At 42.4% G+C, this 288,358-nt stretch overlaps 2 protein-coding genes across 4 annotated transcripts; one reads left to right on the forward strand and one right to left on the reverse strand.

Annotated features, from left to right (window-relative positions):
* The first annotated feature begins 36,854 nt into the window (after positions 1–36,854).
* On the forward strand, positions 36,855–41,620 carry eif2s2 (eukaryotic translation initiation factor 2, subunit 2 beta). Its single transcript, XM_029776425.1, has 9 exons — positions 36,855–37,016; positions 38,797–38,977; positions 39,096–39,196; positions 39,501–39,633; positions 39,736–39,839; positions 40,104–40,252; positions 40,747–40,803; positions 40,916–41,001; positions 41,341–41,620. Exons 1-9 carry the CDS (start codon positions 36,999–37,001, stop codon positions 41,514–41,516), a joined length of 1,005 nt encoding a protein of 334 aa, XP_029632285.1. The 5' UTR covers positions 36,855–36,998; the 3' UTR covers positions 41,517–41,620.
* A 31,848-nt stretch (positions 41,621–73,468) lies between these two features.
* raly (RALY heterogeneous nuclear ribonucleoprotein) lies at positions 73,469–228,096 on the reverse strand. 3 transcript variants are annotated; one of them, XM_029776427.1, is made up of 11 exons: positions 227,868–228,096; positions 224,837–224,920; positions 152,218–152,496; positions 120,576–120,623; positions 120,404–120,476; positions 118,629–118,676; positions 113,662–113,819; positions 111,123–111,239; positions 84,555–84,703; positions 84,207–84,251; positions 73,469–74,024 (listed from the first exon to the last, which is right to left on the reverse strand). In XM_029776427.1, the coding sequence occupies exons 3-10, from the start codon at positions 152,471–152,473 to the stop codon at positions 84,210–84,212; spliced, it is 891 nt and encodes a 296-aa protein (XP_029632287.1). In that variant the 5' UTR covers positions 152,474–152,496; positions 224,837–224,920; positions 227,868–228,096; the 3' UTR covers positions 73,469–74,024; positions 84,207–84,209. The 3 variants fall into 3 exon arrangements, with proteins under 3 accessions (XP_029632287.1, XP_029632288.1, XP_029632286.1); XM_029776428.1 differs by lacking the exon at positions 224,837–224,920; XM_029776426.1 differs by lacking the exons at positions 224,837–224,920; positions 227,868–228,096 and adding an exon at positions 178,467–178,633.
* Positions 228,097–288,358: the final 60,262 nt, after the last annotated feature.

A 288,358-nucleotide genomic window follows, 5' to 3' on the forward strand; every position in this document is an offset into this window, starting at 1 on the left:
CATCAGCTATCGGGATTTGGGTGAAGGAGAAATGGGCGAGGCTTGGGCGAGTTGCTATGGGGGGTGGAGGGCTGTAGGGGTAGCCAGGTGGAGGGGTAGCCTGGTGGAAAGCATGGCCAGACGTAGAAAAATGCTTATTGAAATTCTCAATTATTGTGGATTTATCGGTGGTAACAGTGTTTCCTAGCCTCAGTGCAGTGGGCAGCTGGGAGGAGGTGCTTTTATTCTCCATGGACTTTACAGTGTCCCAGAACTTTGAGTTTGTGCTACAAGATGCAAATTTCTGCTTGAAAAAGCTAGCCTTAGCTTTCCTAACTGCCTGTGCATATTTGTTCCTAACGTCCCTGAAAAGTTGCATGTCATGAGGGCTATTCAATGCTAATGCAGAACGCTACAGGATGTTTTTTGCTGTTCAAGGGCAGTCAGGTTTGGAGAGAACCAAGGGCTATATCTGTTCCTGGTTCTACATTTTTTGAACGGGACATGCTTATTTAAGATGGTGAGGAAGGCACTTTTAAAGAATAACCAGGCATCATCTACTGACAGGATGAGGTCAATATCCTTCCAGGATACCCGGGCCAGGTCGATTAGAAAGGCCTGCTCACTGAAGTGTTTTAGGGAGCGTTTGACAGTGATAAGGGGTGGTCGTTTGACCGCAGACCCATTACGGATGCAGGCAATGATCGCTGAGATCTTGGTTGAAAAGAGCAGAGGTGTATTTGGAGGGCAAGTTGGTTAGGATGATATCTATTAGGGTGACCGTGTTTATGGATTTGGGCTTGTACATGGTGGGTTCATTGATAATTTGTGTGAGATTGAGGGCATCAAGCTTGGATTGTAGGATGGCCGGGGTGTTAAGCATGTCACAGTTTAGGTCACCTAGCAGCACGAGTTCTGAAGATATGTGAATTGATTGCCCCCCACCTATGGTGTCCAGGGCACAGCTGGGGGCAGAGGGTGGTCTATAGCAAGCGGCAACGGTGAGAGACTTGTTTCTGGAAAGGTAGATTTTTAAAAGTAGAAGCGCGAATTGTTTGGGTACAGACCTGGATAGTAAGACAAAACTCTGCAGGCTCTCTCTGCAGTAGATTGCAACACCGCCCCCTTTGGCAGTTCTGTCTTGTCGGAAAATGTTATAGTTTAGGGATGGAAATTTCTGGGTTTTTGGTGTTCTTCCTAAGCCAGGATTCAGACACGGCTAGGACATTCGGGTTGGTAGAGTGTGCTAAAGCAGTGAATAAAACAAACGTAGGGAGGAGGCTTCTAATGTTAACATGCATGAAACCCAGGCTTTTACAGTTACAGAGGTCAACAAATGAGAGCACCTGGGGAGTAGGAGTGGAGCTAGGCACTGCAGGGCCTGGATTAACCTCTACATCACCAGAGGAATAGAGGAGGAGTAGGATAAGGGTACAGCTAAAGGCTATCAGGACTGGTCGTCTAGTGCGTTCGGAGCAGAGAGTAAAAGGAGCAGGTTTCTGGGCGCGATAGAAAATATTCAAGGCATAATGTACAAACAGAGGTATGGTAGGATGTGAGTACATTGGAGGTAAAGCTAGGCATTGAGTAAAGTTGAGAGATTTTGTCTCTAGAGACGTTTAAACCAGGTGATATAACCACATATGTGGGAGGTGGAACTAAATGGTAGGTTAACCTGTTGGAGCTAGGGGGCAGCATTTGCACGGCCGGATAAAAAACGTAACCGATTTAATCTGATTACTACTCCTGCCCAGAAACTAGAATATGCATATAATTATTAGATTTGGATAGAAAACACCCTAAAGTTTCTAAAACTGTTTGAATGGTGTCTGTGAGTATAACAGAACTCCTATGGCAGGCAAAAACCTGAGAAGATTCCATGCAGGAAGTGCCCTGTCTGACAATTTGTTGTCCTTCTAGGGCATCTATCAAAAATACAGCATCTCTGCTGTAACGTGACATTTTCTAAGGCTTTCATTGGCTCTCAGAAAGCGCCAGAAAGTGGAATGAGAGCTCTGCAGTCTCTGGGCGAAAAAAAGCAGGAGATTTTGTGAGTGGTCAGGCAGGGAACACTGACACTGGAGCGCGCATGTACAAGAGGACTCCATGTTTTTCTTTCTCTTTGAATAAATACAACGTCGCCCGGTTGGAATATTATCGCTATTTTACGAGAAAAATCGCATAAAAATTTATTTTAAACAGCATTTGACATGCTTCGAATTTCGGTAATGGAATATTTTGCAATTTTTTGTCACGAAATGCGCCGCGCGTCACCCTTCGGATACTGACCTCAACGCACAAACAAAACAGAGCTATTTCAATATAACTATGGATTATTTCCAACCAAAACAACATTTGTTGTTGAAGTAGAAGTCCTGGGAGTGCATTCTGATGAAGAACAGCAAAGGTAATCCAATTTTTCTTATAGTAAATCTGAGTTTGTTGAGGGCCAAACTTGGTGGGTGTCAAATTAGCTAGCCGTGATGAATATTGCAAAATGTGCTTTCGCCGAAAAGCTATTTTAAAATCTGACACTGCGATTGCATAAAGGAGTTCTGTATCTATAATTCTTAAAATAATTATGTATTTTGTGAACGTTAATCGTGAGTAATTTAGTAAATTCACCGGAAGTTTGCGGTGGGTATGCTAGTTGCTAGTTCTGAACATCACATGCTAATGTAAAAAGCTGTTTGATATAAATTTGAACTTGATTGAACAAAACATTAATGTATTGTATAACATAATGCCCTAGGAGTGTCATCTGATGAAGATCAAAGGTTAGTGCTGCATTTAGCTGTGTTTTTGGTTTTTGTGACATATATGCTTGCTTGAAAAATGGCTGTGGTTATTTCTGGCTATGTACTCGCCTAACATAATCTAATGTTTTGCTTTCGCTGTAAAGCCTTTTTGAAATCGTAAAATGTGGTTCGATTAATGAGAGTCTTGTCTTTCAAATGGTGTAAAATAGTCATAAATTTGAAAAATTGAAGTTTTTGGATTTCTGAGGTGTTTGTAATTCGCGCCACGCTCTATCATTGGATATTGGCGAGGCGTTCCGCAAGCAGCACATCTAGATGTAAGAGGTTAAGGCATATTTGAGCAGGGCTAGAGGCTCTACAGTGAAATAAGACAATAATCACTAACCAGGACAGTAATGGACAAGGCATATTGATATTAGGGAGAGGCATGCGTAGCCGGGTGATCAATAGGGATCCAGTGAGTGGTTGGGCTGGCTGGAGACACGGCGATTCAGACAGCTAGCAGGCCGGGACTAGCAAGCTAGCAGAAGGGCCTTAGAGGGACGTCTCGACGGAGGAAAGTCTGTTTTAGCCTCCGCGTGCAGTGAAGTCGATAGACCAGTCGGGCATTCAGGGGACGTTGCGATAGAGGCCAGTTGAGTACCCCCTCGAGCAGATTACGTCGTATTCCAGTCGTGAAGGTTCGACGGGATTCCGTGCCCCGTACCGGCAGTAGAAGGGGTCCGGGTATTGTAGCCCAGGAGTGGCTGATGGGCCTCTTTAGCTAGTCGGGAGAAAGAGCCTAGCATGGGCTAGCTAGGAGTAGTCACTCGGATAGCAGCTAGCTAGCTGCGAAGATCCAGGTGAAAAGGTCCAGAGCTTGCGGTAGGAATCCAGGGGTATGTAGAGAAAATAGGTCCTGTATGCTCTGGTTTGAGTCGCGTTGTACAAACTGGCGAGAGCTTTCCGAGCTAAAGGTTAGCTGATGACCGCAAGCAGTGAGCTGGCTAAGCAGTGAGCTTTAAAACAACTTAAACATTGGCCAAGAAATACCAAAGTGACATGGCATAAAACTGGCAAACATTTGACCTACTGTATATATAGATGGAATTGATATTGGTAAAGGGAAAATGCTGTCCTTGAATGTAATAAAAGGAGCTCATGAGGTAGCACTCGCACAAAACGGACTCTGGGTGCCGCCTTCTAAGGATTTCAGTGTAAAATGGGCCAAACATCAAGAGAATGTATAACGTTCAGATTTGGTTGTTTGTGTTAAAGTTCATTGTGAGATGCCAATATTTCACAAAATATTTATTGAAAAAGTTAAATGTACTGCTGGTTACCTTTTGCTTTAGACACACTGTTGACAGTATTCGTAAAATGCTCTCTGGGTTGTTCTTAAATTCAGAGTGTTGTCAGATTGTCCATTCGTAAATGTTGTCAGATTGTCCATTCCACTCTTGCAGTGTTCTGAGTGCACACTGGACGCTCCGGACAAGAAGTTGGGTTTATCCGAGTGTTCAAGCTAACTGGCTAAAGTTGGCTAGCTACTTCCAGACAAATGAGAGAACACCTCACTCTGACCATTTTACTCACCCTAGCAGAGCTGTTTATGTTATCTAGAGCGTTAGTTACACAATTGTTGCCAGCAGCACAGTAACAATTATTTTTTTTGCCAACGTTTACCAATGCTGGTCATATTCAGCGGATGCTGCATGTTCGTAAATTCATAATTCGTTATTCTGCGCTCTGAAATCGGAGCAGATAGCCAGAGTGAATTTACGAAAGCACCCTTTTATAAAAATGTTAATGCATTTAAAGTTGTACGGAGAAGGGACCCCATGTTGTTGATGTTAAAGATATTTTGTATCACAAAGCATTCGACATACAAATGTCATTGTCACGACTTCCACCGAAGTCGGTTCCTCTCCTTGTTTGGGCGGCGGTTGACGTCGCCGGTCTTCTATCCATCGCCGATCTACCTTTTCATTTATTTTGTCTTCCCACACACGGTTTACATTCCCTCATTATTTGACGTGTATTTAACCCTCTGCCCCCCCCCCCATGTCTGTGTGTGGAATTGTTTGTTGTTTCGTGTATGTGCACGTTAGACTGGGTTGCGCTGGGTTGTCAACCCGTATTGTATTTAGTGTTCTTAGTGCCGTGTGTTTTGTTTGCCGAAATAAAAGGCTCCGTTTGCTACCCAAATTCTGCTCTCCTGCGCCTTACTCCCTTACAGCCAGTTACGCATACCTTACACAGTACCAGAGTGTACTGTACATTTTTGCACACATACAGATGTCATGTAGAAAGAGTACAAAACCAAAAGGCCATGCTCCTGTGGGGAGAAATTCCCCCACAGAGGCATGCCTTTCAATTCGTACTGTCCTTATCGCTTTATTTTATTTCAAAGATTGTGTTTCTTTCAAAGGGCTGTTTTTGCCATCTTGTGTAATAAACAAATCATGTTATGCAATTTTGTGTTGACTTAACTTTTGTGTTTAGCCTGATCAGATTCTATTTATTTAGTATTATGAGTCAGAGTACTTTAATGTGTCATGGAAATTCTAATCAATAATGAGAGACAAGGTCAATCACCAATCAGGATATTACTTTATTCAAAACTTAGCAATAAGGAAAGCATGGTCGACCCAACATTGTGACTGTTGGGTTGAGAGCCCTGAGACAAAGAATACAAACACCTTTTATAGCAAAGATACATCCCCTTAGTCTACATAACAAACAGATGTGTTGAATGGGTCACAAGGTTAGGAATCATATGAAATAAATTAATTCACAGCAGACAGCATCTCCCCAAAACAAGGTTCCTCTCATAATTAGCCATACCTGAGCTATCTCCACCCTGGTACTTCCCGGCACACAAACTCTAACTCATAAAATGGAATGCGGGCTCCGAGAGAGGACAAGACCATCATAAATCAGTTGCTAGAGTTCTCAGAAGCTCCTCTCAGTTCACAGACACAATACTGCCTTTTTGCTTGGGAGGGCAGTAACTGCTCATTTGGTCAAAAATGTGTCATTTTTGCCACAGTAAATACATCCTTAATCATGTGGACAAGTATCCTGCCTCTATTGTATTTGGGAGAACATGGGGGTCATAATAGCAGTAACTGCAAAAAGTTACTGTGAAACCAAGGTAAATGGCAGTAACTGAACTTACTGCATTTTAGATTGGTTTCAACCTGCCGTTGGCTGCAGTTACTTAGTTTTACCTTGGTATCATATAATTTTATTCTGATAGTGATGCAATCAAATCTGTATGACACTGACTGACAGCTGCACACACAGCTAATCTAGGGATACAACACCATGGCACAGTATTCCCGGGGGGAAATTATGGTTGAAATTGCTCTGAAACGCCGACATCCAGCCACTGGTAAGAACTAGCTAGCTAAGTAGATCTGAGATCAAAGTGAATTAGCTAGCAAGCTAACTAAACTATTTTCAGCAAATGTAACATGTGTAAATATTTGTATGAACATAAAATTCAACAACTGAGACAAACTGAACAAGTTCCACAGACATGTGACTAACAGAAATGGAATAATGTGTCCCTGAACAAAGGGGGGAGGGGGGGGTCAAAATCAAAAGTAACAGTCAGTATCTGGTGTGGCCACCAGCTGCATTAAGTACAGCAGTGCATCTCCTCCTTATGGACTGCACCAGATTTGACAGTTCTTGCTGTGAGATGTTACCCCACTCTTCCACCAAGGCACCTGCAAGTTCCCGGACATTTCTGGGGGGAATGGCCCTAGCCCTCACCCTTCGATCCAACAAGTCCCAGACGTGCTCAAAGGGATTGAGATCGAGGCTCGTCGCTGGCAATGGCAGAACACTGACATTCCTGTCTTGCAGGAAATCACGCACAGAACGAGCAGTATGGCATTGTCATACTGGAGGGTCATGTCAGGATGAACCTGCAGGAAGGGTACCACATGAGGGAGGAAGATGTCTTCCCTGTAACGCACAGCATTGAGATTGCCTACAATGACAACAAGCTCAGTCCGATGTTTCTGTGACACACCGCCCCAGACCATGACAGACCTTCCACCTCAATCACACTCCAGAGTACAAGCCTCGGTGTAACGCTCATTCCTTTGATGCTAAACGCGAATCCGACCATCACCCTTTGTGAGAGACAAAACCGCAATTTGTCAGTGAAGAGCACTTTTTGCCAGTCCTGTCTGGTCCAGCAACGGTGGATTTGTGCCCATAGGTGACATTGTTGCCAGTGATGTCTGGTGAAGACCTGCCTTACAACAGGCCTATAAGCCCTCAGTCAAGCCTCTCTCAGCCTATTGCAGACAGTGAGCACTGATGGAGGGATTGTGCATTCCTGGTGTAACTCTGGCAGTTGTTGCCATCCTATACCTGTCCGCAGGTGTGATGTTCGGATGTACCGATCCTGTGCAGGTGTTACACGTGGTCTGCCAATGCGAGGACGATCAGCTGTCTGTCCTGTCTCCGTATAGCACTGTGAAGATATTTGGATTTTTACAAATTATCTTTTAAAGACAGGGTCCTGAAAAAGGGGCGTTTCTTTTTTTTGTTGAGTTTAGCTAGCGAGCATAGACTAACAATGCTACCTGCTTTCATAAGAGATCTGCAATTGATACTAACTTCAATCTATTAGCCATATAATAAATAATATTCTGAAATTTCATCTGATGGTTTCTTTGAATCAGTACACCATACATATGATTTCTAGCCAGTGACAGCCACCTAGCTAAAACTGACGTGCCCCTAAAACGTCAAAACCTACCTACCTAGCATGAAGCAAATTGATTTGTGCTACATGCTCACATAAGACGTGATCAGCAGTTTATACTAGCTTCAATCTATTATACCTAGAATGAATATAATCCCTATAGTTGTATTCTGACATTCCATGGGTTATTTGAATCAGTAACGTTACACCACACGATCTCTAACCAGCTGACAGTCAGTTGGACGTGCACCCCATACTGATTTGTCAAAAGCCACGCACACTCGTTTTCCGGTTGAGCACACACACAGCATTGCTAGCTCGTTAATATATCTAGTCACATGTTCAGGGTTCCTGGTTCTTTTATACTCCAGTATTGCGTGACTGTCCCGGTCAGGAAAGTTAAAATCCCAAATTGTATCCATCACCTTTGTTGGTGGCATATGTAATTAGTACAACAAGCTTTGGCATGCCAAATGTGTGCTCAAGGTGTCTGCTTCAGTGCAATCATTACATGAATGTGGAAAAAATGTGTTTTGCCAAAATAACTTCCACCAATCCCTGTGGTCTAGATGATTAGTATCTATGCGTATCAAAGTTGCCATGTGAGGGTGTATTAGGACAGTACAACCACGTCAATACTAGGTTTTATTCCGGTCAATGTCCATCCATGCAATTTTTTGGTATTTGGAAATAAAGCTGCAAATTTAAGAGCCTTTTTGGGAGCACATGAAATTAATAGATGAACTGAGTTATGACAGTAAAAATGATGATATTGTTTGCACAAGACAAAATCAACATTGATTAAAGCCTATATTATAGAATAACTGAAAAGGATGATCATATGTTTGCACACCACAAAATGTCAGTATTAATTATCATCCATGATAGAATCATTAGGATGCATGTCCTTGATTATTTGCTCCATTTATTTCAGTTGTTTGAGGGCCACATTCCAACAAATATTCCTGATCAGATGATAAGTCAATTGCCAATGATTATCATCCACCTTCAGAGTTGGATGTTCCAGCACAAGTGGCAGCTGAGCCCATGGACACAAATCCAGACGTACTATCAAACAAGAAATCCAAGAGTCCACCAATGGGTAAGCCATGTGGTCCCAAATGCAAAAGGCAATGTACTCAGAATATTTCAGAGGGTAGGCAAAAGGAAATATGGGAAAAGTATTGGGAGATTTCTTATTTCACCAGGTAAGCTAGTTGAGAACAAGTTCTCATTTACAACTGCGACCTGGCCAAGATAAAGCAAAACAGTGCACCAGAAACAAAACAGAGTTACACATGGAATAAACAAGCGTACAGTCAATAACACAATAGAAACAAAGAAAGTCTATATACACAGTGTGTGCAAATGGCATGAGGTGGTAAGGCAATAAATAGGCTGTAGTGCAAAGTAATTACAATTTAGCAGATTAACACTGGAGTGACAGATGAGCAGATGGTGTGTAAGTAGTGATACTGCTGTGCAAAAGAGCAGCAAAGTGAATAAAGACAATATGGGGACGAGGTAGATAGATTGGGTGGGCTATTTACAGATGGACTATGTACAGCGATCGGTTAGCTGCTCAGATAGCTGATGTTTAAAGTTAGTAAGGGAAATGAAAGTCTCCAGCTTTAGCGATTTTTGCAATTCCTTCCAGTCACTGGCAGCAGAGAACTGGAAGGAAAGGCGGCCAAAGTAGGTGTTGGCTTTAGGGGATGACCAGTGAGATATACCTGCTGTAGCACGTGCTACGGGTGGGTGTTATCGTGACCAGTGAGCTGAGATAAGGCGGAGCTTTACCTAGCATAGACTTAGATGACCAGGAGCCAATGGGTCTGGTGATGAATATGTAGCGAGGGCCAGCCGACTAGAGCGTACAGGTCACAGTGGTGGGTGGTATAAGGCGCTTCGGTAACAAAACGGATGGCACTGTGATAGCAAATTGGATGTAGTCAGTAGAGTATTGGAAGCTACTTTGTAGATGACGTCGCCGAAGTCGAGGATCGGTAGGATAGTCAGTTTTACTAGGGTAAGTTTGGCGGCGTGAGTGAAGGAGGCTTTGTTGCGAATAGAAAGCTGATTCTAGATTTGATTTTGGATTGGAGATGTTTGATATGAGTCAATGTGTTGTATAAGGAGAAGAGGACATGATCTTCCACATGGTGGCACAGCAATCTAAGAAAAACATCACTGTTGGCGCTGACAGTCGACGCAGCAGGTCGTTTCTGTATCATCTTCCAAACCTTAGTGGTTCTGCACAACAGGTGTGCAAAGTGTTTCTGACAACATTGGGCTACCACCCCAAAAATGATAAGCTGATTGTCACGATGATGGGCAAGTCAATCACCACCAAACTGATTCCACCAAAGGATCAGAGGGGAAAGAAAGCTTTCGCGAGCAATTTGAACATCAATCCAATCCTGCAACACATTGAGTCCTTCCATCCCCAAATCAGCCACTACAGACGAGAGCATGCTCCACATCCTGCTACAACTCAACTCCCCGGCGAGTGAAAAAAGGTATGTGATTGTAGGTGCGGGTAAGGATGACAGAGAATATTAGCATTGACAGGGAATGTATTCTTCCTTCACACAGTAAGGTGGGGAAAAGGGGCTTGACGGAACCAAAGCAAAGAAAGTAAAAGTTAAAGTTCCCCCTCTCCTACCTTACCTGCCTATCCACTGGTTACCTATTCTTAGCACCACCTGGCGTACTAACCAAAATACAGGGGGTGGTCCACCCAGGTCTTACCTAGTGTGCATAGACAGAGTACATACTACAGGTATATACATGTCCGCAGGCCTCTTGCCTAAACACTCCCAAGGTGCCTTCCCCTTCACCCCCCTGGGAACAAATGAAACAGAATTCTCCAAACTTAGTGAACTTAAATAAACCAAAATAACACTAAGTCCTACGGCATACACATACCTCTGCAGGAGCGGCTCCAAAATACGTTCACAAATTTACCAGACCAACAACCAACACAGGACATACAAAGAAGCTCTCTCCTAACAAAGGAACACTGGCTTTTCAAGCTGCAGATGGAGTCGGTAATTGCAGACAGCTGTATCCCCTGACGAGAGGGAAGGGTCAGAGCTCCAATTAGTGATGGGCCGACCAATCAGCTGCTTTGGAATCCAGGAAGCCATCCTGAAATACACACATACAAACCCACAACAACACAGAAACTGGGGAACGTAACAGTGAGGCTTGGAGAGGAGGAGTGCAAGCTGTTTGGTGCAGGGTCATCATCTGAAGATGGAGCACAGGGAGAATGAGGCCATGGAAACCCAAGCCTGCCAAGACAACAGCCATGCAGCACCTGAATTCACCATCACCAACCCAGACTGCATGCAATGTAGGAAATATGAGGAACATAAGAAGTCTGCAGGGCAGAGCAGAAGCCATTACCAGGCTGATGCACAGAAAGATTGGCCTGAGGACTGGTCTGTGAGGAGCGTTGATATGCAAAAAGTAATCATGTTCCCTCGCATGCCAGGTGTGAAAACAGCATTGTTCATAAGAAGAATTGTTTCCTATCATGAGACATTCGCCACCATTGGAAAGAAGTCTCAAAAGAAAAGGTGTGGTGTATGACTTTGGGGACTTCCTCCATGTGGTCGCCACTTCCAATGCAGGCAAGGTGGAGGTGGTCGAAATGAAAAAGGAAAACATCCTGGCATGGAAAGCTGGCCATTCCATCGTCAAGCTGAAGAAGGCAGCAGCACCAAACCTGGCAGAGATGGCTGAGATCCAGTTGAGGCGTGGATCCAGGAGCCTCTTCTACAAAGTCTCCCATGAAGAAAAGGACTTCACAGAGAGTGACTTTATCATGAAGAAAGTCACTCTAGACACCCTCAACACTACGTACACAGGATAGAGGGATAGAAGAGTCCAAAAAGATGGACATAATCACCAAGCTGTGTCCTCTGATGCCTGCAAATCGAAGGCAGTTCTGGAATGCCTTGGCTGTGAACAGCATTGCTGAGGATGAGGAGTGATATGGAAGAGCACTGAAGAAGTTTTACTTAAAAATGAAATGTTACTTAAATGAAATTTAACTATTCTGCATTTTATCAATTGTAGCTAAATGTCATTTGTGTCCTCTTATGAATATGAACATGTAAATACGTTTAAAATGTATTCTTAAAGCTGTTATTTATTCATTCAAAAGTGTCATTTGAAAAAATACAAATAAAATGTTTTTATTAGCAATCTCATGGTCATTTTTTATAAATAGTATTACCCTACGTCATACTTCTATCATGTTCCATCATTATATATTACAGGACAGGTAATCATTTCATGTAATTCAAACAATTGCAGTGCTGCTTTTCACATTTATTCTTATAACAAGACATGGGCTACTTGCCAAACACAGTATGTAATGTGACTGACCCAGAACCTACATCTCTATGTAAATGCAACTGGTATCTTAGTGGAAGATGCACAAAGGATGCAGTTTCAACTCTGTTACACTGTCAGTAATTGCACTGCTCTTGTATTAATAGCATAAATGAGAAGTATAGTAAACTAACAAATGAAAATGGCAGATACTGCTCTTTGCTTTGGTATGACCCTGCAATTTATAACATATCATGCCAAGGAAGAAGGCAGTTACTGCCGTTTAAGGGTCAACATGAATAAAAAATGTACTCATAGTAAGGCAACAGATCACTACATCTCCAATGATCTCCCTAGAATTCATTTGGCTGTACAATTAAACAACTTTGAAGCCATTTTTCTCAGTTCCACGTTATGAGCAGTTACTGCCTTTTTGCATGGGAGGGCAGAATAGAGTTCTAAGAACCCTATTCTGTTGCATAAAACAACCATTCGATGCAATAACAGTATTATAACATAATCTTGCAATTTCCCTCTCACAAATGACACTGGTAGGAGTAAATGTTACTCTCAACAATTAACTCTAGAATACTGAACAACATTGCAGAGATTTCAAAAAAAGTGACCGCTATTTTAAATTAATACTGTACAGAGTGAAACACAAGTTAAATATCAACACTAAATTGAGCAAATACAACTCTGAAAAAAATTACTTTGTTGCCAGAGTATGTTTTACTCTTGTTGGACTGGGACCAACTGTTATCTTTGTCAGAATAACATTTTCTTCAAGTAGAGTTAAATTCAATGTCATTTTTACTGTGTAGCTAGCAAGTGTAGATAATAACGAAATTGCTTTCCCTTTATGGAAAAACATTTTTACCCCCTATCAATCCTCAAGGTGACAGCTAACGTTGTAAAATGTTTAGGAATATTTTGTATTACTGGTTAGTTAGCTAACTAATTAGCGACTTGGCTAGCTTGCTTGCTCCAGTTAGTTTTCTCGTAATGAATGAAGAAGGAAGAGTAGCTACCTTGTGGTATGGTTATGTGAAATAAAAATATTTTCTTGCCGTATCGACACATATTAAAGGTGTACATTTTTTTTATTCTGTTCTTCTGTAGATTGGCCTACGTTTGCATCTTTGCAGAAAACGTGTAGTGATTGGAGCTCTGGACTTGCTATGCTGCATTTTTTAAACAGAAATAGCAGAGATGTGCTTTGGAAATTGTCACACATTGATCTGTTTCACCTGTCTTTGTCTTTGTGTTTGTCTCCACCCCCCTCCAGGTGTTGCCCATCTTCCCCATTAACCCCAGTGTATTTATACCTGTGTTCTCTGTTAATCTGTTGCCAGTTAGTTTTGTTCGTCAAGCCTACCAGTTCCTGTTTTCTAGTTTTGACCATTTCTACCTGCCCTGAGCCTGCCTGCTGTTCTGTAAATTGTCACACCACACTGGATTATTGACCTCTGCCTGCCCTGAGACTGCCTGCCGTACTGTACCTTTTGGACTCTGATCTGGTTACTGACCTCTGCCTGCCCTTGACCTGTCATTTTGCCTGCCCCCTGTTCTAGTAATACACTTTTTTTACTTTGACACTATCTGCATCTGGGTCTTCCCTAAAACGTGATAGAAATAGCAACTTGGATTAAATTTGACAATGTTTGCCTTTCCATGCCCTGTATAGCCTACCACTGAATATGGTGCAAATGTATGCTCAGATATGTCACCTTCATGTGAAGAAGCATGATGATTTTCAATGCCAAAACAGGTCAAATAATTGGGGCGCTGGACATTTCACGAGTCAGATTTAGCCCATTTTCAATCAGACATACGAGGATGAAACATTTAAAATATATATAATTCACATATCCTGTAAGGATATCTATTGAGGAGGAACCATCCAACTCTGTGAAACATAATTTTTAAGAAATGGTGAAATATTTAAAAAGGTTATTTTATGAAACTAAACTAAAAATATTCATGTCACCAAATATCTGATTAAAACACACTGTTTTGCAATGAAGGTCGACAGTAGCCTCAACAGCACCCTCTAGGGTAGCACCATGGTTTAGTCGGAGAACAGCTATTTTCCATTCGGACTTGGCTCATGGTTCTCACCCCCCTCCATAGACACAGTAATTACGATGACTTCCAGCTATCCAAGCTCTTGCAGTATTGGCTGACATGTCCATCCAATCAAAGGATCAGATAATTAATCTAGTACTGAAAGCATAAGCTACAGCTAGCTATCATGGCAGTGCATAAAGTGTGGTAAGTAGTTGACTCAAAGAGAGAGAAACAAATACATTTCTTCAAAAATGAAGGAAAAGCAGCAGAGAGAGACAGCGAACTATCAACATTTTGTTGTATTTGTTCTTCTTAGTTTACCTTTCACTTACTTAGCTAGCTAATGCAGTAAATTTAGCCTACCCAACAACCTAACTCAAACAGAGAGGAATGCTTTTAGGTTAGCTAGCTGGCTAAGGCTATCCAACATGGCAACTCTTCCAAGTCAAGGTACGCTTTTGGTTTTATTAATTTATTGCCCCCGGGACATGCCGGTGTAACTACTAAACTGCTTGCTGTACACTGTAATGCGTGATTGTACATATGGATTGGATTGTGGGTTTACTAACACGATAGTTCTAGTTTGTTGACTATAAAATTAATATGGTTACAACGCTATAGGCTGTGTAGCGTTTAGCAGTCATTCGTAGGCTAGGTTGTAGCAACCTCATGATGGCTATAGGGCAAATTTGAGTATCATGTAGTAGCCTAAACCAGTCAATGTTACATTGAGCTGGGTGAATGGAATATGAACGACAGTCATCCAATATGCTGTAATAAAAATAAGGAAATGCCAAAACAAACATCCACTCTTAAACGGCACCAACCGCCACTGGCCTGCACCCACAACCATTCAGCAGGTGCATGCCTTCCTAGGCTTGGCTGGCTATTATAGGTATTTAATCTCAGGCTTTGCAAAGATTGCTTGGCCATTAAATGCCCTCTAAATCGGTCTCCCTGCTAACAAGAGATCAGGAGCTAACAAGTTCCAGACTGACAGTATGCGTTTGAAAGGCTGAAAACTTGATTAACAGAGGCCCCTGTTTTAGCCTATGCAGATTTCACCCAGCCGTTTGTTCTCTATATTATTGCGAGCAACCTCGGACTGGGGGGTGAACCTAGTCCAGGTTCATGATGGGTGGTGGTTTATGCCATTCGAAGCCTCCACCCAACAGAAAGAAACGGTGCCAATTATAGTTCATTAAAATGGGAACTACTTGCATTGAAAAGGGCAGTGACAGAAAAGTTATGTTGCCCCATACGTTTTCACTCTGACCAGGGTCCCAATTTTGAGTCAAAGTTGATGTTTAACCTTTTATGATGTCGCCAAAAGCAGGATGAAACAGGAACAGGATGTGTGAGCGCCTGAACCAGTCCTTGATAAACATGCTCCGCACCCTGGAAGAGGAGAAATATGGTCGCTGGTAGGACCACATCCCTGTGTTGGTCCAGGCGTACAACACACAGAACACAGTTCCACTGGCTACGCCGCCTCGTGCCTCATGTTTGGCCGGTACGTAAGACTGCCTGTGGATGTTGAACTGGGGGTGGACAACCCTCAGGTCAGGTATGAAAGGGACAGTTGGTTGGGGGAACATCATGAACAGTTCATTTTGCTTACATACTTGCTAAGAGGAAGATTGACCAGGCCTCCGAGCAACACAAGAGATAATATGACTATAAGGCCCAGGACTCACCCTTAGCCCCAGAAGAAAGGTTCTGGAGGGAAAGCAGACGTAGGCAGACACAAGGGAAGCTAGGGGGTTGGTGAGATCCAGAGCCATGTGTTGTAGTGGGCCAGTATGGGGAAGGAGGACATGTGTATCGTGTCAGGTCTGAGAAGACAAGGAAAGAAAGGACTACATAGAAATGCTTTAAACCCTGTCTTATTCCTGCACCACGTGCACCCGCAGATGCCCCAGAACCACTAGTAGAGGCTGAGACTGGACCAAACCCTACTGTGTGGGGATTTTCGGGCACTCTGAACGTACACTTTCGAACGGTTACCTGCCAGAGCTAAGTACTGTACTGTTGTAATAGCTGTTGCCAGGGACTGCCAACTTTAAGTGTGGGAGAGATGTCATATGTGACCGACCGGCTCGATTCAGTTTTATGTAGCAAAATTAGAAATTGTGTTTTTTATATTGGATAAAAGTAGACTCAGAGCTAGAAAATGGTATATCATACACTACAGTTGAAGAATAATGGGAAAGTAATTCTGCCTTGAAAGTTGATAAACTTGTAACCCCACTTTTGAGAAAATGGCCCTTGAATGTTTTGGTACACCTACTGGATAGTTGTTCTTTGTCTACACCCACTCATTATTTCCAAGATGGCGTAGCAGTTCAGACGTCCTTTGTGCTCCTCTTGTCGTGTCCCGTGTATATATATATATATATTTATATATTTTCTTCATATATCTTTTTACATATTTTTTTCTAAAAACTCAACCTTATTTACCTCCAATCTGAAATCCACAACAGAAGCTAGCCAGTGGTTAGCCATTTCACTGGCTAATGTTGGAGTTCAGCTAGCCACGGTTAGCGGTCCTCAGCTATCCATTAGCTCGAAAAGCTATCGGCAGTTTTTGTACAGCGCGACTCAGACCAGAGCATACCGGACCTATTCTCTCTCCATATCCCCAGATTTCTACCGCAGGCTCTGGACTTTTACACCTGGATCTTGCAGCAAGCTAGATGCTACCTGAGTGACTATTGGCAAACGTCGGTCCTGGAGCTAACATAAATTATTCCGGAGCTAGCCAGCTGAAGAGTTCCATCAGCCACTCCTGGGCTATTCCGGAGCTAGCCAGCTGAAGAGTTCCTTCAGCCACTCCTGGGCTACAATCACCTATCCGGACCCGTTTTTTACTGCCGATGCGGAGCCCCATCGGGCCTTCACGACTGGACCACCGACGTTATCTGCCCGAGGGAGTTATCCAACTGGCCCCTCCATCGAGACGTAACCTGAACACCCATCTGCGGGCCGCTAATCGTTAGCTATCTTATCGGCTGCTATCTGAATAGGTCTATTGGACAACTTTTTTGGGCCACTATAACTATAACTATTTTGCCAATTGCACTGGTCCCCCCTACCACACGGAACCCCACTAATCTACAGACAGAAACGCACGAGTTGGCTAAAAACAGACCTCCCTCCATCTTCTACCAGCTTGCTACCTATGGCTCGGCTAGCTATCTAATTCTCACTGGACCCTTTGATCACTCGGCTAAGCATGCCTCTCCTTAATGTCAATATGCCTTGTCCATTGCTGTTCTGGTTAGTGTTAATTGGCTTATTTCACTGTAGAGCCTCTAGCCCTACTCATTATACCTTCTCCAACCTCTCAGTTCCTCCACCCACACATGCTATTACATCTTCTGGTTTCAATTATGTTTCTAGAGACAATATCTCTCTCATCATCACTAAATGCCTAGGTTTACCTCCACTGTATTCACATCCTACCATACCTTTGTCTGTACATTATACCTTGAAGCTATTTTATCGCCCACAGAAACCTGCTCCTTTTTCTCTCTATTCCGGACGTCACAGACGACCAATTCTTATAGCTTTTAGCCGTACCCTTATCCTCATCCTCTGTTCCTCTGGTGATGTTGAGGTGAATCTAGGCCCTGCAATGCCTAGCTCCACTCCTACTCCCCAGGTGCTCTCTTTTGATGACTTCTGTAACTGCAATAGCCTTGGTTTCATGCATGTTAACATTAGAAGCCTCCTCCCTAAGTTTGTTTTATTCACTGCTTTAGCACACTCTGCCAACCTGGATGTCCTAGCTGTGTCTGAATCCTGGCTTAGGAAGTCCACCAAAAACCTCTGAAATCTTCATCCCTAACTACAACGTTTTCAGACAAGATAGAACGGCCAAAGGGGGCGGTGTTGCAATCTACTGCAGAGATAGCCTGCAGAGTTCTGTCCTACTATCCAGGTCTGTACACAAACAATTTGAACTTCTACTTTTAAAAATTAATCTCTCTAAAAACAAGTCTCTTACCGTTGCCGCCTGCTATAGACCACCCTCGGCCCCCAGCTGTGCTCTGGACACCATATGTAAACTGATTGCCCCCCATCTATCTTCAGAGCTTGTGCTACTAGGTGACCTAAACTGGGACATGCTTAACACCCCAGCCATCCTACAATCCAAGCTTGATGCCCTCAATCTCACACAAATTATTAATGAACCCACCAGGTACCACCCCAAAGCCGTATACACTGGCACCCTCATAGATATCATCCTAACAAACTTGCCCTCTAAATACACCTCTGCTGTTTTCAACCAAGACCTCAGCGATCACTGCCTCATTGCCTGCATCCGTAATGGGTCAGCGGTCAAACTCATCACTGTCAAACGCTCCCTGACACATTTCAGCGAGCAAGCCTTTCTAATCGACCTGGCCCTGGTGTCCTGGAAGGATATTGACCTCATCTCGTCAGTAGAGGATGCCTGGTTATTTTTTTTAAATGCCTTCCTCACCATCTTAAATAAGCATGCCCCATTCAAGAAATTTAGAACCAGGAACAGATATAGCCCTTGGTTCTCCCCAGACCTGACTGCCCTTAACCAACACAAAAACATCCTGTGGCGTTCTGCATTAGCATCAAACAGCCCCCGTGATATGCAACTTTTTAGGGAAGTTAGAAACCAATATACACAGGCAGTTAGAAAAGCCAAGGCTAGCTTTTCAAGCAGAAATTTGCTTCCTGCAACACAAATTCAAAAAAGTTCTGGGACATTGTAAAGTCCATGGAGAATAAGAACACCTCCTCCCAACTGCCCACTGCACTGAGAATAGGAAACTCTGTCACCACCGATAAACCCACTTTAATTGAGAATTTCAATAAGCATTTTTCTACAGCTGGCCATGCTTTCCACCTGGCTACCCCTACTGCAGTCAACAGCACTGCACCCCCCACAGCTACTCACCCAAGCCTTCCCCATTTCTCCTTCTCCCAAATCCATTCAGCTGATGTTCTGAAAGAGCTGCAAAATCTGGACCCCTACAAATCAGCCGGGCTAGACAATCTGGACCCTCTCTTTCTAAAATTATCTGCCGAAATTATTGCAACCCCTATTACTAGCCTGTTCAACCTCTCTTTCGTGTCATCTGAGATTCCCATAGATTGGAAAGCAGCTGCTGTCATCCCCCTCTTCAAAGGAGGGGACACTCTTGACCCAAATTGCTACAGACCTATATCCAGCCTACCCTGCCTTTCTAAGGTCTTCGAAAGCCAAGTCAACAAACAGATTACCGACCATTTCGAATCCCACCTCACCTTCTCCGCTATGCTATCTGGTTTCAGAGCTGGTCATGGGTGCACCTCAGCCACGCTCAAGGTCCTAAACGATATCGTAACAGCCATCGATAAGAAACAATACTGTGCTGCCGTATTCATTGACCTGGCCAAAGCTTTCGACTCTGTCAATCACCACATCCTCATCAGCAGACTCAATAGCCTTGGTTTCTCAAATGATTGCATCGCCTGGTTCACCAACTACTTCTCTGATAGAGTTCAGTGTGTCAAATCGGAGGGCCTGTTGTCTGGACCTCTGGCAGTCTCTATGGGGGTGCCACAGGGTTCAATTCTTGGGCCAACTCTTTTCTCTGTATACATCAATGATGTCGCTTTTGCTGCTGGTGAGTCTCTGATCCACCTCTACGCAGACGACACCATTCTGTATACTTCTGGCCCTTCTTTGGACACTGTGTTAACAACCCTCCAGACGAGCTTCAATGCCATACAACTCTCCTTCCGTGGCCTCCAACTGCTCCTAAATACAAGTAAAACGAAATGCATGCTCTTCAACCGATCGCTGCCTGCACCTGCCCGCCTGTCCAGCATCACTACTCTGGATGGTTCTGACTTAGAATATGTGGACAACTACAAATACCTAGGTGTCTGGTTAGACTGTAAACTCTCCTTCCAGACTCACATCAAACATCTCCAATCCAAAGTTAAATCTAGAATTGGCTTCGTATTTCACAACAAAGCATCCTTCACTCATGCTGCCAAACATACCCTCGTAAAACTGACCATCCTACCGATCTGCCATTTACAAAATAGTCTCCAATACCCTACTCAACAAACTGGATGCAGTCTATCACAGTGCCATCCGTTTTTTCACCAAAGCCCCATATACTACCCACCACTGCGACCTGTACGCTCTCGTTGGCTGGCCTTTGCTTCATAATTGTCGCCAAACCCACTGGCTCCAGGTCATCTACAAGACCCTGCTATGGTCACCATAGCAGCACCCACCTGTAGCATGCGCTCCAGCAGGTATATCTCTCTGGTCACCGCCAAAGCCAATTCCTCCTTTGGCCGTCTCTCCTTCCAGTTCTCTGCTGCCAATGACTGGAGCGAACTACAAAAATCTCTGAAACTGGAAACACTTATCTCCCTCACTAGCTTTAAGCACCAGCTGTCAGAGCAGCTCACAGATCACTGCACCTGTACATAGCTCTATAATTTAGCCCAAACAACTACCTCTTCCCCTACTGTATTTATTTATTTTATTTATTTTGCTCCTTTGCACCCCATTATTTATTTCTACTTTGCACTTTCTTCTACTACAAATCTACGATTCCAGTGTTTTACTTGCTATATTGTATTTACTTTGCCACCATGGCCTTTTTTGCCTTTTACCTCCCTTATCTCACCTCATTTGCTCACATTGTATATAGACTTATTTTTCTACTGTATTATTGACTGTATGTTTGTTTTACTCCATGTGTAACTCTGTGTTGTTGTATGTTGTCAAACTGCTTTGCTTTATCTTGGCCAGGTCGCAATTGTAAATGAGAAATTGTTCTCAACTTGCCTACCTGGTTAAATAAAGAAAATAAAAAAATTCAGCATCTTAGCCCCACCGATATCTTTAAGAATTCAACCATGTGCTAAACAGAGTGAGTAGATTTGAAGACTAAAGGCTGGTTTATACTACATCTGTCGACATGTCTGTAGACAGTTGTCGCACTGACATCATGAACATTCTATTGGTTGTCCGACATCAAACTTGTCATTATGAAACAGTATAAACACAACAACTACAGGCTGCATGACATCAGTTATGCTGTTTTGGTGGTCCAGAATAGTTTACTGGTGTATTTTACACCAATAAACCCATCCATTTAAAAATGGATTCGGTATATGTGACCGACTGCCTCAATTCGGTTTAATGTAGCAAAATTTGAAATTGTGCTTTTTACAATGGATAAAAGCAGAGACTCAGAGCTAGAAATTGTATATCTTACACTGCAGTTGAGGAGCAATGGGAAAGTTATTCTGCTTTGAAAGTCACTTTTGTGAAAATGGCCCTTAAATGTTTTGGAACACCTATTGAGAGCTCTTCTTTGACACCCATTCAGCATCGTTCACACGCTCTGAAGCATTCGCCCCACCCATGTGTTTAAGGATTCACGAGGCCATGTGGTACAGACCCTATATCAAATAAAATCTGTTTATTTGTCAAATACACAGGATACAGAAGGTGCAAATGGTACAGTGAAGTGGTTACTTGCATAGTAGCAATATCAAAAACAGAAAGTGTCCAGATAAAAATATTTTATAATTATTAGATGAAGCTTACATGACACACTTTAAATTGATGGGTCATGTGAAGGAAATGCTATAACCACCCCAAAGCCACATCTAGCTAAGTGGATGGGTCACTATTGTCTAGACATGTACACATAATACAATAAATAGATGGCTGTAATCACCCCCAGACACACCTGGCTAATTTAATGGGTCATGGGTCATTTAATGGGTCATGTAATAATCCGGCCCAACCATGCACCGGCATAATCCCTACTCATACTACTACCAATACAAACATTGTCATAACTGTAGTATGACTCTGCATGTAGCTAAAGCTAACGAACTAGGTTCAATGTTAGCTAGCTAACATTAGGCTATAACTAGCGATGCAAATGGATTTCTGATTCAAATAATATTACTTCACAGATCATACACGTAACGTTAGCTGGCAAGCCAGCAATCTAACGTTTGCTAGCTAACTAACAGTACGCTTGCAATAAAAACGACTTAACTCCATTTTGTTTGTAGCTACATCTTGTTTGGCCAGCTTTGTGTTAAGTCACTCCGGTTCACACTGACCGTGGCGTGTGCAGAAATATAAGTACATGAAAGTTGACTGTCCAACCACCCCTGTCATATACGCTCTCCCCTAAATTCACAAGAGCATGACACCACCTATACCAGGCAGGCCCATTGTGAGTATTAATGGATCTTTGACAGAGAATATCTCTACCTTTGTAGACCATTTTGTGAAACCCTGGACAATCTCCTTCCCCACATATCTATTGATTTTATTGATTTTTGTAAATCTGTGGACCATATACCTGAGATTTCTATTCTGTGTACTTTTGATGTTACCATATACTCTATATACTAACATCCCCCATCAGGGCGGCTCAAGTTTTACCTCAATGAACGGCCCCCTAATGCTCTTCCCAGCACCAATTGTATTGTGGACTTGGCTGAACTGGTACTAACCTCCAACTATTTTCTCTTCAGAGGAGACTTTTTCCTCCAGACCAAAGGGACATCGATGGGGAGCAATATAGATCCTAATTATGTTAACCTAAACTCAGTAAAAAAATAAATGTCCCTTTTTCAGAACCCTGTCTTTCAAAGATAATTCGTAAAAATCCAAATAACTTCACAGATCTTTGTTTAAATTGGGTACGTTTTTCATCCAGCCGTGAAAATACTGCCCCCTAGCCCCTAGACAGGGATACAGGATGGACAGCTGATCATCCTCGCAGTGGCAGACCATGTGTAACAACACCTGCACAGGATCGGTAGTTCCGATCACACCTGCGGGACAGGTACAGGATGGCAACAACTGCCCGAGTTACACCAGGAACACACAATCCCTCCATCAGTGCTCAGACTGTCTGCAATAGGCTGAGAGAGGCTGGATTGAGGGCTTGTAGGCCTGTTGTAAGGCAGGTCCTCACCAGACATCACCGGCAACAACATCGCCTATGGGCACAAACCCACCGTCGCTGGACCAGACAGGACTGGCAAAAAGTGCTCTTCAATAACGAGTCGCGGTTTTGTTTCACCAGGGGTGATGGTCGGATTCGCGTTTATTGTCGAAGGAATTAGCGTTACACCGAGGCCTGTACTCTGGAGCGGGATCGATTTGGAGGTGGAAGGTCCATCATGGTCTGGGACGGTGTGTCACAGCATCATCGGACTGTGCAACGAAGAGCCCGGATCTCAATCCCATTGAGCACGTCTGGAACCTGTTGGATCGGAGAGTGAGGGCTAGGGCCATTCCCACCAGAAATGTCCGGGAACTTGCAGGTGCCTTGGTAGAAGAGTGGGGTAACATCTCACAGCAAGAACTGGCAAATCTGGTGCAGTCCATGAGGATGAGATGCACTGCAGTACTTAATGCAGCTGGTGGCCACACCAGATACTGACTGTTACTTTTGATTTTAATGTGGCCAATGTGCTCAATGCAGCTTGTTTCAACTTATTTACCCACCCTCGCACAGGACAATGATTTAATATCAAAGGCTTGATTACCTGCATGTCAACCAATGTTATTTACACATTGAAATGTCCTTGTGGTCTGTCTTACATAGGGAAAAGTCATAGATACGGAACACCGTTTGGGTCTTTGCGTGTCAAAAAAGAATACACTATTTGACGCGTTAAATAAGCTTTAATTTGACACGTCAAATGACACAATTCTATTATAGAATGTTGTGTGTGCTGAATTTGTAAGTGCAAGCCAAGCGCCACCACTACTATCAGTAGCACTGTCAAAGCTGTACAAAACCGCCTGCAAACAAGCAAACACCGGCCACAAACATTGTGTTTACAATACCGCGTTGGTAATAAGGCGTTTGTTCGACAACTACTTCTGGGGTAGCTAGCTAGCTTTAGCTTGGTACCTAAGCTAGCACCAATACAACACGCCTGAAAACAATGACCAGTAGAAACTGCAGTCATTTTCATTATTCTTAGCAATGATTTAGGAATCCTTGTGAGTAAGTATTGTTTTTCGCCTATTGAAATTTAACTGAGGGTCATGAAAATAAATAGCTAGCCAACTACTACCCTGTTGCCCAAAGCTAATGTTATAAGCAGCCAGCTAGCTTCATCTGGCTAGTGAGGCTCTAACGGACAGGGTTATGTGTTGTGAAGCTAGCCACACTAAGGATTAGGCACAATAGTGGAATTTGGGGTTTGCCTTCTAAATAAAAGTACATCTTTGAAAGTGATGCAGAGGGTTACAATTGGTGGAATCATGCCATATTTAGACTAGAAAATGTTAAACAAGGGTGGCTACTATGAAAAATCTAATATCTAAAACATGTTTTGATTTGTTTAACACTTTTTTGGTTACTACATGATTCCATATGTGTTATTTCATAGTTTTGATGTCTTCACTATTATTCTACAATGTAGAAAATAGTACAAATAAAGAAAAACCCTTGACTGGTACTGTGTGTTATCCATTCATGCTTTTTTATATGTTTAATTTATATCTGTAAATCAACCAATTAAATCAAGCCACACCCGGCCATGATTACAGACACCTGTGTGTCTTTTCAAACTATATCAATTAGTTAGCCGCAGTGTTTGTCATTATACCATGATGAAGTCAGCTTGTCTGTTGAAACTTTGGTTATAAAAGTATTGCATCTGAGCTCCTAGAGTGTGAACTCTCCTTTTCTTTTTCATGTGTTGTACTCCGCTAGCTAGCACCTTGCCTAAATAGGTGTGCGTTTCTTTCACCTCCAGGTTGCCTCGGATTACCTGAATGGGCGGACCTGCGTAGGTCCCCTTATAATGAGGGTTTTCTGTCTCCTGATGCTCAAAATCAAGCAAGAGCACAAAGTCTTATGATGATGTGCTTTGATGCTATGTGAGACTTAAGTGAATACAGGCCCAAAATAAGGACACCAATGAGGCACTTGTGTGCAAAATAATGATAATTTGAGACCTATGAATTTGTCATTGTGTAAAAGCGTCAAATTGAATGTATTTGACTGACAAACAGTTGTCAGCCTTTACTTGTTGTCCTGTGGTTGACAACACATTAAGATAGCTTTATCCTAATGGCAGATCACTTTGTCTCCTGATTCCGAAAATCAAGCAAGAGCACACTAGTCCTATGATAATGTACTTTGATCCTTTGTGGGACTTTAATATATGTTTAAAACATCTCTAGAATGGACAGGAATGCCAATGGGGGAGGTGCTTGCTGTATATATTCAGAATCGTTACAGGTTCACCTGCCTCTCCTAAAGCTAATTCCTGTGGGAGGTTGCTATAGACCACCGAGTGCTAACAGTCTGTATCTGGATTGTATTTGCTTGATAGTGTATGTGATATCAACAGAGGTATATTTTCTGGGTGACCTAATTGTTGACTGGTTTTCATCAAGCTGTCCACTCAAGAAGAAGCTTCGAACTGTAACCAGTGCCTGCAATCTGGTTCAGGTTGTCGGACAACCTACATGTACCAGGGTATTTACAAACAGCACATTGAACAAAATCATCCGCATGTATGGATCAAATCTTTACTAATGCTGCAGAAATCTGCTCTAAAGCAGTATCCACACGTATCGGATGCAGCGATCATAATATAGAGGCCATATCTAAAAAGTAAGTTCTAAAGGCTTGGCCAAATATAGTTTATAAGAGATCATGTAAAAGGTTTTGTAGTGATTCCTATGTTGAAGATGTAAATAATATTTGATGGTCTGCTGTGGGTGATGAGAAGCAACCAGGCACCCCTCATGACTCATTTATGAAATTGCTTCTTCCAGTTACTGATAAGCATGCACAATTTAGAAATTGACTGTTAAAATTGCTAAATCCCTGTGGATTGATGAGGAATTGAAAAACTGTATGGTTGAGAGGCTATTAAGTCTGGCTGCACAGCCGATTGGCAAAAGTACTGTACATTGAGAAATCGTGTGACAAAACTAGACAAAAAGAAGAAACTGCACCACAAAGCAAATATAAATTATATAAAGGATGATAGTAAAAATATTTTGGCCAAAATGGTGAACTCAGCTCCATCCTTCAGTGAATCAGATGGCTCATTCATCACAAAAACCTCTGATATTGCCAACTACTTGAATTACTTTTTCATTGGTAAGATTAGCAAATTTAGGCATGACATGCTAACAACAAATTATGAACCTTCATATCCATGCATAACTGACCAAATAATGAAAGACAAGCAATGTCGTTTTCAATGATGTAATGTGAGCGTGGAATAGACTACAAGGTGGTGCCGACAGAAAAGGCCTCCTTGTTTCTAGCTCCTAGGCTACTTTGCAGTATTTAGTTTTTTTCTGTTATTTCTTACATTATTTGCTAAGAATGATTCTTGCATTATTTCCTACAGTCGAAAATAACTTTTGGATACTAAATCGGTGGTCACTTACCAGAATTTGATCAGAAATTAGACTTCCCTTAATTGGATCCTTTGTTTGAACTCCCCAAGGCACTTCCATTCTTTCTGGGGTCTGCTCCAAGAAGAGGAAGAAGGACTCGAGGCATACCATCCACCAATACCGAGTATATTACTCGCTAACGTTCTGTCCCTGGACAATAAAGTGGACGAGCGCAGGGTGAGGATCTCCTTCCAGAGAGACATTAGAGACTGTAACATACTCTGTTTTATGGAATCATGGCTCTCTCCAGATATACTGTCCCCATCCATCGAGCCAGTGGTGTTCTCCATCCATCTCACTGTACAGGTGGAGGTGTACAGTGCTTTTTCCTTTAAAAATTGCATCATACTGCAGCACAGCTTGCGGGGTGCCGCAGAATTCTATGGCACGTTATTTGTGTCAGCCATTTTTGCCATTAATTCTAGTTAATGCTAATTTGACCACCAGAGGGAATCTTTGAGAAGTTAAGTTATTGAAATGACATGGCGCTGTAGACCTAAGAGTCCTGTTTACTGTAGCTGTTTTAGCATAACTTACTTATTGGCATACAAGCCTACTTCAATATGCAGTATATCAATCAATCAATCAATCATTCATTCACTTGTTCATGTCATCACACAGCATAGAGCATCCATGTCTTTAAAGCATTTTAGTTATAAAATGAAATAACAAAGGGAGCCTTGAATATTTAAACAATGAATAAACCTCGACATGTTGGCTAAAGCGATTAAATTCAGGAATGTATTTGACTCTTTTTAATATTAACCTCCCTAGGCAAGGTGGGATGTTTGCGTCCCACTCTATTCAACAGCCAGTGGAATTGTGTGGCGTGAAATACAAATACCTCATAAATGCTATAACTTCAATTTCTCAAACATATGACTATTTTACACCATTTTAAAGACAAGACTCTCGTTAATCTAACCACACTGTCCGATTTCAAAAAGGCATTACAGCGAAAGCAAAACATTAGATTATGTCAGGAGAGTACCCTGCCAAAAATAATCACACAGCCATTTTCAAAGCATGCATATATGTCACAAAAACCAAAACCACAGCTAAATGCAGCACTAACCTTTGATGATCTTCATCAGATGACACTCCTAGGACATGCATGTTTTGTTCAATCAAGTTCATATTTATATCAAAAAACAGCTTTTTACATTAGCATGTGATGTTCAGAACTAGCATACCCACCGCAAACTTCCGGTGAATTTACTTAAGAAAATATGGAGCTGTACAATGTGAGCGGTCGGGAGTAGGCTTAGGCTACTAAGTGACTGCGAGTGAAGAGAAAAAGAATCCTAACATTTCCACACCCTAATTGTAGGCTAACCAATACCCAAATGGAGACTCAGTGAAAATAATTATTTATCAATACCAGTCCCCATGCTTGTCTCAGAGCAGCACAAAACGGTGCTGAAATAGTTGACCACATGTGGGTAGGCTATTGCTTCAAATCCTATTATAACAATTGGATGACTGATTTTCAGTAAGAAATAATTTGTTGCCTTCATTAGCCTACTTTGTTCAAATGTTTCTGTTATTCAGTGATATTTATTCCCATAGTAATTTGTTATGGATCCATCCAGATGTGGTTAGAAAACAGTGCATTTGGTGGACTCTGTAAGAGTCTATTGTCCTGCTGATAGCCCATCAAGAGTGGAAGGCTTCTTTTGTATTCTTAAATAGAATGATATAATTGTTCAACTAGCGTTTTGTACTCATAAATTCATATTTTATAAATCTTGGCTTAAACAAGTCTGTATAATTAACCATATTACAATACATACACTACATTACAATAAGCTGCCATGTCTTACATGAAACAATAACGCAGTGCACCATTTGCTCATTTCTTGAGGAATTCATCTGTCACAGTTTGATGGAAGGATGGAAAGATGGAAGGGAAAAGCACAAGACCTCAACCCTGCTGAAAATGAACGTTAACAGCACCCTGGGTTTCACACCGAGTGTACAGTCGGGGTCCTCACTATTACACACGTTCTACTGGGCAACAAAAACATCAACACACACCCTGATTTTTGTGGCTATCCTATTTGATCATAACCAACTGGTTTTTCAAAGCTAAAATCAAATCATCCCTTATGCACTGCAAGAATGCATATTTACATTTTGTACTTGTTAGGTTCTTAATGAACCTACTAAAACTCACGGACGCTTAATAAAGCTCAAACCAAGTTTATTCCCCCATTGGGTCATACAGCTGCATAAAACAAAGACATGGTTCCACCAGTGGTAGTATATATACACCAATTTGGGGTGGAATCTCCTCCTCTCTAAACATTACATTTGTTGCTAGGCAGGAAATGAAGTGACGCAGGCAATAAACTGTTCCATCTCCCTTAATGTGACCTGACATGACCTCGGCCCCCTTCCTCACTAAAGCACATCTCTCCACCCTTATCAGTGCCTGCCAAGATGTGATCGTCTGTCCTTCTCTCAGTACATTCCAAGCTTAATTGCCTCTACCATATAAATTCCTCATACAGATACCCATTAACTTCGGGTGTATAAACCAGACTATGGCACTCCTCATGTCTCTAGTATAACTGATGATTAACAATATTTAAAGTTTATAAATCCAAACCCATCTGTACTAAAGGAACTGGAGCATTCCTGACCACAGTGAATCCTCCACATTCTCTCCGATACCAGAAAATAAAAGCCAAAAACACACAGCCCATACCCATAACTTTGACCTATAAAGGCTTTGACTGAGACGGCTCCATTTGCAATTTTAATTGGTCTTTATAGATGTGTTTAACAGAACGTCTGCCTGATGGTTTCTGTGATCTGTTGGTGCGTGAGACGAGGGATGGTGTGGGAGGGAGAGGGGAAATACAATGCATTTGGTGGGCTATGAAGAGATGGGAGAAGTGACATACCTCACAAACTTCCATGAATATATTTAAAGTCCCTAAAGTCTATTGTCCTGCTGATAGCCCAGCAAGGGTGGAAGGCTTCTTTTGTATGTATTCTTAAAAGGACTCCAGCTCAGAGAAGAGAAAGGAGCCTTAAATAATGAAACAATGAAAAAAACGCAACATGCCAGCTAAAGCGATTGAATTCACGAATGCATTTGACTGTTTTTAATATTGGCAATCAACCAAAAACACAGAAGCTAGCTTGATGAAAACTATGTCCATTTTGTCTGTTCTCTTTGGTCGCAATGTCATTTTTTTTTTTAGATAAACAGCTCGTTGTTGAATGGTAATTGTGTAAAGGGTGGAGTTTGGGGCGAGGTGAGGAGTACTGGAAAGGTGTGACTCCAAATTACTGCCATGACTCTCTTGGGTGAGGATCATAGCCCCCCCCCCCTCCCACCAGAGTTTTATGACTCTGGTAAATACCTGGCAGAAATTCCCTTCTGCTCTGCAGTATTGAGTTAAAAATCCTTTGTGTGTAGAGAGAGACTCTGGCGTAAAAGCTAACATCAAAAGATTGGACATTGGAACATTAGTTTTGAGATCCAACCATTTGGAATGGTTGGTGGGGATCTAAACAATAAATCCTGTCAAAAGTGTATTGTTTTGTGATGTCATTAAGGATGGCACAACAAGATAACTGTAACTCTGCAAGTGTACACATCCTAGTTATTGGATTTACATCAAAAAGTTGTAAAACTTATACAATTAAATATGAAACTATTTGTGAAAAGATTTGAATGTTATTTTAGCCTTCTAAATGAGAAATTGTATTTCATATAAAGTTTTATCCAGTCAGTAACCACACCTACATGAGCACAGACATTATGCCGGCATGATTGAACGCCCCCTTTGACCAGAGTGCTTAAAAAGGAATCGTAAGGAAATTTACATTAGACCAAGCCGGACGTCACGAATGGTTAGACTCTACCAGACCAGCGTGACAGACAGCATGAGCTGAATGTTACGAAATGGTGGGAACCTATAAAAAGGAGACCAAAACATGCAGGATTGCTGCAGTGTGTAAAGTGGTCCTAGCTATACCCTGAATAATCAACCATTGAGACCAGTCTACTTGCAGCGCAAGCTGAATACGTGACAAATGGTTTAAAACTACAACACCAGAAAATGGTAAGACCCTCTGAAGCTCTCGACGAGTGAGGAAGATAAAGACTACACATTCACAGTCTGCAGCTGTATATGTAAAATAGTCTTGGAAACTCGACCCGAAGACGGGAAAAGAAGAACCTTTCCCTATCACCACTGTGTGATACACCTCTGATGGATCCATTCTAACGAACACTCCAGAGACAAAGAAAACTACAACTACAACTACAAAGGACATTGTGACCTCTGGTGGACAAACCAGAGACTTCGGTTGAACTACTCCCAATAGACGGACCGGATGATTTCAACAGAGAGACGACAAAGACATACAGGCGTAAATATATATATTGCAATTCTTTTCGAATGAGTGGTCGTTCATGTGCAAAGTATTCATTCTCATGAGCATAGTTTCCACATGTATGTATCAGCCCACTCTCTTTGTCTCTCACGCTCACATTATCTTGCACCCCCCTTTCCATTGTGTAACCAAATGGTCATATTGGATTAGTCCACTAGGGACTTTTCATTGCATTATGTTAATAATCAATAATCTATACCGAGGGTGTGTTTTCATGTAGTTCTGTGTGATTATTTTGTTAGTTATTAAATAAATAAATAAGCCAATTTGTGTAAACTGATTCATCACTTAGGCTAGGGTTCATCCAGATTTACGGATTAAATGATGTTCAGAATGAGATTGAGGTCACGATAGATTAATTGATGACTGGTATGACATTGACATATTCTTGAGTTAATTCGGGAAATGGTAACTCATTAAATAAACTTTTTCTGTGGTGCCTCAGATTACTAACGAATTAATTGTTACATGATTAATTTAATTGAGTAATAAGTAAACGTGGTATGTAATTATTTGATGGATAGCCGTCATCACATTAATGGTAGTCACGTCACAACATTACAATAGGCCATAAGTCAGCAGACCGCCGATTGACCTCACTTTGATTATGCTGTAACAACATACTGTAGCACCATGACCAGGATCTCTATTTTCATTTAACCTGTCTGGGAACCGTGGGACTTGTTGATGAACAGTTACTTGAGAAGGAGACCAAGTCAAGACGCTGGACCGGGTGGATTCAATTATCGTAAGGCATCTTTATTAAGAGACAAAGATATTTGGTAAAACGTGCACGGGCTCGTTCTTTCAGTTCTTAGGGAACTAGCGGAAGCAAGCCCCGTAAACATATTGTGCATCTGTTTTATACAACATGATTGTAATGTAATGACGTATGTTGAGTCTTGTAGATTCGTCCTCCTGACTGGTCGATGAGTGGAGTGACGATCTGGTCTCGGGTCGGGATCGACTCCCCATTGGTCCATGAGTGTGTTCTTTGTTCCGCTGACCCAGCCCTCTGGGATGGGTTTGTGTGTGTGTGTGTACTTTGTGCTGAGTCCTTGTCTGTGTATCTCTGTAGTCACAAGATATTATTGCGAGACTGGACGTTGACCCCTGTGATCAGGTCATTTCCTATTTTATCAGTGCTGTGTAAGGTCTAATTCGGCCAATCTGTTTCTAGGTGTGCGTGTATAGCTAGTATCAGTACAACACAGAATGTGTCTTTTGTATCAGCAGATAAGTGTTGCGCAATAGACCAGCTTATCAAATATATTTATAACAGACGTTTGCGTCCCACCCTAGTCAACAGCCAGTGGAATCGCGTCGCGCGAAATACAAATACCTCATAAATGCTATAACTTCAATTTCTCAAACATATGACTATTTTACACCATTTTATAGATACACCTCTCCTGAATCGAACCACGTTGTCCGATTTCAAAAAGGCTTTACAGCAAAAGCAAAACATTAGATTATGTTAGGAGAGTACCCTGCCAAAAATAATCACACTGTCATTTTCAAAGCAACTAGCATGCATCACAAATACCCAAAACACAGCTAAATGCAGCACTAACCTTTGACAATCTTCATCAGATGACACTCCTAGGACATCATGTTACACAATACATGCATTTTTTGTTCGATAAAGTTCATATTTATATATAAAAACAGCATTTTACATCGGCGCGTGACGTTCAGAAAATATTTTCCCTCAAATGCTTCCGGTGAATGAGCGCTACAATTTACAAAATTACTATTCGAAAACATTGGTAAAATATAATATTGTCATTCAAAGAATTATAGATTAGCATCTCGTGAATGCAACCGCATTGCCAGATTTCAAAATAACTTTACTGGGAAATCACACTTTGCAATAAACGAGGTGCTATGCTCAGAAAAATAGGCTAGGCGATACAGGTTTGCGCCATCTTGGACTCATCTAAAATCAAATTTACTATTGTAAATATTCACTTACCTTTGATTATCTTCATCAGAAGGCACTTCCAGGAATCCCAGGTCCACAACAAATGTAGTTTTGTTCGAAGAAGTTAATAATTTATGTCTCAATAGCTCCTTCTTGTTAGCGCGTTCCGAAGGCTACTCATAATGTACGAAGCGCGCGGGACTTGTCCTCACAAATGTGCAAAAAAAATGTATTTACGTTCGTTCAAACATGTCAAACGTTGTATAACATAAATCTTTAGGGCCTTTTTCAATCAGAACTTCAATAATATTCAAAGCGGACGATTGCATTGTCTTACTAAACGTTTCGGAATGAAAGAGTACCCACGGGCACGTGCGTCATGGTAGTAATGGCCCTCCCTCTATGACAAACTTTCCAGGCCTCTCGTTCGGTCAGTTTTTACCGGAGAAGACTCAAACCACTTTGTAAAGACTGTTGACATCTAGTGGAAGCCTTAGCCTAAATGAATCCTAACTCACGGTGTGTTTCATAGGCAAAGTGATGAAAGTGATTCCACAAATCAGATGTAAGACATTTAAGCGTGTTAACCCTCACAAGGCTGTTGGCCCAGACGGCATCCCAAGCTGTGTCCTCAGAGCATGTGCACACCAAGTGGCTGGAGTGTTTACGGACATGTTTAATCTCTCCCTGTCCCAGTCTGTTTGCCCCACTTGCTTTAAAATCAAATCAAATGTTATTTGTCACATGCGCCGAATACAACACATACACATGGTTAGCAGATGTTAATGTGAGTGTAGTGAAATGCTTGTGCTTATAGTTCCAACAGTGCAGTAATATCTAACAAATAATCTAAAAATGTCCCAACAACTACCTAATACACACAAATTTAAAGGGGTGAATGAGAATATGTACATATGGATGAGCGATGGCCGAGCAGCATAGGCAAGGTGCAGTAGATCGTATAAAATACAGTATATACATGTAATATGAGTAATGTAAGCTATGTAAACATTATTAAGGTGGCATTATTTAAATTGGGATTGTTTAAAGTGACTTATGATCCATTTGTTAAAGTGTCCATTGATTGGGTCACAATACAGTATATACATCTGACATGAGTATTGTAAGATATGTAGACATTACTAAAGTGGCAATTTTTAGACCTTACCGTGAAATGCTTACTTACAAGCCCTTAAACCAACAATGCAGTTAACTATACTTACGAAATAAACTAAAGAAAAAAAAGAAACAATAAAATGACAATAACGAGGCTATATACAGGGGGTCCTGGTACCGAGTCAATGTACGGGGGTACAGGTTAGTCAAGGGTTTTTGGGTAATTTGTACATGTAGGTAGGGGTAAAGTGCCTATGCATAGATAATAGACAGCGAGTAGCAGCAGTGTAAAAACAAAGGGGGGGTGTCAATGCAAATAGTCCGGGTGGTCATTTGATTCATTGTTCCGCATTCTTACGGCTTGGGGGTTGAAGCTGTTAAGGAGCCTTTTGGACCTAGACTTCAAATCAAATCAAATGTTACTGGTCACATACACATGGTTAGCAGATGTTAATGTGAGTGTAGTGAAATGCTTGTGCTTATAGTTCCAACAGTGCAGTAATATCTAACAAATAATCTAAAAATTTCCCAACAACTACCTAATACACACAAATTTAAAGGGGTGAATGAGAATATGTACATATGGATGAGCGATGGCCGAGCAGCATAGGCAAGGTGCAGTAGATGGTATAAAATACAGTATATACATGTAATATGAGTAATGTAAGCTATGTAAACATTATTAAGGTGGCATTATTTAAATTGGGATTGTTTAAAGTGACTTATGATCCATTTGTTAAAGTGTCCATTGATTGGGTCACAATACAGTATATACATCTGACATGAGTATTGTAAGATATGTAGACATTACTAAAGTGGCAATTTTTAGAGTGGCATTGTTTAAAGTGACTAGAGATCCATTTATTAAAGTGTCTAGTGATCGGGTCTCAGTGTGGGCAGCAGCCTCTCTGAGTTAGTGATTGCTGTTTAGCAGTTTGATGGCCGTGCGATAGAAGCTGTTTCTCAATCTCTCAGTCCCAGCTTTGATGCACATGTACTGACCTCACCTTCTGGATGATAGCGGTGTGAACAGGCAGTGGCTCGGGTGGTTGTTGTCCTTGATTATCTTTTTGGCCTTCCTGTGACATCCGGTGCTGTAGGTGTCATGGAGGGCAGGTAGTTTGCCCCCGGTGATGCGTTGTGCAGACCACACCACCCTCTGGAGAGCCTTGCGGTTGAGGGCGGTGCAGTTGTCGTACCTGGTTGTGATACAGCCAGACAGGATGGTCTCGATTGTGCATCTGTAAAGGTTTGTCAGGGTTTTGGGTGACAAGCCAAATTTCTTCAGCCTCCTGAGGTTGAAGAGGCGCTGTTGCGCCTTCTTCACCACACTGTCTGTGTGGGTGGACCATTTCAGTTTGTTTGGCCCCTAAGACCCTCACAAATGTCTACAGATGTACCATTGAGAGGATTCTGTCGGGCTGTATCACCACCTGGTATGCCAATTGCATGATGGTGTTTTCCACAAAGCGGGCTGAGAAATTGTTTTGCTCGTCCGGAAGCTTAGGCGTCGGTGTCCGCGACGTGACTGGCTTTCCCTTTATAATCCGTGATTTTCTGGAGTCCCTGCCACGTACGTCTCGTGTTTGAGCCATTGAATTGTGACTCCACTTTGTCCCGGTTGTCACGACTCCCGCCGAAGTCGACCCCTCTCCTTGTTCGGGCGGCGTTCGGCGGTCGACGTCACCGGCTTACTAGTTGCCACCGATCGATGTTTCACTGTTCGTTTGGTTTTGTCTTTATTGTGTACACCTGTTTTGAGTTTCCCTAATTATGTTCATTATTTAAACCTCTGCATTTCCTGTTTGTCTTGTCGGTGATTGTTTGTCTGTTTTGTGTAGTTGGAGGTGTTTCTCCTAACTATGTATTTTTATGAGAAGATGGATTTATAAATTTTAGTAAACACGTTTTGTTTACCTTCATCCCTGTGTCCTGCGCCTGACTCCTCCACTTCTCTAAGAAAATCCATTACACCAGTACTGTCATTTGGCCTCTTTGATTGTCTTACCGATGTCATAGCTGGTCTGTTTGTACACGTCAATGTTCCCAGTCACCTTGCCATGGTTAAATGTGGTGGTTCACGCTTTCAGTTTTGTGTGAGTGCTGCCGTCTATCCACGGCTTTTGGTTTGGATAACTTCTCATCGTCACAGTGGCGAGAACCCCGCTGGACTGGAACAATATATCTGGAGAGAGCTATGATTCTGCAAAGCAGAGTATGTTATAGTCCCTGATGTCTCTCTGGAAGGAGATCCTCGCCCTGAGCTCGTCTACTTTATCGTCCAGCGACTGAACTTTAGCAAGTAATATACTTGGAAGTAAAATACTCTGTAATTCAAATCATCAAAGCTTGATGATGAGTTGGTTATTTGAATCAGCTGTATAGTGTTAGGGGATAAACCAAAAAGTGTTTGGGAAACCCTCCCCTAACACACACTCACATTGTGATATTGTATTGTTGTTTGTATAGTGCACAATGTCTTGTGTTATGTATTGTTTTTGCATTTTTTTTATTGTCTAGCTCAGGGATTCAATCTTGCAACCTTTCGGTTACTAGTCCAATGCTCTAACCACTAGGCTACCTACCTGATGTAGACTATTGTTTCGTTTTGATGTGTTGTTTTGTTCCTGTTTGGACCACAGGAAAAGTAGCAGCTAATAGTGATCCTTATAAAATGCTAAATACAGGCCCAAAATAAGAACACCAATGAATAACTTATGTGCAAAATAATTATGTTTTGAGACCATAAAATTGGTGGAGAAATATCTGGGTTTCTGAGTAAAATGCTCCAGCAACTAACACATTGTTTGCTATAACATGCATGAAATACCTGTTGTGAACCTTGGATGTCAATGTACATGTAAATATAAAAAGTATGCAAAGAAAACTATGGGAAATATTTTTATTGTGGCTTAAAAATAAATAGTTAAAGTTAGAAATAATAGTAATGCATCATTTGTGAAAGGTACTTGCTTTAAAGCCTATTGTGTGCAGGTGTTCCATCTTCGTAGATATTGACATTGACCTAAAGGTTGAGGTGGAGCACAAAAAACAACATATCCCAGTAGATATTTCTACACATGCGCATGAAAGACGGAACTTCTGCGCTTGCGCATCTTCTAGTGCCCGGTAGCTGATGCAAGAAACCCGAAACTGAATGATTTGGTTGGTTAAAACACATACTGCACGAGATTTTCATCGTTATCATAGTCTGGAAACATGTCGGGAGACGACGAGGTAACTAATCCCGTTTTATATAGTGATTTACCATTGTAAATTCGTCTTCATGAGAAACGTCATTATGGCCTACACATGTGTGAGCATGACATGAGGCAGCAAGCTAGCTAGCTAACTACTGGCTAACGTTAGCCACCCCTTATGTTATTATTGGTGAGCTGCTTCATCTCGAAAAAATAGTAAAATCCTAGCTATGTAGCTTGCGAACTATTTGTGATTGTGTGAAAGTCTCTGTTTCAATTTATTTTGGCTGACATTGACAAGTAGTCGTCAGCCGTTAGTGGTTGACAATGCAATAGCTAGCTAGCTACTATAGTTAGCTAACATACATTTCTTCATTGTGTGCTCTAATGGAAGTGATTCGTCGCTGCTAGTTTCCATCCATATGGCCAACAGTGTAATTGTTGTTGCCATCTTAAATATGAGCATATACGGCTCCACTTCGGAATTGGATATATTGTTTAGCTAACACAACTAATTACTTTATAATAGTTACAGCCTGACGGTAATGCCTGCAAAATCATCTAAATGTTCCTTACAAGCCAGAATGTTGAATAAAATTACATTTAAACTACCGGTTGTCTCTGCGGTTTGTCCTTTAGCTGCTGAAAATGTGAGACAAAATAGCCACAGGAAAGTATTGTTTATCTAGAGTACGGAGGTAAAATTAGTTTTATATTGGATATTCGATTTCTCTCGTTAACTAGCTATTGAACAAAGCATGTTATGACAATACAAATAGTATTTTCTGAATCAGGAGGATAAAGAACACCATTTTATTGTGATTTTTAAAAATGCAGAATAATCAAGAAATATATACATGTTTTTGTTCTCCATCCTCCCCTGATTTCAATATGACATTTTTGTCATGACATGCTTGGTTCAATAGTTACTGATGAGAGAAACAAAATGTCCAATTTAAATCTAACTTTATCTCTGTGCCTAACCATATACCTACCAGCACTCTATAAAATTGGGTAAATAACACTTCCCTGTGGATGTTTTCTCAAATTTTGAGCTGCAGAAGGAAAACCTCACAGACAACCAGTGGAGGAAGTATTTATTTAACTAAGCAAGTCAGTTAAGAACAAATTCTTATTTACAATGACAGCCTAACCCGGATGACGCTGGGCCAATTGTGCACCACCCTATGGGTCTCCCAATCACGGCCGGTTGTGATACAGCCTGGAATCGGAAACTGCAGTATTTTGTTTTTTTGTTGTGAAATTGTTAGATTACTTGTTAGATATTACTGCATGGTCGGAACTAGAAGCACAAGCATTTCGCTACACTCGCATTAACATCTGCTAACCATGTGTATGTGACCAATAAAATGGGATTTGATTTGAATCGAACCAGGGTCTGTTGTGACACCTCTAGCACCAAGATGCAGTGCCTTAGACCACTGTGCCACTCGGGAGCCCGAGTTTAAATGGAATTGTATTCAACATTCTGGCTTGTAAGGAACATTTACAAGATTTGAGGCATTAATGTCAGGCTGTATATACCTATTAATTGTGCATTTTCACCTGAACAATCAGACTAGCGAAATACTAACTAGTTACTGACAGCCAATTCTTTATCATATTGACAGCAAGCTAGCTAGCTAAAATTACACATGAATTCCTTATCATGATCCAACATTGACTAGGAACTCATCTGCCAATATTTGTCATCCCCAACAGGCTTTTAAGTTAGCTATATTTGCAAGATGTAATACTGACAGTGTCATAGGGGTCAGCCATTTGTAACACGTTTCTTTTGGCTTTGTGCTTTACAGATGATATTTGACCCCAACATGTCCAAGAAGAAGAAAAAGAAGAAGAAGCCTTTCATGTTGGATGAAGAAGGAGGGGACGGTGCAAGTGAGGATGCTCCACAGCCAGAAACGAAGGAGGTGGAGATGGATGGAGGAGAGGACAGAGAGGTGGACTTTGATGAGGATGAGGGAAGGAGGAAAGGTGAGGAAGGCGAGACCTTAACATAATATAAACCTAAAGGTTGAGTTTGCATGTAGTCAGAATTTTCTAAGACCTTTTGTAAGTAAAACGTTTTGATCTTAGTTTGTTTGTTTTCCAGAAATCTCAGATGACCTGGACGACTTAAATTTCTTCAACCAGAAGAAGAAGAAAAAGAAGAAAACAAAGACATTTGACAATGACGTAGAGGATGGAATGAAGGTACGTTTTGGGTCAAGTGCCCAGAGAGCTGGCCAGTGGACCTTAGTGTGTAAAATGTTGCCTTTTTTAACACGTTTTCACAAGAGCATCTGTTAAATGATGTTTGTTGACTTATCTACCAGATGGATTCCTGTCAACCTTGTAGTTTGTGCACTTCATGTCTCATATTTAGGGATAAGATGCATATGTAGAAAGTTAAATAAAATTATGTTTCTTTCAATTATACAGTGTATGACTTATCTGTTGTGGCTTGACATTGTGGTATGTATTAAATTGACTGAATTGCAAAACTGTCGATGTACAGGAGCTGAAAATTGAGGCAGAGCCCTCCGAAACCAACGACGAGGACGACTTGATGTTAGAACTAGGAAAAAAGAAAAGGAAGTCAAAGGCTGTGAATTTCGACATGGATGACGACATGGAAATCAAAGATGACGGTGAGTGTACCAAATTTACAGGATGGATAAAAGCTATAATGCGTTTAATACAACCAGCATGCAAACTGACCTTTGGTCTTTGTCATACCTTGTGGTTTACAGCCCAGGAAGATGAAGATGGAAAGAACACTGACGACATCACGTTCAGCAGCACACAGTCGGGCCCTGCGTGGGCGGGCTCAGAGAGAGACTACACATATGACGAGGTACAATCTAAGTCTGGGTCAAGAGAGACTTTTTAAGATTTTAGAGGAATATTACACCCAAGTTATTACCAACTGAACATTTTCATAAGAGACCTAAGATGTAGGACAAGACACCTGGTCATCATGACCTTAAAGAAAGGAATGGTTAGTCACATCTTCATTTAGAAAATGAATTGGTCACGTCTTGTTGACGGGAAACACCACAAAAAAACATTCAAGTATTTCATCCTAAAATCCAGGCTGACTCATCTCCCTCCCTTATAGCTGCTGAACCGCGTCTTCAACATCATGCGGGAGAAGAACCCTGACATGGTGGCTGGGGAGAAGAGGAAGTTTGTCATGAAGCCTCCCCAGGTGGTCCGAGTGGGCACCAAGAAGTCCTCCTTCGTTAACTTCACAGACATCTGCAAACTGTGAGAATGATATGCCACTAGGCTTGGGCGATATACCGGAGTATTTCAAAATACCGACAGTATTATTTTCAATAATACGTCACTGCTTATAACTATACGTTACAACTAAGAAATCTTAAGATGTGTCAAATAATATCCAGCGCAGGGCTCCAGCTATGCATTTGGTTTTCTAACTTGCTAGCTAAGTGGCTAGATGTCAAGATTAAGCTACATTCAATCCCCACCTGAATCAAGATCCCTGTTCCAATTTATAAAAAAAAATAAAAATAATTGTAGTGCCCCTTGTTCCGGAAATACCGTATACTCCAGTATGGTACAGAAACGTTATGACTATGAAAATCTGGATACCGCCCAACCGTATATGCCAGTACCCTGGGATCCCCTGTTGCCTTTTTTTTTAGAGATGTGGAGTTATGACTTTCACTCTCACTTGTTGAATCTCATTATTTTGCGTCATTGGTCCCCCTTACCATCATTTGCTAATTTCTTGACAGGTTGCATCGCCAGCCAAAACATCTCCTGGCTTTCTTGTTGGCTGAGCTTGGAACAAGGTAAGGTTTGGGTCGTCAAGTAAAGAAAAGTTATCATGCTTAAAAAATAATTGTTAAATGAATGAGTAAGAAGGCTATGGATTCATGGATGAAACTTTTTTTTTTACAACAGTGGTTCTATAGATGGAACTAATCAGCTCATCATCAAAGGAAGATTCCAGCAGAAACAGATAGAGAATGTCTTACGAAGATATATTAGTAAGTGTTTGTGTTGACAATTGTCCTACCTTTGTACACATCTCTATTTCATTGATATAATTCTGATTTAGTTAATCATATAATTGCAAATGAGAGGATGGTGTTTATCAACTGTACTTCCAAAAATGTGTTTTAATATGATAGGGATGCAACATTGTTCGCAAGCCATGTTCATAACCAGACCTTCTGGTTATGAGATGTTTCTCCAGAGATCACGTTATGTCAATTCATAGCGTAAACTCTTTTGTTGCATATTGAATAACTTACTGTTAAGGTTAATTAGATAAATTAGCTTTACTTCCCAGTCTCACGCCAGTGTTTCTTTCCCTCTCTTCACAGAGGAGTATGTGACGTGCCATACATGCCGCTCCCCTGACACCATCCTCCAGAAGGACACACGACTCTACTTCCTGCAGTGCGAGACATGCCACTCCCGCTGCTCCGTTGCCAGCATCAAGGCTGGTTTCCAGGCCGTCACGGGCAAGAGGGCACAGCTCCGCGCCAAAGCCAATTAAGATGGGCCAGGCTGGAAGCTTTTATGGACTGTCTGTGGATTTGTTACCGCTGCCTATTGTAAAGAAATTAATAAATCGCATACCATCTGTGTGATCAGACGCTGTGCTGTCTATTTCCCAATTCATTCATCCATCACTATGGGGGGCCAAGGTCATGAACTTAATGTGTTGTCTACTCTATACTACTTTGAAATCAATTATTTTGTCCAGACCTTCATTGTGTGTGCACCAGGTTTTCCCATCTTTCAAAAGAAAGCTCAGTGTTATGAAGGGCTGTATTCAAACCAGACAAACTGATGCGTATTATTCATTAACAGATTCACCCCCCCCCCAAAATCTATAGGTTTGGTCTGAAGTATCTGTTCTATAGTTTGTGGCTCCCAAGTGGCGCAGAGGTCTAAAGCACTGCATCTCAGTGCTAGAGGTGTCCCTACAGACCCTGGTTTGATTCTAGGCTGTATCACAACCGGTCGTGATTGGGAGTCCCATAGAGCTGCGCACAATTGGCCCAGCATCGTTAGGGTTTGGCCGTCATTGTAAATAAGAATTTGTTCTTAACTGACTTGCCTTGTTAAATTAAAATCTGCGAGATATAAGATCAGGAGTCATTTTTTTATTTAGAGAACGCATATTTTTTGGCACTAAACTGTTTTCATGTATACTTACATGAATTTCTTAAATTGTTACGGAGGACCTTCAGATGAGTCTTGAGCCCTATAGGCGACCTAGAACAAAACAGCTGATGTGCTTGTCTCACCTGGTATGTAGCCCAAACTGTTTGGACGCTACAGACAAAAGTTTGCAGTTCGACTGAAGATGAGTCCCAAGACGCTTGTGGGGGCCGTAGAGCAAAAGGGAGAATACCAATTTTTGGGATGTCTCATGGTCTGACAAACCGCTCTGTCATCTTTCAGCACAGATGCATAAAATGCGACATTGGTGGATTGAGATACATCTGTCAGCTTAAACTGACAGATTTCTTTATGGGGATTTTTGTATTCTGCTAATTTACATTTTTAACATTTCTCCATAACGCTGCATCGGACATGCTTTTTGGTTTGAATGCACCATTAAAAGTTTGAACAAGATTTAAGGCTCATTTTCAGAGTTCTCCGTATCTGGGGCGGGTCTCGAATAAGTCAGAAAAGGTTACTTTTCTTCCTGCTGAAGGTAAAATGGTAGAGAAGATGTGAAGGTAATAGGCCAACTCCTAAAATCTGGCCCCCTGCATGGTTTTCTCAGCCAGATACATTTGTTTGAATATGACCACTGAATCATGTTCATCTCCTTTTGACTTGAGGATATCCTGTTATGGATAGGGGGCAGTATTTTCACGGCCGGATAAAAAACGTACCCGATTTAATCTGATTATTACTCCTGCCCAGAAAATAGAATATGGATAGAAAACACTCCAAAGTTTCTAAAACTGTTTGAATTGTATCTGTGAGTATAACAGAACTCATTTGGCAGGCCAAAACCTGAGAAGATTCCAAACAGGAAGCACCCTCTCTGAGCATTTTTTGGCCTTCTTGATCATCTCTATCCAAAACAAGGGATCTCTGCTGTAACGTGACACTTCCTACGGCTCCCATGGGCTCTCAGAAGGCGGCAAAAAGCTGAATGGTGGCTATGCAGGCCATGGCTGAAAAACATTAGCGCATTTAGATAGTGGTCGATCAGAGAACAGAGACTGGAGGCGCGTGCACGAGGCGACACCATGTTTTTATTCTTTCGTCTTTGAACGGAAACAACGACTCCCGGTCGGAATATTATCGCTTTTTTACGAGAAAAATCGCATAAAAATTGATTTTAAACAGCGGTTGACATGCTTTGAAGTATGGTAATGGAATATTTAGAATTTCTTTTGTCACGAAACGCGTCGGCGCGTAACCCTTCGTCACCCTTGGATAGTGTCTTGAACGCACGAACAAAACGCCGCTATTTGGATATAACTATGGATTATTTGGAACCAAACCAACATTTGTTATTGAAGTAGAAGTCCTGGGAGTGCATTCTGATGAAGAACAGCAAAGGTAATCAAACTTTTCTAATAGTAAATCGGAGTTTGGTGAGGGTGGGTGTCAAAATAGCTACAGTGCCTTGCGAAAGTATTTGGCCCCCTTGAACTTTGACCTTTTGCCACATTTCAGGCTTCAAACATAAATATATAAAACTGTAATTTTTTGTGAAGAATCAACAACAAGTGGGACACAATCATGAAGTGGAACGAAATTTATTGGATATTTCAAACTTTTTTAACAAATAAAAAACTGAAAAATTGGGCGTGCAAAATTATTCAGCCCCCTTAAGTTAATACTTTGTAGCGCCACCTTTTGCTGCGATTACAGCTGTAAGTCGCTTGGGGTATGTCTCTATCAGTTTTGCACATCGAGAGACTGAAATTTTTGCCCATTCCTCCTTGCAAAACAGCTCAAGCTCAGTGAGGTTGGATGGAGAGCGTTTGTGAACAGCAGTTTTCAGTTCTTTCCACAGATTCTCGATTGGATTCAGGTCTGGACTTTGACTTGGCCATTCTAACACCTGGATATGTTTATTTGTGAACCATTCCATTGAAGATTTTGCTTTATGTTTTGGATCATTGTCTTGTTGGAAGACAAATCTCCGTCCCAGTCTCAGGTCTTTTGCAGACTCCATCAGGTTTTCTTCCAGAATGGTCCTGTATTTGGCTCCATCCATCTTCCCATCAATTTTAACCATCTTCCCTGCCCCTGCTGAAGAATAGCAGGCCCAAACCATGATGCTGCCACCACCATGTTTGACAGTGGGGATGATGTGTTCAGGGTGATGAGCTGTGTTGCTTTTATGCCAAACATAACGTTTTGCATTGATGCCAAAAAGTTCGATTTTGGTTTCATCTGACCAGAGCACCTTCTTCCACATGTTTGGTGTGTCTCCCAGGTGGCTAGTGGCAAACTTTAAACAACACTTTTTATGGATATCTTTAAGAAATGGCTTTCTTCTTGCCACTCTTCCATAAAGGCCAGATTTGTGCAGTATACGACTGATTGTTGTCCTATGGACAGAGTCTCCCACCTCAGCTGTAGATCTCTGCAGTTCATCCAGAGTGATCATGGGCCTCTTGGCTGCATCTCTGATCAGTCTTCTCCTTGTATGAGCTGAAAGTTTAGAGGGACGGCCGGGTCTTCGTAGATTTGCAGTGGTCTGATACTCCTTCCATTTCAATATTATCGCTTGCACAGTGCTCCTTGGGATGTTTAAAGCTTGGGAAATATTTTTGTATCCAAATCCGGCTTTAAACTTGTCCACAACAGTATCTCGGACCTGCCTGGTGTGTTCCTTGTTCTTCATGATGCCCTCTGCGCTTTAAACGGACCTCTGAGACTATCACAGAGCAGGTGCATTTATACGGAGATTTGATTACACACAGGTGGATTCTATTTATCATCTTTAGTCATTTAGGTCAACATTGGATCATTCAGAGATCCTCACTGAACTTCTGGAGAGAGTTTGCTGCACTGAAAGTAAAGGGGCTGAATAATTTTGCACGGCCAATTTTTCAGTTTTTTATTTGTTAAAAAAGTTTGAAATATCCAATAAATTTCGTTCCACTTCATAATTGTGTCCCACTTGTTGTTGATTCTTCACAAAAAATTACAGTTTTATATCTTTATGTTTGAAGCCTGAAATGTGGCAAAAGGTCGAAAAGTTCAAGGGGGCCGAATACTTTCGCAAGGCACTGTAGCCGTGATGGCTGGGCTATCTACTCAGAATATTGCAAAATGTGCTTTCACCGAAAAGCTATTTTAAAATCAGACATAGCGAGTGAATAAAGGAGTTCTGTATCTATAATTCTTAAAATAATTGTTATGTTTTTTGTGAACGTTTATCGTGAGTAATTTAGTAAATTCACCGGAAGTGTTCGGTGGGAATGCTAGTTCTGAACGTCACATGCTAATGTAAAAAGCTGGTTTTTGATATAAATATGAACTTGATTGAACAAAACATGCATGTATTGTATAACATAATGTCCTAGGCGTGTCATCTGATGAAGATCATCAAAGGTTAGTGCTGCATTTAGCTGTGGTTTTGTTTTTGTGACATTATATGCTAGCTTGAAAAATGGGTGTCTGATTATTTCTGGCTGGGTACTCTGCTGACATAATCTAATGTTTTGCTTTCGCTGTAAAGCCTTTTTGAAATCGGACAGTGTGGTTAGATAAAGGAGAGTCTTGTCTTTAAAATGGTGTAAAATAGTCATATGTTTGAAAAATGGAAGTTTTTGGATTTTTGAGGAATTTGTAATTCGCGCCACGCCTATCATTGGATATTGGAGCAGGTGTTCCGCTATCGGAACGTCTAGATGTAAGAGGATATAGCAGTTGGAAAAGCAAGTGTGAGAGATGGCTGACAGTGCATTCGGAAAGTGTTTAGACCCCTTGACCTTTTCAGCATTTTTACGTTACAGCCTTATTTTAAAATCTTTTTTTTTCTCAATCTACACACAATACCCCATAATGACAAAGCAAAAACTGGTTTATAGAAATATTTGCAAATTTCTTACAAATATAAAACTTAAGTATCACATTTACATATGTATTCAGACCCTTTCCTCAGTACTTTGTTGAAGCACCTTTGGCAGCAATTACAGCCTGGAGTCTTCTAGGGTATGACGCTACAAGCTTGGCACCTGATTTGGGGAGTGTCTCCCATTCTTCTCTGCATAACCTCTGAATTTCTGTCAGGTTGGATGGGGAGCGTCACTGCATAGCTATTTTCAGGTCTTTCAAGAGATGTTCAATCGGGTTCAAGTCTGGGCTCTGGTGGGGCCACTCAAAGACATTGAGACTTGTGCCGAAGTCACTCCTGCGTTGTCTTGGCTGTGTGTTTAGGGTCGTGGTCCTTGTTGGAAGGTGTACCTTTGGCCCAGTCAGGTCCTGAGCGCTCTGGAGCAAGTTTTCATCAAGGATCTCTCTGTATTTTTAATCTTTCCCTCGATCCTGACTAGTCTCCCAGTCCCTGCCACTGAAAAACATCCCCACAGCATGATGCTTCACCTTAGGGATGCAGCCAGATTTCCTCCAGACGTGATGCTTGCCTTTCAGGCCAAAGAGTTCAATCTTGGTTTCATCAGACCAAAAAATCTTGTTTCTCATGGTCAGAGTCCTTTAGGTGCCTTTTGGCAAACTCCAAGCGGGCTGACGTTCCTTTTACTAAGGAGTGGCTTCCATCTAGCTACTCTACCATAAAGGCCTGATTGGTCTCCCATCTCCACTCTGGAGCTCTATCAGAGTGACCATCGGGTTCTTGGTCACCGCCCTGACCAAGGCCCTTCTCCCAAGATTGCTCAGTTTGGCCAGGCGGCCAGCTCTAGGAAGAGTCTTGGTGTCGAAGGAATTGTCTGTACTGCTCCGAGACAGGATTGTGCTGAGGCATAGGTCTGGGGAAAAAAATAGCTAATTTTATATGGAGGCAAGGAAATGCTAGCAAGGCCAACTATTGTTTTACTCCCTCTAATTGACTCCATCTCACACTAAAAGGGGGTGTGTTCACTGGCAGCTGTTGTGACACAATTCATGAACAGCTCTGCTTTTTCTCTTTGTTAAAATTGTTTCATATGACTCAGGATGTGCTTAATCCAATGATTAAAGGCCCAGTGTTGCTCTCACACAGCCTCCGCAGCAGCATGTCCTCCAATGTGACCCTCCTGGTTAACATCACCGTACACTCCGAGAGGAGGTGAGGCACTCATGAGTAATGAGCGTATTTTCTAGCCTGACCTTACTGAGACTAAGCAGAAGGCTCTTTAAAACTAGTGCATATTTCCACATAGTCAAGGGATGGAATGTCTTAGAAGGCAGCTCCAAAATCTGTAAATACTTTAAAACATTGGATATTCAAAGGTTCGCTCATCCAAGTCATATGTACCTTGAAAGAACATGAAGGATTACTACAAATCAATTATGGTATAAAGATGTAGTTTCCCTTGCCAAACATTTTGGAAACCCTTCACTTACCTCAGATTGATGTATTCCCAATTAAAGTGTATCTCGCTAGTGTCACAAGCCTTGGCTAGAAGTAATGGAGCTACAAGTAGTTACTGATAATTGAGTGACTTGCACAAGTTCTGAGATAGCCCCACAGCACAGCTGTGTGTTGTGGACATGATGTGATGGATTACTCTGAGCAAGAGTTCATTCCAGGGGGCCTTTCCACATGCATTCCTAGATCTGCTCAACTGGAGAGAGTGAAATACAGTCAGGCATGATCGTGTAGCCAGCATGAACTTCCAGAAATATCCCAGGCTGACTAACTGTGATAGCCTCACACCATAAGCCTATGGGTAATTGGGCTCCAATGAAAAATGTACATTTTAATGCATAATGTCAGAGAAATTGCTCAGCTATTAACCAAGAATAAAGTATTCCATTACTCAATAGGGCTATATTTCAGTTGGAAGGAGAATTCTTTGCCCAGGAGTTGGTTTGAGATAACTGGTTGAGCAGTATGGTGGGTCTGTATAGTGAACACATGTTGATCTTTTTTCAAAGGTAGTACCACATAATCAGGGTATTAGCAGAATTACTGTTTTACCTCAATGAGCCACAAAATCCCTAGTTTGAAATCGACTGTTTTCTTGAAACTGAGTCACTCTATTTTCCCAAAATGTCCCTCCACATGGGCCAGCCCAGTAGTAATTCAAGTTCTAGCCAATGAGATTCAGCCCCTTGCACTTGAGGGACAGCTAGAACGAGGCCTGCCCAGCGTTTTCCAATGTGGTTGCAGCGCGAGGGAGAAATTACCTGAGGCACATACACTGCATTTGGAAAGTATTCAGACCCTTTTCCTTTTTCCACATTTTGTTACGTTACAGCCTTATCCTAATATGAATTAAATAAATGTATTTCCTCATCAATCTACACACAGTACCCCATAATGCCAAAGTGAAAACAGGTTTTAAGAAATGTTTGCAAATGTCTAAAAAATTAAACACAGAAATACGTTATTTACATAAGTATACAGACCCTTTGCTATGAGACTCGAAATTGAGCTCAGGTGCAACCTGTTTCCATTGATCATCCTTGAGATGTTTCTACAACTTCATTAGAGTCCACCTGTGGTAAATTCAATTGATTGGACATAATTTGGAAAGGCACGCACCTGTCCATATAAGGTCCCACAGTTAACAGTGCATGTCATAGCAAAAACAAAGCCATGAGGTCGAAGGAATTGTCCGTACAGCTCCGAGACAGGATTGTGACGAGGCATAGGTCTGGGGAGGGGTACCAAAACATTTCCGCAGCATTGAAAGTCACCTAGAACACAGTTTCCTCCATCATTCTTAAATGGAAGAAATTTGGAACCACCAAGACTCTTCCTAGAGCTGGCCTCCCGGGCCAAACTGAGAAGGGCCTTGGTCAGGGAGGTGACCAAGAACCCGATGGTCACTCTGACAGAGATCCAGAGTTCCTTTGTGGAGAACCTTTCAGAAGGACAACCATCTCTGCAGCACTCCACCAATCAGGCCTTTATGGTAGAGTGGCCAGATGGAAGCCACTCCTTAGTATAATGCACATGTTTTTCAGCCTCAGGGACTGGGAGACTAGTCTGGATCGAGGCAAAGATGAACGGAGCAAAGTAAAGAGAGATCCTTGATGAAAACCTGCTCAGGACCTCAGACTGGGGCATAGGTATACCTTCCAACAGGGCCACGACGCTAAGCACACAGACAAGACAACGCAGTAGTGGATTCAGGACAAGTCTCTGAATGTCCTTGAGTAGCCCGGACTTGAACCCGATCGAACATCTCTGGAGAGAACTGAAAATAGCTATGCAGCAACGCTCCCCATCCAACCTTACATACCTTGAGAGGATCTGCAGAGAAGAATGGGAGAAACTCCCCAAATACAGGTGTGCCACGCTTGTAGCGTCATACCCAAGAAGACTCAAGGCTGTAATCCCTGCCAAAGGTGCTTCAACAAAGTACTGAGTAAAGGGTCCTAATACTTATGCAAATGTGGTATTTCAGTTTAACATTTTAAACATTTGCAAACATCGCAAATTGCAAACATAAAACCTGTTTTTGTTTTTTCGTTATGGGGTATTGTGTGTAGATTGATGAGGGAAAACAAATATTTTAACCATTTTAGAATAAGGCTCTACAGTAACAAAATGTGGAAAAAGTCAAGGGGTGAGTACCTCCCGAATGCACTGTATCTTCACATACTGTATTTGACAGTACACAATGTGCGGGGACCACTTTTGGTCTGTGAGTGCCACTTTCAGAACTACTGGCTAAAAAGTATACAAAAGTACCGTAGAATCTTTTTCAAATGAACTGTATGCTAATTGCCTGGGACTGAGAAATTGCATGGTAAAATGGTAATTACACAATGCTTACCAATAATTGTTATTTTCTTCAGGATTCATTCAAATAACCATTACGTGTAAATCGGAACCAGAAAGTTAGCAATTGTGTATTTGGTTACTACATAATTTCTTCATTACCTGGGAAATACTCAGATAATATCAGTGGTATGGTAACTGTCCACACTACAACAAGTGGAGACAGAACAAAAAATATAGCTGCGAGCAGCAATGAACAGGGTTCACAGGATGACAAAGGACACAAGATCAGTTGGATAACAAAGCAAGCACTATCATGTAAGAACTACACTATATATACACAAAAGTATATGGACAACCATTCAAATTAGTGGATTCAGCTATTTCAGCCATACCCGTTGCTGGCAGGTGTATAAAATCTAGCACACCACCATGCAATCTCCATAGACAAACATTGTCAGTAGAATGGCCTTACTGAAGAGCTCAGTGACTCTCAACTTGGCACCATCATAGGATGCCACCTTTGCAACAAGTCAGTTTGTCAAATATCTGTTCGGCTAGGGCTGCCCCGGTCAACTGTAAGTGCTTTTATTGTGAAGTGGAAATGTCTAGGAGCAACAACGGCTCAGCTGCGAAGTGATAGGCCACACAAGCTCACAGAACGGGACCGCTAAGTGCTGAAGAGTATTGTGTATAAAAATCATCTGTTACTTTCTGTGGGTTGTTAAGTGACCTCCCCCAGATCGAGGTTCCACAACTGGAAGGCATTAAGTCATTGGCCGTAACCCCACCCCTCCTGTAGGTTAGGTTACCTGGACGCAGAGTTGCCTACCGTTGTTGGTAATCCAGTAGCATTGTTTTGGAGAAAGTCACAGTACAGCCAAACCAAAAAGGACACCTAGGTACCTCATCTTTGGATGCAAGACACCCAAGCCAACTTTTATTTTCCCAACAAGTCCAGAACACTGATGAAGATGGTTGGAATTTGCTGGTAAAGGCGGACCTAAAAAGGCTACGCTTAGACAAATTATTTTACTCTAACGTCAGTGAAGGATCTGATAGTACTTTTCATTTGGATGAAACCATCACAGACACTGAGGACAGACAAGAAAGGTAGGCTAGCTCACCTTTGCTGTTGTAATGAGTAATGTGTTTGCCTTGGTATAAATGTTTTTCCCTGGTCATCTAAAAACTGTTTTGAATATTTAGCTTGCTAGCTAGTTAGTTATCTAGCTAGCTTCCCAAGCAAGCTAACGTTTTGCTGTAGTTGCCTTTGCTTGCTAAACAAAGTCAATTCTGTAAAAAAAAAGCATGATAATGGGAATGCGTTTGCAAAATTCCTGCATAATTGCCCACCATTTTTCATTGACAATGCAAAAGAACATTGCCTCGCAAATAGGCTAGCTAGCTAGCTACACACACAACGACCTGCAAGATCTTTATGTCTGGCATGTACTAGCTACACAATGTATGGTCAAATGATTACGCTAACTAACCCCATTCACCTGTGGTATCATGATGCTTGATCACATGATGTGTATTAGACTTGCACCTACTAGCTCAGCTTTATCACAGATAGAACAAGGGTTAGTTATACAAATATTTGGCTTTATGTTTATGTAGTTATTTGCTTTTGTTTCAGGTCATCCCCGACCCCTTTGCTCTTGTCTACTAAGTACATTATCTATGAAGACTGTCTTCTGCAGTTATTCAGTTCCTGACCTGTATGCTCCTGCAGTTATAGACAGCCGATCCAACCCACTTGCTTACAGCTGCACTAGGGTCGGACAGCATTAAGGCACCGCGGAGCCGGCGCGAGATGTGGCTCGGAAAACGTACCTCAATCCAGGGATGAGAAATACATTGTCCCATTATCCCAACTGTCACACTGAGAAGATTGATCTGTGTGGCAGGTTTATATGCACATTTTCTCGGAACACTTTCATTTCAATAATAAAGTTTACATTTCTCAAAATCTGAAGTAAAATGTTAAAAATCTAAAAGTAAAAATTCAACTATGCTGGGTGCACTAGCCTCTGCCATATGGACACATTGACACAGGCTGAACCATTAGCGATCCATAACTCAAAGATGCAGCAGTAGGCCCAGCAGTAGGCCTATAACTTCCAACGTCAACTAAGTAAAATACATAGGCCTAAAGCCGACAAATACAAAGAGTAGAAAATATTCTGATGAAAATTCTGGTTCTACCAATCACATTCTTTTATCTACTCCGCCTGTCTGCCTATCTGTCTTGACTTGAGCTATTGCTAGTGAAGTCCAACATTGTATCAAATCATCACCTGGTCCTGATGAAAATTCTGGTTCTTTCAGTCTCATTCACCTATCTACCCCGCCTGTCTGCCTCCCTTTCTATCTGTCTTGACTTGAGCTGTTGCTAGCGAACTGACAACATTGTATCAACTAGCCTATTCCAGGCCCTCAGTGCGCTACTGCGCCAGTGAGCTCAGGACAGAAAGTTGTTTTTTTAAATTAAGTTTCCAGTGGATTTATGGGATCTTCAGGTCATGATATTTAGCTTTTTCACACGTCTTGTTGATTATTGAGGCCGGAAGTGTTGGAAATATTTTTCAAATACTGATGAACTATCTTTCGCAATGGATATTAAAAAAACAGGCTTAGTGGTGTACTTGGTGAGTTAAGACAATCAGAAATCAGACATTGCCTAATGGGCACTTGTGGAGAGAGACATACCATATCTTCGCCACACCCCCCTCCCCTTCTTCTTGATGCAACATTTTAAATTATACTCGACACATTATCTTAACACATATTTATTAACGCTTTTCAGTGACAGCCGCAACTCAATCAGCGAGACCTATTGCCATGCACACTACCCAAATCATGGGCTTCCCAAACACACTTGTGTTTTGAAACAATCCACAGAAAAAAAATAAACTAATGATCCTCTGTGTATAAGACATGCTCCCTGGTGAAGTATTTTGAATGATTTTATTTAGACAGGAGTAATTATCTAATTTTGGCGAAACATTAATTTACTTTAGAGCAATGCAGCATTCGAACACAGCACTGTGCACCAACCAACTCTCCTTTCTAATTCGCAAGAGGCTGAAACCAGAGATCTGTATATAATGACGAGATGCTCATTTCTCCGCCCTAACAATGGGAGTCTTTGTCCAAAGGAGGAAAGGCAGGTGACAAGCTTAGGTCTGCATATTATTCCCATAGAAAAACATTGGGCTTATATAGGACAGAATCACTGGAAAAAGCATCCGAGCAAGCGAAACAGAGCCCTTCTATATGTAGCCCATGTATCTTATGCTGTCTGGCTAGAAAGAATATGATATGCCATACTCTTTTGGTCCAGACAGCATCAGATACATGGTCTACACATACTGAGACAGAGGGGCGCTGTTTCGCTCGCTTGGATGCTTAAACTGAAATGGATGCATCTTTTTGTTGGCACGCGTCTTGATCAAATAAATGATCAATATTTCAATATTTTATTTAGACGGGCAAGGAGGTACGGTATGGCAGGGCAGGCCCCCTAAGGCCCGCCTATAACGCCGGCCCTGGCTGAAGGGTCGGGGAGGTAATCAGTTCCAGACACATTGCGGAGAAGAAACTAATGTCTGTGGGCGTGGCGTAGCCTTTGGCTGGAGCAAAGAGTCTGGGTAGCCAGGCAAGTAGTAGGTATGCTCAGAACCAGTAAATAAACAAATCAGTAAGGCTCCAGCTTATAATGTTTCCAGCTAACATTTATTTACAGGCTTTGTCAGAACTTTCAGTGTCGTGCCTGCTAGAGATACATTTAACAAGGTAACGTTAACTAGCTATAACAACTTTAGCTAGGCTACATAACGTTATACAGTGGGGGAAAAAAGTATTTGATTCCCTGCTGATTTTGTACGTTTGCCCACTTACAAAGAAATGATCAGTCTATAATTTTAATGGTAGGTTTATTTGAACAGTGAGAGACAGAATAACAACAAAAAAATCCAGAAAAACGCATGTCAAAAATGTTATAAAATGATTTGCATTTTAATGAGGGAAATAAGTATTTGACCCCTCTGCAAAACATGACTTAGTACTTGGTGGCAAAACCCTTGTTGGCAATCACAGAGGTCAGACATTTCTTGTAGTTGGCCACCAGGTTTGCACACATCTCAGGAGGGATTTTGTCCCACTCCTCTTTGCAGATCTTCTCCAAGTCATTAAGGTTTCGTGGCTGACGTTTGGCAACTCGAACCTTCAGCTCCCTCTACAGATTTTCTATTGGATTAAGGTCTGGAGACTGGCTAGGCCACTCTAGGACCTTAATGTGCTTCTTCTTGAACCACTCCTTTGTTGCCTTGGCCATGTGTTGGGTCATTGTCATGCTGGAATACCCATCCACGACCCATTTTCAATGCCCTGGCTGAGGGAAGGATGTTCTCACCCAAGATTTGACGGTACATGGCCCCGTCCATCGTCCCTTTGATGCGGTGAAATTGTCCTTTCCCCTTAGCAGAAAAACCCCCCCAAAGCATAATGTTTCCACCTCCATGTTTGACGGTGGAGATGGTGTTCTTGGGGTCATAGGCAGCATTCCTCCTCCTCCAAACACGGCGAGTTGAGTTGATGCTTGTAGAACCGGCTTTATATGAGTTTTTGTTTTGGAAAATTCTACACTGTGCTCTAACATTGTCTACATTTCATACATAAAATGCATCCAAATGATACTGTGCTTCCGACTCATTTTCCAGCTGTTGTTTTCACAGCTGTCCTTCCTCTCTCTTCTCGGCTGCCTAGTGTGTGACTGTGAGTGAGTTAGCTCGGCCCTCCCTCACACATCTTTGGTTCAATGGTTGACACTGCGTGTCTGATTGACAGGAACAACAGGTGAGGCTGTTAGTCTGAGCAGACAGTCAGAACGAATGTGTGCGCTTGAGCATTTAGGCCTATATTATTATAATTTTTTTTCGTTCTTTGAATTAGTTAATTCTATTCATTTAAATCTTTTGATTATTCATATCTTAATTTTTGAATATTTTTATAAATAGATTTGGCTCTTCTGATATGCGAGCCGGCTCCCAACGTTCACCTACAAGAGCCGGCTCTTAGAGCCGACTCATTCGCGAATGATCCATCACTAGTGGACCGCCAACAAATACTTATAATGAACCAGCGGCCCAGTAGAGGACCTCTGTCGGAAAATTGGCGGCTGCCGCTGGTGGTCCGCTGGAAAAACTATGAGCAAAACTAACTTTGCCACCGGCGGACCGCTACTGAGCTGACATGCATTGGGACAGAACTCATGTCATTGTTTTAGGTGGAATTTTAGGAATGAGGAATGATACATTTGCACTAGGGTTGAATGGCGGAAACCTGGTTACCGAGATTTATGGGAATTTACCGCCCAAAACCACTCCCTTTTCCCACAATAAATAACTGTGAGAAATCGGCTAATTAAAATAAATTATTTATATGAACAGCATGGTGCTAAATTATATGCGATGTCTAAATGTGGCTTTTCTATGGCCTCTGCATGATGAATCGTCGCTCAGGGTGGGGACAGACAGCCCATCTCAGTATGGAGTGCAGTTCAAAATGCATGTATACCTACATATCATCGAATAATGGTAACTTTTTTTCTTGTGACAGGTAGGCCCACATTTGTTGCAGCATAGCCTATGCTACAGTAATATGTGTGTCTAATTTACCCATCTCCATCTGGCTTTCAGGTGTTACTTTGTTTTTTAATTGTACATTTTTTGCAGCATTTATTGCAGCTGCAGAGTTTTATAACAGCCTATCATTCAAATAACATTGCTTTAAATCAGTGCACACGCAAGCGCTCTCTCGCAGTCTTTCTCTCTCCCTCTATCAACTCCATTCAAATTGCATCCAAAATAGACGCTTTTTCAGTTCTGACCACAAATTTTCTATGAGATTGAGGTCAGGGCTTTGTGATGGCCACTCCAATACCTTGACTTTGATGTCCTTAAGCCATTTTTCCACAACTTTGGAAGTATGCTTGGGGTCATTGTCCATTTGGAAGACCCATTTGCGACCAAGCTTCCTGACTGGACTGATGTCTTGAGATGTTGCTTCAATATATCCACATAATCTTCCTTCCTCATGATGCCATTTATTTTGTGAAGTGCACCAGTCCCTCCTGCAGCAAAGCACCCACACAGCATGATGCTGCCACCCCCGTGCTTCACGGTTGGGATTGTGTTCTTTGGCTTGCAAGCGTCCCTCTTTTTCCTCCAAACATAACGATGGCTATTATAGCCAAACAGTTCTATTTTTGTTTCATCAGACCAGAGGACATTTCTCCAAAAAGTACAATCTTTGTCCCCATGTGCAGTTGCAAACAGTAGTCTGGCTTTTTTATGGCGGTTTTGGAGCAGTGGCTTCTTCCTTGCTGAGCAGCCTTTCAGGTTATGTCGATATAGGACTCGTTTTACTGTGGATATAGATACTTTTGTACCTGTTTCCTCCAGCATCTTCACAAGGTCCTTTGCTGTTGTTCTGGGATTGATTTGCACTTTTCGCACCAAAGTACCTTCATCTCTAGGAGACAGAACGCGTCTCCTTCCTGAGCGGTATGACGGCTGCGTGGTCCCATGGTGTTTGTACTTGTGTACTATTGTTTGTACAGATGAACGTGGTACCTTCAGGCATTTGGACATTTTTCCCAAGGATAAACCAGACTTGTGGAGGTCTACAATTTTTTTTCTGAGGTCTTGGCTGATTTCTTTTGATTTTCCCATGATGTCAAGCAAAGACACACTGAGTTTGAAGGTAGGCCTTGAAATACATCCACTGGTACACCTCCAATTGACTCAAATGATGTCAATTAGCATATCAGAAGCTTCTAAAGCCATGACATAATTTTCTGGAATTTTCCAAGCTATTTAAAGGCACAGTCAACTTAGTGTATTTCAACTTCTGACCCACTGGAATTGTGATACAGTGAATTATAAGTGAAATAATCTGCCTGTAAACAATTGATGAAAAAATTACTTGTCATGCACAAAGTAGATGTCCTAACCGACTTGCCAAAACTATAGTTTGTTGACAAGAAATTTGTGGAGTGGTTGAAAAACGAGTTTTAATGACTCCAACCTAAGTGTATGTAAACTTCCGACTTCAACTGTATCTTTGTTCTACTTGTGCTATTTCCACAGATGGCTCTGGTTTGCTGATAACATCTGATCTGATGAGACTCCCTATGCGATTTGACTCCTGCATTACTGCCTGTACTCAATAAAACTTCCAATGACAAATTAAAATAATTTGACACTAATTTGATAGACAATGGTAGTTCCCAATCAGACAATTACTATGAAACAAATCCATTTTCCTCAGTTAAATGTTTGATGAATGCATGTTGTGCTTTGTCCTCAGTCTTCCTTTGAATGATGTGTGTACCATGATGACATGTTAACCTGAGTTTAGCTGGTTAATTCTATACAGTACATTTCAGTTTACGTTATATTATTTTGCACTGGTTATGTACTGTTAATGTAGCAGGTTCTCCTCTTTGTGTCTCCATATAATTCAAAATCGCCATGTGCTGTGTGTGTGCGCGTGTGGCCTTGGGCATAAATACCCAAAATGTTGGATCCTGCCTTCTTTTCAATTCCTGCACTTTCTCTTAACTAGGCCACTATTGCTTCCTTTCTTTCAATGTTATCATCGTTATTCCATTATCATAAAATGTACCCACATGTTATTCCCAACATTGGAGTCATTATATTTACCTATATCAAATTATGGTCATGACCTAGTGTATAATGAATGAATGTCGCGTTCGTCGTAAAGATGGGACCAAGGCGCAGCGGGAATGTGAATACTCATCTTCTTTATTAAGATGAAAAACCAAAACAATCACTTAAACAAACCAACAACGAGAAAATAGTCCTGTGAGACATACAGCTACACATGGAACAACTACCCACAAATCCCATGGAAAAAACACCCCTATTAAATAGGACCTTAAAATTAGAGGCAACGAGGAACAGCTGCCTCCAATTGAAGGTCAACCCAATAAACTACACATAGAAATAGAAGACCTAGAAAGAACATAGAAATATACTAACATAGAACATACCAACAAACCCCGAAACACATTAAACAAACACCCCCTGCCACGTCCTGACCAAACTACAATAACCTCTTTACTGGTCAGGACGTGACAATGAACTTGTTAGATCCCAAGCACATTATGCCAATACTCCACCTATTCTTTGATACGTTGGGATTAACTTGCTCATATCAAGCAAACTCATAACAGACACTTTGTGGAAAGATGATGAAAAACAATTAGCTAGTGGTGGACTGCTGTTACTTAGCTAGAGCTAGCTAAACGTAGCAAGTAGATTCCACTCAACTCAAGATATAGTATATCTATTTCATTTATTTCCCAATTACTTTTCTTATGTATCAAGTTGAAGCTGAATTTACCAAGTCGTCGGTGCTTACTGTTCAAGCCGGCTCTGTAGCGGTTTCCACAAGTTACCACAGTCACAAAGTTTAAATTGGTTTTATCGTATAAATTAATGAAAACAAAAATAAGCTTTTTGGTCATAATTTAAGGTTAGGATAGGGCATAAGATTATCTGTGTGGTTAGTGTTAAGGTTAGGGTTAAAATCTGATTTTAAGAAGATCAATTGTAGAAATAGGCTGTGTTAAATGAAGCTCTGAAAGCGCATCTGTTTGACGTCATGCATCCCAGAAGACTCAACCAATCACACGACACAATACTGGACTGGACAAAGGCAAGCGTTTGTTAGTTCGTCCATTACACCAGTCAGAGTGGCCAGTCTAAGCTTTGTAGACACGCACCCGCCTCTAAACCTGCCTGATACCAATCAAGAAAAAAGAGAAATTGAAACCCAAAGGTGCCAAGACTTGACAGAGAGGATTTTTGAAATTTAGACCAAAAACTTGACACAGACATGACTATTGTTAGTGGACAATTTGATGCTTTCAATTTGATTTTTTTAAACGTTTGATCCATGGTTCTTTGCTTACGGTTCTATTGTTTTTGATTCAGACATTTTTCTTTTTGATCTGCGGCAATGATGTTGTGTTTGCCCAAAGTCACACTTGCAAGCTCTCAAATTTGGCCTGTCTGTTCACGGCACTCATCCTCTGCTTGCGGGACCCATGCTCTGCGCTCTCAACTCAGTGTTTACTTGCTTAATGTTTCATCTTGCTCGACAGCACCATCTCGTGCGCAATGGACTTTAGAGGCTGATTTGACCCCGTAGTACCATCCTTCTTAGTGAACAGCTATTTTCCATCTCCTCTGACTACATTGACTTCAATATAAAATTTAGGATGCACATACTCCCTTCCATAGGTGAGAGGCTAGACGTTGAGCCCTTCCCAGCTACCTAGTTTATGCTTGTGGCTAGAAACCTCTGCGACAATTTGAAAGTTGTCTGCCGAAGTTGGGACTTGGGAGAGTGTTTTTATTGGAGTAATTGTTAGTTGTTTTTTTGGACGAAATGTAGACATTAATACCATAGTTATACATTTTCAGTAAAAGTCACTACAACAAATGTGTTTTAGCTGTCACCCTGGCCTGATATTGGCTACACTATCTAGCTACTTCCCTCTCCTTACTGCGGCAAGCGGGAGCGAAGGACACTGTGCCCCGTGTTGTTGTGTTGCCGGCTTGCAGTGCTAACTCTCCCCATTGAGCAGTAGACTATCTCGGTGACATCTGAACCAGCAGTATCTGGGCAGAGGAGGTTACATCCAGATAGTTACTACCAATTACAAGTTATTTCTCATGTAGGCTGCTATCCTACTCGAAATCAAATCAAATCAAATGGAACAAATTGGCCACATTAGCTACTGCCGGCGACATGTGACAGTTGCCCGGTGAGAAGCAACTGCTGCCCACTGGGAAGCAATTCACGTTGGCAACCACCTTGATACAACACCGTTGTACTGGTCATTCACTCCATCACATCCAGATGGTGATCAATGCTACAAGTTATTTATTTTAGAAACTTTATTTTAGAAGCGCCATGCTGCAACTAGGACCATGCTGCTGTTATTGTCAGCTAGCCAGTATAAACTGGCTAGCTGGGATGGGCTTATCATCAGATCGACTGACTGACTCTCAGCTGCGAGACATACACCATCAATTTGGGCAAAAGGCGTGTCCGTATAGACCTACAAGGTAATTCTGATTACGTCCGGAGGACGTCCTCCAACCAATCAAAGCTTTTGCAGTGTAAACTGACATGTTGTCCATCCAATCAAAGGATCAGAGAATGAACCTACTGTTGTGTATTGGGGTTGTGCCGCAGAAAGCATTGTTGTGACTTGACTTTTAACATCAATCTGAAGACTGTTATTTATCTAATCAAGCTACTATGTTTAATTGTTACCCAATTAAATTAATTGTGCAACAATTAACTCATTAGGATTTGGAGCACCACGAGAGAGGTTCTTTAAAGAGTTACCATCTCCCAAATTAAACTCTAAAGGTCTTTACCTATTACATCTATAAACAGTCAACTTATTAATCATAACCTTGTATCATATCATTCTGAACAGTCGTAACCTCCTTGCATCTGCAAAAACCCAGGCTTTACTTATGATTCAGTACTACTCAAATTGGTTTAATTATTTATTTACTAGCTAACTAAATGGTAACACAGGAGAAACATACACACTTAATACATTAAAAACAGTTCTGTCAGGTTTACACGCGCCCTGACCTCACTCAAGGGGGCGGTGACTACTTAGTGTGCAGAGTTATAGAAACAATTTCCTCTTAAAGTTTCTAAAATCACATGCTTGTCACAACGTCGACTGAAGGTGGCGCCTCTCCTCGTTTGGGCAGCGCTCGGCGGTCGTCGTCGCCGGTCTACTAGCTGCCACCGATCCTCTTTTCATTTTCTTTTGGTTAGGTCTGGTTTTAGGTGTGCACCTGTATTGTGTTAGTTCATTAGTGGGGGGGTTATTTAGTCTTTCTGTTTAGGTTTGGGTATTGTGTGTGATTGTTCTTTGTCTGGTTTGTTAGGTTGGGGTTTAGGCATTTTTTTCCCTCTGCCTTTTGTGTATTCAAGGCTGCGAGTTTTGGGCTGCCCACTACTCTGTTTTCGGGCTCTTTCTGTACTTTGTATTTTTGCCCTGCCTTACCTGTTGTTGGCAGTTTTGGATCATTGCCTATTAAATGTGTGTTCACGGACCTTGGTCTCCTGCGCCTGACTTCACCCCTCCTGCTGCTTTGAATTCCCTGACAATGCTTCTCTTAACAAAAACACTTTCATAATTGTTCATATAGCATGCACAACGTAGGGGATGGAAACTTCGTACATGTAGTGTGTATACTTTTCAAGTTACAGTATTTCCTTTAAAACATTTTTAATGACATCACAAAATAACAACCAAACCGACATCAGTGTTCCTTCAGGTCACCTCTGACCATTCCCCACGTTCTATGTTAGAAATATTGTTCCAGCATTCGCTTTAGAACGTGTTAGAGTTTTGGTGGGAAAATCTGTGAAAAAAAGGCACATTCCTCTGGTGAATTTGGAGATGGAGAGAGCTGAATGTTCTGTCCTTGATTTACAACAGGGTGTGAGGTGTTAACCCCCACCAGTTCCCTCCTCCCCTCTCTGCGGGTAAAAGGGGGTCTGGTTTAAGTTATTTATTGCAAAGCTGACCTATTTGGATCCTCACAGAACAGTCATGACAGTCCTAGTCTGGTGGGTTCAATCTTGGAACGATTCTGCAAGTTGCAACCCACCACAGGAAATGACCACGGGGTGTCCTGGTTTGTGGATCATCTTGACAGTCCCCCTCTGGTAGTTTAAACTGGTAGGATTTCTGCAAGCTGCAGACCCTCACAAGAATGGCCATGGGATGTCTTAGTTGTAGATCGTCGTTCCGGGTCCGTCGTCCGGTTGTCCAGGCTGGTAGATCTAGGCAGTAACATAGACAGATGTTAATAATGCACAACACTCACGAGTGCGGAGCGAGAGATTCAGCAATGAGATTTCCTCCTCTTGCTTAGAGATACATTTTTCCATCTTCCTCACCTGGGTTCTCTCATCAATCATTTGATCAGCGACTTCAATGAGTTCTGCTGTTTTGTCATCAAATAAAATTGTATTAGTCACATGCGCCGAATACAGCAGGTGTAGACCTTACAGTAAAATTCTTACTTATGAGCTCATAACCAACAATGCAGTTTAAAAAATATGGATAAGAAAAAGAAAGAAAAGTTACAAGTAATGAAAGAGCAGCAGACAAATAATAATCGCGATACTATATACAAGGGGGTACCGGTACATAGTCAATGTGCGGGGGCAGCGGTTAGTTGAGGTAATATGTATATGTAGGTAGTTATTAAAGTGACTACGCATAGATGAAAACAACAGAGGGTAGCAGCGATGTAAAAGAGGGGGGGAGGGGGGGAGGCAATGCAAATAGTCTGGGTAACCATTTTATTAGGTGTTCAGGAGTGTTATGGCTTGGGGTAGAAGCTGTTTAGAAGCCTCTTGGACCTAGACTTGGCACTCCGGTACCGCTTGCCATGCGGTAGCAGAGAGAACAGTCTACGACTAGGGTGGCTGGAGTCTTTGACAATTTTTAGGGCCTTCCTCTGACACCGCCTGATATAGAGGTCCTGGATGGCAGGAAGCTTGGCCCCAGTGATGTACTGGGCCATTCACACTACCCTCTGTAGTACCTTGCGGTCGGAGGCCGAGCAGTTGCCATAACAGACAGTGATGCAACCAGTCAGGATGCTCTCGATGGTGCAGCTGTAGAACCTTTTCAGGATCTGAGGACCCATGCCAAATGTTTTCAGTCTCCTGAGGGGGAATAGGTTTTGTCGTGCCCTCTTCATGACTGTCTTGGTGTGCTTGGACCATGTTAGTTTGTTGGTAATGTGGACACCAAGGAACTTGAAGCTCTCAACCTGCTCCGTTGCAGCCCCGTCAATGAGAATGGGGGCATGCTCTGTCCTCTTTTTCCTGTAGTCCACAATCATCTCCTTTGTCTTGATCATGTTGAGGGACAGGTTGTTGTCCTGGCACCACACAGCCAGGTCTCTGACCTCCTCCTTATAAGCTGTCTCGTCATTGTAGGTGATCTGGACTACCACTGTTGTGTCAACGGCAAACTTAATGATGGTGTTGGAGTCGTGCCTTAGTGTGCAGTCATGAGTGAACAGGGAGTACAGGAGGGGACTGAGCACACACCCCTGAGGGGCCCTTGTGTTGAGGATCAGTGTGGCGGATGTGCTGTTACCTACCCTTACCACCTGGGGGCGGCCCGTCAGGAAGTCCAGGATCCAGTTGCAGAGGGAGGTGTTTAGTCCCAGGGTCCTTAGCTTAGTGATGGGCTTTGAGGGCACTGTGGTGTTGAACACTGAGCTGTAGTTAATGAATAGCATTCTCACATAGATGTTCATTTTGTCCAGGTGGGAAAGGACAGTGTGGAGTGCAATATAGATTGCATCATCTGTTGAACTTTTGGGGCAGTATGCAAATTGGGGTGGGTCTAGGGCTTCTGGGACAATGATGTTATTGTGAGCCATGACCAGCCATTCGAAGCACTTCATGGCTACATACGTGAGTGCTACGGGTCGGTAGTCATTTCGGCAGGTTACCTTAGTGTTCTTGGGCACAGGCACTATGGTGGTCTGCTTATTAAAACATGTTGGTATTACAGACTTGAACAGGGAGAGGTTGAAAATGTCAGTGAAGACACTTGCCTGTAGGTCAGCGCATGCTCGCAATACAGGTCCTGGTAATCCGTCTGGCTCTGCGGCCTTGTGAATGTTGACCTGTTTAAAGGTCTTACTCACATTGGCTGTGGAGAGCATGATCACACAGTCTTCCAGCACAGCTGGCGCTCTCATGAATGTTTCAGTGTTATGTGGCTCAAAGCGAGCATAGAAGTAGTTTGGTTCATCTGGTATGCTCGTGTCACTGGGCAGCTCTCTGCTGTGCATCCCTTTGTAGTCTGTAATGGTTTGCAAGCCCTGCCACATCTGACGATCGTCAGAGCCGGTGTAGTTCGATTCTATCTTAGTCCTGTATTGACGCTTTGCCTGTTTGATGGTTCGTCGGAGGACATAGTGGGATTTCTTATAAGCTTCCAGGTTAGAGTCCCGTTCCTTGAAAGCAGCAGCTCTAGCCTTTGCTCAGTGCGGATGTTGCCTGTAATCCATGGCTTCTGGTTGGGGTATGTACGTATGGTCACTGTGGGGACGATGTCATCGATGCACTTATTGATGAAGCCAATGATTGATGTGTTGTACTCCTCAATGCCATCGGAGGAATCCCGGAACATATTCCAGTCTGTGCTAGCAAAACAGTCCTGTAGCTTAGCATCTGCTTCATCACAACCACTTTTTTATTTATCTAGTCACTGGTGCTTCCTGCTTTAATTTTTTGCTTGTGAGCAGGAATCAGGAGGATATAATTATGGTCATGGAGGGCAAGGTAGAGCTTTGTATGCATCTCTGTGTGTGGAGTAAAGGTGGTCCAGTTTTTTTCCTCTGGTTACACATTTAACATGCTGATTAAAGCTGCATTAAAGTTGGTCATTGTATTCATTAACTGATCATCTTTGGTCTGCATCATTTGGATTAGAACATTATTGCTTTGAGTGTTGTTCATCAAAACTGCATGCATGTTAACAAATTGCACGCTCTTGTTTGTAGCTAACTCGTCAGATTTATCTAGTTTGGTGTGGACTTCATATTTTATTTTGGGCTAAATCGAGTTGTTCCTGTAGAAGACGATGTTGTTCCTGACAAAAGATGATTTTGTTCAAGAGTTTGTGCTCGTTCATCGTCATAAGTTTTTGCCATTTCTTTGAATTGTTACGTTCTCAAACGCAGTTCCTCGGCTAACAGTATCTTTTCCTTTTCTACTTTTGTCATTGGCTTCCTGGTTCTCTCCACCTGTCCCTTCATATCAACCATTTCTTGTTCGTGCTTCTGCTGTGCACTGCGGTACTGGACTGATGTCAATCTCTGCTGGAGGCCATATATCAATGGCTAAACTGGAGAGAACCTTTACCTGCGGCTGATGGTTTATCTTGGAGGGTGTCTGTTGCAATTTATGCTGTTTGTTCACTTATTGCATTGTAATCTAACATTATCATCCCTTTGGCATAGTTTGGTATTATATCGCTGCTGAGGTCAGCAATTCATCTTTCTATGGGTGAGGGTTCACTAATTAGTGTAGGAATGGGGGCCACCCCCTCTTGAGAGCTTGCTCATTATTATTATTATTATTATTTTGTTTTGTAAAGTTTGGGTTCATGAGTCGATGGAACCTGCAACATCCCTCCTCCTTGGAGCCATAATCTATTTATAGACGTTAACTTCTTTGGGATAGGGGGCAGTATTTTCACGTCTGGATGAAAAGCGTGCCCAAATTAACCTCTCTAGGGTAGGTGGGACGAAATCGTCCCACCTACTCAACAGCCAGTGGAATCCCGTGGCGCGTTATTCAAATACCTTAGAAATGCTATTACTTCAATTTCTCAAACATATGACTATTTTACACCATTTTAAAGACAAGACTCTCGTTAATCTAACCACACTGTCCGATTTCAAAAAGGCTTTACAACGAAAGCAAAACATTAGATTATGTCAGCAGAGTACCCAGCCAGAAATAATCAGACACCTATTTTTCAAGCTAGCATATAATGTCACATAAACCCAAACCACAGCTAAATGCAGCACTAACCTTTGATGATCTTCATCAGATGACAATCCTATTGTATAACCTTATGTTATACAATACATGCATGTTTTGTTCAATCAAGTTCATATTTATATCAAAAACCAGCTTTTTACATTAGCATGTGACTTTCAGAACTAGCATACCCACCACAAACTTCCGGTGAATTTACTAAATTACTCACGATAAACGTTCACAAAAAACATAACAATTATTTTAAGAATTATAGATACAGAACTCCTTTATGCACTCGCTATGTCCGATTTTAAAATAGCTTTTCGGTGAAAGCACATTTTGCAATATTCTGAGTAGATAGCCCAGCCATCACGGGCTAGCTATTTAGACACCCACCAAGTTTAGTTTCTACTTCAATAACAAATGTTGGTTTGGTTCAAAATAATCCATAGTTATGTTCAAATATCCTCTGTTTTGTTCGTGCGTTCAAGACACTATCCGAAAGGGTAAAGAAGGGTGACGCGCCCGACGCGTTTCGTGACAAAAAAATTCTAAATATTCCATTACCGTACTTCGAAGCATGTCAACCGCTGTTTAAAATCAATTTTTATGCCATTTTTCTCGTAAAAAAGGGATAATATTCCGACCGGGAAACCCTGTTTTAGTTCAAAGACAAAAACATGGGGTCGCCTCGTGCACACGCCTCAGTCTCATTGTACTCTGATAGACCACTTACCAAAGGCGCTAATGTTTTTCAGCCAGGGGTTCCAAAGACATCATTCAGCTTTTTCCTGCCTTCTGAGAGCCTATGGGAGCCGTAGGAAGTGTCACGTTACAGCAAAGATCCTCAGTTTTCAATAAAGAGAGTCAAGAAGCCCAAGAAATTGTCAGACAGGCCACTTCCTGTAAGGAATCTTCTCAGGTTTTGCCTGCCATATGAGTTCTGTTATACTCACAGACACCATTCAAACAGTTTTAGAAACTTTAGGGTGTTTTCTATCCAAAGCCAATAATTATATGCATATTCTAGTTTCTGGGCAGTAGTAATAACCAGATTAAATCGGGTACGTTTTTTATCCGGCCGTGTAAATACTGCCCCCTATCCCTAACAGGTTAAACTGCCTGTTTCTCAGGCCCAGAAGCTAGGATATTCATATAATTGGTAGATCTGGATAGAAAACACTCTGAGGTTTCTAAAACTGTTTGAATGATGTCTGTGAGTATAACATAACTTATTTGGCTGGCAAAACCCAGAGGACAAACCAACCAATAATTTTTTTTTTGAGGTCACTCTTTTCAATGGGTTTTCTTTGGGAACCTAGATTTCTAAGGCAGTTGCTTGCAGTTCATATCGCTTCCACTGGATGTCAACAGTCTTTAGAAATTGGTTGATGCTTTTCCTTTGTGTAATGAAGAAAATAAGTATGGCTGTTCAGAACGAGGCTCAAGGGAAGTGTACTGTTTGATAGAGGCGCGTTACCAGAAAGCACGCTCCACATTGTTTTCCTCCGGTATTAAACGCTGTTTATCCCGTCTTAAATTTGATCGATTATTTACGTAAAAAATACCTAAAGTTGTTTTAGGAAAGTTGTTTGAAATGTTTGGACAAAGATTACAGGTATCTTATGAGATATTTTGTAGTCATGTGGCGCGAGTTGGAACCGGTGTTTTTCTGGATCAAACGCGCCAAATAAATGAACATTTTGGATATATAACGACGGAATTAATCTAACAAAAGGACCATTTGTGATGGTTATGGGACATATTGGAGTGCCAACAGAAGAAGATCTTCAAAGGTAAGGCATGCATTATATGTTATTTCTGACTTTTGTGTTGTGCCTGGCGGATTGAATTCTGATTGTCTGTATTTGTTTGATGGGGTGCTGTCTTCAGATAATAGCATGGTTTGCTTTTGCCGTAAAGCCTTTTTGAAATCGGACACTGTGGTTGGATTAACAAGAAGTTTATCTTTAAAATGGTGTATAATACTTGTATTGTCCCACATATCCCAGAGAAGTTAATTAATAAGCAATACGTTTATGATGAGTATTTTTGTAAATTCACCGGAAGTTTTTGGTGGGAATACATTTCCTGAACATCACGCGCCAATGTAAAAAGCTGCTTTTGGATATAAATATGAACTTGATTGAACAAAACATACATGTATTGTGTAACATGATGTCCTAGGAGTGTCATCTGATGAAGATCGTCAAAGGTTAGTGCTTCATTTAGCTGTGTTTTGGGTTTTATTGACACATGTCCTTGCTTGGAAAATGGCTGTGTGGTTATTTTGGTCTATGTACTCTCCTAACATAATCTAATGTTTTGCTTTCGCTGTAAAGCCTTTTTGAAATCGGACAATGTGGTTGGATTAAGGAGAAGTGTATCTTTAAAATGGTGTGAAGTAGTATGTTTGAGAAATTGAAATTATTGGATTTTTGAGGTTTTGTATTTCGCGCCACGCTGTTCCATTGGATATTGGAACAGCGAGCGGAACGTCTGTCCTCAATTAACTTACTGACTGACATCTTGAGATGCTGCTTCAATATATCCACATCATTTTCCCTCCTCATGACGCCATCTATTTTGTGAAGTGCACCGGTCCCTCCTGCAGCAAAGAACCCCCACAACATGATGCTGCCACCCCCGTGCTTCACGGTTGGGATGGTGTTTTTCGGCTTGCAAGCCTCCCCCTTTTCCCTCCAAACATAACGATGGTTATGGCCAAACAGTTCTATTTTTGTTTAATCAGACCAGAGGACATTTCTCCAAAAAGTACGATCTTTGTTCTCATGTGCAGTTGCTAACTATTGTTTGGCTTTTTTATGGCGGTTTGGGAGCAGTGGCTTCTTCCTTGCTGAGTGGCCTTTCAGGTTATGTCTATATAGGACTTGTTTTACTGTGGATAAACAGAAGTGATACTTTTGTACCTGTTTCCCCCAGCATCTTCACAAGGTCCTTTGCTGTTGTTCTGGGATTGATTTGCACTATTCGCACCAAAGTACATTCATCTCAGCTGGGACCAAAGTAACAAAGCCTACCATCAGTAACACACTACGCCAGGGACTCAAATCCTGCAGTGCCAGACGTGTCCCCCTGCTTAAGCCAGTACATGTCCAGGCCCGTCTGAAGTTTGCTAGAGAGCATTTGGATGATCCAGAAGAGGATTGGGAGAATGTCATATGGTCAGATGAAACCAAAATATAACTTTTTGGTAAAAACTCAACTCGGCGTGTTTGGAGGACAAAGAATGCTGAGTTGCATCCAAAGAACACCATACCTACTGTGAAGCATGGGGGTGGAAACATCATGCTTTGGGGCTGTTTTTCTGCAAAGGGACCAGTACGGCTGATTCGTGTAAAGGAAAAAATGAATGGGGCCATGTATCGTGAGATTTTGAGTGAAAACCTCCTTCCATCAGCAAGGGTATTGAAGATGAAACATGGCTGGGTTTTCAGCATGACAATGATCCCAAACACACCACCCGGGCAACGAAGGAGTGGCTTCGTAAGAAGCATTTCAAGGTCCTGGAGTGGCCTAGCCAGTCTCCAGATCTCAACCCCATAGAAAATCTTTGGAGGGAGTAGAAAGTCCTTGTTGCCCAGCGACAGCCCCAAAACATCACTGCTCTAGAGGAGATCTGCATGGAGGAATGGGCCAAAATACCAGCAACATTGTGTGAAAACCTTGTGAAGACTTACAGAAAACATTTGACCTGTGTCATTTCCAACAAAGGGTATATAACAAAGTATTGAGATAAACTTTTGTTATTTCTCAAATACTTATTTTCCACCATAATTTGAAAATAAATTCATAAAAAATCCTACAATGTGATTTTCAGGATTTTCTTTCTCATTTTGTCTGTCATAGTTGAAGTGTACCTATGATGAAAATTACAGGCCTCTCTCATCTTTTTAAGTGGGAGAACTTGCACAATTGGTGGCTGACTAACAACAATTGGTTCAATAAACTCCTTTTTTATATCCCCAAAATGTCCATTTATTTGGCGCGTTTGATTCAGAAAAACACTGGTCGCAACATGACTGCAAATTATCTAATTATCTAGTTACCTGTAAACTTTGTCCAAACATTTCAAACAACTTTCCTAATCTATCCTTAGTTATCCTAGAATGTTATAATCGATAACATTTAAGACGGAATATAGTGTGTTCAATAGCGGATAAAATCAAAGTGGAGCGAGCTACAGGTCGCTTGCCCCAAACAAAAGAGTCCACTTGGCTTGACTCTCATTCTGAATAGCCGTACTTCTTCATTTCTCAAAGTAAAAACATCAACCAATTTCTAAAGACTGTTGACATCTAGTGGAAGCCATAGGAACTGCAACCAGGTCCCTCTTAAATCTAGTTTACCATAGAAACAATTGAAAACACAGTGAACTCAACCAAAAACAAAATCCTGGATGGTTTGTCCTCGGGGTTTCGCCTGCCAAATAAGTTCTGTTATACTCACAGACATCATTTTAACAGTTTTAGAAACTGTTCAGAGTGTTTTCTATCCAAATCTACCAATTATATGCATATCCTAGCTTCTGGGCCTGAGTTGCAGACAGTTTACTTTAGGCACGCTTTTCATCCGGACGTCAAAATACCGCCCCCTATCCCAAAGAAGTTTTAACAAGACATTTGTGGAGTGGTTGAAAAACAAGTTTTAATGACTCCAACCTAAGTGTATGTAAACTTCCGACTTCAACTGTATAATGTAATTTTCTCCACAATTAATGTAGACTGAATTCAACAGCATGGCCTAATTTTGTCTTAGATTCCTCGCACGGGGCTCCAATATGTTGTGACTTGACTTCTAACATTAATCTAATCAACCTACTATGTTTAATTGTTACCCGATTAAAGTAAGGTCCTCAGCTCAGGTTCAACGACAGGTCAACCGTCATCGCCGTTCGAGTCCTCTCCTGCGTCCAGGCCAGATGGTCTGGTTATCTACTAGGGATCTGCCTCTGCGTGTGGAATCAAGGAAGTTGGCACCCCGGTATGTTGGGCAATTCAAGGTTCTACGGCGCATTAATCCAGTGGCCTATTGTCTTCGTCTTCCCCTGTCCATGAGGGTTCATTCCATCTTCCACATCTCCAGACTCAAGCCTGTGGTGTTTAGTCCTCTAGCTCCGGCCACTCGGCCTCCACCTCCGCCTCGCATGATAGCGGGACAACCAGCCTAACACTATGCGATGCATCCTCTCCAGTTGCCAGTTCCGGCGTGGGACTCAGTATCTTGTGGACTGGGAAGGTTATGGTCCTGAGGAGCGATCCTGGGTTCCGGCTCGAGACATTCTGGACCCCAGACTCATTCGGGATTTCCGTCGCCGTTCAGCTACCCCTGGTGGAACGTCAAGAGCCGTTTCTGTGTTATTTGATTGTTGTTTCCTTAGGTTACCTCTGGAGGGGACCCTTACCCTGTTATCTAGTTTCCAGGTTACCCTGATTATTATTTATTGGATTCACATGTGTTTAATTACCTTCTCTGTTCACCTAGTTGCCTTGTTATTTAGGTTCCTCAGTTGGTCTGTATCTTTGCTTAGGTCTCATGTTTTATTAGTGTGCTCTTGTGCGGTTGCCTTGTTTCTGTTAAGACTAAGTAAAAGTTATGGAATTATCCTTACCTCTCCTTGCTGTGTTTCTATGTGCCTGGGTTCGAGTTCATACTAGCATTATTGTTACAGAATTCACTGTATTGTTTGTTTTTTAGGATATAGTCTAGGCCTATGATCTGGGCCCGGTTTCCCAAAATCATCTTAAGGCTAAGTTAATCGTTAGAACCTTCATAGAAGCATCATTAAATCTCTGAGCTGTTTCCCAAAACCATTGTTATTAGCGTTGCATTTACATGCTCGTAATCTAACGCCTGACTCAGACCACTCGTAGAACAGCTAAGTGCATCGTTAGATGTAGGAAAGATGCATCATTAAAACACTCGTAAGCCTAAGTTCCATCGCTATTGGGAAACTGGGACCAGGACTATTTTCTAAAAGAACATTCAACCTTTTTTACATTTAACCTGTCTTCTCTTGAGATTAAAGTATTTTACAGCAAGATATGAATTCCCACAATTATATTTTTCTTTAAATGATGTATTTTATTAAAACAGAATTTCATTAAATAGCCCAAATTATCTAGAAAAAAATCATTAAAGGTTCAATTTAAAATAAAAACTTTTTCAAATGGAAAAATGTGTCTCTAAAATAAACATAGCAGATGGTTAATTAAGTTCTGGTTCCATACCTGTTAAGAGAGAAAACGACATCAGTTAAATCGCCAAAATGCTTCCTAGTATGCAAATTAGGGAGCCAAATGAACGGCTCTCTTACCGATGTGATTCGGTAGACTAGTAATGATTCACTCACTTTAACGTCACTGTTTGGCAAGTCCTGATGGTCTTCATATCAAAAATACAAACGAGATCTTCAGTTTACTTGTCCCGATGCGATACTATGGACATATAACTACATTTTATGATTTACGAATGCCAAGGATATATGAGATAAACTTTGACACCTTTTATAACTAGTCAAGCTTGCTGTTCATCAATAAAATCACAGTAAGCCTATGCGCCAGCACTTTGTAGTTTCTTATGAAACACGCAAAAGAAAATAAATGAATGTGCCTGAAAACAATAGGTCGTTATCAATAAAACGCCACAATACCGTGCAGAGAATTTGATTTGGCTGCTGGGTAAACCAGCTCCAGTAAACCATTGAGAACTGTGTGCCGTTTAAGGGATTCTAAAATAAATGCATTTTCTCAAAACCATTAAAGAGAAGATGAAGAGCAGATGATTTTGAGCATTAGCATTACATATGCAAAGAATGAGTTGTTATAGTTTCCTTGTTTTTTGAGATATCAAAATCTAGTTAAGTGTGGTTCATCTTAGGGACATCGATGGCAAGTATTCAAATTGATATGCCACTGTGGAGTAGATTTACAGTGGTTTAAATGGACATGATTTGTCAAAACTCAGCCATCAGACCAATCCCTTAGCTTTTCTCAAACTATGTTAAGACATGTGCCATTGGCCTACATACTACATGTGGTTATGGTTAATGAGAATAGGTTTTTCAAAGGATTTTCAAAATTTCCAAGATGGAGAAAAATCTATCCTGACGGACCTTGTGTCCTTGCGGAAAATTTGTTCAACATGAGGAAAGACACCTACATACAAAGTTTCAAGTCTCCCTGTCAAATGGGGCAACGGATATGAGGGTTTACGTGAGACTGCTTATAACAGCTATAGGCCAATCGGTGCCATTCTTTTTAACCAAGTTACTCATGGCATCTAGTTTCTGTGTTCCAAATTAGAAAAAAGTTACCAATCTATGCTAAAAACAAAAACCTTAAGAATTCAGAGAATAACAATATGTTTCACAGCTTTGTTCTGAACCCCTAATAAAGCATTTCTCATTGAACATTCCTAAATTGAGCTTGATAAGTCAAATAGCAGCCCTAACTAGTGTTCACTTACTTGCTGTCAAAATAGCATTCCATCTGTTCTTTATGCATGTCAACCTGTTCCCAAGCCAATCCAGTTCAGGCAAGGGGAGTTTGCACATGGTCTTGTTCAGGTGAAAAAGCCAGAACTTCCATCTTGATATTAAACAGACACAGCCAAGACACTTGGATATTTCTCAACCAAGATTATTAACGACTTGCGTAAACATAAAACATCTTTACCTGGTTGTAACAGAGACCAGTTGGTTGTAATCTGGTTATATAATATCCCAGAAAAATGGTTTACAACCAGAGAATTATGACATTAAGACGTTCTGTGCCACATTTTGCCGGCTTGGAATACTACTGACCTGTTAACTTGAATTAACCCAGTGGTAAGCTCACAGACCAGAAACGTTAATTATTTTATTTAATGTAACCCTGCCAGGTTCTGCAGTTCTGCATAGATTTTTGAAAGGATATGTGCACCTGCAGTGAAAGCATAAGTCCAAGTCACAAGTTAACATAGTTTATTTACATCTGTAAAGATCTCTTGCAGCCTCTAAAATGCAAGCAGAAGAATATGCAGTCATTAAAAATAACAGTTGGATCTATTTACGATCAGCACATAAATAAGACAACAGAAACATTGTGAAAACACAAAAGACTGAGGAAGGAAGAACAAGAGTAGGATGGAGACTGGACAAGGAGTGATTCGAGAGTTCTGTAGCATACAGTATAAAAGAGTAATTCCTTTCCTTAGCTAGTAGCATTCCTCAGTTTGAAATGTTCTGTTCGTTTTGGACAGTTCTAGAACAATTTTACAGGTCCTTGATTCCTGTATTAATTGTCTGGTGGTGTCATTTGGAGGTGTAGTGGCTTTCTGTGAGTTCTCAGTTTGAAGGTAGCGGCTCCCCCTCTCTGCTTAACAGTGGAGCTGTGAGTCTGTCCGTCTCGTCTGTGGCCGGTGTTGCAGGTTTTGACGGCACCCTATGGTTTAAGTGTCTTCCTGTGGAGTCTGTGGTACTAAAACAGTTTCCAGTCAACAATCTTTTTTTCTCCCCGCTGACTGGACAAGAAAAGAAAAGCAGTATTAAGATGGGTCTGCGAACAGGGAGAACACCAGAGCATGCTAAAACCAAAAAATGAAAAACCTCTTGGCTGGATTACTGTCAAACCTCACATGTGGTTTCATTTTCCCTCAATTGCTTTTAAAGCTGAATAGCTAACATGAACTATTTCCCCCTTACTTCAGAGACAAACAAAAGGAGGAAAAATTCCAGCCCACAGCCAAGCGAGAATAGAGAGATCCATTGTCATCTTTACTTTCACATTAATGTTTCCATCAAACAAGTATTTTAGTCATGTTGGACACATAAGGAATGTCAGAGTGGATTTTTTTGTGTGCATCTTCCTGGTAAGACAGCACCAGTTTATGGAACTGAACAGCAAGCATTGACCGACAGTGCAATAATCATTTAGGTATGGTCTGGGAATTTACTCTATGGGGGCATGCCCATCAGCGGCCAGTCACTGCTGATTCTGGGGCCTGTAGGGTTAATAAAAACACACACACACACACACACACACACACACACACACACACACACACACACACACACACACACACACACACACACACACACACACACACACACACACACACATATATATATATATATATACACACAGTGGGGGAAAAAAGTATTTGATCCCCTGCTGATTTTGTACGTTTGCCCACTGACAAAGAAATGATCAGTCTATAATTTTAATGGTAGGTTTATTTGAACAGTGAGAGACAGAATAACAACAAAAATATCCAGAAAAATGCATGTCAAAAATGTTATAAATTGATTTGCATTTTAATGAGGGAAATAAGTATTTGACCCCCTCTCAATCAGAAAGATTTCTGGCTCCCAGGTGTCTTTTATACAGGTAACGAGCTGAGATTAGGAGCACCCTCTTAAAGGGAGTGCTTTTAACCGCAGCTTGTTACCTGTAAAAAAGACACCTGTCCACAGAAGCAATCAATCAATCAGATTCCAAACTCTCCACCATGGCCAAGACCAAAGAGCTCTCCAAGGATGTCAGGGACAAGATTGTAGACCTACACAAGGCTGGAATGGGCTACAAGACCATCGCCAAGCAGCTTGGTGAGAAGGTGACAACATTTGGTGCGATTATTCGCAGATGGAAGAAACACAAAAGAACTGTCAATATCCCTCGGCCTGGGGCTCCATGCAAGATCTCACCTCGTGGAGTTGCAATGATCATGAGAACGGTGAGGAATCAGCCCAGAACTACACGGGAGGATCTTGTCAATGATCTCAAGGCAGCTGGGACCATGGTCACCAAGAAAACAATTGGTAACACACTGCGCCGTGAAGGACTGAAATCCTGCAGCGCCCGCAAGGTCCCCCTGCTCAAGAATACATATACATGCCCGTCTGAAGTTTGCCAATGAACATCTGAATGACTCAGAGGACAACTGGTGAAGGTGTTGTGGTCAGATGAGACCAAAATGGAGCTCTTTGGCATCAACTCAACTCACCGTGTTTGGAGGAGGAGGAATGCTGCCTATGACCCCAAGAACACCATCTCCACCGTCAAACATGGAGGTGGAAACATTATGCTTTGGCGTGTTTTTCGGCTAAGGGGACAGGACAACTTCACCGCATCAAAGGGACGATAGACGGGGCCATGTACCGTCAAATCTTGGGTGAGAACCTCCTTCCCTCAGCCAGGGCATTAAAAATGGGTCGTGGATGGGCATTCCAGCATGACAATGACCCAAAACACATGGCCAAGGCAACAAAGGAGTGGCTCAAGAAGAAGCACATTAAGGTCCTGGAGTGGCCTAGCCAGTCTCCAGACCTTAATCCCATAGAAAATATGTGGAGGAAGCTGAAGGTTCGAGTTGCCAAACGTCAGCCTCAACCATAATGACTTGGAGAAGATCTGCAAAGAGGAGTGGGACAAAATCCCTCCTGAGATGTGTGCAAACCTGGTGGCCAACTACAAGAAACTTCTGACCTCTGATTGCCAACAAGGGTTTTGCCACCAAGTACTAAGTCATGTTTTGCAGAGGGGTCAAATACTTATTTCCCTCATTAAAATGCAAATCATTTTATAACATTTTTGACATGCGTTTTTCTGGATATTTTTGTTGTTATTCTGTCTCTCACTGTTCAAATAAACCTACCATTAAAATTATAGACTGATCATTTCTTTGTAAGTGGGCAAACATACAAAATCAGCAGGGGATTAAATACATTTTTCCCCCACTGTATATATTGGAGTAAACGAATGGATAACAATACTTCTACAGATACAGTTAGCTCCAAAAGTATTGGGATTTTTGTTTTTTTGGGGGGGCACTTTGGATTTGAAATGCTACAATAACTATGAGGTTAAAGCAGACTATCAGCTTTAATTTTAGGGTAATTTCCAAAACTACATCAAACTTGTGACTACTAATTTGTTGGATGCATTTCCTGTTTGTTTTGGTTGTGTTTCAGATTATTTTCAACCCAACAGGAATGAATTCTAAATAATGGATTGTGTCAGCTTGGAGTCTTATTTTATTGTAGAATAGAATATTTATGATTTTAATGGGTGGTAGTCAGACTAACTATTACATTTCTTCTTTATGTAATTATCTTCCAATGTTGAGGCACAGAGGCGATGCGTTATAATTTTGTATTGAGCATTCACCACCATACACTGTGTATGAATGTGTGTATATAAAGTACCAGTCAAATGTTTAGACACACCTACTCATTCCAGGGTTTTTCTTTATTTTTACTATTTTCTACATTTAGGAATAATAGTGAAGACTTCAAAACCTTGAAATAACACATATGGAATCATGTAGTAAACAGTTAATGTAGTTAAACAAATCAAAATAGATTTTAGATCCTCCAAAGTAGTCACCCTTTGCCTTGATGACATCTTTGCACACTCATGGCATTCTCTCAACCAGCTTCACCTGGAATGCTTTTCCAACAGTCTTGAAGGAGTTCCCACGTATGCTGAGCACTTGTTGGCTGTTTTTCCTTCACTCTGCGGTCCAACTCATCCCAAACCATCTCAATTGGGTTGAGGTCGGGTGATTGTGGAGGCCAGGTCATCTGATGCAGCACTCCATCACTCTCCTTCTTGGTAAAATAGCCCTTACACAGCCTGGAGGTTAATGAAGCTGCCAGTTGAGGACTTGAGGTGTCTGTTCTCAAACTAGACAGTCTAACGTACTTGTCCTCTTGCTCAGTTGTGAAACTAGAGATTCTGGGTTCGAGTCCAGGCTCTGTCGCAGCCGGCCGGGACCGCGAGGCCCATGGGGCGGCACACAATTGGCCCAGCGTCGTCCGGGTTAGGGAGTGTTTGGCTGGCAAGGATATCCTTGTCTCATCGCGCAATAGTGACTCCTGTGGCGGACCGACGGTGTTTCCTCTGACACATTGGTGCGGCTGGCTTCCGGGTTGGATGGGCATTGTGTCAAGAAGCAGCGCGGCTTGGTTGGGTTGTGTTTCGGAGGACGCATGGCTCTCTCCCGAGTCCGTACGGAAGTTGCTGCGATGAGACAAGACTGTAACTACTACCAATTGGATACCACGAAATTGGGGAGAAAAAAGGGGTATAAAAATACATTTAAAATAACTTGTTTTTCAACCACTACACAAATTTCTTGTTAACAAACTATAATTTTGGCAAGTCTGTTAGGACATCTACTTTGTGCATGACACAAGTAATTTTTAAAACAATTGTTTACAGACAGATTATTTCACTTATAATTCACTGTATCACAATTCCAGTTGGTCAGAAGTTTAAAAAAACTAAGTTGACTGTGCCTTTAAACACCTTGGAAAATTCCAGAAAATGATGTAATGGCTTTAGAAGCCTCTGATATGCTAATTGACATAACTTGAGTCAATTGGAGGTGTACCTGTGGATGTATTTCAAGGCATACCTTCAAACATAATGCCTCTTTACTTGACATCATGGGAAAATCAAAAGAAATCAGCCAAGACCTTAGAAAAAAGGTTCATCCTTGGGAGCAATTTCCAAACGCCTGAAGGTACCACGTTCATCTGTACATAGTACAAAACACAAAAAGCGTACAGACTGAGGAAAGAACCAAGATATCGGGGAGGTAATATTGAAGGTGATGGAGTTCAGGTGAGTGTCATGAGGCGCAGGTGCGCGTAATGGTGGCAGGTGTGCATAATGATGAGACAACTGGCGACGTCATTACAAGGGATGGGGAGTAAAATTGACAGAATAAAAAAAATGATACTTTATTAACATAAGTATTCAGACTTTGCTACGAGACTCGAAATTAAGCTCAGGTGCATCCTGTTTCCGTTGATCATCCTTGAGACATTTTTACAACTTGATTGGAGTCCACCTGTGGTAAATTCAATTGATTGGACATGATTTGGAAAGGAACACACCTGGTCCATAAGGTCCCACAGTTGACAGTGCAAAAAAAAAAACAAGCCATGAGGTCGAAGGAATTGTTTGTAGAGCTCCGTGACAGGATTGTGTTGAGGCACCAAGCTGGCGAAGGGTACCAAACATTTCTGCAGCATTGCAGGTCCTAAAGAACACATTCTTTAAAAATAATATAAAAAAAAAAACTTTTAGCCCTTTTTCTTCCTAATTTTGTGGTATCCAATTGGTAGTTAGAGTGTGGTCTCATCGCTGCAACTCCCGTACGAAACATGACCCAACCAAGCCGCACTGCTTCTTGACACAATGCCCACTTAACCCAGAAGCCAGCCACACCAATGTGTCGGAGGAAACACCGTACACCTGGCAACCTTGTCAGCGTACGTGCGCCTGGCCCGCCACAGCAGTCACTAGAGCGCGATGGGACAAGGACATTCCTGCCAGCCAAACACTCACCTAACCCGGACGACGCTGGGCCAATTGTGTGCCGTTCCATGGGTTTCCCAGTTGTGGTCAGCTGCGACAGAGCTTGGACTCGAACCAGGATCTCTAGTGGCACAGCTAGCAACTGCGATGCAGTGCTTTAGACCACTGCGCCACTCGTGAGGCCCCTCCATCATTCTTAACCTGTTTACATGTGAATTCCAAATATTTCTAATGGTCGCCCCAGCATGAGTTTTATGCAAGTGATGTCAGAATGCAATAACTGTTCCGAAATGTGATTGTTACGCAACAGGACAGTTAACACACGCTGCCTGCTAATTATCTATAGCCTATGACTCAACTTGTCAATTTAAAATGATTTTCTAACAAGTTTCATTTTCAGTTTGAATTTAGGTGTGTTCCGCCTCATTAATTCACATAAAAGTAGCCCATTTCAGTGTTGCGTACAATTTATGTTTGAGGCTTTACTGAGCCGGACAAACTTCTCTCTTCGAGGAGAGCCAATGCACTAAACCAATGTTTCCGCAGATCAAGTATGCAGACATTTGCGCAGTCTTGCACGAATTGGCACTTTTTCTAACTGGCGCTCGCATTGCCTGCCTTGTTGTTTTCCTTACAAATAATAACTTTGGGCATGTGTGCGTTCCTATCAAAGTACCTTATTTTCTGTATATCGTGTTGTCGTTTCTACTATAGCACACTGTCTGTCTGCCTTATAATGTATTTACAGTTTTATTCACGTTTTCAAGTACTGGTGACGAGCTCAGCGTTCCTGGTCTCCGGTGCGTCTCTTCGGCCCAGGTTACCCTGCGCCAGCTCTACGCACGGTACCCCCAGTTCGCCAGCACAAACCTGTGTGACCTGTTCCAACGCCCCGCGCTTGCCGGGCTACGGGGGGTATCCAGCCAGGACGGGTTGTGCCAGTCATAAGCTCCAGACCTCAAGTGCGCCTCCAAGGCCCAGTGTATCCAGCGCCAGTTCTACACAAAGTGTCGCTAGTGCGCCTGCACAGCCCAGTTCGTCCTGTGCCCGCGCCCTGCACTTGCCGGGCTAAAGTAAGCATACAGCCAGGACGGGTCGTGCCAGTCCTAAGCTCCAAACCTCCAGTGCGCCTCCACGGCTCAGTATACCCTGTGCCTGCTCTGGGCACCCAGTCTCCAGTGCGTCTCCCCAGTCCGGTGAGACCTGTTCCGGCTCCACGTAAAGAAGCCTCCAGTGATGATCCATGGCACGAAGCCTCCAGTGATGATCCATGGCCCGGAGCCTGTAGGGATGATCCATGACACAAAGCCTCCAGTGATAATCCATGGCAAGAAGCCTGTAGGGATGATCCATGGCACGGAGCCCGCAGTGACGGTCCACAGTCCGGAACCTCCTGAGAGGGCCTACAGTCCGGAGTCTCCAGCAACGTTCCCCAGTCCGAAGCCTCCAGCGACGTTCCCCAGTCCGAAGCATCCAGCGACGTTCCCCAGTCCGAAGCCTCCAGCGGCGGTCCGCAGTCCGGAGTCTCCAGCGGCGGTCCGCAGTCCGGAGTCTCCAGCGGCGGTCCGCAGTCCGGAGTCTCCAGCGGCGGTCCGCAGTCCGGAGTCTCCAGCGGCGGTCCGCAGTCCGGAGTCTCCAGCGGCGGTCCGCAGTCCGGAATCTCCAGCGGCGGTCCGCAGTCCGGAGTCTCCAGCGGCGGTCGGCAGTCCAGAACCTCCAGCGGGGGTTTCCAGTTCTGAGCCTTCGGCGATTATCCATGGTCTGGTTCCTCCGGAGACAAAAGCGGAGGGATCAGCGGGCGGAGTGGGGGCTACGCCCCGAACCAGAGCCGCCACCAAGAGTAGATGCCCACCCGGACCCTCCCCTATAGGTTCAGGTTTGCGGCCAGGAGTCCGCACCTTTGGGGGGGGTACTGTCATGCCCTGACCTTAGAAAATAAACGTCACTCTTTTTTTAGGGTTAGGTCAGGGTGTGATGTGGGGTGGGCATTCTATGTTTTCTATTTCTTTGTGTTTAGCCGAGTATGGTTCCTAATCAGAGGCAGCTGTCTATCGTTGTCTCTGATTAGGAATCATACTTAGGCAGCCCTTTTTCCCTCCTGTGTGGGATCTTGTTTTTGTACAGCTCAGTAAGCTTGCAGAACGTGACGTTCATTTTTCCTTGGTTTGTTATTTTGTTTGAGTGTTCAGAGTTACAATAAATATAAATATGAGCACTTTCCACGCTGCACCTTGGTCTACTCATTTTGACGATCGTCACAGAGAAGTAACCATTATTTATTATTTTACATAAAGGAGTGTTTTACACAACTTTTACCAATCTTATGAGAGATTCTCCTAAATTGAAAAAATCCTGGCTTTTATAAACAAATTCTAGATATATTGTATCAAATGCTGTCACAAAGCTACAAAGATTATACCCGTTTTCCCTGCATTCTCAAAGTTTTCCATTATTTCTAGTAATAATAGAAATAATAATAAATTACAATTCTATAGTGCTTTTCATAGAATATCTTCCTTTTAAGAATCCCGTCTGATCGTGATGAATACTATCTGGTAGGGCCTTTTTTACTCTATGAGCAAAACATTTTGCCAATATTTGTCTCAACAATGAAGGGTGAATTACCTCTAGGATTAAATGGTAACAAAGTCATACTTTATGGGACTAATACTCAAAACTGAGGCAAAGGAACACACATGGAAAGACAGTGGTTCAACACAGTGTGCCATCAGTATGGTGTGAAAAATCCAGCTAGGCTCCATTCATACAGTACATTAGTTTTGAATAAGAACTGTAGCATTCACCTGTGCAACACATTGAGGCATTAATATTTGCAGGTTTTAAACAATATTATTAGCCTTTCCTGTATGCGTATAGATGGAACAAAGTAGGCTTTGGGAAACGCCCACTCCAAGAGAATTCAAACACGGGCCTTGAGGTCCGCAATACTAGTGTTCCCCCTACCATTATGTAGGTAGAGCAGGCCTGCCATGCTCTGTTGCCCTCTGCCTCAAAGAGTTTGGTTTCTATTGATTTCAGTCCATTCACTCAGTCCCTGATTAGAGGGTAAGGATGAAAAATCAGCAGTGCTGTGGCTCACATACACTCTTAGAAAAAAAGGTGCAATCCAGAACATAAAAGGGTTCTTCGGCTGTCCCCCAAAAGATAACCCTTTTTGGTTCCAGGTAAAATCCTTTTGGGTTCTATGTAGAACCCTTTTTGGTTCCAGGTAAAATCCTTTTGGGTTCTATGTAGAACCCTTTTTAAGGAGGCTTCCACCTGGAACCCAAAAGGGTTATCCTATGGGGACAGTCGAAGCACCCTTTTGGTGAGGTGATATACACTCAGTGGCCAGTTTTTTTAGGTACACAACCCCGTTCAAAATGGTTATCTTCTACAGACAGTGCGTCACGTGGCTGTGGCTTGCAGACAGGCATCTAGGCATTCAGTTACTGTTCAACTGAACGTTAGAATGGGCAAAACAAGTGACCTAAGCGACTTTGAGAGTGGTATGATCATCGGTATCAAATACAACAGGTGTAAACCTTACCGTGAAATGCTTACTTACAAGCCCTTAACCAACAGTGCAGTTCAATAGCCGATTCCAGTATCTCAGAAATGGCCGGCTACCTGGGCTTTCCACCGCAAGATAATGTCTAGGGTTTACCGAGAATGGTGTGACAAACAGCAGCAGTCCTGTTGTAGCTCGTTGATGAGAGGTCGACTGAGAATAGCAAGAATCATGCAAGCTAACAGTCGGGCCACAAACAAGGCATAATGGCGCATTACAACGGTGGTGTGCATAACGGCATATCGGAAAGCACAACTCTTCATTCCTTGTCACGGATGGGCTATTGCAGCAGACGACCACACCGAGTTTCCACTCCTATCAGCTAAAAACAAGAAGAAGCGGCTCCAGTGGGCACGTGATCACGAACACTGGACAATTCAGGAGTGGAAAAACATTGCCTGGTTCGACAAATCACAGTTCCTGTTGCGTTATGCTGACGGCAGAGTCAGGCCCTATCCTTCCTGGTGTCAATGGTACAGGCTGGTAGGGGTACTGTTTTCCTGGCACAAGATGTGTCCCTTGATACCAATTAAGCAATGTGCCCATGCCCCGAATAATTCAGACTGTTCTGGAAGCAAAGTGGGATCCGACCCAGGACTAGATGGGTTTACTGTCCGCTGAGTGTATGTTCTCATTTTATTTCAATGCAGGCTCAGATGTGAATATCTGCAGCCTACTGTATGAAAACGACCTTCCTCATGAGCCTGATTCAGTCGCCAACGCAAACCCTCTCTGTGAGCGTCAACTTATAAATAAATAAACACGTGTCCGTCGGAGGCAGCGTGACGGACCGGGAAAATTGGTGTCTGGCGCTGTGTTCATTTGGCTTGGGTCTCCTGGGCCTCACTCTGTGTTTGCTCAGAGGAGAAATGGGGAAATGTGATCACAGTGGAATCAGAAACAGATTCCTGACACTATGGCATGTTTGTCTTCTGAAAGCCTTGCAATATCGCAGTGGCTGAGGAGGTCTAAACGCGAGAGAAGTTGAGCCATTTAACCTTGAACACCAGATTAGAGAAAACAATTGGGATAATTTCCCACATTTTGATAACTTTTACCAACTGTTTCAAGTTCAATGTGAGTAATTTCCCACTAGATATCTGTAACTGACATTTTAGCTTAGAGCCAAGTAAGACAGATTTGTTGTTAACATTTACTACAGTAAATGGGTGATTTGGTCAATTTAATCTGTGATGGTCCTGTTGCATAACAGGTTTTCAAGTGAGTAATGTACGGATACGTACATTACTCAGAGAATCAAAACGGATTGAAATCTGCACAGTCTATATTTCACTGAATATTGTGCTACAATAAAAATGTTTTGGTACTCACAGTTGCTCTTGGACATATACCAAGAAAAAGGCTTTCGGATGGACATCCAAGTCAAGTCCTTGTATCTACTCAACATATTTTTTGGGGGTCGATAAATAAGTGGTGGCTGGTTTTCTGCATATTTTAAGTATTATTGCTCACCCACCTTTTCAAAGAAGACCTCAATTGTTTACTCGATGTACTTAGCTAGCAAGCTACCCAGACGTTATCCATGTGAGTGCTCTAGCATTTATTAATGTTCCTACATTCAAGTCAATAAAGCAATTTACCATCATTTATATAGTCATTGACTAGCTGCCATGCTGTTTGGACCAGGCTGTCTTTCAAAAGCACAGCTGTGAATGTGCATCAGAGTAGTTCTGTTCTGACATATTGTCTCATTCAAATGCCCGGTGGCCATGCACATTTCAAGTAATTAGTGACAATCAAAAGTTTTTGCTTCACTTGAGTATTTCGACATTCAGAACAACTTGCCTTTTATTGCAGGATGGAGTCCATTTCTGATAGGTGGTTGTTTTCCTGGGAAATGACGTGAGGAGAAATGTAAGTGCCTACCGAGGGAATTGAATGTAATATCATGCAATAGAACTTATAGTTGAGCAAACATTCGTTCAGACAGCGTGTGATGTGACCTCAAATACCTTCACACCTCCGCCCACATCCATACTGCCTTCACGCACAGCCACACAAACTTACATACGCACGGTCACACAAACACACTAACCCCCACCCTTGCAAATATGCGTGCACATGCACACACACCCCAAATCAATACAGGCTTCAAGGACACATGCTCGCAAGCACAAGCACACACAATCTGACCATGTCGTCATCTTCACACTCATTCTGTGTGCCGTCCTCCTCCCCATCCTCCACATCACTGTTATGGGGCTCGTCTACCAGCTCCTCTGTGTCTGAGCATGACTCGTCCTGAAACACCTCACTCTTGTTGTCCTCTGACTTCCGTAGCTCTACATACACACACACACACACACACACACACACACAGGGCTCTACATTTACATTGTTTTACTTTAAAAAGGTTAAGAGCACAACAACATCTTGAAGCACAAGAAAATATATTTTTTTAATCGATTGAGATATAGCCTATATGAATTCCAGCTACTTCTGAAGTACATGTTGTGCCCTATAAACAAATATGTAAACATGTAAATACATTTGTTTATTATAAAAAGCTAAAATGTTGATACAAATCCACATTTATGGAATATTACATTTCTACATTATGTAAAAGTAACATTTTCCTTTCGAGATACATTACATTGAAAATTGTACACTGTCTCTTTAAGTGTCACGTTTGTGATGAAGACATGCTAGAGATGTGTCATTCATTCATTACTATGATTATTGCTCTCCTGAAGAAGCTATCCCTTTTACTTTCTGTGCCCCAAATGTTTGAATATACTGGTAAAGTTAGCCGGTTCTTTGCTTGCTAGCTAATGAGGAAACAAACATGACTGAATAGATTTTTTTCTGTTGCACTGGTGCTGCTGGTCCGTTCACAATTCACCTGTGGAAACATGGCGGCTCTTAACAACAGAAAACAGAGAGAGCTGGCCATTACTATAAGAGATTGTTCGTGAGGAGATTACCTCTATCCTCAACTTGAAATTAAAACCGGTAAATTAATCACTCGCATTGCTCACTTCTAAAGTGGATGCCTATTCAACTAAAGTGGAAAGTCTGGAGAATGTGGCCAATGCGACAGAGGTGTGACTCCATTTCCCAAGATGGCGCCGACAGAGAAGGGCGTCATTATGAGTTCCAACCCAACTTGCTATATAGTGACTTTTATCGTGTTTATCTTAACTTTTTTTTTTGTTCAGAAAGTTCATATATTATTATCACAAATGACGACCAAGCAGTTTTGGACATCAGACAGTTTTCTAACCTCGATTTTGACTTCAAATACGACTCCGCTGTTCCACTGTTCATACCGGACCCTGCGTAGATGCGGGAGACGAGATGGAGTCCTGGTGAAATTGAGGCGAAGAGAAAACCGAACGGCGCTCACCTCCATTTTATTGGCAAATGTCCAGTCACTCAAGAATATGATGGATGAGTTTCGTTTGAGAGTCTCCCATCAGAGACTTGAAAAGCTGCAATATTATGTCTTACTCAGATGTGACTGAATGATGACGCTATGCACTTAGTACTCAGTTTATTCTCCATGCAGCGGCAGGATCGAACGGCGGCTTCTGGGAATTCAAAAGGAGGTGGAGTGTTTGTTTCATAAATAACAGCTGCTTCAAGTGTGAAGGAAATCTCGAGCTTTTGCTCACCTGATATAGAATACCTCATGGTAAACTGCAAACCCTTTTATCTACCAAGAGTTCTCATCCATAATTATCATGGCTGTCTACGTCCCTCCACAAGTCAATACATCTCTGGCACTCAACGAACTGTATGGGCCCATAAATAAAAAACAAGAAACCACTCTCCCAGAAGCAGCGTTGCTGGTGGGAGGTCGCTTTAATGCGGATAGACTTAAAACTGTCCTACCTCTACCAACACGTCTCCTCATCTTAAACTCTTGACCACTTTTATTCTACCCCACAGAAACGCATACAGGGCCTTCACTTGTCCTCTCTTTGGCCATGACTCCATTCTCCAGCTTCCTGTTTACAAAGAAAAGCTCAAACAGGAAGCACCAGTGATGCGCTCAACACGGAAGTGGTCAAACGAAGCAGTCACGAGTCTACAAGACTGTTGGATATGTTCCGGGATTCATCCGATAGCATTGAGGCGTTTACTACAACAGTTACGGACTTCATCAATAAGTGCATAGACCATGTCATCTCCACAGCGACTAAGAACATATCCAATCCAAAAAACATGTATTCCAGGCAATATTTATCCGCGCTGCGTTAAAGGCTAGAGTTACCACTTACAAGGAAAGGGAAATGGACATAGATGCATACAAGAAAGCCCACTACGACCTCCGAGACATCAAACATGCAAAAGGACAATATAAAAGGAAGGTGTAATCCTATTACACCGGCTCCGATGCTCGTCATATGTGACAGAGCTTGCAGACAATAATGGATTACAAAGGGAAATGAGATAAATGCCTTTTATTCTCGCTTTGAAGAATATAACACTGTGCCTTGCGTGAAAGCCCATGTTTTTCCGGATGACTGTGTGATCTCACTCTCCGTGGCCAATGTGAGCAAAAAAAGTTAGATGAACTCGTGGATACAATTTGTATGTCTCTGTGTCCAATATGAAGGAAGTTAGGGGTAGTTTTGCGAGCCAATGCTAACTAGCGTTAGCGGAATGATTTCAAGTCTATGGGTAGCATCAGATACCCATAGACTTCCAGTCACTAACAGTAGTTAGCAATGTCGCTAGCACTAGTTAGCAACTTCCTTCAAATTGCACTCAGACATTAAAATGGTATCCACGAGTTCATTTTACTCTGGAGAAGCAGATAAAGGGCCTCATTGTTACAGGGATACTTAAGGATTTTGGCAATCACAAGGCCATGTGGCCAGATGGAAAACCATTTAAAAAAAGTCTAAATCCATGTAATATAGCCAACACCTTCACAATAAATCCATTATTTATTTTAGACAGATCTAAAGAAGAATGATATGAAGAAAATGTAGAATAGCATACTCTGAGTTGTCCGTATGTTAGGTCCTGATCTAGCTATGCCAAATGGCTGTGGGCTGCTACACTAGTTCATTTAGCAGACAAGATTTTCTTATAATTCTGTGGCATTATTTTATAATATGAAGAATACAATTGAACAAATACAAAGAATGAAATATAAATATTTTCTCAAAACAATTTGAGAGAGTGTGCACATGCGGCTACTTATTCTGTGTTGAGTGGTTAACAAAGAAATAGGTACTCCTATATGCTTAATTTTGTGTTATTAATGGAACATTGGGCTATATGTTTTGATTTTATTACATTGTAAGGCTGCATGATGCGACTCTCATGATGATTTTGAAAAAAGTCGCTTGAAAGGCATGAGCTCTGCTTTGATTTTTTTACGCAGGCTGTACACACTTCATTAGTCTCTCATTCACAATTTGACAAGCATTTGATAATGCCTCGAATTTCATGGCAGCATCACCTTTGTGGCCGTAATGCACCCTAATAAAGTACATGCCTTTTTGTGGCCAGAGGCCGTTGTGCCCTTGGCCCAAAATGCTGCCCTGTGCCCTTCTCCCTGAGTGCTGTGCACTCCTAAGCACCTCTCACTCACATGGCTCTCTCCATCACGTGATTGGGTCTTTCTCACAGGTTACAAGTGAAGACAGACACATTGGGGACGCAACTGTGCGCTTCCTTATCCAATTTCTTGGTATATGAAGATATTGGAAGAAATGTCCACATTTACTTTTTGTCAGCCAACAAGATGAATAGGCCTAACAAAGAGCAAAAGCACTAGCCTACGTCAATTTACTATCCCCCATAGTACAAAAGTCAGCCGTTTCTGTGCGAGAAATAAATATTACAAACATTGTCTGGGGCAGTTGTGGGATGCAATAGATTGCAAATTAATACAACCCCTAGCATCACTTTTTTACGCAATGAGGCTAATGCAACAGATCAGAACATTTAGCTTAAAATGTTGATAAACTATTAGGCTATTTCTTCAAATTATAAGCGCAGCAATGCGCATATAGCAGTAGGCTATAAGCGCGAATGTTCCATTAGCGGGGAAAGACCATTATCAAAAGTGACCACAAATGCGATTATGCATGTAATGCTTTTTTTTTTAAAAGGTGCATTTTTATGGTGAAAATTATCTTCCCCAAACTTAAAACTCACACGCTGCTTATGTTTGCCAGTTAGGCTCTAAACCCCTTTATAAAGTGTATTAATGTGCTTGATTTAACCTCTCTAGGGTATGTGGGACAAAATCGTCCCACCTACTCAACAGCCAGTGGAATCCCGTGGCGCGTTATTCAAATACCTTTGAAGTAATAGCATTTCTATTTCTCAAACATATGACTATTTTACACCATTTTAAAGACAAGACTCTCGTTAAACTAAACACACTGTCCGATTTCAAAAAGGCTTTACAACGAAAGCAAAACATTAGATTATGTCAGCAGAGTACCCAGCCAGAAATAATCAGACACCCATTTTTCAAGCTAGCATATAATGTCACATAAACCCAGAAGACAGCTAAATGCAGCACTAACCTTTGATGATCTTCATCAGATGACAACCCTAGGACATTATGTTATACAATACATGCATGTTTTGTTCAATCAAGTTCATATTTATATCAAAAACCAGCTTTTTACATTAGCATGTGACGTTCAGAACTAGCATACCCCCCGCAAACTTCCAGCGAATTTACTAACAATTTACTAAATTACTCACGATAAAACGTTCACAAAAAGCATAACAATTATTTTAAGAATTATAGATACAGAACTCCTCTATGCACTCGATATGTCCGATTTTAAAATAGCTTTTCGGTGAAAGCACATTTTGCAATATTAAAGTAGATAGCCCGGCATCACAGGGCTAGCTATTTAGACACCCACCAAGTTTAGCCTTCACCAAACTCCGATTTACTATTAGAAAAATTTGATTACCTTTGGTGTTCTTCGTCAGAATGCACTCCCAGGACTTCTACTTCAATAACAAATGTTGTTTTGGTCCAAAATAATCCATAGTTATGTTCCAACAGCGGCGTTTTGTTTGTGCGTTCAAGACACTATCCCAATGGTAAATAAGGGTCACGTGCATGGCGCATTTCGTGACAAAAGATTTCTAAATATTTCATTACCGTACTTCGAAGCATGTCAAACGCTGTTTAAAATCTCGTAAAAAAGCGATAATATTCCAACCGGGAGTCGTTGTATCCGTTCAAAGACGATAGAATAAAAACATGGGGTCGTCTCGTGCACGAGCATGAGTCCCATTGTCCGCTGATAGACCACTTAGCAAATGCGCTAAAGCTTTTCAGCCAGGGCTTGGAATTACGTCATTCAGCTTTTTCCCGGGTTCTGAGAGCCTATGGGAGCCGTAGGAAGTGTCACGTCATGCCAGAGATCCCCTGTTTTGGTTAGAGATGATAAAGGAGGGCAAGAAATGGTCAGAGAGGGCGCTTCCTGTTTGGAATCTTCTCAGGTTTTGGCCTGCCAAATGACTTCTGTTATACTCACAGACACCATTCAAACAGTTTTAGAAACTTTGGAGTGTTTTCTATCCAAAGCTAATAATTATATGCATATTCTAGTTTCTGGGCAGGAGTAATAATCAGATTAAATCGGGTACGTTTTTTATCCGGCCGTGAAAATACTGCCCCCTAGCCATAAGAGGTTAATTAAGGCACTTCCGGTTGGCACTGAAAGTAAACACATATCCTCCTTGGGGTAGGCTTTTACAGAATCCTGAGTTTCAAGTCTTTACGCTAAGAACTGATTGATTTACAGAGGGTTGAAGGCAGTGTTTTTCAAAAACTGCAGGTTGGGTTTATCAAAACCACTTTTAGGGTGAATTTAACCACTTCCGGTTTCTCCAGGAAGCTTAGAATCAACACAGGTAATCCTCATAGTGGCCTGATGGATTGTAATTGAAGACAGTTTGATATGGCAAATTGAACCCACATAGGCATCACGTTGAAGTTAGGGGAGCAAGCAATGTATTCCTATGGGGAGAGATGTCATTGTAGACTGTTAAGGTTAGGCTTGCGCAGATCGGGAGGACCTTAAGAACGTTCCTGTGGTTGAATTGTGTTTCTAGCGTCAACGGTTCTGTCGCTGTCACCCAAAAGCACCTCAAATTTAGATCAGGCTTAATTTTGGGCCTACTTTTTTGCACGGTCGCTGCGTTCAGACCGAGTGAGCTACGGTCAAGTGGGGCATCTCGTTGAACTCAGCATGACCTAGAGACTATGGTGATGCCATTTGTTTCCCTTTGTGATGATTTCAGCCCTATTTGGTGGTAAAGTTCACATTCACCTTTAGGATATGAAGGGGACCATTCAATCTTTTCATGTTGATATCTGTTGAGCTACAGGTGACCCTGAACACATGGCAAAAGGAATTTTGAAAATGGCCTGCACAGAAGCAGAGTTAGAGCATAACCTGTAAACCCATGTTATCCTTAGGGAGAAACTTGGATGTGTCAGACTACATGAACCGGTGCACACAGCTAGAATAACTCTGTGGCTTGTCCACCCCAACCTCCCCCCGATGAGCCAATCAAAAACAACGTATCTCTGTGTGACCCAGAGGCTGCAATATGTCCAAAGCATCATTAAATCACTACTAGGCAGGCTTCATCCCAGGCCTGCTATTTGCACAGTCGCTGCCGTCAGACAGAGCGAGCTACGGTCAGGTGGGACATTTCCTTGAACTCGGCACGGCCTAGAGACTACGATGATGCCATTTATCGACTTAAGTTCTAGAACATTTATTTAAAGTTTCAGAGCTCTAGGTCTGACGGTTCTTTGATAGTTTAAACACAGGTAACTATTGCAGGCTCTTTGTTTCTGAAAGCCTCACACTATGTCTTTCCCCATTGACTGTATGTGTGTGTGAGTTCATAAAAATCACAGAAATCATGTAGAGTTCCGAAACCCGCCTTAATAACCTGTTAGGGTATAGGGGGCAGTATTGAGAATTTTTGAAAAAATATGTGCCCATTTTTAACTGCCTATTACAGCAACTCAGAAGCTAGAATATGCATATTATTGTTCAGGTTTGGATAGAAAACACCCTAAAGTTTCAAAAACTGTTTGAATGGTGTCTGTGAGTATAACAGAACTCATTTGGCAGGCAAAACCCTGAGACAGATTCTGACAGGAAGTGGATACCTGATGTGTTGAATTGACTTTGAGCCTATGCCATTGAAAAACAAAGGGGGTTAGGAATATTCTGGCACTTCCTATTGCTTCCACAAGATGTCCCCAGCCTTTACAAAGTGTTTTGAGTATTCTACTCTGAGATCTGACCGAATAAGAGTCATGGAACGTGATGGCCCATTAGACACCTGGCGTGCGATTTGATGGTGGGTACTCTCATTCCGAAACGTTTTAAAAGAAAACCCAATGGTCCGCCTTGAATTTTATTCATGTTCTGGTTAAAAAAGGCCCTAATGATTTATGCGATACAACGTTTGACATGTTTGAACGAACGGAAATATATTTTTTCCGTTCTTGAAGTGAAGTGAAGTCCGGCTGGCTTAGATCATGTGCTACAACACGGAGGTTTTTGGACATAAATGATGAGCTTTTTTGAACAAAACTACATTCGTTATGGACCTGGGACTCTTTGGAAGTGACATCTGATGAAGAGAATCAAAGGTAATGGATTATTTACATAGTATTTTCGATTTTAGATCTCTCCAACATGGCGGTTAGTCTGTATCGCAATGCGTATTTTTCTGGCGCAGTGCTCAGATTATTGCAAAGTGTGATTTCCCAGTAAGGTTAATTTTAAATCTGACAAGTCCATTGCGTTCAAGAGATGTAAATCTATAATTCTTTGAATGACAATATAATATTTTAGCAATGTTTTCTAATATTAATTAATTATTTTGTTGTCATGACTTGACTGCCGGTATTGGAGGGAAGCGATTTCCTGAACATCAACGCCATAGTAAAACGCTGTTTTTAGATATAAATATGAACTTGATAGAACTAAAAATGCATGCATTGTCTAACATAATGTCCTAGGAGTGTCATCTGATGGAGATTGTAAAAGGTTAGTGCATAATTTTAGCTGATTGTATGGTTTTGGTGACGCCTGTCTTTGAATCGACAATGCATTGCACACAGCTATTGTCAATGTACTCTCCTAACATAACCTAACTTTATGCTTTCCCCGTAAAACCTTTTTGAAATCGGTAAACGTGGTTAGATTAAGAAGATGTTTATCTTTCAAAGGCTGTAAGTTAGTTGTATGTTTGAGAAATTTGAATTTTGACATTTATTTGGTTTCAAATTTGCCGCTCTTGAAATGCACCTGCTGTTGATAGGGTGCGCCACGGGGGGCACGCTAACGTCCCACATAGCCCCAAGAAGTTAACGGATTCGTCTGAACACGCCACAACTGGATCTACATTCCCTTACACCGTAGGTTCATGTACTTTGATGTGAAGCGGTCAAATTAGCGCTCTATTACCGTTTACCTTTAATCCCAGAAAATGGGCCTTAACTCAAAGTGTTGAGGCATTGACGCCATCTTGTTACTGGGCTAAAAACCCATTTGGTCAAACCTGTGCTCACCGAGTTTTGTCTCCGAAGTCTTTTCCATTTAGGACAAATGGCCATCTCACTTTGGTGATGTTTTGTCTATTTGCAATAAGTAGCCAGTCGCCATCTGGTGGAGTTTTCCAGAACAGCGGAAAAATGACCAAAAGTTTAGAATGTTATAAAATGGAAGCCAAATGTATGAGAGACTTTATTTGATGACTTCCCGGAAGACCTGAGGCCGGCGGCCTATTTTAAAAATATTTGCGGACGTCTAGTAAGGGACCGTACATTTGCAATATAGAGATCCTCATCAATCATACGGGAAATGCCATCGGCGTCCCTTATGTAGGGAATGGCAAAAAGGACTCCAACCCAGGATGGAGCTTGTGGTCCAGTCAATCACAGGATTGTGCTTTTGTAGCCAGGAAAATCCCAACAACCAGAACATGGGGAGATGCAATGAGGAGGAACTGTATGGTCTCACTGTGGTTACCAGAAACCCGTAAATGAATGGGCACAGTACTATGGGTGACTTCCACTATAGAGTGGCAGTCCAGTGCCCTAGCATCCATGGGCACAGAGAGAGGCTGAGTGGGAATACCAAGCTCCGAAGCTATCGTGGCATCCATAAGACATTCATCAGCCCCAGAATCAATGAGCACTCGGAAAGACTTAGATTGCTTTCCCCACAGCACAAGCGCAAAAACGGGTGTGTGGGTGATGGGAATTAGGGAACTCCCAGTCTGACTCACCATAGTACTGGTACCCACTAGAGACAAGGGTTTCCCAATAGGGCAGGTAGCTATAAAATGTCATGCCACTCCACAGTACAGACAACAGTTATTATTCATCCTCCATGTGCGCTCCCAAACTGATAGCTTAGTTCTTCCCAACTGCATAGGCTCAGGAGTATCCAACTCACCCGTCATAGTTTCACGAGAGCGCTCAGGTGACTTTGACTCCTCTCGGAAGAGCTGCCTTCGGAAACTTTTGGATTCCATACGAGGTGAACGTGCCATATCGGGTGCACGACTGTTCCCGAGACCAGACCTCTCACTCTTGCATTCACTTAGGTGTTCATCAATTTTAATGGTTAAGGCGATAAGAGAGTTGAGGTCCACCGGCAGTTCCCGAGCAGCTAGCTCATCCTTTACCTCAGATAATCCGTGCAGAAAAGTATCGAAAAGAGTCTCCGGATTCCAGGCATTCTCGGCAGCCAACATGCGAAAGTCCACCGTGTAGACTGCCACACTACGGGAGTTTTGACGTTAGTCAAGCAGTTTGCTGGCCGCCTTTCTCCCGGATACCGGAGACTCAAATTTCTCATCTCTGCCATGAATTCTTCCAAATGACTGCAAATGGCAGATTGTTGTTCCTAAACTGCCATAGCCCAGGAGAGCACCCTTCTCGACATTAGCGTAATTATATACACTATCTTCAATCGGTCTGAAGAAAACGAAGATGGCTGTAGCTCAAAAATAAGCGAGCACTGAGAGAGAAAACCCTGACAGGTACCAGGACTCCCTGAATATCACTCTGGAGGAGGTAAGCGGGGTTCACAGAGAGTCGGGATAGGCTGTACAAACTCACCACAGAGAGGGAAAAAAATTACTGGGTGATTGGGGTTTTTCCAGAGGTGGCAGACAGTCTGAGCTAACTCCCTGATTTGCTCTATAATAGCCTTTAACCCATGGTCGTGGCGTTCTGTCAAGGAACCGAGCCCTTCCAAAAGGCCTTGTAGCAACTCCTGATGTCTCCCAATGGTGGTTACCTGCAGAAAGACAGCTTGGCGAAGCTGGTCCAAGTCTGCTGGGTCTGTCATGGCCAGTTCGTACTATCAAGGCACAAGGCGAGACCCAAATGCAGACACAGGAGGCAGATGGTTGGAGTCTTACAATGTTTATTAATCCAAAGGAGTAGGCAAGAGAATGGTCGTGGACAGGCAAAAGGTCAAAACCAGATCAGAGTCCAGGAGGTACAGAGTGGCAGACAGGCTCGTGGTCAAGGCAGGCAGAATGGTCAGGCAGGCGGGTACAAAGTCCAGAAACAGGCAAGGGTCAAAACCAGGAGGACTATGAAAATTGAGAATTCAAAAAGCAAGAGATTGGGAAAAACACTGGTTGACTTGGAAAAATACAAGACGAACTGGCACAGAGAGGCAGGAAACACAGGGATAAATACACTGGGGAAAACAAGCAATACCTGGAGGGGGTGGAGACAATCACAAGGACAGGTGAAACAGATCAGGGCGTGACAGTGAATGTTTCAACCAGGTTATGTAGACTAACAGTGCAATTAGTGCAACCAATGACAATAGTGAGGGGTGTGTCATAATTATTAAGTTAATTAGAATGAATTAAGTGAAACTGTTAAAAAACAATAGTTTATTGAATATATTAGGCTATTGTTATCATATGGTGTCACGTCCTGACCAGTTAAGGGTTATTTGTTGTTGTAGTTTGGTCAGGATGTGGCAGAGGGTATTTGTTTTATATGGTTCGGGGTGGTGGTGTAGGTAGTAGGTCGTTTTATTTATGTATTCCGGGGGTTTTGGGTACTGCTTTGTGTTTATGTATTTCTATGTTTAGTTAGTTAGTTGTGGGTATAGGTTCTAGGTTTGTTTTCTATGTATTCTTAATTGGGATTGGACTCCCAATTGAAGGCAGGTGTGTTGAGTTGCCTTTGATTGGGAGTCCTATATAATAGGGTGTGTTTGTCTTTGTGTTTTGTGTGTAGTTGTTTTTGCATTGCTTTTCGAATAGCCTGCAAAACTGTTGTGCTGTCGTTGTTTCTTGTTTTGTATAGTGTTCACGTTATTGATTAATTAAATTCAAAGATGAACGCGACCTCCGCTGCGTATTGGTCTACTTTGTCAGATGAGGACTTCTCTATTTCGTCTGAGGACGAAGACAGCTGTGACATATGGAAACATAATTAAATATTCTTCATAATATTAGCATCAACATACATTATTGTTTAATTCAATTTCACATATATATTTAATCCTATTTCATTTTTTGTTACATGTAATATTTTAGGTTCAACCATAATGCATAATAAGCATCATCAACAGGGGGAACATATTGGGTGTACACTGATAAGCTGTAGAAAGAATGTATCCATTTGTAAGACTTGTCCATAAAAGAGAGAATTGTTGCTATATGATCACATCAGCAATAGAGTTGTATTACTTGTGAGGTACAGCTGAGTGAGCCTACATTTAAATAATTCACTTTTGGTGCCTGCATCTGATGGTCAGTCTCAGCGGAGGGTAGAAAGCAGCAGACTGAGAGTTCGCCTCTGAACGTTCCCCCACTCTACTTTTCCTCTGCTAACCAAAAGGGACACCGTCTTCCAGTTTATGGCGAAACTCGAGTCGCACTGCATTGTTTTGCCTCATGCACAAATCTGTTGTTTATCCTATGGCCTGACACACAAAAAAATGTCAAATGGGAACACGTCGCCTATCCGGCACGCAGGGCAGCTGAATCTGGTGCACCTACCATCAACAGCGCAATAAAAAATAGGAACCTAAGGCTTTATCATTGGTTTTTTTGCAGAAATGTTTGGCGATCGACTAGGAATGCGGGGATATGGCTGATGCTCTCTGCTGGTGCCAATAAGATAGGCTACTTACTGTTCACTCAATTTAGTTGAGAATTTTCATAATTTAAAGACAGATTGGAGTCTTTTCATTGTAATCTCTACAGCAATAGCCATTTGCTTTCCAAACAGCTTTTCCACAATTTATTTTTAAATATTTGTATTTATTTATTTCACCTTTATTTAACCAGGTAGGCAAGTTGAGAACAAGTTCTCATTTACAATTGCGACCTGGCACCATAAAGCAAAGTAGTTCGACACATACAACAACACAGAGTTACACATGGAGTAATACAGTAGAAAAATAAGTCTATATACAATGTGAGCAAAGGAGGTGAGATAAGGGAGGTAAAGGCAAAAAAGGCCATGGTGGCAAAGTAAATACAATATAGCAAGTAAAACAGTGGAATGATTGTGGAAGAAAGTGCAGAGTAGAAATAGAAATAATGGGGTGCAAAGGAGCAAAATAAGTAAATAAATAAATACAGTAGGGGAAGAGGTAGTTGTTTGGGCTAAATTATAGATGGGCTATGTACAGGTGCAGTGATCTGTGAGCTGCTCTGACAGCTGGTGCTTAAAGCTAGTGAGGGAGATAAGTGTTTCCAGTTTCAGAGATTTTTGTAGTTCGTTCCAATCATTGGCAGCGGAGAACTGGAAGAAGAGACGGCCAAAGGAGGAATTGGCTTTGGGGGTGACCAGAGAGATATACCTGCTGGAGTGTGAGCTACCGGAGGGTGCTTCTATGGTGACCAGTGAGCTGCCATATTGCGATATCCTGTTGGGGCTAGGGGGCAGTATTTGCACGGCCGGATAAAAAACATACCCGATTTAATCTGGTTACTCCTCCTGCCCAGTAACTAGAATATGCATATAATTAGTAGATTTTGGATAGAAAACACTCTAAAGTTTCTAAAACTGTTTGAATGGCGTCTGTGAGTATAACAGAACTCATATGGCAGGCCAAAACCTGAGAAGATTCCATGCAGGAAGCGGAAATTTGATTTGTGGAATCACCTTCAACACTTTGCCTATGAAACTTCCTAAGGCTTCCACTAGATGTCAACAGTCTTTACAAAGTGGTTTGAGTCTTCTATGGTAGAAACTGACCGTGGCTTGACGACTCATTGCGAGCTCACAGAACAGGGCTCCGGGCAGCAGAGCGGAAATGGAGGAAAGCTAGCCTCCCTGCGGACCTGGCATCTTTTCACTCCCTCCTCTCTACATTTTCCTCCTCTGTTTCTGCTGCTAAAGCCACTTTCTACCACTCTAACTTCCAAGCATCTGCCTCTAACCCTAGGAAGCTCTTTGCCACCTTCTCCTCCCTCCTGAATCCTCCTCCCCCCCCCCCCCCCTCTCTGCGGATGACTTCGTCAACCATTTTGAAAAGAAGGTCGACGACATCCGATCCTCGTTTGTTAAGTCAAACGACACCGCTGGTCCTGCTCACATTGCCCTACCCTATGCTTTGACCTCTTTCTCCCCTCTCTCTCAAGATGAAATCTTGCGTCTTGTGACGGCCGGCCGCCCAACAACCTGCCCGCTTGACCCTATCCCCTCCTCTCTTCTCCAGATTTTGCCTGTACTTAGTGCCATTCTGTTTCTTTTTTTATCCTGAAAACCTCCCCAGTCCTTAACGTTTACAAGCATACCCATAATATGATGCACCTACCACTATGCTTGAAAATATGGAGTGGTACTCAGTAATGTGTTGTATTGGATTTGCCACAAACATAACACTTCTGTATTCAGGACAAAAAATATAATTGCTTTGCCACATTTCTTGCAGTGTTACTTTAGTGCTTTGTTGCAAACAGGATGCATGTTTTGGAATATTTTTATTCTGTATAGGTTTCCTTCTTTTCACTCTGTCAATTAGGTTAGTATTGTGGAGTAACTACAATGTTGTTGACCCATCCTCAGTTTTCTCCTATCACATCCATTAAACTCTGTAACTGTAACTTAAAGTCACCATTGGCATCATTGTGGAATCCCTGAGCGGTTTCCTTCCTCTCCTTCAACTGAGTTAGGAAGGACCACTGTATCTTTGTAGTGACTGGGTGTATTGATACACCATCCAAAGTATAATTAATAATGTTGGTTCTGTTTTTCTGTGCTCCGTTTTATTTACTTAACAAATAAGGAACACTCAAAATGTGCACTTATAAATCATAACAATTTTAATCAAAATACAGCTGTAGACAGAAGTCAAAGATCAAACATCACATATACAACTGATGTCTCTCATGGGTTCTGTCCCATAGGAAAAGTCCAAGTTGCTTTTATCATGCTTGTAGTCAACCCCCTGTGATGTCATTACCTGCTACTCCTCAGAACAAGCCTATGCATACACAGCTATACAAACGTGCAAGACCTAGAAATCCCAACAAATACAGTACCTGTCAAAAGTTTGGACAAACCTACTCATTCAAGGGTTTTTTATGTATTTATTTTTACTATTTTCTACAATAATAGTGAAGACATCAACACTATGAAATAACAAATATGGAATCAGGTAGTAACCAAAAAAGTGCTAAACAAATCAAATTTTATTTTATATTTGAGATTCTTCAAAGTAGCCACCCTTTGCCTTGATGACAGCTTTGCACACTCTTGGCATTCTCTCAACCAGCTTCACCTGGAATGCTTCCCCAGCAGTCTTGAAGGAGTTCCCACATATACTGAGCACTTGTTGGCTGCTTTTCCTTCACTCTGTGGTCCAACTCAACTCAAACCATCTCAATTGGGTTGAGGTCGGGTGTCCATACTTTTGACTGGTACTGTACATTTGTAACCGGTGTGAAATGGCTAACTAGTTAGCTGGTGACGTCACTCACTCTGAGACCTTGAATTAGTTGTTTCCCTTGCTCTGCAAGGGCTGCGGCTTTTGTGGAGCGATAGGTAACGATGCTTCGTGGGAGGCAGTTGTTGATGTTTGCAGAAGGTCCCTGGTTCAAGCCCAGGTTGGGGGAGGAGAGGGATGGAAGCAGAAATGCTACACATATATTCATTTTGTTTGTATCTATTAATCTATAATATGTTTTACTTTATTTGATGTGGAAGGGATGGTATGGGAAGGGTTTTCTGGTGGGAGAGGGGTGGTTGGATGGAGACATGTTGGATGGGTGGGGTTGGGGGAATGGGATGACTGGGGTGGAGGCTCACTTATTTTTGTTTCTTTCCTTTACATACTAAATGTATTATACATTTACCCACCCCCCCCTTCCACCAAAGAAAATAAATACAAAAAAATACAAAACCTCTTTGGCTGAGGAGAACATTATTAGCACTATAGACACTAGAGCTATAGCTATGAAGCTTAGCTACAGAAACCCTCATGCCTGAGAAAGTTAAGCCATTCTAGAAGACCAGAAGTCAGTCAAAACCAAATACATGTGAGGCAAGTTGATTCGAGGGAATAAGAATTTGGACTTATCCGAATCGTAACCATTTTTGTGTCTCATTTAGTGTCTGGGTGCTTTGCACATTTTGTTAACCACATGCCTTTTCAGTTCCCACACAAGCCTTGCCCTTTGGGGCTAATTTTGTAGGTTGTGCCTTAAAAATGTCATGAGCCAAAGTCATGAAACCAGTAACACAGAGGACTTGTGCATAAATGTATTTTTGGTATGCTTTCACCACCGTTTCGGAATATGATTGAATGGGTCCCAAAAAGGCTCCAGAGGTAAGTGTCTGCTCTCAATAGAGCACTTCAACTAGGTACTATTTGTCCAGTCACATCATTGACAAGTCTACTTGAAAACTAAAAGTACGGTACATGCAGCAGAGAAACAACTGGCAAGCACATTTAATTAGGTAGCAGAGTATCAACTGACAAACATATATTTGATTAGTTAGAACATATAGGGCTCCGTAGAGTAGACCCCTAAACACCTGATCCATGGTTAATTGTGTTTCACATCTATACGGTTTGACTTAAATATTTAGAAAGTGAATACTGATCCTGAACCTGTGGTTTAAGGCCACACCTGGTCAGAGACAGGGGAGCACTGAACTCAGCTTGAATTTATGACCTGTGTGTGTGTTTGAGAGAGAGTGAGGAGCACAGCTGGCCCAGCCAATAGGGTCATAAACCCAGTGTGAATGCCAGCTCATATAACAGGGCTGCATCCCAAATTGCATCCTATTTCCATAGGGCTCTGGTCAAAAGTGATGTGCTACATAGTGAATTGGGTGCCATTTGAGACGCGGGTAGGACCTCGCTGACTCAGCACCGTTACAGTGTTTGTGTAGACAGTGAATTAGGTGTCTGTGGAGGGTCAAAAAGCCTATAAGGTATATCACATTATAGGGAAAAGTATGTGGGGGCTGTTAGTGCAATAAAGTTCAATCTGTGACCAGGAAGTGGGAGAGAGAGAGAGAGAGTTATCGTCTTTCGTCACACCAGAAAGATAGCCAATGGCTAATTATGTAATTCTGCCACCTACTGGACAGTTTGAGCATGAGGGGAGGGAAGGAAACTATGCGAACTGCACACCAGTCCTATTATAATAACACAACTTGAATGAGATTTAAAGTATCTGTCCATTGTTCCAGATTTCTATGAAATATGACCTCAAATGAATTAAATAGATGTCCTTACCATTTTTTAAGTCAAGGATGTTAAATAAACAGCTTTTCTCTGTGACCCTGCTTGGCCTGTTAGGAAACAACATAGTGGTTTGGGCGTACACCAGGCATAAACAGCTGATTTGCCAGATGTGCATACACTTGGATATTCAAATTGGGCAGACTGCCCGGGCCCGGCTGCACAACAAACTTCCCGGCAGGTCTTTTTTTGTATTTTCCCAACTCTTACAAACCACATAAGTTGTTGTATAGGCTTTGTGCTGTTTGCTAACTACAGCTGTGGATTGCTTGGCTTGCTAGCCTGCTTGTGTGCAGTGTGCACTCTGTGCCCGTTTCTCCCCTAGTCTTCTTCTCCCCACATGAAAAAATGCTATAATATACAGAGAATGCTATGGTGACACAGAAGAACCATCTCGGTTGAGTGACCCGTCTTGAAGCCTGACTGGTTAGGGTCAAGAAGATCGTTCTAAGAGCGAAAAAAAAAAGTTCACCAGAGACAACACGCTCAAGTGTTTTGGAAAGAAAAGAAAGAAGCAATATAGGTCTATAGTTTTTGACCTCAGATGAATTGAGTGTTGGTTTCTTCAGGAGCGGAGCAGCTTTGGCCATTTTGAAGTCAGAGGTGATGCAGCCAGTGGTCAGAGATGAGTTGATGAGGGAAGTAAGGAATGGGAGAAGGTCTCCAGAGATGGTCTGGAGAAGGGAGGAGGGGATGGTGTCGAGCAGGTAGGTTGTCGGGTGGCCAGACCTCACTAGTCGCAAGATGTCATTGAAGAGAGAGGTGAGAAAGCGGTCAAGGCGTAGGGTAGTTCTGTGTGAGTGAGACCAGTGGACTCAATAGGCTGAGTGAATGAGTAGCGGATGTCGTTAACCTTCTTTTCAAAGTGGTTGACAAAGTCATTTGCAGAGAGGGATCGGTGGAGGATTAACCTCTCTAGGGTCGGTGGGAGGAAATCGTCCCACCTACGTAACAGCCAGTGGAATCCTGTGGCGCGTTATTCAAATACCTTAGAAATGCTATTACTTCAATTTCTCAAACATATGACTATTTTACACCATTTTAAAGACAAGACTCTCGTTAATCTAACCACACTGTCCGATTTCAAAAAGGCTTTACAACGAAAGCAAAACATTAGATTATGTCAGCAGAGTACCCAGCCAGAAATAATCAGACACCCATTTTTCAAGCTAGCATATAATGTCACATAAACCCAGAAGACAGCTAAATGCAGCACTAACCTTTGATGATCTTCATCAGATGACACACCTAGGACATTATGTTATACAATACATGCATGTTTTGTTCAATCAAGTTCATATTTATATCAAAAAGCAGCTTTTTACATTAGCATGTGACGTTCAGAACTAGCATACCCACCGCAAACTTCCGGTGAATTTACTAACAATTTACTAAATTACTCACGATAAACGTTCACAAAAAGCATAACAATTATTTTAAGAATTATAGATACAGAACTCCTCTATGCACACGATATGTCCGATTTTAAAATAGCTTTTTGGTGAAAGCACATTTTGCAATATTCTAAGTAGATAGCCCGGCATCACAGGGCTAGCTATTTAGACACCCAGCAAGTTTAGCCTTCACCAAACTCCGATTTACTATTAGAAAAGTTTGATTACCTTTGGTGTTCTTCATCAGAATGCACTCCCAGGACTTCTACTTCAATAACAAATGATGGTTTGGTCCCAAATAATCCATAGTTATATCCAAACAGCGGCGTTTTTTTCGTGCGTTCAAGACACTATCCGAAAGGGTACATAAGGGTGACGAGCACGACGCATTTCGTGAGAAAAAAATTCTAAATATTCCATTACCGTACTTCGAAGCATGTTAACCGCTGTTTAAAATCAATTTTTATGCCATTTTTCTCATAAAAAAGCGATAATATTCCGACCGGGAATCTGCGTTTAGGTAAAAAGACGAAAGAAAATAAAGCACGGGGTCGACTCGTGCGCATGCCTAGGCCCATTGTCCTCTGATCGGCCACTTGCCAAAAGCGCAAATGTGTTTCAGCCTGGGGCTGCCTCGATATCATTCAGTTTTTTCCCGGGCTCTGAGAGCCTATGGGAGCCGTAGGAAGTGTCACGTTACAGCAAAGATCCTCAGTCTTCAATAAACAGAGACAAGAAGAACAAGATCTTGTCAGAGAGGGCAGCCACAGAGCCACAGAGCAGGAGGGGAGGGTCGAGCTGGCCGGGAGGAAAGGGGACAGTGCGAGTCATAGGGTGCGGAAAGGGAGGAGAGTAGGGTTGAAGAGGCAGAATCAGGAGACAGGAGGGAGAAGAATTTAGCAGAAGGGAGAGATGATAGGATAGAAGCGGAGAGAGTAGTGGGAGAAAGAGCGAAGATTGTGATGGCGCATGACCATCTGTGTAGGGGTTGAGTGGTTAGGGTTGGAGGAAAGGGAGACAGAAAAGAAAACAAAGTAGTGACCAGAGAGATTAGGTGGCGAGCAGACTCTAGTAAAGAGGAGTTCAAGCGTATTGCCTGCTTTGTGAGTTGGAGGGGATTGGGAAAGGGTAAGAAAGGCAAGGAGGGGAAAGAGAAAGTTGTAAAGAAATTAATCGAAGGCAGACGTCGGGATGTTGAAGTCGCCAAGTACGAAGAGCGGGAGCCATCATTAGGAAATTAACTTATCAAGCTCATTGAGGAACTCTCCAAGGGCACCTGGTGGTCGATAGATGACAATGATGTTAAGCTTGAGTGGACAAGTGACAGCATGGAATTAAAATGAGGAGATGGACAGGTGAGAGGGAGAAAAGAGAAAATCGCAATTTAGGAGAAATTAGTAGATGTGTCACCACCGTGACGACCAGATGGTCTCGGACTATGAGAGAAAACATAGTCAGATGACGAAAGAGCAGCTGGAGTAGCAGTGTTCTCTGGGGTGATCCATGTCTCCGTCAGGGCCAAAAAGTAAAGGGACTGAAGGGCAGGAAGGGTTGAGATGAACGTTCTTGACTGCAGATCGGCAGTTCCCAAAGCTGACAGAAACCCAGAATGTAGTATTTACAGTTACTATAGTATAAATGCTGTAGTAAAAAAAAGAACTGTAGTATATACAGTTGTAATTCATGTAGTGTAATTCATGTAGTGTAGTGGTATTATGCTGTAGTATTTACTGTAGTGTTTTGTGGACTGTAATATACTACAGTATACTGTAGTATTTACTGTAGTGATTTTGTGGACATTACTGTAATATTTAATATAGTATTTTTGTTTTATTATCTTTGACATAGAAGTGAAGGCTTTCTCCTTGAGGAAACCTACTGGAGAAATAGTGAAATTGTGAAAATTATGAAAATACCCTTTTAGTGTAAGAGCTGTTTGAAAAGACCACCTGAAATTTCAGCCTGTTTTGGTGGGATGGAGTTTTGGCCTGCCTGGTGACAACACCAGGCGATAAATTAGTTAATAAATAAGAGAGTTCCAAACCTCTCTGCTAATTACAGCTAGTTTTCTGCTTTCCCTCCCGACTCAGACTACTCCCAGACAGTCCAAATTAAATTCTTGCTTGTGAAAAATTGCTCTTTGCCAACAAGCAATTTTTGTCTGTTGTTTTTCTTCCATTTTAATTGAAAACAATCACAGTAAGGTACTTAATTGTTACCTAGAAGTTATGATATTGAAATAAAAATGGCTAAATTGGACCTTTTAAGATATCTGAATGCACTATTAGACTAATTGAGATTATTTATTAATTGGTCTGATTTGCTTGGCTGCAAATCTAAAAGTTTATATTGGGCCTATTTTGTGGTTGATTGAACTGTACTCAAACTTGTCTGTGAAAACCTAACATTTTCAGTGTTGGGAGTTTTTCTCTACCCTACTTTCTCTGTCCTCTAAAGGTGTTTTCACCAGGGGTTGGAACCTAAATAAATGTTCCAATCGTTTCGTTCTGAACAGAACCATTGCTTTTTTCCTTCGTTCCACTGTCCTGACCAGCAAAATAAAGTTCTGAACCGGTTCAAAACTAACGGTTTTATATCATTCCTTTCAGTTCCTTTTTTTTTTGCAGAGCAGCACCAGAATTAAAATAAAAACATGTCTTACCTTTTTGTAGGTAATAAATCCAATGTGAAACATGATAACTATAGCATCCTTAACTAGCAATGAAAAGGTTAATCCATTTACCTCTAATTAAAAATCTCTCTCCCTAACTTCTGAATCATGCTTGTAAAGTCAGTAGGCTACTTACTAGACTATGCTTTTGAGGGGGAGTAAATTGTAGCTAGCCAAATTTTCCTGGAGAGGCTGTCTATCATAGTTGACACCCCAAATTCTCACACTCCTTGTGCACGTGTGTGAGTGAGAGAGAGAGAGAGAGAGAGAGCTTGGCCCAGGCTACTGTTGAATGCGAAGACGGAGGCCTTTTTCATTGAAGAGAAAAAAAAGAATTTGCCTACAGTGAAAAGGTTACAAGAGGGATGTCCTCCGTGTGGAAAAGTTTTAATATTGTAGTGGACGAAGATGAGAATAACATTGGCAGTGTCACGTCCTGACCCTGGTATGAGGTCATTTTTCCCTAGTATATTGGTCAGGGCATGACAGGGAGGTGTTTTGTCTATGTGTTTTGGGTTTTCTGTTTTCTATGTGGGTTGTCTAGAGTTTTATTCTATGTTGTCATTTTCTATGTTGTGGCCAGGTATGGTTTCCAATCAGAGGCAGCTGTCTATCGTTGTCTCTGATTGGATGCCATTCTTAGGCAGCCTGTTTTCCTTTGGGGTTTGTGGGTAGTTGTTTCCGTTTAGTCTAGAGTACCTGGCGGTCGTTTTGTTATTTTGTTGTTTAAGTGTATTCATTAAAGAAACAGAATGAGCACTATACACGCTGCGTCTTGGTCTCCATTCAACGACCCCTGTGACAGGCAGGGCCAAATGCAGGTTACTTTTATTTATTTTCGTATTTATAATAATTTGTGTTATTATTATTGTATATCATTGTTATTATTGAAGCCTATTGATGAATGAAAACCAGTTCTTCAAAAATACAAATTAAATTTCAACTGTAGTGCTGTGTTTACCATAATATAATAGCCTGCTGGTATTTTCCCTATAAACAATGGATTTACTTAATTTTGGTAAGGTTTGGTGAGGTGTGGCTATTATTAAGCTTTACCTACTGCAGGCCTGTGATATGAGGGCAGTACGCACCAGCTCTCCAACTGACTATGGCATTTGAACTTGAGGTGAGGAACAATGTTTTAGGCCTTCCAGAGTTACTCCTATAATCTAACAATATAATATTTATCTTAAAACCAAATATTATGATACAAAATTAACGAATTAGCCTCCTTCTGTACGCCTTTATCTGTATAGCAGACGCAGTACCTATGTGACATAAAGAAATGCATGTATGTCTCATCTCTCTGAAGAAGAGCAGTTTAGGCCTAGCCCCAGAAATTATTCACACCCCTTGACTTCTTCCACATTTTGTTAAAGCCTGAATTTAAAATTGATTAATTTGAGATGTATGGTCACTGGCTTTCACACAATACCCATAAAGTAAAATTGGCATTTCAAATTTCTTACACATTAAAACCTCTCTGGGATATATGGGACGCTAGCGTCCCACCCCGCCAACGGCCAGTGAAATCGCAGGGCGCCAAATTCAAAACAACAAAAATCTCATAATTAAAATTCCTTAAACATACAAGTATTATACACCATTTATGGATTAATGAACTTCTCATTAATCCAACCACAGTGTCCGATTTCAAAAATGCTTTACGGAGAAAGCATACCTTGCGATTATGTTAGGTCAGCGCCTAATCACAAGAAAACATACAGCCATTTTCCAGCCAAAGAGAGGAGTCACAAAAAGTTGAAATAGAGATAAAATTAATCACTAACCTTTGATGATCTTCATCAGATGGCACTCAGAACTTCATGTTACACAATACATGTATGTTTTGTTCGATAAAGTTCATATTCATATCCAAAAATCTCAGTTTACATTGGTGTGTTATGTTCAGTAATGTTTGCCTCTAAAACATCCAGTGATTTTGCAGGGAGCCACATCAATTTACAGAAATACTCATCAAAAACGTTGATATAAGATACAAGTGTTTTACATAGAATTAAAGATACACTTCTCCTTAATGCAACCGCTGTGTCAGATTTCAAAAAAGCTTTACGGCGAAAGCACACCATGCCATAATCTGAGTACAGTGCTCAGACACAAAAACAAGCCATACAGATACCCGCCATGTTGTGGAGTCAACAGAAGTTATAAATAGCGTTATAAATATTCACTTACCTTTGATGATCTTCATCGGATTGCACTCCCAGGAATCCCAGTTCCACAATAAATGTTTGTTTTGTTCGATAAAGTTAATATTTAAGTCCAAATACCTCCATTTTGTTTGCGCGTTTAGTCCAGCATTCCAAATTCACAAAGTGCGCACGTTTAGTCCAGACGAAAAGTCTAAATAGTTCCATTACAGTTCGTAGAAACATGTCAAACGATGTATAGAATCAATCTTTAGGATGTTTTTATCATAAATCTTCAATAATATTCCAACTGGACAATTCCTTTGTCTTCAGAAATGAAAAGGGACTCAGCTCGCTCTCACGACTGCACGCATGACTGAGCTCATGCCAATTTTCCAGACACCTGATTCCAATAGCTCTTATTCTCTCCCCATTCACAGTAGAAGCCTGAAACAATGTTCTAAAGACTGTTGACATCTAGTGGAAGCCGTAGGAAGTGCAATATGACCCCACAGACACTGTATATTGGATAGGCAATCACTTGAAAAACTACAAACCTCAGATTTCCCACTTCCGGGTTGAATTTTTCTCAGGTTTTTGCCTGCCATATGAGTTCTGTTATACTCACAGACATAATTCAAACAGTTTTAGAAACTTCAGAGTGGTTTCTATCCACATCTACTAATAATATGCATATCCTAGCTTCTGGGCCTGAGTAGCAGGCAGTTTACTCTGGGCACCTTATTCATCCAAACTACTCAATACTGCCCCCAGATCCCAAAGAAGTTAATCAAAAATGAAAAGCTGAAACGTCTTGAGTAAATAAGTATTCAACCCCTTTGTTATGGCAAGCCTAAATAAGTTGATGAGTAAATATTTGCATAACAAGCCGCATAATAAGTTGTATGGACTCATTTTGTGCAATAATAGTGTTTAACATGATTTTTGAATGACTACCTCATCTCTGTACCCAAACACGTACTATTATCTGAAGGTCCCTCAGTCGAGCAGTACATTTCAAAATCAGATTCAACCACAAAGACCAGGGAGGTTTTCCAATGCCTTGCTGAGGAGGGCACCGATTGGTAGAAGGGTAAAAATAAAAAAGCAGACATTGAATATCCCATTTAACAATGTTGAAGTTATTGATGGGGTCAAATTGGGGTCATGATAGGGCTGCACCAAATGTTTGATGTATTACAATAATTGATTATAATATGTTGTATTAATAGAAGGGGAGGGGCTATGGGACCCCTCCTCCTCTACATTTATAGGGTCCTAGACTACAGATTAACAATATATATATTCATGGTAAAGTTTTAGAATTGTTCCACAGTCTTTAAGTCTCTGCCTATTATAAAGAAATGGGGGGTCTGTGAGTATGCATTTCAAAGATAAACAAAGAGCCCTGCAGGGGATTAGAAGAGATAAGAGGCTAGTTAGACATACCTCTATAAATCAACTTGGGGGAATGGGCTTTTACTACTGAGGCCTTAGAAACACTGGAACTATTGCATCTCTTGCACATTTGTATAGCTGTGTATGCATGGGCTTGGTCTGAGGAGTAGCAGGTAATGACATCACAGGGGGTTGACTACAAGCATGATAAAAGCAACTTGGACTTTTCCTATGGGACAGAACTCATGAGAGACATCAGTTGTATATGTGATGTTTGATCTTTGACTTCTGTCTACAGCTGTATTTTGATTAAAATTGTTATGATTTATAAGTGCACATTTTGAGTGTTCCTTACTTGTTAAGTAAATAAAACGGAGCACAGAAAAACAGAACCAACATTATTAATTATACTTTGGATGGTGTATCAATACACTCAGTCACTACAAAGATACAGTGGTCCTTCCTAACTCAGTTGAAGGAGAGGAAGGAAACCGCTCAGGGATTTCACAATGATGCCAATGGTGACTTTAAGTTACAGTTACAGAGTTTAATGGCTGTGATAGGAGAAAACTGAGGATGGATCAACAACATTGTAGTTACTCCACAATACTAACCTAATTGACAGAGTGAAAAGAAGGAAACCTATACAGAATAAAAATATTCATCCTGTTTGCAACAAAGCACTAAAATAATACTGCAAGAAATGTGGCAAAGCAATTATATTTTTTGTCCTGAATACAGAAGTGTTATGTTTGGGGCAAATCCAATACAACACATTACTGAGTACCACTCCATATTTTCAAGCATAGTGGTAGGTGCATCATATTATGGGTATGCTTGTAAACGTTAAGGACTGGGGAGGTTTTCAGGATAAAAAAAGAAACAGAATGGCACTAAGTACAGGCAAACTCCTAGAGATAAACCTGCTTCTGTCTGCTTTCCATCAGACACTGGGAGATTAATTCACCTTTCATCAGGACAATAACCAAAAACAGAAGGCCAAATCTACACTGGAGTTGATTACTAAGAAAACTGTGAATGTTCTTGAGTGGCCGAGTTACTGTTTTGACTTAAATCTACTTGAAAATCTATGGCAAGACCTGAAAATGGTTGTCTAGCAATGATCAACAACCAATTTGACAGAGCTTGAAACATTTTGAAAATAATAGTGGGCAAATGTTGCACAATCCAGGTGTGGAAAGCCATTAGACTTACCCAGAAAGACTCACAGCTGTAATCACTGCCAAGTGTGCTCTACAAAGTATTGATATTTCTGCATTTAATTTTCAATAAATGTGTAAACATTTCTAAAGACATGTCTTCACTTTGTCATTATGGGGTATTGTGTGTAGATGGATGAGAAAAATATTTAATCAATTTTGAATTCAGGCTGTAACACAACAAAATGTGGAATAAGTCAAGGGGTGTGAATACTTTCTGAAGGCACTGTAAATATATATTTTTAATATCATACAGTGGACTCCTAAGCCTATCGGCCTATGCATGCAATTCCCTGTTGCATTTAGTGATCAAATCTCCGACAGCTACACTGTGAGGTGGACAATTATTGTTTTGGGAAAGTAAAAAATAAATACAGATAGGCTATAACGTTTAGCATATGCTACACATCGAAGCCAATAAACAGTTACAAAGATGAGTCTGTCCAGATTCTATCACCTCAAGAAACACCAGCAGAGACCCACAGGGAAGAAATATATCTGCTGCTCTGACTGTGGAATACGTTGCAAATCTTCATCAGAACTTAAAATACACCAGCGAGTACACACAGGAGAGAAATCTCACCACTGTTTTGATTGTGGGAAGAGTTACTTACTTGAATTGTGTGAAGAGCACAGGCTGTAAGGACAATTAAATTTGGCTCATTTGGCCAATATCCCTTGTTTATTGATGGCGCTGGCTGCGCAAGGTTGGATCTGAATGCATAAGTCTGTAAAATTTCTCAAATGTCCAATACATTTTCATTTTCCTAGTAACGTTGTCTTGCACCATTTTTTCCTGACGGAAACCCTGGCACACACACTGGAATTTATTTTCTGGCAGGCAGGCAGACACTGGAATATGTTTCTGAGTGACAGAGTGAGGGCTTTTTGTGGGACTGGAAAAAAATGCCGGTAACATAAAATAACATTTTTAACCAGTTCTCATGCTTTCAAAATAACGGTTCTGTTCTAGAACATTATAGATCACTTTCGTTTGTGGTTCTGATTTTGTTTCCTGAACCGGTTTCAACCACTGGTTTTCACACAGACATTTTCGACCCTTGGTTGACTCCACCTGATAGAGAAAGAGTACTCTGTAGAGGTGTGTGCTGTAGAGTTGTATTTTTCTTGTGGCCTGATGGAGATGGAACTCACCAGCAGTGATGTGTTTGTCCTCTGTGATCCTTTCCAGTCGGCCGAGCAGCGCATCAATGTTGAACTTGATCTGAGTCAGCTCTGATTTGATATCCTGTAGCTCGTTGGAGTTCACCGCTGAGCCCACCATAACAGAAAACACCAGAGAGAGAGAGAGAGAGCGAGAGAGAGCAAGGGACAGCAGAGAAGTGTTTAAGTTTAAAGGTCCAATGCAGCTATTTTCATCTCAATATCAAATAATTTCTGGGTAACAATGAAGTACCTTACTGTGACTATTTTCAATTAAAATGGTCAAAAAGAAACAAAAATAGCTACTAAGTAAAGAACAATTTCTCAAGCAACAAATTTTGCTAAGAATGTCTGGGAGTGGTCTGAGTGAGGAGGGGAAAACTGAAAACAAGCTGTTATTGGCAGAGAGGTTTGGAACTCTCTTTCTTATTAATCTATTCACTAATTTACCAAATGGGGATGTCACCAGGCAGGCCAAAACTCCATCCCACCAAAACAGCCTGAAATTTCAGGCGGCCTTTTCAAACAGCTCTTTTACTAAAAGGGCATTATCATCATTATCACAATTTCATAGTGTTATTCCAACCTCATAGTGTGGAAATATATACACTGCTCAAAAAAATAAAGGGAACACTTAAACAACACATCCTAGATCTGAATGAAAGAAATAATCTTATTAAATGCTTTTTTCTTTACATAGTTGAATGTGCTGACAACAAAATCACACAAAAATAATCAATGGAAATCCAATTTATCAACCCATGGAGGTCTGGATTTGGAGTCACACTCAAAATTAAAGTGGAAAACCACACTACAGGCTGATCCAACTTTGATGTAATGTCCTTAAAACAAGTCAAAATGAGGCTCAGTAGTGTGTGTGGCCTCCACGTGCCTGTATGACCTCCCTACAATGCCTGGGCATGCTCCTGATGAGGTGGCGGATGGTCTCCTGAGGGATCTCCTCCCAGACCTGGACTAAAGCATCCGCCAACTCCTGGACAGTCTGTGGTGCAACGTGGCGTTGGTGGATGGAGCGAGACATGATGTCCCAGATGTGCTCAATTGGATTCAGGTCTGGGGAACGGGCGGGCCAGTCCATAGCATCAATGCCTTCCTCTTGCAGGAACTGCTGACACACTCCAGCCACATGAGGTCTAGCATTGTCTTGCATTAGGAGGAACCCAGGGCCAACCGCACCAGCATATGGTCTCACAAGGGGTCTGAAGATCTCATCTCGGTACCTAATGGCAGTCAGGCTACCTCTGGTGAGCACATGGAGGGCTGTGCAGCCCCCCAAAGAAATGCCACCCCACACCATGACTGACCCACCGCCAAACCGGTCATGCTGGAGGATGTTGCAGGCAGCAGAACGTTCTCCACGGCATCTCCAGACTATGTCACGTCTGTCACGTGCTCAGTGTGAACCTGCTTTCATCTGTGAAGAGCACAGGGCGCCAGTGGTGAATTTGCCAATCTTGGTGTTCTCTGGCAAATGCCAAACGTCCTGCACGGTGTTGGGCTGTAAGCACAACCCCCACCTGTGGACGTCGGGCCCTCATACCACCCTCATGGATTCTGTTTCTGACCGTTTGAGCAGACACATGCACATTTGTGGCCTGCTGGAGGTCATTTTGCAGGGCTCTGGCAGTGCTCCTCCTGCTCCTCCTTGCACAAAGGCGGAGGTAGCGGTCCTGCTGCTGGGTTGTTTCCCTCCTACGGCCTCCTCCACGTCTCCTGATGTACTGGCCTGTCTCCTGGTAGCGCCTCCATGCTCTGGACACTACGCTGACAGACACAGCAAACCTTCTTGCCACAGCTCGCATTGATGTGCCATCCTGGATGAGCTGCACTACCTGAGCCACTTGTGTGGGTTGTAGACTCCGTCTCATGCTACCACTAGAGTGAAAGCACCGCCAGAATTCAAAAGTGACCAAAACATCAGCCAGGAAGCATAGGAACTGAGAAGTGGTCTGTGGTCTCCACCTGCAGAACCACTCCTTTATTGGGGGTGTCTCGCCTATAGTTTCCACCTGTTGTCTATTCCATTTGCACAACAGCATGTGAAATGTATTGTCAATCAGTGTTGCTTCCTAAGTGGACAGTTTGATTTCACAGAAGTGTGATTGACTTGGTGTTACATTGTGTTGTTTAAGTGTTCCCTTTATTTTTGAGCAGTATATAAAAAACAGGAAAAAATGTTTTGATGGCACTGGGCCTTTAAGAGACATTCACTCTGACATTCATTGCAACATAATAGCATGTGAATCAAGAGAAGATTGCTGTATATATAGTAACAACACTGGAAAAGGTTATTACTCAAAACAATAACAATAATTTGTCCCGACAAAATGAAATCCATTATTTAATCTTAGAATTGACTGTTTTAAAGCAGATATAACATTATTCTAGATGAAACGAGATGGCTTTAGAGTTGCTCATGTTCAACCCAGCCAATTCAGATCAAAGCTTTGTCTCGAAGACGTCTCAAACTTTTTGGGATAAATTGTATAGAGTGCCTGCGGAAACTCACACTTCTGCTTGATGGTGCTGCCGGGGAGGACTGAAGCGCGTGCCAACAGCTTGACGGGCAAAGACTTGACCCGGCGCACCAGGGGCATGGCCATGCGAGGCCGCTTAACTGGCACCACTCGAGGCACTGGCGACACTCTGCCCCTGTACTCAAACAGCCTACAGAGGGAAAGCGAGATGGGGGACACTAATCATTAATTAACAAAGCATTTGGTGGAAGGATATTGATACATTTAAAATGTACATTTCTGTATTGAGTTATGACAGTTGAGTGGTAAAAGGTCTTAAAAAGATTTTGACATGCCTGAAACATTGAAAGGGTCAACTGTAGCTATTCTACTGTACAGTACCATGGACAGAGTGGTGAATACATTTTATGGAGTTTGAGAGAACTACAGGTAACTGCCAAAATTAAGGAAACACTTGAGTAAATGAGGCATACAAAATACACTGAACAAAAATATGAAACGCAACATGTAAAGTGTTGGTCCAATGTTTCATGAGCTGAAATGAAAGATCACAGAAATGTTCCATATGCACAGTAAGCTTATTTCTCAAATTTTCGGCACAAATGTATTAACATCCCTGTTAGTGAGCATTTCTCATTTGCAAAGATAATTCAGCCACCTGACAGGTGTGACATATCAAGAAGCACATTAAACAGCATGATCATTTCACAGGTGCACCTTGTGCTGGGGGGACAATAGAAGGCCACTCTGCCACAGATGTCTGAAGTGTTGAGGGAGTGTGCAATTGGCATGCTGACTGCAGGAATGTCCACCAGAGCTGTTACCAGAGAATGCAATGTTAATTTCTCTACCATAAGCCTCCTCCAACGCGTTTTATAGAATTTGGCAGTACATCCAACCGGCCTTACAACCGCAGACCACGTGTATGGTGTCATGTGGGCAAGCGGTTTGCTGATGTCAGCATTGTGAACAGAGTGCCCCATGGTGGCGGTGGGGTTATGGTATGAGCGGCATACGCTATGGACAGCGAACACAATTGCATTTTATCGATTTCAGTTTGAATGCAAAGTGATACCATGACAAGATCCTGAAGCCCATTATCATGCCGTTCATTTGCCGCTATCCCCTTATGTTTCAGCATGAAAAAGCACTGCCCCATGTCGCAAGGATCTATACACAATTCCTGGAAACTTTGGGATGCTCTGGATCAACGTGTACGACAGCGTGTTTCAGTTCATGCAAATATTCAATAACTTCGTACAGCCATTGAAGAGGAGTGGGACAACATTCCACAGGCCACAATCAACAGCCTTATCAACTCGATGCGAAGGAGATGTGTCACGCTGCATGAGGCAAATGGTGGTCACACCAAATACTGACAGATTTTTTTTACAGGTGTCTGTGACCTACAGATGCATATCTGTATTCCCAGTCATGTGAAATCCATAGATTAGGGCCTAATGAATTTCTTTCAACTGAGTGATTTCCTTATATGAACTGTAACTCAGTAAAATCTAAAAAATTGTTGCATGTTTCGTTTATATTTTTGTTTAGTGTATATTGAAAGAAGGTGCTTCCACACACAGATTTGGTTCCTGAGTTAATTAAGCAATTAACATCCAATCATGTATGAATATTCCCAGTTTCCTGTTATTTTGGCTACCGTGGCTAGAAGAAAAGATCTCAGTGACTTTGAAAGAGGCGTCTCAAAGAAGGGGAATGGTGTGTGTGTGTGTGTTTTGTGTGTCAGTCACCAGACTTCAACCCAATTGAACACTTATGAGATATTCTGGAGCAGCGCCTGAGACACCCTTTTCCACCACCTTCCACAAGAAATTCTATATTTAGTTTTTTTGATGAATGGTCTCTATGACTGCATCCCTGTATGATTGCATCCCTCCAATAGAGTTCCAAACACTTGTAGAATCTATGCCAAGGTGCATTGAAGCTGTTCTGGCAGCTTGTGGTGGCCCAACACCATATTAACACATGTTATGTTAGTGTTTCCTTCATTTTGGGAGTTAACTGTATATTGCCTTTAAGGGTATGTGAGTCCATTGCGCAGTGAAAAATAAACCTCTGTAAAGATTTAGATAAGCAAGGATTTTGAGGAAAAAAAGTTTCTATCTGGTGTGTTGTGATTGAAGTAATAGGCTATCACCTCTGCTTCAAAGCGATATCTGCAGTCCAGACGGAGAGCAGGTTCGCCGGTTACGTCAGCAGCTCCCCGAAGACTGGGGGTTTTGGAGATCACTTGAAAGCAGAAGGGCGATTAAATTATTGGGTGTATCTCTGTAATATATTGATCCCAGTCAAAGGCAGCCTCTGACAGCCGTAACTCTGTATTGGACATCACAGAGAGGGTATAAATAAACTCCTCTGGATGGCTGAAATGTGTTCCTCATCTGGATATTATGTTCAGACATCTGCAAACATGGGCATCCAGCGGAGAGCACCAGCGGGGCTTCTATAGCCACTGAAACAGGGGCGGCCAAGAGATGGGGAAAGACACTGCCAAAGTTTGCTTGGCAAAGGCCATCTTGTGAAACTAAAGCTGGATATAAAAGCTGGTTGAGCTTTCTTTATGGGAACGAGTTTGGAGACCTTCCAGTGATGATGAGTGGAGAACAAAAGGCACAAACATCTCTCACTTCTCAGGAAAAAAAGTCTCTGGATAGTAAATATAGAGATTACAGTCTTTGATCAATTACATTAATGGTTTGCACCCTCTGTATGACTGCTTTATAATGCCATCAGTGATTGAGCTTTTGGGAGATTGCAAAACAATTTCGCTCTTTATTTAATTTACTGTGAATGTTCGCAAATTGCAAAATTCTGCTTTCTACCTCATTTGCTTGATGATGTGCTAAGTAGAGTTATACTGAAAGGGTAAAGATATAGATGTACTATTGTAAAGTGGTTGTTTCACTGGATATCATAAGGTGAATGCACCAATTTGTAAGTCGCTCTGGATAAGAGCGTCTGCTAAATGACTTAAATGTAAATGTATAAAGATATAGATGTACTATTGTAAAGTGGTTGCTTCACTGGATATCATAAGGTGAATGCACCAATTTGTAAGTCGCTCTGGATAAGAGCATCTGCTAAATGACTTAAATGTATAACAGGTGGGCAATTCCACAGTAACAGAATGACTCTGAGACACAGATTCTTCACTTTAAAAGTATGCCAAACAAAAACCATTGATTGCAAAATTAAACAAACCATACAAATCTATACACAAGGACTACTTTTAACAATTTCCACAGAACATTTTGCAACAACATATTTATTCGAAGAACAGTGCAGCTGTAAAGTTTAGTAACAGAATGACTAACAGAATCTCCCCCAGTTTTTATGACCACGTTTTCCAAAGATTCTTGAATACAGTGCCTTCAGAAAGTATTCAGTCCCCTTGACGTTTTAAACATTTTGTTGTGTTACAGCCTGAACTTAAAATGGATTCAATTTTTTTTTAATCACAGGCCTACACACAATACCCCATAATGTCAAAGTGGAATGATGTTTTTTCTCGAACATTTTACAAATTAAGTATTCAACCCCTTTGTCATGGCAAGCCTAAATAAGTTCCCGAGTGGTGCAGCGGTCTAAGGCACTGCATCTCAGTGCAAGAGGCGTCACTACAGTCCCTGGTTTGAATCCAGGCTGTATCACATCCGGCCGTGATTGGGAGTCCCGTAGGCCGGCGCACAATTGGCTCAGCGTCGTCAGGGTTTGGCCGGGGTAGGCCGTAATTGTAAATAAGAATTTGTTCTTAACTGACTTGCCTAGTTAAACAAAGGTTCAATAAAAAAAAAGTTCAGGAGTAAAATGTTGCTTAACAAGTCACATAATAAGTTGCATGGACTCACTCTGTTGAATGACTATCTCATCTCTGTACCCCACACATACAATTATCTGTAAGGTCCCTCAGTCGAGCAGTGAATTTCAACCGAAGATTCAACCACAAAGACCAGGGAGGTTTTCCAATGCCCTTGTAAAGAAGGGCACCTATTGGTAGATGGGTAAAAATAAAAAAAGCATACATTGAATATGCCTTTGAGCAGGGTGGTTATTAATTACACTTTGGATGATGTATCAGTCACTAAAAAGATACAGGTGTCCTTCCTAACTCAGTTTCCGGGGAGGAAGGAAACCACTCAGGGTTTTCACCATGAGGCCAATGGTGACTTTAAAACAGTTAAATAGCGGTGATTTGAGATCTGAGGATGGATCAACAACATTGCAGTTCCTCCACAATACTAACCTAATTGACAGAGTGAAAAGAAGGAAGCCTGTGCAAATAAACCAAAACAATGGAGCTAAGCGCAGGCTAAATCCTAGAGGAAAACCTAGTTCAGTCTGCTTTCCACCAGACACTGGGAGATGAATTCATCTTTCAGCAGGACAATAGCCTAAAACACAAGACCAAATCTACACTGTATTTGCTTACCAAGAAGACATGGAATGTTCCTGAGTGGCCGAGTTACAGTTTTGAATTAAATCTACTTGAAAATCTATGGCAAGACCTAAATGGATGTCTCGCAATGAAATGTTGCACATTCCAAGTGTGGAAACTTATCCAGAAAGACTCACAGTTGTAATCGCTGCCAAAGGTGCTTCTACAAAGTATTGACTCAGGGATGTGAATACTTACTGTATGTGGGGTTTTGGTAACAGAATGACAAGATGCTAGGCAATATTTCTTAAACTTACAGAAATCAAATATTTTCCGCAAACTAAATATAAATGTTGATATTAGTTGAGAGGTTTAATACCTTTTCTGCTAATTGTTTTCTAAGACCCCTTTTCCATCTGTTTGACCAGAAATCTAAGCCTTTGCTTATTCCATTTTTTTGGGATGGAAAATGGTGGAAAGATTTATGCCTTCATTTCTCTTAGTTTTATTTGACACCAAATCTGATGTGCTCCTATGAATTTCACATGTTAGTGCTCATGGGTATTTTTAGATGGAAATGCTCTGGTGTAATCCACTCACCTGCCATATAATTCATTTCTGTAGTAGTGATAATCAAAGTCGTACCCACTGAAAGATAAAAAAACAACATATATATATATATATATATATATATATATATATATATATATATATACACTGCCGTTCAAAAGTTTGGGGTCACTTAGAAATGTCCTTGTTTTTTAAAGAAAAGGCACATTTTTTGTCCATAAAAATAACATCATATTGATCAGAAATACAGTGTAGACTTTGTTAATATTGTAAATTACTATTGTAGCTGGAAACGACAGATTTTTTTTATGGAATATCTACATAGGCGAACAGAGGCCCATTATCAGCAACCATCACTCCTGTGTTCCAATAGCACGTTGTGTTAGCTAATCCAAGTTCATAATTTTAAAAGGATAATTGATCACTAGAAAACCCTTTTGCAATTATGTTAGCACAGCTTAAAACTGTTGTTCTGTTTAAAGAAGCAATACAACTGGCCTTCTTTAGAAACAGCGCAACCTGGCTTTAATCAGAATAGAAAGAGGAGTTGGAGGCCCCGGTGCACAACTGAGCAAGAGGGTAGCCAGGCCCTACAGAAACAATGTTTGAGTAATCAAAAGGGGATATATTTTTGGGTAAAATAAATATATAAACATTGTGTATATCTCTAAGTTCCTCTGTCCAGTGTCTGTGTTCTTTTGCCCATCTTAATCTTTTATTTTTATTGGCCAGTCTGAGATATGGCTTTTTCTTTGCAATTCTGCCTAGAAGGCCTGCATCCCGGAGTCGCCTCTTCACTATTGACGTTGAGACTGGTGTTTTGCGGGTACTATTTAATGAAGCTGCCAGTTGAGGACTTGTGAGGCACCTGTTTCTCAAACTAGACACTCGAATGTACTTGTCCTCTTGCTCAGTTGGGCACCGGGGCCTCCCACTCCTCTTTCTATTTCTATTCTGGTTAGAGCCAGTTTGTGCTATTCTGTGAAGGGAGTAGTACACAGCGTTGTACGAGATCTTCAGTTTCTTGGCAATTTCTCGCATGGAATAGCCTTCATTTCTCAGAACAAGAATAGACTGACGAGTTTCAGAAGAAAGTCCTTTGTTTCTGCCCATTTTGAGCCTATAATTGAACCCACAAATGCTGACGCTCCAGATACTCAACTAGTCTAAGGAAGGCCAGTTGTATTGCTTCTTAATCAGTTTTCAGCTGGGCTAACATAATTGCAAAAGGGTTTTCTAATGATCAATTAGCCTTTTAAGATGATAAACTTGGATTAGCTAACACAGCGTGCCATTGGAACACAAGAGTGATGGTTGCTGATAATGGGCCTCTGTACGCCTATGTAGATTTTCCATACAAAATCTGCAATTTCCAGCTACAATAGACATTTACAACATTAACAATGTCTACACTGTATTTCTGATCAATTTGATGTTATTTTAATGGACAAAAAAATGTGCTTTTCTTTAAAAAACAAGGACATTTCTAAGTGACCCCAAACTTTTGAACAGTAATGTATATTTATGTATATATATAATTAAACAACATAACGTTCTGGATTGACAATTAGCATCAATAGTCTCCTAATTTCTTAAAATTCCTCTCCATCGTATGCCCCGGTCTCAGAAAAAGACAGGTCAGAGCTGTATGTCAAAAAGCCCACTGTCCGGTTCTATCAGATCAGTGATGTTGAAGGATAGGAATGAGTAAAGGAATTATCAGCAATTACTGTATTAAGACAATTGAGATTGAACCCTTATTCTTGCCCCTTCCCTTTCACGAAGCTTTACTCCCTATGGAGTACCTGTAGAGAGCAGCGGCAGACCTCTTCAGGCCTTTGGGTCTGTTGGGCTTGGGTTCCCCCGCCATGTTGATGTCTGAGGAAAAACGGAGAGGGAGAATGTTACAGAGAAATTTAGAAAAATGTAGTAAAAAGGGGAAAGTGTCACAGGAGTCTCTCAATCATCAATATCAACCTTGCCCTCTGGGTCTGTTGGGCATGGGCTCCCCCGCCATGTTGATGTCTGAGGAGGAGTGGAGAGAAGGGGTGTTACAGAGAAAAGCAGATGGATCGAGACAAAATGAGTCTCTCAATTATCAATTGTATCAACATCACCCTTATCATCTGTTATTAAAGGGGCAATCTGCGATTGTTACACCAATTTTGGGACTTTTAAATTCATACAGTACACTGAGTGTACTACACATGCTCTTTCAGGTGAATCTAGGTCAAAGCTATGATCACTTATTGATTTCACCTGTTAATTAAATCCGATTCAATCAGTGTAGATGAAGGAGAGGAGACAGGTTAAAGAAGGATTTTTAAGCCTTGAGTCAATTGAGACACGGATTGCGTATGTGTGTCATACATTTGAATGGGCAAGACAAAATATTGAAGTGCCTTTGAATGGGGTATGGTAGTAGGTGCCAGGCACACCGGTGGGAGTGTGTCAAGAACTGCAACGCTGCTGGGTTTTTCATGCTCAACAGTTTCACAACTTTGGGAAGCATTGGAGTCAACATTGGCCAGCATCCCTGTGGAATGCTTTCGACAAGGATGCCCCGACAACTGTTCTGAGGGCAAAAGGGGGTACAACTCAATATTCAGATGGTGTTCCTAATGTTTTGTACACTCAGTGTATAGCTATTGATTCTTGAAGAATATAACTTAGAAATGCCTTATGAACTTAGTTCAATTGTTGTACCCTATCAGAACCCAAAATAAGCTTGTTTTATCAGTTTGTTTGTAAACAAAATAATTGTGAACAAACACTTTATAGCCTTAAAAAATGGTTGAAACTATATTTTCTATCTCATGGGTGGTCAGTCCTTGCATACACATCTCTGTCTGAATTTGAGAGTAATTATATTTGTCCAGTCCCATCCCTCAGCTATTTACCAAATCAGTGGCGGGGTGTCACTTTGTTATTGTTTGAACTGCAGATTGCCCGTTTAAATGGACAGTGCAATAAAAAAAATTACATATTGGTTTCCATACCCTGTAAGCAGTTTATGGACAAGGTAAGAGAGCAATCAATGCTTTGGTTTTGTTTACAAATCCAATACAAGTCAATATCCCCGGTATTAGGTTTCGGAGATAAACATAACCAAAGCATGGACTGCTGTCTTACCTTGTCCATAGACTGTTTACAGGGTAAGGAAACCATTTTGTAATTTGGTTGAACTTTAATATTACATCAAACATAGACATAAAATAAAGAGCAGGACTCCTTTCATCTCTCAATATTAGATGGATTTAGGACGTTTTCTGCTAAAGGTGTAAGTGCCGCAATATTATGTCTGACATTTAGGAGGCAGGTAATGGTGAATCAACATAAATGGCACAATGTAAACCGTTTCAAAATAACAAGAATATCTAGACCCCACCCTTTGATCTCTGCATGGAACCTAGCCATGACACAAAGGCAAGCCCACAGAAATAGGGTTAATCTGCCCCTAGCCTTTTAACACGTACGTACATATGCCAACCACGGCTAAGAGAAATGCTGGCATCTAAATACATTTTAATTAATTTAATTGATTCTCCCCTGGAAAGAGTGGGCTACAGCGGTGGCTACATTTCATCACCATGTCAATGTATTATCACCACTTGAGATTCCTTCCTCATCACCAAGCGAGGAAGATATTTTGGTGAGTATTATGGCTTGGAGAGGTTTTACCTTGCTGGGTCGGAGGAGAGTGAGAACAGGGTGGATCAAGTCATGTAAGCAACAAAGTGAGGTAGTTTGGGCATCTAATCAGATCTACTGTATGCAGAGAACGTGGCGTGAGTGAGGCGAGGTTGTAGATATCATCTGATTGAATGGTGTGTGCGTGTAATTAGATATATTGTATGCAGAGACCATGGCATGAGTGAGGCGAGGTTGTAGATATAATGGGTTATCGTAAACTCTGAAGCCAGACAGGCTTATGCTTTGGCGACATCTATGGGCTGAATGTTATGTGAACACGTTATTGATCTCCTTGGTTACATTTAAATAAACTTCAAGTATTACCAATGTCATGACTCTCTCTCTTTGGTGAGGATCAAAAGGACCCATCAGCTAGACAAATGTCTGAGGATAGCCAGACCCCATCCCCCTTCCCACAGGAGAGGAGAGGGGGGAGTTTGGCCTGTTTTATGACTTAAATACCTTGCAGAAACTCTCCCCCACTCTGCAGAAATGGAAGGCTGAAAATCCTTTGTTACACAGAGAGACTGTGCCGCCAAAACTTCAACATCAAACAATGGACATTGAAACAATATTTCTAACATAAAGAATATTGGGAATGATGACAGATGGAATATGGGAAATGAATGTTTATTTTGTGATGCTATTAAAATGATCAGAAAGACATAACGGAAAAATTGTAACTTTAACTTCTTTGGGGTAGGGGGCAGTATTTTGACATCCGGATGAAAAGCGTGCCCAAAGTAAACTGCCTTTTACTCAGGCCCAGAAGCTAGGATATGCATATAATTGGTAGATTTGGATAGAAAACACTCTAAAGTTTCCAAAACTGTTCAAATAATGTCTGAGTATAACAGAACTGATTTGGCAGGCAAAAACCTGAGAAAAATCCATCCAGGAAGTAGGATTTTTTTATTTTCGTAGTTTTCTATTGAATGCCTTTACAGTTTCCATTGACTTAGGACTCAAATTGTACTTCCTATGCCTTTCAATAGATGTCAACAGTCTTTAGAAATTGTTTCAGGCTTGTATTCTGAAAAATGAGAGAGTAAGACCAGTCTGAATGAGTGGACACTACAGTGGCCTAGAGATTTTTCATGCGCAAGACCAAGAGCGCACCTTTCTTGTTTACCTTTTATATTGATGACGTTATTGTCCGGTTGAAATATTATCGATTATTTAGGCTAAAAACAACCTTAGGATTGATTATAAACATCATTTGACATGTTTCTACGAACTTTACGGATACTATTTGGACTTTTCGTCTGCCTGTTGTGACTGTGTTTGAGCCTGTAGATTACTGAACAAAACGCGCAAACAAAACGGAGGTTTTTGGATATAAAGAGAGACTTTATCGAACAAAACAAACATTTATTGAGTAAATGAATGTCTTCAGAGTGCAACCATATGAAGATCATCAAAGGTAAGTGATTCATTTTATCTCTATTTCTGACTTATTTAAACCCACAGACACCATTCAAACAGTTTTAGAAAGGTCAAAGTGTTTTCTATCCAAATCTACTAATAATATGCATATTCTCGTTTCTGGGCAAGAGTAGTAACCAGTTTAAATCGGATACGTTTTTTCATCCGGCCGTGAAAATACTGCCCCTATCCATATCAGGTTAACTCTTCTACTTGGCTGGTTACTGTTTGTAATGATTTGTCTGCTGGGTGCTATCCTCAGATGATCGCATGGTATGCTTTTGCCGTAAAGCCTTTTTGAAATCTGACATCGTGGTTGGATTAAAAAGAAGTTAATCTTTAAACCTATGTATAACACTTGTATGTTTGAGGAATTTTTATAATGAGTATTTCTGTTTTTGAATTTGGCGCTCTGCAATTTCACTGGATGTTGGCCAGTTGGGACGCTAGCGTCCCACGTACCCTAAAGACGTTAAGAGCTTTCACACGGTATATATCAGATTTACATCTAAATGTTGTAAATCTTATATGATTAAATATGAACCTATTTTTGAAAAGATAGAAATGTGATTTTAGTCTTCTAATGAGATAATGGTTTTCATGTTTGTTGCACACAAACTAAGCCACGCCCCTAATGAGGTCAGAGTTCATGTCAACATGATGGAACTGCCTTTCAGGCCAGAGTGCTTATAAGGACTTGCTGAGAATTTAAATACAGACCAGAGAACGTGAGGATGTGGTCCACATGTTGAAATGGTTAAAACTACAAGACCAGAAAATGGTAAGACCCTCTGAAACTCTCAATGAGGGAAGAAGGTGAAGACTAGACCAAACATTCACAGTCTGCCGCTATGTTTGTAAAGTAGTCTAGGAAACATGACCAAAGAGGGAAGAACAGTTCCCTCTCACCACCATATGTACCTCTGATGTATCCATTCTAATGGACATTCCAAGACAAAGAAGCATACAACTAAAAAGGACATTGTGACCTCTGGTGGACAACCAGAGACTTATATCGAACTACTCACCATAGATGGATCGAATGGTTTCAAAAGAGAGACGACAGAGAAAGACATCTATGCGTAAATATATGTTGGATTTCAGTTGTTAGGGTGCTAAATATTCTGACTACGGTGAGCGTAGTTTCTAAATGTATGTACGAGAAGTTGACTCTTTGTCTCTCCCTCTCCTTACATACCCATCCCCTTTCCATTGTTTAGCCAAACGGTCATGTTTTTGTTAGTCCACTAGGGACTGTTTTCATTGCATTATGTTAGTAATCAATAACCTCTACCGTGTGTGAGTGTGTTTTATGTATTTCTGTGTGATTATTTAGTTAGTAAATAAATAATTAAGCCAATTTGTGTATCGCTGATTCATCACTTAGGTTAGGGTTCAAGCAGATTTACGAAGTCAACGACATTCAGAATTAGACTGATATGAGGAAATAATGAATAGTTGACTTATTGATGTAAGACATATTTAGATAAACTCTCAAGATTATGTCGGGAGATAGTAACTCGGTAAACGACTTTTCCCGTGGTGCCCCAAATTCCCAATGAGTCAATTGTTACATGATTAATTTAATTGAGTAATAATTAAACGTAGTAGGTAATTATTTGCAGTCATCACATTATTATGATAGTCACGTCACGACACCAACTATATATTCCTTGGAAGAATCTATGTAATGTAACAATTCAAATCGTGCTCTTTAGTCTACAGTGTTATGAGCATGATTGGAGACAGAGTGCTGGTTTAACCTGTTGGGGATAGGGGGCAGTATTTGCACGGCCGGATAAAAAACGTACCCGATTTAATCTGGTTACTACTCCTGCCCAGTAACTAGAATATGCATTCTCTTAACCAGCTTCACCTGGAATGCTTTTCCAACAGTCTTGAAGGAGTTCCCACATATGCTGAGCACTTGTTGGCTCCTTTTCCTTCACTCTGCAGTCCAACTCATCCCAAACCATCTCAATTGGGTTGAGGTTGGGTGATTGTGGAGGCCAGGTCATCTAATGCAGCACTCCATCACTCTCCTTCTTGGTCAAATAGCCCTTACACAGCCTGGAGGTGTGTTGGATCAGGGTTGGATAGTCCCACTGAGTGCAAATAGATGGGATGGCGTATCGCTGCAGAATGCTGTGGTAGCCATGCTGGTTAAGTGTACCTTGAATTCTAAGTAAATCACTGACAGTGTCACCAGCAAAGCACGCCCACACCATCACACCTCCTCCTCCATGCTTCATGGTGGGAACCACACATGCGGAGATCATCCGTTTACCTACTCTGTGTCCCACAAAGACACGCCGGCGGTTGGGACCAACAATCTCAAATTTGGACTCATCAGATTAAAGGACAGATTCCCACTGGTCTTTTGTCCATTGCTCGTGTTTCTTGGCCCAAGCAAGTGTTAGCAGTTGATGTTACTCTTCAATAACACAAACCCCAAAGCAAATCAGGGAGAGGAAAATAGGTTTATTCAAAGCGGACAAATCATGCTTGGAAGTAGATGTTCATGCTCCCCTGTCCTCAGTGATTCTCTCCTGTGGTTCTCTCCACAGAACAAAAGGACAGGATGTAGTTTTATAACCCAGCCCTAGCCTGTGGTTGACCAATTAGAATTTATTCCAATACAACTGTGCCAATGGCCAAATAACCAGTATCCTATTTCAGGTTGGACCAATGAGAACGTGCCACACGTAGCTATGAGTTCAGGACTGACATTCCTAACAGATGTTGAACTGAAAACCAACTATTCCCATTGACAATTCCCTATTGACATTTAGTACTTTTGACCTCTCGTCTTCTGCTTTGTGTATTTATCTTCAAAATATTCTTACACTCCCCCTTAGGCCATTTAAAAAAGAAATACTCAAAATGTATTTTTAGAAAACAAAAATCCTGAAAAGATAGACAGTATAAAAACATTAGCAGTAAGCATAACATCATTCACATTAAACACCTTGCATTTCTATAAAACACAAAGGGCATATTGTACTTGCTGTTACAATAAGAAATAGATTTCAAACAGTTATAGAAAACAAATATTAACAGGTGTAATGATGATGTCTCTTACAATTCCTACCACATCCTGTATTAGGAGTAAACTTTTTTTTTCTTCTACAAGACAATATTCTATTGTCCTATTGGCAAGGTAATCATTCACCAAGTCCTTTAAAAGTGACCAGGTCTTCCACACTGGTATCAGTCCCACATAGAGAGCTATTAGAAATTATGTTGTGACAGGCTGCCGGTAGTAAGGAATTCTTCTTCCATTCGAATTCTTCTTCCGTTCCACTGGTTGATAAGGATTCTCTAATGAACACTTCACCGGTGATCTTGTATCATTTCAATTACAGTCCTTGGATCAAGGGATATTGCTTCAGCTTCAGACTGTAAATTCTTATAACCTGTAACGAAGGAAACAAAAAAGTGAAAGTAATATGTCCTGGTTTCAAGAGAAATTGATATTTCTCATAGATTTCCCTAAGTAAGCATGTCCCGATTTTCAGGAAAACGTTGGCTAGATATCCCTAATATGATGACTGCGGGGTACAACATAGAAGCTTATCAGGTTCTGATCATCTTACTATGCTTCTTCACCCAAGATTGGCCCCCGATTGCTAATCAATCAGTTCTATATTCACTTTGTCATCAAAATGGACAACCTTGCAATGAGTGACATGTATCCGTCGTGATTTTCCCTGGACTTTTACTGCTGACCTCATTATGAGCAAAACTTGATAAGGACCTTCCCATTTTGGCCCTAATGTCTCTGTTACATATTTTTTTTTACCATCAACCACTGTCCTGGTACTACTACATGTACCCCCTCGGGCTTATTCCCCGTGCCTCTTGTCTGTCTGCTTCCCATACTGCATTAGAGTTGTATGCAATAGTTAAGCATTGTGTCACTCATAAAGTGAACGTCTGCTTTCCACAAATCTAACGTGCCTGCCACCATCACATTGTCCATTGTAGTAACTGCCCAGCCTGCCTTCCTCACACCCCCCTCCACAATGCTTAACCTCTCTGGGCCAGTGGGACATTAGCGTCTCACCCTAGTCAACAGCCAGTGGACAGCGCGTGGCGTGAAATACAAATACCTCAAAAATGCTATAACTTCAATTTCTCAAACATATTACTATTTTACACCATTTTAAAGATAAGACTCTAGTTAATCTAACCACACTGTCCGATTTCAAAAAGGCTTTACAGCGAAAACAAAACATTAGATTATGTCAGGAGAGTACCCTGCCAAAAATAATAACACAGCCATTTTCAAAGCAAGCATATATGTCACAAAAACCAAAACCACAGCTAAATGCAGCACTAACCTTTGATGATCTTCATCAGATGACACTCCTAGGACATTATGTTATACAATACATGCATGTTTTGTTCAATCAAGTTCATATTTATATCAAAAACCAGCTTTTTACATTAGCATGTTATGTTCAGAACTAGCATACCCACCGCAAACTTCCGGTGAATTTACTAAATTACTCATGATAAACGTTGACAAAATACATAACAATTATTTTAAGAATTATAGATACAGAACTCCTTTATGCAAACGCTATGTCAGATTTTAAAATAGCTTTTCGGCGAAAGCACATTTTGCAATATTCTGAGTACCCTAGTTCGGCCATCACAGGCTAGCTAATTTGACACCCACCAAGTTTGGGGCAACCTAAACTCAGAATTACTAGTAGAAAAATTGGATTACCTTTGCTGTTCTTCGTCAGAATGCACTCCCAGGACTTCTACTTCAACAACAAATGTTGTTTTGGTTCCAAATAATCCATAGTTATATCCAAATACCTCCGTTTTGTTCGTGCGTTCAGGTCACTATGCGAAGGGTAACGCGCGAGCGCATTTCGTGACCAAAAAAATCTAAATATTCCATTACCGTACTTCGAAGCATGTCAAACGCTGTTTAAAATAAATTTTTATGCTATTTTTCTCATAAAATAGCGATAATATTCCAACCGGACAACGTTGTATTCATTCAAAGACTGAAAGAAAAAAATGGAGAAGTCTCAAAAATGCGCATCTCAGTCTCACTGTCCCCAGGCAGGCCACTTACAAACTCTGCTGCTGTACTTTGCCCAGAGACAGGAGACACGTCATTCTGCTTTCTGAACGCTTTAGAGAGACAATGGAAGCCTTAGAAAGTGTCACGTAACAGCACAGATGCTGTAATGTCGATAGAGATGCAACAGAAGGATAACAAATTGTCAGACAGGGCACCTCCTGCATGGAATCTTCTCAGGTTTTGGCCTGCCATATGAGTTCTGTTATACTCACAGACACCATTCAAACAGTTTTAGAAACTTTAGAGTGTTTTCTATCCAAATCTACTAATTATATGCATATTCTCATTTCTGGGCAAGAGTAGTAACCAGTTTATCCGGCCGTGAAAATACTGCCCCCTAGCCCCAACAGGTTAACCTCTTAGTGACCCCTTAACACGCAAATTCCGTCAGCGGGATTGATTTGACAACAGCCAGTGAAATAGCACAGCACCAAATTCAAAAAACTAAAATCTCATAATTCAAATTTTTCACACATACAAGTATTATACATCATTTTAAAGATAAGATTCTCGTTAATCTAACCACAGTGTCCGATTTCAAAAAGGCTTTACGGTGACAGCAAAACATTAGATTATGTTAGCACATCACCTAAACAAGAAAAGCCAAACAGCCATTTTGCAAGTAAGGAGATGCGTCACAAAAACCACAAATACAGGTAAAATTAATTACTAACCTTTGACCATCTTCATTAGATGACACTCCCAGGACTCAATGTTAGACAATACATGTATGTTTTGTTAGATAAAGTTCATATTTATATCCAAAAAAACCATTTTACATTGGCGCATGATGTTCAGAAAATGTATTGCCACCCAAAACTTCCGGTGAATGAGCACATCAATTTACAAAAATACTCATCATAAACGTTGATAAACTTTACAACAGTTATTGAAATAATTATAGATATGCTACTCCTTAATGCAACCGCTGTGTCAGATTTTAAAATAGCTTTCCTGCGAAAGCACATTTTTCAATATTCTGAGTACATAGTTCAACCATCAAAGCAAGCTATACAGTTACCCGCCAAGTCATGGCATCAATAAAACTCAGAATTAGTATTATAAATGTTCCCTTACCTTTGCTGATCTTCGTCAGAATGCACTCCCATGGCTCCTACTTCCACAAGAAATGTTTGTTTTGTTCGAAATACTCCATATTTATGTCCAAATACCTCCGTTTTGTTCGTGCGTTCAGATCACTATCCAAAGGCATAACGCGTGAGCGTAAATCCAGACACGAAAAGTCAAAATGTTCCATTACCGTTCGTAGAAACATGTCAAACGTTGTTTACAATCAATCCTTAGGGTCTTTTTAACATAAAACGTTGATAATATTCCAACCGGACAATAGCGTATTCATTCAAGAAGAAAAAGAAGGAACGGTGCGCTCGCGGGCTCGCACATTCCCAAGTCCTTTGTCCTCAGACAGGCCACTGATTGACTGAGCTCCTATTTTCTGCCCAGTAACAGGAGACGGATGAAACAAGTTTCTAAAGGCTGTTGACAGCCAATGGAAGCCTTAGGAAGTGCAACGTGACCTCACAGACACTGTAGTTTCGATAGGGATTCAAAAGAAGTACAATTCTCAGATTTCCCACTTCCTGGTTGGATTTTTCTCAGGTTTTTGCCTGCCATATGAGTTCTGTTATACTCACAGACATCATTGAAACAGTTTTAGAATCTTCAGAGTGTTTTCTATCCAAATCTACTAATAATATGCATATCCTACCTTCTGAGTCTGAGTAGGAGGCAGTTTAATTTGGGCACGTTTTTCATCCGAACGTGAAAATACTGCCCCTATCCTTAACAGGTTTTAATCATCATGTTCACATATATTCCATCCGAATTCATATGTACACCAGCTGAGATGGGATGTAAGAGGGGGCCTGTTAGTTTACCTCCACAGCATCCAGCAAACTCTGCTGCTGAGCCGGAGAGAGCTTCTTAAATTTCTGCATCAGCATTGTATCATTGGGGCTGTTGTCCTGTTTACATTTTCCCTTAGACGGACCCTATTTCTTCTGGCAATTCATCATAAGATTTAGTTTTCTTTTCCGACATTCTCGTTGCCAGTGAACAGAAATTATGCAATAATGACATACACCAGGTTTCTCTTCTGCTGAACGAATAATGTTGTAGGTTTCACTCGTAACCCGCAGAACTCTGATAACAGCCGGTTTATTATGTTTATTGATGTCTCTGTCCAGTCGTGACAACCATGTCGATGATGTCACAGTAGTTTTGTCTCTCCCAGTCATTAGTTGTGGAAACAAAAGTTTTTCGCAAATCATCATGTATGGATTGCATCAGCTGATGAGTGATTGCCGCATTTTTGGAGGAATTGAGTGTATCTTCATCTTCCATGTCAGGTAACCCACTGTGTCTAACCACCACCGCTCTAAACCTTTCTTCAAATTCAACAAAGGTTTCTTTTGGTTTTTGAACACATTTGGTTATCTCTCCCCAATTGGTGGTTGCATTGGTCAGTCCCTTAAGTAAAACATGTATGGTTCTCCATCCATTCGCCACGTCTTGCTTTTCACCACCCACAGCTCTATAAACTATTTTCTTCAAGTACACCATGTTCGCGGTTGTTTAAAACAAAGGCTGATAACTGTAACCCATCATAAAGATGTTGATTGTAGAGTTTCTTATAGCACATCAAATGTTCCCATGTTTTCATACCCACTTCTCGTGGATGTTTCAACGTTTTTGACTATTCATCCAACTGTTTTGGAGATGCTGATTTGTGCGCGATAACTGTCAGAAGAGGTTTGTCTTTACTAACTTTTACAGCCTGTGTTCTGGTTGGCCTAAGACATTGTTCGTCACCGCTGTCACTATCTGTTGACTCAACGCCAGGCAGTACTGACCAGATGCTTGAAACCCGATCATCCTTGCGCAACTCAGCCTGAGAGTAGATTGAGGGAACAAATGGTCCAGAGGTGGGTGTCAAGTCTGTTTTTCCAACCCTTGCCTGTAATTGTTGAATTTCTTCTTTCAAGGTTTTGATCTGTTCACCAAGAGCTTTCAAATTATCCTTATCTCTCTTCAATGTCCTGTCATGATTCTCCACAAATAATTTCTCATCCCGTTTTCTTACCATCGTGTCTTTGTCAAGGAATTAGACATTCTCTGTATTTTCCCCCAAGCTTTTTGTATATCAGACAGATTCCATATTCCATCTTTGTCAACAATGACAGAATATTTCTTTATTATCTCTTGCCTGCACTTCTTTACTTTGAAATGGTTCTTCATATCACTAGATAGTGAATTTAAAATCTCTTTCATGCTCACATCTGGAGGAGCTGTTCTGCCCTTTTCCAGAGTGGTTTTCTCACTTAACAATGGAATTATATTAAAACCTCTTGAGGATACAATCCCGCTAACGGGATTGGTTGGACAACAACCAGTGAAATATAGCACGGCGCGATATTCAAAACAAAATAATCTCAAAATTAAAATTCAAGTATTATACGGCATTTTAAAGATTCTCAACTCGTTAATCCAATCACATTGTCTTATTTCAAAAAGGCTTTACGGTGAAAGAAAAACATTTGATTATTTTAGCATAGCACCTCAGCACAAAAAAAAGCAATTTTCCAAGCACGATAGCATCACAAAACCAGATATACAGCTAAAATTAAGCACTAACCTTTGACAATCTTCATCAGATGACACTCCTAGGACATCATGTTAGACAATACATAATTTTTTGTTCGATCAAGTTTATATTTATATCCAAAAACCCAATTTTTACATTGGCGCGTGACGTTCAGAAAATGTTTTCTCCCCATAACTGCCGGTGAATAGACACATTTCATTTATGGAAGAACTCAAACATTGAACAATTTTATAACAATTATTTAAAGAATTAGAGATAATCTACTCCTTTATGCAACCACTTTGTCAGATTTCAAAATAACGTTACGGAAAAAGCACATTGTTCAATATTCTGAGTACAGAACTTAGCCTTCAATGCTAAGCTATACAGTTAGCCTACAACCACGGCGTCGACAAATCTCTAACAATATGTTTGAAATATTTACTTACCTTTGCTGATCTTCGGCGGAATGCACTCGGATGGGCACCCACTTCCACAAGAAATGTTCATTTGTTCTGCAAAGTCCATCATTTATGTCCAAATACGTCCGTTTAGTTGACCCATCCAGAACACTTTACAATGCCATGTGGCGTGGACGCAAATCCATAGACGAAATGTTCAAAGTTCCATTACTGTTTGTAGAAACACGTCAAACGATGTTTACAATCAATCCTTTAGGGTATTTTTAACGTAAAATTGCGATAATTTTACAACCGGGCAATAGCTATTCATCCCAGAGGAAAAATAAAAAAATGATGACATCACGTGTACGCGCATCAGAAGACGCCTCTCCTCAGACTGGCCAATGATTTGACTGAGCCAAAATGATCTGCCCGGTAACAGATGACGGTTGAAACCTGTTCATAAAGATTGTTGACAGCCAATGGAAGAGTTAGGAGGTGTAACGTAAATCCTATGTCACTGTAGTTCTCCAAGGGATTCTAAACAAAAACTACATTTCTAAATTCTCCCACTTCCTGATTAAATTTTTCTCAGGTTTTTTGCCTGCCATATGAGTTATGTTATACTCACAGACACCATTCAAACAGTTTTAGAAACTTCAGTGTCAAATCTACTAATAATATGCATATTCAAATTTCTGGGCCAGAGTAGTAACCTGTTTAAATTGGGTACGTTTTTCATCCGGCCCCCTAGCCCCTAGAGGTTTTTTAACTTCAACAGCTGTATAATATACACTACAGTAAAAAAGTGGGGTCACTTAAAATTGTCCTTGTTTTGAAAGAAAAGCACATTTTTGTCCATTAAAATAACATCAAATTAATCAGAAATACAGTAAGTGACTATTGTGGCTGGAAACGGCTGAGTTTTTAATGGAATATCTACATAGGCGTACAGAGGCCCATTATCAGCAACCATCACTGTGTTCCAATGGCACGTTGTGTTAGTTAATCCAAGTTTATCATTTTAAAAGGCTAATTGATCATTAGAAAACCCTTTTGCAATTATGTTAGCACAGCTGAAAACTGTTGTTCTGATTAAAGAAGCAATACAACTGGCCTTGTTTAGACTAGTTGAGTATCTGGAGCGTCAGCATATGTGGGTTCAATTACAGGCTCAAAATGGGCAGAAACAAAGGACTTTCTTCTGAAACTCGTCAGTCTATTCTTGTTCTGAGAAATGAAGGCTATTTCATGCGAGAAATTGCCAAGAAACTGAAGATCTCGTACAATGCTGGGTACTACTCCCTTCACAGAATAGCACAAACTGGCTCTAACCAGAATAGAAAGAGGAGTGGGAGACCCCGGTGCCCAACTGAGCAAGAGGACAAGTACCTTAGAATGTCTAGTTTGAGAAACAGACGCCTCATAAGTCCTCAACTGGCAGCTTCATTAAATAGTACCCGCAAAACACCAGTCTCAACGTCAACAGGGAAAAGGCGACTCCGGGATGCAGGCCTTCTAGGCAGAGTTGCAAAGAAAAAGCCATATCTCAGACTGGCCGATAAAAATAAAAGATTAAGATGGAAAAAAAACAGACACTGGACAGAGAAACTCAGAGATATAAACAATGTTTATATATTTATTTTACCCCAAAATATATCCCCTTTTGATTACTCAAACATTGTTTCTGTACGGCCTGGCTACCCATAAAAAAACGTATGTTCACCTCAAAAAGCTCATTGAAGCCTTACATTAACCACACGTGTAAAAATTGCTACTCAACTAGCAACTCACTTTTATGCAAGAAGGTTTCACAAAAAGAAAGGACAAACTTTTTAATAGAGGACTTGAACCCCTATAATAGAGAACAAACCTGTAACAGAGGACACAAACCACTAACGGAGCAAACAAAGGACTAAACTCTGTAATAGAACAAAGGACTTACATCACAGATACGTATCACTCATTGCATGTACACATTTTAAGCTGATTGGTTCTTTTAAAATGATATTGGTCTAGACTCACCCAGCACTTATGCCATCAATCAGGAGATTAAGAGTTGACTCCCCAAAGTGGGTTGTGCTCAGCCTTCTCTCGTTCTTCTGGATCAACACACAGTTGAGTTTTTCTTGTTGTTGTTCAGACCAATTCATCCGGGTCACGGCACCAAATGTTAGCAGTTGATGTTACTCTTCAATAACACAGACCCCAAAGCAAATCAGGGGGAGGAAAATAGGTTTATTCAAAGCGGACAAATCATGCTTGGAAGTAGATGTTCATGCTCCCCTGTCCTCAGTGATTCTCTCCTGTGGTTCTCTCCGACAGAACAAAGGATAGAATGTTGTTTTATAACCCAGCCCTAGCCTGTGGTTGACCAATTAGAATTCCTTGCAATAAAACTGTGCCAATGGCCAAATAACAAGTATCCTATTTCAGGTTGAACCAATGAGAACGTGCCCCACCTGGTTATGAAAACCAACTGTTCCCATTGATAAATTCCCTTATTCACCGTTAGTACTCTATTGACTTTAAGTACTTTTGACCTTTCGTCCTCTGCGTTGTGTACTTATCTTCAAAATATTCTTGCACAAGTCTCCTTCTTATTGGTGTCCTTTAGTAGTGGTTTATTTGCAGCAAATTGACCATGAAGGCCTGATTCACGCAGTCTCCTCTGAACAGTTGATGTTGTTACTTGAACTCTGTGAAGCATTTATTTGGGCTGCAATTTCTGAGGCTGGTAACACTAATGAACTTATCCTCTGCAGCAGAGGTAACTCTGGGTCTTTCAAATCAAATCAAATATTATTTGTCACATGGTTAGCAGATGTTAATGCGTGTGTAGCGAAATGCTTGTGCTTCTAGTTCCGACAGTGCAGTAATATCTAACAATTCACAAACAACTACCTAATACACACAAATTGAAAGGGGTGAATGAGAATATGTACATGTAAGTATATGGATGAGCGATGGCCGAGCGGCATAGGCAAGGTGCAATCGATGGTATAAAATACAGTATATACATGTGATATGAGTAATGTAAAATATGTAAACATGATTAAAATTGCATTATTTAGAGTGGCATTGTATAAAGTGACTACTGATCCATTTATTAAAGTGGCTAGTGATTGGGTCTCAATGTAGGCAGCAGCCTCTCTGTTAGTGATTGCTGTTAAGCAGTCTGATGGCCTTGAGATAGATGTTTTTCAGTCTCTCGGTCCCAGCTTTGATGCACCTGTACTGACCTCGCCTTCTGGATGGTAGCGGTGTGAACAGACAGTGGATCAGGTGGTTGACGTCCTTGATTATCTTTTTGGCCTTCCTGTGACATTGGGTGCGTAGGTGTCATGGAGGACAGGTACTTTGCCCTCGGGGATGCGTTGTGGTTGAGGGCGTTGCATTTGCCGTACCAGGCTGTTATACAGCCCGACAGGATGTTCTCGATTGTGCATCTGTAAAAATTTGCGCTGTTGCGCCTTCTTCACCACACTGTCCTTTCCTGTGGCGATCCTCATGAGAGCCAGTTTCATCATAGCGCTTGATGGTTTTTGCGACTGTACTTGAAAAAACTTTCAAAGTTCTTGACATTTTCTGAATTGACTGACCTTCATGTCTTAAAGTAATGATGGACGGTCGTTGCTCTCTGCTTATTTGAGCTGTTCTTGCCATAATATGGACATGGCCTTTTACCAAATAGGGCTATCTTCTGTATACCACCCCTACCTTGTCACAACACAACTGATTGGCTCAAACACATTAAGAAGGAAAGAAATTCTACAAATTTACTTTTAACAAGGCACGCCTGATAATTGAAATGCATTCAAGGTGACTACCTCATGAAGCTGCGGGACAGGTACAGGATGGCAACAACAACTGCCCGAGTTACACCAGGAATGCACAACCCCTCCATCAGTGCAATAGGCTGAGAGAGGCTGGACTGAGGGCTTGTAGGATGGTTGTAAGGCAGGTCCTCACCAGACATCACCGGCAACAAGGTCGCCTATGGGCACAAACCCACCGTCGCTGGACCAGACAGACTGGCAAAAAGTGCTCTTTACTGACGAATTGCGGTTTTGTCTCACCAGGGGTGATGGTCGGATTCGCGTTTATCGTCGAAGGAATTAGCGTTACACTGAGGCCTGTACTCTGGAGCGGAATTGATTTGGAGGTAGAGGGTCGGTCATGGTCTAGGGCGGTGTGTCACAGAATCATCGGACTGAGCTTGTTGTCATTGCAGGCAATCTCAACGCTGTGCGTTACAGGGAAGACATCCTCCTCCCTCATGTGGTGCAGGCTCATCCTGACATGACCCTCCAGCATGACAATGCCACCAGCCATACTGCTCGTTTTGTGCGTGATTTCCTGCAAGACAGGAATGTCACTGTTCTGCCATGGCCAGCGAAGAGCCCGGATCTCAATCCCATTGATACTGACTGTTACTTTTAATTTTGACCCCCCCCCCCTTTGTTCAGGGACACATTATTCCATTTCTGTTAGTCATATGTATGTGGAACTTGTTCAGTTTATGTCTCAGTTCTTGAATCTTGTTATATTTACACATGTTAAGTTTGCTGAAAATAAACGCAGTATTATATTTTAAATGCATATTTTACTTCTCCTTCAGCTATCAGTCATTATATACACCTCATAGGTCAATCAGCTATTCCTGTCAGCCGCATAGGCCTACTTTCAACTGTTTGAGGGTGTGGTACTCGCCAAAGCAAGGGACTGAACACAAGATTGTGTTACAAGGCACACACATGTACTTGGTCATCATCCTTTGTTTTGGTTGCCGGGTAGATGATAGACAGACCTTGCAATGTGTCCTTGTGCCTTTCCCTTGCAGGGTGGTCTGAGTGACATCACTTCGGAAGTGGTGTTCAGTTAGGAGTAGAGTATTGTCAGTGGCAGGCCGGCCCCCAGTGGATGGACGATGAGGAGTGTGGTGGTCCTCCAGGAGCTGCCGAATCAGGTTTATCCTGTACTACTGGTACGATTATCACCTGTCCTGTGATCTGCCGGTGGACAATATGGCCGTTGAGGAGAGCTGTGTCTATTAAGTGGAAAAATTGCTTCTTGAACCATTTGAGAGACTTTCTGGCACATTCAACAAAACGGTTCTGTATGTCCACTTGTCAACTGCTCCCATCTTCTTCTTGTACTCCAAGACACAGTCTGAATTCATTTTCCTCTCTCTGGTGACAGTCCAGTTTTTGTGTGTCCGACATTTTGGAAGTGTGAACAGAACATGGGCGTTGGGTTTGTCATGCCATTTCACTGCCATTATCTCCCCGTTGTTTTGAAACTCCACCTCCCCATTGCTCATTTTTATTTTTGAATATTGGCATCCCCTTCCTGTTGGATTTCATTGTGCCACAGGCCCCTGTGTTCTCCCTAACAAAGTTACTGGAAAAGGGCTAGGCCTACTGTACCAGTTGTCCACAAATACAGTGTGCCCCTTTCCGAGGTAAGGCTGCAACATGGTGATCACCACTGATCCAGATATGCCAAGACCCTCAATATGCCTTATATCTGTGGTGGTGCTGGTGTAGATGATTAGGTCCTGTACATATCCTGTCAGACAGTCACAAGCAAAGAACAACTTAAAATCTGTGGTGCTTTGATGGGATGTATTGGCAGAATGCAAGCCTCCCTTTCCAAGCCATGAGAGACTCATTCATGCATGGTTGTGAGGCATAAACTCTCTTTCAAATGCCCTGGTCAAGCTGCCAAGGACATTCCTAATTTTGCTGATTGATCATAGTGTTCACACATTTTGAGAGCTTCCCTTTTATGCCAGGTGCAGTCTTCTTTTTCAGTTCATGAGCATACCTGGAAACAAAGATGCATATTTAGTAGGCTAAAGGCATTCTGAATTTTAATATATTTGAAGAGTGCCTTTGTCACGTCCTGACCAGTATAGAGGATTATTTGTATTATTTGGTCAGGGCGTGGCAGAGGTATGTTTGTTTTGTATGGTGGGGGTTTTTGTGTATAGCTTGTGTTATTTATGTGTTCCGGGGTTTTGTGGTGTATGTTTTAGTATGAGTAGGTTCTAGATGAAGTTTTCTATGTGCAGGTTTGGTTGCTGGACTCTCAATTGGAGGCAGGTGTTTCTAGTTGCCTCTGATTGGGAGTCCTATAAGTAGGTGTGTGTTTTGTTTGTCACTTGTGGGTAGTTGTATGTTAGCACTGCTTTTGTTTAGCCTGCTACACTGTTCCTGTCATGAGTTTTGTTTATTGGTTTTTCCCCTCGTGTTCTCATTTAAAATAAAAGATGATGAGCACGCAATCCGCTGCATATTGGTTCACTTTTTCCGACAGCGATTTCAACATATCTTCTGACGAAGAGAAATGTGACAGCCTTGGGTTTTAATCGAATATAATATTGGACATACCTATTGGTTTCCTCCACAATTCCTCATCAAGTAACAGTTTAAAACACTCTGCCTCTGAGGGGGTAGGCAGGGTCCTTTGTACACCAGAAAGGGTGTCATTGAAGTCTATCTCTAATGGTGTGAAATGACAGGATCTCCAGCAGCATGTACCATCCTCCTCAATTTCAATCTCTTCTACCTCACAGCCTACAAGATTGACATCAACTCCAGCATCTTGGGAAAGTGAGGGATGCTCATTGCCTGCAAGTTTGGGGTGGGGGGAGCCACGTGATGCTGCGAAGCAAGGTGGTTGTCTGAACGGAGCCTCCCGATAAAACCCTCCCAATTTCCTCAAAGTTTGATAGAATAGTACATTTAGTCCAGCAGTTGACAAGGCAAACGTTAGCTCTGTTGCTAGTACTTCAGCAAGAATGAATTTGAAAGGGCAGAACATAGAACCCAGCTTGTTGTCGGCCTTGTAATCATCCCTACAGAAGGCCATGGAAGAAATGGGTAGAGTCAGCATCATTCTTGAATCTCTTGAATCAGATTTTTCTCAGGTCAAACAATCTCAGATGGATATGCAAGAAGATGTATCGGTCATATTACAGAGGCTAGATGAAGCAGAGGGTCGGATATCAACGCTGGAGGACGACAACGATCGACTGATTAAGAATGCAGAGAAGAATGCCAAACCATATGAGGATCCCCACAGAAGCGTGCAAGTCGCAGCTAACCGAGACAGGTGCCTCAATTTAAGACTTTAAGCGGTCTAGGAGGGTCTGGAGGATGGCAAGCCACGGGAATGCGTGAGCCAAATTATCTCGGAGGCTGTGGGGGTGGATCTGGATGAATCGGAGCTTCAACAAGTCCACCATTCCCTAGCATTATTACCACGCGAGAATCAGCCGCCTAGACCGATCATCATCCGCTTTCTCAGGGATCTGAAGAGAGAGAGAGAGCATACTGGCCACTGCAAAGGGAATGTATCAGGAGAAGAGAGAGGTGACCTGGAAGAGCTGCAAGCTATCATTCTTTCCTGATATGACCAAGGAGCTAGCAGATAAAAGGAGACTTTTTACCGCAACAAGGAAAGGCTGCATGAGTTGGATATAGTCTCACACTCGCCTACCCAGCTGTGCTACGCTTTTCATGGAAGGGGGAAAGACAGCTTCGATGACTATCGCAAGGCGATGGAATTCCTCAAGAGAACCAGAAATAAGGGCATGGATCGCATAACTGTTTTGGCCGGTGAGTTCTATATGGGACAGTATCTGTGTGACACACTATCGCAAAGACACTGTGAAATTACAATTCGGCTAACTAATAGCTACAGTATTTAGCTATTTGTGAATTTCAGACTGTATAGCTACAATGCTATTTTGGTCACTGGAGGTTTAGCCGGTTGGCTACTCAGTGACTATATTCAACTTTCCTGGTCAAAACTACCCTTAGTCAAGGATGTCGGTAAAGTAAGTAGATGGAACTAACAACCTTGACATTATTTTAATTGATCTGATTTTATGTGTTTGCATAGAAAATATTGTTCTCCCCTTTCCATTTCAGTTTTGTTTGTTTTTCTTCTCTACTCTTTTTACTTCTTGCCATTTGGTGGGTGAATACAAGTATTGTTAGCTATGGCTAGGCACTACAGAGGGTAGTGCGTACGGCCCAGTACATCACTGGGGCTAAGCTGCCTGCTATCCAGGACCTCTACACCAGGCTGTGTCAGAGGAAGGCCCTAAAAATTGTCAAAGACCCCAGCCACCCCAGTCATAGACTGTTCTCTCTACTACAGCATGGCAAGCGGTACCGGAGTGCCAAGTCTATTACAAAAAGGCTTCTCAACAGTTTTTACCCCCAAGCCATAAGTCTCCTAAACAGGTAATCAAATGGCTACTCGGACTATTTGCATTGTGTACCCCCCCCCACCCTAAAACCTATTTTTTTACGCTGCTGCTACTCTCTGTTTGTCAAATATGCATAGTCACTTTACATACTACCTCAATTGGGCCAACCAACCAGTGCTCCCGCACATTGGCTAACCGGGCTATCTGCATTGTGTCCCACCCGCCAACCCCTCTTACTCTACTGCTACTCTCTGTTCATCATATATGCATAGTCACTTTAACCATATCTACATATACATACTACCTCAATCAGCCTGACTAACCGGTGTCTGTATGTAGCCTCGCTACTTTTATAGCCTTGCTACTATATATAGCCTGTCTTTTTACTGTTGTTTTATTTCTTTGCTTACCTATTGTTCACCTAATACCTTTTTTGCACTATTGGTTAGAGCCTGTAAGTAAGCATTTCACTGTAAGCTCTACATCTGTATTCGACGCACGTGACAAAAACTTTGATTTGATTTGATATTCTGGTATATGCTGGTTAAATAAGCGGAAGAAATGGGGTGCACGCTTTTTGTTTTGCTAAGGTGTGCTGTATATTTTCAAGTAGATAGCTAAATTGAGAAGGGGAGGGGATTGGGGGGGTTGGGACTAGGGTGACCACTTGTAAGTGTCTCGCGGACCGTGTAAGAGAGGGCTTTTCTCTTTAAGTAGAAAAGCAAAGAGAGGGGTGGGGTGGTTGTTACTGTTTTGTGTTTTGTATTGTGTCGTCAGGTTCATGGCGCTTGCAAGTGTTTTTGGCACAACAACGAAAATGATTGATTTTCAATATAATTCTAACACCCAATATGCAAGGTTTGATAAATGTCTAAAACATATACAAAGTTAATTTCATGGAATATCAACTGTTCACAGAATCGTATTAAGAGGAAGGAATGTTTTTGTTATCTCAAATCCCAACAGGCTGATATAGCTTTTATCCAAGAAACTAATTTGGTTGATTCAGAGGCTGCTAAATTGAAAATTGATTGGGTTGGGCAGGTATTTCATAGCTCATTTTCAAGCAAAAAACATGGTGTTACAATTTTGGTACATAAAAAGTTTAATTTCGTCATGTTAAAGCCACATCAGGATGAGGAAGGACAAATGATTTGTGTTGAGGCTCTGGTAAATGGTAATACGGTTAATATGTGTAATATTTATGCACCAAACAGGGAGGATCCTTGGTTTTTCCATAAGGTTAATATGGTCATGGGAGAAATCATTGGTGGCAATACAATGGTGGCGGGAGACTTTAACCAGGTTCAAGATGGTATCCTTGACAAAACTACGTATTCTAAACCTGTACCAAGGGACAGAGCAGTGATACAACTTTTTAATGAGGGATTTGGGTCTGGTAGATATATGGAGACTTGCCAATCCTAGAGAGAAGGAATATACATTATATTCACATAACCATGAATCAAATTCCAGGATAGATTACTTCCTAATTTCCAAGAGTATGACTAAAGATGTCATAGCTAGTAAAATAGGGGTTATTGCTTTGACTGACCACGCAACAGTGGAATTATGTATAGCAGTTGAGGCTGATATGGCTAAGAAAATAATTAGATGGAGGATGAATACGTCCTTATTCCAAGACAAAACATTTAATCTTTCCCTCAATGAAGACCTCAAGTTTTGTTTTAAAACAAGCATTGGTACCACTGACAAATTGAGTACAGTATGGGAGTACTCTAAAGCTTATGTTTGGGGCAAAATAATAGCACACACCAGTAGAAAGAAAAGGGAAGGTAGAGAAAGAGTTGAAAAACCAGAGTCTCAAATTAAAGAGCTGGAAAAAGAGTTATCAAGAAAAATATTGAGTCACTGTTGAAACAAGTCTGTGATCTGAAGTTTCAATTACATGAAATCTATAACAAAAAGGCTGAATATGCAACGTTTCGGCTGAGGACAAACTTTGGCGAAATTGGTGAAAAAATAGGTAAATTATTGGCTAGACAATTGAAACGATGCCAGTTTTGTAATACCAGCTATCAAAAATGGAAGTGGGGAGGTAATGACCGGTACAAAATATATTAACAATTTGCTTTGTGACTTTTATTTGACTCGTTATAAGTCTGAAAGTAACTTAGACCCAACTAAAATGAATGGCTTTTTTTTCAAAGATAGAGCTTCCGGGGGTGTCCCCAGATCAAATAAAGGATTTGGATGCTCCTAAACTAGAATCTGAGATAAGAACAGCCATCACCTCAATGAAATCTGAAAATTCACCAGGATTAGACGGCTTCCCAGTTAAGTTTTATAAAAGGAATATCGACGTATTAGCTCCTATATTAACACAGGCGAAGCTCTGGAACTGGAACAGCTACCTGACACTTTTAACACTTTTAAGGCACTAATTTCATTAATTCTCAAGAAGGATAGAGACCCCCACTGGCCCTATCAGTTTAATTCGAGTTGATTGTAAGGTGCTCTCCAAAGTACTAGCCATGAGGCTGGAGAAGGTTTTACCTCATTATTCACACAGATCAGGTGGGATTTGTAAAAAGTAGAACCTCCACAGACAATCTTAGACGTTTGCTTCACCTCATGTGGCTGAGTCAAAAAGAGGATACTCAGGTAGCATCCCTTTCCCTAGATGTGGAGATTCGATAGAGTGGACAGGGGCTTTTTGACATACTGTTGAAGTCGGAAGTTTACATATATTTAGGTCAGAGTCATTAAAACTAGTTTTTCAACCACTCCACACATTTCTTGCTAACAAACTATAGTTTTGGCAAGTCGGTCAGGACATCTACTTTGTGCATGACATAGTAATTTTTCCAACAATTGTTTACAAACAGGTTATTTCACTTATAATTCACTGTATCACAATTCCACTGGGTCAAAAGTTTACATACATTAAGTTGACGGTGCCTTTAAACAGCTTAGAAAATTCCAGAAAATGTCATGGCTTTAGAAGCTTCTGACAGGCTAATAGACATCATTTTAGTCAATTGGAGGTGTACCTGTGGATGTATTTCAAGGCCTACCTTCAAACTCAGCGCCTCTTTGCTTGACATCATGGGAAAACCCAAAGAAATCAGCCAAGACCTCAGGAAAAAAATGGTGGACCTACACAAGTCTGGTTCATCCTTGGGAGCAATTTCCAAACGCCTGAAGGTACCACGTTCATCTGTACAAACAATAGTACGCAAGTATAAACACCATGGGACCACACAGCCGTCATACCGCTCAGGGAGGAGATGGCTTCTGTCTCCTAGAGATGAAGTTACTTTGGTGCGAAAAGTGCAAATCAATCCCAGAACAACAGCAAAGGACCTTGTGAAGATGCTGGAGGAAACAGGAACAAAAGTATCTATATCCACAGTAAAACAAGTCCTATATCGACATAACCTGAAAGGCCGTTCAACAAGGAAGAAGCCACTGCTCCAAAACCGCCATAAAAAAGCCAGACTACAGTTTGCACATGGGGACAGAGATCGTACTTTTTGGAGAAATGTCCTCTGGTCTGATGAAACAAAAAGTCCATAATGACCATTGTTATGTTTGAAGGAAAAAGGGGGAGGCTTGCAAGCCGAAGAACACCATCCCTACCGTGAAGCACGGGGGAGGCAGCATCATGTTGTGGGGTGCTTTGCTGCAGGAGGGACTGGTGCACTTCACAAAATAGATGCCATCATGAGAAAGGAAAACTGGATATATTGAAGCAACATCTCAAGACATCAGTCAGGAAGTTAAAGCTTGGTCGCAAATGTGTCATCCAAATGGACAATGACCCCAAGCATACTTCCAAAGTTGTGGCAAAATGGCTTAAGGACAACAAAGTCAATGTATTGGAGTGGCCATCACCTCAATTCTATAGAAAATTTGTGGGCAGAACTGAAAAAGCGTGTGCGAGCAAGGAGGCCTAAAAACCTGACTTCAGTTACACCAGCTCTATCAGGAGGAATGGGCCAAAATTCACCCAACTTATTGTGGGAAGCTTGTGGAAGGCTACCCAAAATGTGTGGCCCAAGTTAAACAATTTAAAGGCAATGCTACCAAATACTAATTGAGTGTATGTAAACTTCTAACCCACTGGGAATGTGACGAAATAAATAAAAGCGGAAATACATCATTCTCTCTACTATTATTCTGACATGTCACATTCTTAAAATAAAGTGGTGATCCTAACTGACCTAAGACAGGGAATTTTTACTGGGATTAAATGTCAGAAATTGTGGAAACTGAGTTTAAATGTATTTGGATCAGGTGTATGTAAACTTCCGACTTCAACTGAATACCCTTGAGAAGTTTGGCGCTGGATTTATCAAGTGGGTTAAGGTATTATACTCCAATCCAAGAGCAGCAGTCCTCAGAAATGGTATGATCTTTATTTTTTAATCTGTCGAGGGGAACCTATCAGGGTAGTCCTCTCTCACCTCTCCTTTTTACTCTATTTTTGGAGCCCTTGGCAGCAGTAATCAGAGCTGATTCATGAATCAAAGGAGTGATTGGAGGTGCCAGAGAACATAAGCTGTTTTTATATGCTGACGACATATTGTTACTTATTAGGGAACCGGCCACATCAATCTCTTTGGCTTTGACCACAATTGACATGTTCTCACAGATATCTTGTTATAAGATTAATAGTCAGAAGTCAGAAACTGTGCCTGTATCCAAATTCTGTCCTCCTGTTGCAATTACTTCATTACAGTTCAAATGGATACCATCAGGGATGAAATACCTGGGTATATAAATTTAGCAACGAACTACTGAATATCATGCAGATTAATATGATGCCGCGACAAAAAAATAAGAATCTTTATAAATGGGGTTGCTTAATCTTACTTTATGGGGTAAAATAAATACTGTTAAAATTGTTGTGTCCCCAACGTTTTATTATGTGTCCATGATGCTCCCTGTGACCATTTCTCCCTTACTATTTAAGCAGTATAATCAAATGATTAAGGATTATCTTTGGGGTGGGAAAAATCCCAGAATAAATGTGAACAAGTTATATGTTCCAAGGGATGAAGGACTAGCATTACCCAATGTACAACATATCATTTGAAGTAGCCAAATTGGCCAGACACTGGGACAATTATGATTTCCATTTGGGATGGACTCAGATTGAGAGGTCTATCACAGGCCCGTTTAAGCCTATTGAGGCCTTATCACCCCAAAAAATTCAGAGACAGCCAACTGAAGAGGATAACCCAATCCTACAATATTCCTGAGAGGTATGGGTTAAGATTCAAAAGATGTTTGGAATTTCCCAGTTTAAACAAAAATATTCCTCCATATGGCACAACCCATCGGTTTGCATAGGAAAACATTCATTTATCTGAGAGGTATGGCTTAGACAAGGCCTGCATGCACTAGGGGATCTATATGCGAAAGGAGTGCTTATGTCTTATCAGGACCTGAAGGGAACATTTAATTTGCCAGATAAGGGAGATTTCTGGAAATACTTACAACTAAGGAGCTGCATGGGGTCTCTTATGAGTATCACCCTCCAGAGAGATTAAAACTTGTTAGAACAATATTTAATGTTGTTAGGAATATCACACTCCGTTTCAGTGTTTTATTAAAGAGTCTCATATGCACAATATGGAAACTGAGAATTTAAGGTTGATTTGGCAGAGGGATCTGAATTGTGACATTGAGGAAGATGCATGGAAACATTTTGTTTCCAATGTAGAGTGGTGTACCAGGGATACAAGGGGGAAATTTACACATAAGATTGTTCATAGATACTACTGTACCCCAGTTAGATTACTTAAAATGGGTTTATTGCAAAATAACTTATGCTGGAAATGCAAGGGTGAAGTAAGTACCTTTCTTCATGCTATATGGGAATGTCCCATGGTGCTCCATTTTTGGAAGTAGGTTCTTAAAAAGCTTGAAGAATGGGTGGGACAGGTAATCCCAGAGTCCCCACAGGTGTGCTTATTAGGGGATATCTATTTTACCACCAGGTATTAGCAAAGAAGAGTTTGGTCTTGCCTCAGTGGGTTTTCTTACTGCGGCTAGACTCATACTACGTAACTGGAAGAACGCAGATAGTCCAAAATAAAGAGATTGGCTCAAACTCATGGTGGAGACTGCATCTTAGGAATCAATGATAGCAAAATTACAGGAGAGGAAAGGGAAATTTAGTAAGATATGGGAACACTTTTAGAATTATATAAGGGACGTGCGGGTGAGAAGCTAGGGCATAAATTAGAACAAATATATATGTAATGGGTGTTTTCTTTGGCATTTAAAAAAATATATAGTTATTTTTTTTATTTGCTGTTTAATTTTCCAACCACTGATATTTGGTTGAAAGGTGCTGTCTTGTTTACTGTCTTGTTGAGTGTTATGTTTTTGTTGTTATTAGTGTTATGTCATGTTGATAAATGAATAAAAAACTTTATTGACTTTATTGACTTTATTGAATCTGTTGTTCTGCCCCTGAGCAAGGCAGTTACCCACTGTTCCCCGGCTGCCAATGGCGTGGATGTTGATTAAGGCAGCCCCCCGCACCTCTCTGATTCAGAGAGGTGACGTGATAATCTGTACGTGACGTGATAATCTGTGAGGTGATATCCTGTGTGATTTGTGATTTGTCAAAAATGGTAAGTCATGTGGTCCGGTTCTTGTATACACTGTAACAAGCACATCGAAGATTTGTTATATTTGTCAAACATAAACAAACATGGCTGCTATCATAAAGGATTTAGCCGCTGTTAGATTATCTGACAAGTATCTCTTTTCTAAACAATATTACATTTCTCTGATGTGCCCACCAGAGAAGTGGTGCATTGTAAACAAGTCTAACTTATGTTTTGTTTTCTGTCAGCGCAACCTGTAATTTAAACTGGTTTATGGAATGAGTTTGGCTGTGAATGTGTTCCATGTAATGCTTGGATGATGAAGTTTATCATTTACAATAAAAGGTGAAATTGAGGAATAAAGTTGTGAAGTCCTTTATTTTCCATCAGTACAAAACATTGTTTAGTCGATGCTTTTCAGACAACAATGCTATTTAGACGCATCATATGTAGACACCCTGTTGCTACTGTTCTAATCACATATTCGCTATGGTATGCAGGGACCACTCAACAACGATCACAAAAATGTGTGATTGAACGCGACAGAAGGCTAGATGATGATCTTGGGTCAGTTTAGCATTTTCTCTACTAATGATTAAGATTGGGATGGGGAGGGGAAGCTGATTCTAGATCTGTCTAGCCATAAAAGGGCAACATAAATGCCTGACAACCTTAATGTTTTTGCAGCCCTACCATCTCCACCAGAGGGAGGTGTTTAGCCATGCTACGCCTCTCTCTGCCTCTCCCTCCACTGGAATGCAGCTAAAGCTAGCATCAATGGCCTGATCCCTGGCTGTCACTCTCTCTGGCTCCTGTGGACACAATCCTGATTGTGCTCTCTGGGCACACCCACCGTGTGGGGATTAAGGATGAGGCTGTGAGGTGTACGCTGGGGCCTCACTCCACACTGAAAGCCTGTTAACTTGACTGTGACGTGAACGAGCTGTGTGTTTGAGTGTGAGTGTCTGTTTGCGAGAGAGAGTAGATGTGAGCCTACAGTCTATATGTTGCAGATTGTGTGTGCGTGTGTTTTTTAGTAGGTGTGTGTGTGTGTGTGTGTGTGTGTGTGTGTGTATATGAGTAGGTGCGTGTTTGTTTGTGTGTGTGTGCATCAGGTTGTGTGTATCTTTGAAAGTCTTTGTTTATGTGTCTGTGCATGTGTGTGTTGGCATGTCCGAGTATTTCGGTCTGCCGGGACCAGGGTCTTTGAAAGCAGAGTTGGCACGAGTCAATGACCACTTTAAGCCCTCTCTGATTCCCCCTGTGAGCCTACCCAGCTAGCACATTTCATTCCTTGGAAGTTGTGGGAACGTACATTTTTGTTTTTTATGGGACGTTTTGTTAACTAATGTGTTTTTAAATAACATTCTCTGAACCTACTAATGTTTTTTTATGGAAAGTTTTCTTAAAGTTCTCATAACAATTTGAGAACATGACTTTAAATAGAACCATGAGGAAACCTGTAGGAAACGTTATGCTGAAGTACATTCTCAATGTCAAACCAGTTGGAGAATGTTCCTAGAACATTACCAACATTTAAATTAAATGTAACCATGTTTGAACTTTTAGGAAATGTTTTGTTAAAGTATAGTAAAGTTTTTTTGTCATTAAATGAGCTGAGAACTATCCTGCATCATTCCCAGAAAGTTGTATTCAAAATAACCATAGGACAACAACGCTCTCACCAAGTTCTAAGAAACATATGGTTCTCAGAACGTTATATGGTAGCTGGGTATGGGCACCTGCAGCGTCAACACCTGGCCCCGGCCTGCCCCTCATCTATCTGCATGAAGGGCAGCAAAGGCCCTGTTGCCGGGGTACATTACCGGTGGTTACAGCGGCCCATGCCACAGCTGATTAACCTAGATATCATTTTTGAGCACTAAGTTGAAATGAAAACCGAGGTTTCCAGCTGCTAGTTAATAAGCGCTATCCTGAGCGTTATGTGATACAGAGGTGATATGTGTAAAGCTGTGTAGCCTGTATAAGTGGACTAGTCAAGCAATTTACTGCAGTGGCTAGCAACAGTATGACTGCTTCCCAAATGGCACCCTATTCCCTATATAGGATTATGCCCATTGGACTCTGGTCAAAAGTAGTGCACCATGAGAGATGATGTGTAGCTAAGAAGAGTGATATGTAATCTGATATCTATTTGATAACAATCTCTTCAGGCCCAATTCGGAGTCAAGTGCACACATCTCTTTTCCGTAAATCAGTCATTGGGAGGAAAAAAATGTATATAAATAAATGTATAAATATTCATGACAAATCAAAATACTGCCCAATGTGACTTTTCTGGTCTTTTCCTCCACTTACATTTAGTTCCGTGAAACTGTCCAGCTGGTGCTCTGTGTAATGGGGGATGAAGCTTTACCAGACAACCAGTAGCAGGGTGTTAAATGATTACCAGTGCAGTGCAGTCTGCGCTGGTATTCCTCACCACACAGTCAGGAGGTTAATCTCCATGTTCCATTGAGATCAATACCCTGATAACAAGCACCACTCTTCAAAGGCCTGATAAGGACTACAGGGAGTGGTTTATATACCCACTGCTCTTAGCCGGGGCCCAGAAGCTCACTCTGCTCTCTCATTCCCAGAGGTAGTTGATGCAAGACAAAAATAAACAGGGCCGACCTGTAGCCAATGCTGCTGGATTATACATGGGGTACATACTAAAATGGACATTAAATTTAACCATGTTTTAACCTTTAGGAAACTTTCTTTTGAAGTAATGAAATTCCAAGCTCTCTATTAAGAGTTACCATGTGCTGAGAACAGTGCTTAAATTGAGCTGGATCCTGCTGGAACAGGATCTGGGACCTGTCCGTTTTGGACTGTTTCATTCTGGAACATATTTGGCCTGATTACTTTTGCAAAGTAAAATTATAATAAAAGCAATCAAAGTTCCTCTGAGTTGCATTTTCGTTAGTTCTTCTGACCCCAAGAAAAAAACAAAATGTGAAAAAGTTGATTTTCAGCCTGGGCCTGATATTCTAAGAGTTGATTTGGGTAGGGTCGACCCGGGCTTATGGTTTGCGCAACATTGTAACCTATGTTTGAGACCAATGCGTGGCCGTGGCTGTGTGAGAAGCGAGTCTGTATCACTCACAGAACTAGAATGAGATTCACTTTCTATGATCTCTCTCTCTGATTGACATGAGTCCGCAACTTTCATCGCTCAAACGTTGCACTTCATTATTTATTTCCTTATAGAAATCATAGCCGCTCGATTGGTTATGGTGGAGCTTCCGCACCCCTGATTTATTGAAATAAATTTGCCAAAGTTAGACCTACTGTTAAAAAATAAATGAAATAATTTCGAATAGCCTACTACACCATGACAAAGCCTATAATTTAATCACAGACGATCAATAGCTTCTTTAAAAAATAGCCTAGCTGTGGAGTGTAGCCCAATAACAAGGCATAGACTACAGTCGGGAACACAGGTAAAATCTGTCAGTGAACAAACAGCATGCAGACAAAACAGACCTTTCGCAATATTTCAAATACAATCGTGGAAAAACACAGGTTGGAAAGCAAATGGCTCCTTCTGAAAAGAGAAGACCCCAATCTGTCTGCTGTAGGCTACTGAAATATTTCAGCAACTTCTAAATATTGTTTTACAAAGTAAAACAAGAAAGAGAGAGGCTTTCAGAACGAGTGCATGGGCCATCACCAGCAAGTGAGCTACACATCATTGGGTGAGTCAGTGAAACTGGAAAGTATTTTTATGACTATAATTTCCTCCTCATATTGTAGCCTACATGTCTCCACACACCTAGGCTATTGATGGATTCAAGACAAGGTTCATTTTGATCATTTGTGCGGTATTAAGGTGCTTTCAAGATAACTGGGAACTCGGAAAAAACTAGGTCGATTCATGACGTCAGTTAACTTCAGGTCGGAAAGCTGGAGCTCTGGAAAGAGGCCCGAGTTCCCAACTTGGAATTCCGAGTTGACTGACCGTTCAAAACAAATTTTCCCAGGTGGAGCTAGTTTTTTCCGAGTTCCCAGTTGTCTTGAACGCACTGAAGTTGGAGATTTCCCAGTTCCGAATTCCCAGTTGTTTCGAATGCGGCATAAAAATGTTTTATGGCAAATTTTAAATTAGGTAGAATTGCATGAAATGCCTTTATAAAAGGCCCACATTTTCCCAGATCCTAGGCCACAAAATAATATTCACCGTGTGTGCAAGTTCTGTAAGTGCCTCTACTCTACTGCTCTATGCTACTACGCAAATGAGATGATATGCATGCAATGATTTTTTATAAAGGTGATTTTTTTCTTCATGCGTTCCAGTACCTCAGAGCTCCCCAGGTCACCCCCCCCTCTCGCGCTCACTTTCTGTTCCGGCACCTCCCGATTTACAAATGAAGCACTGGCTGAGAATGTTCCTAAGCCAAGCAACTATCCTGCACCATTCCCAGAAAGTTGTGGGAAGGTTGTATGCAAACATAACCATAGGTCAACCACACTCTCACCAAACTCTAAGAAACATATGGTTCTTAGAACGTTATGTTCTAGCTGGGTAGTATTCACTTTTCAGACGAATGAGAGAAGAACCCAAACAGGACTCACCCAAAGTCTGTCCCGCCAGCATTCGTCCGTTTTCCCCAATAACAGCCCCACTGGCATGCCTCTCGCTGGCGTACTGGACAAAGGCGTAGCCCTTGTGCACAGAGCAGCCCAGCATGCGGCCATATTTCGAGAAGATGGTCTCCACATCCATCTTCTTCACCACCGCTGTGTTGAGGTTACCGATGAACACGCGTGAGTTGATGGACTTGGGGTCGTTCTTGTTTGTGACGTTGCTGGTCTGAACCTTCAGAGACATCTTGGTTAGGAACCTCAAAATATCTGCGATGAGGGGGGAAAAGGATGATAAACAAAAATTGTAAATTCCTTTTCTTTGGTGGTAAGTTGCTCTTCAACTTTTTTTGTTTTGTTTTGGAAGTCAATGAATTATACTGTAAGTCCCCTGGTGGATGTGTTGCTGTGGTAGATATTCTACTTGCTGCTAGGACAAAACTGTGTTGGTTTAATGAGGTGCTATGAGTTAATAGAGAAACACTAGACAAGATATGCAGAATTCCTTTCAACAATCGATAATGATGGACAAAAGAAAACATAATAACATCATGTTGCCATCACTTTGCAGACTTCTGTCACTTCCCATTGCAACTAAATGCATGCTCTTCAACCGATCGCTGCCCGCACCTGCCCCCACCGCCCGCCCAGCATCACTACTCTGGATGGTTCTGACTTAGAATATGTGGACAACTACAACAAATACCTAGGTGTCTGGTTAGACTGTAAACTCTCCTTGCAGACTCACATTAAGCATCTTCAATCCAAAATTAAATCTGGAATCGGCTTCCTATTTCGCAACAACGCATCCTTCACTCATGCTGCCAAACATACTTTCGTAAAACTGACTATCCTGCCGATCCTTTACTTCGGCGATGTTATTTACAATATAGCCTCCAACACTCTACTCGCAAATTGGATGCAGTCTATCACAGTGCCATCCGTTTTGTCACCAAAGCTCCATATACTACCCACCACTGCGACCTGTATGCTCTCGTTGGCTGGCCCTCGCTTCATATTCGTCACCAAACCCACTGGCTCCAGGTCATCTATAAGTCTTTGCTAGGTAAAGCTCCACCTTATCTCAGCTCACTGGTCACCATAGCAGCACCCACCCGTAGCACGCTCTCTAGCAGGTATATTTCACTGGTCACCCTCAAAGCCAATTCCTCTTTTGGCCGCCTTTCCTTCCAGTTCTCTGCTGCCAATGACTGGAACGAATTGCAAAAATCATTGAAGCTGGAGACCCATATCTCCCTCACTAACTTTAAGCTCCAGCTGTCAGAGCAGCTCACAGATCACTGCACCTGTACATAGCCCATCTGTAAATAGCCCATCCAACTACCTCATCCCCATACTGTTATTTTTTTTTGCTTCTTTGCACCCAAGTATCTCTACTTGCACATTCATCTTCTACACATCTATCACTCCAGTGTTTAATTGCTAAATTGTAATTATTTCACCACTATGGCCTATTTATTGCCTTACCTTCCTTATCTTACCTCATTTGCACACACTGTATATAGACTTTTTTCTATATTGTGTTATTGACTGTATGTCTGTTTATTCCATGTGTAACTCTGGGTTGTTGTTTGTGTCACACTGCTTTGTTTTATCTTGGCCAGGTCGCAGTTGTAAATGAGAACTTGTTCTCAACTAGCCTACCTGGTTAAATAAAGGTGAAATAAAAAATGTAAAAAATAAAATTGGCCACACACTGTTTGAATCAACGTTGTTTCCATGTCATTTCAATGAAATTATGTTGAACAAACGTGTAATAGACGTTAAATTGACATCTGTGCACAGTGGGTTTGCAGACACAGTTATTTGAAAACGAAGTTCCAAGAGTCACCCAGTACTGTCAGTTTTACTGTTAATTTAGGTAAGGTGTGAATTATGGGGGAGCCAGGGGGGACTCAGAACCCTGAATGAGACATTACCTCCCCTAAATACAACAAAAGTCAAACTTTGGGGGGGTCTCTAAATAATGCTAATTTAACCATTCTCCTATTTATTTTAAATGTAGTGGTAAATATGTTTACCGTGGTAAATATGAAAATAAAAGCTCCAAATGAAACTAACACCCCCACCTCTCCATCATGGTTTAAACCATTTTTTTCTATGTGGCGGCGCTGTCCACTAAGTAGTGCTGAATTTCGGCTTCAACTGAGCTCCTTCAAGCATAGATTTTCCTTTGTACTTCCTTATTTTCGCCATTTGTTTTACATGCTCCCATGATAAAAAAAATTGCCCTAATTCCAATACATTAGATTTATCTGTTCATTTATCATTGTTTGCTTTTGTCAGTCAGCTGTTTGGAGTGCTCATAGATTTTCTGTTGTTGTTGGTGCACGCGAGTAGGCTACTGGTGTTTTCCGTGCAATCCGTGGCCAGAAGTAGTAGACCGTTTATTTAGCTTTATTATTTTCTAGCAATATTTGTTTTCTTTCCTGGATCAGGTGATGATGGTCAACAATATCACGAGACAACTAGCCTACAGCTAGACACCACTGTGCATCCAATCCATCCAACAAGTAGGCTATACTTTAATGACAGTACGGTGCATTCAGGAAACTATTCAGACCCCTTTCCTTTTTCCAAATGTTGTTACGTTATAGCCTTGTTCTAAAATGGATTAAATAAGTATCATTCTACACACAATACTCCATAATGACAAAGTAAAAACAGGTTATTAGAAATACCTTATTTACATAAGTATTCAGACTCTTTGCTATGAGACTCAAAATTGAGCTCAGGTGCATCCTGTTTCCATTGATTATCCTTGATGTTTCTACAACTTGATTGGAGTCCGCCTGTGGTAAATTCATTTGATTGGACATGATTTCTAAAGGCACACACCTGTCTATATAAGGTCCCACAGTTAACAGTGCATGTCAGAGAAAAACCAAGCCATGAGATTGAAGGAATTATCCGTAGAGCTCCGAGACAGGATTGTGTTGAGGCACAGATCTGGGGAAGGGCACCAAAACATGTCTGCAGCACTGAAGGTCCCCAAGGACACAGTGGCCTCCATCATTCTTAAATGGAAGAAGTTTGGAAACACTACGACTCTTCCTAGAGCTGGCCGCCCGGCCAAACTGAGCAATCGGGGGAGAAGATCCTTGGTCAGGGAGGTGACCAAGGACCCGATGGTCACTCTTAGAGAGCTCCAGAGTTCCTCTGTGGAGATGGGAGAACTTTCCAGAAGGACAGCCATCTCTGCAGCACTCCACCAAGCAGGCCTTTATGGTAGGTTTACCTTCCAACAGGACAACGGCCATAAGCACACAGCCAAGACAACTCAGGAGTGGCTTTGGGACAAGTCTCTGAATGTCCTTAAGTGGACCAGCCAGATTGAACATCTCTGGAGAGAACTGAAAATAGCTGTGCAGCGACGATCCCCATCCAACCTAACAGAGCTTGAAAGGATTTGCAGAGAACAATCGCTGCCAAAGGTGCTTCAACAAAGTACTGAGTAAAGGGTCTGGATACTTATGTAAATGTGATATTTCAGATTAGGATTTTTTATACATTTACAAAAATTTCTACAAACCTGTTTTTTCTTTGTCATTATGGGGTATTGTGTGTCGAATGATAAGGGGTGAAAAAAAACGATGTAATTCATTTTAGAATAAGGCTGTAAGGTAACAAAATGTGGAAAAAGTCAAGTGGTCCGAATGCACTGTAGGTGACTCTTTCAGCTAGAAGAGGTTAACGCTCAGTTAGAAGCATTCAATTTTGCAATGACATAGGTTTACATTATTTTGGATTTCTGTGCCCATAAAAACTGTTTTCATGGCGAAACGTAATGAAATATTACGTAGGCGTAGTTACAGTGCATTTTCCAAGATCTCCAAGATCCATGATTCGTAATGGGTTTAGTTCAATGTTGTAATTAAATTGCTAAACGCTTAATAATGACAAATAACACTGTCATAAATGTCATTCATGTAATGAAGGAAAGGTATTGTTTTATGTCACTCGATCTGTGAAGACTCCAAGCATTAACTCATGAATTATAGACAACTCATGAACCAATGTGTAAAACATGTTTTGATTCAACTCATGTATTATATTGAATGTAGGCTACCTTTTCTGCATGTGTTCATGTGTGTAAAATGCCTCGGCTGAGAGGGTAGGCTACCGGCAGTGGTGTAGGCCTAGTGGAGGGTAAACACAAGTAAATGCTGTTTAACCAGCTTTGGTTGTCCTTCTGGAAGGTTCTCCCATCTCCACAGAAGAACTCTAGAGTTCTGTCAGAGTGACCATCGGGTTCTTGGTCACCTCCCTGACCAATGCCCTTCTCCCCCGATTGCTCAGTTTATATACTGTAGACAGGTTTGTGCCTTTCAAAATCATGTCCAATCAATTGAATTTACTACAGGTGGACTCCAATCAATTTGTAGAAACATGTCAAGGATGATCAATAGAAACAGGGTGCACCTGAGGTCAATTTCGAGTCTCATAGCAAAGGGTCTGAATACTTATGTAAATAAGCTATCTTTTTTAGTTTTTTTTATACATTTGAAAAATGTAATAAAACCTGTTTTTGCTTTGTCATTATGGGGTATTGTGTGTAGACTGCAGAGGATTTGTATTTTTTTAATCCATTTTAGAATAAGGCTGTAACATAACAAAATGTGGAAAAGGTCAAGGGGTCTGAATACTTTCCGAATGCACTGTATATGCATACTATTTGCTCTTAGAAGCAATGTGGGAACAAGATCTGAGGCTCATATTCCTTTCAAAGTCGTACCCAGTGATGTATATATACCCTGGATTGCGGCTGCTATGTATTTTCCAATGAGAGGCTTTGAAGCCACCAGTCGGCCATATTGGCACTCCCCTTAAGGAGCAGTCCTCCATAAAAATGAATGGAATTCTACAGTATTTCAATTAAAATTGTATTTAAGTATTTCTTAAATACTTAAAAAAAATATATATATACTTTACGTAAAAATGTTTTTATATATTTTTTCATGTTTTATTTGTATTTTTAGCTCACATGACATAATTTAAAAGTATGCATTAAGTTATCTGCAATAGAATAAACATGGCAAAAACAAATGTAGACATTAATAAATGCATTTATAAAGCTTCCAAAATATATTTTTTACAACGGTGGGGGAGTACCAATATGGAGGCGCGGTGGCTTCAAAACAGCCCCCCTGTATGGCATCTAGTGTATATATAAATCATTGTTCATACCCTTAGATGACATTAAAGCAGGTTAGTGCAAAGCACCATATATCCCAAAGTGTGTCTTGGCACCTGAGGAAAACAGATATAAGTCACCCCAGAAGGTACATGTCCTTCCCGAGATAACAGCGAAGGGCTTAATAAATGTGTAATAGCACACTCTTTTTTTTCTCTCTTCCGCAATAGAGCTAAGGTGGTGGGGCTGGTAGATCCTAATTCCCTGTCAGAATGTGATGTCTTGCTTATTACCGGCCTCTCCGCTATCATTTGCACAATAATTAGCAAGCTCTAGCAGCAGCGGCACAGGCATGAAGGTCACAGTCCATCATATTCTGTTGTGAAACCGCCAGCAGAACAACAGAGGTGAGGGTGTATTGATTGTTTTCTTCCTTTGAGTTATTGGGTCTCTCTTCTGCCAATAGGAAGTGCTGACAGCCATTGCCACCGTTGTCAGGCCAGCAGGAAATATATTGCTAATACCTGCAGCCATTTACACTATGGCCCAGCCCAGCACCCCTGTACTTTTAATATGTTTTCATGTCTATTGAACAGTGGCGTTGACTGTGTAAAAGGTCATACCAAGGGAGATAAACAACATTACACACTGTTGAGAAATACAACATTAATCTTTTGACTGTCCTTGGACACTTGTCCTTGGACAGTTGTAGCACTGAATATTTTATTTTGTCTAGAAAACAAATCAGCAATGTTTGCAATGTCGCTGACATGGGGATTAATCTAGTATTGTTTGCTGTTCTTTTCAAAACACTCAAGTAAATTCCAGTAGGAGATCTAAAAATGCTTTTTTTATTCTCGTTTCATCTTTGTTTTCCTACACATTCTGTTCAAATTATGTCTGCCATTATCCACATATAAATCAACAGGCATTCCATTCCAAATCCCAGCTTTTCCAACACACAACACTCACACCAGCACTGGGCGAACTTTCTGCACAAGTTTGCACCGTGCTCCAAAAACATTAATTAGATGCACGTTTCCCAACCACCAATACATTTCTAATGTTGCCTGGGAAGAGGGACCTTTCCGCAGACACAGTGCCGTGGCCGGGGGCTGCAGCTGGGCAACTTGATAAACCATTAGCATAGCTGCGACCATGTTCAATGGATCACCAGACTGATGCATAATTGAGTGCAAGTATGAAGGGCCCTTCAGCTAGCCCAGGGGCCATGCTGCCTCACTGCATTTCCTCCCCCTACAACAGCTGAAAAACCGCTGCCACTGATTTCCTTCACTTTCCTCGCCTGCCCTCCCTTGCTGGCAGAATTAATTTCCATCACAATCTCTGATATTCGCAGCAAGTTGGTCCCTGCAGCCATTTTCCTGTTTCTCTCTCTTCTGCTTATCTGTGTTCATCCAGCTTTAATGGTGTGTGGCCTTTACTAGCACAGGAAGAAGGGGTGGTGTGTGTGCTCTGTGTCAGGCAGTAGGGGTGGTAGTGTGGTGTGCGTCAGGCAGTAGGGGTGGTAGTGTGGTTTGTGTCAGGCAGTAGGGTAGGTAGTGTGGTTTGTGTCAGGCAGTAGGGGAGGTGTGTGTCAGGCAGTCGGGGTGGTGTGTGTGGTGTGTGTCAGGCAGTTGGGGTGGTGTGTGTGGTGGTGTGAGGTGGGCAGTAGGAGTAGCGGCCACACACAGACCTGTGTGCTAGAGGAGGCCTGCTAGTGCAACCCACAAAAACCCCGGTAACCCACTCAACATCTGCAGGGGCATTGCAGGCATGCACTTTAGATAGGCCAGGGTCTCTACCTGTGGTTCAACCCACTCCACACAGGAATAGCCAGCAAGACGTGTTAGCGCAGGTCATTTCACCCTTCATGTTATAAGAGGCATCTATTTTCAAATTACATTTTCAAATGAACATACAGTGAGCTCCAAAAGTATTGGGACAGTGACATGTTTGTTGTTGATTTTGCACCGTACACCAGAACATTACATTTTAGGGTATTTTCATCCATATTGGGTGAACCGTTTAGAAATTACAGCACATTTAGGTGACCAAAGGAAGGGGGACAAATTCACTTGTACAGTATGTGTATTAAAGTAGTAAAAAGTTAAGTATTTGATACCATATTCACAGCACGCAATGACTACATCAAGCTTGTGATTCTACAAATTTGTTGGAGGCATTTGGTGTTTGTTTTGGTTGTGTTTCAGATAATTTTGTGCCCAATAGAAATGAATGGTAAATAATGTATTGTGTCATTTTGGAGTCACTTTTACTCTAAATAAGGATAGAATATGTTTCTAAACACTTCTACATTAAAGTGGATGTTACCATGATTATGATAATCCTGAATGAATCATGAATTTTAATGAGTGAGAAAGTTAGAGGCATAAATATCATATCCCCCCAAAATGCTAACCTTGAGCGTCTAACTTTCTCACTCATCATTATTCCAAAGTGCTGGTGTGACGCTCGTCGTAGAAAGTAGACCAAGGTGCAGCGTGTCGAGTGCTCATGATGAATACTTTATTTTAACTTAGAACACTATCCAAACCATACAAACAACGGCAAAACGAACATCACGTTCTGCAGGCTACTAAGCTATGCAAAAACATGATCCCACAAACTCAGGTGGGAAAAAAAACTACTTGAGTATGATCTCCAATTAGAGACAACGAGGAGCAGCTGCCTCTAATTGGAGATCATCCCAAAAAACATCAACTTAGAAATAGAAAACTAGAACCTAAACATAGAAATACACAACATAGAAAAACCCCCTGTCACGCCCTGACCACTCTACCATAGAAAATAACAGCTTACCATGGTCAGGACGTGACAGCTGGAGTACAGAGCCAAAACAACAAAAAATGTGTCACTGTCCTAAAACTTTTGGAGCTCACTGTAGGTGTGTTAAGAGGTCACCTTGTGAAATGGGTCAATACTTATCAATTCAAGCAATCACCAACAAGGGTTTGTTACCCAGGATATGTTCTGGGTAGCCTCTGAGAATAATATCGACAAATTCACGAATATGGTGACTGAGTTGTACAGGAGATGTTGTACCCACTGTGACTATTAAACCTACTCAAACCAGAAACCGTGGATAGATGGCAGCATTCGCACAAAATGCCAGGCAATCAAACAGGCAAACAGTACAGAGAATGTGGAGTTGCAATTCAATGGCTCAGAAATGAGATGTATCTGGCAGGGTCTACAGACAATCACGGACTACAAAGGGAAAACCAGCCACGTCGCGAACACCGACGTCTTGCTTCCGGACAAGCTAAACACCTTCTTTGCCTGCTTTGAGGATAACACACTGCCACCGACGCGGCCCGCTACCAAGGACTATGGGTTCTCCTTCTCTATGGCCGACCGTGAGTCAGACATTTAAGCGTGTTAGCCCTCGCAAGGCTCCTGGCCCTTGACCCACATCAATTTGCTTACCGACCCAATAGATCCACAGATGGTGTAATTGCCATCGCACTGCACACTGCCCTAACCCATCTGGACAAGAGGAATACCTATGTAAGAATGCTCTTCATTGACTGAGTATAGCTCAGTATTCAACACCATTGTACCCTCCATGCTCATCATTAAGCTTGGGGCCCTGGGTCTGAACCCTGCCCTGTGCAACTGGATCCTGGACATCCTGACGGGCTGGCCCCAGGTGGTGAAGATAGGAAACAACACCTCCTTTTCGCTGATCCTCAACACAGGGGCCACACAAGGGTGCGTGCTCAGCCTCCTCCTGTACTCCCTGTTCACCCATGACTGTAATGGCCACGCACGCCTCCAACTCAATCATCAAGTTTGCAGACGACACAACAGTAGTAGGCCTGATTACCAACAGTCTACAGGGAAGAGGTGAGGTCCCTGGGAGTGTGGTGCCAGGAAAATAACCTCTCACTGAACATCAACAAATAAAGGAGCTGATCGTGGACTTCAGGAAACAGCAGAGTGAGCATGCCCCTATCCACATCGACGGAACCGCAGTGGAGAAGGTGGAAAGCTTCAAGTTCCTTGGCGTGAACATCACTGACGATCTGAAATGGTCCATCCACACATACAGTGTGGTGAAGAAGGCGCAATAGCGCCTCTTCAACCTCAGGAGCCTGAAGAAATTTGTCTTGGCCCCTAAAACCATCACAAATGTTTACAGATGCACAATTTAGAGCATCCTGTCGGGCTGTATCACCGACTGGTACGGCAACTGCACAGCCCGCAACCGCATGGCTCTCCAGAAGGGTTCTACCAGGACACCTACAGCACCCGATGTCACAGGAAGGCCAAAAAGATCATCAAGGACATCAACAAGCCGAGCCACAGCCTGTTCACCACGCTATTATCCAGAAGGCGAAGTCAGTACAAGTACATCAAAGCTACGACCGAGAGACTGAAAACAGCTTATATCTCAGCCCATCAGCCTGTTAAATCACTAGATGGCTACCACCCGGTTACTCAACCCTGCACCTTAGAGGCGGCTACCCTATGTACATAGACATGGATTCACTGGTCACTTTAATAATGTTTACATACTGCTTTACTCATTTCATATGTATATAATGTATTTTAGTCAATGCCATTCCGACATTGCTCATCCTAATATTTATATATGTTTTAATTCCATTAATTTACTTTTAGAGTTGTGTGTATTGTTAGATACTGCTGCACTTTTGGAGCTCCATCCGCAATAACATCTGCTAAATTTGTGTGACCAATAAAATGTGGTTTGATTTGTTTTGCTTTTGACCCTACTCATATTTCCTAGCCAATACTGTATATACACACACACTACGTTGACACTCCCACAGACATTCACATATACTACATATACACACACACAATTAGCTGCTGCTACACTGTTCTTAATTTTACTCTTATTAACTATCCTGATGCCTAGTGACTTTAACCTGCCTTCAGGTACATATCTACCTCAAATACCTTGTACCTCTGCAGATTGATGTGGTACTGGTACTCCCTGTATATAGCTCCATTCTTGTGTATTTTATTCCTTGTGTTACGATTTATTGGAAATGTTTTAACTCTGCATCGTTGGGAAGGTCTCATAAGCAAGTATTTCAAGGTAAAGTCTAAACCAGATGTATTCAGTACATTTGACAAATACAATTTAATTTGATTGATTTGATTTTGTATATAAGCATACAGAATATATGATTGTCTTGTCTATGGCTGTACCATATCCTATATTCCAACGGAACCTTAAGGTAGGCACAGATTTATCCCAAAGCCAGTACTGTATCTAGAATAGTGGCTCCCAAACTGTGGTGCGCGAGTTGTCGGCAGGACTTTAAATGGTTTTAAACTTACTCTTGAAAGTTGTAATAGTCGAATGCACAAGGTGCAATTTAGAAATTGGGTAGTGTATCATCAGTTCCTCTTGTCACGTTAGTCACACCTTAGAGAGCTATTTATAACTTGTCAGAAATGTCTAGATCAACTAGCTCATGTCAACAGTTTTTTTATTTAGGATTTTTAGACCATATATATTGTTGAATTTTTTTTGTCACTCAAATATCACATGAATACACATTAGACATGACAAAATGTATAGAATTGGAAGAAAAGTACCTTTAAAACAACATATTTTTATTTCTACCACATGACAAAGTGTGTAGAATTGCAGGAAATAAGATTGAAACCTGAAAAATTCTCTATTCCAACAAGAGGGGTGTGAACAGTTTGTGTCATGAACAGTGCTTGTGCCCGTAGAAATAGACTTGGCGCGTGCCAAGGGGGGCCCCGAGTGAAAACATTTGGGAACCCCTGATCTAGAACACTCTGTCATAAAGCATTAGTACCATTTCAATGGTAATTAATTCCTGAGAGGAATTAAAAAGGCTAATTAAAAAGAGCATAAAATTCAGGGTATGGATTACCCTTAGTCTGTGTTTAAGAAATGACAAAGTGAATTTCAAACTCTTTAATGCATCCTCATACTTGACAATGAGCTGCAGATACTGTAAAATGTCCTCCGCTTAACTACATAGGGTCTTTGTCTTGTACCTATCAAGCTGAAACATCACAGAGAAGAACTCTGATTCACTGAGAGAGATATTTAAGAGCCCTCAGCCGATGGATGTGCGAGGGGCCGAGCACCCAGCCTTGTGATGCCGCCTTCCCATTCATTATCACCCAGTTCTCCCAGCCGCCTCAATCATTTTGCTCTCCTCCTATTGTTTCCTGGTGATGAACGAGCAACAGAGGCTCTAATCTATCTGCAGGGCAGCTCCATTTATCCACGCGGCTGAAAAATAGATGGTATATGAAGTGTAATTTGGTGCCATTGCCCGGCCCTGTCCCTGTGGATGTGTCAGTGCCGGTTTGATTAAATCCCCTTTATAGGAAATCAATACTTTCTTCATTAGGCCTCTCCATTCAACAATCCAGCCTTCTTCATAAACATCAAACCCATGTGGGGAAAAGGGAGAAGAGAAATGAGTGGAATCAGCCACTCCTATTCACTTTGGCTTTCTCCCTCTTCCCCTATTCCCTCAGTCATAACCACCTCCGTCGTCATTCCCCTCTCATTGTTCCCACGTTACTGGAGTGGAGTAAGCAGGCTCAGAGAAGATCAATAGCGGAAATGCTAATGCTCACCAGAGAAAAGGTCTCAGAGAAAAGGGCCTGTAAACCATACACTCTTAGAAAAAGGTTTTTTTGCCTGTCTCCATAGGTGAACCCTTTTGGGTTCCATATAGAACCCTCTGTGGAAAGGGTTCTACATGGAACCAAAAAGGATTCTATGTGTAACCAAAAAGGGTTCTGCAAAGGGTTATCCTATGTGGACAGCCGAAAAACCCTTTTAGGTTCTCGATAGCACCTTTTTTTCTAAGAGTGTACTAATGACCAAGGAAGAAGCCATTGAGAAATATTGCAACCAAACAGCAAATCCCAGCCAAGTAGATAGATCAGACGCAGAGGAACGAATAGCACATTAGTTAGCGTTGACGTTCAATACAGTCAAATGCATCTGTGAACAGCTGGTCAGCTAGCCAGTTCATTTCCCTATGTTCTTTGGGCAGGGGACCTGAGTGGAATCATTTTAAAGGCCGGGAGGGGGTATGACATTTTTTATTTATCCTCCCTTGCTGATAAAGAGATGGCTAGCTCTGGCCACGCTTCCGCCAGGGCTATTTTAATGTTCGCAAGTGTCACCTGCTGTCAATTTAAATTTGAGGAGAGAAGCTCCCTGGAGGCTAATTTGCTGTTGCAGTGGCTACGCGCTAGCGATTGGCAGCTACTGAGGATGCTGCATGCTTTGTAAGCACCCATGACTGATGCCTCCCCGTCACTCTCTATCTCCCCCACATAATCTCTTCCTTCATCCCCTTATGGTGAAGTGTTCTACTTTTGCCAATTGCATTGAAACTTCAGCCACCTACTGTATAGCCTGCCAAAACACGGTACCTGGGTACACCAACCCCCAAAGGAGAACAAAACAAGCTTATTTATCATCCCTTGTTATCCTGAAAGTGGTGTGAAACAGGATTTCACATATCACTGAGGCCCCATTTCAAATCAATTCAGATTGTATTGGTCACATACACATATTTAGTAGATGTTTATCAAAATGCTTGTGTTCCTAGCTCCAACAGTGCAGTAGTATCTAAGAATTCACAACAACACACAAATCTAAAAGAAAAAGAATGGAATTGAGCAATGTTGGAGTGGCATTGACTAAAATTCAGTAGAATAAATACAGTATATACATATGAAATTAGTAAAGCAGTATGTAAACATTATTACAGTGACTAGTGTTCCATTATTAAAGTGGCCAGTGATTCCAAGTATATAGGGTAGAAGCCTCTAAGGTGCAGGGTTGCATAACCGGGTGGAAGCCGGCTAGTGATGGCTATTTTAACAGTATGACGGTCTTGAGGTAGAAGCTGTTTTTCAGTGTCTCGGTCCCAGCTTTGATGCACCTGTACTGACTTCGCCTTCTGGATGATAGCGGGGTGAACAGGCTGTGGCTCGGGTGGTTGATGTCCTTGATGATCTTTTTGACCTTCCTGTGACACCAGGTGCTGTAGGTGCCTTGCGAGGGTTAACGCACTTAAATGTCTTACTCACGTCGGCCATGGAGAATGAGAGAATGACGGACAATGAGTCCACGGAGAATGAGTCCTTGGGAGTGGGCCGTGTCGTTGGCACTGTGTTATCCTCAAAGCGGGTGAAGAGGGAGTTTAGCTTGTCCGGGTGCAAGTCGTCGGTATCTGCAACGTGGCTGGTTTTCCCTTTGGAATCCGTGATTGTCTGTAGACCCTGCCACATACAGTTGAAGTCAATATAGGACTCGTTTATCTGTGGATATAGAGCAGTATGACGGCTGCGTGGTCCCATGGTGTTTATACTTGCGTACTATCTTTTGTACAGATGGACGTGGTACCTTCAGGCGTTTGGAAATTGTTCCCAAAGATGAATCAGACTTGTGGAGGTCTACAATTTTTTTCTGAGGTCTTGGCTGATTTCTTTTGATTTTCACATGATGCCAAGCAAAGAGGCACTGAGTTTGAAGGTAGGCCTTGAAATACATCCACAGGTACACATCCAATTGACTCAAATTATGTCAATTAGCCTATCAAACGCTTCTAAAGCCATGACATAATTATGAAATAATCTGTCTGTAAGCAATTGTTGGAAAAATTACTTGTGTCATGCCCAAAGGAGATGTCCTAACCGCCTTGACAAAAATATAGTTTGTTAACAAGAAATTTGTGGAGTGGTTGAAAAGCAAGTTTTAATGACTCCAACCTAAGTGTATGTAAACTTCCGACTTCATCTGTATATAGGCCATAATACATCATTTACTACAGGTTGAGCTGAAACAGAACCACAAGAAGCTTTTCCAACACCTTGCATCGATACCGTAAACAGATAGACATTATTTCTCTCTGTTTGAATACGTGTCTTCCTGTCCTCCATATGAACTGGCGTGTGGTCCAGGCATTATCAGACTTCCCATTAAGGAGGTACAATTACAGTGAGAGAAAAAAAGGATAATTGCTAAATAAAATTGAGCTCACAAACAACTAGACAGTGTTCAATGAGGAAGATAGCATCTTCAACCATTTTCATTCATGTGAGGCTGATTACAGAATTTTAACATGAAATTGTATTACAAGTGTTCATTTGAATAATAATGAACTTTATTCTCTGCAATGTAGAAATAACTATCTTCATAATTATCATTTATAATTTTAATCGGTGTGGATTAATCTAATGGTGTGCTAATGGACTGTTAAATTAATCTTTACTCTATTGTAATTTATGATAATTTCTTCCCCTCACCTACACGACTCTTGGATCATCCAGTGACACGAATGACATTTGCTGCAGTCTTCTGCATTGACTGGCTGTTGACAGTATGAAGAGGGATCCCGTTTTCGGCGCTTTGAAGTTCGTGACCCGGAGAGTACTGAGATTCTTTAAAAAATCTGCTGCAGGAGGCAAAGACAGTTCCATCGCTGCTTTCATATGCCCCAGAAAGCAGAAGACAAAGTACTGCAGAATTCTGCCCTCATTAACAAAGACTGCAGCCCTCAAATCAAATTCCACTGCGGTCATTAAAAACCAGTTAGAAAAATAGGAGTTGCTTTAATGTGTATTGCATAAACCCTTAAACAGTTCACCCATTTCCTCTAATTTCTGACTGGTAATTTGATATTTGTCGTGCATTGTCATCAAACTGATCAACACATAGATGAAAAACAGGGAGATGTTAGCTACATATTATGTAAATTAGTAAAATGTTTGCTGAGCTAACCATATGAAAAAATACTATGGTATAAATACTACAGTATTTACTGTATTGTTTTTGCAGACTTCGCTGTAGTATTAACTTTAGTATAATGTATTATTTAGAGTTAACTATAGTATAACTACTGTAGTAAAATAACTGTACTATATACAGTACACTATAGTAATTCAAATGTTTGTTTTTGTGGATCGTAGTATACACTGTAGTGTTTTTGCAGACGGTAGTATACTGTAGTATTTATTGTAGTGTTTTTGAGGACCTTATTCTAGTGATTTTCTTATCTTTGACATAGAAGTGGAGGCTTTCTCCTTGAGGAAACCTACTGGAAAAATACACAAATATAAACATTTCCATAACCTGCAGGTGGTTAGGACTGGGGTCTACACATGACCGAGGGATACTTCAGTGTGTAGTATAGTATTCTACAGTATACTATAGTGAGTACTGTAGTATTCTATAGTAAACTGTAGTATTTTTTTATGCAACAGGGGTCAGTGTGCTGCTAACAGATTAGCTTCCTCCACTGTCCCATAGCATACTCTACTGTCCCATACACGTGTGTTGTGAGGCAGAGGAACCAGTGATCCTCTGCCTCACAATACACGTGACCGCCCTCCTTGACAACGTACCAACGGTTTGACCCACCCGAGCTTCTACTGAGTTCCGACAACCAGATGTTCTGGTTTTTAGGGGAAATGGAAAGAGAGCCCGTGACACGAAGTCTGCTTTTGGACGTTAGACGTTAAAAAGGCGACACCATCTTAATCCCTCCTCCACATTTACTGGATTGGTTGAACAGTGTAGAAGAGAACTTCCTGTACTGTTTTTTTTCTTCTTGTCAAGAGCAGTATGTAGGGGATATAGTTTCAGGCATATATTTTACACCATTAAGTTAGGTACCGATTGGATGGCTCCATCCTCAACATGAACTTACAGCACATTCTTAACTTTGTTACACTAAAATCATTTATTAAGCATTTCAATAATTGGGTTTACTACCCCCTGGTTCCCCAGTATAGCTTACATATGCACATAATACAGATTGTGCTACTGTGATTCATCGGAAAATGGCATACAGGCCGTGATTTAGTGTTCTCAATTTTAATTGACACACATTGACATCCCCCTTTTACCTCACAGGAAATATATTTGTAAGGAAATTAAATCAAATCGTGAGGATGAAAACCCTTGTCAACAGCGTTTCATATTCTGATCACCATTTCAGTCAGAGATTGAATCACACATTTGACTATTTGACTACATTTGAATTATAGCTATCTGAAATTCTCAGCTACTTTCCTAGCTCTGAAACAGTCAGCTACGCAACAACATATAGAAATACAGTGGCCAGTTTATTAGGTACACCCAACTAGTACCAGGTCAGACCCCCTGTAGCCTCCAGAAAATAATGAATTCTTTGCCATCAGCATGACACAACAGGAACCTGGATTTGTCGGACCACAATGTTTTTCCAATCCTCAATTGTCCAGTCTTGGTGATCACGTGCCCACTGGAGCCGCTGCTTCTTGTTTTTAGCTGATAGGAGTGAAGACCCGGTGTGGTCGTCTGCTGCAATAGCCCATAGGTGACAAGGACCGATGACTTGTGCGTTCTGAGACGCAGTTCTGCACACTGTTGTAGAATGCCGTTATTTGCCTGTTTGTGGCCCACCTGTTACCTTGTATGATTCTTGCCATTTTCCTTCGATGCTTGGGGTCATTGTCCTGTTGAAACGTATAATCTTCATCCCGGTCGTTTGCACTCTGAAGCAGGTTCTCATCAAAGATTTTCATGTATTCGGCTCCATTCATTGTTCCCTCTATCCTTAACAGTCTCCCTGCCCCTGCCACTGAAAAGCAATCTCATAGCATGATGCTGCCACCGCCCTGCTTCACAGTAGGAATGGTGTTAGATGGGTGATAAGCTGTGCCTGGTTTTCCCCAGACATAGTACTTTGCATTAAGACCAAAGAGTTACATTTTTGTCTCATCAGACCAAATAATCTTTTGCCTTATGATGTGTCTTTCAGGTGCCTTTTTGCAAACTCCAGGTGTGCTGTCATGTGCTTTTTTCTTATGTGCTTCCATCTGGCCACTCTCCCATGAAGCCAAGATTAGTAAAGTTCTGTAGAGACGGTTGCCCTTCTGGCAGGTTCTCCCATCTCAGCCAAGGAACTCTGTAGTTCTGTCAGAGTGGTCATCGGGTTCTTGGTCACCTCCCTGACCAAGGTCCTTCATTTTGGTCAGTTTGGTTGAACGACCAGCTCTATGAAGTGGCTGGGTAGTTCCATATTTTTTCCATTTCCCAATGATGGAGACCACTGTGCTCTTGAAAAACGTTTAACACTCTAGAAATTGTTTAATACCCTTCCCCCGGATACATGCCTCATCACAATTATATCTTGGAGATCTACGGACAGTTCCTTAGACTTCATGGTATAGTTTATGCTCTGACATGCACTGTCGACTGTGGGACCTTATAGACAGGTGTGTTTCTTTCTAAATCATGTACAACCAATTGAATTGGCCACAGTTGGACTCCAATCAAGGTGATGTGACAGCTCAAGGATGTTCAAAGGAAATTGGATGCACCTGACCACAAATTGGAGTGTCATAGCAAAAGGGGTGTGAATACTTATAGTACCAGTCAAAAGTGTGGACACATCTACTCATTCTAGGGTTTTCTTTATTTTACTATTTTCTACATTGTAGAATAATAGTGAAGGCATCAACACTGTGAAATAACACATACAGTGGCAAGAAAAAGTATGTACCCTTTGGAAATACCTGGAATACCTTGGTCATCAAATTTGATCTGATCTTCATCTAAGTCACAACAATAGACAAACACAGTCTGCTTAAATCTAATAACGCACAAACAATTATACGTTATCATGTCTTTATTGAACACACTGTGTAAACATTCACAGTGCAGAGTGGAAAAAGTATGTGAACCCTTGGATTTAATAACTGTTTGACCCTCCTTTGGCAGCAATAACCTCAACCAAACGTTTTCTGTAGTTGCGGATCAGACCTGCGCAACGCTCAGGAGGCATTTTGGACCCTTCCTCTTTACAAAACTGTTTCAGTTCAGCAATATTCTTGGGATGTCTGGTGTGAACTGCTCGAGGTCATGCCACAGCATCTCAATCGGGTTGAGGTCAGGACTCTGACTGGGCCACTCCAGAAGGGGTATTTTCTTCTGTTGAAGCCATTCTGTTGATTTACTTCTGTGTTTTGGGTCGTTGTCCTGTTGCATCACCCAACTTCTGTTGAGCTTCAATTGGCGGACAGATAGCCTAACATTCTCCTGCAAAATGTCTTGATACACTTGGGAATTCATTTTTCCGTCGATGATAGCAAGCTGTCCAGGCCCTGAGGCAGCAAAGCAGCCCCAAACCATGATGCTCCCTCCACCATACTTGACAGTTAAGATGAGTTTTTGATGTTGGTGTGCTGTGCCTTTTTTTCTCCACACATAGTGTTGTGTGTTCCTTCCAAAAACCTCAACAATAGTGTCATCTTTCCACAGAATATTTTGCCAGTAGCGCTGTGGAACATCCAGGTGCACTTCTGCAAACTTCAGACGTGCAGCTATGTTTTTTTTTTTGGACAGCAGTGGCTTCTTCCGTGGTGTCCTCCCGTGAACACCATTCTTGTTTAGTGTTTTACGTATCGTAGACTCATCAACAGAGATGTTAGCATGTTCCAGAGATTTCTGTAAGTCTTAAGCTGACACTCTAGAATTCTTCTTAACCTCATTGAGCATTTTGCGCTGTGCTCTTGCAGTCATCTTTGCAAGACGGCCACTCATAGGTAGAGTAGCAACAGTGCTGAACTTTCTCCATTTATAGACAATTTGTCATACCGTGGACTGATATACATCAAGGCTTTTAGAGATACTTTTGTAACCCTTTCCAGCTTTATGCAAGTCAACAATTCTTAATCTTAGGTCTACTGAGATGTATTTTCTTCGAGGCATGGTTCACATCAGGCAATTCTTCTTGTGAACAGCAAACTCAAATTTTGTGAGTGTTTTTTTATAGGGCAAGGCATCTCTAACCAACATCTCCAATCTCATCTCACTGATTGGACTCCAGGTTAGCTGACTCCTGACTTCAATTAGATTTAGGTGAAGTAATTATTTAATGTGTTTGAGGCAATCAGTTGTGTTGTGACAAGGTAGGTATACAGAAGATAGCCTTATTTGGTAAAAGACCCAATTCCATATTATGGCAAGATCTGCTCAAATAAGCAAAGAGAAATGACAGTCCGTCATTACTTTAAGACAAGAACTTTTAAAGTTTCTTCAAGTGCAGTCAAAAAAACATGATAAGTTCATTAGAGTTACCAGCCTCATAAATGACAGCACAAATAAATGCTTCACAGAGTTCAAGTAACAGACACATCTCAACATCAACTGTACAGAGGAGACTGTGAGAATCAGGCCTTCATGGTCGAATTGCTGCAAAGAAACCACTAATAAAGGACATCAATAAGAAGAAGAGACTTGCTTGAGCCAAGAAACACGAGCAATGGTCATTAGACCGGTGGAAATGTGTCCTTTGTTCTGATGAGTCCAAATTTGCGATTTTTGGTTCCAACCGGCGTGTCTTTGTGAGACGCAGAGTAGGTGAACAGATGATCCCCCTCAAGCCGATACCACAACGGCCCTCAAAGAACTTCACTGGACTTTATGCAAACTGGAAACCATATATCCTGAGGCTGCATTTATTGTAGCTGGGGATTTTAACAAAGTAAATGTGCGGAAAACGCTACAGAAATTCTATCAACACATTGACTGCAGTACTTGCGCTGCTAAAACACTTGACCACTGCTGCTCCAACTTCTGGGATGCCAACAATTTATCAGGAAGTGTATAAGAGATGTTGTACCCACTGTGACTGTTAAAACCTACCCTAACCAGAAACCGTGGATAGATGGCAGCATTCGCGCAAAACTGAAAGTGGGAATGACCGCATTTAACCATGGCAATGTGACTGGGAATATGGCCGAATACAAACAGTGTAGTTATTCCCTCCGTAAGACAATCAAACAGGCAAAACGTCAGTATAGAAACAAAGTGGAGTCGCAATTCAACGGCTCAGACACAAGATGTATGTGGCAGGATCTACAGACAATCACGGACTACAAAGGGAAAACCAGTCACGTCGCGGACACCGATGTCCTGCTTCCGGACAAATTAAACACCTTCTTTGCCCACTTTGAGGATAACACAGTGCCACCAACATGGCCCGCACCAAGGACTGTGGGCTCTCCTTCTCTGTGGCCGATGTAAGACATGTAAGTGTGTTAATCCTCGCAAGGCTGCCGGCCCAGACAGCATCCCTAGCCGGGTCCTCAGAACATGCGCAGACCAGCTGGCTGGAGTATTAACCTGTTGGGGATAGGGGGCAGTATTTGCACGGCCGGAAAAAAAAGTACCCGATTTAATCTGGTTACTACTCCTGCCCAGTAACTAGAATATGCATATAATTGTTTGATTTGGATAGAAAACACCCTAAAGTTTCTAAAACTGTTTGAATGGTGTCTGTGAGTATAACAGAACTCATTTGGCAGGCCAAAACCTGAGAAGATTCCAAACAGGAAGCGCTCTCTCTGACCATTTCATGGCCTTCTTGATCATCTCTAACCAAAACAGGGGATCTCTGGCATAACGTGACATTTTCTAACGCTCCCATAGGCTCTCAGAAGGCGCCAGAACGATGAATGGTGGCTTTGCAGGCCCTGGCTGAAAAACATTAGCGCATTTGGTAAGTGGTCGATCTGAGGACAATGAGATTGGAGGCGCGTGCACGAGCCGACACCATGTTTACTTTCTCTCTCTTTGAACGAAAACAACGACTCCCGGTCAGAATATTATCGCTTTTTTACGAGAAAAATAACATAAAAATTGATTTTAAACAGCGTTTGACATGCTTCGAAGTACGGTAATGGAATATTTTGAAATTTGTCACGAAACGCATTGGGCGCGTCACCCTTCTTTACCCTTCGGATAGTGTCTTGAACGCACAAACAAAACGCCGCTATTTGGATATAACTATGGATTATTTGGAACCAAACCAACATTTGTTATTGAAGTAGAAGTCCTGGGAGTGCATTCTGACGAAGAACAGCAAAGGTAATCAAACTTTTCTAATAGTAAATCGGAGTTTGGTGAGTAGCACACTTGGTGGGTGTCAAAATAGCTAGCCTGTGATGGCCGGGCTATCTACTCAGAATATTGCAAAATGTGCTTTCACCGAAAAGCTATTTTAAAATCGGACATAGCGAGTGCATAAAGGAGTTCTGTATTGATAATTCTTAAAATAATTGTTATGTTTTTTGTGAACGTTTATCGTGAGTAATTTAGTAAATTCACCAGAAGTGTTCGGTGGGAATGCTAGTCACATGCTAATGTAAAAAGATGGTTTTTGATATAAATATGAACTTGATTGAACAAAACATGCATGTATTGTATAACATAATGTCCTAGGATTGTCATCTGATGAAGATCATCAAAGGTTAGTGCTGCATTTCGCTGTGGTTTGGGTTTATGTGACATTATATGCTAGCTTGAAAAATGGGTGTCTGATTATTTCTGTCTGGGTACTCTGCTGACATAATCTAATGTTTTGCTTTCGTTGTAAAGCCTTTTTGAAATCGGACAGTGTGGTTAGATTAATGAGAGTCTTGTCTTTAAAATGGTGTAAAATAGTCATATGTTTGAGAAATTGAAGTAATAGCATTTCTAAGGTATTTGAATATCGCGCCACGGGATTACACTGGCTGTTGAGTAGGTGGGACGCAAGCGTCCCACTGGCCCAGAGAGGTTAACGGACATTTTCAATCTCTCTCTATCCCAGTCTGCTGTCCCCACATGCTTCAAGATGGCCACCATTGTTCCTGTACCCAAGAAAACAAAGGTAACTGAACTAAATGACTATCGCCCCGTAGCACTCACTTCTGTCATCATGAAGTGCTTTGAGAGACTAGTCAAGGATCATATCACCTCTACCTTACCTGACACCCTAGACCCACTTCAATTTGCTTACCGTCCCAGTAGATCCACAGACAATGCAATCGCCATCGCCCTGCACACTGCCCTATCCCATCTGGACAAGAGGAATACCGATTTCAGGGAACAGCAGAGGGAGCTCCCCCTATCCACATCGACGGGACCGCAGTGGAGAAGGTGGAAAGCTTCAAGTTCCTCGGCGTACATATCACTGACAAACTGAAATGGTCCACCCACACAGACAGTGTGGTGAAGAATGCGCAACAGTGACTCTTCAACCTCAGGAGGCTTAAGAAATGTGACTTGGCACCTAAAACCCACAAACTTTTACAGATGCACAATTGAGAGCATCCTGTCGGGCTGTATCACCGCCTGGTACGGCAACTGCATCGCCCGCAACCACAGGACTCTCCAGAGGGTGGTGCGGTCTGTCCAACACATCAAACTACCTTCCCTCCAGTACACCTACAGCACCCAATGTCACAGAAAGGCCAAAAAGATCATCAAGGATAACAACCACCCGAGCGACTGCCTGTTCACCCCGCTATCATCCAGAAGGCGAGGTCAGAACAGGTGCATCTCAAGACGATCAGACTGTTAAATAGCCATCACCAGCACATTAAAGGCTGCTGCCCTATATACATACACTAGAAATCACTGGCCACTTTAATAATGGAACACTAGTCACTTTAATAATGTTTACATATTTTGCATTATCCATCTCATATGTATATACTGTATTCTATTCAATTCCACTGTATCTTAGTCTATGCCGCTCTGACATATTTATATTACAATAATTATATATTCTTAATTCCATTCCTTTACTTTAGATTTGGGTGTATTGTTGTGAAATCATTAGATATTACTTGTTAGATATTACGGCACTGTTGGAGCTATAAAAATAAGCATTTTACTACATTCGCAATAACATCAGCTAAACACGTGTAGGTGACCAATAACATTCTATTTGATTTTGATGTGTGGTAGCCACCGTGAAGCATGGAGGAGGAGATGTGATGTGGGGGGGTGCTTTGCTGGTGACACTGTCTGTGATTTATGTACAATTTAAGGCACACTTAACCAGCATGGCTACCACAGCATTCTGCAGCAATACGCCATCCCATCTGGTTTGCGCTAGTGGTACTCTCATTTGTTTTTCAACAGTATAATGACCCAACACACCTCCAGGCTGTGTAATGGCTACTTGACCAAGAAGGAGAGTGATGGAGTGCTGCATCAGATGACCTGACCTCCACAATCACCCGACCTCAGAGTGAAGGAAAATAACTCCTTCAAGACTGTTGGAAAAGCATTCCAGGTGAAGCTGGTTGAGAGAATGCCAAGAGTGTGCAAAGCTGTCATCAAGGCAAAGGGTGGCTACTTTGAAGAATCACAAATGTAAAATATATTTTGATTTGTTTAACACTTTTTTGGTTGCTACATGATTTCATATGTGTTATTTCATAGTTTTGATGTCTTCACTATTATTCTACAATGTAGAAAATAGTCAAAATAAAGAAAAACACTTGAGTAGGTGTGTCCAAACTTTTGAATGGTACTGTATGTAAATTAGTTATTTCTGTATTTAATTTTCACTACATTTGCAAAAAAATATTAAAACATGTTTTCACTTAGTCATTATAGTGTATTGTGTGTAGATGGGTGAGAAAAACATATTTAATCCATTTTGAATTCAGGCTGTAACAACAAAATGTGGAATAAGTCAAAGGGTATGAATACATTCTGAAGGCACTATATCTACGTTACAAGATTGAAACAATTGTTAATCCTAACCCCACTGAAAGTGGTGAAGGAGCTAACGATTGAGAGACGTCAGGGGTTGAATGAAACAATAAGGAAGGGAAGCCGAAAATGTATTGATGTTTGAGCCATGCCATATCAACACAGGGTCTACCACATTCTCATCAGATGGTCATAGACATAACTAGGCCTAATTACTTTCTCTCCAAATCCAAATGAGTTTCTGCATTTCTGATTTAATTTGTTTGATTACAGACTACAACTTGAAATTGAGTCCAGTACTTAGGAAATTAGACTATTTGTATGATGACATTGGAATTAACAGTGTTTGTGACTTCACTGCCTCAGCAAAAACATAATCTGAGTCACTAAAACCAACAGCAAACTAGAATATGTTTCTTCTAAAGAGGAAGAACCATATAAAGGGTTTCTTTTTCAGGCAGTTAGAGAAGAAAGGGTACAGTATGAACTGAGGATAAGTCAAGCTCCGTTTGATCTAAAAATGAATGACCTCTTGCCTCCGTTCTTCAGACATCCACCAGAAGTAAAATGCAAGGTGTGAAACATTTTCAGTATATGCATATTGCTTCTTTATTTGTCATATCTAAGTAGCTCACGATTTTGTTATGACCAATCAAGCAAGATGACAGACATTTCAGTTCTCAGGCAAACTAATGGGAAAAAAGCTGTTTCAGCGTTCCCATTTAATGCATTTTAGGCTAAACAAATAAATGTGCTACACCTGGAGACATTTGTCCATCGTGAAAAACACAACCACTGTTTTCTAAATCTTTGAAACAGGATTTTCCCGAATTCGCACCCTCTATTCAAAGAGCATAACGTACTGTAGGTCACCTGCAGAAACTGGGTAGGTGTGTCCACACTTTTGACTGGTTCTGTATGTGTTTGCATTGTGCAGGGCTCATTTGAAAAAGAGACTTATTAACCACCCTGTTAAAATAATGGTTAATAATACATATTCTTGCTAAAGGAGGACTACAGTAGCCTACTGATGGTAAATTACTTTAATATCACTCACATAATCCATGATGGTCTGATGGGGGTCCCTACAAGGTTGAAGAAAGGCTAACAGGAATGAGTTGTGCAGTTTCAGAAAGGGCAGAATGAAACACTGCTGATACACCCAAGTGATTGTCCCCAAGTAATGGGGAAAATGCAACTGTCTGTATCGTATTGAAATTCGAATGCGAAGAGTCCATGGCCCTTAAGTCACAAGTCACTTGTTAATGAAGATCAAACCACCTTTTCAAGTCTTTTCAATCCAGTTGGGGAAACATGTGGTGCTGCTCATTCCAGTGAGATGAACACGCACACAGCAGCACAAGAGTACAGCTCTCCTGTGATCATAATTTACTCTGGCCTGCTCTGCAGATCCATTAATTAGGTCTGCTGAGCTCCTGTGTCACCTACCATCCAAGTGGCTGAGAGGGGGTTAGCATGCTAGCGTAGTAGCCTAATAAGCGCCATATGTGGGATGTTTTTTGGCATTGAGATGTGGCTTTATTTATATTTATTCCTTATTTTACCAGCTGAGTTGACTGATAATACTTTCTCATTTACAGCAACGACCTTGGGAAAGTTATAAAATATAGTGAAAATACATAGTTAACCTACGTATAAAATATATAAGCAAGCAAAAAACATAAATAAAACAAAAGGAAACATAAGATCAAGCATAGAATCATCAGAAATAAACACATTCTTCCTTAAGGTACTCACTAGGGATGCAAGGGTAGAGTGGGCCCATGGTTTGGTAGGTATCACGGTTTGTGGGCCGCGGTAACGGTACGGTTTCGGTATCGTTATATTTAAGAAAAAAATAAAAACACACCCTTTATTTTGCCTATAGATAAATAAAACGTTCCATTCAGAAAAATGGCAGCATGACTGACTAGGCCTGGTTTCTGTCTCTACTGTATGAAATAAATCAAGTGGAGAAAAACATTAAAATTACAAGTGCTTCTTCGCTTTGACAACCTGTAGCTCTTCATCTCCCAATCCAGTACATTGTGAACCGTCACAGTGAGATAGCTTAGAGTTGCCCTGGAGGTCCAACTACCAGTGGAGAGAGCTAGATAGGGTGTTTGTGTCAATTCTTTTTCAATTTGTCTCCGTGATGTTTCATAGAGTTTGGGAATTACTTTGCTGCTTAAATGTGTGCGGGAGGGGACATTGTAACATGGTTCAATTTCTTTCATCAGGTGACGATATCCCGAGTCAGTAACCACTGCAAATCTTTGGCTATGAATACTCCCACTGCTTTCGTTATTTCTTTATGTTTTTCTGAATTTGTCGCAAATTGTTGTTGGAAGGCAGCAGCAAAAGATTGTGTTTTCGCTAACGAGTGGACTCTCCTTGCTCCAGCTCCACCTGCAAGGGATACAGCCAGGTGATGGCGACGTAAATGACACATCATGTTAGAAGTGTTTCCACTCGAGTAGCCGACAGTGGCAAAGCAATGTTTGCAGAGTGTACTTTGTTTGTTTACGGTCTTCTTACCCTTGTCATTGTATTGAACGCTGAATCCAAAATATTCCCACAAGGCGGACTTGAAAGACGTCGGAGCCTCTTCAAATTTGCTTCTCTCTGTCTTGCTAGTGCTCGCCATTGTCACATTGGAGCTGAAAGAATATTTGTTTTTAGTTTCCCCTCTCTTCATGGGGCCCCTTTAGGGAGGTTTCCTACTGAGATGTCATTGCAAATCGTACATTGGTTGTTTAAGGGGGAGGGGGGTTGCGGTCACTGCGTTTGCCACATTTTGAGACTTTGCTGTGGAGTAAAGTTTGTCAGCCCTCAGGAGCCCCCTAACGGCCACAAGCTGCGTGTCTGGATCTGTGGATCTGAATGTACAACGTGCCTGTAGCAAGTTTTGGAAATTGTAGGAAAATGACAGGCATACTGTAATTTCGCGGTTCACCTGTGCGTATTGAACTGGAGGGGGCATACCGAAGGTTCAATAACATACTGTGTACCGTTGCATCCCTAGTCCTTACACACCCATCTGAACTGCTTCAGTGGCACCTAAACCGTTCCACAAGCAAAGTGCAAAATAACTAAAGGCAGATCTATCGAACTGTTTCGAGATCAAAAGGGATCTCCAGAAGTAGCCATCCCTGAGACAGTGTCTAATAGACTGTAAACTCAGCAAAAAAAGAACCATCCTCTCACTGTCAACTGCGTTTATTTTCAGCAAACTTAACATAATTGAATGAACATAACATTCAACAACTGAGACATAAACTGAACAAGTTCCACAGACATGGAATAATGTGTTGGAATAATGTGTCGCTGAAAAAAGGGGGGTCAAAATCAAAAGTAACAGTCAGTATCTGGTGTGGCCACCAGCTGCATTAAGTACTGCAGTGCATCTCCTCCTCATGGACTGCACCAGATCTGCCATTTCTTGCTGTGAGATGTTACCCCACTCTTCCACCAAGGCACCTGCAAGTTCCCAGACAGGGCTAGGGAATGGCCCTAGCCCTCACCCTCCAATCCAACAGGTCCCAGACGAGCTCAATGGGTTTGAGATCCGGGCTCTTCGCTGGCCATGGCAGAACACTGACATTCCTGTCTTGCAGGAAATCACGCACAGAACGAGTAGTATGGCTGGTGGCATTGTCATGCTGGAGGGTCATGTCAGGATGAGCTTGCAGGAAGGGTACCACATGAGGGAGGAGGATGTCTTCCCTGTAACCCCCAGCTTTGAGATTGCCTGCAATGACAACAAGCTCAATCCGATGATGCTGTGACACACCGCCTCAGACCATGACGGACCCTCCACCTCCAAATCGATCCCGTTCCAGAGTACAGGCCTTGGTGTAATGCTCATTCCTTCGATGATAAACATGAATCCGACCATCACCCCTGGTGAGACAAAACCGCGACTCATCAGTGAAGAGCACAGTTTTCCAATTCTGTCTGGTCCAGCGACGGTGGGCTTGTGCCCATAGGCAACGTTGGTGCCGGTGATGTCTGGGAAGGACCTGCCTTACAACAGGCCTACAAGCCCTCAGTCCAGCCTCTCTCAGCCTATTGCGGACAGTCTGAGCATTGATGGAGGGATTGTGCATTCCTGGTGTAACTCGGGCAGTTGTTGTTGCCATCCTGTACCTGTCCCGCAGGTGGGATGTTCGGATGTACCGATCCTGTGCAGGTGTTGTTACACATGGTCTGCCGCTGCGAGGACAATCAGCTGTCCATCCTGTCTCCCTGTAGCACTGTCTTAGGCGTCTCAGAGTACGGACATTGCAATGTATTGCCCTGGCCACATCTGCAGTCCTCATGCCTCCTTGCAGCATGCCTAAGGCACGTTCACACAAATGAGCAAGGACCCTGGCTATATTTCTTTTGGTGCTTTTCAGAGTCAGTAGGCCTCTTTAGTGTCCTCAGTTTTCATAACTGTGACCTTAATTGCCTACCGTCTGTAAGCTGTTAGCGTCGTAATGACCGTTCCACAGCTGCATGTTCATTAATTGTTTATGGTTCATTGAACAAGAATGGGAAACAGTGTTTAAACCCTTTACAATGAAAATCTGAAGTTATTTGGATTTTTACGAATTATCTTTGAACGACAGGGTCCTGAAAAAGGGACGTTTCTTTTTTTTACTGAGTTTAGCATGCTTCTGTCTATTTGAGCTGGTCAGTATGTGTTGGCAAGAGAAGTTAGGTGCTGTGGTAGTTTATGCAAGAGGACATTATTAACAATTGATCTATGATGTGTGCTGAAACTATCACCCGTAATACATTTATTTAAAATGTTATAATTAACTATACAAGTCAGTTAAGAACAAATTCTTATTTACAATGACAGCCTTCCCCTGACGACACTTGGCCAATTGTGCGCCGCCCTATAGGACTACCAATCACAGCCAGATGTGATACAGCCTGCATTCGAACCAGGGACTATAGCAACATCTCTTGTACTGAGATGCAGTGCCTTAGACCACTGCGCCACTTGGGAGCACCCCCCCAAAAGCATAATGCACTTTGATAAACTGTGTCCAGTGGCAGCTGCATTGACGATATATATATATTGATGATATCGCTATAATCATAGACTAGAATGAATGTCGACTGAATTATTTATTTTCTGCTATTTAATGAAATGTTTTATTTAACCTAACTCACCAACATGCTTTTTGAAGGAAATCCTTAATCCAACTGCCTAGATATTTATAAGCGGGGACAAGATCGATGAAGGCACCATCCAATGTATGTATGTATGTATGTATGTATGTATGTATGTATGTATGTATGTATGTATGTATGTATAAATAAATCAGTTAAATTTTTACGTGATTTGGAAAATAACATATACTTATTTTTACCTGCATTAACTACCAGTTTCAGTTTAACAAAGGCTTTCTGGAATGCAATAAAGGAAGATTGAAGCTCCGAACTAGCCTGGTCAGCCATGGGGGCAATAGCATACACAACAGTGTCATCTGCATACAGGTGAACGTTTTTTTTGTTTTTTTTTACAGATTAACAATATTGGTTTATGGGAATAGTCAAAAGAAACAGACATTGGAATTGATCCCTGTGGGACACTCTTTGTTTTGTCCAGAAAAATCAGGTTTTAACACCATCCGTTAAATTATTTTCAAACCAGCTACATGCAGGCTGGTTCAGGCCAATTGATGAAAGCCTCTGAATAAGTAATGAGTGATCCACAGTGTCAAAGACAGGCCAATAAAAAGGGCTGCAGAGTATTCTTCCTATCCATATAATTAATAACGTTTAAAACCATAGAAGTATCAGAAATAGTGCTATGACCAGGTCTGAAAATCAACTGATGATCATTTAGAATACATTTCGTAGTTAAAAAGCATCTAAGTTGAATATTTACCAAAGTTTCTAAGATTTTAACAAGGAAAGAGTTTGGAAATTTGGCGTTAACAGGTTAAACTCGTTTTTCAACCACTCCAAACTTCTTGTTAACAAACTATAGTTTTGGCAAGTTGGTTAGGACATCTACTTTGTGCATGACACAAGTCATTTTTTAAACAATTGTTTACAGACCAGTGGTTTTTACACAATTGTTAACAGACCAGTGGTCTTTACATTAACCAGTGGTTAATATACCGGTAACGTCAAATTAGGCGGAGGGGAGGAGTGGGAGTAGATGTGACAGTACCCCCCCAACAAAAAAATGCTGGCCAGAGGGACGGCGGCGAAGGTGGAAATCACGGATGATGTTGGGATCCAGAATGTCCTCCACCGGAACCCAACACCGCTCCTCTAGGATCCCTCCCAGTACACCAGATACTGGAGCCGAACCCCATGATGTACAGTGCCCAGTAGAAATCTGACAGCATAGGCCGGACCCCCCCTGGAGGGGTGTTGTGGGGGACAGCATCAGGTTGGGGACCATGAACCACCGACCTGAGAAGGGAGACATGAACGGCTCTACAAACGGGGGTTCAGCTTCTTGCGGGGCAGGCGAAGTGGGAGGTTCCTGGTAGAAAGCCAGACACAATCCCCAGGGTGGTACACGTGGGTCTCACTCCGGTGGCAGTCTGCCTGCTCCTTTTGACGTTGGACGGCACACTGGAGACTCACGTGAGCATCGCTCTACACTTCTGCTCACCTTTTGCTCACTCAACAGCAGGAGTTTCGGTCTGGCCTGGGGTCCACAGATCCAGGGCCGGTTGAAAACACAGAATGCTGGAAGGGGGTCAATTCGGTGGAGGAGTGACGTAGCGAGTTCTGGGCGTACTCCACCCATGGAAGGAAATTGAGCCCACTCTCCCTGCCGGTCCTGACAGTGACTCAGGAACCTCCCCAGCTCCTGGTTTATCCTTTCCTATACCCAGAAGTGAAGCTGACTGTGGCCGAGCTTCTCCATAAAGGCTCCCAATACCCGTGATGTGAATTGAGGGCCACAGTCGGAGACAATGTCCTCCGGAAGGCCATAATGCCGGAAGACCTGCTGGAATAGTGCCTCAGAACCTGTTGAGCAGTAGCGAGACCAAAAAGAGGGATTAAAAAGGATTTTGAAAATCTATCCTCAACCACCAAACTGGTGGTGAGACTGTCAGAGGGGAGATCAGTAACAAAGTCAATGGATAAATGGGACAAGGGACGCTGAGGCACAGGGAAGGAGTATCCCTGCTGTAGTGGTTGGGGGGGATTTGGTTTGGGCACATACGGAACAGGAGTTGACGTAATGAGTGACATCCTGCGCCAAGGTGGGCCACCAGTACTTCTCAGAGATGGATTGGGTGTGCGAGAAATACCTGGATGTCCAGTGATGACAGCTGTGTGTGCTTAAGTCAGCAGCTGATCCCTTATCCCCGTGGGAACGTAGATGCTCTCAGGAGGACAGTTAGTGGGTGCGGGCTCCCTCTCCAGAGCCTGGCGAATGGCCACATCTACGTCCCAGACCACAGGAGCTATGACTTGGGAGGATGAGATTATATGTGCATTCTGGACAGGACGCTCTTCCGAATCGTAGAGACAGGACATTGGCCTTGGCGTTTTTTTAACCTGGGCGATAGGTCAGCGTGAAGTCAAACCTTGTGAAGAGAAGGGCCAACCTTGCTTTGTGCAGATTCAGCCTCCTCGCTGTCCGTATGTACTCCAGGCTCCGATGGTCGGTGAGGAATGGTTCCTTGGTGCCCTCCAGCCAGTGTCTCCACTCCTCTAATGCCAACTTCACCTCCAGGAGCTCTCGGTCGCCGACGTCGTAATTCCTCTCTGTAGGGACCAGTTTCTTAGAGTAATATGCACACGGATACAATTTCTGTAGGTTACCCTGCCGTTGAGACAGAACTGCCCCACACCCACCTCTGAAGTGTCCACCTCTACCACAAAAGGAGATAATGGGATCTGGGTGTTTGTGCAATGGGGCTGAGGTGAAACGTCCCTTGAGTAGACAGAAGGCCGCGTCAACTGCTGGGCTCCACACCAACCTACGGGGACCACCCTTGAGGTGAGAGGGGCGGCGACTGAGCTGAAGTTCCTGATGAAAAGGCGGTAGAAATTGGCAAACGCCAAAAAACTTTATAACTCCTTTATAGTGTCCAGTGACTGCCCATGACCTGACTGCATCTACTTTCTTGGTCATCCATCCTCACTCCCTGTGGGCTGATTTTGTAGCCTAAGAAGGAGACCGCCTTCTGATGAAACTGGCACTTCTCAGTCTTGATGAACAGGTGGTTGGTTAGCCAGGAGGCATTCCAGGACTGCTCGAATGTGAGTGATGTGATCCTCCAGCATTGCCGAGTAGACCAGGATGTTATCGATATACACGACCACCTGGCGTCCCAGCATGTCCCTGAACACCTCGTTAACAAATGCCTGGAACACTGACAGAGAATTGGCTAAACCAAATGGCATCACCAAGTAATTGTAGTGACCAGACATCGTGCTAAACACAGTCTTCCATTCATCCCCCTCCCAGATGCGGATGAGATTGTATACACTCCGCAGGTCCAGTTTGGCAAAGAACTGGGCTCCGCGGAGCTGTTCTGACTGCCGCCACCAACGGGAGAGGGTAACGATACCTTGTGGTGATTTCATTGAGTCCTCTGTAATCTATACATGGACGTAACCCTTCTTGGCCATGAAGAAACCAGCAGGAGAAGTGGCTGTGCTGATGAAACCTTGTTGGAGCGCCTCTTGGATGTAATCCTCCATGGCCTGGGTCTCAGCCACCAACAGAGGGTAGATGGCAGAGTCCCAGGGGCGATGAGGAGGAAGACAGGTGGCATGGGTCTTGGAGAATACCTACATCAGGTCCTGGTAAACCTCTGCGATGTTGGGCTGAAGGGCAACCATAGGACTCTCAAACAACGTGGAACCACAGGGGATGGGGAAGCAGGTCCTCTGGCATTCAGGTGACTAGTCTGATTCTCATCTTTGACCATGAGATGGTGGGGTTATGGCATTGAAGCCAAAGGAGGCCGAGGATGATCTTGTGCACTGGTGATGAAGGGGAGGTTTTCCTGATGAATGGACTCTACGGTGAGGGTGAGTGATGTGTGTAATGGTTCCAGATCCTAATAGCCGACTATCGAGGGCTTGAACTGGGAAAGGAGAGGAGAGTGGGTATGAGATGTTACGAGAGGAGGCAAGGGTCTGGTCAATAAAGTTCCCCACGGCACCGGAATCCACTAACGCTGTAGACTGTACTTGAGAGACAGTCAACTAGTGTGATGGACACCAAAAATAGTTTAGCAGAAAGTGATGAAGATGGAACTCACTCCTGCACCAGGATGTGGAAGATCACGTGACCGTCCCTCTCCTCTTGTGGATACCGGATTGGGAAGTCCTGGACACCGCAGGAGCCCTCCTTGACCTCAATACAGACAGAGCCCCAGCTGTCTCCATCTGCATCGCTCCGCCGCGGGAAGACATGTGACCCCTACCTTCAGGCTCTGATCCAGTGTTCACTGAGGGAGGGAGAGAAGCGATGAGTACCGACACTCCCAAATTAGGTTATGCAGATGGATGTCCATTGCAATGAGTGTGTCCAAGGAGAGGTTGTCGTCTTGACAGGCCAGTTCCTTTTCTGGCTCTCCTCGCTCAGACCTCTTCAGAATAGCGTAAGGGCCGGCTCATTCCATCCACTGAATGCTGCTACTTTCCGAAAGGTGAGAGTGTGCTCGTCAGCTGTCTGGTCACCCTACTGTAATTGAAGCAAGCGCTCACCCCCCTCTCTGCCCTCTGGGGTATGATCGAAGAGGCACTTGAACAGAGCCATGAACCCCTCATATGAATCTAGCTCCTCTCCTCTCTCCCAAACGCCCGTGGCCCATTCCAACACCTGCCCAGTCAGCAGAGAAATAACCGTGGCAATCTTGAACCTCTCGGTGGTGGGGGCTCCCATCTTGTGTGTAAAGTAGAGGGAGCAATGAAGTAGAAAGCCACGGCAATTAGATGGGGTACAGTCATATTTATCCGGGAGGGACAAACTGGCATCGCTGACCTGAGCAGTTTGCTGAATGGGCTGTTGTGCTGGCTCGCTGGGTCTACTGGTTGTAGAGTATCCTCCGCTACTTGACCATAATGCCGCCCGGGCATGTTCGAGATGATGGACACTGTGAAGAGCCTCTTCTATAGCCATCCCCAGTTGTGCCAGCTGGTCATGGTGTTGACGTAGAAGGTATCCCTATGCGTCGACCATCTGGGAGATATTCTGTTTTCCTGCTGCTTCCATTGTTGGAGTCAGTATTCTGCAATGTATACGCTGGGAGTCAGAAAGCAAGTGATGAGTTTAATCATAAACAGAACATTGAACAATATAACAAACACGAGCCACATATAGCCACAAAACACATAAACAATACTGACTGAGGAAATAACCTAAGGGAGTGCCAGATATAGGGGAGATAATAAGTGAGGTAATGGAGTCCAGGTGTGCCGATGATTGATGCCAGGTGTGCGTAAAGATGGATCCCAGGATCGGTGGTTAGTATAACGCCAGAGGGGAGGAGCGGGAGTAGACGTGACATTGAGCGGGTCTGACACACTGTCTATGCTATTGGATAGAGAGCAATCACCGCAGTTGTTCACCCCATGTTAGTGGGTAAATGGACATCGTCAAATCAAAACCCAACCTTCGTTTACCTGTTGTGAAGCATTGGTGTTCCAAACTCCGTTTTAGACGAGACTGACTTCATGGCCAAAATTATCCTATTTACACTTTGTAGTAAATTTTGACACTAGAATAACTGTTTCTGACTCTTATTGATGCCACATAGATAGTTTTCAAAGGGATTAATTGATTTTTAAAGGTATACAATTCATAAGTGTCTTTGAAATATAAAACATACAGTACCAGTCAAAAGTTTGGACACACCTACTCATTCAAGGGTTTTTCTTTATTTTTACTATTTTCTCAATGCAGAAAATTTCAAGAACTTTTAAAGTTTCTTCAAGTGCAGTCGCAAAAACTATCAAACGCTATGATGAAACTGGCTCTCATGAGGACCGCCACAGTAAAGGAAGACCCAGAGTTACCTCTGCTGTAGAGGATAAGTTCATTAGAGTTAACTGCACCTCAGATTGCAGCCCAAATAAATGCTTCACAGAGTTCAAGTAAAAGACATCTCAACATCAACTGTTCAGAGGAGACTGCGTGAATCAGGCCTTCATGGTCGAATTGCTGCAAAGAAACCCCTACTAAAGGACACCAATAAGAAGAAGAGACTTTCTTGGGCCAAGAAACACGAGCAAAGGACATTAGACCGGTGGAAATCTGTCCTTTGGTCTGATGAGTCCAATTTTTTTTATTTTTTTGTTCCAACCGCCGGGTCTTTCTGAGACGCAGAGTAGGTGAACGGATGATCTTCGCATGTGTGGTTCCCACCGTGAATCATGGAGGAGGAGGTGTGATGGTGTGGGGGTGCTTTGCTGGTGACACTGTCTGTGATTTATTTAGAATTCAAGGCACACTTAACCAGCATGGCTTCCACAGCATTCTGTAGCAATACGCCATCCCATCTGGTGTGCGCTTAGTGGGTACTATCATTTGTTTTTCAACAGGACAATGACCCAACACACCTTCAGGCTGTGTAAGGGCTATTTGACCAAGAAGGAGAGTGATGTAGTGCTGCATCAGATGACCTGGCCTCCACAATAACCCAACCTCAACCCAAATGAGATGGTTTGGGATGAGTTGGACTTTTTGGGTTACTACATGATTCCATGTGTTATTTCATAATATTGATGTCTTCAATATTATTCTACAAGAAAATAGTAAAAATAAATAAAACCACTTGAATGAATAGGTTTGTCCAAACTTTTGACTGGTACTGTATAGCTAGGTATTTTTTTAAAGTATTTTAAAAAAGCGCTGTATTGCCACCCCAAACTTTATGCTTCGTACTTCCTGGTGACGTGGAGATCAAATCAAATGTATTGGTCACATACACGTGTTTAGCATGTGTTATTGCAGGTGTAGCGAAATGTTTGTGCTTCTAGCTCCGACAGTGCATTAACCTGTTGGGGCTAGGGGGCAGTATTTGCACGGCCGGATAAAAAACGTACCCGATTTAATCTGGTTACTACTCCTGCCCAGCAACTAGAATATGCATATAATTTGGATAGAAAACACACTAAAGTTTCTAAAACTGTTTGAATGGTGTCTGTGAGTATAACAGAACTCATTTGGCAGGCCAAAACCTGAGAAGATTCCAAACAGGAAGCGCTCTCTCTGACCATTTCATGGCCTTCTTGATCATCTCTAACCAAAACAGGGGATCTCTGGCATGACGTGACATTTTCTAACGCTCCCATAGGCTCTCAGAAGGCGCCAAAAAGCTGAATGGTAGCTTTGCAGGCCCTGGCTGAAAAATATTAGCGCATTTTGTAAGTGGTCGATCTGAGAACAATGATACTGGAGGCGCGTGCCCGAGTCGACTCCACGTTTACTTTCTCTCTCTTTGAACGAAAACAACCACTCCCGGTCGGAATATTATCGCTTTTTTACGAGAAAAATTGCATAAAAATTGATTTTAAACAGCGGTTGACATGCTTCGAAGTACAGTAATGGAATATTTAGATTTTTTTTGTCACGAAACGCGTCGGGCGCGTAACCCTTATTTACCCTTCGGATAGTGTCTTGAACGCACGAACAAAACGCCGCTATTTGGATATAACTATAGATTATTTGGGACCAAACCAACATTTGTTATTGAAGTAGAAGTCCTGGGAGTGCATTCTGACGAAGAACAGCAAAGGTAATAACATTTTTCTTATAGTAAATCTGACTTTGGTGAGGGCTAAACTTGGTGGGTGTCTAAATAGCTAGCCCTGTGATGCCGGGGTATCTACTTAGAATATTGCAAAATGTGCTTTCACCGAAAAGCTATTTTAAAATCGGACATAGCGAGTGCATATAGGAGTTCTGTATCTATAATTCTTAAAATAATTGTTATGTTTTTTGTGAACGTTTATCGTGAGTAATTTAGTAAATTCACCGGAAGTGTTCGGTGGGAATGCTAGTCACATGCTAATGTAAAAAGCTGTTTTTTGATATAAATATGAACTTGATTGAACAAAACATGCATGTATTGTATAACATAATGTCCTAGGTGTGTCATCTGATGAAGATCATCAAAGGTTAGTGCTGCATTTAGCTGTGGTTTGGGTTTATGTGACATTATATGCTAGCTTGAAAAATGGGTGTCTGATTATTTCTGGCTGGGTACTCTGCTGACATAATCTAATGTTTTGCTTTCGTTGTAAAGCCTTTTTGAAATCGGACAGTGTGGTTAGATTAACGAGAGTCTTGTCTTTAAAATGCTGTAAAATAGTCATATGTTTGAGAAATTGAAGTAATAGCATTTCTAAGGTATTTGAATATCGCACCACAGGATTACACTGGCTGTTGAGTAGGTGTCCCACCTAGCCCATAGAGGTTAATATCTAACAAGTAATATCTAACAGTTTCACAACATATACACATACATCTAAGTAAGGAATGGATTAAGAATATGTGACTCACCACCTGGATTTCAACTTCTTGTTTCTCTGTTTTTTTACATTGGATAAAAGTAGAGACTCAGAGCTACAAAATGGTATGTCATCCACTGCATTTAAGGAAACAATGGGAAAGAAATTCTGCTTTGAAAGTTGATCAACTTATAAATTCACTTTTGAGAAAACTGTCTTTCAATGTTTTGGTACTACTATTGGAGAGCCCTTCTTTGTCTACACCCATTCAGCATTGTTCACACCCTCTTAAGCCTTAGCCCCACCCATCTCTTTAAGGGTTCATCCAACCGTTCTGTACTATCTTGCCAGCTACTTCCAGACATCTAAGACAGAGAGAATAAGTAGTGTTGTTCTGAAAGCTCTGACCTCACAACTACAGTCAAGCACCCAAGGTAACTGGCTAACATTGGCCAGCTACTTCCAGACACATAATGAGAGAACACCCCACTCTGACCATTTTACTCGCCCTAGCACAGCTGGTTAGGCTTTTTTCATGTTATACAGAGCGTTGGTGACTGTAACTGTGCTGCTGGCAACAGTTGAATTATGCTTTGTTGCTGATGTTTACTGACACCGGACATATTCAACAGGTGTTAAGCATTCAAAAATGCATGTTATTCTTCTCTCTGGCACACTAAGGTGAGAGTATTTTGTTAAGATATGTAGCTAGATAGCTAGCTAGGTAAACAACACATCCCAATGCATGACATAACGTTAGTTAGTGAGCCAGCCAGCTAATGTTAGCTAGCTAGCTAACAGTACACTTTAACTTGAAATAAAAATACTTTGTCAAAATTAAAGTGGAGTCTTTTGTTAAGACTAGCTAAAAAAGTTACCATAATCACAACTCATGACGTTACTACCCTGCATGAATCTGAAGGTAACTACCCAACCAGGTTCTATGGCTATAAGCAAATGTGTCTGAGATATGAAGAATAAGATCATACACATAACGTTAGCTAGCGACCCAGCCAGCCAATGTTAGCTAGCTAACAGTACACTTGAAATGAAACCACTTTCTGTCAAAATTAGAAACATGTAAAATCTGAAAATCTTACCAGTATAGATCATGGTTGGATGCGTCTCCTGTCTGATGCCATGCATGGTTGCCTTAGTCTGACGATGTAATCCAGACTGGTGTTTTCTCCATCTCCTTAGCTATCATTTTCGAATTCCACTGATTTCAAAACAAGGTCCTCCAGAAAGTGGAGAGCATACACATAACGTTAGCTAGCGAGCCAACCAGCTAACGTTAGCAAGCTAACAGTACACTTGACATTAGGTTTATGCAGTTTTACTACTCAGTATATATATTTTTTAAAAGCCGCATTTGACATGATTACCTAAACATACTGACCGGTTCCAATAGACAGACGTGTGCTATATGGTAGAGCAATTCAAACTCCATGTCCAGCCAACTCATTATCTCAGCCAATCATGGCTAGTGGGAAGGTTGCTCACTTTTTCTGTGGCTAAACCAACTAGGCTTGTAATTGGACAATTTTATTCGTATTTACAGATGGCATACAAGTTTGATATTAAGGCACATGCAAGTTCACATGTTTGAGAAGGTATTTCTGCCCAAAAACGCATTTTGATACCAAAAATATTTTTTACGTTCAAACAGCTCTCCTGTGAAGTCGTGACTTGCGACATACGCCTAGTTTCCTGAATCGGGTCACATATATACATATATGTCAGAGCAGCATTGGACTAACATACAGTAGCTTAGTATGGAATACAGTATATACATATGAGATGGGTGATGCAATATTTATACACAATTAAAGTGACTAAGATACCATAGAATAGTATAGAGTACTGTTTATACATATGAGATGAGTAATGCAAGATACGGAAGCATTATTAAAGTGGCTAGTGTTTCATTTCCTTAAAGTGGCCAGTAATTCCTAATCTATGTTTATAGGCAGCAGCCTCTGATGTGCTGGAGATGGCTGTTTAACAGTCAGTGGTGTAGTATAGAATACAATACAGTATATTTTTTTTTTTTTTTTTTTTTAATTTTTTCACCTTTATTTAACCAGGTAGGCAAGTTGAGAACAAGTTCTCATTTACAATTGCGACCTGGCCAAGATAAAGCAAAGCAGTTTGACAACATACAAAAACACAGAGTTACACATGGAGTAAAACAACATACAATCAATGATGCAGTAGAAAAAAATAAGACTATATACAATGTGAGCAAATGATGTGAGATAAGGGAGGTAAAGGCAAAAAATGCCTTGGTGGCAAAGTAAATAAAGTATGGCAAGAAAAACACTGGAATGGTAGATTTGTAGTTTGAAGAAAGTTCAAAGTTAAAATATAAATAATATGGTGCAAAGGAGCAAAATAAATAAAATAAATAAATACAGTAGGGGAAGAGGTAGTAGTTTGGGCTAAATTAAAGATGGGCTATGTACAGGTGCAGAGATCTGTGAGCTGCTCTGACAGCTGGTGCTTAAAGCTAGTGAGGGAGATAAGTGTTTCCAGTTTCAGAGATTTTTGTAGTTCGTTCCAGTCATTGGCAGCTGAGAACTGGAAGGAGAGACGACCAAAGGAGGAGTTGGCTTTAGGGGTGACCAGAGAGATATACCTGCTGGAGCGCGTGCTACAGGTGGGTGCTGCTATGGTGACCAGTGAGCGGAGATAAGGGGGGACTTTACCTAGCAGGGTCTTGTAGATGACCTGGAGCCAATGTGTTTGGCGACGATTATGAAGCGAAGGCCAGCCAACGAGAGCGTACAGGTCGCAGTGGTGGGTAGTATATGGGGCTTTGGTGACAAAACGGATGGCACTGTGATAGACTGCATCCAGCTTGTTGAGTAGGGTATTGGAGGCTATTTTGTAAATGACGTCGCCGAAGTCGAGGATTGGTAGGATGGTCAGTTTTACGAGGGTATGTTTGGCAGCATGAGTGAAGGATGCTTTGTTGCGAAATAGGAAGCCAATTCTATATTTCACTTTGGATTGGAGATGATTGATGTGAGTCTGGAAGGAGAGTTTACAGTCTAACCAGACACCTAGGTATTTGTAGTTGTCCACAAATTCTAAGTTAGAACCGTCCAGAGAAGAGATGCTGGACAGGCGGGCAGGTGCAGGCAGCGATCGGTTGAAGAGCATGCATTTAGTTTTACTTGTGTTTAGGAGCAGTTGGAGACCACGGAAGGAGAGTTGAATGGCATTGAAGCTCGTCTGGAGGGTTGTTAACACAGTGTCCAAAGAAGGGCCAGAAGTATACAGAATGGTGTCGTCTGCGTAGAGGTGGATCAGAGATTCACCAGCAGCAAGAGCGACATCATTTATGTATACAGAGAAAAGAGTTGAAGAATTGAACCCAAGAATTGAACCCTGTGGTACCCCCATAGAGACTGCCAGAGGTCCAGACAGTAGGCCCTCTGATTTGACACACTGAACTGTCAGAGAAGTAGTTGGTGAACAAGGCGACGCAATATACAGATGAGATGAGTGATGCAATATGTAAACAATTTAAAAGTGACTAAGATACCGTAGAATAGTGTGGAGTGCAGTTTATACATATGAGATAAGTAACGCTAGAAACGGAAAATGTATTAAAGTGGCCAGTGATTCCTAATCTATGTCTATAGGCAGCCGACTCTGATGTGTTAGTGATGGCGGTTTAGCAGTCTGATGGCCTCGGTCCCAGCTTTGATGCACCTGTACTGACCTCGCATTCTGGATGATAGCGGGGTGAACAGGCAGTGGCTCGGGTGGTTGATGTCCCTGGTGATATTTTTGGCCTTCCTATGGCATCGGGTGCTGTAGGTGTCCAGGAGGGTGGGAAGTTTGCCCCCGGTAATGCGTTGGGCAGACCGCATCACCCTCTGGAGAGCTTTGCGGTTGTGGGTGGTGCAGTTGTTATACCAGGCGGTGATACAGCCTGACAGGATGCTCTCAATTGTGCATCTGTAAAAGTTTGTGAGATGTTAAGACAAATTTCTTTCACCTCCTGGGGTGGAAGAGGCGGTGTTGCATCTGTGTGGGTGGACCATTTCAGTTTGTCTGTGATGTGTACGCCGACAAACTTGAAGCTTTTCACCTTCTCCACTGTGGTCCCATCGATATGGATAGGGAGGTGCTCCTTCTGCTGTTTCTTGAAGTCCATGATCATCTCCTTAGTTTTGTTGACGTTGAGAGAGAGGTTATTTTCCTGGCACCACACTCCCAGAGCCCTCACCTCCTCCCTGTAGGCTGTCTCATCGTTGTTGGTTTTCAAGCCTACTACTGTTGTGTCGTCGGCAAACTTGATGATTGAGTTGGAGGTGTGCTTGGCCACGCAATCATGGGTGAACAAGGAGTACAGGAGGGGGCTGAGCACGCACCCTTGTGGTGCCCCAGTGTTGAGGATTAGTGAAGTGGAGGTGATATGATCCTTAACTAGTCTCTCAAAGCACTTCATGATGACAGAGGTGAGTGCTACGGGGCGAGAGTCATTTAGTTCAATTACCTTTGCTTTCTTAGGTACAAGGACAATGGTGGCCATCTTGAAGCATGAGGGGACAACAGACTGGGATAAGGAGAGATTGAATATATCTGTAAACACACCAGCTAGCTGGTCTGCGCATGCTCTGAGGACCCGGCTAGGGATACCATCTGGGCCGGCAGCCTTGCAACGGTTAACACGCTTAAAGGCATTATTCAAATCAAATTAGTCACATGCGCCGAATACAACAGCTGTAGACCTTACAGTGAAATGCTTACTTATGAGCCCCTAACCAACAATGCAGTTTAAAAAAAGGATAAGAACAAGATAAAAGTAACAAGTAATTAAAGAGCAGTAGTAAAATAACAATAGCGAGACTATATAAAGGGGGTTACCGATACAGAGTCAATGTGCGGGGGAACCGGTTAGTTGAGGTAGTATGTACATGTAGGTACAGTTATTAAAGTGACAATGCATAGATGACAACAGAGAGTAGGGGGGGTGGGGGGGTAATGCAAATAGTCTCGGTAGCCATTTGACTAGATGTTCAGGAGTCTTAAGGCTTGGGGTAGAAGCTGTTTAGAAGCCTCTTGGCCCTAGACTTGGCGATCCGGTACCACTTGCCAAGTGGTAGCAGAGAGAACAGTCTATGACTAGGGTGGCTGGAGTCTTTGACAATTTTTAGGGCCTTCCTCTGACACTGCCTGATAGAGGTCCTGGATGGCAGGAAGCTTGGCCCTAGTGATGTATTGGGCCATTCGCACTACCCTCTGTAGTGCTTTGCGGTCGGAGGCCGAGCAGTTGCCATACCAGGCAGTGATGCAACCAGTCAGGATGTTCTCGATAGTGCAGCTATAGAACCTTTTGAGGATCTGAGGACCCATGCCAAATGTTTTCAGTCTCCTGAGGGGGAATAGGTTTTGTCGTGCCCTCTTCATGACTGTCTTGGTGTGCTTGGACCATGTTACTTTGTTGGTGATGTGGACACCAAGGAACTTGAAGCTCTCAACCTGCTCCACTGCAGCCCCATTGATGAGAATGGGGGCGTGCTGGGTCCTCTTTTTCCTGTAGTCCATAACCATCTCCTTTGTCTTGATCACGTTGAGGGAAAGATTCTTGTCCTGGCACCACACGGGCAGGTCTCTGATGGTGTTGATGTGAGCCATGACCAGACTTTCAAAGCACTTCATGGCTACAGCCGTGAGTGACACGGGTTGGTGGTCATTTAGACCGGTTACCTTAGTGTTCTTGGGAACATGCACTATTGTGGTCTGCTTAAAACATGTTGGTATTACAGACTCGGACACGGAGAGGTTGAAAATGTCAGTGAAGACACTTGCCAGTTGGTCAGCGCATGCTCACAGTACACGTCCTGGTAATCCGTCTGGCCCTGCGGCCTTGTGAATGTTGACCTGTTTAAAGGTCTCACTCACATCAACTGCGGAGAGCGTGATCACACAGTCTTCCAGAACAGCTGGTGCTCTCATGCATGTTTAGTGTTATTTGCCTCAAAGCGAGCATAGAAGTAGTTTAGCTCGTCTTGTAGGCTCGTGTCACTGGGCAGCTCACGGCTGTGCTTCCCTTTGTAGTCTGTAATAGTTTGCGAGCCCTGCCACATCCGATGAGCATCAGAGCCGGTGTAGTACGATTCGATCTTAGTCCTGTATTGACGATTTCTTATAAGCTTCCGTGTTAGAGTCCCGCTCCTTGAAAGCAGCAGCTTTAGCCTTTAGCTCGATGCGGATCCTGCCTGTAATCCATGGCTTCTGGTTGGGGTATGTACGTACGGTCACTGTGGGGACGACGTCATCGATGCACTTATTGATGAAGCCAATGACTGATGTGGTGTACTCCTCAATGCCATCGGAGGAATCCCGGAACATATTCCAGTCTGTGCTAGCAAAATAGTCCTGTAGCTTAGCATCTGCTTCATCTGACCACTTTTTTATTGATTTAGTCACTGGTGCTTCCTGCTTTAATTTTTGCTTGTAAGCAGGAATCAGGAGGATGGAATTATGGTCAGATTTGCTAAATGGAGGGCGAGGGAAAGCTTTGTATGCGTCTCTGTGTGTGGAATATAGGTGGTCCAGAGTTACTTTTCCTCTGGTTGCACATTTAACTTCTTCCAGCCCGTTAGGGTTAGGGGGGAGTATTGTCAATTTCGAAAAAAATATGTGCCCATATTAAACTGCCTCCTACTCAAATTCAGAAGCTAGGATATGCATATTATTAGTAGATTTGGATAGAAAACACTCTGAAGTTTCTAAAACTGTTTGAATGATGTCTGTGAGTATAACTCATATGGCAAGCAAAAACCTGAGAGAAATCCTACCAGGAAGTGGAAATCTGGATGCGTGGGCTCTCTTCAAGTCATTACCTATTGAACACACAGTGACGTAGTAATAATTGTGCACTTCCTAAGGCTTCACTAGATGTCAACAGTCTTTAGAAAGTTGTTTGAGGCGTCTACGATGAACAGAGACCGAATGAGAAGGCTGGGAAGTTGGTCACCCAGGGAAGGACATCACTTCATTGGCGCACATTTACGAGAGAGGAAGCTCTGTTCCAAAACGTTTTACAAGACACAGGAATGGTCCGGTTGAAATATTACTGAATCTTCACGTTCTAAAGGCCCTAAAGATTGATGTTTTACAACGTTTGACATGTTTGAACAAACGTAAATACAACTTTTTTTTACTTTTCGTCGTCACATTTTCCACACGCTTCCTACATTTGGAGTAGCTGAACTGAACGCGCGAACAACAAGGAGGTATTTGGACATAAATTATGGAGTTTATCGAACAAAACAACATTTATTGTGGACCTGGGATTCCTGGAAGTGCCTTCTGATGAAGATCATCAAAGGTAAGGGAATATTTCTAATGCAATTTATGATTTTAGATGACTCCAAAATGGCGGCTATCTGTGTTGCCTAGTGTATTTTTCTGAGCTCAGTACTCAGATTATTGCAAAGAGTGCTTTCCTCGTGAAGCTTTTTTGAAATCTTTCACAGCGTTAGCATAAAGGAGATGTTTATCTATAATTCTTTGAATGACAGTTTAATATTTTATCAACGTTTATGACAAGTATTTTTGTAAATTGGGGTGCTGATTCACCGGCAGTATTTGAGGGAAAATATTTTCTGAACGTCACGCGCCAATGTAAAATGCTGTTTTTATATATAAATATGAAGTTTATCGAACAAAAAATGCATGTATTGTGTAACATGATGTCCTAGGAGTGTCACCTGATGGAGATCGTCAAAGGTTAGTGCTTCATTTAGCTGTGTTTGGGGTTTTTGTGATGCTTGTAGTTGCTTTGAAAATGGCTGTGTGATTATTTGTGTCATTGTACTCTCCTAACATAATGTAATGTTTTGCTTTCGCTGTAAAGCCTTTTTGAAATCAGACAACGTGGTACGATTCAGGAGAAGTGTATCTATAAAATGGTGTAACATAGTCCTATGTTTGAGAAATTGAAATTATTAGATTTGTGGTTTTGAATGTGGCGCTCAGATTTTTCACAAACTCGATCCCTCTGAGTAATTAACATGCTGATGGAAATTTGATAAACGGATTTAAGTTTCCCTGCATTAAAGTCCCCAGCTACTAGGAGCGCCGCCTCTGGGTGAGCGTTTTCTTGTTTGCTTATGGCGGAAAACAGCTCATTCAATGCTGTCATAGTTCCAGCCTCTGACTGTGGTACTCACATCGGCCACGGAGAAGGAGAGCCCACAATCCTTGATAGCGGGCCGCGTTGATGGCAATGCATTATCCTCAAAGCGAGCGAAGAAGGTGTTCAGCCTGTCTAGAAGCAAGACGTCGGTGACCGCAACGTGGCTGGTTTTCCTTTTATAATCCAGGATTGTCTGTAGACGCTGCTACATATGTCTCGTGTCTGAGCTGTTGAACTGGGACTCAACTTTGTCCCTATACCGACATTTAGCCTGCTTGATTGCTTTGCGGAGGGAATAACTACACTGTTTGTATTCTTCCATATTCCAGTCTTTTTTCCCTAGTTAAATGCAGTGGTTCGCGCTTTCAGTGTTGTGCAAATGCTCCCATCTATCCACGGTTTCTGGTTGGGGTAGGTTTTAATAGTCACAGTAGGTACAACATCTCCTATGCACTTCCTGATAAACTCATACACCGTGTCGGTATATGCGTTGATATTATTTTCTGAAGCTACTCTGAATATATCCCAGTCCGCACGATCAAAACATTCTTGAAGAGTGGATTCAGATTGGTCAGACCAGTGTTGAATAGTCCTTACCACGGGTGCTTCCTGTTTGAGTTTCTGCCTATAGGAGGGGAGGAGCAAGATGGAATCGTGGTCCAATTTGCCGAATGGAGGGCAGGGGAGGGCCTTATTTGCATTCTGGAAGGTAATAAGTATAACAATGGTCGAGAGTTTTAGCAATCAATATGTTGATAGAATTTCGGGAGTCTTTTCCTCAAACTTGCTTTGTTAAAATCCCCATCTACAATAAATGCAGCCTCAGGATATGTGGTTTCCAGTTCGCATAAAGTCCAGTGAAGTTCTTTGATGGCCGTTGTGGTATTGGCTTGAGGGGGATATAGAACGCTGTGACTATTATTGACGAAAAATCTCTCGGGAGATAGTACGGTCGGCATTTGATTGTGAGATATTGTAGTTCGGGTGAACAGAAGGACTAGAGTTCCTGTATGTTATCACAGTTACACCATAAGTCGTTAATCATAAAACATATACCTCCACCCTTCTGTTTCCTGGAAAGATGTTTGTTCCTGTCGGCGCGATGTACTGAGAACCCGACTGGCTTTACAGAGTCAGACAGTATATCTTGAGAGAGCCATGTTTCCGTGAAGCAAAGTATGAGCCTTGAGCTCATCAACTTTATTATCCAGAGATTGGACATTAGTGAGTAAAATACTCGGAAGCGGTGCATGGTGTGCACGCTTCCTATGTCGGACCAGAAGGCCGCGCCGAGTACCTCTCTCGTTGTTTTGGGTCAGCCTCTGGAATAAGTTCAATGGCTCTGGGGAGAGCAAACAAAGGATCTGCTCCAGGGAAGTCGTAATCCTTTTTGTAATGCTGGAAGTTCTGGTGAGTTACCGGCTCTCTAATATCCAATAGTTCTTCCCGGCTGTATGTAATGACACAAAACAATTCCTGAGCTAATAACGTAAAAAATAGTACATAAACAAACAAAATACTGCAGAGTTTCCTAAGAGCTAGTCGCGATGCTGCCATCTCCATCTGCATTATTATCTAGGAGTTACACTGGGAGAATCTCAATTGCATACTCCTTGCGGTAACCTCTGGCTTTCTCTTCCAACAGGTTTTGAAAAGGCAGCTAGGAGAGAGGACACGAGGAATCTGCAATTGAGATTCACCCCTATATCCCCTTGATTCCTTGACGGATGCCCCTCTAGCTCACCAAATGTCGGTGAAATGAAACGTAAACAAGCAATATTATTATTCAGGAAAATACAGCTTGACCTCCAGCCTAGGTTATTTGTTGAGCGGCCTTCAAATGCCAGCCGCGCACATGTGAGAATGTCAGTTTGTTGCAGTGAGCCCCTGATTGGATTGTTTCCAGGCTGAAACCAGCCATTTATCCCAGGGCAATTTCACCTGTTTTGGCCTCTCGCTCCCTCCCGTCTCAACCTCTCACATTGTTACTCTTTTTAGAAAGAGCTGCCGGGGAAACGTGCACACGCACACACACTCGCTCCCGCTCTCTTGCAGACACACACACAAGCATGCAGCCATATGCCACACACACACAGACAGAGCCCTAACAAGCAGCACAGATGTTTAGCCGTGCAGAAAGTGGTCCTAATGCCTGTATTCCTGAAGCACAGCATACAAATATCCGCAGTCACAATGGTTACGCTTATTAAAGCAGCATCCAAAATATACTTTCAGATTATTTACAAATAAAAATGTTCCCTCTGATGTTCAGTCGGAATAACAATGTTTTCTGAGGTATCTGACGTTGCTTCTGCACTGTCTGATGTGTTTACAGGTAGTTGGCCACAACCAATGTGGTAAAGTAAGCTCTTTATAGATTGATTTCCGATTTTTTAACCATTCGAAAAGAGCAAAACCTTTCCAATTCAAACAATTTAGGTATTTTCAACAGTATCTCAAGTTCTTCACTCTTAGAAAAAAGTGTTCCAAAAGGGTTCTTTGGCTGTCCCAGTAGGAGTACTCTTTTTGGTTCTAGGTAGAACCCTCTGTGGAAAGGGTTCTACCTGGAACCAAAAAAGGTTCTTCAAAGGGTTCTCCTATGTGGACACCCTTTTAGGTTCTAGAAAGCGTTGAAGAAAACCCCCGTACAAGAGTGGAGTAGGGCACAAGCCTCATCAAGTTACTGGGGTTTACTAGCCTCGGTTGGCTAACTCAATCCAGGACGTGATGGAGCTGACCTGGGAGGCCAAGTGTGACATCCATCAGTCTTGACAAACTACTGGCAAACACACAATTCCATCAGGGCCAACCCACAGGTCGTTTCATAGCAGAGATTTATATGGCTGTAAATAAGCTCATCTGCTGCATGAGTCACAAAGACAAACATCAGGGCATGGAAGATTAAGGCTTATAAAGCCTAACCTCCAGGGCTACAATTTAGAACAGGTTTACTCTGACCTTTCACATAATGTTATGGAATAGGTCACGTAGTTTAGACAGCACACTACAGCTCACTACCACTTTAACACTCCATTCCCCCAGGGGGCAGCAGCAACCTTGTCCAGTTGCAAAGCCTGGTTGATAAGGAGACAGGTGCTGCCAATTAAGTCGTGTTTTGTTTTTCAGTCTTTAGTTTGGGCATGCCTGTGATATGTTTTCCTTTTTGTACATAATTGTATTGCATCACTATCTGAACAAATAATAATCCGCTTGGACTGGCCTACCAAGAGGTCAAAAGAGACAGAGTTGGCCCTGGACCATGGTAAGGTTGCTGTCTCTTACATAGTGAACTGTCACAGTGAGGTAGCTTTGAGTTGCTCTGGAGGTCCAACTGTCAGTGGAGAGAGCTAGATAGGGTGTCTGTGTCAATTCGTTTTCAATTTCTCTCCGTGATGTTTCATGGAGTTTGGGAATTACTTTGCTGCTTAAATGTTTGCCGGAGGGAACGTTGTAACGCGGTTACATTTTTTTCCAATTCTTTTAATTTTTAACTACCGAATAGGGCTGAAAATCTTTGGCTATGAATACTCCCACTGCTTTCGGTATTTCTTTATGTTTTTCTGAATTTTTCGCAAATTGTTGTTGGAAGGCAGCAGCGACAGATTGTTGTGTTTTCGCTAACGAGTGGACTCTCCTTGCTACAGCTCCACCTGCAAGGGATACGGCCGGGTGATGGCGATGTAAATTGCACATCATGTTAGAAGTGTTTCCACTCGAGTAGCCGACAGTTGCAAAGCAATGCTTGCAGACTATACTTTGTTACCCTCGTCATCGTATTGAACGCTGAATCCAAAATGTTCCCACACAGCGGATTTGAAAGTCGTCGGTGCTTCTTCAAATTTGCTTCTCTTCATCTCGCTAGCACTCGCCATTGTCACGTTGGAGCTGAAAGAATATTCGTTTTTAGTTTCCCCTCTCTTCATGGGGCCCTTTTAGGTAGGTTTCCTACAGAGATGTCATTGCAAATCGTCCATTGGTTGTTTAAGGAGGAGGGGGTTGCAGTCACTGCGGTTGCCTCATTTTGAGACATTGCTGTGGAGTGAAGTTTGTCAGTCCTCAGGAGCCCCCTAACGGCCACAAGCTGCGCGTCTGGTTCTGTGGATCTGAATGTATGACGTGTGTGTACTCTGCAACGCAATAAGCATGTTTGGAAATTATAGGAAAGTGACAGGCATACCGTAATTCCGTGATTCACGTGTGCGTATTGAACCGTAGTGGGCATACCGAACGGTTCGATAACATAGTGTGTACCGTTGCATCCCTAGTGCAGACGCTGATTTCTCATAAAGATGCACATCTTAAAATTAGGTTAAAAACCAGTTAACTAGGTCTAGGACCCCTAGACATAGCGAGTGCAACAGTATTAGCAGGCTAGTTATTGGTTTTCGTTACACTGTGACCTGCGACCTCAATATACTGTAGATGAGGCCTATTACAGTTCTGTAAGCCAGTGGTGGTCCCCGTCCTGGGGAGCAATTATAATTCTATAGCAATAAAACAAACATATCTGATACTATAATCAGTAAGAACTGGATTAGAGCACGTGTTAGTGCAAGGCTAGAACAAAACCCTGGACTCCAGCTCTTCGGGACCATCCTAACAGGGATGGTGTCCGCTGACATATTCAGACAGGACTAGAGATGTTGGTTATGTAATTATCACCCCAGCGTGTGCGTTATTCCAGAGGACGATTCCAGAGTACTGCCCCCTGTAATTCTTTATTTTTTAAATTCGATTGACTCTTACGATGGAAGCCTGGAGATTTTTATTCTAGACATGAATATATTGCAATATTATGTCTAGGTGATACTAAGCTACACTGATAACTCGTGCTTGGCTGCCAAATTTATAGGTGTCCCCATAATAATTAAATTGAGGAAGTGTGATCATAATCATTATTTTATCAATTCACGGTAGACGTCCTTCCTAATGAAAATTCCCTCCATCCTGCTTATGTGAGCTGCTGAACAGCGCACTTGAGATGCATTTATGGATGAGAAAGTGAATTTGCCATTTCCAAAAAGTTTTGGTAATGCCCTGCTTTGCGATCTACAGCCTACATCAACAGCCAGGTTTCATTAAATAGGCCTAGGGCCATTTCATTTTTATTGCACATTTAATTAAACTGACGTATTTGGCGATGTTGAAGTTCAATTGGTTTATTCGGATCCCCTTTGTTTTTGCCGAAGCGGCAGCTATTCTTCCTGGGGTCCACACAAAACCATAAAACACGACAAATAACAAAAACAATAATACACTGATTGAGAAGAACAGTCACATAAATATAAAATACAATGATATATAAACATCAAAACTAAATAATAATGTGTGTTTAGATTTTGTGCGTTAGTGTGTCTGTGTGTGAATGTGTTTGTGTGTGTTTCATTTCACAGTCCCTATTTTGCCATAAAGGAAATGTTGCTGTTTGCTTGAGTAATTGGAGATGGAAGGAGTTCCATGGGATCATGGTTCGGTATAATACTGTGCATTTCCTTGAATTAATTTTGGACTTGGTGGCATTTGGACCTGGTGGCATGTCTTACTGGAGGGGTTGGTTATGGGTGTTATGTATGTTATTCGATTATCCTCAATAGTTTCCCATCAAGGTTGTCTATACCTGGTTGCTTATCATTATTGATTGATAACAATAGGTTTTCCACCTCAAATTCAAAACGGCAATCCTTCTCTTTCATTATTAGATCTTTTATACAAAAATATGAGGGTTCACTGTGCAATGTTGTCATTCACTTCTGAGTTTTTCTATTTTACTAGTGAAATAGTCATTGGAATTATTAGCAATATCGAAATGTTTTGCTATACATGACCCATCAACTCCATTGAAGGTTTGGAGATTAATTGGGTTTTCTGACCATAATATAATTTAAGGTGCTCTAAAGTATTTTTACATTGTGTTTTATGTAATTTATCTTGGTTTGGTAATATATGTTTGTTAAGTTTAGTCACAAAATGTCTCAATTTGCAGTATGTCAACCAATCAGCTGAGCAACCTGTCTTGTTTGCCCCCTCTTCTGCATAATTTTTTTGAACCATACAATATTTCAATTCCTGGTCAATCCAGGGTGGCTCTAACAGTTCTCAGTTAGTTTCTTAACATGGGCTATTCTTAGCCCTTTCTTGGGTAGCTTATCAGAGATAAACATAATATGGAGAAAAATATGTGTCAATCAGGCACTTGTGAGTGTGTGTGTGTGTGTGTGTGTGTGTGTGTGTGTGTGTGTGTGTGTGTGTGTGTGTGTGTGTGTGTGTGTGTGTGTGTGTGTGTGTGTGTGTGTGTGTGTGTGATGTGCTGGAGCTACTGATCCGGAAGCGTGGCTCTCTCACTTCTCTCAGGCTTTTGGGAGGGAGGGTGGACAATGAGCTTGTCGTAGCGTATGTAAGCGATGTCCCCACGCTCTCTGGAAGCTTTCATAGCTGCGATAAGTTCTTTCCAATTCTGGCGCACAGCTTCATAGAAGACCTCGTTGGTTCGTCTCAGACTGTTGGTTCGTTTCAGATTCTTGGCACTCTCCAGAACAGCCGTCTTGTCCATGAACCTTAGGAACTTGACCACTATTGGCCTGGGTCTGTCACCTGGGCTGGTTACAGGTTTTCCAGACCTGTGGGCTCGCTCCACCTCAATCTTCTTATGATCCATCTGCAGCTTTTCGATAACCATCTTTCTCACTTTCTCCTTAGACTCCATCCAGGTCTCATGTGGAGACTCTGGTATGTCATCCACAATAATGTTAATCCTCTAGATCAGGCCTGGGCAAAGGCCGGCCAGGGGGCCGTTTGCGGCATGCAACCTGATTCAATACGGCCTGCAGAATCATGCTCAGACCACAAAGAATTTGCGTTAGTAAAGTTTTGAAAAACATATTTGTTATTCATATTAAAAGACCAATGAATACTCGCCTTTGTGGAATGATTTAACTCCCACCGCTTGTGGGACATTTATTTTGAAGGCACGTATAAATAACAACTGCACGAGGACAGACAGTGACTGACAGGCAGACACACACGTCACAGTTACAAATAGTAGCTAGCTAGAAATTGCGCAAAAATGACTTGAAAGATTTCAAAGAAAAGGAAAGTAGACAATGAACGTAGGGTGTTCCAGGAAGAGTGGACATTGAAATATTTCTTTATTGAGGTATTAGGGAAAGTGTGCAAAGAGACCATCGCTGTCTTGAAAGACTACAACTTGTCCCAACACTTCCAGACGAAGCATGCAGAGAAATATAGGAATATGTCTTCTGAGCAGAGGGCAAGTGCATCGAAAGAGTTGCTTTCTCAGTTGCAAAAGCACCAAGTACTTTTCACAAAACTGCATTTAGCAAATGACGGAATTGCGAGAGCTAGCTATGTACTGTCCCACAAAGTTGCTAAACATAGCAAGCCATTAGCTGAGGGCGAATTCATTAAAGAATGTTTAATTGACTCTGCAGCAATACTTTGCCCAATACTTTGACTAAGTGAAGTTTAAATAAAGGTAATAAAATACAAATCTGTTCTTATTTTCTTGTTCAAACAGCAAGAAGCACCTGTCAAACTCTGTAATGTCTCACAAAACAAAGGGATGCCAATACGCACGGGACTAGTATTATCAGAGGACCTTGGAGTTTGCCGAAATACAGTAGGTTATTCTGGATGGAATTGTTGCACTCCACCCATGTAAAAATGACTGAGATGGCAGATTCGCACAGGACAAAAATAATAGATATGGTGTTTTGTCCTTGTTCACAAAATTACATTATCCGACCTCCCCCAGTAAAACTAATCCCAACAAAATACACTTGTACACATTAATACCAACGCCACTGATTGCCAGAAGATATAGTAAGCAACACTGGCGAAATTAGGAATAAAACAGTGACTAAGTGAATCAAAACAGCTGCTATGGAGGTAATTGCACAAGCCTTATATACAGCCGTTCGTTTCAAAACTGTGCCTCTTGGATTTAATGGTACTGGTGCCTGAATGTGGCACGTTGCTGTTGCATGTTCCAAGCTGTGAGCTCTGTGCTCAATGCTCTGTGTGCTGACTGGAAGAGAGAGTGGGAACCCACAGGGGAACACTACAAGAGTCTCTCTCTGTCTCTCTCGAGCGCTCTCGCTCTCACACACACACACACAGAGATCATCGCCCATCTATTTGACACACATGTTTGCTGTCTTCCACTCTCCCCCCACACCCTTAAACTCTCTCTTCTCTTTAGACATCTTCCATGCTCTGCTCGATCATGGATGCTAAAGCCCAAAGAAGTAACTCATGGGCAGCTAAATGGCCAGTCTGGCCCTGACTCCTTTGACCCGCAGTCCCGCCAAGTCACTGACCGGCTGACCGGCTAGGCCCACTAACCTCTCACAGACATACAGTGCATTAAAATAAATACAAATGTTTCCTCATCAATCTACACACTATACCCCATAATGATGAAGCTAAAACAGGTTTTTAGCAATTTTACCAAATGTATTAAAAGACCCTTTGCTATGAGACTCGAAATAGAGCTCAGGTGCATCCTGTATCCATTGATCATCCTTGAGATGTTTCTACAACTTGATTGGAGTCCACATGTGGTGGACATGATTTGGAAAGGCACACACCTGTTGATATAAGGAGAGTTGTCAGTGCATGTCAGAGCAAAAAACCAAGCCATGAGGTCGAAGGAATTGTCCGTAGCGCTCCGAGATAGGATTGTGTCGTTGCACAGATCTGGGGAAGGGTACCAAAAAATGTCTGCAGCATTGAAGGTCCCCAAGAACACAGTGGCCATCATTTTTAAATGGAAGAAGTTTTGAACCACCAAGAGCTGGTCGCCCGCCCAAATTGAGCAATCGGGGGAGAACGGCCTTGGTCAGGGAGGGGACCAAGAACCCAATGGTCACTCTGACAGAGCTCCAGAGTTCCTCTGTGGAGATGGGAGAACCTTTCAGAAGGAAAACCATCTCTGCAGCACTCCACCAATCAGGCCTTTATGGTAGAGTGGCCAGACGGAAGCCACTCCTCAGTAAAAGGCACATGACAGCCCGCTTGGAGTTTGCCAAAAGGCACCTAAAGGACTCTCAGAACACAAGAAACAATATTCTCTGGTCTGATGAGAACAAGATTGAACTCTTTGGCCTGAATGCCAAGTGTCACTTCTGGAGAAAACAAGGCACCGTTACTCACTTGGCCAATACAATCCCTACGTTGAAGAATGGGTGGCAGCATCATGCTGTGGGGATGTTTTTCAGTGGCATGGACTGGCAGACTAGTCAGGATCGAGGGGAAGATGAATGGAGCAAAGTACAGAGAGATCCTTGATGAAAAACTGCTCCAGAGCGCTCAGCACCTCAGACTGGGGGGGAAGGTTCACCTTCCAACGGGACAATGACCCTAAGCACACAGCCCAAACAAGGCAGGAGTGACTTTGGGACAAGTCGCAATGTCCTTGAGTGGCCCAGCCAGAGCCCGGACTTGAACCCGATCGAACATCTGTGGAAATACCTGAAAATAGCTGTCCAGGAACGCTCATCATCCAACCTGACAGAGCTTGAGAGGATCTTCAGAGAAGAATGGGAGAAACTTCCCAAATACAGGTGTGCCAAGCTTGTAGCGTCCTACCCAAGTAGACTCAAGAATGTAATCACTGCCAAAGGGGCTTCAAATCAAATCAATTTATATAGCCCTTCTTACATCAGCTGATATCTCAAAGTGCTGTACAGAAACCCAGCCTAAAACCCCAAACAGCAAGCAATGCAGGTGTAGAAGCACCTGCAACAAAGTACTGAGTAAAGGGTCTGAATACTTATCTAAATGCGATATTTCAGTTTAGGATTTTTCTAAAAACCTGTTTTTGCATTGTCATTATGGGGTATTGTGTGTAGATTGATGAGGAATAATAACAATTTAATACATTTTAGAAAAAAGCTGTAACGTAACAAAATGTGGAAAAAGTGGGAATAGTGTTTCTCATGTGCACTTTATACCCTTTAAATACAAAATGATGTTGACACCGGTGTATAAGATTCTCATGAATATATAACAAGATTGTTGCTCCTTTCTTAAACTCATATCCCTCCATAATATATTCCTCCAGTTACTAAATTCCCTTTTTGATTTCACATTCCAAATGGCTCCAGTAGGAATAATAACAGGCTTATTTTTGTAATTACAACTCAAAACAGCTGTGGGGTGAGAGATGGTACAAGAACATACACTATATATACAAAAGTATGTGGACACCCCTTCAAATTAGTGCATTCTGCTATTTCAGCCACACCCATTGCTGACAGGTGTATAAAATCGAGCACAGTCAACAGTCAACTGAAACGTCTAGGAGCAACAACGGCTGAGCCGCAAAGTGGTAGTCCACACAAGCTCACAGAATGGGACCGCCGAGTGCTGAAGCTCGCAGCGTGTAAAAATCGTCTTTTCTCGGTTGCAACACTCACTGCTGAGCTCCAAACTGCCTCTGGAAGCAACGTCAGCACAAGAACTGTTTGCCGGGAGCTTCATGAAATGGATTTCCATGGCCGAGCAGCCGCACACAAACCTAAGATCACCATGTACAATGCTAAGCATCAGTTGGAGTGGTGTAAAGCTCGCCGTCATTGGACTCTGGTGCAGTGGAAACGTGTTCTCTGGAGTGATGAATCACACTTCACCATCTGCCAGTCCGACAGAAAAAAATGGGTTTGTCCGGATGCCTGGAGGATGCTACCTGGCCGAATGCATAGTGCCAACTGCAAAGTTTGGTGGAGGAGGAAAAATGGTCCATACAGAAATGGTTTGTCGAGATCGGTGTGGAAGAACTTGACTGCACAGAGTCCTGATCTCAAATCCATCGAACACCTTTGGGTTGAATTGGATCGCCGACTGCGAGCCAGGCCCAATCGCCCAACATCAGTGCCCGATTTCACTAATGCTCTTGTGGTTGAATGGAAGCAAGTCCCCGCAGAAATGTTCCACCATCTAGTGGAAAGCCTTCCCAGAAGTGTGGAGGCTGTTAGAGCAGCAAAGGGGGGACCAACTCCATATTAATGCCCATGATTTTGGAATGAGATGTTCGACGAGCAGGTGTCCACATACTTTTGGTCATGTAGTGTACCTCCAACAGTGTGTCACCTGAATGGAGAGAGAAGAGCAGACAGAGAGAGTATGTAGCCTTTCAATGATGTGAAACTAGTGGAGCATGGAATGCTCTTTGACAATAGAAGCTGCAGACAGCCCAGTCCTAGCCTAATCACACGCTAGGTCAGCGCACACACAAAGTCATCAAAGCATCCAAGGTTTTTCAAGAGAACTTTGTGCTTTGTGACGGGGTAGAGAAGGAATAGCACACATGACACATTCAATAGAGTATCAAGTCAAGTGGGTTTGATTTGTGTTACAGGCAGCACGAAGGCTATAAGGTCTTTTGCACTACGACAGTACATCTCTATTGAAGGCTCCTTCGTTATTTCATTTCCAAAGGCCTTCGGATTTTGAGTGAAACACCAAAAGATTTACCTCCATCTAAACCTCTATCTAAATCCAGCAAAACGTGAGTTTCTGATACCAAAGAAAAAATGTTTTTTTGCTCTCTGGCTCTCCGTTTGTCTGCACAACATCAAATGACGTTTGATGTTGCTCACGCTGTTGTCACTGCTATTTGCAATGTACACACAGAGCCCCTTAGATCAAGTAGGGTGGAAAGAAATCAATGGCTTAACATGCCTGGGAACTCTTGGCGAATCAAATGCTTTATATTTTTGCTCTAATTTAACAGTCTCTAATGTAGCAGAAGCAATGGTTATCGAGCAGAAGCAGTTATCGAGTTGTGTCCTTAATCAAAGCTAAAACAGTTCAGTTCTGCCACCAAGAAAATTAAGTCTCTCAACTATGCCTCTTTACTTATTAAAGTGGTCACGTTTGAATGAAATACAGCCATCCAGGGGCTTGTTTTTATTCCAACACACACGGTAGTTAAACCTAAACACTAGGGTTGGGTTCAATTTCATTTCAATTCAGGACTGACACTGGAAATGGAATTTCTGTTTACTTCCTGAATTTAATTAAGTGAAATTGTTAGTTTTTTTAACTGTAGTTTTCCACTGTAGTTGGATACAATCAGGATTGTTGTTGGTACTGTAAAAAAACAGGTGGACACCCATGGGATGCCACTTCCTTACTCAGAGTAACACAGCTGAAACATTTTAGGTTCCATTGAATCAAACCCATATTGTAAGCTTGCAACAGTAACTGCTAGGCTTCTACTAAGGCATTGGGAGTACACATTCCCTCAGGGAAACAGAGATAGGCTCAAAAAGAAATGAAGAGGGCAGCCTAGCATTTATCTTTCCATCTCTCCATCTCTGGCTTTCTGTGTTAGTCGAGAATGTATTTTTTAAATATTTGTACCTAATACAAACATAACATTTAGCATCAAATGCTAAATAGCATGCCTCTCTTTATATCTTTACTGCCAAATTCTGAATACAAAATGTCCCATCTTCCTCTTACTCCTCCCTTCCACAGATCTAAATCCCACCGCAGCCGCCCCCTCTCCCCCCAAATCCCCCCTGGCCATCCGTTTCCCCTCAAAGGGCTAGGTTAGTAGTACCGCATGGTGTGCTTGGTTTAGCCTAGTTTGTATTCTACTTGACCAAAGCCAGAGAGAGGGAGCCGATTGGAGGCTGCAACAGGGCTGTACAGTGCACTGCTGTCAGCAAAGGTCACCACTCAACGGACGGGCAATCTGTTAAGCTTGCCAGAGTGACTGCCCACACACACGCACCGCATACCTCCATTACGTGCCTGGGCCAAGGAATCCCACGTCCCTCTCCCCTTTTACCCACTCCCCTCATCTCTCTTGTCCCTGCTCGGTCTCACACACTTCTGCTGAGCCCATCAGTTCTCCTATTGGCACACTTCCTTCGACACTGCTGCCCATGCCCTTTTCCTTCCCAGAGACGCAACGCACGGCTTATCAGAATGGCCTTCATTAAGATCACTTGGATAGCAGAGCACATTTTTTGGGGGGGACGTAATTGAGCTTCTGAGTAATTTAGTAAATACACAGAGCCATGGCAAAGCCACTTTAGTGGGCAAACAGTCCCCTGTTCAAATAGGATCACTTGTGGCACGCTTGCCATAAGCAGGTCTCTGAATAGATGGTTTAATAAAGCAATTAAATGCATGGACACGAGAAAGCACAATCATGCACGCACACCATACGCACACACCCACACACACACTGCTTAGCTCCAACAAGACCATTACAATTTGTAAAGCCTAATGAAAAAGAGATGCTATCCTGGCCCCACCCCTCCCACAACTCATACAGCACACTCAATAATAATATAATTGTTTAATGTGTCACTTTCACACCCACATGTAATTTACAGAGTAATACAATAAAGGGAGCCTCTTGTTAAAACATACATTAGATATCTTGTTTTTACTATTCAGGCCCTAATCGTTGCGATGTGATGGATCTTGGTCATTTGGTCCGCAGTCTCTACAATCTGTTGTACCATAAACAAGACTTGGTGTTATTTATCTGTTTGCCAAGTGCCCACACATGAAATGGCACACACCTTGCATCAGCAAAGTCTATTCATCTTGCTTCCTCCCACATCTGAAAATTATTAGGCACACAGATAATGATTCAGGGAACACACACACTCGTCTGATGGCACAAACTCACTTTGATTCATTGGGTGCCGGTGAATAGACAGGAAAAGCAGGAGGGACACAAACAAGTCTGGACAAAAGCCTTTGCTTTGTTGTGTATTTCATGCAGAAGGATGGCACACAATAACATAACTGCCAATATGACAGACCTCCCAATATCATCCTCTTATTGTTGTTCTTGAATGCAACTCTGTTGGTCTTTTCTCCTATTATGTTAAAATGTAGCAGTTAAAAAACAAATGTGGATAATTTTGGACTCAGCATGACACTCCTGTTGTGTTGCAGCCATTTCAGTAGAGTTTTTATGTTTGCAGCCATCATTGACATTAGCGACACAGAGGCCTACTACATACAGAGCAGTTTGTGAACGAGGTACCTACATATAGCGTTCACATTGTTTTTGCTGTTATTTTTCCATCTGTGTTTACACTGGAAAGAATTGCCCATTTTGGCAATTCGTATTTGACTGCTGTTGCAAAAGTGGTTTGTGGTCAAAATTCCTCTAAACTAGCGACTTGACAGCCTGCATACTTAACTGTGTTCGAACTGTGTTTATCCAAGCATTGAGAGAAGCAATTGCGACTATGGCTCTTCATGGCTTAAGGGGAAGAGAGATTAAGAATGGGGCCAAGTGATTCAGTTACACACACGAATACATGAATAAGAACATAGACACACCTGTTATGCAGTGTAAGTAAGTAGTGAACTACATGTAGTTCAACTAGTTATTTAACTCCATTGTGGCGCTGTTTGGTGGTAGTTTAACTAGTAAATTAAAATCTTGGTAGTGTTTTCAGTAGTTAACTACTTTTTTGCCGTGTAGCCAACTACTGGAACAATTGTTTTTGAGCCCAAATAAAATATGGGTGTATTCGGCAAGAATGTCCTTTCTTTTCAGCATCATACTTACCTAATTTTCACTTGAAACAGTTTTGTGTTTAATAAGCTAAATTACACAGTTAACATTGGACTCTAGAGTGATCTGTTATTGCAATTTGTAAACTATATTTTTCCTTAAGGGTAGCTTTAGTGTAGCTTGTAAAGTGGTTGTTCCACTGGATATCATAAGGTGAATGCACCAATTTGTAAGTCGCTCTGGATAAGAGCGTCTGCTAAATGACTTAAATGTAAATGTAAATGTAGCTTAACTTATTCCAGTGTGAAGTAATTGGTAGCTTGGGTAAACATTATTTTCAGAGTAGCTTCCCTAACAATGCCTCTACATTACAATCGAAAATTACCTGCACCATCTCCACAATCAAAACCGAGAGCTTTTTCCCTTCATCTCTGTGGAAACGCTAGCCTGGAAGGCCCCAGTGTATCTTGCTGATCTAAAAACATCCTCGCCAGTAAGCACCAGTTGTGACTGTAGTTCTAGTGACATTTGTGCTGTTGTTCTTGGCACTGAGGCTCGGTGGCCGGCTCCTTCTGCAACAACTCTGATCCTAATTGTTGTTGAATATTCCTAATCAACAGAGAACAGTCCCTCCCTCCACCACCACCACACAGCCATGCAGCTGTGTGGTGGGCCTGTTTGACAGTCACAGTGAATAACTGAGGGGGGAAAAATAATAATGATCATACTCACTCGCCGAGGTTACCCCTTAGGTTGAGAGGCTATTTAAACAGAAGTGATTATTGACTGCTCAAGCTGTCATTTAACGAGTTCAGTGGAAGGGTGGTGGATGTCATAGCAAACTCAAGAGCAGTTATAGCTGTAAACAATGCCATTTCTCATTTCCATTCGACTAGTTACAATATTTTGAAAGAAGCAGCAGACATTGTGGAAGGCTGAGACAGATTGGAGGACAACTGCTGTTTGAGGAGTGGCGAGGCTTGCCTTCGGTTTGGCTGCTGCTTAGCTCCCTGCATATCCTTTTCTGCACAGGGTATCCTGTGCCCATTGATTTCAGTATCAGAACTGTCAGGATCTTTCCACATGAGCATATTGGAGGCTGGGCTGAGTGTGGAGACATGATATGTGAAGCAGGCAGTTTGTCGCCCCCAAAGCTGCTCTGAGGGTGTTTACTATGTTTACTATGAACATACTTTATCAATAAGGATCGAAAGCTGTATTGAATGCTGTGAAAAGTCTATTTTATGGAGGTATAGATTGCGTGCGAATAACTCGTCCATTAACTTTCTTAATGCATATTTTGAAGCCGCGGTGCTCTATAATATGCAACTGTCCTCATTTACCCAGGCATCCGGGTGTTAAACCTCTCTCCTTGGTCACCCCTGATGTGGATGCTGGGTAAGACAGGCCCATCATGCATGCAGGCAGGAGGACTAACCCAGCATCTTCCTCATTACGAAAACATAGTGGCCCATGTCTGGTTCTAATACTAAGTTCACGAGAGTTATCTGGCTCTAAAGTATGAAAAAAGCAATGTGCATTGTAAAAGGGAGGTTACATAAATGTGTAGGCTAATTGCACATTAGGCCGAACTGAAATAAAGAGAGATATTCAATAAGAATGCATACTGTATAGACAAAGCCCATTGAGGGCAGCAGAGAAAGCTCAGAAATAACCATTAAAGCCATAAAAAATCATCTCCATTTGCTACTTGAAAGCTAATTGAGTAATTATCTCTCCATTTAGTGCATGTGGTTACATTTTCTTATGGGCCCCAACTGAGATGTGTGAATAGCTAACTTGATAGACAGAGTCTAATCTTCACTCTGTGACTAAAACCATTAAATCCTTAGACCCAGATAAAGAAACAGTTGCTTTTATGGAACTGTTTCAATTCACTAGACCAATTAATGATTCCTTTAGTTACAAAAAAGAGATTAATACAACCGTTTTCATTTTTAATATCAAGTTATGATTTGATTTGAGCATCCTCTAAGTCAGGGGTGTCAAACATATGGCCCGCGGGGTCTAATACGGCTCGCAGGTAAAAGAATAAGCATAATTATTTAACATTTATTTACCTTATTTACTGAAATCAAATCGAAACTGTGTAGAAATTATAATGGACCTACATTCCAACAGTTTCTTAACTGTTACCAGCTCGCTAATAATCAGCTAAGCTAGAGAGTCAGGTAGCATTGACAATTCCTAAAACAATGGATAGAGGATTATTTTTTCCCAATTTTGAGAGCGAAGAAATAACACCACATTATTTATGCTGCCCCCAGTGAAGAATGAATTTGACATCCCTGCTCTAAGTAGTATGTTATTGTTAACAATATAGATTTAAGTTTGCCGATGACACAACGGTGGTAAGCCTGATCACTGATGACGATGAGACAGCCTACAGTGAGGAAGTCAGAGAACTTGCAGTGTGGAAACGGAGGGCCGATTCACATCGACGAGACTGTAGTGGAGCGGGTCAAGAGCTTTCACATCACTAAGGACCTATCATGGTCCAAACACACCAACACAGTCGTGAAGAGGGTGTGACTTTTCCCCCTCAGGAGGCTGAAAAGATTGGGCAGGGCCCTCAGATCCTCACAGTTTCACAGCTGCACCATTGAGAGCATCTTGACTGGCTGCATCATTGCTTGGTATGGCAACAGCTTGGCATCCAACCGTAAGGCACTACAGAAGGTAGTGTGTACGGCCCAGTACATCACTGGGGCAGAGATCCCTGCCATCCAGGACCTCTATACCAAGCAGTGTCAGAGGAAGGCCATACAAATTGTCAAAAGCTCCAGCCACCTAAGTCATAGACTGTTCTCTCTGCTACCTCATGACAAGTGCTACCGGAGTGCCAAGTCTGTGACCAAAAGGCTCCTGAACAGCTTCTACCCCCAAGCAATTAGACTGCTGAACAGTTAATCAAATGGCTACCCGGACTGCTCTACATGACCAAAAGTATGTGGACACTTGCTCGTCGAACATCTCATTCCAAAATCATGGGCATTAATATGGAGTTGGTGCCCCCATTGCTGCTATAACAGCCTCCACTCTTCTGGGAAGGCTTTCCACTAGATGTTGGAACATTGCTGCGGGGACTTGTTTCCATTCAGCCACAAGAGCATTAGTGAGGTTGGGCACTGATGATTAGGCCTGGCTCGCAGTCTGCATTCCAATTCATCCCGAAGGTGTTCGATGGAGGTCAGGGTTCTGTGCAGGCCAGTCAAGGTTTTCTACACCAATCTCAACAAATCATTTCTGTATTGAACTCACTTTGTGCACGGGGGTGTTGTCATGCTGAAACAAGAAAGGGCCTTCCCCAAACTGTTGCTACAAAGTTGGAATCACAGAATCGTCTAGAATATCATTGTATGCTGTAGCGTTAAGATTTCCCTTCACTGGAATTAAGACCAAACCATGAAAAACAGCCCCAGACCATTATTCCTCCTCCACCAAACTTTACATTTGTCACTATGCGTTCGGGCAGGTAGTGTTCTACTGGCATCCAACAAACCTAGATACGTTCGTTGGACTGCCAGATGGTGAAGCATTATTCATCACTCCAGAGAACGCGTTTTCACTGCTCCAGATTCCAATGGCGGCGAGCTTTACACCACTCCAGCCAAAGCTTGGCATTGGTGATCTTAGGCATGAAGCTCCCTACGAACAGTTCTTGAGAGGACGTTTCTTCCAGAGGCAGTTTGGAACTCGGTATTGAGTGATGCAACTGAGGACAGATGATTTTTTACGCGCCACGCATTTCAGCACTCAGCGGTCCCGTTCTTTGAGCTTGTGTGGCCTACCACTTCACTCTTGAGCTGTTATTGCTCTTCGATGTTTATACTTCACAATTACATCACTTACAGTTGACTGGGGCAGCTCTAGTAGGGCAGAAAGTTGACGAACTGACTTGTTGGAAAGTTGGCATCCTATGACGGTGCCACGTTGAAAGTCACTGAGCTCTTCAATAAGGCCATGGGGGAAGTGCCCTGGGATGAGCAAGAGCAACACTAAGGGCTTAATTTAATCTGTATTGCTGAAGCGTTACAGACTGCGCGATCAAAATGTTAAGGTAATTTCTGATTGAGCTGACATATGCAGCGTTTACCGTGAATGAGGTTTCTGCTAACATGGGAACATTGCCTTTAAATTTCAATCATGCTGTAACCCCGAACTTCAGCGCTGCGGATTGAATCCAGCCCTTAGAGAGACAAGACAGAGGATACTCATTATGAACTGGGAGTGAGCCCATGTGATGCCATTCATTTTCAGGCCCTTTTTAAAAATGCATTAAAGTACAGTGGCAGTGAAGGGAGACATGACGATTACAAACTCAGACAGCTGATATGGGTTCTCTCAGGTACTGTCACACATGCGTGCACGTGTCACATGCACACACACGTGCAAGCACACTATACCAGCCCTTTAAATACAAGAATATAAGGTTCACTTGGGGGTAAGATGCCGAATAAAAAGCCTTTGAGGTTTTCAGAGATGGGCTACAGTCACACATAAGTGCTGTCCCCAAAGGGAGCATGTCATCCAATGCAGTGGTAAAACACTAAAGGGAAGTAAGGAAAAGGCTCAAACACACTTGTGTACCACCTAGCACAGTATGTACTTAGCTTATTAAAATTGTTTACTCAATGTTGACGTCACAGTACACTTTACACCTGTCCATTGAACTCATAGACAACAGAGACAGTATGTCAATGTCCAATATGGCACCTGATTCCCTTTATAGTCCACTATAAAGCGAATAGGGTGCCATTTGGGACAGTCTACATATCCCCATTATTCAGGAAGTTGATTATAAGCATACAAAGTATATATGCTACTTATTCTGGATTTATTGTTTTTCTGCTTTATTCTTTATCTTAGAATACGTGGGAGGCAAATTAACAGTTGTGGGGATGTCTTATGAGTGACTTGACTCCAATGAGAGAGGGGAAAATCATGAAGAGAGAGACAGAAAGGGATAAATATCAACATGCAAATGTATGTAAATGCACTCCATAGCTTATCTAGCGCTGCATTTACACTGGCAGCCCAATTCTGATATTGTTTCCACTAATTGGTCTTTTGACCAAACGCATCAGATCTTTTTACATCAGATCTTTTTCAGACCTGACTTGATGAAAACAAGATCTGAATTGGACTACCTGTGTAAACGCAGCCTAAGATAGAGTATCTTATATTTAATGGTAAACTACTGCTACAATCAAAAATTAAAACCCATCCCCCACAAGGTTGAATAATTAAATCTATGATTGGTGAGCGTGTTTTTAGTAAAAATAACTGCATGGAAATGTAGAAGACCTGAAAATAAATTATAACTCATGCCTTAGGCGTTGCCGTCTCAATTGCTTATGGAGAGAACATGGTAGTCCTCCAAGCTTTGCTGCTCAATATTTTCTAAACCAGTAGGCCATTCAAAACGCGATATGCAATTAATCATGACAATGCATTTCAACCGTCATCTCTCAACATCAGAATCAATTATATATACTGTACATATACAGTACCAGTCAAAAGAATGGACACACCTACTCAAGAGTTTCTTTATTTTGACTATTTTCTACATCGTAGAATAATAGTGAAGACATCAAAACTATGAAATAAGACATATGATCATCTGAATCAGGGTTAGTTTGGCAGCTGGTGTGAAAGAGGAGCGATTACAATAGAGGAAAGCAAGTCTAGATTTAACTTTAGCCTGCAGCTTTGATATGTGCTGAGAGAAGGACAGTGCACTCTCTAGCCATACTCCCAAGTACTTGTATGAAGTGAATACCTCAAGCTCTAAACCCTCAGAGGTAGTAATAACACCTGTGGGAGGAGGGGCATCCAACAGATCCAACAGGTCCCAGACAAGCTCAATGGGATTGAGATCCGGGCTCTTCGCTGGCCACGGCAGACCACTAACATTCCTGTCTTGCAGGAAATCACGCACAGAACGAGCAGTATAGCTGGTGGTATTGTCATGCTGGAGGGTTATGTCAGGATGAGCCCGCAGGAAGGTTAACACATGAGGGAGGAGGGTGGCTTCCCTGTAACGCACAGCGTTGAGATTGCCTGCAATGACAACAAGCTCAGTCCAATGATGCAGTGACACACCGCCCCAGACCATAACGAACCTTCCACCTCCAAATCAATCACGCTGCAGAGTACATGCCTCAGTGTAACGCTCATTCCTTCTACGATAAATGCGAATCCGACCATCTTCCCTGGTGAGACAAAACTTCAGTGAAGAGCAGTTTTTGCCAGGTCCAGTGACAGTGGGCTTGTGCCCATAGGCGACGTTGTTGCCGGTGATGTCTGGCGAGGACCTGCCTTACAACAGGCCTACTAGCCCTCAGTCCAGCCTCTCTCAAGCTATTGCGGACAGTCTGAGCACTGATGGAGGGATTGTGCGTTCCTGGTGTAACTCGGGCAGTTGTTGTTGCCATCCTGTACCTGTCCCGCAGGTGTAATGTTTGGATGTACCAATCCTGTGCAGGTGTTGTTACACATGGTCTGCCACTGCGAGGACGATCAGCTGTCCATCCTGTATCCCTGTAGCGCTGTCTTAGGCATCTCACAGTATGGACATTGTAATGTATTGCCCTGGCCACATCTGCAGTCCTCATGCCTCCTTGCATCTTTTCACACAGATGAGCAGGGACCCTGCGCATCTTTCTTTTGGTGTTTTTCAGAGTCAGTAGAAAGGCCTCTTTAGTGTCCTAAGTTTTCACAACTGTGACCTTAATTGCCTACCATCTGTAAGCTGTTAGTGTCTTAAAGACCGTTCCACAGGTGCATGTTCAATAATTGTTTATGGTTACATTTTATTTTAGATTTTAGTCATTTAGCAGACGCTCTTATCCAGAGCGACTTACAGTAGTGAATGCATACATTTCATACATTTGTATTTTTTTTTATTTTCCCGTACTGGCCCCCCGTGGGAATCGAACCCACAACCCTGGCGTTGCAAACACCATGCTCTACCAACTGAGCCACACGGGACCATTGGTTGATTGAACAAGCATGGGAAACAGTGTTCAAACCCTTTACAATGAAGATCTGTGAAGTTTTGGATTTTTACGAATTATCTTTGAAAGACGTGGTCCTGAAAAAGGGACGTTTCTTTTTTTGCTGAGTTGAGCACGCTTCTGTCTATTTGAGCTGGTCAGTATGTGTTGGTAATCCTGTTTAACACAGCTTTTTTATGTATCGCGTATTAAAACTGCATAAGTGTTGCCCTCCACTTTCTGGAGGACCGAGTTCAATGGAATTCGAGTATGATAGCTAAGGAGATGGAGATAACGCCTGTCTCCAGCTTACATCTTCAAACGAAGGGAAACCATGACATCCGTGACAGGAGACGCGTCCATCTATGATGTATATGGGTAAGAAAGTGGTTTAATTTCTAGTTAAAGTGTACTGCTTGCTAACGTTACGTGTATGATCTTATTATTTGTATCTCAGAGCCATTTGCTTGGCTAACTAACATTGAACCTAGTTGGTTAGCTCCCTGCACATTCATGCAGGTTAGTAACGTCATGAGTTGTGATTATGGTTCATTGTTTAGCTAGATAGCTAACTAGATGTCTTAACAAAAGAGTTCACTATGCAAGTAACCATTCCGGGTGTGTTCGTAAATTCAGTCTGTACTTCTACTCCGATTTCAGAGCACTCTCTTCTGAGTGAGCCATAGCGCAGAATAACTGATGAATTTACAAACGCTGAACACCAGTTGTATATGGTTGGGGTCAGAAACCGTTGGCAAAAAAAGCATAATTAAATTGTTGCCTACAGCAGTTAGTCAACAACTCTCTGGATAACATGAAAACAGCACAACCAGCTGTGCTAGGGCGAGTAAAATGGTCTGAGTGTGGTGTTCTCTCATTATGTGTCTTGAAGTAGCTAGCAAGCTAGCCAATGTTAGCCAGTTAGCTTGGGTGCTTGACTGCCGTTGTGAGGTCAGAACTTTCAGATCAAACCTACTCATCGGCCAGAGCGTCCAGTGTGCGCTCTGAATGCTCTGAGAGCCAAACGCTCTGAATTTACGAACAAACAATCTGACAGCACAGTTGCAATCACCAAAACTCTGTATAACATAACAGCCTTACAAGCTCTGCTAGGGCGAGTAATGTTCAGTGAGCTGTTCTCTCATTTGTATCTGGAAGTAGCTAGCAAGTTAGCTTAGGTGCTTGAATGCTATTTATTTGTTATTATTATGAACAAAACAAATACAAAAACAGAAATATACAAACAAGTGTACATAAACCTAACCGACAGGGGTTTTACATATCAAGATACTAATCATTTAAAAAAATAATATTTAAATTCTATCTTAAACAATGTGAAGAGGGGTTTGTTCTCTGACCACTTCATTTTATGGAAAAAGAATGTGCCATGAAAAATAAACACATTAACAATGAAAGTTAAATCAGGGTCCATATAATTTGGATCTTTAAAAAACATATCATATTCTTTCAAATTAACATTAATAGTAGTTTCTTTTCAAATAAAATGTTCTAACTCAGTCTAATCTTCTGACATAAGAACAGTCCCAAAATAAATGGTCAAGAGTCTCTGGGTCACAACCACAAAATACACATTTGTTATCAATACAGTTGAAGTTGGAAGTTTACATAAACTTAGGTTGGAGTCATTAAAACTCATTTTTCAACCACTCTATAGCTTTGGCAAGTCGGGTAGGACATCAACTTTGTGGATGACACAAGTCATTTTTCCAATAATTGTTTACATACAGATTATTTCACTTATAATTCACTGTATCACAATTCCAGTGGATCAGAAGTTTAAATACACTAAGTTGACTGTGCCTTTAAACAGCTTGGAAAATTCCAGAAAATGATGTCATGGCTTTTGAAGCTTCTGACAGGCTAATTGACATCATTTGAGTCAATTGGAGGTGTACCTATGTATGTATTTCAAAGCCTACCTTCAAACTCAGTGCCTCTTTGCTTGACATCATGGGAAAAGCAAAAGAAATCAGGACCTCAGAAAAACAATTGTAGACCTCCACAAGTCTGGTTCATCCTTGGGAGCAATTTCCAAACGCCTGAAGGTACCACGTTCATCTGTACAAATAATAGTACGCAAGTATAAACACCATGGGACCACGCAGCTGTCATACCACGCAGGAAGGAGACACATTCTGTCTCCTAGAGATGAATGTACTTTGGTGCGAAAAGTGCAAATCAATCCCAGAACAACAGCAAAGGACATTGTGAAGATGCTGGAGGAAACAGGTACAAAAGTATCACTATCCACAGTAAAATGAGTCCTATATCGACATAACCTGAAAGGCCGCTCAGCAAGGAGGAAGCCACTGCTCCAAAACCGCCATAAAAAAGCTAGACTACGGTTTGCAACTGCACATGGGGACAAAGACTGTACCTTTTGGAGGAATGTCCTCTGGTCTGATGAAACAAAAATGGAGCTGTTTGGCCATAATGACCATCGTTATGTTTGAAGGAAAAAGGGGGACGCTTGCAAGCCGAAGAACACCATCCTAACCGTGAAGCACGGGGTGGCAGCATCATGTTGTAGGGGTGCTTTGCTGCAGGATGGACTGGTGCACTTCACAAAATAGATGGCATCATTTGCAAGGAAAATTCTGAGCATATATTGAAGCAACATCTCAAGACATCAGTCAGGAAGTTAAAGCTTGGTCGCAAATGGGTCTTCCAAATGAACAATGACCCCAAGCATGCTTCCAAAGTTGTGGCAAAATGGCTTAAGGACAACAAAGTCAAGGTTTTGGAGTCACAAAGCTCTGACCTCAATCCAATAGAAAATGTGTGGGCAGAACTGAAAAAGTGTGTGCGAGCAAGGAGGCCTACAAACCTGACTCAGTTACACAAACTCTGTCAGGAGGAATGGGCCAAAATTCACCCAACTTATTGTGGGAAGCTTGTGGAAGGCTACCCAAAACGTTTGACCCAAGTTAAACAATTTAAAGGCAATGCTACCAAATGCTAATTGAGTGTATGTAAACGTCTGACCCACTGGTAATGTGATGAAATAAATAAAAGCTGAAATAAATCATTCTCTCTACTATTATTCTGACATTTCACATTCTTAAAATAAAGTGGTGATCCTAACTGACCTAAGACAGGGAATTTTTACCACGATTAAATGTCAGGAATTGTGAAAAACTAAGTTTAAATGGTGTATGTAAACTTCTGACTTCAGCTGTAGCTATTTTGAATACGTGTATAATAAAGGCCTTTACAAGGGTGTTTAACTGCTGTTGTTAGTACAGAACGCTCAGATCAACCCTTAAAGAGATGGGAGGGGCTAAAGATTAAGAGGGTGTGAATGATGCTGAGTGGGTGTTGACAAAGAAGGGCTCTCCGGTAGTAGCGCTTGCTGGTTTTTTCGACTGCACAAATTAGCTTTTAACAAGGCGCACCTGTTAATTGAAATGCATTCCAGGTGACTACCTCATGAAGCTGGTTGAGAGAATGCCAAGCGTGTGCAAAGCTGTCATCAAGGCAAAGGGTGGCTCTTTTGAAGAATCTCAAATATAAAATACATTTTGATTTGATTAACAGTTTTTTGGTTACTATCTGATTCCATGCAGTATGTGTTATTTCATAGTCTTGATGTCTTCATTATTATTCTACAATGTAGAAAATAGTAAAAATAAAGGAAAACCCTACAATGAGTAGGTGTGTCTAAACTTTTGACTGGTACTGTATGTATATATATATATATATATATATATATATGTATATGTGTGTGTGTTTTGTTCTTCAATTATGTAATTGGATAGGACAGGTGGGTCAACTGATCATCCTGAGGTATGTTGCACATGGCAAACTCTGATACAGGAAACGACTCATAGGAAGAAATTAAATGGTGTTCTTAACTATTGTGTCCAGTTACACAAATTGCTCTTATGCCTTTGTAGTAACTTTGTAATTACACTAACATCATTGTATTATGTTGTTACATAGTACATGTTGTCACATTGCAATTACTTAAATAAATTTAAACAACAATATTGTCAATGTAGCAATTACAGCGTTATGATACAATTATACTTTATGTGAAGTGTGACCAAAATGACCAAATAATCCTGTATTCAGTATTACAGAAATGTGAGGGGATGTGTCTGAGCTAGGAGAATGTATTTAATATATTCCTTGTTTTATTTGGTCGAGAGCAATCAATATGCACAGTAAATCAAGGATAGTACAAATCACAGTGATAAAAAAATGTGGGTTAAATTGACTCTATTGGGAATTATCTTCAAGAGAGTGATACACTCCCTGGAGTTGAGAACTGGAAGGAGTACTTTTTACTCCATTAAGAGTAACCAGAGACAGGAGCCCAATCCCAAATCGACCCCTAGACCCTACACCATATGCACTTGTGGAGATCTGTGAGGATTTGACAAGTGTTAGTGATAACCTTGTCCTCTGATAGGCTAGGTGAAAGTTTCACCTGTCAAACCATCTCAGATCTCCACAATTGCATAAGGTGTAGGATCTAGGGGTCGATTTGGGATTGGGCAAGGGACTTAGATCTATGGAGTTATCCACAAATGTGGGAGGGGCTCATTATCATATTTCCCAGCATGCCCTGTTGATTAGTTTAATTGTTTGTTTCATTATCTTTGTTTTCGCATGTACATTGATTGTTTTGGATTCTATGCTACACACAGATAAGAAGCATGCATTTTTCTAAACTAATCCAATCTGTAAGTGGTTGTACTTATAGCAACCGTTGGTAAGATTTTTGTTCCAGTTTACATGCTGTAGGTAGTCTTCTTGTACACCATTTCATCCTTACTTTGACAGGCATTCTGATTGCAAGTTGTAAATGATATAAAAGAGCTGGATATCTTCCTGCAAGTTGGCTTCCAGAAATTTCAAACCACCTTAATGTGAAATATTCAAATAAACCTGTACATCCTTATAACTCAAAGGAACTAAACTGAAAGAGAAATGTGCTCTGCTGTATTTGATTGTTAATTCACAACAAAAAAGTTTAAAATGGCAAGGGAGTTCACTGAAAATAGTAAAATGGCAATTGAAGTTAAATTTAAGCAACTCTGAGAGTTGGATATTAACTCCATTTAGTTTTGTTTTAACGCCAAAAGTATCAACACCATGACCAGTGTAGTTTTAGCATTAAAATGGGGGTGCCCTTGATAAGCAGTCTGTAAGTAATGCCACCAGTCATACGACAGGACCATATAGAACATTCAAATTATTTTCAAAAGGCTAGTCCTTTTTCCCCTATAGCTGGTATAACCTACTGTTACATTGTAACAAATGTTATATTTCAATGGCGAACGTGTATAAAGATGGCAGAGTACAGATACTGTATGATGCCATTGTTTTACCACCGAGTCTTTAAACTTCTTGGAGCTAGAATGCTAATGCCGATACAAAGAAAGAGTAACGTAGAGCAATATGGCAAACGAGGCATTTGTGGTAAGTGCATGGAGGCAGCCATCTTCATGCACTTCCTCCATTGCTGCCATGTTGGACAATTACATTCCAGTAATAGAACATTTGGTGACAGCATCTTAGCGGCCAAAATGGAACGTCAGTATGGCAACATGGTCCAGTTGTATACTAGTTGTATAGTATTTTGTAAAAAGAATTTGAGCAACCCGAAAAATACTTCAACTGGTTGTAATCTGCTTATCTGACCAGATAACAACCAATATATGACATCTTTCCTAAATTTTCAATATATCACTGCTCTGTATTAGTTTCCTAATACTGTATTGGTTATTAAAGTCACTGCACATACCTGTCTACTCTGACCACGTACGAGGAGGTCTGATACTAGATGCTTGGTCCCAATGCTCTCAGCCCGGGACTGTACAATGGAATCCTGCAATTTAAAAGAAGCATAATAAGCAGAGTGATTTCACTACATAGACCTAACCTGTCGCAGCAGAGGCTCAACTGAGACCTTATCACCAAAAACCCCCTGTGGATTCAATTAGGGAGTGCAGGATTACTGCTGTAGCATCTGGATGATAAAATATTATTCCCTACAGAGCTTTACATTGCAAATATTGAATGATCCCCCTGTATGTGCCAATATTCTGTCCTATTTAAAGAGGATATGTTGCATGTGTTGATGGCTTTCAACAGGGAAAAGATAGTTAGGCAACATCTTTTGGTGAAAAATCAGTTCACTGTGAGACATAACGGTAGTTTCTTACTAATAGGCTACACATATTTATTTGTAACATACAGTGCTACTGCAATGTATGTTGATTAGAAACAAGTGATCTGGGGACTTGTGTTTTCCAAAGCTCGAAGGTAATCCTTAGGAGTACTGTTGATCAAAGCTTGAGTTCTGGTCTGTCCAGAACCCATCCATGCTCCTCAAGACATGGCCGTATCTATGTTGAAAATATTCGATCATCGTGCTTAAGAAAAAAAGTTACTACCCACTGGATTTTGCACACGATAGAAGACATACTTTCTCTACAACGTGAATTGGAGTTAGCTCCTGGAAGAACCTGGCGAAGATCAAAGGATCAAACACCTGTCATTTTCAGCCCAGACCCCTGCAAAGAAGTGGCAGCCTGCTCTTGCCTAAGGCAATACACCTGAGATTTCCATTTAAAATTCCCTTACACTTCACACGGTAGCTATATTTCTGTTATGCTTTCACAGAGATTTTAACACTTCTGTCCCCCGGTGACAGTGAACATTACTGCTGGAAAGATTACGGTAAAAAAAACTGACCTATAGAAATCTGTCATTCAGTTTTATATGAAAAACACAATTATGTCTCATGGAGTGCTTAAAGTAATTATCTAGTCAATTAACTCAAGAGTTTGGTTTATCTTCTCAGAGCCATTTTGGTTGTTCATGCCATATTCAGTAAGACTACATTTCTTTGATTAAAATTGGACTTGGGATGCATGCACTTTACTCACTCTTAATGGGAAACTTCTTCAGTCAATGAGAGCCTTAGCAATTAACATACCTAAGAGGAGGAGACTTGGGATGATAAGCTACGTGACGAATATCTACGGGAGTATGTCTGTACTGCACACACAGTCATTTTAAAAGAATTCCATGCATAGTCTGAAACATTCCCTGGCCCAAAATTAAGCCCTACATTAAAATACCTTGACTTATATTTAAACAAGTTTAGCTCAGATGGACTTCAAGTGGGCCTCCCACTCTCAGAAACAGTCATTCAACAGTTTCATGTGTTTCAGACCTGGGTCCAAAAAGTATTTGTTTTCTTTCAAGCACTTTGAATATTTGATTGAACCTGCCAGAAGTGCCAGATGGACAGGGTTTGCACTTTTGAGACTATTCCATTCAACAACTAAAGCGCAACTAAAGCATGATTAAACGCAGGTAAAGTATTTGAAAGAAAAGAAATACTTTTTGGACCCAGGTCTGTTATTTTCATACTTGTGCTAAATTGGGCAAGATGGGGTTAAGCAGTTGCAACACCTTTGTAAATACAATATAGTGACAGATACTGATAATGCAGAGGTAGCTAAATAATGATACATTTTCTGTAAAAATGACCCTAGAATGTTTGCCCTTCCGTCACCTCCACAAATGAATGCTTCTGCTATAATTCATACATTACATTGTAATTATGTATTTCTGATGGATAACCCTATAGAAGCATGGGGTTACCTTCAGTTGAAGGGGAAGCCATTCTATCAGGGCAGAGGTGGAGCACAAAACATTTGACAGCACAGCATTCACAAATAATAGATGCATTAGGGTAAAACACTAAATAATGATGATGACAGATCTGCAAAGAACATGGCTGTCTTCGGGCTAAGCTTTCTCATTGCCCTGTGTCATCAGTCAGCTGCATGAATAGCCTATCTGCAGTGTCGGATCATTAGTATTGTATTGACATGAACTATTTGGACTGTTGGTGAAATGTGTTCTATGAGAGAAACCCTATATGAAATTTTAGCCATCATGTTTTGAGAAAATTGTTTCTTGGTTAGTTTTTTTTGTTTTTCACTATGCTATCAGTCAAAGTACAATGGAACGTTCTACATAAGAACATATTACATAAATAAGAAGGCGTTAATGCCTTATAATATGTTAATTTTGCATTTGAACTTTCACGTTGAGCCACATGCATATCTGGCTGCATGAACTACTTTAATGAAAATGGCGATAAAAATATTATATATATATATATAATTTTAAAAAGTCTTTGTTCTAACTGGTAATGGGAAAGGTATTTCATAACATTTAGATAATGGTGTAGGCATGGGCATGCTGAACGGTCACTAATGTATTCAGGACATCTCAATATTGTTGCACAAAATTATTCCATTCTGCAAATTCCCCACATATTCAAAAGAAAAATGTCAAACAAAACAAAACTGGTTAATAACCTCAAACGGAGATACGCCAGAAGAATAACAACAAAAACACTTTTGTACCTGGTCAGTGTGTCATTGGGTTACTTTTTGTAGGCTTAGAAAAACCTGCACACCAAAATCAATGACAGTCATTCGGGAGAAAAATAGAGAACATGAAGACAGATTGCTGATTATTGGAAATATAAATTCCTCCCAACACATAGATAGAGCCTATGTCATATTCGTAATACACATTTTTGTAAGAGAGTAAAGACATACATTCTCTTCTCGGACACTGTAATTATAAGTCAATAGCGAGCTATCCAAAAGTCAAAATGCATTTAAAAAAGAAAAAAAATCTGTGAGAATTGAGGCACTGAAATGCAAAAATAACAAAATAATGAGGAACAAAAATAGAGAAAAATAAGAAAAAAAAGAAAAAAGGTAAGAGGGGAAGAAATTACTCACCAAGGAAAATTTCAAGAGTAAAATTGTTCAAAGAGCAATAAGAGCTCAACAGACGCAGAAAAAGGTACAGTACTGTCACGGCAGCAAGGCAAGCACTGACTGTAGTGAAATTCAGCAAAGAGCCACTATCTGCATGGAGCAAACCATTTCTTTACCATAGGGGTGGAAACAAGGGATCTGTCTCTGCACAGTGCACTGGAAGTTTCATTCCCACCGCATGATTAAGGCAAAGACTATTCACCCCCATGAAAACCATGTGAAATGTTGATAATCATTTATATGAAATAACATTTTAAACTTTGTTTCCCATTTCAAATTGTGTAACACAAATCACAATTCAAATGACTGCAGTTGACTGCTGAATAATATTGTCAGGTACAATGTAATGTCGTAATTTGTTCGTGTTTAGCACTGTTATCCTACCTGTTAGTGGCTTGGATAATATCATTTTTCAACGGAATTGATTTGAGTTTGTTTACAAATGAAATGCTTATATTTAGTTTGTATTATTACAAACAGGTAATGTAACAATTATACACTGTAATTGCACTGTATCTGCCATTACCATGTGAATACTTAAGAGGGCCCTAACTTTATACAGCTATAATCCTGATCTTGGTCGACCATCACTGAATTAGTGGATCACTGAATGACTGCAGTCTATTCTAACATGCAATTTTCATTAGGATCAAATCAAATTGTATTGGTCACATACATGTGTTTAGCAGATGTTATTGTGGATGTAGCGAAATGCTTGTGCGGGAACTTTTAATCAAATGGTGCAGTAACTGAAATACACCAACTCAAGTGTCCATTTCATGGGCTATAATCAATTGGAGAATATCTATATTTTTTACGTTTTTTGACATTTTATTGAGATAGTATGAAAATCAGAAGAGGATACAGTTAGGTGGGAGAAACAGTGGGAAGGGTGAACAACCAGGGGATTGAACCTTGGTCACCAGTGGGAATAATTGCATATGACTTGTGCTAGGAGTGTTACCACTCAACTACAGCTCTGCACAGAGATAACAAGATATTTGAAATGAGTTCAGTGCAGTATAAATCCATTGGCATGGTCCTCCATGCTGCTAAGGTTTTGTGCAGAGTGAACTGAGGGCCAGTGCTTCTTGGCTTTGCAGCGCGCTGCTGATGGAGTGTCTAACACCACCCTGAAACAGTAGTGTTAGCAGCATAGACACGGAAAGTAGTTTGGGGGTGGGGGTGGGGGGGGTGTAGATTTTTTTCAGGGTGTGCTGCAGCACTCCTACTTTCCGTGGCTATGGTTAGCAGTCTGGCTGCCCAGGGTTTATTGTCTCAATGTTCCAGACCGCAAAAGATGCTCTCATCTTACAGCAGTGTCTAGCTCTACAGTGCCCTCTTCGTCAGTCTCGCATCGACCCACACGCATCGCCCATACCAGGCAAGGGGGGGGGGGGGGGGGGGTCAGCAAAGGGCCATGCCAGTCAGAGACATGCACAGCCAGAATTAAGGGCATGTTATCCATGTGTGGATGTAAAATCTCAAAGGCTTACTCAACTGTTTAACTTTACTTGTCTTGGTGTGTGCGTTGAAATGTACACTGACAGTGTTAGCCAAGCCTCTGGTCTTAGGACTGAAACAAGAAATATGCCTTAATGTGGCATAACATGAAAAGATAAGAGGTATGGCATGATGGATGTACACATTCACACAACTTTCCACAGTGATATAGGAGCAGTTTGTCGAAAGGATTCCACTAAGCACTGAGTCTATATTAACCTGTTTAGGATAGGGGGCAGTATTTTCACGGCCGGATAAAAAACGTACCCGATTTAATCTGGTTATTACTCCTGCCCAGAAACTAGAAACTAGAATATGCATATAATTGTTTGATTTGGATAGAAAACACCCTAAAGTTTCTAAAACTGTTTGAATGGTGTCTGTGAGTATAACAGAACTCATATGGCAGGCCAAAACCTGAGAAGATTGCATACAGGAAGTGCCCTCTGACCATTTCTTGGCCTTCTATAGCCTCTTTATGGAAAATAGAGGATCTCTGCTGTAATGTGACATTTTCTAAGGCTCTCATAGGCTCTCAGAAGGCGCCAGAATGGGGAATGATGACTCTGCAGTCCCTGGCTGAAAAACAGTAGCGCATTTGGATAGTGGTCGATCTGAGAACAATGAAACGGGTGCGCGCGTGCACGTGAAGAGTCCATTTTACATTTTCAGTCTTTGAACGAAAACGACGTCTCCCGGTCGGAAAATTATCGCTATTTTACGAGAAAAATCGCATAAAAATTGATTTTAAACAGCATTTGACATGCTTCGAAGTACGGTAATGGAAATAATTGATGTTTTTAGTGAACGTTTATCGTGAGTAATTTAGTAAATTCACCGGAAGTGTTCGGTGTGTATGCTAGTTCTGAACGTCACATGCTAATGTAAAAAGCTGTTTTTTGATATAAATATGAACTTGATTGAACAAAACATGCATGTATTGTATAACATAATGTCCTAGGAGTGTCATCTGATGAAGATCAAAGGTTAGTGCTGCATTTAGCTGTGGTTTTGTTTTTTGTGACATTATATGCTAGCTTGAAAAATGGGTGTCTGATTATTTATGGCTGGGTACTCTCCTGACAATCTAAAGTTTTGCTTTCGTTGTAAAGCCTTTTTGAAATCGGGCAATGTGGTTAGATAAAGGAGAGTCTTGTCTTTAAAATGGTGTAAAATAGTCATATGTTTGAAAAATGGAAGTTTGGGGATTTTTGAGGAATTTGTAATTCGCGCCACGCCCTATCATTGGACATTGGAGCGGTGTTCCGCTAGCGGAACATCTAGATGTAAGAGGTTAAACACAAATTGTACTATGACACACTATAGTGTGCCATAGGACAATGCCTGTTTGATATAGATGCAGTGCTAATGCTGAGCAGTGGCTGTATAGGGATTAACAATTTGCATTAACCTCTCTGGGCTAGGTACCTACTCAACAGCCAGTTGAATCCCGTGGCGCGTTATTCAAATACCTTAGAAATGCTATTACTTCAATTTCTCAAACATATGACTATTTTACAGCATTTTAAAGACAAGACTCTCGTTAATCTAATCACACTGTCCGATTTCAAAAAGGCTTTACAACGAAAACAAAACATTAGATTATGTCAGCAGAGTACCCAGCCAGAAATAATCAGACACCCATTTTTCAAGCTAGCATATAATGTCACATAAACCCAAACCACAGCTAAATGCAGCACTAACCTTTGATGATCTTCATCAGATGACAATCTTAGGACATTATGTTATACAGTACATGCATGTCTGTTCAATCAAGTTCATATTTATATCAAAAACCAGCTTTTACATTAGCAGGTGACTAGCATGTGACTAGCATTCCCACCGAACACTTCCGGTGAATTTACTAAATTACTCACGATAAACGTTCACAAAAAACATAACAATTATTTTAAGAATTATAGATACAGAACTCCTTTATGCACTCGATATGTCCGATTTTAAAATAGCTTTTCCGTGAAAGCACATTTTGCAATATTCTAAGTAGATAGCCCGGCATCACAGGGCTAGCTATTTAGACACCCAGCAAGTTTAGCATTCACCAAAGTCAGATTTACTATAAGAAAAATGTTATTACCTTTGCTGTCTTCGTCAGAATGCCCTCCCAGGACTTCTACTTCAATAACAAATGTTGGTTTGGTCCCAAATAATCCATTGTTATATCCAAATAGCGGCGTTTTGTTCGTGCGTTCAAGACACTATCCGAAAGGGTAAATAAGGGTTACAAGCACGGCGCATTTCGTGACAAAAAAATTCTAAATATTCCATTACCGTACTTCGAAGCACGTCAACCGCTGTTTAAAATCAATTTTTATGCCATTTTTCTCGTAAAAAAGCGATAATATTCCGACCGGCAAAGTCTGTTTACATTCAACGAGAGAGAAAGTAAAAGCATGGGATCCCCTCGTGCACGAGCCTTAGTCTAATGGCCCTCTGATCGGCCACTTTCCAAACGCGCTAATGTGTTTCAGCCTGGGGCTGCCTAGATATCATTCAGCTTTTTCCCGGGTTCTGAGAGCCTATGGGAGCCGTAGGAAGTGTCACGTTACAGCAAAGATCCTCAGTCTTCAATAAAAAGAGTCAAGATGAACAAGAACTTGTCAGACAGGTCACTTCCTGTATGGAATCTTCTCAGGTTTTTGCCTGCCATATGAGTTCTGTTATACTCACAGACATCATTCAAACAGTTTTAGAAACTTTAGGGTGTTTTCTATCCAAAGCCAATAATTATATGCATATTCTAGTTACTGGGCAGGAGTAGTAACCAGATTAAATCGGGTACGTTTTTTATCCGGCCGTGTAAATACTGCCCCCTAGCCCTAACAGGTTAACCAATTGTGCTATTGTTTGTGTATTTTTGCGTTATTTGTAACTTATTTTGTACATAATGTTTCTGCCACCGTCTCTTATGACCGAAAAGAGCTTCTGGATATCAGGACAAAATATTACTCCCCTCGTACTGGACGAAGATGGGTTTTTTTCGCGGTCTGTGTATATTTATAAACAACAGCTGGTGCACGAAATGTAATATTAAGGAAGTCTCAAGGTTTTGCTCGCCTGAGGTAGAGTATTTCATAATAAGCCGTAGACCACACTATTTACCAAGAGAGTTTTCATCTAGATTTTTCATAGCTTTCAATTTACCACCACAAACCGATGCTGGCATTAAGTCCGCACTCAATTACCTGTATAAGGCCATAAGCAAACAGGAAAACGCTCATCCAGGTGCAGCGCTCCTAGTGGTCGGGGACTTTAATGCAGGGAAACTTACATTTCTACCAGCATGTTAAATGTGCTACCAGAGGGAAAAAAACTCTAGACCACCTTTACTCCACACACAGAGACACGTACAAAACTCTCACTTGCCCTCCATTTGGCAAATCTGACCATAATTCTATCCTCCTGATTCCTGCTTACAAGCAAAACTAAAGCAGGAAGCACCAGTGACTTGGACAATAAGAAGTGGTCAGATTACGCAGATGCTAAGCTACAGGACTGTTTTGCTTGCACAGACTGGAATATGTTCCGTGATTCTTCCGATGGCATTGAGGAGTACACCACATCAGTCACTGGCTTCATCAATAAGTACATTGATTACGTCATCCCACAGTGACCGTACCACTTGTACCCGCTACCGCTTGCCGTGCGGTAGCAGAGAGAACAGTCTATAACTAGGATGGAGTCTTTGACAATTTTTAGGGCCTTGGTATAGAGGTCCTGGATGGCAGGAAGCTTGGCCCCAGTGATGTACTGGGCCGTACTCACTACCCTCTGTAGTGCCTTGTGGTCGGAGGCTGAGCAGTTGCCATACCAGGCAGTGATACAACCAGTCAGGATGTTCTCGATGGTGCAGCTGTATAACTTTTTGAGGATCTAGGGACCCATGCCAAATCTTTTCAGTCTCCTGACGGGGAATAGGCTTTGTCGTGCCCCCTTCATGACTGTCTTGGTATGTTTGGACCATGTTAGTTTGTTGGTGATATGGACACCAAGGAACTTGAAGCTCTCAACCTGCTCCACTACAGCCCCGTCGATGAGAATGGGAGCATGTTAGGTCCTCCTTTTCCTGTAGTCCACAGTCATCTCCTTTGTCTTGATCACGTTGAGGGAGAGGTTGTTATCCTGGCACCACACGGCCAGGTCTCTGACCTCTTCCCTATAGGCTGTCTCATTGTTGTCGATGAGCAGGCCTACCACTGTTGTGTCGTCTACAAACTTAATGATGGTGTCATGAGTGAACAGGGAGTACAGGAGGGGACTGAGCACGCACTTCTGAGCGGCCCCCGTGTTGAGGATCAGCATGTCAGATGTGTTGTTACCTACCCGTTAAACCTGAGGGCGGCCCGTCAGGAAGTCCAGGATCCAGTTGCAGAGGGAGGTGTTTAGTCCCACGGTCCTTAGCTTAGTGATGAGCTTTGAGGGCACTATGGTATTGAACGCTGAGCTGTAGTCAAAGAATAGCATTCTCACATAAGTGTTCCTTTTGTCCAGGTGGGAATAGCAGTGTGGAGTGCAATAGAGATTGCATCATCTGTGGATCTGTTGGGGTGGTATGCAAATTAGAGTGGGTCTAGGGTTTCTGGGACAGTGGTGTTGATGTGAGCCATGACCAGCCTTTCAAAGCACGTCATGGCTACAGACGTGAGTGCTATCGGCCAGTAGACATTTGGGCAGGTTACCTTACAGTTCTTGGGCACCGGGATTATGGTGGTCTGCTTGGAACATGTTGGTATTACAGACTCAGTCAGGGCCAGGTTGAAAATGTCAGTGAAGACACTTGCCAGTTGGTCAGCGCATGCTCGGAGTACATGTCCTGGTAATCCGTCTGGCCCTGCCGCCTTGTGAATGTTGACCTGTTTAAATGTCTTACTCACGTCGGCTATGGAGAGCGTGATCACACAGTCGTCCGGAACAGCTGATGCTCTCATGCATGCTTCAGTGTTGCTTGCCTTGAAGTGAGCATAGAAGTAATTTAGCTCATCTGCTAGGCTCGTGTCACTGGGCAGCTTGCGGCTCTGCTTCCCTTTGTAGTCTGGAATAGTTTGCAAGCCCTGCCACATCCGACGAGCATCGGAGCCGTTGTAGTACGATTCAATCTTAGTCCTGTATTGACTCTTTGCCTGTTTGATGGTTCATCTGAGGGCATAGCGGGATTTCTTATAACCATCCGGGTTAGAGTCCTGCTGCTTGAAAGCGGCAGCTCTACCCTTTAGCTCAGTGCAGATGTTGCCTGTAATCCATGGCTTCTTATTGGGGTATGTCCATACAGTCACTGTTGGGATGACGTCCTCAATGCACTTATTGAGAAAGCTAGTGACTGATGTGATGTACTCCTCAATGCTATTGGAAGAATCACGGAACGTATTCCAGTCTGTGCTAGCAAAACAGTCCTGTAGTTTAGCATCTGCTTCATCTGACCACTTTTTTATAGCTGGTTAAGGGCTTGTAAGTAAGCATTTCACTATAAGATCTACACCTGATGTATTCAGTGCATGTGACAAATAACATTTGATTTGATTTAATTTCAATGAATCCTGTTAGGTTTGGAACACCTTTACAAAGGAAATCCTATTAAAAATGATTGGGAAAAAAGAAAGGATTATGTTGTAGAAATTGTCATGCAGTGCACAACTATAGTAAATTAAGGGTCCAGGATTACTGTACAATATACTTTAGAGAGCTGAGGGCTACAAACAGTTCAGAAGTCAATTACAACCAACAATAGCTCAGGACTCAAGCTTTTGCCCTTTTAAGGGCCATGCATTGTGTTGGTTTTAAAGGCATGCAGCTACTGTGGGTTGGGGAAATAATGCGATCATTGGTTTACTTCAGTGAAAACAGAGATTGTGTATTCCCAAATTAATTCCTTATTGTAAATCACAATAACATCAAGTTTTAGCATAGGGATGTGCTTACAACACATACATGTGATGTAGGAGGAAATGCCTAACACTAAACCTTGTGTAACATTGACTAGTCATTTCCATAAAGGCTTTTATAAACATCGGGTGTGTCCCCTCTAGCTTTAACCTGCTTATCCATTCCATCATTGTAATTTTGCCTGTTTGTATCTCAAAGCCATAATTCATCATCAGATAGGCTACACAAGGACCCAACCATTTGTATGATACCAGTCCACTTGAAGGCCACCATCATAAATACTGTTTCGTCTAAAGACATTTTTTAGAATACATTGAATTATTAAACAAGCAAGTAATAGTCATTTGTTTGTCATAGACTATGCCACTGCACATTATAAAAGCTGGCGAGATACTGCCTCTCCTTTTCAGGACACTGAATAAATCTGTATTGAATATTGTGCATCATTAATACAGCAGCAAAAAAAACACTCACCGTCACACTCAAAATTGAGGAGGAGCACTAAAATATCAGGGACGTGAGCTTTCCATTTCGTGCAAAATCAGAAAATAAAAGCCATCTCTGTTTTCAACTCAATAGCTTCTCTAAAGCTTTCTCTCCTCTCTCACGTTACACTCCTTTCACATTACAAGCATTTGCTATTTGTGTTGAATATGATAGGCTTTAATTAGTCCTCAACCATGTCCTCAACCACAACTCCTCCATGAGGGTGAAGCAGCTCTCCCTCTCCTACTTCTCAGGCTGCAGTCCAAATAGCACCCAATATTCCCTATTTATTACACTACTTTTGTCAAGGGCCTAAACGGTGCCATTTATTACTTGGTATAGTCAATGGTACAGATACGCCATCTTAATTTGACCCCGATTCTCACAGCAGGAAAATAATCCTGGAGCAGCAGGAAATTTGAAATATAATAAATTGACATTTTGGTAGGGGTTGATACATTTTTTCATTAGGGTAAGTCAAGTATGACATTTTAAAGTGGAAATTACAAACTTTAGAGCCTCTGTAAACCCTGAATACACTACGGTTTGCATTTCCTGCTATGCAGGAAAATTCTCTGCAACAACAGAGTTATCACATTAAGATAGAAACTATATATTTTGATGTATTCAAATAAATAGTTATTTAATTCTTTCCCCATTGTCACCCACTACTTAAAGCCTAACCTTTACGAAGAGATAAGATCAGTACTGGGATTTTTCAAGTCCTGAGGTACTTATTCCATGCACTGATTTACTGTATTTACTCTAGTCACCTTCCATTAGGCAAATAATTCAGAAAGCGAGCGCAACTGTTTGACAGGACATTTGACTTTCTGAAATTGAGATGAAGCCTAGCCACCAATCCAACAACAGAGCATATCTGAAATGAATCCAAAAAGGGCAAAAGAGGAGAAAGACACTGACATGTATTTGTTGTTGATCTTTATCAATCCATGCCTTTTATCTACATTTCAATTATTTTTTTCCACTACACCTGAAAATGAGTTTCATGTTCAAGCAAAGATATGTAATAAATCAGTCTGTCGCATTGATATTTAAACGAGGATCTATATCTTTCCTTGCAGACGTTCAAACCCCCCCAGTTGTCGTAGTGTACTGGAATGAATTAGAGATACAAACTGGCATTGGAATTATGAAGGCTGTCAAGCAATCTAAACACACATCACAGCTGTGGTAGTGAGGTCCAAGTTTGCAGAGATAGAATGTCCTCCAGGACATTTTTGCATGCCACACAAATAGTTAGTGCATGTATACATCAACCCGATATACCAACCACAAACCACTTCTGGTTGGGATAACTTGGGGAGTAGATTGGTTCTCATGTCCAGTGGATTACCTAGCTACCGTCTTAAAATAAATGGGGAATGTATGGGGAAACAAAGGAAACAAAAAATATGTAGGACAGTTATTTGAAAAAATGCTGCTGATGTCTGCTTTTGCATTCTCAAAGGGAACAAAATGTGAGTTATTTGAATGCCTTCTTTATGGTTTGACTAGAAAGGAAAATATATAGGTTACATTCACAAATGAGAAATAGATACAAGGAACACCGAATATTGAGTTGCACCCCCTTTTGCCCTCAGAACAGCCTCAATTCGTCGGGGCATGGAATCTACAAGGTGTCGAAAGCGTTCCACAGGGATGCTGGCCCATGTTGACTTCAATCACAGGAGGCTGCTGAGGGGAGAATGGCTCATAATAATGGCCAGAACGGAGCAAATGGAATGTCAAACAAACACCTGGAAACCATGTGTTTTATTTACCATTCCACTAATTCCGCTACAGTCATTAACACGAGCCCGTTCTCCCCAATTAAGGTGCCACCAACCTCCTGTGACTCCAATGCTTCCCACATTTGTGTCAAGTTGGCTGGATATCCTTTGGGTGGTAGACCATTCTTGATACACACAGGAAACTGTTGAGCATGAAAAACCCAGCAGTGTTCCAGTCCTTGACACACTCAAACCGGTGCGCCTGGCACCTACTACCACACCCTGTTCAAAGGGACTTAAATATTTTGTCTTGCCCATTCACACTTGGAATGGCACACAATCAATGTCTCAATTGTCTCAAGGCTTAACAATTCTTCTTTAACCTGTCTCCTCCCCTTCAGCTACACTGATTGAAGTGGATTTAACAAGTGACATCAATAAGGGATCATAGCTATCACCTGGATTCACCTGGTCTGTCTGTTATGTTCCTAATGTTTTGTACACTCAGTGGATGTTGCAGCAGTATGACTCTACAACTCCTCCATCCATATGGTAGAAAAATAAGTGCACACCATTATCACAATGGAAACTATGGACAAACATATTTCAGAGAGAAAGGCAAAGTTACCTGACAATCACAAAAAAGCCTGCCAACTCGAACATCGAGACTATGCCATCTCCCTACCCCAGGGATTTTGTAACTGTCTTTTAATAAACCTAAATGGCATGTCTTTTATGTTCCGGATCAACATTATTATGTGCACTCGCCAGTATGTTTCCTTGCTGTTCCTGCAGTCACAATTGTTCTTAATGGTCTCAAGGGAACAAAAAAAAGACAGCTAAGGAACTATGCATTTATCCATTTTGCCGTGTGCCAGGCCGTATCGTAATGGACTTGGCAGATATGCATTGCAGTCTCAAGGAACCATGTGTCGTCATTATCATTATCCTCTGCCATTCTCAACGGAACGCTCATGGACCTGTTATTACCGAAAGAAAGGGGCGCATGGACCCTATTATTTCGTGACCATTTCAGGGAAGGGTAAGCTAAGTATATTTGTCATGGGCAAATTTATGGCCAGGATAATTTGTTCTGAACATACAAGGTGGCAATTATTTACAAAATTCAATTTGGCAATAGAAGACACTTACTCTTCATCAGATGAGTGACTGTATCCGCTGCCCTTTGATAAATAATGGAACACTGTGTGATCAAAATGTTCAGTGAGCTTTATTTTCGTAGTCTGATTTAGCACGTCATTGGTTTTGATTCACACAATGGCCTTCAAGCTGGGCAGTATTCAATCTTAATCTGTATCAGGATATCCCAGCTAAGGTAAGATAACCCTTTTCCTTTGTGCAGGAACACATGTTCGGGTTAATTTAATTAATAAACACTCCCAAGGTATCCACATTTTTTATTGATATAACATTGAATTTGGCCTTATTCGGCTATTATCCCATAAAAAACACATTGAATAACAGATTCATACTGGCTGCATCTCATATGGCACCCCATTCCCTATTTAGTGCAATACTTTTGACTAAGGACCATAGGGCTCTGGTCAAAAGTAGTGTAATATACACTGTATGCACAATTATTAGGCAAATTGTATTCCTCAGGATGAATTTTCTTGTTGAACAAACACAATGCTCTCAGTCAACACAAAATGCTATTGAACCTCAAACCTGAATGTTTAACAAAGGAAAAGTGAGTTTTGTCTTTCTCGGGGGAATATATGTAAGTGTGCAGAATTATTAGGAAACTATTAGTGTGCAGAATTATTAGGCAACTAAATTACAAAATTAATTTCTACCAACTCGTTTATTCTCAATTTTTAGAGTAAGTGTAACAAATAAGTAACACAAAATGACAATGAAATAACATTTTTGGCCTTTCAGAAATATTCAGTGACCAATATAGCCACCCTTCTTTTCAAAAACTGCCATGAGCCTTCCATCCATGGAGTCTATCAGTTTCTTGATCTGTTCACGATCAACTTTAGGTGTATTGTCTTCCCTCACTGTAAATCTTACATTTGAGAAGGGCTCACAAGTTCTCAATAGGATTTAAGTCAGGGGAGGAAGGGGGCCAGGTCATTATTCGGACATCTTTGAGGCCCTTGCTGGCTAGCCAAGCAGTGGAGTACTTGGATACATGTGATGGAGCATTGTCCTGCATAAAGATCATGGCCTTGAATGCTGAGGACTTCTTCCTGTACCACTGCTTGAAGAAAGTATCTTCCAGAAACTGGCAGTAGGTTTGGGAGTTGAGCTTCAGTCCATCTTAAATTTGAAAAGGTCCAACTACCACATCCTTAATGATAGCAGCCCATACCAGTACCCCTCCTCCACCTTGCTGGCGCCTGACTCGAAGTGCCGCCCTGTGTCAATTACTGATCCAGCCACGGGCCCATCAAGAGTCACTCTCATTTCATCTGTCCATAAAAACCTTTGAAAAATCTGTCTTCAGGTATTTCTTTGCCCAATCTTGACGCTTCAACTTGTGAATCTTATTCGGTGGTGGTTGTGTTTCAGCCTTCTTGACCTTGGCCATGTCTTTGAGCACTTGACACCTTGTACTTCTGGACACTTCAGGTAGATTGCAGTTCTGGAATATGGTGGCACTGGAAGATAATGGGTTCCTGGTAGCTTGAAGTTTAATTTTTCTCAAGTCTTTTAGAGTTAATTTGCGCCTAGTGATTAGAGTGTTGGGCCAGTAACCAAAAGGTTGCTAGATCGAATCCCTAAGCTGACAATGTAAAAATCTGTTGTTCTGCCCCTGAACAAGGCAGTTTACCCACTGTTCCTAGGCCATCATTAAATAAGAATGTGTTCTTAATTTCAAACTTCTTAGGGCTAGGCGTCCCGCTAGCGTGCAATTCAAATAAATAATCATACAAATTATGAATATTAAACATTTAGGTCACATAAAAGTGTTTTAAATCAGTTGAATGCTTAAATTCTTGTTAATCTAACTGCACTGTCCGATTTCCAGTAGCCATTACAGCGAAAGCATGCCATGCGATTGTTTGAGAACAGCGCCCCACATCAAAATTGTCACGTCCTGACCAGTAAAGGGGTTATTTGTTCTTATAGTTTGGTCAGGACGTGGCAGGGGGTATTTTGTTTTATGTGGTGTGTATGTGTTCATGTAGGTTTATATGGTTCGGGGTGGTTGTGTATGTAGAGGGGTATTTGATTTATTAGTCCAGGGTTTTGGTTATTGTTCTATGTTAGTTTATTTCTATGTTCAGTCTAGTCGTTTGTATTTCTATGTTTAGCTAATTGGTGTTGGGGCCTTCAGTTGGAGGCAGCTGTCTATCGTTGCCTCTGATTGAAGGTCCTATAAATAGGAAGGTGTTTGTCATGGGATTTTGTGGGAGATTGTTTCTTGTTTTGCTGTGTGCCTGACGAGACTGTCTAGTTCGTTTGTGTTTGTATATGTTGTTTGTGTTTTTCCTTCTTCACTAATAAAAAGAAGATGAGTATACATTTTCCCGCTGCGTTTTGGTCTACACCCTACGACACCCGTGACAAAAATATTTTTCCACGGACATAAATTCACAAATAGTGATTAAAAATTCAATTACTTTTTGAAAATCTTCCTCTGATTTGTCATCCAAAGGATCCCAGCTATAACATGTAGTGTCGTTTTGTTAGATAAAATCCTTCTTTATATCCCAAAAAGTCTGTTTAGTTGGCGCCATCGATTTGAGTAATCCACTCGTTTAAAATGCAGAGAAAGGAATCCGAAAATCTACTCCTAAACTTTGTTTCAACAAGTCAAAATACATTTCTATTTACTCCTCAGATACCCTAAAATGTAGTGAAATTATACTATTTCTTACGGGAAGAAGTATGTTCAATAGGAAACCGATTTTCGCAGGTGCGTTCTGTCTTCATCGCGCGTGCATACACGAATTTCCAAGACTGTCCCTCTACTAAACCCTCTACTAAATCGTTTTGGAAGTTACAAGCCTGAAACCTTGAACATAGACTGCTGACACCCTGTGGAAGCCATAGGAATTGCATCCTGGGAGCTAGAATTCAGTATGCCCCAATACTTTCCATTGTAAGAGCACGGGCTCAAAAAAAAAAGATTCAGATAGTTTTTTCTTTGGATTTTCTCCTACCATATCTATTGTGTTATATTCTCCTACATTATTTTAACATTTCTACAAACATCAACGTGTTTTCTTTCCAATGGTAGCAATTATATGCATATCCTGGCTTCAGGGCCTGAGCAACCACCAGTTTACTTTGGGCACGTCAGTCAGCGCGGAAATTGAGAAAAAAGGGGCCTAGCCATAAGAAGTTCTTAACTGACTTGCCTAGTTAAAGAGGTTAAATAAAAAATGTAAATACATTTTTTTTTAATGTGAGCCCCAGTTGACTATTCGCAAAAAAAAATTTGATTGTCTGGTGGTCACGCCTCAATAGTTCAGCTATTTCAAGAGTGTTGCATCCGTTTGAAAGGCATTTTACAATTTTTGACGTTTCAGTGTCAATTAATTTAAATCTCTTTTTTGGCCCAGTTTACCTGAGGTAATGAAGCTGCCTAATAATTATGCACACCTTGATATAAGGTGTTATTCACTTTGCCACACCCTCCCTCATTACACAAATACATATCACCTGAAAAGGATTAGATTCAATAAGCATTCAAGTATATATAGTTTGAAGTTGGAAAATGTGCATAGAAATAATGATAAGATCAGAATACTCACTTGCCTAATAATTGTGCACGCAGTGTATAGGAAATAGGGCGCTACTTGAGATGTAGCCGCTGAGTTCCCCTGAGTCTGCATGAGAGAGATTGTACTGTAGCAGTGGTATAGAAATACTGTCTTCCTCAAGTCACTATTACTTGGTATGTGTATTAATGATAGAATCACTTGGGTGTCACTACCCAAAACATTTCCATCTCATTTCTACCATGACCCTCTAGAAAAGGAGATGGCTGATGAATTCTGGATATCCAATCTTTACCACTTATGAAACTTTATGCCCTTTACTTCCCACTCCGCTAAACCGTAAATGATAACATTAACTCTAACAAGGGAGTGGAAGTAACAGTTTGGGTTTGCAACCACACAGTCGGGACATATTTGTCCTTCGTGTTGAGGCAAATGTAGGCAAATTTTGTACTTTAATGGTGTGTGTACATCTGTAAATATGGAGTCTTTAGCTTGTATTTGATATCTCCCTATTTTATCAGCAAGGTCCTCTCAGTCTGTGTGTGGGTGTGTAATGGTCTGGATACTGAGCTGTCTCAATGCCGGTACCCAGACCTCAATTCAAAGCATTAATCTCATTGAAAAGACAGCCTATGTAACAAATCATTGTTTTAGTTCCATAGAAGAGAGAGAAATAGTAGTGCCGTGTTTTTGTAGGCACTAACTCCACCATGGTTTGTTGGACAAAGCCTGTGGGCAAAGTTTTTAATGGTTTTTGGATAAACACCGTAAATAAAGTCGGTGGTAAACAGGTTTAGGAGATTTTATAAATGTTGTTCTATGAGTTAATCTTCATCAGCTAACATCACTTTGAGAATTTTAAAGCATTTATGTAAAACAAAATGTAAATAGGCACAAAGCACATAAAGGCTTCATAATTAACAAAGGTCATGTTAACTGACTGATATTATCTCATTGAACAAAACATACAGTATAAGATCTCCTAAGCCTGTGTTAACCTCAAACCTTATTTTCAGCGTTTATCCTAAACCCTATTCTTTCCGCATTCATTTTCCCAATAGGAATGCCGGAACGAACCAGAGGTAACTAATTTAGAACTACAAGTCTAAACCCGTAGAACTACGGGTTTAGAACTACAAATTGATGAGCTCAATATGTATAATGTTCAATATAACATCTGGTATATGAAATTCTATCATATAATAGATAGCTCTATGTCTATCTATATCGTACACAGTCTTGAGAAAACTATGACAAGTTTCAAAATCAGTCATAATGACTTATATATTCATTTTTCAAAGACCTCTGATACAGTGCATCTATGACAGTACTTAGTATACTTTATGACAGGTTAAGTGAGCTTGGTGACAGACGGCCTCCAGCTACCTGTCCCCAAAAACGAATGTCCTCTCATGACCTTGGAAATTAAATTTCCTTCATTGAATTTTGAAGAATGTCTTCATATGACTACTACAGGATACACTGTAAAGTGTGGACAGGAGCATGGTGAAAAAAAGCGTATTGAAGGACCATGAAAGATTTATGCTGAGTGGATACACCTTACTAGGGATATTTTGTTCTCAACAGCAAAATGGTGTGGAATGTAGAAAAGACGATTTTGCCTGGCGTCTATTTGGTGCAGGGTGAAAGTTTAAACAACATCTTTTATGGACATCAAAGAGACGTCTTTATGGATGAAATGATGTCGAAAAGACGTCTTAATGAACTATTTTTAGGTCAAATCAAGACCAAGTCAGGCCTACAAAATTTGCCATAACTCTGAAGACTAATATGGTACGAATGGCAGCAGAGGTCGGACCTACAAATTTTAACCAATAATCATTGTCCATGGACGTCATGCATCAGTTGGCACAACTCTAAAGACTAATATGGTGCGACTGGCAGCAGATGCCATTCCATGGGCTGAGAATCTAGGATCCAAGGTACCATTTTCAATCAATGAGCTATTTCATGTGCAGCCCTTTAGATAAAATGCTGTCCTTCGAGAGTCCTTGACCATGGACAGAGTATGTAGCAGCTGAGGAGCACAAAGCAGGAACCCAAAAGGAGCTGTCTTGCTCGGATGAAAGTCTGTCACTCACCCTTCACCGACACCTTCCTTCCTTATCTGGATTGAGAAAGCCAGACGTCTGTAAAGGCTGTCGTCGGAAGAAGTGGACCAAAATGCAGCGGAGTTAGCGTTCAACATATTTAATACAAACAACGTGAACACTATACACAAAACAAGAAAACTGACAGCCAACACAGTCCTGTCAGGTGAAACACACTAAACAGAAACAATCAACACACACACTTCTCTTCTGCCACGTCCTGACCCAACTACACCCTCTACTGGTCAGGACGTGACAGTATCCCCCCCCCCTCAAAGGTGCATACCCCGAATGCACCTACACTGAAACCAAAAAAATCCCCCCCCCCAAAAAAATGTCCCCCCCCCCTAAACAATAAGGGAGGGAAGGGAGGGTGGCTGCCGTCAACGACGGCACTGTGCTACACCCCCCCCCTCCCCAACCCACTAACCTGGAGGTGGATCAGGTGCGGGATGTGGCCTCCGCTGCACCCTTGGCGTCGCCCACTTAGGTTGCGTTCCTGGCCGCGCCGGAGGATTGGTGGGCGACCCTGGTTGTGCCCGGCCACTCCGGCTGATCCGGGCAGGCGGGCCACTCCGGCTGATCCGGGCAGGCGGGCCACTCCGGCTGATCCGGGCAGGCGGGCCACTCCGGCTGATCCGGCACGGCGGGCCACTCCGGCTGATCCGGCACGGCGGGCCACTCCGGCTGATCCGGCACGGCGGGCCACTCCGGCAGATCCGGCACGGAGGGCCACTCCGGCAGATCCGGCACGGCGGGCCACTCCGGCAGATCCGGCTCAGGATTCCCCAGGCTGGGGAGACATGAAGAAGGCCTGGCTCTGAGCGCAGGCCCTGGACTCACCAGGCTGGGGAGACCCGCTGGAGGCCTGGTCTGAGGAGGCGGCACAGGAGAGACCAGGGTGGAGGGATCCACCGGAGGACTGGTCCTTGGAGGAGGCACAGGACGAATCAGGATGGGAAGACCCACTGGAGGACTGGTCCGAGGAGGAGGCACGGGCTTGACCAGGATGGGGAGACCCACTGGAGGACTGGTCCGTAGAGGAGGCACGGGCTTGACCAGGATAGGGAGACATGCAGGAGGCCTGGTTCTAGGCGTAGGCACAGGACATGCAGGGTTGGGAAGACATGCAGGAGGCCTGTTTCTGGGCGCAGGCACAGTCTTCACCAGACAACCAGCACACACCTCAGGACGAGTATGGAGAGCTGCCTCAGGTGACATCATATCCACGACACGCTCCGTAGGGCGAATGCCGTGCCTTATGCACCAAACTAGCAGCTCTCTCATCTCTCTCTCCTTTAATTTCCCCATTAACTCCTTCACAGTCTCTGCCTCGTACCCCTCGCTCACCTCCAATGTCAGCCCGACTGGCTCTGGTTCCGACCTCGGCTCCGCCGACTGTCCTGTGTACCCCCCCCCAAAAAATTATTGGGGCTGCCTCTCGTGCTCGTTGCGCTCTCTCTCCTCATAGTATCGCCTCTCCGCTCTCGCCGCTTCAATCTCCCACTGCGGGAGGCGATAATCCCCAGCCTGAGTCCATGGTCCCTCTCCGTCCAGGATTTGTTCCCATGTCCACGAGTCCATGAAGCTGTACTCCTGGTGCTGATCCTTCCTCCGCTGCTTGGTCCTTTTGTGGTGGGTAATTCTGTAAAGGCTGTCGTCGGAAGAAGTGGACCAAAATGCAGCGGAGTTAGCGTTCAACATATTTAATACAAACAACGTGAACACTATACACAAAACAAGAAAACTGACAGTCAACACAGTCCTGTCAGGTGAAACACACTAAACAGAAACAATCAACACACACACTTCTCTTCTGCCACGTCCTGACCCAACTACACCCTCTACTGGTCAGGACGTGACAACGTCACCTTTAATTTCATACTTACCCATGATTAGCTTTCTACGCAATCCCTACCTCAAGGATTTCCCCTATGTACGGTCCTAGAAAAAAAGGTTCCAAAAGGGTTCTTCGGCTGTCCCCATAGGAGAACCCTTTTTAGTTCAGGTAGAACCCTTTTTGGGTGCCATATGTAGAAGCATCTGTGAAAGGATTCTATACATGTAACCAAAAATATTTTTCCTTTTAGGTTCTAGATAGAAGAATATACAAATTGATTTCAGCTTTGGTTGCAAAATAAAATAGAGAACGTCTGGAACAACTGTTATTTGACTGACATGATGGTGAAAATCATTGGCCCTTTTTTGCATTTAACCTGTGCAACCATATATTGGCTCAGGGTAAAACACCTAGATAACTGCATAATAATTTCATGAAAATATGCAGATATTGTATATGCACTTATGAAGTATACCAGAGTTAACAAAGCTTCTATTTGCCTTTTAATTTTTAGAGTGTTTTATGTACAGCATGTCCAAGAACATGGCAAGTTTGCAAATACTAAAACTTGTTATTCGATTGAATAGACAGCGAGGCACGGATTTTAACGGCTGAGAGAGAATGACACTGACACTGACACTAAGTTAAAAACTGAGCCCACTATTCAAACATAGCTCTATCTGAAGCATAGCTGTCTGAGTGGTCAATACCTTTGGGGAGGTCTGGAGGTTAACCACGAGTGACTGCATGGCAGGACCTTTGATCCGACAAATGTTTCCCCAAGCCCCAAAGGGAGAAGTGCCACTCACTCCTGAACTTTGCAGCTCAAATGCTGGTATTTGTTCAAATGCCACTGACTGCTGTCTACTTGTTATGTCAAATGATGTGCTCCTTCTTCACGGCAGCCAATGACAGCTGTGACCCAGGCAAGGTCCCATGTGTAGGGACATTTTAATGTAACCCTTTACTTTGTATGGCCAATCTGTTCTTTGACAAGGCTGTTATGTTCATTGTAGTGGCTTTGTTTGCCTCATTCAACCTTCCTGAAGTCTCTCAAAAGAAGAAAACAGAGCAGCTAGTGTAGCAACTAAATACCCACAACCAGCTTTAATAATGCGACCGTGACACCTGTAGTGTAGCAGCTCTGTTTGGGTGTAGGATTGGAGTGCTCTCCTGGATGTCTTTAAAAAACGTTGTGCTTTGATCATAAGGTGACACAGGGTTAAATTCAACTCTCTGAGATACTTAATGACTCAGAACTGTACTGCTGGTTAAAAGAAAACCACCATTTTTTTTATTCTGTTGAAAATGTTCTTATTATTCCTAGAAATTGACCAGTGCAGAGGGTTCATAATAACTTCTCTTGTAGATAGAAGAGATAATTGTCAGTCCACAGAAGAGGCAGAGGGACTGTATCCTTTTTCATACTACCTCTACAACAACATAATAATAGGGATGTCTTCCAAAAAGGTTGTTTTTGATTAAGAGGATTCTAACTGGCCTCTTTTCCAGGAACTCACTCACAGGCTTTTTGTTACCCGCACTATGCTGAAGCAATGGATCCTTTTAGCCAGAATCTCCCCTTTGCTTGTAAAGATCTGTTTGCTGGTCGCCCACCATTTCTTGGGCTGAGTCATAAACAGGACTTTGTCCCTCCCGCTGAACAACAACGGGTGTTGAATAGTAATACGAGACATTGATCACAGTCGACGACTCCAAATGAGGTGTCCCTCTCTAGGAGAAGCAACAGACGCAGGCCTCAAAATCAGCCGATACGCCTCTCTATGGATATGTCCCAAATAGCACCCTAGGACACATGTCCCAAATGACACACTATTCCCTACATAGTGCACTAGTTTTGATCAGGGCCCAGTCAAAAGTAGTGCACTATATAGGGAACAGTGTGTCATTTTGGACTATGAGTCTCGATGACTGAACACACAATCTCATGGCATTTCCTGTGAAGAGTGAGAATATTACTTATGACACAATAATGTTTTGTTGTGTTCCAATATTACCTCCTCCATGACAACCACACTACAGCCATTATGCACATAAGCACCAAGGACCGATTCAAATGTGAGGTAAGTAGAAAGCTATGCTATTATCCAATGTTGAAAGCCATTGAAATCGTTTTTGATTGCTTTTTACACCTTCAGAGTGGCTCGATCTGCAGGTGCATTGGATCACTAAGTGTCTTTATTGAGCACAGCTAAGATGAATCAGACATTGCTTTTGCAGCTGCTCAATATGACCTCCCAATAGACAGTATAGACAATACTGTTTCATTATATGAAAGGAACTGACAAATATTTGTAAAGCTAAGTTCTAGACCCGTTGAATATTAATGTTAAGTGGATATATCATCATGAGAGGGTCATGAACAGTACCCAGTAATTCCTTGTACTGTAAGAAAGCTCAGATTTTTTACTTGGTATTTATTTTTTATATATGATTTGTATGCAATTTTTTTGCACTAGTATGCACCGTTAAAGTTATAGATTTAATAACTTTTCTCCTGAATGATTATCGTGCTAGTCATTTCGCTGGTGACGTACTTTATAGCTATTTTGACCGTGGTGGTTATTGTTATCGTGGTTTCATGGTAGATACCTTTGTTGTGTGTCATCCCTTAACGCTCTCTCTCTGTTAACTCATTCTCTAACTGGAGTGAGTGCTCCTGTTCAATTTTCAAAACTGAGATGTCAGAGCTCTTAACGTGGCTCACTTTTGATGCCGCAAAAGCTGTGCTCGCAGGCTCTCTGAGTTCTGAGATTTGCAAACCAATGTGGGCTATAGGGCCCAAGTAGGTAATGAAGCGGGGATACATGTTCGACAGAAACATTTGTTTGAATGGCATTAGCTCTTCCATTCCTGTTTCAGTAAGTAGGCCAAAGTAAGCTGAATGAAGCCTATGATAGTATGCTTGTGGGTGTTCATTCCGAGCTTGTTTGACAGTGTTAGCCATCGAGCTGTCGTGTTTGCAAGTCACCGAACCACTGAATTATATTTTCAAAGCTGTAGCAAGTTTCACATAGTCGTTTTGCACGTGTTGCTGTTGTAGAGGGACGAACTTTGTCACGTGTCTATTCGACATTTGCTTCAACAAGTAAAAACTGTCATTACCCATAGCGTTTGGGTAGCCATCCAAGGCGTCTTCTATGTCTGCTAAGAACGTCTCAGTGTTGTTTGGCTTCCTGGAACAGGTCAAAGGTGCAGAAGTTTTTGACGATTTTGTCAAGGCGTTCTGTGCCAAGTGTGCGGAGAGGATTGGCTTCATCCTGTGGGGAAAGTCGGTCCGAAAGGCCGAGAGGAGAAGCCAAGCTTTGGCTTTGTTGGCGAGGAGGCCCCATATTACATTGTGCCAAATGGCCAAGAGGAGAAGACTGAGGGACACCTGAGAGAGGCAAAGTCTGACACCTTTTGTCGTCTTCACTCCTTTGTGCAAGCTTGGTTGCTTGGTTGGGTAGACACGCTGTAGCACGGGACTGTTCTGGAATTCCTCCAGATGATACCTAAAGGTGGTATTCTGCTGCATAGCAGAGTCCCCTTGGGTGCTTAATGATGAATCATACCTGTATAGGCTATCTGTGTAACGGTCGTCGTAGTAATTGGACCAAGGCGCAGCGGCTTGAGTGCTCATCTTAACTTTATTGTGAACACGACTAATAAACAAAACAATAAACGAGCGAACAGTCTTGTAGGCTCACACAGCAGTACAAAGAACAACTTCCCACAAACCCCATACAAAACACACCCCTCTATATAGGACCTTCAATCAGAGGCAACGTGGAGCAGCTGCCTCCAATTGAAGGCCAAATCAATAAACTAAACATAGAACTACAAAGACTAGACTAGAACATAGAAATATACTAACATAGAACATAGCCCAAAAACTCTGGAAAACACTAACCAAACACCCCGAACCACATAAAACAAATACCCCCCTGCCACGTCCTGACCAAACTACAATAACAAATAACCCCTTTACTGGTCAGAACGTGGCAATCTGGGAATTAAACTTTAATTAACCTGAAAGCGTCACTGTATCTAGGTTAAGATTGACAAGTTTAATATGTCTCATTGGTTGGAACAAATTAATTTGGTCCTTATCCAAATGATCAATCTGGTGAATTTTTTGGGGGGCAATTTAACCATCGAATGAGACAATAATATCCAATGTCTCATTGGTTGGATATTATAGAAGTGTAACCAGACATTGGGCCTCATAATGGAATTGTTTTCCGTTACAAAAAAAATTGCAGATTCTTCACCACAAGGAGTCACTTACCCCTGAAAGCTGAACTGACAAGGGATTCCAGCAGAGGCGGGACTTCCGTCGCCCAAGAGTTTCGTCCTGAAAGCTGAAATCACACAGGATTCCCGCAAAGCGTGGGATTTTGTGTGAATAAAGGAAAACAAGCTTCTCTTTCTTTGTTAGCTTAGCACCGAATGCAGAGCTAGCCATTGTTTTACGGGAAATGTTAACTTCCAGGCACACACACACAGGTCCCTTTCAATTCGGGAACAGGGGTTTAGTAATGATGTCTCACTTTCAACCCAATATGCATTTTTTCTAGCAATGTTACCAGAACACTCGGTAACATAAAGAAACACTCGCCGTGGTCTACTCACACTTCTGAAACGCGAGAGACAGAGACAATCCTTCGCTTTGGCCAAACAATTATGTTTTCTCAAATTTCCGTCATAGGCTGGCCCATATGTCCTAGCCCTAGAAATGTAATAATTCACCCTACACTGATCCTTACTCAGTATGCTACACTGGGGGAATCTCTCTAGTATCTGGGTCGGATGGACACACACACACACACTCAACAACAAATCCTGCTACAACTCTAATGGTGTATACCGTAATCTGCTACACAATTTATATAGACTGAATTCAACAGCAAGGCCTAATTCTGTTTTAGATTCCTCGCATTGGGGCTCCAATATGTTGTGACTTGACTTTAATTAATCTGATGACTGTTATTTATTGAATCCACTAACTATGTTTAATTGTTACTTGATTAAATGAATCATGTAACAATTAACTCATTAGGATTTGGGGCACCACCGAACAAGTTGTTTAACGAGTTACCATCTCCCAAATCAAACTCTAGAAGATATAAGTTGTATGTCGAAAACAGTCACTTATTAATCATTGCCTCATATCAGTCTCATTCTGAAAGGTCGTTACCTTCTTGGATCTGCAAGAACCCCAGCCTTGCTGATTATTCAGATCTACACAAATTGGTTTAACCTCTCTAGGGTAGGTGGGACGAAATCGTCCCACCTACGTAACAGCCAGTGTAATTCCGTGGCGCGATATTCAAATACCTTAGAAATTCTATTACTTCAATTTCTCAAACATATGACTATTTTACACCATTTTAAAGACAAGACTCTCGTTAAACTAAACACACTGTCCGATTTCAAAAATGCTTTACAACGAAAGCAAAACATTAGATTATGTCAGCAGAGTACCCAGCCAGAAATAATCAGACACCCATTTTTCAAGCTAGCATATAATGTCACATAAACCCAAACCACAGCTAAATGCAGCACTAACCTTTGATGATCTTCATCAGATGACAATCCTAGGACATTATGTTATACAATACATGCATGTTTTGTTCAATCAAGTTCATATTTATATCAAAAACCAGCTTTTTGACTAGCATTCCCACCGAACACTTCCGGTGAATTTACTAAATTACTCACGATAAACGTTCACAAAAAACATAACAATTATTTTAAGAATTATAGATACAGAACTCCTTTATGCACTCGCTATGTCCGATTTTAAAATAGCTTTTCGGTGAAAGCACATTTTGCAATATTCTGAGTAGATAGCCCAGCCATCACGGGCTAGCTATTTAGACACCCACCAAGTTTAGCCCTCACCAAAGTCAGATTTACTATAAGAAAAATGTTATTACCTTTGATGTTCTTCGTCAGAATGCACTCCCAGGACTTCTACTTCAATAACAAATGTTGGTTTCATAAAAGTAGCCACATAGCCATTTTCCGACCAACCACATGCATCACAAATAACCAAAAAACAGCTAAATGCAGCACTAACCTTTGACAATCTTCATCAGATGACACACCTAGGACATCATGTTACACAATGCATGCATTCTTTTGTTCGATAAAGTTCATATTTATATATAAAAACAGCATTTTACATCGGCACGTAACGTTGACTAACTATTTTCCCTCAAATGCATCCGATGAAACAGCGCTACAATTTACTAAATTACTATTCGAAAACATTTTTAAAATGTAATATTGTCATTTTATAGATTTATAGATGAATATCTCTTGAAAGCACCTGTAATGCCAGATTTAAAAATAACTTTACTGGGTAATCACACTTTGCGATAAAAGGGGATGCGATACTCAGAACAAGGGGGCAGTATTTTCACGGCCGGATAAAAAACATACCCGATTTAATCTGATTATTACTCCTGCCCAGAAACTAGAATATGCATATAATTATTAGCTTTGGATAGAAAACACTCCAAAGGTTCTAAAACTGTTTGAATGGTGTCTGTGAGTATAACAGAACTCATTTGGCAGGCCAAAACCTGAGAAGATTCCTTACAGGAAGTGTCCTCTCTGAGCATTTCTTGGCATTCTACACTCTCTTTATTGAAAACTGAGGATCTCTGCTGTAACGTGACACTTCCTACGGCTCCCATAGGCTCTCAGAAGGCGGCAGAATGGTGAATGATGACTTTGCAGCCCATTGCTGAAAAACAGTAGCGCATTTGGATAGTGGTCGATCACGTTTAAAATCAATTTTTTTGCGATTTTTCTCGTAAAATAGTGATAATATTCCAACCGGGCGACGTTGTATTCATTCAAAGGCTGAAAGAAAAAAAATGGAGAATTCTCATCAACGCGCATCTCCAGTGTCACTCTTCCGAGCCAGACCACTCACAAACAGAGCTCCTGTACTTAGCCCAGAGACTGCAGACACCCCATTACACTTTCTGGCGCCTTCTGAGAGCCAATGGAAGCCTTAGAAAATGTCACGTTACAGCAGAGATGCTGTATTTTCAATAAAGAGAGTGTAGAATGCCAAGAAATGGTCAGAGAGGGCACTTCCTGTTTTAAACACCACAGAAGAAACGGAAAAGCCTCAACCGGAAGTTCTTCGTAGCTACCATCCTCCATGGTCGTCACTAGTTACCACAGCCACAAAGTCATAAACCACGCAAATTTCAAAAATTGTTCTTCTTAAAATGTGATTTTAAACCTAACCCTAAGCTTGAGAAGAAGGTCTGCTATGTATGCCCTGGTGACAGTTAGTACAGAGATAGACAAGGCCCAGACATTAAAAAAGTTGATGAGTGTTAAGTATTTTGACATTGAGGATGCTTACGATACCATGTGGAAGGAAGGGTTGTTGATCAAGTTGAGTGCATTTGGGATTTGGGGGATGTATGTATAAGTGGATCATGAACTTCCTGTTAGATTGGGTCATGCGGGTGAGGGTGGGGTCAGAATTGTCAATGTGGTTTTTAGTGAACAATGGTACTCCTCAGGGAAGGGGAATCTCCATCCAGCACAGCCAAAAGAGGACTGGCCACCCTTCATAGCTTGGTTCCTCTCTAGGTTTCTTCCTAGGTTTTGGCCTTTCTATGGAGTTTTTCCTAGCCACCGTGCTTCTACACCTGCATTGCTTGCTGTTTGGGGTTTTAGGAAGGTTTCTGTACAGCACTTTGTGACATCAGCTGATGTAAGAAGAGCTTTATAAATACATTTGATTGATTAATTTAAAGGTGGTTAGTCCAGTATTGTTCACCCTGATGATAGATTACATATTTAAGGAGGTGGGACAGGGAGTGGGTGTGGCCTTGTATGCTGATGAGGTGGGAATGTGAAATATGTGATGAGGAAGATGCAAGAAGCTGTGGGAGTTGTGGAAGATTGGTCTCTAACATGGGGGTTTTGGATGTCTGTGGCCAAGTCTTGCTTTATAGTGTTTTCTAGGAGGAAGGTTGAAGATATTAGGCTGGAAATGTACGGTAAAGATATAGGCAGGGTGTTTAAGTTGAAGTATTTAGGTATGTGATTTGATGAGAGGCTTACGTGGAAGAGGCATGTTGAGTATATTGTAATTAAGTGTAGGAAGGTGCTGAACCTCATGAGGGCAGTGGCAGGATACGATTGGGGGTCGTATAGACAAACACTGTTGTGTATGTATCAGGCATTGTTCAGGTCATATTTGGATTACGGGTGCTTTGTATATGGATCGGCAGCCAAAACGGATACAGTCAAGGGCCCCAAGATTGTGTGTTGGTGCCTTCAGGACGACACCTATTGAGGCATTGCAGGTGGATAGTGGGAAACTGCCACTAAGGATAAGGCGGGACAAACTTGCATTAGCATACTGGGCGAGGTTGAAAGGGAGTTCAGGATGACATTCTGCGGCATGGCAACTGGGGAATGCTGGGAGTGATGATTGGGTAAGCAGAAGGCTTACGGGTGGACAATTGGGCAGAAGGTGGTAGAATATGGACAGAGGGAGCGAGAGATAGGGCCGGCAATTGCATTGGGGATTGTTCCTCCTTGGCGGTTTCTGAAAGCAAGTGTAGATGTGGATATGATTGAGGGTGTCACACCCTGATCTGTTTCACCTGTCTTTCTGCTTGTCTCCACCCCCCACCAGGTGTCTCCCATCTCCCCTCATTATCCCCTGTATATTTATACCTGTGTTCTCTGTTTGTCTGTTGCCAATTCGTTTTGTTCATTAAGCCTACCAGCGGTTTTCAACATTGCGCCTATCTTTTTTCTATAGTTCCTGTTTTCCCATTCTGATTCGCCTGCAGTGTTGTAGTGTGAAGATGGTCAGGTCGGATGAGGGAGACTTGTTTGTGGAGATGATGGTGCTGTTAATGGGATTGGAGAGGATGGGAGTGGTGGTAAGCGTTTGCTGTGGAGGGTAATGAGAAGGCTGATGTGGTGGCTAAGAGTGCAGTGAGGAGAGAGGGGGTACATATTCAGGTCCCGTTGGGCCGCAGGGAAGTGAAGTCCTTGATCCGGGCAAAAGAGCTCCTTGACAAAGGGAGTGGGGTGCTAGTAGTAATGGGAGGCAATTGTATCACGTGCACCGGTCAGTTATGGAAGAGGTGGGGAGTATGGGATGTAGAAGAGAGGAAGTTGTGTGGAGTAGACTATGGTTTGGGCCCACAGGTTTGAATGCCACGTTGTGGATGATGGGGAGACATGAAAACAGGTCTGTGTGATGAGTGTTTAGTGGATATTTTGTGAACTGTATGACATATGACGTAGATGGGGAGAGATTGTGTGAAAGGGTTAGAGAGGCTGGGCAGGGTTGGGGTTTGGGTGGTGTAGTAGGGGGAGAAAATGGGAGGGGAGTGGTGTCTAGGACGCTATTTCACTTTCTTAGAGGAATAGATATTTACGTCATTTAGCAGACGCTCTTATCCAGAGCGACTTACAGTAGTGAATGCATACATTTCATACATTTTTTTTTTCTGTGCTGGCCCCCCGTGGGAATCGAACCCACAACCCTGGTGTTGCAAACACCATGCTCTACCAACTGAGCTACAGGGAAGGCTAATAGGACTAATGTAGGTAGGCTGTGACTGGCCTTTAATGTAGGTAGGCTGTGACTGGCTCCTCAAAAGTTGTATGCGATCCGCCAACAAAATCTCAAAATAGAAGCACCCTAATTTTAACGACACTGATAACCCTAACCTTAAATAAAGACCCAAAAGATAATTTGGTTTCATACATTTTTACGATTTAGCCAATTGACTTTGTGGCTGTGGTAACTAACGATAGTGGAAACAAACCTCCATCGAGGTTGAAAACCTCTTTGATACTGGCTAGCTAATAGCCATTAGCAAGCTAGCTTTTGGGAAAGAAAATTCCACAAGCTTTTGTAACTAAAGAACTGTCACGTCCTGACCAGTAAAGGGGTTATTTGTTATTATAGTTTGGTCAGGACGTGGCAGGGGGTATTTGTTTTATATGGTTCGGGGTATGTAGAGGGGTGTTTGGTTTATGTATTCCGGGGTTTTTGTCATTGTTCTATGTTAGTGTATTTCTATGTTCTGTCTAGTCATTTCTATTTCTATGTTTAGGTAATTGGGGTTGGGGCCTTCAATTGGAGGCAGCTGTCTATCGTTGCCTCTGATTGAAGGTCCTATAAATAGGAATGTGTTTGTCATGGGATTTGTGGGAGGTTGTTCTTTGCATAGCTGTGTGTTGCCTGCAAGACTGTTTGTTGTCCGGTTATCGTTTTCTTTTCTTTTCTTGTTTTGTTTTTTAAGTGTTCCGTTGCGCCTTGGTCCATCCATTATGATGACCGTTACAAGAACAGTTTAATGGTTTTATTTATCACCACCGAATGTTTGGAAATACTGAATAATATTACAGTAGCGGTCGATGAGATGGCGCAACAATTCGCTAGCCTAGATTTTGAATCTTACATGCAGCCAGGCAGTGGATCATTTGCAGGAGACAATAGACCTCATTAGCTAGATAGCCTAGCTAACTCCCTGAGGAGTAACATTGTTTTTAGTCCTCATCTGTTCATGCACCAGTTTGGAATGCATCTATAATGTTACTGCTTTCCTTAATTTCTTAGTAGTTTTACTTGTGTAATGTCCACAAGGAAAATAATGAAACCTAGCTAGCATTACGTGGCTAGTTTACTAACATTAGCTAGATAGAAACATGAACTTGACCATTGCTAGCTAAATTATGGTAAATGTGGTTAAGTTGGCTAGCTAGTTTTCTATCTGCTTGTGTCCTTGCTACTGATACGCTAAATGCTTTGCTACCTGGCTAACAACATCGACTAACCTTATAGCTAACGTACACTACATTGCCAAAAGTTTGTGGAAACCTGCTTGTCCAAAATGATGGACATACATTTTTTTGATTTCACCTTTATTTAACCAGGTAGGCTAGTTGAGAGTAAGTTCTCATTTACAACTGCGACCTGGCCAAGATAAAGCAAAGCAGTGTGACACAGACAACAACAGAGTTACACATGGAGTAAACAATAAACAAGCCAATGACACAGTAGAAAAAAAAGAAAGTCTATATACAGTGTGTGCAAAAAGACATGAGGAGGTAGGCCATAGGAGCGAATAATTACAATTTAGCAGATTAACACTGGAGTGATAAATGAGCATATGATGATGTGCAAGTAGAAATACTGGTGTGCAAAGGAGCAGAAAAGTAAATAAAATAAAAACAGTATGGGGATGAGGTAGGTAGATTGGGTGGGCAATTTAAAGATGGACTATGTACAGCTGCAGAGATCGGTTAGCAGCTCAGGTAGCTGATGTTTAAAGTTGGTGAGGGAAATAAGTCTCCAACTTCAGCAATTTTTGCAATTCGTTCCAGTCACTGGCAGCAGAGAACTGGAAGCAAAGGCGGCCAAATGAGGTGTTGGCTTTGGGGATGATCAGTGAGATATACCTGCTGGAACTTGTGCTACGGGTGGGTGTTGTTATCGTGACCAGTGAACTGAGATAAGGCAGAGCTTTACCTAGCATAGACTTATAGATGACCTGGAGCTAGTGGGTCTGGCGACGAATATGTAGCGAGGGCCAGCCGACTAGAGCATTCAGGTCACAGTGGTGGGTGGTATAAGGTGATTTGGTAACAAAACGGATGGCATTGTGATAGACTGCATCCAGTTTGCTGAGTAGAGTAATGGAAGCTATTTTGAAGATAGGATAGTCAGTTTGGCGGCGTGAGTGAAGGAGGCTTTGTTGCGAAATAGAAAGCCGATTCTAGATTTGATTTTGGATTGGAGATGTTTAATATGAGTCTGGAAGTTTACAGTCTGACCAGACACCTAGGTATTTATAGTTGTCCACATATTCTAGGTCGGAACCATCCAGGGTGGTGATGCTAGTCGGGTGGGCAGGTGCGGGCAGCGAACGGTTGAAAAGCATGCATTTGGTGGCCACGGAAGGAGTGTTGTATGGCATTGAAGCTCGTCTGGAGGTTTGTTAGCACAGTGTCCAAGGAAGGGCCAGAAGTATAGAGAATGGTGTCGTCTGCGTAGAGGTGGATCAGGGAATCGCCCGCAGCAAGAGCAACATCATTGATATATACAGAGAAAAGAGTCGGCCCGAGATTGAACCCTGTGGTACCCCCATAGAGACTGCCAGAGGTCCGGACAACATGCCCTCCGATTTGACACACTGAACTCTGTCTGCGAAGTAGTTGGTGAACCAGGCGAGGCAGTCATTAGAAAAACCAAGGCTATTGAGTCTGCCGATAAGAATACGGTGATTGACAGAGTCAAAAGCCTTGGCCAGGTCGATGAAGACGGCTGCACAGTACTGTCTTTTATCGATGGCGGTTATGATATCGTTTAGAACCTTGAGCGTGGCTGAGGTGCACCCGTGACCGGCTCGGAAACCGGATTGCACAGCGGAGAAGGTACGGTGGGATTCGAAATGGTCAGTGATCTGTTTATTAACTTGGCTTTTGAAGACTTAGATGGGCAGGATGGAAATAGGTCTGTAACAGTTTGGGTCTAGGGTGTCACCCCCTTTGAAGAGGGGGATGACCGCGGAAGCTTTCCAATCTTTAGGGATCTCGGACGATACGAAAGAGAGGTTGAACAGGCTGGTAATAGGGGTTGCAACAATGGCGGCGGATAGTTTTAGAAAGAGAGGGTCCAGATTGTCTAGCCCAGCTGATTTGTACGGGTCCAGGTTTTGCAGCTCTTTCAGAGCATCTGCTATCTGGATTTGGGTGAAGGAGAAGCTGGGGAGGCTTGGGCGAGTAGCTGCGGGGGTGGCGGAGCTGTTGGCCGGGGTTGGAGTAGCCATGAGGAAGGCATGGCCAGCCGTTGAGAAATGCTTATTGAAATTTTCGATTATCATGGATTTATCAGTGGTGACCGTGTTACCTAGCCTCAGTGCAGTGGGCAGCTGGGAGGAGGTGCTCTTGTTCTCCATGGACTTTAGTGTCCCAAAACCTTTTGGAGTTAGAGCTACTGGATACAAATTTCTGCTTGAAAAAGCTAGCCTTTGCTTTCCTGACTGACCGCGTGTATTGGTTCCTGACTTCCCTGAACAGTTGTATATCGCGGGGACTTTTCGATGCTATTGCAGTCCGCCACACGATGTTTTTGTGCTGGTCAAGGGCAGTCACTTCTGGAGTGAACCAAGGGCTATATCTGTTCTTATTTCTGCATTTTTTGAACGGGGCATGCTTATCTAAGATGGTGAGGAAATTACTTTTAAAGAATGACCAGGCATCCTTGACTGACGGGATGAGGTCAATATCCTTCCAGGATACCCGGGCCAGGTTGATTAGAAAGGCCTGCTCGCAGAAGTGTTTTAGGGAGCGTTTGACAGTGATGAGGGGTGGTCGTTTGACTGCAGACCCATAGCGGATACAGGCAATGATCGCTGAGATCCTGATTGAAAACAGCGGAGGTGTATTTGGGGGGCAAGTTTGTCAGGATAATGTCTATGAGGGTGCCCATGTTTACGGATTTAGGGTTGTACATGGTGTGTTCCTGAATGATTTGTGTGAGATTGAGGGCATCTAGCTTAGATTGTAGGACTGCAGGGGTGTTAAACATATCCCAGTTTAGGTCACCTAACAGAACGAACTCTGAGGCTAGATGGGGGGCGATCAATTCACAAAATGGTGTCCAGGGCACAGCTGGGAGTGGAGGGGGTTGATAGCAGGCGGCAACAGTGAGAGACTTATTTTTGGAGACATTCATTTTTAAAATTAGAAGTTTGAACTGTTTGGGTACAGACCTGAAAAGTATGACAGAACTCTGCAGGCTATCTCTGCAGTAGATTGCAACTCCTCCCCCTTTGGCAGTTCTATCTTGATGGAAAAAGTTGTAGTTGGGTATGGAAATCTCAGAATTTTTGGTGGCCTTCCTAAGCCAGGATTCAGACACAGCAAGGACATCAGGGTTGGCGGAGTGTGCTAAAGCAGTGAGTAAAACAAACTTAGGGAGGAGGCTTCTGATGTTGACGTGCATGAAACCAAGGCTTTTTCGATCACAGAAGTCAACAAATGAGAGTGCCTGGGGACACGCAGGGCCTGGGTTTACCTCCACATCACCCGAGGAACAGAGGAGGTCTAGGATGAGGGTACGGCTAAAGGCTATCAAAACTGGTCGACTAGAGCGTTGGAGACAAAGAATAAAAGGAGCAGATTTCTGGGCACGGCAGAATATATTCAGGGCATAATGTGCAGACAGGGGTATGATGGGGTGCGGGTACAGCGGAGGTAAGCCCAGGCACTGAGTGATGATGAGAGGTTGTATCTCTGGACATGCTGGTTATAATGGGTGAGGTCACCCATCAGAGGTATGATGAGTGGAACTAGGGGCTCCATTGTAAACTAAAACAATGATAACTAACCTAAACAACAGTATACAAGGCATATTGACATTTGAGAGAGACATACAGCGAGGCATAAAGTAATCACAGGTGTTGATTGGGAGAGCTAGCTAGACAACAACAGGTGAGACAACAGCTGATCAGCTAAAACAACAACAGGTAAAATGGAGTTGGTCCACCTTCGCTGCTATAACAGCTTCCACTCTTCTGGGAAGGCTTTCCACTAGATATTGGAACATTGTGGGGACTTGCTTCCATTCAGCCACAAGAGCATTAGTGAGGTCTGCACTGATGTTGGACAATTAGGCCTGGCTCCCAGTCGGCGTTCCAATTCATCCCAAAGGTGTTCGATGTTGTTGAGGTCAGGGCTCTGTGCAGGTCAATCAAGTTCTTCTTCCACACTGATCTCGACAAACCATTTCTGCATGGACCTCGCTTTGTGCACGGGGGCATTGTCATGATGAAACAGGAAAGGGTTTTCCCCACACTGTTTCCACAAGTTCCACAAGGAATCATCTAGAATATCATTGTATCCTGTAGCGCTAAGATTTACCTTCACTGGAACTAAGGGGCCTAGCCCGAACCATGAAAAACAGCCCCAGACCAGTATTCCTCCTCCACCAAACTTTACAATTGGCACTATGCATTGGGGCAGGTAGCGTTCTCCTGGTATCCGCAAAACCCAGATTCATTCATCAGACTTTCTGATGGTGAAGCGTGATTAATCACTCCAGAGAACGTGTTTCCACTGCTCCAGAGTTCAATGGCTGCGAGCTTTACACCACATAGTGATTTTAGGCTTGTGTGTGGCTGCTTGGCCATGGAAATCCATTTTATGAAGTTCCTGACGAACAGTTATTGTGCTGACGTTGCTTCCAGAGGCAGTTTGGAACTGGTAGTGAGTGTTACAACCGAGGACAAACCATTTTTACACGTTAAAGCTTGTCAACATACTTTTGGTCATGTAGCGTATGTAGTTAGTTAGCTAGCTACATTCAGAGGAGAAACATACCCTTTCTTTAGTCATCTACAGTAGCTAGCTAATCTGTTGTCTTTCCATTAGATCATTGGCCAGCCCCAGCATCATTCACCACAGCACCATGTGGATGTGATATCCATGGAGATAGGTAATGTTACATTCACTTAGCCCAGATGAGACTTTGCCTATCTGTTCTTTCTTGCACAGTATGTACTTTAATTCAATGCAATGTTATTGTTTCTGACAGGGCCAGGCTAGAGTCACTACAACGGGCCAAAAGTGCCAAGTTTGGGTCGTAGACATAACGGTGAGAACATTACTGTTACCAACTTAAATGTACATACTTACAGTATTGGAAATATCTGTCCATTTGTCTTTACGGCCACAATAAAAGAATATAAAATATAGGGTGTGGGAAATATGTTAAGTGTCATTTCTAATACTTATTTAGCATTTTGTAGCTTAGGTTTCTGGTTGTAATGTGTGCCAAGGATCTGAAGTCGACAGTGTGGGTGCTTCCTTGCATTCTGTCAAACAGTCTTGCCATCACCACCACATAGGCAGGAGATGAGGCCTGTTTCAGGAACTTCTGGAACTTTCTGATGACCATTCTTCACAGTACGTTTTTATCTAAATGTGTTATATTTGTGTTGTGTACTTTATATGTAAATTCTTAAACTTGTTTAACCCTCCCGTTGTCTCGGCCGGGTCAGAGCGACCCGCTGGCTCGGCCATGTGTTAGGAGCCGTTCCCCCGCGTCCAGGCCGGGTCAGAGAGACCCGGGCCCGGCCATGTGTTAGCCCTCCCGTTGTCCCGGCCGGGTCAGAGCGACCCCCTGGCTCGGCCAAGTGTTAGGAGCCGTTCCCCCGCGTCCATGCCGGGTCAGAGAGACCCCCTGGCTCGGCCATGTGTTAGCAATGCGTATGTTATAACCCCCTCTGCAGTTGTCCAGGCCGGGTCAGAGCGACCCACTGGCTCGGCCATGTGTTAGGAGCTGTTCCCCCCCGCGTCCAGGCCGGGTCAGAGCGACCCCCTGGCTCGGCCATATGTTAGGAGCTGTTCCCCCGTGTCCAGGCCGGGTCAGAGCGACCCCCTGGCTCGGCCATGTGTTAGCAATGTGTATGTTATAACCCCCTCTGCAGTTGTCTAGGCCGGGTCAGAGCGACCCCGGGCCCGGCCATGTGTTAGCAATGGGTATGTTATAACCCCCTCTGCAGTTGTCCAGGCCGGGTCAGAGAGACCCCCTGGCTTGGCCATGTGTTAGGAGCCGTTCCCCCCCGCGTCTAGACCGGGTCAGAGCGACCCCCTGGCTCGGCCATGTGTTATCAATGCGTATGTTATAACCCCCTCTGCAGTTGTCCAGGCCGGGTCAGAGCGACCCCCCGGCTCGGCCATGTGTTAGGAGCTGTTCCCCCCCGCGTCCAGGCCGGGTCAGAGCGACCCCCTGGCTCGGCCATGTGTTAGCAATGTGTATGTTATAACCCCCTCTGCAGTTGTCCAGGCCGGGTCAGAGAGACCCCCTGGCTTGGCCATGCGTTAGGAGCCGTTCCCCCCCGCGTCTAGACCGGGTCAGAGCGACCCCCTGGCTCGGCCATGTGTTATCAATGCGTATGTTATAACCCCCTCTGCAGTTGTCCAGGCCGGGTCAGAGCGACCCCCCGGCTCGGCCATGTGTTAGGAGCTGTTCCCCCCCGCGTCCAGGCCGGGTCAGAGCGACCCCCTGGCTCGGCCATGTGTTAGCAATGTGTATGTTATAACCCCCTCTGCAGTTGGCCAGGCCGGGTCAGAGAGACCCCCTGGCTTGGCCATGTGTTAGGAGCCGTTCCCCCCCGCGTCTAGACCGGGTCAGAGCGACCCCCTGGCTCGGCCATGTGTTATCAATGCGTATGTTATAACCCCCTCTGCAGTTATCCAGGCCGGGTCAGAGCGACCCCCCGGCTCGGCCATGTGTTAGGAGCTGTTCCCCCCCGCGTCCAGGCCGGGTCAGAGAGACCCCCTGGCTCGGCCATGTGTTAGCAATGCGTATGTTATAACCCCCCCTGCAGTTGGCCGGGTCAGAGCGACCCCCCCGGGCCGGGCGCGGTGCGTCAGCGTGCAGTCGGCCGGCCGTAGAGAGGCTACTAATATTGTCAGGAAGAAGAAGAAGAAGATGACGAGGACGACGATGACGATGAGGACGACAGCAAGGAATACAACCCCGCCGAGCGCGAGGCCGCCGCCGACGCCTCGCCGCGGTCCCGGTTTCAGCGCGGCTCAGGTCCTGGAACAGATAGCCTCCAGTGTCGACCGAGAAGACGAAGAAGACTTTTGCGATTCCAAAGAGGAGGACGTTTCGGAAGACGAAGACGGCGAGGAATACGACCCCGAAAGTGACGCGGGTGACTCGGCCTTGCGGTCGTGCTCCTCTTCTTCAGAGGAGGAGGAAGAGCGAGAGGGAGAGGGAGACACGGCCGCCGCCCGAGAGAGAGACAGAGAGCCAGAGCCAGAGCGAGAGGACACGGCGGCGGCGGCCAGCCAAGCCAGAAGGGAGACGTTGCTGTCAAAAAACTGCAAAATCAAATGGTCCTCCGCGGCCTATCGCGGCCCGGACCTGCCCAGCGCCGTCCGCCACCCCGGCCCCGCGGTGACGCCTGGCCCTACGGCCTACGCCGCGTCGCGCGCGCTCGACATCGAGTCCACCTTCCGGCTGTTTGTCACGCCGGCGATAGAAAGGATCATTGTGGACATGACGAATCTGCAGGGGGTGAGAAAATATGGCGACGGCTGTCGACACATGGACTCGGTCGACCTGCGCGCCTACCTAGGGCTGCTAATCCTAGCGGGCATCTACAGGTCCCGGGGTGAGGCCGCGGCCAGCCTGTGGGACGCGGAGAGCGGCAGGACCGTGTTCCGAGCCACCATGCTGCTCAAGGTCTTTCACAAGTACTCGAGGCTGCTGCGATTCGACGACCGCCGGTCGAGACTCGCCGCCGACAGACTGGCGGCCATAAGAGAGGTCTGGGACCTGTGGGAGGAGCGGCTGCCGGCCCTCTACAACCCGGGGTCCGACTTGACGGTGGACGAACAACTGGTCCCGTTCAGAGGTACCGTCTGCGCGTATCTGTGCGTATCTGTACGTATCTGTGCGTACGTACGTGTACTATAGAGAGGTAGCGTCGGCGTGTAACATAAACGCTGTGCGCCCCCAATGATGAGCCAGCGGTAGAATAGAGAGGTAGCGTCAGTGGCATCATCATCATCAACAGCAGTATCAGCAGCGTCGGCATGTAACATAAACGCCGTGCGCCCCCAATGATGAGCCAGCGGTAGTATAGAGGGGTAGCGTCAGCGGCATCATCAGCATTAGCAGCATCATCAGTAGCATCAGCAGCAGCAGTAGCAGCAGTAGCATCAGCAGTAGCATCAGCAGCATGACGCTGCTAATCTCCTTCCTCTCAACCCAGGGTCTGACTTGACGGCGGACCAACAACTGGTCCCGTTCAGAGGTACTGTCTATGTATCTGTGTATCTGTGTACGTGTAGTATAGAGAGGTAGCGTCAGCAGTAGCAGCGGCAGCGTGTAACATAAACGCCGTTCGCCCCCCAATGTTGAGCCAGCGGTAGTATAGAGGGGTAGCGTCAGCATCAGTGACGCCACCGCCGCCGCTAATCTCCTTCCTCTCCCTCTCCCAAAAGGGCGCTGTCCTTTCCGACAGTACATCCCCAGCAAGCCGGCCAAATACGGCATCAAGTCGTGGGTGGCCTGCGACGCCAAGTCCAGCTACGCTTGGAAGATGCAAGTCTACACCGGTAAGGCGGCCGGCGGAGCCCCCGAGAAGAACCAGGGCGCGCGCGTCGTCCTCGATCTCACGCAGAGGCTGCCCGCTGGTCACAACGTCACCTGCGACAATTTCTTCACCTCCTACGAACTCGGCCAGGGGCTCCTCGAGAGGAACCTCACCATGGTCGGCACGGTGCGAAAGAACAAGCCCGAGCTCCCTCCTGCGCTTCTCCAGTCAAAGGGCAGACAGGTCTCGTCCTCCAGGTTCGCCTTCACGCCCACCGCCACTCTGGTGTCCTACCTGGCAAAGAGAAATAAGAACGTGCTACTCCTGAGCACGCTGCACACGGAGGCCGACGTTAGCGATCGCCGCGACCGGAAGCCGGCCCTCATCCTAGACTACAACCGCAACAAGGGCGCATGGACAACCTAGACAAGGTGGTCGGCACCTACAGCTGCAGACGGATGACTGCCCGCTGGCCCCTGGTCATCTTCCACAACATCCTCGACGTGTCCTCCTACAACGCCTTTGTCATATGGCGAGAGATCAAGCCCGACTGGATGCCTCGGAAGCGGAACAAGAGGAGGGTGTTCCTGGAGCAGCTGGGAAAGGCGCTTGTCAAGCCCTTGATACAAAGAAGGCAGCGTCTCCCCCGCACCGAAGCCGTGTCCGCACTTGTCAAAGTCCTGCAGAGTGCCGACCGCGACGCGGCTCCTCCGCCAGCACGGGAGCACGCCGCTGGCCCGGATGCCGCTGGCCCGGCCGCCGCCCCGCTAGTGGCGAGTAAGAGGAAGAGGTGTCAGCTCTGCCCGCCCAAGAAGGACGCCAAGACACACACGGCGTGCTGCAGGTGTAAGAAATACATCTGCATAGGCTGTTCTCACGCCTACTGTCACACTTGTGCCCTCTGGGCCTTTAGCCGAGACGGGACAGGGTGACCCGCTGGGGACACGGGGAGTAGGCAGAATGGGAGGACAACGGGAGGGTTATGACCATCTGGGATTCATATGTAACTCCATTGTCTTTCTTTGTGTACAGGAGCCATTCAGAAGAACCTTGCAATCGGGATTCCATGGATGAAGGGGTCCAGTTTCAGATCACCGTTACCTGAAAGGGGACTCAAATTGTGAATGTGGGAGTTGGCAGCACACAAGAGAGAGGGATCCACTGCAGTGAGGGCCAACATCAAGTCTTGGACCACCTGTCTCAAAGCCAGCCTCTGAACCCTGGAATGACTATTGCACAACACACTTACCATTTATTCATATTCTGTACACAATGAAATCGCTTTTGTCTACCGGACAGTTTTGTTTCTTGTGTGTGTATCAAGAATGGTCCACCACTCAAAATACATCCAGCCAACTTGACACATCTGTGGGAAGCATTGGCATCAACATGGGCCATTATCCTTGTAGAATGCTTTTGACACCTTGTAGAGTCCATGCCCCGACGAATTGAGGCTGCAACTCAATATTAGGAAAGGTGTTCTTAATGTTTTGTACATGACGAAGGTTAAACCAAGGCCTTATACCTTTTAAAGGGTTAATAAATTATTTTATGATAAACTGTAAGGTGTCCTCTTCAGGAGAACTCTGTGTGTGTGTTAAAACCTGTTTTTGAGTTTTGTGACTTTCAGACACTATCAGAAGGTGTCTATGTTCAGACTCCTCCTGCCTGGATCGCACCGTGGTTATCTGGTTTTCCAAGAACACAAGGATGCCACAGACCTGATGAAACCAGCCACCTGTCAGAAGATGCTTACACTCGTTCACATTGTTATGACTCTATACTTGTGATGAAAGGTCAAGTTTCGGTCAAACCCACTTCTGAGTTTTTGCTTGCTGATAAGATGGTTCCTGTTGTCAGGGGAGGTTAGATTTATTAAAATGTTGTTGCTAGAGAAAGTTACGTAAGGGGGATTGGGGAGGCTATATGAGTTACAAGATGTCTTAGACATTTTGCAGAACTTGGGGAGAACTATCATATACTGTACTCTGTATCAACTTCTGCCTACAATTGTATTACTAAAAGGAGTATTTTAATTTTTAAACAAAGAATCTGTGTTTCCTTTCCATTACTAATGTATGTTTGATAATTATATAGACCTGATCATTTGTTGAAGAAATTGACCAACATTTTGGCGAGCAAGCGCCACAAAATTACATGGTAAGCAGACGCCTGTAATATCTAAAGTCTGTCATTTGTATTGCACGCTGTGGTTAGTGAGTCATTCTGGCAAGTAAGTGGCGCCTCGCTCTTAAATTTATATGAACCTACATTTCTCTGTAATAGTGGAAAGTGTGAAATTGTTGTTACACAACCCATGGGAGGAAGCACAGACCACCTAGGGGGAAATAGGTTATAAATTCCAGGGTTAAATGTTTATTATTGTGAGACTTGGTGATAGGTTTATGGCAAATTCCAAATATAAACGCCGATTGTTGAGATTAGTGTGAGACTTGGTGATAAGATTTAGGGCGAAATTCCAAGTATGAATGCCGATTGTTGAGATTATTCTGATATGGTATTCTGTAATTGTTCTATGTATCACGTCTTCTTTGTGGTATGACTGGATGGTGGGACATTAAATAAGGAGTTAGTTACAAACAGGATAACGCCTATGTATTTGAATTAAGTGAGTGGACATTCGGATCAGATGCTCGAAGAGTTGCCTGTGGGGGTATAAACCTTACACCCTTGCTGTATTAGGAAATAGACCTACCCGTGTGTTACTGACCCATGTTATTTTTGAAGTAATAGTTTCTCCCTTGGAAGGAGAAGATTATCACAGAGATACCAGGACTGTTGTGGAAGTTACACCAAAGTTTATACCAGCTATAAATCATCTTGAAGCCTTTACTATTTCGTGGTTACTCCATAGAGGATGATTATTTTACACCACCCATACATTACATGGTATTCAGTTACCATTTACTTATCACCCTGCTTTAAATAAACTTATATTACACGCAGAGCCTAATAAAAATAAAATATATATTTTTTTTAGATATGGCAGACGGAAGCTCAGAGTTGTCTGAGGGCCCGGTCGCAATGAAACCCACCACCCCTCTTGTCACGGGTGTTGTAGGGTAGAGACCAAGACGCAGCGGGAAAATATATACTCATCTTTTTATTGGTGAAGAAGGAAAGCACATACAACGTATACAAAACAAAAACAAACTTGACAGTCTTGTCAGGCAAAACAAGAACAATCTCCCACAAAAACCCATGAAAAACAAACTCCTAATTATAGGACCCTCAGAGGCAACAATAACCAGCTGCCTCCAATTGAAGGTCCAACCCCAATTAACTAAACATAGAAACACAAAAGACTAGATAGTATATGTTCTAACATAGTCATTGTTCTAACAAACCCCGGACTAATAAATCAAATACCCCTCTACCTAAATATACTGGTCAAAAAAATAAAGGGAACACTTAAACAACACATCCTAGATCTGAATGAAAGAAATAATCTTATTAAATACTTTTTTCTTTACATAGTTGAATGTGCTGACAACAAAATCAAACAAAAACAATCAATGGAAATGCAATTTATCAACCCATGGAGGTCTGGATTTGGAGTCACACTCAAAATTAAAGTGGAAAACCACACTACAGCCTGATCCAACTTTGATGTAATGTCCTTAAAACAAGTCAAAATGAGGCTCAGTAGTGTGTGTGGCCTCCACGTGCCTGTGTGACCTCCCTACAATGCCTGGGCATGCTCCTGATGAGGTGGCGGATGGTCTCCTGATGGATCTCCTCCCAGACCTGGACTAAAGCATCCACCAACTCCTGGACAGTCTGTGGTGCAACGTGGCGTTGGTGGATGGAGCGAGACATGATGTCCCAAATGTACTCAATTGGATTCAGGTCTGGGGAATGGGCGGGCCAGTCCATAGCATCAATGCCTTCCTCTTGCAGGAACTGCTGACACACTCCAGCCACATGAGGTCTAGCATTGTCTTGCATTAGGAGGAACCCAGGGCCAACCGCACCAGCATATGGTCTCACAAGGGGTCTGAGGATCTCATCTCGGTACCTAATGGCAGTCAGGCTACCTCTGGCGAGCACATGGAGGGCTGTGCGGCCCCCCAAAGAAATGCCACCCCACACCATGACTGACCCACCGCCAAACCGGTCATGCTGGAGGATGTTGCAGGCAGCAGAACGTTCTCCACGGCGTCTCCAGACTCTGTCACGTCTGTCACGTGCTCAGTGTGAACCTGCTTTCATCTGTGAAGAGCACAGGGCGCCAGTGGCGAATTTGCCAATCTTGGTGTTCTCTGGCAAATGCCAAACGTCCTGCACTGTGTTGGGCTGTAAGCACAACCCCCACCTGTGGACGTCGGGCCCTCATACCACCCTCATGGAGTCTGTTTCTGACCATTTGAGCAGACACATGCACATTTGTGGCCTGCTGGAGGTCATTTTGCAGGGCTCTGGCAGTGCTTCTCCTGCTCCCCCTTGCACAAAGGCGGAGGTAGCGGTCCTGCTGCTGGGTTGTTGCCATCCTACGGCCTCCTCCACGTCTCCTGATGCACTGGCCTGTCTCCTGGTAGCGCCTCCATGCTCTGGACACTACGCTGACAGACACAACAAACCTTCCTGCCACAGCTCGCATTGATGTGCCATCCTGGATGAGCTGCACTACCTGAGCCACTTGTGTGGGTTGTAGACTCCGTCTTATGCTACCACTAGAGTGAAAGCACCGCCAGCATTCAAAAGTGACCAAAACATCAGCCAGGAAGCATAGGAACTGAGAAGTGGTCTGTGGTCCCCACCTGCAGAACCACTCCTTTATTGGGGGTGTCTTGCTAATTGCCTATAATTTCCACCTGTTGTCTATTCCATTTGCACAACAGCATGTGCAATTTATTGTCAATCAGTGTTGCTTCCTAAGTGGACAGTTTGATTTCACAGAAGTGTGATTGACTTGGAGTTACATTGTGTTGTTTAAGTGTTCCCTTTATTTTTTTTAGCAGTGTACATATACAAAACACACCCTGAACCACAAAACAAACACCTCCTGATGTGACAGTACCCCCCCCCCCCCCCCCCCCACAAAGGTGCAGACCCCGGATGCACCTCACACAAAAAAAAACGAAATCCCAAAACTAAAGGGAGGGAAGGGAGGGTGGCAGCCGTCACCGATGGCTCCTGTGCTACACCCCTCCTCCCCAAACCTCCTACAGTGGAGGTGGTTCAGGAGCTGGACGCAGACCCCGCTCCACCCCTGGCTCACTCCACTCACAAAATCAAATCAAATGTATTTATATAGCCCTTCTTACATCAGCTGATATCTCAAAGTGCTGTACAGAAACCCAGCCTAAAACCCCAAACAGCAAGCAATGCAGGTGTAGAAGCACGGTGGCTAGGAAAAACTCCCTATAAAGGCCAAAACCTAGGAAGAAACCTAGAGAGGAACCAGGCTATGAGGGGTGGCCAGTCCTCTTCAGCCTGTGCCGGGTGGAGATTATAACAGCACATGGCCAAGATGTTCAAATGTTCATAAATGACCAGCATGGTCAAATAATAATAATCATAGTAGTTGTCGAGGGTGCAACAAGTCAGTAATCCAAGAGTAAGTGTCAGTTGGATTTTTCATAGGCAATCTTTGAGAGTATCTCTACCGCTCCTGCTGTCTCTAGAGAGTTGAAAACAGCAGGTCTGGGACAGGTAGCATGTCCGGTGAACAGGTCAGGGTTCCAGCAGGTCTGGGACAGCAGGTCTGGGACAGGTAGCACGTCCGGTGAACAGGTCAGGGTTCCATAGCTGCAGGCAGAACAGTTGGAACTGGAGCAGCAGCACGGCCAGGTGAACTGGGGACAGCAAGAAGTCATCAAGCCAGGTAGTCCTGAGGCATGGTCCTAGGGCTCAGGTCCTCCGAGAGAGAGAAAGAAAGAAAGAAAGAAAGAAAGAAAGAAAGAAAGAAAGAAAGAAAGAAAGAAAGAAAGGAGAGAATTAGAGAGAGCATATTTAAATTCACACAGGACACCGGAAAAGACAAGAGAAATACCCCAGATGTGACAGACTGACCCTAGCCCCCCGACACAAACTACTGCAGCATAAATACTGCAGGCTAAGACAGGAGGGGTCAGGAGACACTGTGGCCCCATCCAAGGATATAACCCCACCCACTTTGCCAAAGCATAGCCCCCACACCACTGGAGGGATATCTCCAACCACCAACATACCATCCAGGGACAAGGCCGAGTATAGCCCACAAAGATCTCCGCCACGGCACAACCCAAGGGGGGCGCCAACCCAGACAGGAAGACCACATCAGTGACTCAACCCACTCAAGTGACGCACCCCTCCCAGGGACGGCATGGAAGAACACCAGTAAGCCAGTGACTCAACCCCTGTAATAGGGGTAGAGGCAGAGAATCCCAGTGGAAAGAGGGGAAACTGGCCAGGCAGAGACAGCAAGGGCGGTTCGTTGCTCCAGCCTTTCCGTTCACCTTCACACCCCTGGGCCAGACTACACTTAATCATAGGACCTACTGACGAGATGTGTCTTCAGTAAAGACTTAAAGGTTGAGACTGAGTCTGCGTCTCTCACATGGGTAGGCAGACTATTCCATAAAAATTGAGCTCTATAGGAGAAAGCCCTGCCTCCAGCTGTTTGCTTAGAAATTCTAGGAACAATTAGGAGGCCCGCGTCTTGTGACCGTAGCGTACGTGTAGGTATGTACGGCAGGACCAAATCGGAAAGATAGGTAGGAGCAAGCCCATGTAATGCTTTGTAGGTTAGCAGTAAAACCTTGAAATCAGCCCTTGCCTTAACAGGAAGCCAGTGTAGGGAGGCTAGCACTGGAGTAATTTGATAAAAAATGTTGGTTCTAGTCAGGTTTCTAGCAGCCGTATTTAGCACTAACTGAAGATTATTTAGTGCTTTATCCAGGTAGCCGGAAAGTAGAGCATTGCAGTAGTCCAACCTAGATGTAACAAAGGCATGGATTAATATTTCTGCGTAATTTATGGACAGAAAGTTTGATTTTTGCAATGTTACGTAGATGGAAAAAAGCTGTCCTTGAAACAGTCTTGATATGTTCTTAAAAAGAGAGATCAGGGTCAAAAGTAACACCGAGGTCCTTCACAGTTTTATTTGAGACGACTGTACAACCATCCAGATGAATTGTCAGATTCAACAGAAGATCTCTTTGTTTCTTGGGACCTAGAACAAGCATCTCTGTTTTGTCCGAGTTTAAAAGTAGAAAGTTTGCAGCCATCCACTTCCTTATGTCTGAGACACAGGCTTCTAGCGAGGGCAATTTTGGGGCTTCACCATGTTTCATTGAAATGTACAGCTGTGTGTCATCCGCATAGCAGTGAACTTTAACATTATGTTTTCGAATGACATCCCCAAGAGGTAAAATATATAGTGAAAACAATAGTGGTCCTAAAACGGAACCTTGAGGAACACCGAAATTTACAGTTGATTTGTCAGAGGACAAACCATTCACAGAGACAAACTGATATCTTTCCGACAGATAAGATCTAAACCAGGCCAGAACTTTCCCGTGTAGACCAATTTGGGTTTCCAATCTCTCCAAAAGAATGTGGTGATCGATGGTATCAACAGCAGCACTAAGATCTAGCAGCACGAGGACAAATGCAGAGCCTCGGCCTGACGTCATTAAAAGGTAATTTACCACCTTCACAAGTGCAGTCTCAGTGCTTTGATGGGGTCTAAAACCAGACTGAAGTGTTTCGTACACATTGTTTTTCTTCATGAAGGCAGTGAATTGCTGCGCAATAGCTTTTTCTAAAATTTTTGAGAGGAATGGAAGATTCGATATAGGCCGATAGTTTTTTATAATTTCTGGGTCAAGATTTGGCTTTTTCAAGAGAGGCTTTATTACTGCCACTTTTAGTGAGTTTGGTACACATCCGGTGGATAGAGAGCCGTTTATTATGTTCAACATAGGAGGGCCAAGTACAGGAAGCAGCTCTTTCAGTAGTTTAGTTGGAATAGGGTCCAGTATGCAGCTTGAAGGTTTAGAGGCCATGAATATTTTCATCATTGTGTCAAGAGATATAGTACTAAAACACTTGGGTGTCTCCCTTGATCCTAGGTCCTGGCAGGGTTGTGCAGACTCAGGATAACTGAGCTTTGGAGGAATACGCAGATTTAAAGAGGTGTCCGTAATTTGCTTTCTAATGATCATGATCTTTTCCTCAAAGAAGTTCATGAATTCATTACTGCTGAAGTGAGAGCCATCCTCTCTTGGGGAATGCTGCTTTTTAGTTAACTTTGCGACAGTATCAAAAATACATTTCGGATTGTTCTTATTTTCCTCAATTAAGTTGGAAAAATAGGATGATCGAGCAGCAGTGAGGGCTCTTCGATACTGCACGGTACTGTCTTTCCAAGCTAGTCGGAAGACTTCGTTTGGTGTGGCGCCATTTCCGTTCCAATTTTCTGGAGGCTTGCTTCAGAGCTCGTGTATTTTCTGTATACCAGGGAGCTAGTTTCTTATGACAAATGTTTTTAGTTTTTAGGGGTGCAACTGCATCTAGGGTATTGCGCAAGGTGAAATTGAGTTCCTCGGTTAGGTGGTTAACTGATTTTTGTCCTCTGACGTCCTTGGGTAGGCAGAGGGAGTCTGGAAGGGCATCAAGGAATCTTTGGGTTGTCTGAGAATTTATAGCACGACTTTTAATGCTTCTTGGTTGGGGTCTGAGCAGATTATTTGTTGCGATTGCAAACGTAATAAAATGGCGGTCCGATAGTCCACATTAAGATCCACAACATTTATTCCATGGGACAAAACTAGGTCAAAGTATGACTGTGGCAGTGAGTAAGTCCGGAGACATGTTGGACAAAACCCACTGAGTCGATGATGACTCCGAAAGCCTTTTGGAGTGGGTCTGTGGACTTTTCCATGTGAATATTAAAGTCACCAAAAATTAGAATATTATCTGCGATGACTACAAGGTCCGATAGGAATTCAGGGAACTCAGTGAGGAATGCGGCATATGGCCCAGGAGGCCTGTAAACAGTAGCTATAAAAAGTGATTGAGTAGGCTGCATAGATTTCATGACTAGAAGCTCAAAAGACGAAAACGTCGTTTTGTTTTTGGTAAATTGAAATTTGCTATCGTAAATGTTAGCAACACCTCCGCCTTTGCGGGATGCGCGGGGATATGGTCACTAGTGTAACCAGGGGGTGAGGCCTCATTTAACACAGTAAATTCATCAGGCTTAAGCCATGTTTCAGTCAGGCCAATCACATCAAGATTATGATCAGTGATTAGTTCATTGACTATAACTGCCTTTGAAGTGAGGGATCTAACATTAAGTAGCCCTATTTTGAGATGTGAGGTATCACGATCTCTTTCAATAATGACAGGAACGGAGGAGGTCTTTATTCTAGTGAGATTGCTAAGGCGAACACCGCCATCTTTAATTTTGCCCAACCTAGGTCGAGGCACAGACACGGTCTCAATGGGGATAGCTGAGCTGACTACACTGACTGTGCTAGTGGCAGACTCCACTAAGCCGGCAGGCTGGCTAACAGCCTGTTGCCTGGCCTGCACCCTATTTCATTGTGGAGCTAGAGCCCTGTCTATGTTCGTAGATAAGATGAGAGCACCCCTCCAGCTAGGATGGAGTCCGTCACTCCTCAACAGGCCAGGCTTGGTTATTTACAAATTCTATCTTTTGAGAGGGGCAGAAAACAGTTTTCAACCAGCGATTGAGTTGTGAGACTCTGCTGTAGAGTGCCGACACATCTTTCTAGCTGATTTACACACAAGCTATGTTGCGCTTGGTGACCTCTGACTGTTTCATCCTAACATCGTTGGTGACGACGTGGATAACAATATCCCTATATTCTCTACACTCGCCAGTTTTAGCTTTAGCCAGCACCGTCTTTAGATTAGCCTTAACATCGGTAGCCCTGCCCCCTGGTAAACAGTGTATGATCGCTGGATGATTCATTTTAAGTCTAATACTGCGGGTAATGGAGTCGCCAATGACTAGGGTTTTCAATTTGTCAGAGCTAATGGTGAGAGGCTTCGGCGTCTCAGACCCCATAACGGGAGGAGCAGAGACCAGAGAAGTCTCGGCCTCTGACTCCGACTCGCTTAATGGGGAGAACCGGTTGAAAGTTTTTGTCGGCTGAATAAGCGACACCGGTTGAGCATTCTTACAGCGTTTCCCTCTAGAAGCCATGAGAAAGTTGTCCGGCTGCGGGGACCGTGCGAGGGGGTTTATACTAATGTTACCATCTGTACTTACTGTTGGCACAGACGCTGTTTCATCCGTTCCTACACTGAAATTGCCCTTGCCTAACGATTGCGTCTGAAGCTGGGCTTGCAGCACAGCTATCCTCGCTGTAAGGCGATCGTTGTCCTGTATATTATAAGTACAACGACTGCAATTAGAAGGCATCATGTTAATGTTACTTAGCTTCGGCTGTTTGAAGTCCTGACGAACCATGTCCAGATAAAACCTCCGGGGTGAAAAATGTCTCTACAGCGATGTCCCTCTCCGTCGGCCCCGGACTGTAGGGCGACTCTAGGAGCTCAGGACCGTAGGGTGACTCTGGGAGCTCCGGACCGTAGGGCAACTCACTTGGTGCCGGACCGTAGGCCGTCTCACTCGGTGCCGGAACGTAGGCCGTCTCACTCGGTTCCGGACTAGACACTGTTGCCGGACACTCTGGACGAGGTACTGTTGCCGGACACTCTGGACGAGGTACTGTTGCCGGACACTCTGGACGAGGTACTGTTGCCGGACACTCTGGACTGGGACTGCTCACTGGAAGCCTAGTATGCGCACTGGACACGCATACTAAGGCTAGTGCGAGGAGCGGGAACAGGATGTACTGGACTGGGCTGACGCACTGGAGGTATCAGACTAAGGACATGGGCACTAAGGCTAGTGCGAGGAGCGGGAACAGGACGTACTGGACTGGGCTGCCACACTGGAAGCTTAGTGCGTGGGGCTGGTACTGGAGGTATCAGACTAGGGACACGCGCACTAAGGCTAGTGCGAGGGGCGGGAACAGGACGTACTGGACTGGGCTGACGCACTGGAAGCTTAGTGCGTGGGGCTGGTACTGGAGGTATCAGACTAGGGACACGCGCACTAAGGGTAGTGCGAGGTTGCGGGAACAGGACGTACTGGACTGGGCTGCCGCACTGGAAGCTTAGTGCGTGGGGCTGGTACTGGAGGTATCAGACTAGGGACACGCGCTCTAAGGCTAGTGCGAGGGGCAGGAACAGGACGTACTGGACTGGGCTGACGCACTGGAAGCTTAGTGCGTGGGGCTGGTACTGGAGGTATCAGACTAGGGATACGCACTACAGGGCTAGTACGAGGAGTGGGAACAGGATACACTGGGCCGTGAAGCATTACTGGCGGTCTGGAACATACAACCCCTACGGCCTGAGTGCTCACTCGAGCATGGCACTTGCGAGGGGCTGGAATCATTTTCACCGGACTGTGTGTGCGCATAGGCGAGATCGTGAGCACTTCCGCATAGTAAGGTGCTCCTCTGATCCGCTGTTCCCCACAATAAGCACGGTGGTTTGGCTCCGGTCTACCTGACCTAGCCAATAACCCCGTGTGCCCCCCCCAAAAAAAATTCTGGGGCTGCCTCTCAGGTTTAATTGCCAACCGCGTACCTATATAACTGTTCCTCTTCTCTTCATTCCACTTTCGACGTTCCTCCCTCGCTGTCTCCACCTGTTTCCATGGCAGGGTCTTATCCCCTGCCATTATCTCCTCCCATGTCCACGATGTTCGCCACTCTCTTCTCTCCCTAGCCCAAGATCCTTGCTCCTTAAACTCCACCGGTTGCTCCTTCCTCCGCTGCTTGGTCCGGGTTTGGTGGGAGACTCTGTCACGGGTGTCGTAGGGTAGAGACCAAGACGCAGCGGGAAAATATGTACTCATCTTCTTTTTATTGGTGAAGAAGGAAAACACAACGTATAAAAAACAAAAACAAACTTGACAGTCTTGTCAGGCAAAACAGCTAAACAAGAACAATCTCCCACAAAAACCCATGAAAAACAAACTCCTAATTATAGGACCCTCAATCAGAGGCAACAATAACCAGCTGCCTCCAATTGAAGGTCCAACCCCAATTAACTAAACATAGAAATACAAAAGACTAGATAGAACATAGAAAATATACTAACATAGAACAATGACTAACAAACCCTGGACTAATAAATCAAATACCCCTCTACCCAAATACATACACACCCTGAACCACATAAAACAAACTCCCCCTGCCACATCCTGACCAAACTACAATAACAAATAACCCCTATACTGGTCAGGACGTGACACCTCTACAGTTTTTAAGTGGGAAATACCCCACTATGAAAAAAGACAACCTGGGTTTTCATGAAAAGGCATGATTGGACTGAAGACGCCACTGAATATAGATGGCCTACGGATGGGTCATTTAATAAAACCAAATATCAACATGTGCAGGACATCGTGAAAAGAAGACAGGAAAATAAGACCAAGGGAAGAAAAGAAAAACACCCTGTTTTCTGTGACTGCTTTGTCGATGTTAAAAACTGAGGGTAACCTATTCTGGACTCAACAGAAAGCTACCTTTTTGAAAAAAGAATTGACAAATATTAAAGACCCTGCCTCCATCAAGACAGAGAAGTTTCCGCGATAATTCTTCCCCACCACCGGGCCGAATGTATCAAGAACTAGGAGATATATGGAATGATGCCAAGACACAATCAACACCTCTCTATCCTAGAGTTACCACGGCAAAGGACCTCATGGCAGCTCAAGAAAAGAAAGTACAGAGAGAAATGGATAACACTGTTGAGGTTATCAGATGAGGTCGTAATGATGAAGAGAAAGAGCAAAGTCTAAGTGGTAATCACACAGTGAATGAAGAGAACAGAAGAGAGGAAGAAGAACTGATACGACTGAGAACAGAATATGAAGAAAAAAATGAAAACTGAACAACACAGGAGACAGTGGGAGGTGAAGAAGAGAGAGGAGAGAGAACGTGAATAATTCACTGAACACGAGAGTGGAACTGCCCTTCACCATTTCAGACAAGCACTCTACCGACAGTTGAGGGAAATGTTTCCCACCACCAGAGTGGTTGCCAGACTGGGTGAACTGCTCTTCACTGAAGATGATATCCTCAACTGGATGGATAAGATGAAGACAGAATGGCAAGGAGAAACCACTGAGAGATTTTAAGGTCCTAATAAGGAGGACCACATTAGACACCACTGCAGTGCCTGGAAAAAGATGAAGACTGAGGAAAGAGCAAGAAAGGCTGGACTTGACACGCAGCTTAAGAAGGCTCAGCTGGACAAAGGAAAGACCAGCAACCTGATGGTGGCTGTACCTCCTGCCACCCAGCAGCAACAACCACCACAGCCTCCTCCACCACCTTCTTCACAGTTTACCCAAGCACCTGCAGCTCAGTTACCTCCTCAACCATATGGGAACCCACAACCATACCTACCAACACTGAGACAACCGCTGGTGTGATGGAATTGCGGAATTACAGGTCATATGAGAAACATGTGCCCTCACCAACCACAGCAGAAACCTTGGCAGCAGAGGGGAAGAGGTCAATAGCGAGGGAATGCTGGCAGAGGGAACTTAAAAGGTGGTAGAGGTGGAAGATCAGCCTAAACTGGACAGCCTCAACCAGTTTTTTCTCAGACTCAACCAATGAATGGTCGACAATATGAATGGCCCCAACAGTCTCCTGTGACAAACCAGGTGTGGTTCTCACAGCAGAATAATCAACAATAGGGATGCCCTGATCCCTTTCTCCACCAGTACATATTTCCGGATGGTACCAAAGAACCAATCATTACTCTGAAGGTCAACGATCAAGAGGTACCATTTTTAATAGGCACTGGAGCTAACACGTCCTGCATTGGTTCCACAGGCCAACATGTCTGCCTGGTGGTGTGGGGGCTGTGCTTTGGCAAAGTGGGTGGGGTTATATCCTGCCTGTTTGGCCCTGTCCGGGGGTATCATCGGATGGGGCCACAGTGTCTTCTGATGCCTCCAGTATTTATGCTGCAGTAGTTTATGTGCCGGGGGGCTAGGGTCAGTCTGTTACATCTGGAGTATTCTCTTGTCTTATCCGGTGTCCTGTGTGAATTTAAATATGCTCTCTCTAATTCTCTCTTTCTTTCTCTCGGAGGACCTGAGCCCTAGGACCATGCCTCGGGACTACCTGGCATGATGACTCCTTGCTGTCCCCAGTCCACCTGGCCATGCTGCTGCTCCAGTTTCAACTGTTCTGCCTGCTGCTACGGAACCCTGACCTGTTCACCGGATGTGCTTGTTGCACCCTCGACAACTACAATGATTATTATTATTTGACCATGCTGGTCATTTATGAACATTTTAACATCTTGACCATGTTCTGTTATAATATCCACCCAGCACAGCCAGAAGAGGACTGGCCACCCCTCATAGCCTGGTTCCTCTCTAGGTTTCTTCCTAGGTTTTTGGCCTTTCTAGGGAGTTTTTCCTAGGGAGTTTTTCCTAGCCACCGTGCTTCTTTCACATGCATTGCTTGCTGTTTGGGGTTTTAGGCTGGGTTTCTGTACAGCACTTTGAGATTTCAGCTGATATACGAAGGGCTATATAAATAAATTTGATTTGATTTGATTTGGTACTCACATCTAAGTCAGTGAGGACGATGGGAGTCGCTGGGATATCTCAAAAGCTGTACTGGACTGAAGATACAACAATTGACCAGGGGGAAGGTAATAATATTAAGGCTCCATTTCTGAACTCTCCGGCCACTTCCGTTAGCCTACTGGGTAGAGACATTTTCCTGACCAAGTCCAACGTGATTCAAAGGCCCGACCTGACCTTCATGATGAACCTCTTGAGCTCCCTGATGTTACTCTCTTTGTTGACGGCTCTGCCTTTATTGATAGGGAGACTGGTAGGAAACATGCAGGGTTTGGTATAGTCTCACTGGATAGGTCATTGTTGATTGAACAGCCCTTGCCTGAACATTGCTCAGCACAACAAGCTGAGCTTCTAGCGCTTACTGAAGCATGTAAATTAGGTAGTGGTTTGAAGGTTAACATTTATTCTGACTCTGCAAATGCCATTGGCGTTTGCCTGTCTTGGATAGGGGTTTGAAAAGGCAGGGACTTTGTTAACGCGTTTGGTACCCCTATTAAACACCGTTTACAGATAGAAGCCCTGCTTGAAGCTATGTTGCTTCCTGCCAAGTTGGCTATTCTTAGGGTCCGTGCCTACACAGGCAACACTGACAGCATTAGTTTAGGTAATGCAGCTGCTGATAAGAATGCTGCTTCTCGCTGCCATATTCAAGCTGTTATGCTTGCTACCCCGTGTACATCTGAAATCACTGACCTGGACCAACATCAGGCTGCGTATGCACTTAATCACCCTTTGTGGCAGTCTAGAGGCTGCTCCAGATGCCCTGATGGCCTGTGGAGGCAGTCACTCTCTGGCAAACCAGTTCTGCAGCTGCCTCTCGTCTCCTCTGTGTGTCGGGGTGGGCCACGCGCCAAGGGGGGAGATGGTAAGACTAATATCTGACACCTGGTTTTGTCCAAATCTGATTGAAATTTGCAAAACACACGTGTATAAATGTACTACATGCATGCAATACAACATTGGTAAGGGTACCCCCCTGAAACCAGGGAAATTTCCAGCGCCGGCCAGCCCGTTCACCCATTTAGCTATGGATTTCATAGACATGGCTGAAGCGCTAATTGACTGCTTTACCAGGTGGGTTGAAGCATTTCCAACTATGCACTGTGATGCTAAAACAGTAAAACTTTTGGTAAGAGAAATTATTCCTAGATTTGGTATAGAGGAAGTTATCTCTGCAGACAATGGCGGCTGCCCAATTGGGGATAGATTAGAAGTTTGTTTGTATCTACCACCCACAAAGTAACGGGATTACTGAGAAGGCTAATTAAACCATAAAAGGGAGGCTTGCCAAAGAATGTCACTCCACAGGGAAGTCATGGTTAGAATGTCTTCCCTTAGTCCTGATGCAAATGTGCAATAGTATAAACCGTGGAACAGGGCTTAGCCCACATGAGCTCTTAACTGGCTGTCCAATGAACATTCCTTTACACAGACCAATGACTCCAAAACTGACTGACCTGACTGCACTGGATGATGATTTGAGTAAATATATGAAGGAACTAACCCATGCTCTTAGGTCTTTGTATTCCCGATACAGGAAGGCCCAGGAAGTTCCAGAGCCGGACGACCCAGACAACCTGCCTGTTGACGTTGGAGAATGGATCCAGCTGAAGGTCCACAAACGAAAATGGAACCCCCCCAGATGGATGGGCCCATACCAGGTCATCGCAGTGACACCCACAGCAGTGAAGGTCAAGGAGCACCAGGGGTGGCACCACCTATCACACTGCCAAAAGACGTCCCTACCATCATAACAGATAAGAGTGCACACCCAGACAATGTTACACATGATCACTATGGTCATATTGTTAAAAACAAAACTTGGGGTAAACCTTTAAGGTACATGTTTTTGGTGCTTATTATTCTGCACCAGCAGTCTCTGCTCGGAGGAATAGAGATCCAGGGGAATTGAAAACCAGTAATTAATGGGTAAACATGGTCCAAAATCTGAGTAGACGAGCCACACCTCGTATGTAGTCGTTTTGAAAAACCCTCAAAGTCAGAGTGAGTTGTTTGGATCAATTATCGTAGGTGATTGGAATAACAACATCACCTACTCCATGTAAGCCCATATGAATTAATTTGACTATTGCTGGTCTTGCCCTTCTTTCTACTGATGTTCAGAATCTTAAAGCTGTTAAAGCCAGGTATAGCCTGGCATTAGACTACATCCTGGCTAAGGAGGTTGGATATTGCAGGGCCCTAAATTCTATTTCCCCCACTGAATGTGTTATGCTTCTCCCTGACTCCTCTGATAATATGACAGCGATTTTGAAAGAATTAACACAGTTGGCTGACACCTACACACCCACAGGAGAAGACCCACAGGAGAAGACTCCTGGTTCCCGTTTGGGTGGTTGAAAGATAAACTAGAAAATGTGGGATTTAAGTTGTTTTCCATTTTAGTCCCATTATTGGCCCCTGTGCTTGTTCTGCTGATTTGCATTCTGTGCAGCTGGTAAATGTGTACTTCATAAGGCCATGTTCCTCATCCCCCAGGCCCTTATTTTCATCCTCAATTTCCTGAGGATTGCTTGCAATCTAATACACCTTTTATGGATGATTCTTATAATTACTATGCTTGAATTGCTTTGCTTTTGTTGAGGCCTGGTGGCCTCAAAGGGGGGAATGAAGAAGGTTAAACCAAGGCCTTATACCTTTTAAATGGTTAATAAATTATGTATATGATAAACTGTAAGGTCTCCTCTTCAGGAGACCTCTGTGTGTGTGTTAAAACCGGTTTTTGAATGTTGTGACCTTCAGACACTATCAGAAGGTGTCTACGTTCAGACTCCTCTTGTCTGGATCCCACCTTGGTTATCTGGTTTTCCGAGAACACAAGGCTGCCACAGACCTGATGAAGCCAGCCACCTGTCAGAAGATGCTTACACTCATTCACATTGTTATGACTCTATACTTGTGATGAAAGATCACATTTTGGTCAAACCCACTTCTGAGTTTTTACATGCTGATGAGATGGTTCCTGCTGTCAGGGGGAGGTTAGATTTAGTAAAATATTGTTGCTAGGGAAAGTTACGTAAGGGGGATTGGGGGAGGCTTTATGAGTTACAGGATGTCTTAGACATTTTGCAGAACTTGGGGAGAACTATCATATACTGTACTCTGTATCAACTTCTGCCTACAATTGAACTAATGTATGTTTGATAATTATATAGACCTGATCATTTGTTGAAGAAATTGACCGACATACTTTCCGTGTATACTTTCATATAATGATATGCTGTAACTGCACAGTACTTATTCCACTCACTATACACATGGACAAACAATGTCCACAGCCTTCTGTATCCCTATAGGCTTTTTCATCTTATTTTTATTCATACCTTATATTTTATCTGCTTGTTTCTTGTACTTGATTTAGTAATTTTATTAGTATGTTATAATATAGCATACTGAGCTGAGACACTTTTCTCTTATGTGTTTTACTTATTTAACACATTGAAATAAACTCAGCAAAAAGGACCCTGTCTTTCAAAGATAATTCGTAAAAATACAAATAACTTCACAGATCTTCATTGTAAAGGGTTTTAACACTGTTTCCCATGCTTTTTCAATGAACCATGAACATGCACCCGTGGAACGGTCGTTAAGACACTAACAGTTTACAGACGGTAGGCAATTAAGGTCACAGTTCTGAAAATTTAGGACGCTAAAAAGGCCTTTCTACTGACTGAAAAACACAAAGAAAGATGCCTTCCTCATCTGCAGGAACGTGCCCTAGGCATGCTGCAAGGAGGTATGAGGACTGCAGATGTGGCCAGGGCAATAAATTGCAATGTCCGTACTGTGAGACGCCTAGGACAGTGCTACAGGGAGACAGGACCGAGGCCTGTACTCTGGAGCGGGGTCAATTTGGAGGTGGCTGGCCCGTCATGGTCTGGGGCAGTGTGTCACAGCATCGTCGGACTGAGCTTGTTGTCATTGCATGCAATCTCAACGTTGTAGTATCCTTCCTGCAGGCTCATCCTGACATGACCCTCCAGCATGACAATGCCACCAGCCATACTGCTCGTTCTGTGCGTGATTTCCTGCAAGACAGGAATGTCAGTAGTCTGCCATAGCCAGAGAAGAGCCCGGATCTCAATCCCATTGAGCACGTCTGGGACCTGTTGGATCGGAGGGCGAGGGCTAGGGCCATTCCCCCGAGAAATGTCCTGGAACTTGCAGGTGCCTTGGTGGAAGAGTGGGGTAACATCTCACAGCAAGAACTGGCAAATTTGGCGTTGTCTATGAGGAGAAGATGCACTGCAGTACTTAATGCAGCTGGTGGCCACACCAGATATTGACTGTTACTTTTGATTTTGACCTCCCCTTTGTTCAGGGACACATTATTCCATTTCTGTTAGTCACATGTCTGTGGAACTTGTTCAGTGTATGTCTCAGTTGTTGAATCTTGTTGTGGTCATTACAAATGTTTACATATGTTAAGTCTGCGGAAAATAAACACAGTTGACAGTGAGAGGAAATTTCTTTTTTTGCTGAGTTTATATGCAATTAACTTGTGGGCCTAATGTAGGCTCAGACTTGTCACTAGCTCACCAAGCACTGAGAGCGTACTCATGAGGCTCGGAGCCAGAGTGTGCTGCTTAGACCACTGCACTATGGCTACCTGCCTAGCACTAAGAAGGCTATGAATACTGATGATACATACATAGTAGAAAGAGGAGGAAGGGAAGCGCTACTAAGGTACACAATAGTAAATGTTGGTAGACAGAAGTCTTTGTAAATTATTTTGATTTAAGCCTTCCCAAAACCATAGCCTTCCCCTAACCTTAACTACTCAGATGTAATGCCTAAACTATTAACCTTTGAGTTGTTTCTGTTTAAAGCCTGTAACCACACGGAATTAACCCTATAACCACGAAGAATTAATGAGTTAAAGGGCAGTGAGGCAGATTCAAACCATGCCGACTCTGGATATGTGTGCCGGGGTAAACCGCTGGACCACACAGGCACTGAGGTAACCAATAATGTATTCTGCCCATTGCTTGCCTTCAACATATAATAAAACAATTGATCAAACAAAACAAATTTTCCCTCAAGAAAACTACATCTACCACCTACAAATTTGAAAATGTAATAGAATTCACACGAGACGCACTATAGCCTGCACGTAGCCTGTTGGATACGGTAATGTATTGTATACAAATGCCACTTCCAATTCTAAATATTTCTTTATGTATTCAAATCCTCCTGCTGCAGGATTATTTTCCTCCTGCGACAAAAGGGTAAAATTAAGAGAGAAAAAAAGCATGGCGGCGCACAGAAACTACCCATCAGATTACTTTCGATTTCTAGAAAGTGTGTTTCTCAATTATTTCGATCAATGTTGAGCTCACCTGTGATGTGATTAATTAGCTAATTCATATTGTAGTTTGTCAGCTGAGAGTTATAAAAATATGACTGCTTGTGTTAGTCAATCTTTCCTCAGTGAGCGCTAGGACAAATGTAGCCTACATTTTTTCGGTTTGGATGATTGTGTTATGCTGTAGATACTTCTGTGAATGTCTGAACATTGCATCCAAAAATAAACTGCTCACATTCTGGACATAACTTTGTAAGGACTGTGTTTGTGCAAAATGTTTCTGAAAAAACAGTGTGGCCAGTTCAAATGCTGATTGTTGCGTCATTTGAAACTGGCCGCTCTAAAGTAGGGGTTTTAAATGAGCTATTCTAAACACACCTGTTTGATCGTACGCTACAGGGACTAATGTAGAATGATCACAATCGTGTGTTGGTAAGTGTTAAAATGTTAAATCTGGATGTCACGCAACAAAAGCGTGTAATTCTAATTTGGAGGCGTTCGCTCCTGTTCTCCCTTGTCCTGAGGCTCATATTTTGGCTGAAGCTAATTGCAAGAGTTGCTTGCCGAGGTCCGGACGTGCCGCCACCATTGTTGCCCTAAAAACGATTACAGTATATTCACCTGGGGTAGAAATGTGATTAAAGTAATGCCATTTATTAACCAACCGGCATGAAAATGTGACCTTAGAAAAACCCTTATTAATGTATTCTCTTAAACAACAGCACAGGGCCCTTTGGGTGCCTAGAGAGGAAGGAGAGTGAAAATGGATTTGGTGGCTTCTCGGTTATGTGTACTGGTCAGAATTAAGTGAAGAGACAAATAAATCTCATCCAACAAGCACAGCTATTGAGAAGACTGGGAATAACTGCTGTGACGACCAGTCCCACTATCTACCGTTTTTTTCTCTTTGCTCTTGTTTTCGTTATTAGGATGTCGGTGGGCGGAGCCGGGAGGGTCGTCAGCAAAAGGGGATAAATACACCTCTTGCCCATTCATTGACGCGACTCTCTCTTTGCAGACACATTGTTTGATTTTGGTTGTGGCCGGCCGCCGGTTTGTTTGTAAATCTTTCAACACTCCTCATTATCACATCTATTCACGCAACCACTCACTTACACTACTGATTACTGACTACACACACCATTGTTAATTGTATATAGGTTACCTCAGTTAATAAATATATTTTTGTTAGTCCTTATCTCCACGTTGTCTCCCTTTTTGCTACAGGGGTCGAGCCGGTTCGTGACACTGCCCTGACTACTTTTGTAAGTTGCTATATGATTGACACAAAAAAACTATACTAAATAAAAATATAAACGCCACATGTAAAGTGTTCGTCCCATGTTACATGAGCTTAAATAAAAAAATAAAAAACATTTTTCCATACACACAAAAACCTTAATTCTCTCAAATCTTGTGCGAAATTTTTTTACATCCCCGTTAGTGAACATTTCTCTTTTGCCAAGATTGTCCATCCACCTGACAGGTGTGGCATATCAAGAAGCTGATTAAACAGCATGATCATTACACAGGTGCACCTTGTGCTGAGGACAATATGACTCAAATGTAAATGTAGCGGCAAGCAGGTGAATGCTGTCTTTAACTTCCATTTTCTTTCATTCCACTGAACAATTTGGTACACTCTTCAAAAAAAGGATTCATAAAACAGTTCTGCGGTTGTCCTCATAGGAGAACCCTTTTTGGTTCCAGGTAGAACCTTCTGTGGAAAGGGTTCTAAATAGAACCCAAAAGGCTTCTACCTGGAACCAAAAGGGGTTCTTCAATGGCTTTTCCTATGGGGAAGCCGAAAAACCCTTTTTGGTTCTAAATACACTCTTAGATAAAAAGGTGCTATGATAAAAATTTGTGCAATTTCTTTCTCCCAAACAGTATTTTCAGTGTGTCCTGTTCTGAAATGTGTTATGTCCAGTAGATACATAGGCATGTCCAGTACTCTAATTGTCATTGCATATACATAATTTGTCTTAGGCAATATTGCTAACAATAACTAAAGAGTCTGAAAATCATCTTTTGAAATTGCTGGCTTCATGACTCAATAACAAACAAGTATGTGCTTTCTGCAGATTGGATAAGCCCTCTTTCCAACTAAATATTTTGAGGGTGTAAACTTCCCTGACGATCTGGTGTCAGTGATAGATATTAGAACTTGTTCTTGTGAAAATGTTGTAGATACTGCCAAAATAAAGGAAACACCAACATAAAACGTCTTAATAGGGCATTAGGCCACAATTAGCCGCCAGAACAGCTTCAATGTGCCTCGGCACAGATTATACAAGTGTCATAGGGAAGGCCAAAAAGATCATCAAGGACAACAACCACCCGAGCCACTGCCTGTTCACCACGCTATCATCCAGAAGGCGAGGTCAGTACAGGTGCATTAAAGCAGGGACCGAGAGACTGAGAAACAGCTTCTATCTCAAGGCCATCAGACTGTTAAACAGCCATCACTAACATTGAGTGGCTGCTGCCAACATACTGACTCAAATCTCTAGCCACTTAATACTTAAAACCTCTTACATCTAGATGTGCCGCTAGCGGAACGCCTCTCCAATATCCAATGATAGAGCGTGTCGCGAATTACAAACTCCTCAGAAATCCAAAAACTTCAATTTTTCAAACATATGACTATTTTACACCATTTTAAAGACAAGACTCTCCTTTATCTAACCACATTGTCCGATTTCAAAAAGGCTTTACAACGAAAGCAAAACATTAGATTATGTCAGGAGAGTACCCAGACAGAAATAATCACACACACATTTTTCAAGCTAGCATATAATGTCACAAAAACCAAAACCACAGCTAAATGCAGCACTAACCTTTAATGATCTTCATCAGATGACACTCCTAGGACATTATGTTATACAATACATGCATGTTTTGTTCAATCAAGTTCATATTTATATCAAAAATCAGCTTTTTACATTAGCATGTGACGTTCAGAACTAGCATACCCACTGAAAACTTCCGGTGAATTTACTAAATTACTCACGATAAACGTTCACAAAAAACATAACAATTATTTTAACCTGTTGGGGA

Source organism: Salmo trutta, chromosome 14 (genome assembly GCF_901001165.1).
Source record: "Salmo trutta chromosome 14, fSalTru1.1, whole genome shotgun sequence".
In the NCBI taxonomy this organism is placed as follows: domain Eukaryota; kingdom Metazoa; phylum Chordata; class Actinopteri; order Salmoniformes; family Salmonidae; genus Salmo; species Salmo trutta.

What these genes read in the sequence shown, in the direction of transcription:
- eif2s2 (XM_029776425.1), top strand. An exon ending in GGATGAGGGAAGGAGGAAAG is followed by an intron (nt 38,978 to 39,095) that starts GTGAGGAAGGCG and finishes TTTGTTTTCCAG; the next exon opens with AAATCTCAGATGACCTGGAC. An exon ending in TGTCTTACGAAGATATATTA is followed by an intron (nt 41,002 to 41,340) that starts GTAAGTGTTTGT and finishes CTCTCTTCACAG; the next exon opens with AGGAGTATGTGACGTGCCAT.
- raly (XM_029776426.1), bottom strand. Translation starts at nt 178,626, where the DNA reads ATGAAGAGAGGGGAAACTAAAAACAAATATTCTTTCAGCTCCAATGTG. An exon ending in AGAAATGAATTATATGGCAG is followed by an intron (nt 113,820 to 118,628) that starts GTGAGTGGATTA and finishes TTCCCTCTGTAG; the next exon opens with GCTGTTTGAGTACAGGGGCA. An exon ending in GGACAAACACATCACTGCTG is followed by an intron (nt 84,704 to 111,122) that starts GTGAGTTCCATC and finishes GTGTGTATGTAG; the next exon opens with AGCTACGGAAGTCAGAGGAC.